The following is a 202370-nucleotide window of genomic DNA, read 5'->3' on the forward strand; positions in this document are numbered from 1 at the left end:
GCAGCCTTCTCCGGATGCTCCCAGCTGGGGAGGGGGTAGTCTGGTCTCACGCTGGGTTTGGTGGGGAGACCTGGTAGCCTGGGTCAACATCCCCGAAGCATCGTTGCCAACTTTTTCTTCCCTCTCCCTTTTGGCTGCTCCTCAGAGATAATCCAATAATTTTTTTCAACTCACCTTTGGCTTTGAAGGCACGTGGGTGAGTTGTGAACGGGGACAGGAACCGCCTTCCCTCTCCAAGACTGAAGGTTGTTTATTCTTTCTTTCTTTCCCTTCCACCCCCCCCTTCTATGGAAAGACAAATATTCAATTTACATAAGATGACATTTATGTGACAATTAAAAAGATCCCCCGATGGAATGTTGTGAACACATTTGCTTATAGGAGAAATAAATCTAATAATAAACAAACTCATAATAACAGCACAAATCCTCTGACAGGGTAGATTGTCTACACAACAAAGAGGGAGATGATGAACGCAGAAATAAGCACTTTTTGCAACAAGAAAGAAATATGAGCTCAAAGGGAGTCACTGCAACATTCTTCTTTCTTGGCCTTCATTCACAAAGTCTGGGGAGGCTTGTCTGGCAAGATTGAGGAACTGGGGTACCACCTCCTGGTTAGACCTGACTCCAGCTCTGAGTGGTCAGTTGTTAGGATTTTCTTAAACCCAAGCTCAGTGCCAGAAAACAGATGACACAGGCTGTTCGCATGTAACAAAATGGTTAAATACCTGGATTCTAACGCTGGCTTTGCAGTTGCGAAGCTAGTTGATGTGGACAAGTGCATTCATCTCTCTGGGTCTCTTTCTTCTTCTGTAGAACAGGATGGCTGGAGGGGTCCTGAAGTGGTGTGTGTGTATACATGCTGTTTGTGTAAACACAAACACTCCTGGCTCAGAGTGCACAGCGCACATTAGCTCTTTCCCTGGTGCTTAAGTTTTGGAAGGGTCAATGTGCTCCCTAAAAGTTCTTATCACTGAAAAACTGGAGGACAATAATTGCTCTCTTACTCTCCATGAGGACATAGACAAGATTTCCCAGTTAGGGCAAAAAGGAAGGCCAGGAGAAAAAACTGTGATAAGTGGTGAGATTCATGGTCAAGGTCCAGATGGCAGTCTCAACCACACATCTGAATTGGGAATGGAAGCACCAACTGACAGTGGCACAGTCTAAAGAAACTGCTCTGATTGGGTCTAGTTGCAGAGGGCTTACATGCACCAAAAGACTGGACAGGCTCCTCCTCTTAGCCGTCAGGATCCTGTGAACCTTGGCAAGTAGTTATAAAATGACCTAGAGAGATGGAAGAGGGAGAAGATGACCATTTATAGAGCACCTGCTCTCTGCTGGGCACCAGGCAAGTCATCCCATTTCACCCTCACAAAAATCCCCTTTTACCTGTTCAGAAAGGTTTAGTGACTTACCAACAGTCACAGAAGCTAGCAAGCGGTGGTATAGAATTGGCACTTAGTCCAGAAGACCCCCAAAGACTACATATTTTCCATTTTACCACACTGCCAGAAATAAAAAGTATTACCATTATTGGTTTGATTGAGGATGGGGCCCTGATTGCTATAATAGCAAGAAAGAATTTTGTGGGTAACACTTGGCCTCTAAGGTGGTTCACTGAATCTGGGTGAGACCCAGGTCCCCTAGAGAGTCCTTGGAAGGCACTTCTTGTCTAGGATTGGAAGCTCCATCATAATTCTTGGATTCCCACCACTCTCTGCTACTATTTAAGGTTAATCTTGAAAATGTTAACAATCATAGCAATGGAGCTAATTATAACCCCTTAGTCTTTAGTAAAAGTCTCACAAATCATTAACTTATTACAGAAAAAAATGAGAAGAAACATAAAGTTCTTGGAGAAGTAATCATTCACTTTTTCAACAAATATTTATTTACTTTTTATTTTTTTTATTTTAATGTTTTTTTCTTATGTTAGTCACCATACAGTACATCCCTGGTTTCTGATGTAAAGTTCGATGATTCATTAGTTGCATCAACAAATATTTATTGAGTGCCTCCCGTATGCCATGCACCATTCTAGGGGCTGAGGACACAGCACAAAAATGATAGACAAAAATGCCTACTCTCATGGAACTCACTTTCTAGTGGAAGGAGATACACATTTTTTTTTAAGTAAAATACTATATTTGAAGGTGAGTAAGTGCTATTCTGAAAAAATTAAGTAGGAAAGGGTGATAGGGAATGTGGCATGCAATTTAAATAGAGTCCTCAGGGAAGAGCTGCCTGAGAAGGAAGCTTCTGGATACAAAGAAGTGAAGGGATGAGCTGTGAGGGCTTATGGAAGAAGAGCAAGCTTTCTAAGCCAGGGGTTCTTCACATGGAGCCCACAGATACCCCCCTTCAGACATCTGTGGATAGAAATTCAGGGGGTCTTGACGTTAGATGGGGAAAAATGATATCTTTATTTTCACTAATTAACATTTAGCATGTTCTTCAATTATGAATGCAGACAGCAAATCACAGTGATATTAGCAGCACCTGTGATGCTGTTGCTAGTAGAAATCACAGATATTTTCATATCACATTATAGTTGTTACAACTATCTTAAAATATCATTACAGTTATCACTACTTCATAATTATGCTGCTAGCTCTTATAATTTAATGAATTAATAAGAAACATATATATTACTGTATTACACATCTTAAAATATTTTGAGAGTTATATTTCAATATAATTGGTTTTCCTTATAATTTACGAAACTTATTTTATTGATTTAAAGATATTATACTCAGAAGGAATCCACAGGCATCACAGACTGCCAAAGGGGTCCATGGTAAGAAGTAAAGGGAACCACTGTCTCCACAGAGAGACCAGCAAATGCAAAGGTCCTGAGGCAGGAATGTGCTTATTATGTAAACGCAAAAGAAAGAGATTATATAGGGCATTATTAGGAACTTCACTTTTGTAGGTGTAATAAAGATGGTTTTGAGCAGAGGAGTGACATGATCTGACACTGGATTTTACAGGTTATTTGGTGCTGCCACATGGAGGGACAGACTGAAAGCAGAAAGGCTGAAGCTGGAAGACAGGTTAGAAGGTCACTGTAATAGACCAGGTAGAGACGAGGTCAATGTGCACTAGAGCGGTAGCAGTAGAAGTGGTCAAATTCCATATATTATGAAGATAGCTCTGACATTTGTTGATGGGGTGTGAGAAAACAAGAAGTCAAGAATGACAACCAAAGTTTTGTCTTGAGCCAGTGGAAAAACAGAATTGCCATTAACTGAGATGTGGAGACTATGGAAGGAGTAGAGTTGGGGAAGGATAAGGAGCTCAGTGTTGTACATGGTAAGCTTAAGACACCTATTAGATGTCCAAATGCAGCCAGCCTGTAAGCAGCTAGAAATGGCAGCCTCATCTCAAGGGCATGTTCTGAGCTGAAGGTATCTTTTGAGAGGTGTCCACAGCTGGCTGGTATTTAAAGCTATATAAGGCAGTTTGAGATCACTAAGGAAGTGAGTGTAGAAAGAAAAGAGGTCCAAGGTTGGTGCTCTTGGGCACTGCAAGGTTAAGAGGTCTGGAAGATGAAGAAGAATCAACAAGATATTGTTTAAAAGGAAGTATTCAGAGATTTCTCCAAAGAAGAGATACAGATGGCTGATAAGCACATGAAAAGATGCTCAACATTGCTAATCATTAGGGAAATGCAGATCAAAGCTGCAATGAGGTACCACCTCATGCCCAATAGGATGGCTACTATTTTATTTTATTATTTTATTTTTTTAAAGATTTTATTTATTTATTTGGGGGGAGAAAGAGCGCACGAGAGCACACAAGCAGCAGGGAGGGGCAGAGGGAGAAGGAGAAGCAGACTCTCCACAGAGCAGGGAGCCTGACGTGGGGCTCGATTCCAGGACCCTGGGATTCATGACCCAAGCCGAAGGCAGACACTTAACTAACTGAGCCACCCAGGTGCCCTAGATGGCTACTATTTTAAATATTTTTATTTTATTTATTTTTTTAAGGTTTTATTTATTTATCTATTTGAGAGAGAGAGAGAGAGCACAAGCTGGGGGGGTGCAGAGGGAGAGAGAGAATCTCAAGCAGACTCCATGCTGAGGGTGGAGGCCTTCCCAGGGCTCAGTCTCATCACCCTGAGATCATGATCTGGGCCAAAATCAAGAGTCCGATGCTTAACCAACTGAGCTACCCAAGTGCCCCTTTTTATTTTATTTTAAGGTGGGCTCCACACCCAATGTGGAGTTCAAACTCACAGTCCCGAGATCAAGAGTCGCATGCTCTACCAACTGAGCCAGTCAGGTGCCCCAAGATGGCTACTATTTTTAGAAAACAGAAAATAACACGTGTTGACAAGAATGTGGAGAAATTAGAACCCTTGTGCTCTGTCAGTGAGAATGTAAAATAGTACTGCTACTGTGGAAAACAGTATGGCCATCCTCAGAAAACTAAAAATAGAATTACCATATGATCCAGCAATTCCATTTCTGGATATATACTCAGAAGAACTGAAAACAGGGTCTTGAAGAGATATTTGTATACTTGTGTTCATAGCAGCATTATTCACAATAGCTAAAATGTGGAAGCAACCCAAGTGTCCATGGATGGATGAATGGGGAAGCAAAATGCAATACAGATGTCTAATGGAATATTATTCAGCCTTAAAAAGGAAGGAAACTCTGACACGTGCCACAACATGGATGAACATTTAGGTCTTTATGCTAAGTGAAATAAATCAGTCATGAAAAGACAAATACTGTAGGTGTCTAGAGTGGTGAGACTCATAGAGACAGAAAGAAGAATGGTGTTTGCCAGGGGCTGGGGTGGGGAAGGGAGATGGGGACTCACCATTTAATGGGTACAGTTTCAGTTTTTTAAGATGAAAGAGCTCCAGAGATGAATGGCAGTGATGGTTGTACAACGATGTGAATGTACTTAATATCACTGAACTATACACTTAAAAATGATTACAATAGTAAAATGTATGTTATGTGTATCACCACAATAAAAAAATTGGGGGAGGGGGCACCTGCCTGGTTCATTAGTAGAACATAAAAGACTCTTGATCTCAGGATTGTGAGTTTGAGCCCCATGTTGGCTGTAGCGATTACTTAAACTCTTCAGGGTGGCTCAGTCAGTTAAGTGTCTGCCTTCAGCTCAGGTCATGAACCCAGGGACCTCGGGTCGAGTCTCACATCAGGGTCCTTGCTCACCAGGAATCCTGCTTCTCCCTCTGCCTGCCGCTCCCCGCCCCCCTGCTTGCGAGTGCTGTCTTTAACAAATAAATAATAAGTATCTTAACCATCTTAAAAAATAAGTAGTAATGATTTTTTAAAAATTGGGGGGGGGGGAGTAAAAAGGAAGCAGGGGTATCCAGAGAGATAGGAGGAATGTCCTAGAAACCAAGGTGAGAGAGTTTCGGGAGGGGCGAAAGCTCTATGTCCAAAGCTACCAAGGAGAATAAGGTGAGATACGGACTGACAACTGATCATTAGTTTCAGCCACGTTGAGGTCACTGGTGATATTGATAAAATCCATGTCAACAGAGTGGCATGAACGAAAGTTTGATCAAGTGGGTTTAAGAGAGAGGGAAAATTTATAGTTGTTACAGCTTGTTCCAAGATGCTACCTGAAAATGAGAAGTTCTCTGCAATACGTATGTTTATAGAGATGGATCATCATGTATCTGCAGAAATTCATTCTGTTGGTCATTCAGTAAATATTTCCTGGCTGCCCACTCTGTGCCAAGTCTTCTGCAAAGCGCATAATTTGGCACTCAGGAGAGGACAAATCCAGCAGCTCTGCCTCCCAGGCTCCAGGCAGGAGCTGCAGGTGGGGTTTGGGACAGATAGGAAAGCTGCCCAGGGCTGCATCTGTGGCTTAAGACACTGCCCTGGCAAGGTCCAGCCTTGCCCCTTTCTGTGGCGCTACAAATGCATGCCTGGGAGAAGCAGCCCTCTGGAGCGTTTGCCAGCTGGTTTAGAGATGGTACTGACCAGCCCTAGGAGATGTCTGGATGATGTGCCAGCCAGGCCACCTGTCTCTTCTTAGACTCTCAGACCCAGCCCACTGGCCACAGATGGCAGAAGGCAAAGAAGATCCCTGGGGCCTCTAAACACTTCCCCAGAAACTGGCAGCAGGCAGTACCTCCGGCCAAGTCAGGGGCTGGCTTGACCAGACACTCATCAAAGTGTGAGACGCCCTGAGTGGAGTTGAGGGGCCTGGCTCAGTCCAAGAACCACCAAGAACCAAAGACACTGGCTCCAAGTCAAGTTGAACAGTGTAAGCAAAACCCTTTGGCTTTTCCCCAGGGTTTCTGATAAATTGAAGGAAATCTCCCCTCATCGTGGCAGTCTTATAAAGACCCTTCCCATGCATTTACTGATGAATTCATAGCCATGCTGGAGGTAACCTGGTTTTATTAGAAATAACATGCATTTAACAAGCACCTGTGTAAACAAGGCTTTATCTTAGGGCAGTGAGTTCCAGGTCCAGATCCTACCTAAAAGGGATTTTGGCCCATTTAGGAAGACAAGTCCTTAAGCATTTGCAGGATGGTCAAGGTAAAACAAGCAGTCTTGGGAGCCTGTGGGGTGGAATGGTCCAGAGAGTCTGAGAAGGGTCTGGAGAGGGACCTGCATGTAGATAGCAATTTAGATGAGATGGAAGGGGGGAGGATCACCCAGAGAGATGAAGAGTAGTCTGTCTGGTTCACAGCAATGCAATGGGGCACAGAACATGATGCTAATAGCTGGCCCTAGGGTTCTTCCTGAGACGAAACTGCCCTTTGTACAGGAAAATACACTTGTAAGCTGCTTCAGGATGAAAGGTGAGAACAGCAGTTGCCCCAGGTTGGAAGGAATAGATGAAAACATGCAGTCTACTTCTAGGAATCCACCCCAGAGAGACCCTCTGATGTGGGCCTGAGAAGATCTGTTTAAGAATATCATTACGGGGCACCTGGCTGGCTCAGTTGGTAGAGCCTGAGACTCTTGATCTCAGGGTCGTGAGTTCAAGCCCCATGTTGGGTGTAGAGGTTACTTAAAAAAATAAAATCTTTAAAAAAGAAAAACTGGAAATAGCTTTAATGTCCATCACCAGAGCACGGGCTAAATAAACCAGAGTGCAAAAAAGCAGGCAGCAGAGGAAGAAGCGATGTATGGTTTTGTGTGTCTCATGTAGAAAGAGCCCTAATAAAAGTGTTAAGTGAAGAGCAGGTTTCGGGATTTGCAAATATCAAAACATTATGTTGTACACCTGAAAACAAAACGCAAGTTTCAGGGTACAATGTGCAATATGATCTCATATTAAAAAATTAGAAGCCTAAAAAATTTTAAAAAATACCTTAAAAAGCCTACATTTTTATTTGAACACAGACATACAGATAAATGTAATTTCATAGAAAAAAAAAAGCATCTGGAAAGATACTCATCAAATCGGTGACTGGTTGCCTGTGTTGTAGCATACGGAGTAAGGCTGGGAAGGGGTGGGATAGGAATTGTAGAGACGAAGAGAAGAAGTCGACCCTGTGGTTGTTGAGGGAGCTCTAAGAAGCCCTTTGCATCTGGGTAGTGTTGCTTGCCCCTCAGGTGCTTAGAATTCTCCAGGGACAGAAGCATCATAGGGTTGGTGGGTCATGTTTTCCTAGCCCAGTGATGGGCTACAGTGTGGTCCTGGAGGGCAGGGACAGGAATTCTGCCCTCTAGTCTCACCCCATTGCTGACTCCTGGGTGGCCTGGGTCCTGTTTGGCCCTCTCTGGTCCCCAGCGTCAGGGTCTGTCTGGGTTTCTCCAGCTGGCCCAGCCTGGGATTCTAAGTCCATTCCAGAGCCTTCCCATGGAGTTTGAACTCCAGCAGGGGCATGGAAAAGCTCCATTTGGCCTTTAGCCTGATGGGACTTGAACATGGGCCAGGCTGGGACTGGGAACCAGGGTGAGAATGGAAGTTTCTGAGCAGCCTGGCCCTCTGAAGGAGATCCCTCCTCTGACAGGTAGAGTATCATTTCTTCCCAGAACATTTGGCTTGAGGATACCTGGCCCAGCCTGGCTCATTAGGAAACAAATGTGGGGATAATTCATTACCTGTTAGGCTCTAAACAGTTAATGAAACCCACTGAATGAGGGCTCTGGGCTGGGAGGCAGATGTGGAGACAGCTTGAGGCCAGGACTTGGGCTCTGGGCATGCAGGATGTTGGTGTGAGCTGTGCACAGGTGCAGATCTGTTCTGCATACAATTCCTGTGGTTGGTCTGGGCTGGCATCAGGTTACACAGATGTTAGATGAGGTCCCTGTCCTGAGGATACCACAGGATGGGGGAGGGACATAAATTGGACTTGGATGGGGTCAAGTATGTGCATGGAATCAAGCCTCACTGTGGAACCGGACGCAGCAAGGGCAGCTGGCCTTGAGATGCCTCACTCCAGTCAAGGCTTCATTAATGGTGTCCTGGCCTTAACCAGCCTCCCAGTGCTGGAAAGTGCTCCAGGGTACAAGGCGGTTGCCTTGGGAGCCTCCTGCAGGCATTAGTGAGCAAGCTGTTCCTCCCTTAGGGCTGTGGACAAAGTGACTTGTGAGCCTGCGTTGGCCTTGGACACTATAACTGGTGGGCATCCAGGACCTGCAGCTCTGGCAGGTGGCAACCTGCTTCCAAATGTGCTGGATCTCCAGCCAGGGCCCTGGGGAGAGTCTTGGACAGGAATTGGCGCTGGATGCCTGTGCAACGGAGATGCTTGGAAACAAGGGAATTCTTGTCAAACTGATCCCCAGCTAGGCCAGCTCCAGGCAGATGATCCACCTAATCCAGTTCCTCTAGGAGAGTTCTACAGAGGAAGGAAAGCCTGCATTACCCTAGCATTCGGCTGGAGCAAGAATCATGGGCAGATTCAGAGAGGGCGGAGGGGACTGTTTTGGGCAGTAGGGGCCTCCCTGGGGTATCTAGCTCCTTACCTCCCTGATCTCCAGCTGCCCTCAGAGTTCAAGGAAAGGCAAATAGCTTTTAAGTGTCTCATCCTCTGGCTGGTCAGTCTGGAAGGGTATGCCCGAGGAAGAGCGGGCACCACCTTGCCCTAGAGTACCTCACAGTTCAGGTGTGGAGGTGAGATTCCTATACTGGAAACAAGATGAGGTAGGGCTGAGTCAGCGTTGAAGTGTCCACTTTGGCTGTGTGCGCACATGCACACAAGAGTGTGAATGAGCCAGGAAGGAGTCACTATGTGGGGGCAGGGGAAAGAGAGATTGCGTGTGTGCATTTGTGTGTGCCCATGTACATGTGTATGTGTGTGTTGTGTGTCTGCATGTGCCCAAACGTTGCCTGATGCAACATCTCTAGAGTTGCCATGCTCTGTGCTATTTGCCCAGACAACCTAAAAATAATTTCCATTTAACTTTAGGATTTGTTGTTTGATGCATAAGATGCTTGCCCAGCAGATAGAGTTTTCTACCTACACCTTATCTAAGATCAAGTTAAAATGAGTCTGCATTATTTATACACAGGATGGCTAGTGAGCAAAAGGCAGACCAGAACAGCCTGGATTTGGCTTGGAAGTCCATATAAAAATGATCCCTATGTGGATAACAAAACTGGAGAGTGTGGATGGATTGACAGTGATGGCACTGACTATGACGATGATGAAGAAGAGCCCAGCGTGGCTACTGGGAGGTGTCATCAACCCACTATCTCACCCACACATGACTTAGAATTGGGCATATGACAAGCAGTTCTGAATATTTACTGAATTTATTTGTAGACATAGAGAAAGGATGTCCACATATGTGACGCATGTGCAAATGTGGAGCTGGATGACTGATAATTCATCATGGACAGAGGAGAATTGAATGATAGATTGAGTTTAAAAATCAGTTTATTAGACCGAGGCTGAGAGACAACGCAGTTATCAGATTGAAAGATGAAAGCCATGGAGAAACGAGAGATCGATAAATAACTTGTTGATACTTGATAAAGGGGTAGGAGAGATAAATTGTGGCCAGGTGACAAGGTGAGTAGATCCATGGTCAGATCCAAATAGATAGATGGATAGGTAAACAGAAATGTAGCGATGGAGTGAGAGAGGCAGGTAAGAGGATGAGAGGGATGCTGCGGTGGGTAGAATAATGTCCCCCCCACTGAAGATATTTATGTTGTGCTCCCAGAACCTGGAATGTTACCTTACCTGGCAAAAGGGACTTTGCAGACATGATTAAATCAAGGACCTCAAGATGGAGACATTATCCTGGATATCCAGGTGAGCTCAGTCTTATCACATGTCCTACCACTGACCTCCCTTTCAGCATGTCCCAGCCTCATCCGCCTTCTTTTCAGTTCCTGATCATGCCAAGCTCATTCCTACTTCAAGGCCTTTGAACTCACTGCATCCTCTGTCTGCTTCTTTTTGTCACTCGGATCTCAATTCAAGTGAGTGTTGCCTCCCTGCTTCCAGATTTTTGTCCTGAAGCCTTGAGCACACTCCTTTCCTGGGGACTGGGCTGGTGCAATGGGATGTCCCAGCTCCTAGCCTGCCCTGGCTGGCACTATCCCCAGCCCTGGGTCCCGCCCAAGGCTGCGGGATGGAGCAGTGTGCATGAGTCATCCAGCCACAGACACAGTCCCCTTGTTGGAGGGACCTGAGCAGTTATGTTGTGGCAAACTCCTAGAGCCAATGGCCAGTTTGAAAGGGAAGGTTAGGAATTTCCCCAAGTTATTCAGGCTCACACGGGGCCAGGCAGGAGCTGGACAGCAGAGGAACTAGGAATGGCCCATGGGACTGATGCTGTAACCTCTCTGTGGACTCCCCAATGTCCATCCAACCTAAAACAGGCTGTGGAAGAATAGATGGCATGTCCCACTTTGAGAGGGTCTCATTACTCCTCAACTGTGTCTTCATTCAGCTCACATTGACTTAGCACCCATGGTATACCAGGAGCCATGCTGCCCTACTACAGGTCAGGCCCTGCCCTGAAGGAGCTTACAGTCTAGTTGGGGAGGGAGGCTGTCCTGCAGACCTTACCGAACTTCTGGTCAAGGGCTCTCCATCAGGGCTCACAGAGAAGCCGCACCTGACTGCCCACATGACTGCAGTGACAGGGCTAGCTAGAAGGCATTCCAGCAACAGAACCGGCCTGCTGTGTTAATCTTCCGGGATTGCCATAACCAAGTGCCACAAGCTGAGCGGCTTGAAACAGCAGAAAACTGTTCTTTCATAGCTCTGGGGGCTAGAAGTGCAAAATGAAGGTGTCGACAGGGCCAGGCTCCTTCTGAAGCCTCAAGGGGAGGATCCTTCTTGGCCTCTGGTAGCTTCTAGTGGCTCCAGGTGCTCTTTGGCTTGTGGCTGCAAGGTTCCAATCTCTGCCTTCATCTTTTCATGCTGTCTTTCCTCTGTGTCTGTGTGTCTTCAAATGGCATTCTCCATGTGTGCCGGTGACTATGTCCAAATTCCCCTCTTCTTCTAAGAACATCAGTCATATTGGATTTTGGATTAGGGCCCATCCTAATGATTCATCTTAATTGGATTACATCTGCAAATACCGTATTTCGAAATAAGGTCGCATTCGCAAGTACTAGGGGGTTTGGGCTTTTTTGGTGAGACACAATTCAACCCCTAACAGTGGGTGAAGTCTTGGAAGGGCCTGGAGCTCAGGGCCAGAGCGCTCTGCCACCCACCATCTCATCACCCACAAGCTCTGTACATATTTCCCCTGAGGCGGCTCACTGGTCCATATACCTGCTGCCATGTTCCTACCTCCAGACTTGCTCCCAGCTCCCCTATCTTGACAGCTTTTCCATTTCACTCAGCAGGCTCATAGTCTGTCCCCTTCAGCCTCCTCCCCGCCCCATGCCAAGCCCAGGGTCAGGGAGCCAGAGGCCTTGAGTCTAGCCCTTCAGCCATCTCTGTAGTCCCTCAACACCATCCCTGCCCAGGCTTCTCACTGAGCTTGGGTATACCCATAAAGGAGGAGGCAGAGCCCTGACTTCTACACCAATGGCCCCAACCGCAAGATCGTCTCCCTTGCTCTGGCCACACTGCATCTGCTAGGAGCTCCCTGAGAGTTCTGAGGTCCCTCCACTTCCATCATTTGGGGCTCCATGGAGTCTACTTGCCCCCCCACCAGTAACCAGGGCTGCAGTGGAGCACTACCCAGCTGAGGCAGTTTGAGGGGCTCACAAAGGGCTCCCAAACCCAAAGATCTCTTACACCTACCTGCCCTGGGTCAGAAATTCCACCGTGAGCAAGTCTGATAGCATCCACCCTGATGAGGGCAAATGCCCCGGAGGGGACACTCTCTGCCAGGAGTAGCTTAGGCAGGCTCTTGCCTTGGGAACCTGACAGCCTGGTGATATTTCACTCAGGTTCTACAGGAGATTTGCCACCCAGGAGCAGGAGGGGCCAAAGAAGTTGGGCCAGTATGCAGAGCTCTGTCCAGAGGCTGCAGGCTGTACACTGGGAGCAGCTGAGGGCAGCCCCAGGCCCAGCCTGGCCCAGGCAGAAACTCACTCAGGCCCCAGGATATGCACTAAGCCCAGACTCTTCCTTCTCTCCTGCTGTCCTCCTTGCCTTTGTCCCGCAACTCCCTGCCTGAAGACCCGGCCCCTCGGACATACTTGCAGCCACTAGGCTGTTAGTGGCCTTTGGACTGGGGAAGGACTGGGGCCTCCCTCTTGGGCCCCACACCCATGCTGGCAATTAGCAGGAGCAGGGAGAGGCCCAGAACTGTCACTCCTGGGCACAGTCCCACAGTGTCCTCAACCGGCCAGTCCTGTTCTGCCCTTTCTCCCATGGGGAGGAGCTGGGGGCAGGGAAGAAGGCAGGGCCCAGACCTGGCTGGGAGGCATTGTGCTGCCAGGGGCCCTCAGCCCCACATGCGCCCATGGAGCCCACATTCTGTATGGAGGCCCTGAGTAAGGCTGGGCTGCCGGGGCTGCTCCTCCTTTCCTGCCAGAGGGACTAGAGGGTAGGATCAGGGGGTGGGGGTGCTGTACTCACCACAAGACCCCAAGGGTTCCAAAAAGGTTCCTTTGGAAGGGTGAGCCAGCCAGGTCTAATGAGCTATTTCAGTTCTGCCATAATCAAGGCTAGCTTCAGGCTGCCTAAAATAGCCAGGTATAGAAGCCAAATGTCTGCAAGGATGGTTTGGCTCCTGAGGCCTGGGGTCCAGGACAGGCCCAGGTGGGGCTTAGGAGGGTACCCTCAACCCCTGCACCCAGATTCCAGGCCCCTACCTCGACTCCAAGGCACCAGTCCAGGCCTAGCCCCTACGAGGTCCTCAGGCTAATGAATCCTCTCAAATCCCCACTCTTACCTATCCAGCTGGTGCCCACACAGCAGGCATTAATAAAGCCCATTCTGGATTAAGAGCTGTGTGGAGAATTTCATGGTGCCCCAGAGAAGGTAAGGAATGGTCAGGGGTTTAGCTAAGCCTCGCTCTGAACCTGCAGCTCACGGGAGAGAAGGCATCTCCAGGACTGGCCTAAGCCTATGTTGGGGGTCCAGTCAGCAGCCTGGGGAGCTGGGGTGGCCTCTTTGCCCCAGATCATCTACCTGCTGGGTTACTGAGGACAGCTAAGTTGGGGGCTGCCTCCCACCCTGGGAAGCAGCCCTTGGCCCTGCTTGGGCTTGGTCCTTTGCTAAGCATGGTTAAACCTGCCAAATTCTCTTGGTCCCCTCTCTCATAGAGGAAGCGGGAGACCAAGCAGTGTGGGGCATGGGCCTTGCAGCCCACGCTCTGAACCCTGAGCACAGCACCCATGCCAGGGCGGGGAACAGCATACAGAGACACCCAGGGGGCACCTTTGGAGCAGAGCGGGCTGCCTTTGCTCAGAAAGTAAATGCTCAGCTCCTTCTCTGTAGCAAAATCCTGCTGTGTGTCCTATTTCCTCACCAGGCCCTCAGAGACCATCTGGGGAATCTGTGGGGGCATGATCTGCCTCCTCCAGGGGTCCCTAAAGTCGGCAACCACCAGACTTCTGCTTATTCTCTGGAGGTCTTTGTGCAGCACCAGGAAGAACACTTTCTCCCTCACCAGACCCTTGACTTCTCTGGGAAGCTCATCCCTCCCCTATTCCTCCTGAGGCTTCCTGAGCCACAGAACCTCAAAGGTACAGTCTAACAAGATGGTTAATGGCTGCTCCACCACTTGGTAGCTGTGAAGTAGAAATAATGACAGTCCTTATCCTAAAGAGTCATTGTGAGGATCAAACAGATTGTCCAACGGCTGGCACATAGTGAGTGCTTAATAAACAGTGGTATGATTATCATCATTATCTGTGGGTATCCCTCTTTAACCTGCTTCTCCTCTTTTGCTCCTCTCCTCTAGACCCCTGAATTCAGAATTGTCACCTTCTAAGGCCTCGGCAGTCTAAACGGGGGTGGCTAGTCAGGTCCTACTCCCAGGTGAGTGGGAGACGGGGATGTGTGTCTGAGCAGTCTGGTTGTAGAGCCTAGAATGAGTCGTCCACAGACCCAGAATGGTCTCACTTAGGTCACCATTCAAGGGGATTTCAAGAATCAGCATTTCTGTGGTAGAAGGCAAAGCCAAGAATCAGAGAGGGTGAGGGTGTCACTGAAGGCCACACAGCAAGCTTAGGCCAGAGCTGGCCCAGGGCCCCAGTGGACCTGCCATCCAGCTCTTCTCATTGCCTGACTCAACAGCTCTCATTTCTCCAGAAGCCTCACTGGAAACCTCACTCCGGAGCTTTCCTGTTCAGAGAAAGCAGCAAACAAAGTGTAGAGCCAGCCCCCTGGGCCTAGAGCCCTGAGCTCCCTGGGCAGACCCACAGGCTGACGGAGACGTTACCGGAGCTGATGATTCAACTTCCTGCCTTTTGAGAGGCCCAGACCACAGAGGTTTTCTTGCTTGGAGGAGGGGGGCATCTCCCTGCCTCGGGCCAGGCAGAGCGGGTCAAGTCGTCACCGCAAACCACAGGGACTAGGCAGTGCGTGGGGCAGGCCGTAGGGCGCCATGCTAGAACCCTGACCAGTGCCTCCTGAAGCCTGTCTCCTCATTGGGTTAATGCTTAGCACCTACAGTGACCAACTATTCTGTTTTCCTTGAATCTGTCTTGGTGTTAGCACCCAAAATCCCACATCCTGGGAAACCCCTCAGCCCTGGGCAAACCAGAGCAGTTGGTCACTCTATTACCACCCATATTTCAGGAGGACATGACTTATCACCTCAGTGACTCTGGGAGTATGGGCCCCAGGACAGCACATTCTAGAACAGAGAATTGGCAAACCATGGCATGAGGGCCTGATCGGCCCCGTACCTACTTTTGTAAAGTCCATGAGCTAAGAACAGTTTTTACATTTTTTAATGGTTGAAAACAAAATTAAACATGTGGAAATTACAGGAAATTCAAATTTCAGCATTCATAAACCAAGGAGCACAGCCTGTTCACTTACTCACATGTCGTCTCTGGCTGCTTTCACCTTACAAGGCGGAGTTGAGGAGCTGTGACGGAGACTGTATAGACCCATACACTGCAAAGTCTCAAGTATTTACTATTTGACCCTTCACGCAAACAGTTTGCTGACCCCTGCTGCCGAGGCAGGGAGGGCCTGAGCTGGACCGGGGATGGGTGTACACTGAGTGGGCAGTGATGCTTCTGTGAAAGTAAGTCAGAGCTGGAGCAGGCTTGATGGCACAGCACTAATCCAGGATTTAGTGGATTAGCTGTGAGGTGGGGACAAGGCCCCAAGTTTCTCCAAGACTCAGTTTGCCTCTCTGTACAGTGGGGTGAAGGCCGACAGGCTCTGCTTCTCTCTGACTACAGTGTCTAGTCCTCCAAGCTGTCACAGTCCTCTCCAATAACTCAGGCACTCCAGAGACTTCGGTGTGGCCTAGGGCAGGTCCTGCTCCCTCCGGGCCCAGCCCACAGAGTGAGTACTTACTTATCTGGCTTTAAGGCAGACCCAGATCCTATTCCTAGGACTGGAAACTCTATTCTAACCAAACTTTCAACAAAGCTCAGGAAACCCCTACTGTGTGCAAGGTACACTTAGGACCTCCTAACATTGGAATGGTCCCTTTCATGCAGACATATGAAGTGGGGAGCTCTCCTCTTCAAGAGAAGGTGCAGGAGGGCTATTGGCTCCATGACCCCCCTTCTTAGATGAACACATTAGAAACCTCTCAAGTGCCAGGTTATGTACTATGTGCTGATGAGCTGAGCCAGCAGGCAGTTGACAGTCTGGGAGAGCTCGAACAATGTGGAAAGACTAGTGAAACTGGACCCAATGCCAAGTCTAAAGTGGGCCCTAACTTGGCCCCTCTGCCCCTTCCCTGCCTTAGACCCACAACAAGATGTGCTCCCTTTCTTCTTTGAGGCCTGGGGAAGGACTTTATCTGAACAGCACAGGCTCTTAGAAAGCTTGCTGGGGCTGACCTCAGTGTGGACCTTCAGGAGCCCCAGCTCGGCACCCACAGTGGTCTGTCTGGTCTTCTCATATAAGTCTAGGGCAAGCCCCCTGGAGGCCTGTGTGCCCCCGAAGCCTCTCCGCTCCCTCTCAGCCACAGTTCTCCCACTAGGCCACCTTTCTCTTTGCCCATGTCCCCACAGCTTTGGGTCCTGACCTCAGTTCTGAGGACATCTAAAGAGACAAATCTCTAAGGACCAGCAGAGGGTACCACAGAAAGACGCTCACTTTCCAGGCTTTCTGGAATTTCTGTTTGGGGTAGATTGGGTCAGAGGGGTTATTTATCTTCTTTAAATAAACATTGTAATTGAAGTCTAAAATACATGGAGAAAAGTGCACAGATCATAAGTGTACAGTTCCCACGAACAAGCCTGTGTAACTATCACCTGTGTGACCAAAACCAGAGCATCGCCAGCCCCCAAAGCCCCCTGGTGCCCTCTGTAAGTCACTGCCCCCAGGGGTAACCACTATGGTAGCCTCTGTCACCACAGATGAGTTTTGCCTGTTTTTGAAAACGATGTAAATGGGATCAGATAGTACATACTATTTTTCTCTCTGGTTTCTCTTGTTCAGTGAGGTTCACCCATGTTACTGGCTATGAAATAGTTTGCCCAGTTTCATTGCTATTCTCTGTTTTATGAATACACCACTACTGATTTATTGATACCATTGCTAATGGAAATTTGGGTTGTTTCCAGCCTTGGCTATTATAAATAGTGCCTGTCTTTTGGGACATGTATGTAAACTTTCTGCTGGGTATGTGTACTTAGGAGTGGAATTGTTGGGCTACCAGACATGCCTATGTTTAGCTTGAAAACATACTTATTGTTAACAGTTTTCAAATGATTTTTTCAAAGCTCAGGCTGAAACTGCAGATGTATGCTTCTAGAACTACTTACATTGCTGGCGAAAGGTAATGTCTCAACCCATCTCTCAGGCTGCAAAGACTTGCCAGCCCAATTCCAAAAATGGTTCAGAAACGATGCACATATACCCACGGGCCCTACCTCCCCTACTAACAACTGTGCCGAGCTTGGGCTTATGGGGGGCACTGGGGTCTGCAGCACCAGATCCTTGGCCTAGAGGCCACAGAGTCCTGTTGAGGCATCAGTGGGGCCTACAGTTTCAGGACCCCAAATCAGAACATGGGGTCTGACAACTGGATGGCATGTTTGAAGCTGGGACCATCTTATAAAACCTACTTTCTGACTGTGGTCAAGAACAGCCCAGCTCCGTGTAAGGCCAGGCTTCCCAACATTGTCACGCGGGGCCATAGGTACCGCAGACGCCCCATATACCTCAGCAGGTCTCTCCACTTGTACCAGGGCCCATCCCCCTGTGTAACTGACTGAGCAGCTGTGGACGGCTGCAGTGCCGGCAGGCTATTCCAGAACTGCTAGGGAAGGGCCTCATCTGATTCCTTTCTGAGCAGCTCCTAGTTCATGGGACCCTGATTCCTTGCCATTGGCAAGACCTGAAATCAGGGTTTCTCAGAGGTGGATTCTGCCCTCATGTTGCTCTCCCCAGCCCACATCTTCAAACCCTAGAACGGAGAAAGCTGACCGCATCTCTGCAAAAAAACAAAAACAAAAACAAAAACAAAAACCCTGTTGGTATCTTCCTTGGGAAAGCAGGTGGCTTCCTTAAGGTTTAAGTGATGCTTTCCATCGTTTTGAAGGGCTGCTCATTGAGAGCAAACACCATGGTTAGCTTACTGCACATTGTGAGAGGCAATGAAGTTTCACCAGTACTCACGGCCTCCTCGGAGAAGGCAGGTTGTGGGAGAGAGTTCTTGAGATATCTTGGAGAAGACCTGGGCCCGTTTGATTGTTACCCTGTTACCAGGAAGAATTCGGTCACAGGCCTAGGCCAGGTTCTTTAGCTCTACATAGACAATGTGTCTGCTTGGCTAAATATTCTACCAACCACTCCATCAGCCACATGATCACGTTGATTTTAGGCCATACATCCCCAGACTGGCTTCCGTGGACTTACTGCTGAGATGTGGAGAGCTTGGGGATGGTACCAGGGTCCCCTCATCTAGAGACCTGGCTTCCAGGTCCATGCTGAGTACCCCAGGCTATTGCTCTGTTCTCCCTCTGTGTTCCCCTCTATAAAATGGGATGATCTTATATATAAATATCATGATAAAATATATGATTTTACATATATATATCATGGGGCTCTGAAGAACTGTCCCAGGGAGAAGGCCCTCCAGTGATTTCACTGTGGACATTCTCAAGGAGTTGGTTCTAGACTGATGCTTTGGCAGGGTGTATGTGAGAGAGTCAGAATTCTTTTAGCTTTTGGGGCGCCTGGGTGGCTCAGCCATTAAGCGTCTGCCTTCGGCTCAGGTCAGGATCCCAGGGTCCTGGGATTGAGCCCCGCATTGGGCTCCCTGCTCAGCGGGAAGCCTGCTTCTCCCTCTCCCATTCCCCCTGCTTGTGTTCCCTCTCTCGCTGTCTCTCTCTGTCAAATAAATTTTTAAAAATCTTAAAAAAAAAAAAAAGAATAATTTTAGCTTTGAGTGATACGAAACTCACCCAAACTGGCTTCAACAAAAGAGAACTGTGTATTGGTTAGTTTGGTTGGTTTACATAATGGAAAAGTTCAAGGGCTTCGGGCACACCTTGATCCAGGGGCTCAACTATGTCATCAGGACCAGGCCATTTTTCATTTCTGCTTTCTTAAGGACTGGGCCTGTTCTTACCCTGTGGTGACAAGACAGCTGCCAGCACTCCAAGCTGACACCCTCACACCTCCAAGTCCAAATGAAAAGACAACACCTTTTTCTAGGACACTCAAATACTCAGTATTGGCTCTGATTGGACCCTGTGGCATTGCTTACGTCGCACGCCCGTCCCTAAACCAACCATTGTGTAAGTCTGCACAATGCATAATGCACTCTGCAACTCTGATTGGCCAGGCCTGGTTCACATGAGACTCTCAAGCCAGGGTGTTACTCCACCTGAAGCCCTCGAGCTGAAAATGATAAGAGGAGCAGTTACTCCGATGAAAATTGGGGTGCTATTCCCAGAAGAGGAGGGATGGGTACTAAGCAGGGAAACCACAACAGTTCTCAACAGGGAACTCCCCTGCCTAAAACAGGAGTCATCTGGCTTGTGCCTTCTTACTCCCTGATTGTACTGTGTTTTGAGGGCAGGCATCACAACTTTTTCCCCTCTGTATCTGCAGAGATATTAATAGAATGAAAAATCATCTTGGCAGGTGTGTTGAGCTTCATACCTTTTCAAACCTCTTTTAACACCTACCATCTTATTTGATTCTTTGTTCTTCTTTTTGGCTACCCAGGATCTGAACCCTCTTCCTGTGATGGGGAATTCCCCTGATGCTGAGGCAGAGCCCACTTCCCACTACAGAGGCTGAAAGTACCATGTGCATCCATTTCCCAGCCTCCCCATGGCTCGGCAGAGGCCCATGACCGAGGCTGACAGTCAGACACACAGGTTCCAGACTGTGACCCAGGAGCTAGTGGCCCGAAGAAGCAGGGATCACAGAGGGTTCTCCTTGGTGGTTACTGTGGGTGCACCAGGTCAGCGTCGCTAGGGGGGCGGAGATGGTGACAGCACGGAGCATGGGCAGGAGGCAGCAGCCCAGTCTGCAGAGCCTAGTGCACAGTGGTAGTGGTGACAGGGAGGGCAGGGAGGTCCTGATGGAGCCAGTTTGCAGGATGATCTGGGGCTCTGTTCACGGCTATGTTGTCAGGGCCACTGCTCAATAGCCTTCTTATTTTTCTGCTTAAATCAATTTCGCTTAAGTCAATTAAGTCAATCTGCTTAAGAGTCAATTTCTTTCTTTTTCTTTTTTTTTAGTGATTCATGCCTTTTATTTATTTTTATTTTTTTTAATGTTTTTTTATTATATTATGTTAGTCACCATACAGTACATCCCTGGTTTCTGATGTAAAGTTCGATGATCCATTAGTTGCGTATAACACCCAGTGCACCATGCAATATGTGCCCTCCTTACTACCCATCACCAGTCTATCCCATTCCCCCACCCCCCTCCCCTCTGAAGCCCTCAGTTTGTTTCTCAGAGTCCATAGTCTCTCATGCTTCGTTCTGCCTTCTGATTACCCCCCCTTTCTTTATCCCTTTCTTCTCCTACCGATCTTCCTAGTTCTTATGTTCCATAGATGAGAGAAATCATATGATAATTGTCTTGACTTATTTCACTTAGCATTTAAGAGTCAATTTCTGTTGCTTGTAGCTAGAAACTCTGACTATCATCATCCTGGAGACAAAACCACCAGGTAATTTTCCCCTTTTTCAGATGGATAAATTAAGGCTTAGAGGCTGGCCCAAGGTCATGCAATTGTGACAGTTGTTGAGTCACGAGCAGAACCCCGGACTGGGTGGAACAATCCTATAGCTGGCAGGTAGGAGCCCAGGCAAGGGAGAACTTTCTCACACATAGAGCTGCCTCACAAGAGAGCAAGCCTCCTGTTACTAGGGGCGTGCAAGTAGATTTCTGGAGATTTAAGGGAGAGGCCGAGCGAGGGAACTCCAGTTCCCTTCTTCCTCGTGGATTGCACATGTTATCATCTACCCAGCTGAGAGCACTCTTTGTGAACACAAAAGTGTTAAGGCGAAAACACAGCTCCTGGTGCTGCAGCTCCAAGTCCCCACCCTCTCCTACAAGCCAGGCTTTCCCTGGCCCAAAACACAACTGCTGCTTGTCCTATGTCCCAGAGCAAAGTCATGGCATTTACTGGCCTCCGTCACTTTAATGAAAAAGCCCCTACACCAAACAAATACAAGCACAGACATTTGCAACTAATTATGGTAGTGCTGATCAGTCAAATTTCATTGCAAATTGCATGTTGAAATTGATAGTGGGCGAGTCAAGAATAAACTGGTTGTCTGGAAAAGTGACACAGGCACACAGGACTGGATTAATAATTCAATTTAGACTCAGCCAGACACTGTGAAGAAGAGGAAAAAGCAGATTAGCATTGCCCCAAGATTGCTTGTTTATCCAGTACTTCTTGCCAATGTGCCTGGCTTCTAAGGGAAGCTGATCCTCCTCTAGGGTCCTCCCACTTTGGGAGACCACAGGGCGTTGAGTATTCCAGCCTTTAATTCCTGGTTTGCAAAATTGCAGCCTTGAGTGGTGTGGGGAGGGGAAAACTGCCCTTCATCCCAGCTGCTGCTGAGAAGCCTACCCAGGAGGCTTCTTGGAAGACAGACACCTCCTGCTTCAGTGAACCACACTCTTGGCCTCCCATCTGTGGGTACTGGGCTCAGGGGATGTAATCTACTTTGAAAGCCCAGGTTGGTTCCCAGGTCAGGTATGGCTCCAGGGTAGTAAGCCCCAAGAAGGTGGGAAAAGAGCCAGAAGGCCAGTTGGCCCCAGTTGGCCTGGTCCCCAGTGAGTCCCAGAGAGCTATGAAGTCCAGAGGAGACATACTCCAGCTTGCGTGGAGGCCAATGATAGATGGGCAATGTCCTCAGGATTGGGTGTTCCTGAAAGGTCACTGTGTCCTTGCACCCGGGGAGGAAGGCAGGAAGGAGACACAGGGCAGGCAAAGGGTACAGGTATGGGGGGGAGGGGCAGGTACCTGTATGCCTATGAGATGCACTCCCAGTGGCCACCTTAAGCTAGCCAGGAGTGCTCCACACTGAGCTGCCCAGCCAGCCCAAAGTGGTCAGTGAGCCAAGCAGCCTGCGATGTGCACAGAGGCACCGGTTCCCACTCCAACTGCCCTGCTCCACAGGCCTGTGCAGACGGAGAGTCTTAATCTTCATCTTCTAGATTTAGGTTCAAAACTCAAAAGTCCACAGGGAAGTGGGCCAGCTATGGATTGGGGAGAGTTGGTGAGCTTGAACCTGATTGGCAGGGGGTGGGAACAGCCATGATTCTGCTTCAGGAGTCTGCCTAGAATCAACAGAAATTAGAACTCAGAAAAAGGCTTAGGCCAGGGATATAAACTTATAAATTGTCAGCAACACAATGTTATTGGAAGCCAGGACACTGGAGGAGATTATCAAGGGAGTGAGTGAAGGTAAGAGATTAAAAGAGGTCCAAGGACGGAGCCTTGGAGATGAGGAGGTAGGTGCCAGCAAAGGAGACAGAGAAGGAGCAACCACAGAGGTAGGAGAGAAACCAGGAGAGGGTGGTGATGATCCGGGTGCCGAGTGGGGAGAGATGAACTCTTACATGCTATCGAGAAGCATGATGGTGAAGCCTGATATCTGAGAACACGGAGAGTCCTTGACAAACGTAGTCTTGCTGTAGTGGTGGGAGAAAGGAAGCAGGGAGAGGACTTGGGGCAGCAAGAAGAGACAATTCCTGCTAAGAGTTGGGCCATAAAGAGAAGCAGAGAAATTGGGTGAGAGTTTGAGGGGCATATAAGGCCAAGAGGAGGTTTTTCTGCAAGATGGAAAAATCACAGTATTTTTTGTGTCCTTATGGGGATAATCCTGGAGAGAGCGGAATTTTGATGACGTAGGTGAGAAAGGGGATAAATGTTGGAGTGAAGTCCTTGAGTAGACAGGTGGGGATGACATCTGGTGTATAAAAAAGGGGCCTGTCCTTAAATAGGAGCATGGACAGTTCACCCATATTAGCAAGATGAAAGCCAGAGTTGATGAGCACAGATGCAAGTGGGTGGGGGAAATAGTGGTGCAGCCTGTGGAACTTCTCTGGTGAGGGCTTCTATTTTCTTAGCAAATCAGGAACAGGTTGTCAGCTGAGAGTGAGGTGGAAGAGGAGGTGTGAGGCAGCTGGCTGGGAGAGAGGGTGTAAGCGCCCTTGGGGGTGTATTATGATTGCTGGGCAGCCTGTAGGTCCCACTGAGGGAGGCTTGGTCTCATTAGCTCAAAGTGAGACTGGGCAGCCCATTGTGGGTTTTTCTTTAGTCTCAGGTGGCCTGTGGATGCAGGTGTAGAAGGCGGGTAGAGGGCTGAGTTGAACCAGGGCTGTGGTTTTGCCAGGTGACTGTTCTGCAGGGAGGGGTGAGGGAGAGATGATAACATTGGACCATGGACTCTGAGCTGGGTAAGGAGGGAAAAGGGCCTGAGGGGGCGAGGGGCCATGAACATTTGCTCAGATCAGTAGGCTCCATGAAAAGCTGTTGGAGTTGGGGCACTAGAGGGAGTGAGCTGGAGAGAGAGGCAGTGTTTACCTAGAGGGGACACAGGACACCAGTCAATGAAGAGACTGAACTGACAGGTAATGACTCGTTGGAAGTCTGGCTGTGGGAGCAAGAGGCTGAGGTTGGGAAGAAGCCAAGGTTGTGAAGAGGAGGCCAAGAGGCCGAGGAGTCTGTTCATCTATGTGAATGCAAAAATTACAAACTAAGGCAGATGTGCCTCCTAGAGAGGGGGGCTGTGGGCCAGGAGATAAAATCTTCAAGGAACAAGGGGGAGAGACCGGGGGGGGGGGGGGGTCTGTCAATATCTGCCAGAAGCGAGGGAACAGGTGGTCTTATCTGATGACATGGCTTCCAGACATGGGTGTTTCCAAGGAGGAGGGCAAACCGTGACACTGAGGAGCAGCATGGGCACTCCTCACCCCAAACTCAGGAACACAAGGACCACAAGAGGGAGAAGAGCTGCCTCTTGAGAGGCTGAAGGCAAGGCAGAGTCCTTACAGGACAGACAGTTTCCCATTAAAGCAAGAAAATAAAGGGGACATTCTGAAATGAGGTTGAGGATAGGGAAGTTTACTGATGCCAGACCACGAGTTGCAGAGACCAGTGAAAGGATTTCTAGACATGGGGTAGGGTAGGCGATGAGGTCAGAAAAGGGTACTGCAGAGCCACATGGGGCTGAGACTCCTGGGGTGAGGGATGCCCTGAAAATTCTGGACCTCTCGTGGGACTGGTATGAACAGGGATAAAGGAACTGGTGAGAGCAGTCCTGAGGGGCCCAAGACGGAGGGTGGTGGCCAGACTGGGTTTGTTGGGAGGTGGGAGGAGAAAGCACCTGTCAGGAGCCCCCTTCACTCCTGCTGATAGTGGTATGGAGGTTTGGGGAGGAGCAGGTGGAGCCCTGGGTTCCCTCTTTACTCCCAGGTAGGAATATTACTCAAAACACTCGTCATAGAACTGATACTAAAACTATAGACACGTCAATGAAAGAGAATTACCCAGGAGCCCCTGGGTGGTTCAGTTGGTCGAGGGACTGGCTATTGATTTTGGCTCAGGTCATGATCTCAGGGTCCTGAGATCAAGCCCGTGTGGGGCTCCACGCTCAGTGGGGAGCCTGCTTGAGATTCTCCCTCTCCCTCTCCCTCTGCCCCTCCCCCAGCAGCTCTTTCTCTGTCAAATAAATAAAATAAACTCTTTAAACAAAAAGAGAAAGAGAGTTACCCAGAAATAGACCCTTATATATTGTATAATAAATCTGTACCTAATAAGTTTGCCCTCAAAACAGTAGAGATAAAAAGCATGGTATTTTCCTCCCAGGGACAATTCATTAAATATTTGAGAAAAAATAAATACAGATCTTTACCTTAAATCTTATACTAAACGAATTCAAGTGACCTAAAAAGCTGGTGTAAAAAATGTGGTATTAGTGTAAAGATAGAAATAGACCCACACATACACGATCGATTGATGTTTAACTAATGGTACCAAGACAATTCAATGGGGAGCAAACAATCTTTCCAACAAATGGTGCTGGAACTACTGGATAGCCATATGTAAAATTTATACCACATGCATACACCATTTATACCGTATACAAAAATTAACTTGACATGTATTATAGGCCTATAGGTATGAGCCATATCCAAAATTACATATACATATGTATACAAAAATGATATACAACCCAGGGGCACTTAGGTGGCTCAGTTGGTTAAGCTTCTGCCTTCGGCTCAGGTCATGAACCCAGAGTCCAGGGATCAAGCCCTGCGTCCAGCTCCTTGCTTAGCGGGGAGTCTGCTTCTCCTTCTCCCTCTGCCCTTCCCCCCCACCCCCGCTCATGCTCTCTCTCTCTCAAATAAATAAAATCTTTAAAAAAATTATATAACCCAATGTAAAAATAGGCAAAAGATTTGAATCGAAGAAGACTTCACCAAAGAAGATATTTGAGATAACAAACACATGAGAAGGTGCTCAGCATCATTTGTCATTAGGGAAATAAAAATAAATTAAAACTACACACCTGCTAGAAGGACCAGAATTTCACAAAACTGACCAAATTAGGTACTGGCAAGGATGGGATCAGTGGTTGCCCTGGGACAGATGGATCACAAAAGAACACGAGGAAACATTGGGGAATTACAGGCATGTTGTATGAACAAGGCAGAGTTTAACCTTCAGTTAAACCTTCCGTTCTTCAGCTGATAGACATTTCAGTTGTTGCCAGTTCGGGCTTGTGGCTGACGCAAAGATGTGTCACCCAGATCCTTCCTCAAGGAAGGATTTGCTGTCCAGTTGCAAGGAGTGCGATAAGCAGAAACCCGCAGCTGATAGTTTATTCAGGGTCTGTGTAAGCTGCAGAGGGCTGCCTTGCCCCTTCCCACAGAAGCTTGCATCCAGTGACTGAACAAAGCAGGGATAGAGAGGCTGGGCCATTTTAATCCAGTCTGGGACAATCCAGATGCACAATATTTGCTCCAGAGTTCCCTGCCAACTTGGCTTAGACGTCCACGAACCTGCATCACAGTTTAACTTCTTCAGTTCAATCCTGCTTCCTCTCCGTTCCTTTCATAGATGTTGATCCCCAGTGTCCCTCATAAATATCTTGTGCTCCAAACTCCATCTCAGCATCTGTTTCCTGGGAACCAGATTTATGACAGGGCTATGACAAACCGAGTTCCTATGACCATGCTTGTCCATGTTTCCTGTCCTATTAACAACTCTTTTCTGTAGGCTGTTTGCCTAGGAACGGAATTACTGGCTCAAAAGAGTATGTTATTTTCAGCTTACTTGGATAATACTCAACTGTTTTCCGAAAGGATTGTACATGTTTATGTAAATTTGTATAGATGAATGTTTTTGCTAATAGTTGGTATCGTGACTTTTAAATTTTAGTCAATTTGCTAAGTGTATAGTGGTATCTTATTGTGATTTTAATTGACGTTTCCCGGATTACCAAAAAAGCTGAACAATGTTTTATGTTACTGGCCTTTGTTTGTTTCTTGGTTTTAGAGAGGGAGAGGCAGAGGGAGAGAGAGAATCTTAAGCAGGCTCCAAGGCCAGTGCAGAACCCAATGTGAAGCTCTATTTCACAACCCTGAGATCATGACCTGGGTTTCTTCTTTTTCAAAGTGCCTGTCTTTTGCCCATTTTTCTTTTTCTTTTTCCCATTTTATTTTTTATTATTTACTTATTTATTTAAAACCACTTTATTAAGGTATGATTGACATACAAAAAGCTGTATATATTTAATCTATACAACCTGATGAGTTTGGATTGCACATTCTTCTACTGGGTTGGCTCTTGTTATTAATTCTTATGTGTCTTGTATATATTCTGGATAAAAGTTTTTGATATTTTTATCTGTTACTATGATCTACTGCTACTCTGTAGATTGCCTTTTGATGAATAGAAATTCTTCGTTTTATCCATCTTTCCTTTGTGGTATTGCTTTTTGTGCTTTGTTTAAGACATTTTTTCTTACCCAAGATTATGAAGATATTCTTCTATATTATTATTTTTTTCTATGTTATTATTTTAGAACTTTACAATTTTGCCTTTTTTATTTGGGTCCGTATACACCTGGAGTTGATTTTGGTATATGGTATGAGGCAGAGGTGCAATTTCATTCTTCTCCCATATAGATGCCCAGTTGTTCGAGCCAAGTTTATTAAGAGTCTGTCTTTTTGTCAATGCTATACCATGCCATCTCTGTCACAAATCAAGCATCTAGATGTGTGCAGGTCTGCTTCTGTAATCTCATCTCTATTCCATTGAACTATCTATTCCTAAATCCATGCCACACTCTCTTAATTACTATAGCTTTATAGTAATCTGGTATAATAATGGCAATTCCTCTAATCTCATTCTTCCCTCTAGAGTGGCTTAGCTATTCTTGGCCTTCTGAATATCCACATAAATTTAACAATCATCTTGTTGAGTTCCACAGAAAATCCTCATGAGTTTTTATAGAAATAAAATTGAATCTATAGATCACTTTGGGAAGAACTGACAATTTTTGTAATATTTAGTCTTCCATTCCATGAACACCATCACTCCATTTTTAAAGATCTTTAATTCCTTTCAATAATGCTTTAAATTTTTCTGCACTGGAGACTTAATCAAGTTTTATTAGCTTTATTCCTAGTGATTTGGTATTTTAAAGTGATATTACAAATGCTATCCTTTTAAAATAGAATTTTCTCTTTGTTGCTGTTATACTGATTTTTATATATTTCCTTTTTTTAAGTCCAAGAAACTTGCTGAACTCTCTCTCTCTTTTTTTTAAAGATTTTATTTATTTATTTTACAGAGATAGAGACAGCCAGCGAGAGAGGGAACACAAGCAGGGCGAGTGGGAGAGGAAGAAGCAGGCTCATAGCAGAGGAGCCTGATGTGGGGCTCGATCCCATAATGCCGGGATCACGCCCTGAGCCGAAGGCAGACGCTTAACCGCTGTGCCACCCAGGCGCCCCTGAACTCTATTAATAATTCTAATTACCTATAGAGCATTTAAAAAATTTCCTCTGTACACTATTATATCATCTATAAATAATGGCAGTGTTGTTTTGTCCTTTTCCAATGCTTATTCCTTTTCTTTCTTCACTGTGCTGGCTAGGATCTCCAATATAATGTTTAATCAAAGTGGTGGTAATGGGGGGTGCATGGGTGGCTTAGTTGGTTAAGTGTCTGACTCTTGATTTCAGCTCAGGTCATGATCTCAAGGTCATGAGATCAAGACCGTGTTGGTCTCCACTCTCAGCAGGGAGTCTGCTTGAGATTTTCTCTCTCCCTCTCTCTCTGCCCCTCTTTCTAAAATAAACAAATAAATCTTTAAAAAAAAGAGTGGCGGTAATGGATATCTTTGTTTTGTTCCAATTTTCAAAGGGAAGATTTCCAATGTTTCACCACTAAGTATGATGCTTGCATTAGTTATTTTTTAAAAGACAGCCTTTATAAAATTAAGGAAGTTTCTTTCCAGTTCCAGTTTGACTCAAGCTTGTCTCCCCCCCACCCCGCCATTACTTATCCATTCGATTCAATGGATGTTGAATCTTATCAAATGCTTTTTCTGCATCCATTGAGATAACTATAAGATTTTTCTTCTTTAATCTGTTAATGTGATAAATTACATTAACTGGCTTTTGAAAGTTAAATAAAGGTTGAATTTCTAGGATTAATTATAACTTGGTCATACACACTATCTTTTTAATGTGATGATAAATTTTGTTTAATAATACTTTGTTTAGAGTTTTTCTACTAATGTTCATAAACAAGATTGGCCTTCAAATTTCCTATGTTGACCCTGTCAGATTTGGGGGACGGTGTCATGTGAGTTCCATGAAATGAACTGAGGAGGATAACTTTAGTTCTTTGTAGAAACTTGTAAACTTGTGGAAGTTTGTATATGAATGGAATTTTCTTTTCCTTGAATCCTGAATATAACTCACAGGTAAAGCTATCTGGATTTGGAGTTTTCTTTGTGGAAAGATTTTAAATTACTGACAGAATCTCTTTAATAGTTATGGACTTTTCAGGTTGTCCCTTTCTTCATGAGTCACCTTCAGTAGGTTATTATCCTAGGGATTTTCCCATTTCATTCAAACTTGTTTGAATTGGCATCAACTGGCAGTAAGTTGTTCATAATATCTTCTCAGTATCTTTTAGATGCATATGGGAACTCTAGTAATGTCTCCTTCTTCATTCTTACTATTATTTGTTCCTTGTCTTTTTTCTCTTTGTTGGCCTCACCAGCGTTTTATCATTTAATTATCCCCTTTAAGATTTTATTTATTTATTTGAGAGAGAGAGAGAGAGAGCATGAATGGGGGAATGAGCAGAGGGAGAGGGACAAGCAGACTCCCCACTGAGTGTGGAGCCCAACACAGCCCGATCCCATGACCCTGAGATCACGACAGGAGCCGAAATGGCTGTTCAACTGACTGAGCCACCCATGCACCCCTTCATTATCGTTTTTGAAGAAAAATTTCCAGGCCAGAAAGGAAAAAGTAAAACTATCTTAGTTACAGATGATATGATCTTGTATATAGAAAATTCTAAGGAATCCACTAAACAGCTATTAGAACTAACAAATAAGTTCAGGCAAGTTTGCAGGATATAAGCTCAATATACAAAAAAATCAGTTGTATTTCTATAAACTAGCAATATATTCTGAAAATTAATTAAGAAAATAATTCACAAAGAGTAATATACTTGGGAATAAATTTAATCAAGGAAGGGCAAGTGCAACATACTGAAAATTATAATGCATTTTTGAAAGAAATTAAATAAGACCTAAATAAATGGAAAAGATATCCTATGTTCATAGATCAGAAGACAATATTGTTGAGATGGTAATCTGCAGATTCAATGCAATGCCCATAAGATTCCAATGGGCTTCTTTGCAGAAACTGACAAGCTGATCCAAAATCATGAAGGAAACACAAGGGACCCAGAACAACCAAAACATTCTGGGTAAAAAACAAAAAGTTGGAGGACTCACATGCCCTGCTTTCAAAATGTACTACAAAGCTACAGGAATCAAGACTACATGGTACTGGCATAAGGCATAAACATATAGATCAATAGAATAAAAGTGAAAATTCAGAAATAAACTCTTACATTTAAGGTCAACTGATTTTTGACAAAGGCATCAAGACAACTCAATGGGAGAAAAGAAAAATCTTTAACAAACAGTGCTGGAACAACTGAGTATTCACATGCAGAAGAATGAAGTTGGATCCCTACCTCACACTATATGTAAAAATTAACTCAAAACAGATCAAAGACCTAAATGTAAGAAGTAAAACTCTAAAACTCTTAAAAGAAAACATAGGTGTAAATATTTGTTGTTTGGATCAGGCAATCGTTTCTTAGCTATGACTCCAAAAGCACAAGCAACCAAAGAAGAAATAGATAAACTGGACTTCATCCAAATTAAAAATTTTGTGCTACAGAGAGCATCATCAAGAAAGTATAAAGACATGGGGTGCCTGGGTGGTGCAGTCGTTAAGCGTCTACCTTCGGCTCACGGCGTGATCCCAGCGTTCTGGGATCGAGCCCCACATTGGGCTCCTCCACTGGAAGCCTGCTTCTTCCTCTCCCACTCCCCCTGCTTGTGTTCCCTCTCTCACTGGCTGTTTCTCTCTGTCAAATTAATAAATAAAATCTTAAAAAAAAAAAAAGTATAAAGACAACCTAGATTATGGTAGAAGATTTTTACAAATCATATATCTGACAAAGGACTTTAATCTAGAATATATAAAGAATTCTTAAACTCAATAGTAGAAAGACAAATGCTCACTTAAAAAATGGGCAAAGGATCTGAATATACCTTTTTCCTAAGAACATATACAAATGGCCAATAAGCACATGAAAAAGTACTCATCATCATCATTAGACATCAGGGAAAAGCAAATGAAACCATAATGCGATACTACATCATACTACTAGAATGGCTATAATTAAAAGAACAGATAATAACAAATGTTGACAAGGATGTGGAAAGATTGGAACCCCCATATGCTGCTGGTAGAAATGTGAAGGGGTGCCTGGTTGGCTCAGTCCCTTCAGCATCTGATGTCAGCTCAAGTCATGATCTTGGGGTCCTGGGGTTGAGCCCCGCATCAGGCTCCCCGCTGAGTGGGGAGTCTGTTTGTCTCTCTCTCTCTCCCTCTGCCCCTCCCCCCACTTCTGCTTGCTCTCTCAAATACATAAATAAAATCTTAAAAAAGAGGGGTGCCTGTGTGGTTCAGTCGGTTAAGCATCTGCCTTCGGCTCAGGTCATGATCCCAGGGTCCTGGGATTGAGCCCCACATTGGGTTCCTTACTCAGTAGGGAGGCTGCTTCTCCCTCTCCCTCTTCCTGTTCCTCCCCCTGCTTGTGCTCTCTCTCTTTCTCTGTCCTATAAGTAAATAAAATCTTAAAAAAAGAAAAAGAAATGTGAAATAGTCCAACTTCTTTGGAAAACAATCTGAGAGTTCCCCTGAAGATTAAATATAGAGTTACCAAATGATCCAGAAACTCTACTCCTAGGGATAGACCCAAGGGAAATGAAAACTTATGTCTATATAAAAACTTGTACATGAATGTCCATAGCAGCATTATTCATAATACCCCAAAAGTAGAAACAACCCAAGTGTCCATGAACTGATAAATGCATAAACCAAATGAGGTATATACGTACAATGGAATATTATCCAGCCACAAAAAGGAAAGTTCTAACATGCTACAACATGGATAAAACTTGAATACAAAATGTAAGTGAAAGAAGCTAGTGACAAACAACCACATACTGTGTGATTCTACTTAAATGAAATATCTAAAATAGGCAAATCAATAAAGACAGACAGTAGCGGTGCCTGGCTGGCTCAGTCAGTGGAACGTAAGACTCTTGATCTCAGGGTCATGAATTCAAGCCCCACGTTGGGTGTAGAGCTTACTTAATTAAAAAAACAAAAACAGAAAGCAGAATAGTGGCTACCTAGGACTGTGAGTGGAGCATGGGGGGAAAGTGAAATGACTCCTAATGAGTACGATTTTTTGAGGAGGAGGGGTGATGAAATGTCCTAAAACTGACTACAGTGACTGTTGCACACCTCTGTTAATATACTAAAAACCACTGAATTATATACCTTAAACAGATGAATTGTACGGTATGTAAATTATATCCCAATCAAGTTAATTATTTCTTTAAAAAATTTCAGGGGTGCCTGGCTGGTTCAGTCGTAGGGATGTGCGACTCTTGATCTCAGGGTCGTGAGTTCGAACCTCACGTTGGGTGTAGAGATTATTTAAATAAAAATAAATAAATAAATAATAAATTTCAATGGATCTGACTGTCAGGAGGACTCTGGTGACCCTCAGCCAACCAAATGTATTTCAGTGCTGTGGTGGAGTGTTGGAAAGTGGCAGGATGGGGAGTGATCTGAGCAAGGAAAATACATGGAAAAGATTTGGGAGGCTCATCTGGCCATGAAGGCAGAAGTGAGACTTGATGGAAGGGAGGGCTTGGGGGCATGTATTCTGTAGGCTCAAGTAAAACAAATCACATTCCTCAGCCTGAGATCCAGCTCCTCAAAGAAACTGGTGAGGCGATTCTCTGGGCCTCTCCAGCATTCTCTCTTGACGCTGGCCAGACCGGCCAGGCCAGTCCTCTCTTCCTATACCACTAAAACTTAGCCACCTGGAAAGTCTTACCACACCCTGCCTCATCCTGGAGTCCTCCCCTGGAGGTGCCAGCTCCCACTGACCTCTCTCTTCCCAGGCTGCTTTCATACTGCATACAAGATAACATCACTCTATTGTATCATATATAGCCAGGTATTCTAGATTCACTGATGCTGTGTTGGGGACCTGATCTGGGGAGTAGGACATTGCCTAGAGCCTAGGACCCAGAACCTTGAGCCTGCCCAACTCATGCATAAAGCCTTCTATGGGCTGGCCTCCCTTTGAGGAGATGGTCATTGAATCTGGGTTTCTAGGAAAGTCAAGCTTTCCTTAGTGCCTACAGATGCCCACCCATTCCATGTTGGCCAGAGACAGCAAGAAAGACATGCTTATTAATCTTTGGACCCCACTGTTTTCAGAAGAGCACCAGTCCCATGAGGCTGGACTAAAGGTGTGATGGGGCCTTCTCCATACCCTCCCCAATCTTGGAAAACAAAGATGCTTATAAAGGTTTTGATAAAGCCCAGTATGTAGTGTTTAGCTTTTTTGAACACAGTGTTACCCAAACATATTTGTCCTTGGGATCTTTCGTCCACCCCACCCACTACTATCCAGGGACATATCACCCCAGCAATAAAGCCCAAAACTTGCAATTGTACTTGTGGCCCAGCCTTCAAATCTCAATGGCCAACCTCTCTTCTCCTCCACCAGGACTCTTCTCCCTACCTTATACATTCTCCTCCAAGGCAGAGCCCACAGCTCTCTTCACCTGCTGGGGTGCCAGTATCTCCGAGCCACCTGTTCCCTTAAATACCCAGAGACCCCTCTCCCCACTTCATACCCACAGCTTCCAACATCGATTATCCTTCAGTATGCCTGTCCCTTCCCCATCCTCCTGTCCAGGTCATTCCTTGCTGCTCTCTGGGTTGCCCTTGTGAGATCATGGGCATGAGATGCCACACCTGGCAACAAGCCAACGGGGCAGTGCTGCACCTTGAAGTGTTCTCAGAACCCGGGCCCCCTCTCTCAGCTTCTCTACCCCATAGAGATTCTGCCTCAGGCAGCAAAAGAGCAAGGTATGGACAGGATCAGAGGTGGAAATGGGCATGCGGCCACAACCCAGGACCAGCTTCTCCCATGGGCAGGGACCAGAGGGCTGTCCCCATGCCTCAGTCTGGCACTTGGTGAATGGAGGATCGATGACGGTTCTTGGAAGCCCCCACTCCCCTAGATCCTAGTCCGGGGCACATTTCCCATGAGGGAACTGGACACTTCCCAAAACTCAAGACACATCCTGGCTGGAGCTGGCTGTGGGCCGGGCACCCCCGGGCCAGTCGGGCAGGGCGGGGTGTCCTGGAGAGCCGCGGATGGGCCTCACACCCAGGCTGGGCCAGGACACCCCGTCCTTGGCCGAGGCCCAAACCGGCTCTGTTTACAGAATCTGTCAGCTCTGTTCCCCCTCCCCCACCCGGCACTTCCCCTAGAGTCCTGGGGGCTGGGAGAGGGGCAGGCGGGGCCTGAGGGAGGCTAGGAGGCAGCCAAATCCTAGGCCGGCCCCTCAGTCCTCCTCCCCTTCTTGGCGCCTACCATCTCTCCGCGCGGTTCTCCAGTCTTCTCCTTTCCCCTTCAAAGGATTGGGTGGGAATGCGCATTTTAAAAGAGAAATCTGCAGAAGATAACGCTTAGTCCTAAGGAAAGTTTAGCTAATGGTGGAAAGATAGGCACTGAGCCGGCAGGCGCAGGGAGAGTTTTCTGGCAAGGGGTTCCTGGATACCTCCAAACAGCCCGGAAGGAGACTCCCTCTTTCCTCGGGAACCCCAAAACTCTTGGGCCCCTGGGAATTTTTCTAGAACTGCCGGAGGGACTTGGCGCAAATTAGATGTAGCAGGGCAGGCTGGGGGCTTTCGGGGGTAGCGACGGGTCGAGATAAGGCCAACGGCCGGATAGGCCGCAGTGACTCAGCTCCCTGGGGCTGCAGGGAAGCTCCGCGGGCCCCCCAGGAACCAGACGAGGGAGGCGGGGCCAGGCTGCGACGCTCCGCCCCCACCCCGCCCCCTGGCTCCGGGAAAGCCGGCCCACCACCCCCAGCTTCCCAGAGGCGCCCGGATTTCCCACGGGTTTCCCCACCTGCTGCAAATAGTAACAAAGGCTGGCACTTTCAGAGGGCTCACACTGTGCAAGGTACTTAGCAGGAATCATGTCTTTTGTTACCTCCAACAAGGCTCTGAAGCGGGCACCACTATTCCTGTTAGAGACAAGGAAACTGAGGCTCAGAGAGGCCAAACTACTTGCTTAAGGTCACCCGGCTACTGAGTGGTGGGGACCAGAGTTTACAAAGCCTCAGATACCTCTTACCCCTTGCCAGTGCCATATCCTGCCCTTCTTGTTGCTAGCGGGACCCCTGGTGGTGCCTTCCCAGGGAACCAGGACATCCCCTGGCTCGGTGGCTAACACAATAAAAATATTTATCATCTTGGGGCAAATCCAGTGGTATTGATTATGTTTCTCCTGAACTCCCACCCTGGTTTCACGTGGTGGCAAAATTCCCCAGCCCTGAGTTTGCCTTTGACCTCCACTTGGGAGGGAAACTCCTAGGCACAGGGCTGGGCCCCCAGGGAACACTGTCACGCCAAGACTCTGCCCTGCCCTCTGGAGAGAGACAGGTCTCTAGAAAGCCCCTGTCTTGCTTACAGATTAGTCCCCCAACCCTGGGGCCTTGCCAAGTGAGAAGCAGCAGGCGCACACCACCCCACTGCCTCTGCCTGGCCCCTGCCCATATGGGGTCAGGGATAGGACAGTGCCACAGAAAGCCAAGTCTGAGCCCAGAAGTGGTCGAGGACCAGAGTGCAACGTGTACACTAGGGCTGTTCTGGGATTTAGTGAGCTCCATGTTATCTGGGGTGGAGGGGCACCTGTGGAAGAAATGATTCAAAAAGAGGGTGGGATGAGATGACCTTTTAAACCCCAGATTCCTCTATCCTATGAGTCAGGCAGTGTCCAAGTGAATGGCTTTTTCTGAGAGCTGCTTAAATAGAAACTTTCCCAGACTCTCCCACTTCCTTCCCCTTTGACCTCTTTCTTCTGGGCCCGTGATCTTTCTCCTGGAGATGCAGAAAATATTGGGAAGAAGATCACTCCCACATGTCCCTGCCTCAGTTTGCGACTCTGTCTTGGTGGCCATTGCATGGGCTCTGGGAGGCTCTGACTCGTGGGAAGTAAGGAAGGAAGCAAAGAAGGAAGGAAACACGGACAAAGAGAGGGAGAAATCTGGAGACCAGAGAAGGCTTCTGTGGTTGAGTTGGTTTGACCTTTGGCCCAGTCCCAGTTCCATCCTCTTCCCCCAGATAAGTGATCTTAAGCAATCTCACTTTACCTCCCAGGACCTCTGCAAATTGAGAGAACTCTAATATCAACCACCTTTCTTGGGAGGGTTGAATACCACTGTGGGTAAGGTCATCCCAAACATGATGGCGCCCAGTGGGCAGCCCAGCTCTACAGGCAGACACCATTCTTTATGGTTCTGTTTGAGGAAGTAGGTCCCAAAAGACAGGTGAGTTTGGGTGGGAGAGGAGGGAGAGAGAAAGGGACCTGACTGGGGGCTGCTGGGGATGGGTTTCCTGCAGTGGGAAGGGCTGTGGTCTGGGGTCAGTGGACCTGTGTCCTAAAGGTACTAAATACTGCCTCTGTGGGCCTGCATGGTGCTAGGTGCTTCACAAACATTGTCACATTTAGTTCTATCTACAAGGCAGGTGTTGTTATCACCCCATTTTACAGTTAGCAAAAGCAAGGCTTAGAGAGGTTTGGTGAGCTGTCAGTGGAGGAGTCAGTAGTCATAGCCAGGCAAGCTGACTCTAGAGCCTTGTTCTACCCAAATCCTGACTCAGGTCCCTTGTCCCTGCCCCCACGGGTACCCAGTGGCCAGGCAGAATGTGCCCAATTCCCCAAGATCCCTGCCTTAGCCTGTCACCCTCTCTGCCAGCTGCCTTGTCCAGCCAGAGCAGCTCTGACCAACCAGAAACAGTGTGGCATCATGGCTGTGTTGGACCTTGAACAGAGAGACAGGGACTAGGATCAAAGCCCCAAATGACAGGAGATAGGCTATGGGGAAGGGGTCTTGCCTGGTGCTCAGCTCTGCACAGCAAAGGAAGAAAGGAAGACTGGGAGGCAGGAAGCCACCCCCACCCACCCTGAATTCAGAACTAAAAAGGACCTTAGGCACACTGTTACCTGAGACCAGCTCTGGTTCCATAACAGCTGGCAAAGGTTTTATTTTAATTAATTAATTAATTAGAAAGAGAGAGAGAGAGCAAGTGAGCAATGGGGGCAGAGGGAGAGTGAGAAAGAGAATCTCAAGCCCACTCCACAATGAGTGCAGAGCCCCACATGGGGCTCATCCCATGGCCCTGAGATCATAACCTGAGCTGAAATCAAGAGTTGGACGCTTAGGGGCGCCTGGGTGGCACAGCGGTTAAGTGTCTGCCTTCGGCTCAGGGCGTGATCCTGGCGATCTGGGATCGAGCCCCACATCAGGCTCTTCTGCTATGAGCCTGCTTCTTCCTCTCCCACTCCCCCTGCTTGTGTTCCCTCTCTCGCTGGCTGTCTCTATCTCTGTCGAATAAATAAATAAAATCTTAAAAAAAAAAAAAATTAAAAAAAAAAAAAAGAGTTGGACGCTTAACCAACTAAGCCACCAGGTGCCCTGGGGAAGGTTTCGGACAGTCATCAGGAAAAGCTGTAAGACTGGGGCTGCCCCAACTACAAGGTGATCCTGGAGGGCCCCAAGCCCCTCACAGCCTATTTTCCTGTCAGAATCATAGCCTAGCCTGGGGCATCCCCTGATCAAAGCCCTGTTTGGCAGACCTCCTGGCTGTCATGGAAAACCTCTGTCCAGTAGCTCTGAGCCCCAGATGGGTCCCCTGCCTTTAGCTAGAAGAGCCCCCTCCTTGTCCTCTCACCTCCACTCCCACTGAACTCTTCATCTTCCCTTGGAAACAAATCGCTCCTAACTTCAAAGCATCATAATCCCCCCCAAAGAGCAATCTTGAGAATGTCAAGGGGAAATTATTGAATTATCCTGGTTGGCAGAAAAATCTAATTTATAGCAAAGCATTTCTCCTGAAGTTTTAATAGATTTTTTTCCTCCAATGGATTTTAATGCACAATTGTTTCCCGGGCTTGGAAATTTAGTTTGAAGCACTGACATTGCTTTTCAGTTCTTGATTTATTGCCAGCTCCCTGCTTTTGAGCCTGATAGCAAACCCCACATTCTATTTTTCCTTAAACTGGGAGACTATGCTCTCTGGTTAGCCTCCTGGACCAGACATCCGATGGCACTGCCATCTCATTAAGCGTGTGAGGGGGCCTGACAACCTGGCTGGATCTTCCATGCCCTCCGTACCTGGTTCCCAGGGACAAGTCCCCTCCTTGAGGATTTTGCAGGATGGAACCTCAGCACTATGTCTATGAGGATACCACTGGTCTGTGGAGACCACTGGGGGCAGTGGCATAGCTAACCTTCTCTGTCCACTCTCCCTGACTCTCAGTCCGTGAAGGTCCCTGGCACAAAATAAGGGCTCAGGCAATAGTTGCTGGTTCAAAGAGGGTGGGGAAAAGAGGTTGGCGTGGCTGAGTGTCAGAGTCCTGCTTGGACCAACAACAGCTTAGGCTCCCATTAGCAAAGGAATGTAGTGTTGACATCTTTGCCCAAGCTCCACTCCATTGGCTCGGAATCATTTGGGGATAGCACAGGGGCAGCAGGCAAGGGTGTTGTCTAGAGATTTTAATTTATGGGGGCATGGCCAGCTTGGGAGAAAGGGGCTGGAGGGCACAATGGCGTCAAAAAAAAAATGCATTCCTCCCACAAAAATGAGAAGCTTAGCATGCCCCACCTTTCAAGAGTATCTGACTAGGGCAATACTTAGCCAAAACTCGCTAAGGAGAGTTGGCTTTTGGAATGAACAATAGGTGGAGAAGTGAGATATTTAGGAATAAAATAGACTTCTTTTGAGCCCTTGGAATGATGATACCCATTTTACAGATGCAGAAAGTGAGGCTTAGAGAGGCACAGAAACTCTCAAAGCTTTGGCAAATGGCCAAATTGACACGTCGACACCCAGCAGAAGCAGACTCCCTGAGGGCTATGTTCACAGCTGTGTGGGAGGCTGTACCAGGCTCTTGCTAGGCTGACCTTGTAGGACTCAGCAAAGGGCAGGCTCCTTTGGAAGGGTAAGGGTCCCTCAAGCCTCCAAGGGAGATTGCCCACCATCTAGTTTTAGAATGCGCTGACAAGCTCATTGGGGATTCCTTCTTAGAGCACCACTGTTTTCTGGGGGTTTCTTCTAGCAATCCTGCCATCCCTGACCCCATGTACCCAAATACCCAGAGCCCCCAGAGATTTCAGTCTCTCTCTTCCCAGAGATCCCTGCTGTGGTGCCAAGTGAGAGGATCATTTGGCCAGAGAGGGGTGTGAACAAGGGGCAAGGGGGAAAGGGTCTGCATCCTTCTACTCACTCCTCTCTATATTGTGTCCTTCCCCATGTCTCCCTGACTGCCTGATCTTCTATGCTTGGGAAATTTGGGTTTCCTATCACAGGGCAGTACCAGGAACAGAGTCAAAAGGCCTGACCCCAGGAAGCCCTGAGGAGCTCCCTGGGGGTAGAGAGCTTTACCCTCGCCAGAGTCCCTATCTGGACATGGAAGTGGGGGGGGGGGCACTACACTCCCAGGGACTGAAGTGAACCTTGCACGCTTTGTGAGGCCACTCCCACCCCATCCAGCCCTATGGAGCAAATCCAGGAGCCCAGCCAGGAGAGGGTAGTTTGGGGGAGTTCACAGAATTGTGAGGAGGGCGTATGGTGGAAGGTGTTTCTGTTTGACTTCAGGGCAGAACCAGACCTGGCTCTGAGAATCCTAGAGACTGCACTCCTATAAGGAAGGTGTCCTCACCACTCAAGCTCCAAAAGCACAGGGCAGGAGGGAGACAGAACACACCGTCACAGTGCTATGCCCCTAGAGTCCTGCCTCTCAAGGTTCCACCAGACAAGCTTCTGCTCAGGAATGAGGGAGAGCTACTACTCTCATTAATCCACCCTGCCCCTCCAGATTTAATGACTTCCAAAATACTACCTTTGCTGGGACAACTCCCTGGCTCTGTCTCAGCCAGCTGGAACCCAGGTCACCTGACTCCCTTCTTGGTGCTCATCTCCTTACTCTCTGGCAGGCCTGTGACTGCATCAGGCATGCGTGTAAGCCAGGCCCAGGAGAGCTGAGTGGCAGGTGGGGAACAGGAGAAAGAACCATGGGCAAGCTGGTTATGCAATCCTGACTCCTGGGGATGGGAAGCTCATGGGAGGCCAAGACTGGGACACTTTCCTGAGGGTGTCGGGAAGCAGGCTTCCAGAAGGACAAAATGGAGATCAGGGATGAGGAAGCTGCTGTTGGGACCCCAAAGAGATGTCAAGTCAGTCTTCAGTAGGGCTTGGGGCTTTTAGAATCCCAACTGGTCAGCTCGAGGGGCAGGACCAAGCTGTGCTCAGCATGTGGTTCCCTACTCCCCGACCTGCAGTTTGGTAAGATGGGGTGTAAGGCAGCCCAACTCTGGAAGGGCCTGTGCCTGGGCAGGATTCTGGCCCTACCCCTGAAAGCTCCCCAGTGCCACAGCCCCTGCTGACCAGCCGTTCTCATTTGACCATGGTGCAGGGCCCCTTGCCTGGGTTTCTGAAACTTTGCCCTCTGGTGAGTAATTTCTTAGAGTTTGTGTCTGGCATCAAGATCAGAGGTTTTGCCCTCCACCTCCTACCTCTGAACGAATCATGAAGAAGGACCTTCTTGAGGGCCCTGGGGGTTGCTGCTGATCTGAGAGGGCTCCAGAGGCAGGATGAGGGGCATGTGTGGACCTGAAACACTTGGGGCAGGAGGCTTCTGTACCAGGTCCTCCGGCCCACGCACTCTGGCACAGGTTTTCTGGGTCTGAGTCTGATGGGCACCAGAGGTTGTCATGCTTGATGGCAGTCATGCAAGAAGCATGTCCGCCACCCAAGCCCTTGGCCCCCAGCCCATGCCTCAGTCCCCCTGCCGCTCAGCACCAAGCTGACTCACCAAGGGTGGTATAGAATGGCCTGAGCTCAGATCGCAGCTGAAAGGTCAGGGCTAGACTCAAAGAACTTTTTGAATATAGGGACTGTGATGGGTGAGAGAAGATGTACTAATCACTCAACTCTCAATAACCATGTGCCAGCCTTGTCCCTTCAACCTGTTTTTCCACTGCTCAGACCTCAGGAAATGGCATTACCATCCACGTATCCAACCAAGGCCCCTGTGCAGAGAGTCCCTCAGCCCCATGGCCAATCCAGCATCTCTTCCTCTGAAACACCTCCAGAAACTGTCCCTAGCCCTCCACCTCCACTGCTATCACCCAGGCCAAGTGACCATCACCTCTCTTGTAGATGCCTACAGCAGCCTCTCCCTGTCTGCCTGCTGCTATCCATGACCCCTGCTGTCCATTCTCCACCCAACAGCCAGAGTAAGCTCAGAATTTAAGCCAAATGGGTCTGTCTCCTGCTGCAAACCCTCCAGGATGTGATTCCCTTGGGTTAAGGTCCTGCTCAGTCTGGCTCCAGCATTCCTCCTGCTACCTAGACTGCAACATTCAGCTACAGTGACCTCATTCTGCATGCCCCTAGCTTCAATATGACTCTCCTATCTTCCTGGCCTCTGGACTCTCACTCATCTTTTAAGACCAGGAAGACTTTCTGATCTGCCAAACCCATCCAAGGCTCTAAGAATCCCTGCCGAACTGGAATCCATCTTCCCAATACCAAACACCTCTTGTCATCTTTCTTTACTCTTCAGTCTACCTACTTGAGAATGGCAGTCACAATCAAGACAACACACAGAACAGATGTGAAATGACCACAGCCCATCACCAACGGCATCATCATCACTTCTAACTGCTCAGTGAGCACATTTTATGCGGCCGGCACTGTTGTAAGCATTTCACATAGATCAAGTAGTTTAGCCTTCATGACAATCCTATGAAGTCATGTTGTCCTTCATTTCCAAGCTGTCCTGTGGGGAGTCAGGGGGGCTTGAGGTGGACAGGAAGACTCTGTGGTGGAAGCAGGAGTGCAGCTAGGTCTCTCAGGATGAGGAGCAAATGGTAGAAAGGCACAGGGAAGTACTCCAGGCCAGTATGAAGAATACACCTCGTAGTAATAATATATTGGACTCTTCGCTGTGCTTAAGAGCTTTATATTTATTATCCTATTGGATGTTTACAACAACCTTGAGAGGTAGATGCCCAGAGTCCCATTTTGCAAAGACGCTGAGCAACTACTGCCGGCCTCCCCCAGCCTGGGAGGGAGAGAAGCTGCCCCAGCCACAAATAGGCTTTCATCCCCTGAGGAAAGAGCCCAGGACAAGGAGAGCAGGATTGTTGGGGCAGGAGGGAGTGGACGCTCTACTGAGCTCTCAGGGGGAGAAGGAAGGGCTGGAGGCCCCATTCCAGAGGAAGTGGGGGAGCACCAGAGCTGGGCTTTGAAGGACAGGCAGGAGTAAGGGAAGCAGAAATAAGGAGAGGTTGGTGATGGGGGTGGGCACAGCCTCCTTCCTCTGTCCCTGCCCTGGCCATCTCCCCCAATATCTCCCAGGGTCCTGAGTAAGCTCCCAGAGGAGAACACTTACAAATTTAAGTGCCCCATCCCCATGTGACTTTTTCTTTTTTTACCATCATAAAATATACCTAACATAAAATGTACCACTTTCACTATTTTTAAGTGTACAGTTCGATGGCATTAAGAACAACCATATTGTTGTACAACTATCACCACCATCCATCTTCAGAACTCTTGTGTCATCCCCAAACTGAAATTCTATACCCATTAACAACAATTCCCCATTCCTCCCTAACCCCCTGGCCCACAACCACCATTCTACTTTCTGTCTCTACGAATCTGACTTCTCTAGGTACCCCATACAAGGGGAATTATGCAGTATATGACTTTTTGTGTCTGGTTTATTTCATTTAGCATAATGTCTTCAAAGTTCATCCTGTTGTAGCATGCAGCAGAATTTCCTTCCTTTTTAAGGCCGAATAATATTCCATTGCATGTATATACCACATTTTGCCTATCCATTCATCCACTGATGAGCCTTTGAATTGTTACCACATTTTGCCTATTGTGAATAATGCTGCTATGAACTGGGAGTATACAAATATCTGTTCAAGTCCCTGCATTCAGTTGGTTTGGCATATGCGCAGAAATGGAATTGCTGGATCATATGGTAATTCTGGGTTTAATGTATTTTGAGGCACAGCAGCTGCACCATTTTACATTCACACTGGCAATGCACAATGGTTCCAATTTCTCCACATCCTTGCCAGCACGTGTTACTCTCTGTGTAGTATGTGTCTTGTTTTTTATTAACAGCCGTCCAGATGGGTGTGAAGTGGTAGCTCCTAGTGATTTAGATTTTGATATTCCTAATAGTCATGTCCAGACCTTTTTTGTGTTCGTTGGCCATCTGTATATGTTCTTTGAAGAAAGGTCTACTCAAGTCCTTTGCCCACTTTTAAATCTGGTTATTTGTTCTTTTTTTTTTTTTCTTGTCATTGAGTTATAGGGGTTCTTTATATAAGAACACATTAGCCCCTGCACACTAACCCCTTATTAGATATATGATTTAAAATGCTGCTTCCATTCCATGGGTTTCCTTTTCACTTTGTTGGTAGTGTCCTTTCATGCACAAAGGTTTTTTTATTTGGATGAAACCAATTTATTTATTTTTTCTTTTGTTGCCTGAGCTTTTGGTGTCACATTAATTTAATCATTGCTTCAATGTCATGAAGATTTTCCTTAATGTTTTCTTCTGTAAGTTTTATAGGTTAGCTCTCACATTTAGGTCTTGATCTACTTTGCCTTAATATTTTTATGCTGTGAAGATCCGACTTCATTCTTCACGTGTGGATGCTCGGTATTCCCAGTACCACTTGCTGAAAAGACTGTCCTTTCCTCAGTGGATAGTCCTGGCACCCTTGTCAAAGATCAGTGGACCATATATGTGAGGATTTACTTCTGGGCAATATGTTCTGTTTCATTTTTCTGTATGTCTGGTTTTTTTTTTAATTTATTTATTCATTTTAGAGAGAGAGATAGCAAGATGGGGAAGAGGCAGAGAGAGAGAGAGAGAGAGGGAGAGAGAGAGAGAATCGTCAAGCAGACTCCCTGCTGAGCATGGAGCCCTATGCAGGGCTTGATCCCAAACCCTCAGATCATGACTTGGGCCCAAATCAAGAGTCGGCCACTTAACCAACTGAGCCACCCGGGCACCCCTATATGTCTGTCTTTATGCCAGTACCACACTGTTTTGATTACTGTAGCTTTGAAGTAAGTTTTGCATTCAGGAGGTATGAGACCTCTAACTTTGTTCTTCTTTTTTTTTTTTTTTTAAAGATTTTATTTATTTATTTGTGAGAGAGAGAGAGTACAAGCAGGGAGAACGGCAGAGGGAGAAGCAGACTCCCTGCTGAGCAAGAAGCCCGATGTGGGACTTGATCCCAGGACCCTGGGATTATGACCTGAGCTGAAGGCAGATGCTTAACCAACAGCCATCCAGGCACCCCTCTAACTTTGTTCTTTTTAAAGATTGTTTTGGCTCTTCAGGATTCTGTGAGATTCCATTTGATTTTTGTTTGTTTGTTTGTTTGTTTGTTTGTTTGTTTGTTTGAAGTAATCTCTACTCTCAATATGGGGCTCTAACTCACAACCCAAAAATGGAGAGTTGCACACTCTACTGACTGAGCCAATCAGGCATCCCTGTGAGATGCCATTTGAACTTTAGGATAGATTTCTTCTATATCTAAAAACAACAACAACAAAACACATTGTTGGGATTTTGATAGTGATTGTATGGACTCTTGTGACTTTAAGGAGGGCCTGGGCCAGTGGGGTATCCCAAAGTGCTCAGGAACCAGCAGTTCGGTGAGGAGGAGTGGAGATCTGAACCGAAGGGGAAGCACAGATTGGCACATCAGAGAGTGGGGTCAAGCGGCTACCCTTCTTTAGAATAGTGACTACTCTGGCTCTTCCCAGGCCTCCATTGGGGACGGATCCCCATGGGAAGGAGTTCACCATCTCTATAATGGGCACTGCATTCCAAAGCCACTGAAGAGGCTCCTCCAGAATCAAGGCTCCTCCTTTCCCTCACCGAGGTTTCTCCGCTTTCCATGTTCTTGTTGATTTGCTAGGAGTTGCTACTCCCTATCCTGGCTCTTAGCAGCATTAGAGCTATTTTTTATGTGGCTGGGACTCTGTCTCACTTCAACCCCTGGACAGGTCATCCTTCCGGTCCAGGCAGCTACCCCTTCCAGGGGGAGCATGTTTCCTCATGACTGGAGGGAAATACAAATGAGCAGTTCCTGGCCCTTTGGGAGAGGATGGCTGGGCAGAATCCCTTGGTGAAGATTATAGGTATGGTCTCCTCTTCCCGGTGCATCTTACAGGCAGACCCAGACCTCAGTAGGTGAGTTCCACCTACAGCAGCAAAAGCAAAGGAAGGCATAGGCAGCCTTCCTGTGTAGCCTAGACTCTTGAGAGATGACTCACTGGACCCTACGCCAGACCTCCGGCTCTGCCTCAGAAAAACTCCTGCACTCAGTCCATCACTGAAGACAGACACATGGACAGACAAGCAGAATTAGCACTCTGGGCCCCTCATGGGGCATAATTCCCAGTTCTGAGCTGTGACACTCACCCACCTCTCCTGCCTGGCCATAAGGACACAAAAGAGCTTTTATTGCCCTAATTCTAGGAGGCATGGCTTGGCTTCTAGAAATTCATCCTGCCCTGGAATATGCCACTTAACTCCAGCTTTGACAGTGGGGCCTGGGATTTCAGGCACAGCCTGAATTTCCATATATATATTTGGGTGTCAGAAAATAAAGTTCTTGAGTCAAATGGGAACCTTTATCTAAGTTGTTTTTAAAGCATCCCAAATTGTATCAGGCTGACTGGGGTCACTTGAGATACAGAAGTAAAGCAGCAAGCAGGGAACAATATTTGTATTTCACAGAAGAAACGACAGAGGCCTAGAAAATTCTTTCGGTGCTGGAGAAGATCTCATCCAATTGAGCTTTTTGTTTTACCAGGTGAAAGCTATCTATCTGTCCATCTGTTGGTCTATTCGTTCTTTCATTACTTCATTCATTCATTCATTCATTCATTCATTCATTCATTCATTGCCTACAAGTCCCTTGCTAGAGGCTAGGGATACAGCAGTGAGTCAGACAGACAGAACCTCTCTCTCACGGAAGGCACAGTCTGCTGGGGAAGGTAGATGGTAGCAAACAAACACCACTAATGAAGGGAAAGAAGTGATGGAACAGGGATCTATGGGAATATTTAACTAAGGAATCTGACCTGAACCAAGAAGTCAGTGAGGTTCCCTGATAAAGCAGAGACCTGAAGGATGAGCCAAACAGACAAAGAAGGGGAAGAGTACTCTGGGCAGAAAAAGCAGCATGTGCAAAGACCTGGGGGTGGAGGAGGGACAGGCCCAGAGAAGAAATGTCACCTGGGGAGTTGGAGACCAGAACTGAGGCTTTGGGATTCCTACCTGTATTCTTTCCCCCAAACCCCAGCCCAACACCTCTCACCCCACAACCTTCATGGCCTCAGACAACACCCCTGGCTCTTCTTGGGCCATTCATTGCACCTCAATGAATGGCCCAGGAGACCTCAAAGACAAACTAAAGAGTGTGGAATGTCAGAACTGTGTAAAGAACATATAGGGTATGTTCAACTTTGTGGGAGCTGGTGGGAGCCCCTGGCTTGAGTTAGGATGAGAGACCAAAGATTGAGTGCTGAGTGGAAAAGTTTTACAGCCAAACAGAGAAACAATTCCAGCAGAGGATCTAGGCTCAGCATTGGGTTAGAGGGAGAAATGGAGTAGGTAATGAATTATCTGTGTCCTGTATTCAAAAAGCAAAGTTTCTGGGGCGCCTGAGTAGCGCAGTCGTTAAGCGTCTGCCTTCGGCTCAGGGCATGATCCCGGTGTTCCGGGATCGAGTCCCACATCGGGCTCCTCTGCTGGGAGCCTGCTTCTCCCTCTCCCACTCCCCTGCTTGTGTTCCCTCTCTCGCTGGCTGTCTCTCTGTCAAAATAAATAAATAAAATCTTAAAAAAAAAAAAAAAAAAGCAAAGTTTCTGAGTGTTGCTGATTGACTGAGGGTATTGGGTTGGCTGGAAATGGTCAGCTATGTACCTGGAATGTCTGCTTCAAGATTATGGTGTCTAGGAGCCTCTGAATGTACCTGATACGCCTGAATCAAGATCTGCATGCCCAGTCAGGTCTACACTGATTGACTAGTCCTTTCTCGTCATCTAGATGGCCAGATTGGGGTTTATCATTGCCTTCAATTCTTTACCTATAAAAGGGTGTAGGGATGCCCAGGTCCTCACAATCTGAGTCCAATCCAGTCAACAACTGTTTGCTAAATGCAACAGTAGATCTGGAACCCATATCCACAGCACCAGAGCTAGAGTCTCCTTCCTGTCACTCTCCCCCATCTGCTGCGTTATAGTCCCCCTCTTCTCATATTCTACTGTGTCTGCTCAAGTCCAGGCCAACATTATTATTCACTCAAAGGCATTCACTTCCTCCAAACTTATCACTGCCTGCTCATGATCTGTGTCTAAAATGTTACTTTTCTTCTGAAAACTTTTCCTTGACTCCCCTTGGCCACTGGGACAAAGCCCTGGGGTTTGCACACCTAGGCAGTTGTATAAAACCACAGCCAGACTTTCACTTCAGCTCAGCCTGGGCTTGTAGTAGGAGTAGTGCTAGGCCAAGAGGATTCTCCAGAGGCTTGAGTGTCTTTGAACTTGAGTTTCTGGTCTTGGGTGAATAGAATGGATATTCCTATATGAACTAGAAATATCTCCCTGGGGCTCTGTTCTTTGAAAGAAATCAAGGGGGACCTTGAAGATTTTCTTTCAGAGTCAAATCACCACCTCTGAAACCTTTGGTCAGTTCTGCTCACCCCGCCCCCCACCCTGCCACCATTGTCAAGTGGTTATGGAAGGCTCCCAAGAGCCCCTCTCCTGCTGGGTAAAATGGGTACCCAACTGCCTGCCTGACTGTTAACTGGGGCCAGTTCTAGGGAAAGGAGTGTCAGGATGACACACACTCATTTTACTCTACACGTCTATAATGTGGGAATGTTTTTACAAGCATGTATCACTCCTGTAATTAAAGATGCAAATCTAGTAAAAAGCTCCATCCCTTAGGCCATAGGTTCAGAGGGCAGAGGGTGACAAGGAAGACTTGATAGATGACACAGCACTGGAGCTGGGCCAGGGGGTCAGCAGCAACAAGGGGGCATCTGGACCAGATAAAGGCAAGATCCAGGGTGAGGGGTGAATTAGTCCTGTAGTGGGTAGGGCTTTGAATGCCAGACCAAAGAGTTTGTAATTAAGGTATTTCTGAGCCAGAGGGATGTGTGTGATCTGAGCTAGGCCTTGGGGTTGGAGCAGGCAAAGGTGAGAGAAAGACCAGGGCTTCCAGGTGACTATTTGCATCCCAGTGAGAAGAGCAATAATCAGGGGAAAGGGGCAAATGAATGAATGAGCTGGGCTGGCCAGGACCTTGACACTTAGGGCAGGGCCCACCCTCTATCTGCACTGCAAATCCTCTCATAGCTTCACTGGGCACTGGTAGCTCTGTGCCTGAGATTCCTGGTCCACCTGGAGCATCCCAGCATGGCTCTGTTTCCATTTCACTTTCCCACCTTGACCCAGGAAGGAGGTGGTACCCACTGGACCTCTTGAGGCCTCTAGTTCTTTCTGTCTTCATAGAAGAATTGCAGAGCAACTATTTCATTTTGGGTCACCTGGTGATTCTCCTGCATATCACATTTTCCTGGGTCCTGGAGGGAGAGCCAGCTTGTTTCTGTTTTTAAAGATTTTATTTATGGGGCACCTGGGTGGCTCGGTCGTTAAGCGTCTGCCTTCGGCCCAGGGCATGATCCCAGGGTCCTGGGATTGAGCCCCACATCAGGCTCCCTGTTCCAACGGGAGCCTGCTTCTTCATCTCCCACTACCCCTGCTTGTGTTCCCTCTCTCACTGGCTGTCTCTCTCTCTGTCAAATAAATAAATAACATCATTTAAAAAAAAGATTTTATTTATTCATTTGAGAGAGAGGCAGAGAGAGTATAAGCAGGGGGTGAGGCATAGGGAGAGGGAGAAGCATACTCCCCACTGAGCTGGGAGCCTGACATGGGGCTTGATCCCAGGACCTGGAGACCATGACCTGAGCCAAAGGCAGGTGCTTAACCATCTAAGCCACCCAGGTGCCCCTATTTTGTAGCTTGTACACCACAAAATAAGAGATGAAAATGTGCCAGCCTGAACCAGATGAAGCTTCTCACACTTCAGGGCCACCTGCAAGAGGCAGGATGGGTGCTTCAGCAATGCTGGGGTCTCCAAAGGATCCCAGAGACCCAGATACTTTGACAGACTGGGTCTGACACCAAGGAAGGGAGACCAGAGTGCCCCAGCCAGCGCACCTCCTAGCCCTGCCTCCTGCCCTGTCAGAGGCTACTGGGGACAGTCATGCCTAAAAGGCCATCGAAGGCCACTTGGAGACTTAACATGGAAAAGGACTGGGTTTGAGGTAGATTCTCCAAGATCAGAAGAGCATTCTCTCCTTCCTCTTTATGGTACCTCCATTGTCATGACCAGGTACTGAGGACTCAAAGATGAAAGAAAAGCCAACAATCCCTAAAGAGAGGGAGCATCTTCTCCTGTCTCTGATTCCTTTCAGTGGCTTAGTGGAAAAGATCAAGCCCACACTGCACCCTGAAAGGGCCCAGAAACTTCAGAGTGCAGTATACACATCAGGAAAGGAAATTCTCTTCATCTACCACAGGCAGTTTCAAATTCAGAGCACCTGGCCCCACTGCCAGCTAAGGAACTCCAGTTCTTTTCTGTAAAGATTTCCTTTACCGCTCTGCTAGCGCACTCCCCTCCACCATTATTTCTGTTTCTTGTACCCATCACTGCACATTGCACCCTCCACTGTTTTGCTTTATTTATGTGTCTGGACTGATGTCATATGAACTTTCCTCTGCTCTGTGTCCCCAGGGAGTAGCCTAGTGTCTGCCCCATTGAGCTCACTAATCACTGGTGCAACAGAGCCATGAGAACAGCCCCAGATTTCCCAAGCCAATTCAAGTCCACTTTAAGATGCTTTAGCCCCCCTCACCAGCTCACCCTTAGCTTCCAGGGACCTGCCCAAGGTTGGAGCCTTATGTTGGCCATTCCTGGAGGTGTCTCTCTTGAAAGGGTCCTCAAACTAGGAGCCAGTAGAGGTCCCCCAAGTTCTTGGTGAACTTGGGACTCAGGCCAAAGCAGAGTGGGAAAGGCTGGGAGCTTTTGTGATCCCCTCACTTCTCTGGAAATTGACCCTTGGACAACAGCAATATGGTGATGATTGACAACCCACATGCAATAAGGAGCATGGGTTGTGGCCTGAGTATGTTGCCTTCCCTGGGTGTCCTGCCAGCCTCATCTGGAGATGGCCAGGTAGGGATGCGGGACTCAGGTATGTTCTCCAGCTTGGGCCATGGGCAGGGATGTGAGATCAGCCAGGTGGGTAGGAAACTATAAAGCAAGGACCTCAGAGTCCTCAGTCTACCTCTTCCACCCTCCGGATAAGGATCTGCTGCCCAGGCATGCTGTGTAGCAAGGAGAAACCAGTCTCTGTCAGAAGGGCCTTAGTAGCAGGACCAGTTTTTCTCTTGGGTGCTTCAGCCCCAGGCTTCTTGCTTCAGACTTTACATTCCTCTAGAACAACGGTGCTTCCTGTCACTGGCCACTTGGCCAAGTCAGAGCCTTGCCCTACTTCTGCCAGGGCAGCTTTTCTGTGGACCTCTCAGGCCTCAGAATTCTCTGGCTGTCTGATGGCTCATCACCCTCCCTACTCCCTCACCCCATCTTGAGTCAGCACTCAGCTGGCTGCTGAAGCCCTGCTCTGGTCTCTAAGAGGTCTCTGGGCAAATCTGCAGCTCAGCTTTAAACACGTCTACATTTGGTCTCTTCGGTTCATTGATCAAGAATCATATGATCTTTTAAAAACACAGCTGGTATAGTTGCCCATCTGTGCTTCTGCATTTGGATCAGTAAATCGGGCTGCCTAGAATTTATTTAAAACTGCAGGTCTGAGTGCAGAATGAGGCTGCCCTCACGATGCCTCCTGTGATAATGTTCTCATTTTCTGGATCATCTTCATTCTTGGGACCACCCTTGACTGGGTTTTAGGACTAGGTCTGTTTTTAATGCTCATTTGTCTCTTGAGCTCTTCTAAGGACTATTTTCTTTTTACATTGAGATTCACTAATTACAGGGTAAAGCACTAATCTGCACTCCTCCCCCATGGCTGAAACACACACACACACACACACACACACACACACACACACAAATTATTTATCAGACAAGATGGGTCATGAGTCCTTAACCAGGTCAATAACCCAAGGTAGTGATGGTCTCTATGCTCCCCTCTCCCCCACCCCATCCTTTGAAATATACACAGGTATTGTATTGATATACAATATCAATCAATCAATCTAGATAGATTGATAGATACTAAATTTCCTAACTTCCTTTCCAGCTGTGTGGCTAAGTTTTGATCAATGAGATATAAGTGCAATGGTGTATCCAACTTCTGAAAAGTATCCTTAAAGGGAAAAGGCACACCTTCCTTTCTCCCTTCTTCATGCAGCTAAAAAGCACCTTTGGTGATGTGATAGCTGGAGTTAGAGCAGCCATCTTGAAACATGAGCGTGAAGCCACACTTTGAGGATGGCAGATGAAGCAGCCCAACTTCCAAGGTGGCCTCCAGTGACTCTCAACTTCTGCTATTCATGTCAGTGCTTAGTTTTGTTTCATATTAAATAGGGCTGACCTGTGTAACCAATAGGATGTTGCAGAAATGGTAGTGTGACTTCTGAAACTCCATCGTAAAAGACATTGCACTTCCATCTTCTTCTTCTTCTTCTTTTTAATGATTTATTTATTTATTTGAGAGAGAGAAAGGATAAGTGGGGTGAGGGTGGAGGAGCAAAGGGAGAGGGAGAAACTTTAGCAGACTCTGCAGTCAGTGCTGAGTCTGACACAGGGCTCAATCCCACAATCCCCAGATCATGACCTGAATCAAAACGAAGAGTTGGACGCTTAACCCACTGTACCACACAGGCACCCCTGTCTTACTCCTTTTTGAATCACTTGCTCTGGGCATGTAGAAGCCAGCCGCCATGTTGTAAGCACACCCAAGCAACCCTGTGGAGGATGACTAGTAGTGAGAAACTACAGACTTATTGTCAACAGCTGGAACCAACTTGCCAGCAGTGTTGCAGTCCCCGCCAAGCCTTCAAATGACCAGGGCTCCATCTGACATCCTGACTGCAATCTCATGAGAGAGCTCAAGCCAGAAGCACCCCGCTAAGTCACTCCTGAATTCCTGACACACAGAAAGTGTGAGATAATATATGTTTATTGTTGTTTTAAGCCACTGAGTTTTGAAGTGATTTGTTATGGAACAACAGAGGAGAGCAACAAAACAGAAGGAGCCTTAAGATTTATTTATTTGTTTGAGAGAGAGAGTGCACAGGCACGTGAGGGGCAGAGGGAGAGGGAGACAAGTAGATTTCCTGCTGTGCAGGAAGCCTGACACAGGGCTCGAACCCAGGACCCTGAGATCATGACCTGAGCCAAAACCAAAAGTCAGATGCTCAACTCACTAAGCCAGCCAGGCACCCCTCAGATTTTTTTTTTAATAGAAATAAACTACTCTTATTTTCACAACTATTATTTTGAGCATTCTGCCGCTCCTATACCTACTCCTGTTTTGGCACCATTCATTTAGAAACTCTTCTAAGAATCACTAGCTGGAAGCGCCTTTGGAGACCATCTCAGTCATACCTGCTGTCAATAGCATGTTGAGGCCTAAATCTTCCTAAAATGATGGGCAGTTAATGTCTACAAATGTCTTTAAAAGGAATTTCATAGAACAACAGGCCAAGGATCAGGAGATCCTAGATCTACCCCACCTTGAGGGATCTCACTGAACATTATGGTGACTCTACCTGGCACACACAGACACTGTCTTCATATGGGTATTTCTGGGATGTCCATGAGGTTCAAAAGGATATGTAAATAAGCACTTTGGAGAGTGCCAAGCTGCTCTACCAACTGAAGATAGCACTCCTGTTGTAGGTCAGGCTGATTCTGGATGGAGTGAGCCTACCTCAGCATTTACAGGTGCTCCTTTCATGGGCCAGCTTTCAGGAGTGTATCTCAGGTGGCCTAGTGAGCAAATCCTAAGCAGTGACGAGATGCTCAGGTCCAGTCAGCCATAGTACAGGACTGAGAGATGGCAGTCCTGCTAGTCTTTTCTTTTCACTAAAGCACTCCTTCCTGGTGTCCTGGTTGCAAGACAACAGCCAATCTACCCCATGTCCAGCTTCATCACAGACCTATGACATCCAAGCGGAGTGACCAGCCAACACAATTCCTGACCCTCAGCATCACAATTCCTGGACCTGCTTACTGTTCCTCACCTTCTCCCTCTGGGCTCTTGACACACAGTGGGATAGATTCTCTCTGAAATCTTAGCCTCCCGAATTCTACCAGAGGCCTTGACCTCCTACTTGTTAGATTTTTCCAGTTCTCTCTCTCTCCACTCCTGCTCTTAGACTTTAACAAAAACCTTCTGTTCCTGGAGGCCTCAATTGTTTCCCCAGCCTGGCCCCATTAGAGCCATCTGAACAACCAAAAATCTTCTTAAGCCGTGTATTAATTAGGGTAATGCCAGGTGCTATAACAAACAAATCCCAAACTGTATACTGGCTCAGACAATATAGTTGATTTCTTGCTCACATTAAACCCAAACAGGTGTTCCTGTTCATTTGGTGTCTCTCCTCTAAATGGTGAGTCAGAGAGAAGGAACGTTCTACCCTGTGGCTCTGACACCTCCAACATGTGGTTTCTAAGAGGATCTCTATCTGGAGGTGAGAGAAAGGAAAGGTGGAGATGATATGTCTGCTGCTTAACTATCTTGGGCTGGAAATGACACGTCTTCCCTGATTGACATTCTGTTGGCAAGAACAAGTCAATGGACCACTCTTAGATGCAACAGATGTGAGGGGAGGAGTGTATGTTGGGAAACGTAGTCTCTGCTGGGAAACCCCTTCCTATCCTCAATTCTATTCCATAGAAGGGCAGAGGATGATGGTTTTTTGGTGAACAGTTAGCTGTCTCTGCTCCACACCTCCTACTTCCTTCTGCTACAACCTCTTCACAAGACCATAGCCCAGGCACATAGTTCAGCCTGCCTTCCTGGCTTCTAAGTCCTGTAGAGGGGGACAGATCTGTGTCAATGCAGATGTATCACCTCCAAAGCCAGTAGGGCCCCTGTGTTGCTAGGCCTGGGTCAGATTCTCTTCTATTTCCCATAAGGAGGCTTCCAAACACCCCCTCTTTGCCCTTATCTCCTCCTCCCACCCTCCCTCTCAGCAGGAGAGCATTTGGGGGCCAAAGGATGCCCCCTCCAATTCTTCTCCTGCTCTCTCCTTCCCGCCACACTCTTATAAACCTGTCTGTGCCCACAGTCACTCCAGCTTCACAGCCCAAACTGCTCCCTAGGTTTCAGACCTATATATCCACCTTTCCCCTGGATGCCTCCACCTGGATGCACATAGGTTTTCATACTCACCATGTCTCAAATGGAGTCATCATCACCCAGCCCTTCCCCCCGCCCCCACCTGCTTCTCCTCTTGTGCTTTCTCCTGTGATGGTGCCATCCTCCCCACACGGTCACCCTTGCTAAAAACCTGAGGGTCATTGTTGTCTTGCTTCTCAGGTTAAATCCTGGCCCAAACATTTCTTGAATCAGTTCCCTGTACTCCTTTCCTCAGGTCATCGCTTCTTGTTTGGATGCCTGTAAACATCTCTTGTTTACAGGGTCCTTATCTGTTTCCCTCCAACCTGTGCTTCGTGGGCAGGCACATTGACTGTTCTACAGTACACATCGGACCATAGTAACCATAGTGACACAAGTGACCACTCACTTTCTTAAGCATGGAATTCCCTCTGAGGGCCCAAGTCCCCACATGACCCATGGGCCCACTGCCCACTTCAGCCAAACCCTCACCTCCTTCAACACTCCAGCAACACCCGACTTTACTCTGCATACTCTCTGAAGATCCTTGAAGCCACTGGGGTCATGGGTGGGTGCTCCGCCTTGGTGCTGCTAGAATATCCTCTGTCTGTGCTTATTACACTCCCTGGTAAAGCTTTTTGTATGTCTGCCTCCCAGTACCATAAGAGCAGGAGCTAACTCTTTATCTCAGTATCTCAGTGCCTGGGATAGTGCTCAGTACGTACATGCTCATGAATGAAGACTGTGAGAAGGTACCTGTTGAAGGTATGGAAAACCTTCATTTAGATACACTTGCCTTACCTTGAATGAACATTTCCTTCTCGGGAGAGCCAAACTGTGCCTCTGTGTTGTGTGTGTGTGTGTGTGTGTGTGTGTGTGTGTGTGTGTGCCTGTGTGTATTTATCTGTGAAATCTGATCCTTTGCCTGAGAGCCTCCCCATCAATTAATCATGACTGGCCATTTGCACAAAACCTCTTCTCCCAAAGCACTTTGCACAGAGGCGGCGGGCTCTCCCATCCTGGCGGAGCTGTGGGCTCAGTTCCCACCACATGACTGGCCTTGGCAGTAGGCCTTGACTCCTACCCATGCCTCTCATTGGAACCCCACAGTAGCCCTGGGAGGCAAGCCAGAAAGGAGAATTGCCCCCCATTTTTAAGATAAGAAAACTTGTTCATGGGGTGCTTGGCTGGCTCAGTCAGAAGAGCATATGACTCTTGATCTCGAGGTCATGAGTTTGAACCCCATGTTGGGTGTAGAGATTACTAAAAAAATAAATAAACTTAAAAAAAAGAGAGAAAAGAAAACTTGTTCGTGGGAGGTGAGGTGATGGTAAAAGGGTACAAAGTGACTCAGGTATTTGTTCTTTTCCACTGTATCATGTACCATTCTGCCCCCTGCCCTTTGGGGCTGCTATAATGCTCCATGGTGCCAACACAGACCACGAACTCTGTGGGAAATTGCCTCAGACAGGGAGGATTGAGATGCTACCTGCCGCCCCTCCATCATAATATATCTTGCATGTCAGCTATTCTCTTAGGTAGGGAATTATTGGAACAGACACTCACCCAAGCTGACTCAAACATAAAGGACGACTCTCACAGAATCCAAATGCACAAAGTCATCCTAGGAACTAGACAGTTGGAACTAGACAAGCACTTTGTCTTTTGTGCCGGACCACAAGTCTTTTCCCTCTGCGTTTCTAATCTGGTCCCTTTTCATAAAACCTTAACCATTTTTAACAAGACCCAATGTGACTACCAGCCCTGAGCTAGCCTGGCTCACAACTCCAGGGCCCACCACCACAAAAGCAGAGTCAGAGCCTTGGGAGCACTTGGCTGGCTCAGCCCAGGCAATGGTTGGTTCTCCCAGTCCTGGCTTCCAGTGCTGGCTCATCACCTGGAACACGGGCAAAGGGGTTGGGGGAGCTGGTAGTGGGTAGCAGAGGTAGTGGGTAGAGGAAATCCTAGGAGGGATGTAAGTAGGGAGTCAATGACAAGTGGCGGGAACAACTGTGAAAGATGTTGAAATTGAGTGGGCATCCTGAGTAACCCACCCACCTAGGTTCTCTCTGCCTTCTGCTGTCTTTGACTAGATGGCTTTCAACTCTAAAGATGGGAGTTAAGTCATAGAAGCTTGATAGGAATGCAAGCAATTCCTGTTCACAGAAACACAGACTGCTTGGTGGAGTACAACTGACTATTGCCTTGTGGGTATCGACCAGTTTCACATTCATTTCTAAAATAACTTCAGCATTCCTTCACTGACCATCTATGGGTAATACTTTGAGTTCTCCTTTGAATTGGTTGTAATATTTTAGTGCTTCTCTCATTAATTTATGAATAAAATCTTTGACAGATGTTAATTTTATCTCTGAGAGGCATGATTGCATCCTCTTTTAAAATGTATCGTGGGGCGCCTGGGTGGCTCAGTTGGTTAATAGTCTGCCTTCAGCTTGGGCCATGATCCCGGGGTCCTGGGATTAAGCTCTGAGTTCGGCTCCCTGCTCAGCAGGGAGACTGCTTCTTCCACTCTCTCCCTCTGCCCCTCGTCCCCACTCATGCATGTGCTCTCTCTCTCTCTTTCTCCCGCAAATAAATACATAAAATCTTCAAAAAAAAAAAAATGTATCATGAAGGGGTGCCTGGTTGGCTCAGTGGGTAGAGCATTCAGCTCTTGATCTTAAGGTTCTGAGTTTCAGCCCCACATTAACAGAATTTCAGTGGAAGTTGTCCAGGCAAAGGTTTAAGGGTCATTTATTTTCTTTTTCTATACTTTTCTTTGTATTTTTTAAAAAGATTTTTTACTGGGGTACCTGTGTGACTCAGTTAAGTGTCTGCATTCGGCTCTGGTCATGATCCCCGGGTTCTGGGATCGAGCCCCGCATCAGGCTCCTTGCTCAGTGGGGAGTCTGCTTCTCCCTCTTCCCCTGCTGTTCCTCTCTCCCCACCCCCGCTTGTGCTTTCTGGCTCTCTGTCTCTCTCTGTCAAATAAGTAATAAAATCTTTAAAAAAAATTTAAAAAATTAAAAATTTTTAAAAAGATTATTCATTTATTTGAGAGAGAGAGATTGAGCACAAGCAGGGTGAGGGGCAGAGGGAGAGGGAGAAGCATGCTCCCGGCTGAGCAGGGAGCCCAACACGGGGCTTGATCCCAGGACCCTGAGATCATGACCTCAGCCGAAGTCAGACACCTAACCGACTGAGCCACCTAGGTGCCCCTCTGTACTTTTCTTTAGAAATAAAAAAAATTAGCATTCACTGTATAATTATTTGTGAAGCTGTACATATGGTTGTTTGGACTTTTCTGACAGTAAAAAATGTTTACAAACCCATTACGTGTTAAATTTTAAAGCAAAAAGCAAACTAAATAGGGTAAAACTACATCTTGGCATATTGCTACAAGCCAGCCATGGGTAGGCAGAGGTGGTTATGACATGCTGTCTGCCCTCAGGGAAGAGGGTGAGGTTCAGGCGCCACACATAGGCCAAAGGGTTCCAGGCACCCACCACAGCCACCTTGTGTCAGGAGCTCCCCAGTTCCACATGTGCCACATCTCCTTCCTGCTGCCCCTTGGCAGCCCAGCCTGGGGAATGCTGATGGAAGCTCATGCCAGAATGGGATTTCTTCCTCCTGCCTTCCCTCCCCTAACAACCAGAGAGGCAGCCTGCCCTCCCTAGCTTGCAGCGGAAAGGGAGAATCACTGCCAAACCTCTGCTTGCACAACAATGTACTTCTGAGAAGGCGACACAAAATTTCTGTCAACTGAATCCTGTTTTCCTCCTGACTTACACGATGGTCCAGATATGCTCTGGCTTCTACTGCCGTGGGTGGCTCACCCACCGTCAATGGTCCCAACGCTTCATATTCTTCTGCCTTCATGAAACCAACCTATAAACTGGGATTGATTTAAGTACAACCGCTTGTAAAAGTAAAACCTTCCTTCTAGGAATCCTTCTATCAACCAACTTGGACATTCGTCTCTGCTGTTTTCTAAGTGTGTATGTACGGTAGGGGAGACAATACCCACAGGCAGTGGGACCATCTCTTAGCCCCAGGAGGCTCCACTTACCTTTGGAATAAGTATCCGTAATCCCTTGCATTTACCACATCTGCACGAAGTGCTTCCTTATTGAACTCTGGCCTAGAAGGACCAAGGACAAACGAAGGCATGAGCCCTGTGCCTCCCCTTGCTTGCTGCACACTCAACTGGCTTGACAAGGGCTGGCCTTTCCCACACTTACCCACTAAGCATGAAGTTGCAGCCACTCCTGAATCCAGGGGCCAATGCTCCAGGTGCTCCAGGAAAACTTCCCAAGGAGCATACCACTGTAGTAGAGAGGGAGAGTCTTACTCTTACTGCCACTGCTTGCGGGTGTTCGAACTCAGACTCCCAATGCCATCTGACTACATCACTTTCTCCCTTAAGTCCTTCAGTGGCTTCCTATTGCTTGCATGTTCAAGTCCAAGCTCCATGGCCTGGCTTCAAGTCCCTTGCTCCCCAGTCTGGCCCCAGCTGTCTCTCAGGTGCCATCTCCCTACACCGTGTACCTCACTGTCTAACCCCTCATTCACCCCATGCATACTAGAGTCCAAATTGCATATAAGTCTAAAGGTGGTTTCCAAGCTCTCCCAGCTGCCCAAAACGCCTCATTTCAATGGCAGTCTCTTACGAATTGATGTCATCAGAATCACATTACTATAGCTGCAGACGAAAGCATGTCAGGGCCAGTTCTAATGCAGGGCCTTACTCTGGTGTTCACACCACCCCCACGGCTGCACCTTGGTGAATATCACACAGACCACTTTCCAGAACGGCTCTCTCCACAGGAGCAGCTGCAGATTCCTCCCACCTCCTAAAAGCTCATTGCTGTGGAGCAGAAGCAGTTGTATTAGGACACATCACAGCATCTTGCTGCCAAAGTGACAGCTACAATTATGTTTTGGCTGACAGCTGGAGATGAGAGAACGTACAAACAGCCAAAGCCATATGAGCCTTCATGAATCAGCAGTTTGTAATGCGTGTCCAGCTGGTAGGTGAGGTGGGTAATCTGCTGGCTACAGACTTCAGGTTAGCGCCTAGAACCCTCAGGTGAGTTCCCCCCCGGACGGTGATAGTTAATGCCCCTGAGGGCCACCCCAGGACCCAGAAGGGCAGGAGTAGGGTGGTCAGGGCCCAGCAGGCCCAACCTCGAGGTAGAGGCACCTCATTCCCAGGCAAGTGTGAGGGAGAGGCAATGCAATGGGCCAAACAACCCAGGGGTGAAGTCCATCTCACTGAGCAGCCTGATGAGGGGTGTATTCATAATGGGTAGAGAGTCTCTCTCGAGACCCCAGGGCACCACCTCTACAAGGAGCCTCAGTGCCATAGGAGTGATGTCAGGATAGAGGCCAAGACACCATAGCAAAAACCAGTATGGCGGCAGTGGCCGAGGCAGCTTCCATTTGCTGAGCCCTTCCACGTGCTGGGCACTGTGCTGACCCCTTTATGTAGGTTTCTTCTTTTCCTCTTCCTCACCATCCAGTGAGGTAGGTTCCGTTATTATCCCCATCTTCCCAGTGAGGAAACTGAGTCTCAGAGGAATTTGATGCAGGCGGATAGCCAGCAATTATGAAGATGGTATTTGACCTCAGACAATCGAGCTCCAGAGCTTGGTTGGTTTATGCCTCATTATCCTGGTTGGGTCCTTTCAAACCAGTCTTGGTTGCAGGAAGCTAAGAGACTCCCAAGTGCATTCCTCGCATAGGATGAGCTGGGTTGGAGCCTCCAGGTAGACTTTGGCCTGAAAGCCAAGATGTTACCAAAGGAAAAGAAACAACAGCTATTTTAGGTGACAGGTGCTGGGCTATGGAATTGGGGGAAAAAGTTAAAAAGCTACCAGGAGGGACGCCTGGGTGGCTCAGTCAGTTAAGCGTCTGCCTTCGGCTCAGGTCATGATCCCGGGGTTCTGGGATCGAGTCACACATCGAACTCCTTGCTCAGCGGGGAGCCTGCTTCTCCCTCTGCCTGCTGCTCCCCCTGCTTGTGTGCACTCTCTCTATCTAACAAATAAATAAATGAAATCTTAAAAAAAAAAAAAGCTACCGGGATTTCCTCATTGTACATTTTTGCATGTCCGGCAGAACAAGCATCATCAGGAAGCTGCCCCATGACCAGCGTTGCCCCTGGAGACAAAGGGCAGGAGCAGGAACTGTCCTTTTTCTCTGACCCGTACGCCCCCTGGGGCCCAGCAGCACAGGTGGCCTCCAGAGACCAGGGCTTGGCTCTTACTCAGCCTGACCTGGGTTCCAGCCAAGGCCTCTGGGAGGGGCGGCTCAGGCTCTTGGTGTCCTCTCAGGAGTGCTGCTGCCCTTCTCAGGCCCCTGGTTGGAGCGGAACCTGCCTATCCTCACTTTCTGTCCAAATGCATGCAGACATGGAGGCCGTAGGCTGGCAACTCTGTTCAACAAGCTTCCAAAGGGGGCGTCTGAAAGGCGGGTGGGGCTGGTGCACAGGAATGTTTGTATTTCAAGTGGCTGCTGCCCATGAATCACCAATTGCATTTTGTGCTCTCAGCTCTGCGAAGGCATCATTTCCAGCAGCCTCACACCGAGCTGGCGGCCAGAGCCTCTTAGTGCGGCTATAAATAGCAGATCATCAACTCACCTCTTCTGAGCTCAGCACAGGCTCCTCAGTTCACCGTGTGTCTTCCTGCTGCCTGCGTGTCAACGTCACTCAGATTTCCCAGGTGAGGCCTGGCTGAGAGACCCAGGGCATGCTCTGGGGGCTGCACGGTTTGGGTTCCCAGAGCTGTTCAGGGGGACAGGGCAATGGCGAACTTGTGAAGAACTTGACATTTCAGGTGTCATAATTATTATCTCCCGTCTCTGAGCTCCTCTCCAATTAAATGCAGCACCAAGGGACTGTCATTTCTTGAGGAGTCCTAGAAATAAAGGCAAAGGACTTACTAAAAACATACCCCGAGAACGCCACCTGGGGTGGGTAGCAACAAACAAAAGGTTTCATGCCTTCCTGTGGACTTGTCCCCTAACACTGAATGAAATACTTTACAGCTCTCCAGATGCAGGAGTGAGAGACACTGAATGAAAGACTTTATGACTCCCTGGCTTGAGAAGTGAGCTAACATGTTTTAGCACTACTCCCAGCTTCTGTTTACAGAGTGATCTCTGCGTGCCAGCCTCTGTGCCCAGCCTTCGCCGGCAGCGTATCAAGTCAGCCTGATAGCCATACTGCTGGGTCACTGGTTTTCTGCAGGTGAGGAGGCTGTGGCTCCCGCAGTCACACCAACAGGGCTGCTGGCTTCCAGAGCCCAAGCTCTGAACGGCCACACTTTCTGACTCCTGCCAAAGAGGACCGTTGGGCTGTCCACATGTACCCGTGCGTGTGTCCACACACTCGGGTGACCAGTGGGATGTGAACTGTCTCCTTTCTCCAACCCCACCCACTCCATGACTGTAAGTAGGAGCCAGATGCTTAAATCCCAGGCTCCTTTGGCACTTGAATGTCCGCTGGCACCGTCTTCTTCCAAACCACAGGCCCTGAAACAGGCAGGGGTCAGGTGGGACTCTCTCCTCCTCCCCCTCCCCCACTCCTCCTCAGGGGGCAGCCTCGCGCCAATCTGTTTCCTCCTCTGCCTCCCCACTTTAAGGCCTAGTCCCCTTTATTGGTTTGTTGCAATAGCTCAGTGCTACACCCAGGGAATGTTTTAAGCACACAGATTCTTCGTTCCCTCCCTCCCTTGGTTCAGACCCCCTGCAACCAAATCTCTCAGGGTCCAGGCCAGGATCTGGATTTTTTATTTTATTTTATTTTATTTTATTTTTTTAAAGATTTTATTTATTTATTTGACAGAGACAGCCAGCGAGAGAGGGAACACAAGCAGGGGGAGTGGGAGAGGAAGAAGCAGGCTCCCAGCAGAGGAGCCTGATGTGGGACTCTATCCCGGAACGCTGGGATCACGCCCTGAGCCGAAGGCAGACGCTTTAACGACTGCGCTACCCAGGCGCCCCAGGATCTGGATTTTTTAAAAAGCTCTTCCAGTGATCTCTGCAGCCAGGGTCAAGAACCACTTTGTCTAACTGGCTGCCTAGACTCCAGCCTCTCCCTGCTCTAAATCCTCCCAACCACAGCTCTCAGTTTAAATTTTCTTAAAGCATAGTTTATCTCATGTCACTCTCCTGCTAAAGATCCTTGAGTAGGTCGTCCTGCTTGCAGGAAAGCACAAAGCCCTTAGTGCGGCATTCAAAGCCCTCTCCATCCTGGTCCATTCATTCTCCTGTTAACCCCAGGCTCCAGCTACAGAGCTACCTCTCCCTGCGACGGCCTCCTGGCCCTGCTCTCTCTCCTTTGCTTATCTGGACTTTAAGTGTCAGCTGGCCACAGCAGAACACACTGAAACAACAGTGATCCCTCCTTAAGACTTTGAGCCCTCCAATAAAAGGAATGAGGAATTATTGCTAAAATGCCCCTCTTAATTCAAGAGCCACGTGTGCAGCTTTAACTGAAGAGAGTTTTGAATGGGCTGCAGATGAAAGGAGATCCGCCAGCAGAGACAACAGAATAGCAGTAATGTGTAAACACAGGAGAGCTGGAGTGGTGGGGCTCGTGATTAATTCCAAGGAGATGGTATTTCAGCATTCTCCTTGCTTTTACTCAAGCTGGGGAGACAGAGAAGGTCTGGTAAGCGCTGGGACCAGCACCATGTTTCAAAATGCCTTTCATGATTTTTTGTCCCCCAGTCCTAGACAAAAACAAAGGGCCACATTTGGATCTTGTTCAAAAGGTCAAGAGTGTTTTACTAATATGATTAAACAGTGTGTGTGTTTGGACTTTGAAATCCTTTTCCCACAAAGAGACACCTACCCCCAAATAAAATACAAAGTGGCTGTGTTGACTGACAGCAGGCATTATTTCAGAAAGGGGTCTCGAAATTGTTCCTTTCGAGGGCTTCAGAGTGAGAATGAACCCGAAGGAACTTCTGGGTAAATGTGACAGAAGAGCCTCTCATGAATCTCCATCTGCTCCCTCCCAAAACTCTACTAAAAACAACTATAAAGGAGTAAAAAGAGTTACAAATCCACAAGGTCTATGAGAACAGGCGAGGAGATGGAAGCAGACAAAGGATGGAGCACATTTTTGGAAGGTGGGAAGCAGCGGAAGGAGTGGTGAGTCACACGGCAGCATGGGGGAGGCTGAAGGCCTAATTCCTGCACGGGGGCTCTGGGGGACAGCCAGAGCAGAGCTGCAGGTGCGAGGGCTGGTGGAGGCCACGTGAGAACACAGTCCCGGGGGCAGCAGGGTCCCACACCTTGCCCATTCCTGTAGGTCACTTGAGGTGCTCACTGGGGAGGGTGGGCATCAAGTGCAGAAAATATGGAGAACAGACAGAAATCTAGATACTGAAAGGTAAAAATTCCAGCCCCTTTTCCTCACCCAGCTTTCAGAAAACTGTGGGTTCAGGCACAATCCTTACCCCTAGGATGGAGACTACAGTACATTTTTCTTTAGAAGTTGAGCAAACTCGAGGGAAAGACCTACAGATACAGGCATGGTATCGATACAGACCCTCAATGGAAGAGCCAGCTCATGGCCAACTACCCTCTCCAGGGAAGTCCACTGTTGGACAAGTTCCACCCAAGCATGCTGATGAGCGAATCATTTCTCCAAAGCATAATTCTTAGATATTATCAGACAGCCAAGATCCCCAGACATTGAAGGAAAGTATCAGACATGAGAAACAGGTATGTGGGGAGGGGAAGGAGAGGAAGAATGTCTAGGTTCAGGGAGAAGAAAGCTTTAAGAATGTTATAAAATCTTCAGGGAGATTTCTATCTCAAGATTCATTATCCATAAAATGTCAGAACACCAGGGATAAAGAAAAGACCCTAAAAGGACCCAGAGAGGAAAGACAGGTCAATGGAGAGGATCAGGGATCAGAATGGCACCAGACTTCTCAACAGCAACCCTGGAAGCTGGGAGATAATGGAGTGAGGCCTTTAGAACTTTAAGTGAGAATTATTTATAGCTTAGAAATCTAAACCCAAACCATTAATTAAGAGAAATGGTAGAATAAGAGATGTTTTCAGACACAAAAGATCACAAATAATGGGCCTCTCATGCTCCCTTTCTCAGGAAGCTCTCCACCCAAACACAAGAATAATTCAAGGATGAGGGGTGCGGGGGGCTCAGTCAGTTGAGCTTCAGACTCTTGATTTGGGCTCAGGTCATGATCTCAGGGTCATAGGGTCAAGCCCTACTTTGGGCTCTGTGCTCAGTGGGGAGTCTGCTTGTCCTTCTCCCTCTGCTCCTCATTCTATTCTCTTAAAAAAAATAAAAAAAGAATCCAAGGATGAGGATGACATGCCCAGGAGAGAGCAAAGGGGCTCCCAGGGTGATGCTGAAGGAGAGCCTTGATGACAGTGGAGTGGAAGGCCCAGGGGCAAGAGCTCCCCTCTGAGCCAGAAGATAGAAAGTTTCAGGTGGGGTTGGTCAGATTACCTGACAGGTATGACCAGGCAGAAAATTCTGTTGAGGGGCTATGCGACAGTTGTAAGAACTAGTAATAAGTTCATTTAAAAATTGAGTAAATAAAAAAACATGAAGCAATTACTACCTACAACCCCCCCCCATTACACATAAACTGTAAAAGAAAATAAATGCAACACCACAAAAATTTACATAGCCATGGTAATGTAAACACGGATTATTGATTTAGGCAAAGATTGTAACAAACTGTGTTGGGAAGCTGGAGGAAAGAGAAGGAGGATGCAGGTGCCAATGAATAAAAGCAAATCCTCATTTCCCATAATTGCAAGAATGCAGATAATGTCTAAAATTGACAAATCAACAAAATAGCACTATAAGCATATTATCTAGAGAAATGGAAGAGGAGGTTAAAACTGGGAGAAACAGCTGAAAGAGCTTATTTAACTGGGTACCTTTGGGTTATCAGGCTGGGGTTGGGGTTGGATGGGACAGGGGACTGCTATTTTTCACCCTATGCTTTTGAGTACTATTTGAATTGTTGCGTGTATACATTATTGTCATAAAAATTTTTAAAAATTTAAAAGAACAATCAAAAGAAAATATTATAAATTGACAAAAACGTGTTAGATATTCATTAATTACATCTCTGATTTCTTTCTGTCTTGTTGATCATTCTCTTCATCCATGCACTCATTCATTTTTTTCTTTCAAAGCCTTAAATATGGATTGGAAAATGTGGTGGGGTTGCCAAAGAAAACACATTTGGGATATACTTACACTAAAAATGATCTGTTGTGTATCTGAAATGCAAATTTAACTGGGTGTCTAGTACTTTCATTTTGCTAAATCTGGAGGTCTAAGATGTGGGCTCTCCTTTTGCTTACTCCGCAGGCTGAGCCTCTGGCCAAATAGATAGTGGAACCAGAAAGTTCACCTGCAATTTATATTGACAGTGCAAGGGACATGTATAGAAACTGAAAAAGCTACCTGGTCAGATGCTGAGCAGTGATTTGGGATGCAGACAAGATGAGAATAGCATGGTGCCAATCAGTCCCTGGCCAGTCTTTGCGAGGGTATTAAAGAGGTGCGGTGCTTGCCCTGTGACTGGCAGCTAGGTCCCCCAAGGGCCCAAGACCTGGAATGCCTCCCTCCATTTGTCCCACAGGGCTCAGGAGCCGGGTCCAAGGCTCCTGCAGATCACCACCATTGCTCCTGCCACATTTTCTCCCCTAAGAGGGGCAAGGGCAGGATGACAAGCAACCTTAATTTAGCTAAATTCAGGAGTGGGACCCCACACGTCATCCCTTATTCCTTTTTCAAAAAACACTGTCTCTTGGGGTGCCTGCCTGGCTCAGTCCGTAGAGCATTCGACTCTTGATCTCAGGATTGTCAATGCAAGCCCCAGGTTGGGTGCAGCGGTTTTTAAAAGATAAAACAAAAACAAAAACAAAAAACTATCTCTTCAACAAATTCTTAGACAGATGCCTAATCTTGTCTACAGTGTGCTTACTGAAGAGTTTCACTCTCAAAGGATTTTTTTTTCTTGAACTGTGGGGAGATTGTCTACCACCACTGACTAATGGTAGGAATGTAATCATTTTCTTCCTTTTGTGCAGGGGAAAGTGGTCTTTGGAGTTAGTAGAAGTAACACTAAGGATACGTGAGTCCTCCTGAAGCTAAAATCATCTCTGGAATATGCAAATATATAATTTGGAAATATATAAATGTATATAGTGAATCTGCTACAATCCAGATATTTGAAAATGAAGAACACAAATATAAAGCATTTTTGTTGTCTTGCTATTAATTATTTCTTATGTGTGTAGATGTCAAGGGTGGCCCGGCAGGCAACAGTTTTCAGAAATCTGACTGGGATTAAGATGATTAGCCACAAGGTCCTATTCTGCAGAACTGGTGGTGAGAATGGCAAAGGAGTTCACTTTGCTTAAGCATTTTCAAGGCTTTCTAAACACAAATAGCTTCGGCCATATTTTTTTTAAAAATTGTAAAATACTTAACTACTTATCTCATTCAATCATAAATTTATTGTAGATGTGAGATGACTGGGAGCTCAGTTCAATCCAAGGAAGTTATTTTGTATTTTTCAAACAACGATAATTGTTTAAAGTTTTTCTATTTAAAGATAGAATCTGACTTCATCTAGCTCTCAATCTTTGGCCCTATGCCTGCCTTGAAAAGCAAAGAAGAATGAGCTATTTTCTACAAAATAGCCCTTCAAAGATCTGAAGACAAGTCCTAGGGCCCGTCCAATTGTGTCCTCCGCTGCCCTGCCACCTGGTCTCCAGCTCCCCTCCTCCAGCTCCTGGCCTGTGAGCACTAGTTCATCAAGGTGTGCTTAAAATAAGGCACTCGGACTGAACTCCTGCTATGGCCCGAGGCATACAAAATAGGAAGACGGGTAACCTTCTGGGATCTGAATGCTGAACATTCATTTGGTTAGGTAAAAGCAGCTACTAGATTGCTGTTTTAAGAACATCAACTTTATGGTTTCTGGCAGAGAGACTTGTCTAATTCAACAGGAAAAAACCTTAAGCTTACATTTACAACGGATTAAAATGTTCATGCATTTGGATACAGAAACACCATCTTATATGAATATAAATAATGGATTAACAGAAAAACTTTTGCACAACAGAAGCTAACCTGATTTTCATGTTACTACCTTGCAGTTACCTTTGCACAGTAACTTCCTGCACTAGGAAGCCTTTGGGGAATGTAATTTCCACCGCCTTGTGATGTTAATTTGAGGCAATTATCATAAGTAGACTAAAAAAAGTTTTGCATATTATTTGTTCTTGTGGGAGCCCAGGGCTGTTGGCGAGTCAGGATACGGGAGAGGCCATAGAAGAGGAATATTGGGAATTCGGAAACTTCTTTAATAGCTGTGGATCATAAGGTTTCAAAGCTTTTAATGTTTCCCAGCCTTTGGCTGGTAAAACCTTCCTCACAGATGCTGGGAAGCCAGCTTGAAGGGCTCCAAGAGCTCTCTGCACTTGGTATTTTTAATGCACTTGGATTTTCAGGTTTTTCGAGGCAGGACAGGCAAGAATAAAACCACTTCTCTAGTCCATTTGGCTATTTAGCAGTTCTGTCAGGTACAGAGGGGAAAATAGGTAATTTTTTCCCCTTGTCATTTCCAGGACCGCTATGAATTTGGGTTACTTGCTGAGCTTCTCTGTGGTGGGAAGAAATAGGAAACCCTGGCATCGGTGGCTCTGTGCTCTCATCTGACCAGCCTCTAGGAGGCCTCCCTGAACCATTTCCAAGGGCAGTTTCACCTGCTGGATTGGCCTCCCATTTTGGGACCAAAAATCAGAACAGAAGAGCTTGAATGCTCTTAATAGTAAGTGACTTGCTGTTTTTCCAGACACATGTCCCTGTGCCAGGGAATCTGGGCGGGGGGCGCCAATGCAGCAGTCACAAAGTAGGGGGCTGCACAAAGAGAAGGAAGGTTTTGCTCAGGAGAGTTTGGGAATTCAGGAATGTGAGAGCAGTGATTGCAGTAACTATTCACTAGCTTTCTTTCTTTCTTTCTTTCTTTCTTTCTTTCTTTCTTTCTTTCTTTCTTTCTTTCCTTATCAATATTTTACCTATCCATTTCTTTGAGAGAGAGAGAAAGAGAGAGAGCAGGGTGGGAGGAAGAGCAGAGAGAGAGAAAAAAACAGACTCCCCGCTGAGCAGGGAGCCCCATGTGGGGCTCGATCCTAACTCCTGTAGATCATGACCTGAGCCAAAGGCAGCCGCTTAACCGACTGAGCCACCCAGGTGCCCTATTCACAAGCTTTAAAGAGGAAGTCCGTGACTGGTACAAACTCTACTGGGTACTTTGGCAAAACATAGCAAAAGCTTTAAAAGTGTGCCTGCTCTTTTAAACCAGGAATGTCACTTCTAGAAGTTTATCAGAAGGAAATACAAACAAATAACCTTCCTTATGTCCGTAGAAGTTCAGTTGAAAGGATAAATCATAGTAGCATTGATAAAAATTTTTTACCATAATTTAAAAATAGGAGAACGTGGGGCACCTGGGTGGCTCAGTCAGTTAAGCATCTGTCTTTGGCTCAGTTGATGGTCCTCAGATTGAGCCCCACATCAAGCCCTGCATCAGGATCCCCACTCAGGGGGGAGTCTGCTTCTCCCTCTCTCTCCATCCCTCCCCCCTGCTTATGCCCTCTCTCTCTCTCAAATAAATAAATAAATAAATAAATAAATAAATAAATAAAATCTTAAAGGAATAAAAAGGAGAACGTTCCGTTTCAGAAGGAACTCAGAAGCGTTTTGGCTCTGAATTGTCACACTCAACAAGGATAACAACAAACTTGCCAACTACGTATTTGGTAAAAACATGATGCAACCTCCAAAGTGTTGTTAAGAGTGCCAAAAATGAAAAAAAGCAGAATAGCTGGTGAAAAACCTCAAGGGAGGAGGGGATATACAGCCTCAGAGAGTTCAGAAATGTCCAGCAGTTATTCCCTTGCGGAAGGGCAGGATCCTACTCCGAGAGGGAACTACAAGAACAAGACCTATATTGAACAAAATGAGATTGCTGGGGACAGTGGAAAGTCTCGGAAAGCACCAAAGAGAGGAAGAAAAAGGGGCGCCTGCGTGGCTCAGTCGTTAAGAGCCTGCCTTTGGCCCAGGGCGTGATCTCAGAGTCCTGGGATCGAGTCCCACATCAGGCTCCCTACTCTGCTGGGAGCCTGCTTCTTCCTCTCCCACTCCCCCTGTTTGTGTTCCCTCTCTCGCTGGCTGTCTATCTCTGTCAAATAAATAAATAAAATCTTAAAAAAAAAAAAAAGGAGAGGAAGAAAAAACGTTTACAAGTACTCTTCGAAACAAAGGCTGTAAAAAATTCTGGGAGACAGATGAACAGAGAAGCTCTCCTCAACCAAACTCTGAAATCCAGAGGGGGTGACTTCCCACAGAAGCCACGTCAGAGGTCCATCACTATGGTAACAGTGAGAGCTCCCCTGGTCCCACCTCTCCACTCCTCCACCACTTTTCTAGGGCAAAAATCACTACCACAAACAGCAGAGCAACACCTGCAAGACACTCAAAGAAAGAAAAGTATAGGCTGAGAACTTTATCCACCAAACTGATCTTCAAGTGTAAAGCTTAAAGACAAATGTTTTAAAACCTGTAAGAAATCAGGAAATATTATTTTCATGAGCCCTTTCCTAAGAACCTCCTAGAACTATAAAACAGCAGTCACAGCACCAGTTGGCAAGCCTCATGAAATCGGTAAAAGGACCTTTCTTGAGCACTGAATGTATTTAACTGTAGAAATAACAGTAAAACAAATATAGAGATCAGGGTGACAGATCAGAATGCAAATGTTACATGCCTTAATAATGCAGAAATTTCTCATTACTAAGAAAACACTGGGAAGAGAGAAGATAGGAATAAAAATGAGCTTACTAAATTGTCTCAAATCAACAGTATTTAAAATTTCCAAATCAAGTAGAAGCTTAAGCATATTTAATATAAACACTAAGATTGATAATACTATTGACTGTAGGATGGAGGAGAGAGGAGGGAGAAAGGATTAGATTACAAGATAATTTTATTGTGCTCCTAGTAGGGAATCAAAAGATACCGTGACAGAAGAGAGTGGATCAAGGATATTTTACATTGGTAACTTCTAGAACAAAATTACAAACCTTCCTAAATAACAAAACTACATTAAGAAGAAGGGGAAATACAAAAATACATTATGAAAACACAACACAAAATAATAACAGAATTGAGAACAAATATATCTGTCATCTCAATAAATATAAATGAATTTAAACAAATTTAAATAATTTAAATAAAATTAAAAAATTTTAAACAGTTTTCAAAATGGTATTCAAAGTCCAATCCAACTCTAGGTTGTACACATCTAAGACAAAATGATTTGGAAAGGTTAATAATGAAAGGATGGGCAAAGAAACGTGTACCAAAATATTGCAAACATTAAAAAGCTTAGTATCTGACAACATAAAATTCAGGACCAAAAGCTTTAACCAAGATAATGAAAAGTATTTTTTAATGGTAAAGACTACAATTCATCATGAAAATTTAAATTATGAATATCAATGCACCAAATAATAGAGCAAGAACTTTCATATAATAGAAGCTATAGAGATACCAGGAGATTTAGACAGAGACACGCTAATTATACAAGACTTTGATTTACCTTTTCCAATCCAAAACAGAGCAAGTGGTCAAAATTAAATGATGATCTGGAAGTCCAAACAACACAATCCAAAAGGTAGGTGTTATCTGCATCAAACATTGTGCCCTGAGAATAGAGAACATATTTTCTTTCCAAGTGCTCTGGAATACTCATACACACACACTTGCATACAGACAAAAGATTATATATTGGGCCACAAAACAAACCTCATTAAATTCCCACAGTAAAAAATAATACAGACAGCATTTTATAATACCAACACAACAAACATGGACATTTATAACATTTTCAGAAAACAAACAAAAATTTCCTTGTCTTTGGGTATATATGGGGGGTCTACATTAAATAACTCCATGATCAAAAGGAAAATATAAATTCAAAACTGCGGAATTTTCTAGAAAACAGCAATAATGACCATGCAATGTAGAAGGATCTATAAGTTCAGCTAAAGTAGTACTCAAAGAAAAATTCATTACCTTGAATAATTATATCAACATAAATGAAAGAAAAATAAATGTATTAAACTGGCTCAAAAAGCTAGAAAAACATTTTTTTTTATTTATTTTTTAAAAAAGATTTAATTTATGTATTTGTCAGAGAGTAGGTGGGCACAAGCAGGGAGAAAAACAGGCTCCCTGCTCAGGAACCTGATACAGGACTTGAAACCAAGACCCTGGGATCATGACCTGAGCCGAAGGCAGATGCTTAACGGAGCCACCAAGCCACCCCATAGAAAAAGATTTTTTAAATAAGCCAAAGGAAAGCAAAAGGAAAAATTAATAAAGATAATACAGAAATAATCAGTTAATGCAACAAAACTATAGTGGAATTTATTAATAAATAAACTTGTTCTAGAAAAATTCAATTATATTAACTAACTGGAATTTAAATAAAAACTTGAAAAAAGGAAAAAAAAAGAAAAAATTCAATGAATTAGGTAAGCCACAAACTAAATTAATCTTAAAAAAGAAGAGAGGGTGTGCCTGGGTAGCTCAGTCCATTGAGTATCCGCCTTTGGCTCAGATCATGATTCCAGGGTCCTGGAATCAAGCCCCGAGTTGGGCTCCCTTCTCAGCAGGGAATCTGCTTCTCCCTCTGACCCTCCCCATGCTTGTGATCTCTCTCTCTCTCACTCTCTCTCAAATAAATAAATAAAATCTTTAACAAAAAAAAAAGAAAGAAAGAAAGAAAGAAGGAAAAGAAAAGAGAGAGAAAATGTACGAACACCCAAAATAAAAAAATTAGAAGTTGGAGGGACTGTAGAGAGGGCGCCTGGGCCTCACAACTGGTTAAGCACCTGACTCTTGCTTTCGCCTCAGGTCATGATCATCATCTCAGGGTCTTCAGATCCTCTGGTCAGGCTCTGAGCTTAGCACAGAATCTGCTTAAGAATGTCTCCCCCTGGGGCCCTTGGGTGGTTCAGTCGGTTAAGTGCCTGCCTTCAGCACAGATCACATTTTGGGGGTCTTGGAATGGGCTCCCTGCTCAGCAGGGAGTCTGCTTCTCCCTCAGTCTCTCCACCCCTGCCCCCCCCACTTGTGCTCTCTCTAATGAATAAACAAAAATCTTTAAAAAAAAATGTCTCAAATGTCTCTCCCTCTCTCTGTCCATCCCCATCCCCACGCTTTCTCTCTCTCTCTGAAATAAATAAACAAATCTTCCCCAAAAACCCCCAAACTGTGAGACTACCATATACAATTTTATGCAAATAAATTTTAAAACCTATAAAAATGTACAATTTTTCAGAAAAATAAGAGTAGAAAACCAACACAGGCTGATTTGCATAAAATAATTTGTTTAAATAATATGAATAAAAATATTATGCATAAATATATGCAGATATAATATTGTATAAATATAATAAATAATAATTTTAATAAATAATGTTGTCAAAATAATTTGACAAAATTTGTCAAATGCTTACCCCTCCTTCCCAGAAAACCCCCAAAACTCCAGGACCATTGTTTTATAGGTGAATTCTACAAATCTACTAACCTTTAAAGAACAGATGATTCTAATGATTTTTAAAATGCTCCATAATCTTGGAAAGAATAAGACTTACAATTTCTTTTCATAAAGCAAATATAAGTACATTGAAACCAAAATATAGTAAGAAGAAAGAAAAAAATAGGACAATGTCATTTATAAATATCAGTGCAAAAATCCTAAATAAAAAATTTTTATTTTGAAAGATTTTATTTATTTATTTGAGAGAGAAAGAGTGAGAGAGAGAGAGAACAAGCAGGAGGGGTAGACGGAGAGGGAGAAGCAGCTCCCAGCTGAGTAGGAAGCTCAATGCGGGGCTTGATCCCAGGACCCTGGGATCATGACCTAGGCTGAAGGCAGACACTTAACTGACTGAGCCACTCAGGCACCCCTAAATAAAATTTTAGCAAGTAGAATCCAAAAACACATTGGAAGAATAATAAACTCTGACCAAACAGAGTTTATTCTAGAAATGGAAATGAAGTTCAATATTAGAAAATCTACTAATATAAATCATCATAAATCATCATATTAATAGTTCTAAATATAAAATTATATGATTGTGTTTATAGGTACTGAAAATGCATTTGATAAAATTAAATACTTATTCTTGATTAAAACCAAGACATTCAGGGGCGCCTGGGTGGCACAGCGGTTAAGCGCCTGCCTTCGGCTCAGGACGTGATACCCGCGTTATGGGATCAAGCCCCACATCAGGCTCCTCTGCTACGAGCCTGCTTCTTCCTCTCCCACTCCCCCTGCTTGTGTTCCCTCTCTCATTGGCTGTCTCTATCTCTGTCGAATAAATAATTAAAAAAAACAAAAAAAAAAACAAGACATTCAGCAAAATGGGAATCAATGGATATTTCCTCAAAATGAAAAAGTATTTTTTTTTCACAGCAGAAAAGCAACAATTTACTTAACAGGGAAATACTAGAGACTCGGATATTCAGGATATGTTAGACGTAGTAACCAAGGCAATATAGACACAAGGAATAAATTCACGGTAAAAGAAACTGAAGAGAGGTCAGTAGAGAGCCTGCTTCTTCCTCTCCCGCTCCCCCTGCTTGTGCACATGCTCCCTCTCTGTGTCAAATAAATTTTAAAAATCTTAAAAAAAAAAAAAAAGGAAGAAACTGAAGAAAAATATTTTAGATCATCTTCTAGAGTATCTTCTAGAATTCTCTTAAGGTTTTCAGGGCCATAATCAATAGAACTGGTGAAGAAGGTTCTAGAAGATAATCTGAGGAGAAGGAGGACAGGAGAGGAGCAGAGGGAGGAGGAAGAAGGAGATGAAAGAAAAGTTAAAAGAAAAGAAAGTGTGGTGACTTAAAATACATTCACAAATTCTTTGACACTCCATTCAAAAGATGGAGCCTAATTCTCTTGCCTCAGTTGTGTACTGGGCTTAGTGACTTGCTTCTAACGAACAGATTAAGTTACAAGTAATGCTATGTGACCTATGAGTCCACGTCATAAAAAATATTGAGGCTTCTGCCCTGCTCTTTCTTGGTTCACTCACTCTGAAGAGAGACCCCTACCTTGTGAGGGAGGACACACAAGCAGCCCTGTGGACAGGTCCATGTAGTCAGAACCAAGATCTGTAGCAAACAGCCATCTTCGAGGTGGCTCCTCTAGCCCTAACAAGGCTTCACATAAATGATGCCTCAGCCAACAAATGTACTGAATGAAACATCAACAGAGACCTTGAGCCAGAACCACACTTAGCTCTGGAACTAAGCCACTCCTGAATTTCTATTGTTGTTTTTTAAAGATTGATTGATTGATTTGAGAGAGAGAGAGTGTGTGTGCGCATGAGAGGGGCAGGGATGAGCAGAGGGAGAGGGAGAGAGAAACTTATGAAGACTTCTTGCTGAGTGCAGAGCCCGATGTGGGGTTTGACCCCAAGACCCTGAGATCACGACCTGAGCCGAAACCAAGAGTCTGACGCTTAACCAAGTGCATCACTGAGATGCCCCCTGAACTCCTGTTTTAATACAGACTGTTAGATAATAAATGTTAATGTTAATTTTTTAAGTCATTAGGTTTCAGAGAAACTTGCTACGCAGCCAAATAAGTAATACAGAGGGCGAAATAATGTCATTTTCAGATTGACAAAAAGTGGAGCTTGTCACCAGCAGATTTGTACTAAGGGAAATACTACTAAAATTTTTCGGGTTGAAGAAAAATGATACCACATGGAAGGTAAGAGATAGAGAAGGAATGAAAAACAAATAAAGTAGTAAATATGTGTATTAATCTAATGTTTCATCGGGTTTTAAAATACACAACAATGAGACCTAAATAAATGGGGAGATATGCCATGTTTATGGATTCCAAGATTCAATATTAAAATGTTAATTTTCCCTAAATCGATCTATAGATTCAGTACAACCCCAATTAAAAATCCAGCAGCTGTTTTTCTAGAAATTGACAAGCTAATGCTAAAATCTGTATTAAAAAGCAATAGACTAAAATAGACAAAAGGGGCTCCTGGCTGGCTGGCTCCGTCAGAAGAGCATGTGACTCTTGATCTCAGGTTGTGAGTTCAAGCCCCATGTTGGGTATAGAGATTACTTAAATAAATAAATAAATAAATAAATAAACAACAACAACAACAAAATATATATAAAATACATATATAAACAAAAAGAAATATATATATATAAAAGAAATAAAATAGCCAAAACAATTTTGGAAAAGAACACAGTTGGAGAACTGAAACAATTTGATCTTAAGACTTACTATAAAGCTACAGCAGGGGTTGGCACATTGTTGCCCACGGGCAAAATCTAGCCTGCAGCCTGTTTTTGTAAGGCCCATAAAATATAAATGTTTTCTACATTTTTAAATATTTGAAAAAAGAAACAAAGAAAAATATGCAACAGGAATTTATGGAGCCCACCCTTTACAGAAAAAGTTTGTTAACTCCTGAGTCACCCTTATCAAGACAGTATAGAATTGGTAAAAAGACAAGACACATAGATCAATGACACAGAACAGGGTCCAGAAATAGACTCACACAAATATGGCCAATTGATTTTTGACAAGGATATCAAGGTAATTGAATGGAAAAAAGATAAGTCTTTTCCACAAATTGTACTGGACCATACGCAAACAACAACAACAACAACAACTCAGCTTTTTTTTTTTTTTTTTTTTAAGATTTTATGTATTTATTGGACAGAGAGAGACACAGCAAGAGAGGGAACACCAGCAGGGAGAGCGGGAAAGGGAAAAGCAGGCTTCCCGCTGAGCAGGGAGCCCCATGCAGGGCTCAATCCCAGGACCCTGGGATCATGACCCAAGCTGAAGGCAGACGCTTAACGACTGAGCCACCCAGGCGCCCCAAGAATCTCAACTTTTGTTGGGAAACAATTCTCATAATTCTCAGTGGGTCTCTCATGCATCTGCACATCTTAAGAGTTAGACACTAACTGCCCTTTTGTGGCAGACTGTCTTTTTAAGGATGTTTGTCCATGAACCGGTTTAGAGACAGCGCCCACCTTCAGAGTAAAGGGCGAGTTTGTTTACTGTCCAGATTAAAAAGGTAGTGTATTGTTCTGGGCCAAAGGTTGGGCAGGTTTGCTTGCAGTCCTTTATGAAAGACTGCTGTTCCCTAAACTTTGGGTTCCTCAGCTGTGATACAAACCCACTGTGTGTACCTATTTGTACTTCATCCACCTGACACTTTGGCATAGCTTCTGTGGAACTTGTAGACAAGGGGAACCAACATAAACCTAAAGTCCATGCTGCTCTCCATGCTGTGAGCCATAAAGTTCTTTGCCTCTACCTAGAAGACTTACGTCTTTTACCAGCAGCCATTGAAACTGTGTTACAGTAACTTGTTAGCTTGCAAGTAGGGTAAAATCTTATATCATTTATCCCTCTTGACAACCCATACCTTGCATCATATACAAAAATTAACTTGAAATGAAATCTAAATGTAAAACCTAAAACTTCCAGAAGAAAACAGAAACTGTTCATGTCATTGGGTTAGGCAAAGTTTTCTTAGACCAAAAAGCATGACCCAGAAGAAATAAATTTGTATTTCATCAAAATTTAAAACTTTTGCTCTTTAAAAGACAGGATTTTTAGGGGAGCAAAACTATTCTGTATGCTACTATAATGGTGGATACATGTCATTACACATTCATCAAAATCCATAGAATATACCACTCTAAGAGTAGACCCTAATGTAAACTATGGGCTTTGGATGATAATGATGGATCAGTGTCACAAATGTACCATTCTGGTGCTAGATGTTGATAGCTGGAGGGAGGGTAGGGAAGGGGGAGATGGAAACTGCACTTTCTGCTCAATTTTGCTGTAAAGCTAAACTACTCTAAAAAATAATGTGTGCGTTTTTTTTTTTTTCCTTAATGGCAAGGTATCTGAATAGACATTTCTCCAAAGAAGATAGACAAATGGCCACTAACCACATGAAAGATGCTCAATATCATTAGTTCTTAGGGAGATACAAAACCACAATGAGATACAACTCTGTACCCACTAAAATGACTATAATCAAAAAGAGGGAAAATAGCAATCGATGGCAAGGATGTGGAGAAATTGGAACTTTCATATGTTGGTGGTGAGTATTTAGAATGGCGCAGACACTGTGGCAAACAATCTGCTAGCTCTTCAAAAGGTTAAACGTAGACCCAGCAATCCACTATATAACCAAGACAATTGAAAATGGAGGTCCACACAAAAACGTGTACATGAATGTTCATAGAAGCACTATTCATAATAGCCAAAATGTGGAAACAACTCAGATGTCCATCAGATGATGAATGGATAACAGAATGAGGCATATCCAGATAACAGAGTGTTTTTCAACCACAAAAAGGAATGAAAAACTGACACACACTACAACATGGATGAACCTCAAAAACATGATAGAAGTGAAAGAGCTAGACACAAAAGACCACATACTATGTGATTCCATTTAGGTTACATGTCCAGAATAGGAAACCCATAGAGACAAAAAGTAGATTAGGGGTTGCCAGGTGCTGGAGGCAATGGGGAGTAATTGCTAAAGCGTATGGGATTTTTTTGAGGGTGATGAAAATGTTCGATATTCAGCTTGTGTTGATAGTTGCACAAATCTGTGAATATACTAAAACGATTGAATTATATACTTTAAATGGATGAATTTTATGGTATGTGTATTATATCCCAATAAAGATTAAAAAAAAAAAAAAAGATGAGGTAGGGGAGCCTGGGTGGCTCAGCTGCTTAAGCCTCTGAGTCTTCATTTTGGCTCAGGTCATGATCTCAGGGCCATGAAATTGAGGCCCGAGTGAGGCTCTGCGCTCAGGGGGGAGTCTGCTTGAGATTTTCTCTCTCCCTCTGCCCCTCCCCCTCCCTCTTGTGCTCTCTCTTTTTCTAAGATAAATAAATAAATCTTAAAAAAAAAAAAGATGTGGTAGGAAAACTGATCTTTGGCTATATAAGTACTCCATTCTGAAAAATCTGAATCATAAAAACAAGTTAGAACTAATAACCTGGGCGATAATTGGACTTCCCACAGGGTCCTGTAAATTGTTAATACTAACATTTTTATTTTTTTTTAATTAAAAAAATTTTTTTTCTTTTTTCGCTACAGCTTCTTATAACAAAGCCTGGGTTCCTATTTCGGGGCCAGCTTCTCAACTGTAGAGCAGGTGACCAAGAATTTGGTTCAGAGAAGCCTCATCAATGCTTTTCAAAGTTTGGTCAGTGGCAGATGGAATCAGTTACCTGGAACCTTGATTCTGAGCATCCAGTGATAGGCCTGGGAATCTGCTATTTCAACAAGTCCCTCAGGGAATGTGATCTGCACTCAATTTTGAGAGCCCCAGCTGTGGGCATCTATTCCTGATTGCTGTGGAGAAGCTGAGACGGTTCACATTCTCCCTGCTTGACAGGGTGAGAGTGTCATGTCTTCCTATTGTTAACCATAATGGGACTTCACTGAGCCTGGTGCTGGGTCTGCAGGTACAGTCTTCTCATTGCACTGCCTGGTATTTCCATTTTGGGTGGGGTTTCTGCCTGCTGGAGTCCTGACATCCCATCAGAAGCTGCAGAAGCAGCAGTCAGCACAGTGGGCTCTCTCTGCCCCTGATCCTACTCACAATGTACTACACTGGAGCCCTGGATCATGGACTCTAGGCCCGGCCCTACACCTCACCCCACAACTGATGAGGGATGAAGGGGCAGCCTCTTAGGTCAATAATCTCTCAAGGGTGATGGGGGCTCAAGTGGTTTCCCAAGTACTGTAATTGAATGCTTCCAGGGATGGAAAATTCACCACATACAAGTAAGCTCTTCTCTCAGTGGCTCTGCTACCTGACCCTTGAACAGACAGCAGAATTATGCAGTCTCACCTGCTCATCTCATGTGGACACATCTATTCTGGCTCCTTCCGACACCTTTTGGAAACAGGGGTGTCACTGCTCTGGTTAAAATCCTTCAGAGGCTCACATTCCTCTTAGGATCTAGACCACAGTCTCTACCATCCTTGCTGATCTTTGCAGCCTCATCTCCTCCGCTGTCCTACACTCTAGGACCCGGGCCCACGGTTCAGGGCGTTCTCTCACCAGGCCAGGCTGTGTCTTACCATGCCTATGTCTCTTCAGGTGGTTAGCTCCTATTCATCCCTTGGCTCTCTAGCATCATTTCCCCGGGATCTCCACGTCTCGATCACGTCCCTTGCTTATTCATGCTCCTAACACTCTGGGCCTCTCCTTTTTAACATCTTTCAACTAACGTTGAACTTTTTCACTCAAGGAATTATTTCACCAATGTTTGCCTCCCCAAGCAGACGGCAAAGTTCATTAGTCCAGGGATCTGAATTTGCCCTCTTGCATCCCCAGCATCTAGCAAAGGGCCTGGCAGGTATTTAATTGGACGGACGGCTCGCTCCAGGAAGGCGGGCCACAACCTGAAAGGGTGTTGAGACTACGGGAGAATTAATCAAAGACAGAACCCGAGCAGCTACACATATAAAGCCCTCAGAACTGAGGGCATTCGTGTGCGGCCGGTGCCCGCGGAGCCCCCAGGGCAAGGACACAGCACAGCTCTGGCTGGCGCCAAGCTGCCGAACGGGAGAGGGGCATTCCGTCTTTGTGCTTCGGGGCCTCAGTTTCCCTACCGGTTCCCCGCGGGGTCGACGGAGAACGGCCCCTGCGGCCCCCAGGTGGACGCACGTCTTGCGCAGCGGGCTGTGGAGGTCTGAGGGGATGGAGCCGACGAGGCCGCCGCTCCCGGCGAGGGCGCTCCAGGCCGGTCCTCCGGAGCAGTCGTGCGCCGCCGGGGCCCCTCTAGCCGCCGGGAGGTGACGCGGTGCGAGTCGGGAAGGCGGCGGGCGGGTGCGGCTCTCGGCGGCGGAGGGCGCCATGGTAGGTGGCGAGGCTGCTGCCGCGGTGGAGGAGCTAGTTTCGGGGGTGCGGCAGGCGGCCGACTTCGCGGAGCAGTTCCGCTCCTATTCGGAGAGCGAGAAGCAATGGAAGGCTCGCATGGAATTCATCCTGCGCCACTTGCCCGACTACCGCGACCCACCCGATGGCGGTGGCCGTTTGGACCAGCTGCTGTCCCTCTCCATGGTGTGGGCCAACCACCTCTTCCTGGGTTGCAGGTGCGGACCCCTGCGGGCTGGCTGACCCTGTCCCCTGCCTTCAGACCCGCAGCCCTCTCCTAGGGCTGACCCCTGCCCAGTGCTGACCCCGCCCCCAACCTCCCGCCCGGACTGGCCCAGCCTGTGGCTGATTCCCACGCTAGCCAGCTCTTTGGAAAGACATTTAACCTCTCAGAGCCTCAGTTTCCTCATTGGGAAAATAAGTTGTGATGACTGCAGTATTAAAGAGTTAAAAAAAAAAAAAAGCACCTAGCACAGACTGCTATTTAGCAAGAGCTCAAAATGGCGCTAAAATGCCGTTGTTAATTGTATTAATACTGTTAGTTTAAACCATCACCTTTGCGTAGTACATTTCAAGTGTCTTGGCTCCTTCCACCCACATGGCAAACGTGCAGACACGGAAACTGAGATCCCCAATTTACTTATGAAGGAGCTGAGAGAGGGCCGTGTGTCTTCTGACAGGATTGTGGATTTTACCATTTATGGCAGGATGTAATCTGTGGCCTTTGGCTTTTCCTCCCCACTCCCCAGTCTGCTGGACTCTTAGCAAGAGCCAGCCTTTGCCTCTCTGCCTTTCCTGTTATGAAAATAACAGATGCCTTCAAGGGACTGTTTTTGAAGTGCTTTAGATAAGACACCCCTTGTACCCCCTCAATGAAGAAGATGTTAAATCTTGAAGCTCCCACATCCTTTTATTTTAGTGTCCTGAAATTGTGTTAGGATAGTAAGATGACTTGTCTTAGTCCTGATTTCTTTTCCCCTTTTGGCTGTCTGACTCTTGTCACATGCTCCCTCCAGCCCTTAGCCACTTGGTTTTGTTTTCAGATGTTGGGCTTATTAGAACAGGATTTGGGGAAGCAGTGCCAAAGGCTTTTCCTCTGTTTTCTGGGTGCCCCTGGGAAATCCTGGTTAATGGGCTCCAAGACTAGGAAAATGTTAGAAAATTGGACAAATGAACAAATGATGTTATTTACTTTAGACCAGTATTCGATGTGTTTTTTTTAATAATAATTTTCTATTATGTTATGTTAGTCACCATACAGTATATCCTTAGTTTTTGATGTATCGATGTGTTTAAAAAATAAAACATTTTGGCCCTCATACTGTATCCACGAATATGTACTGCCAGATGTACAGTGTCTCTATTTTTATAAATCTTTTTTGTTTTGTCTTGAAACACCTGCTCTGTTGGCATTCCTATAGCCACTTCTGAATCCACAAGCCAGAAGAAGGGTTTCCTAACCCGCTGCTGAGCATGTGTCCGTTTTCCATGTAGTATCACATCAGAACGCTAAGAGTTGAGCTACTTGCGGTTTCTCATTAGCCCACAGTAACACGTGATTCCTCCAAGGTTTTTATCTTACTACTTTTTATTGTGCAGTTACAACAAAGACCTTTTAGACAAAGTGATGGAAATGGCTGATGGGATTGAAGTGGAAGACCTGCCACAGTTTACTACCAGAAGTGAATTAATGAAAAAGGTAAACAGGTTTTCTAAGTGCATTTGAAATGGTATCAAGTTAATGGCCCCTGCTTTTATGTTACGTATTAGAGGATACTATTTACTCCCCAAGGATCTAAGCCCTTTCATTAAAAATTTTTTAAAAATTTGGGATGCCTGGATGGCTCAGTTGATTAAGCATCTGCCTTTAGTTCAGGTCATGATCCTGAGGTCCTGGGATTGAGTCCCGCATTGGACTCCTTACTCATCGGGGAGCCTGCTTCTCCCTCGGCCTGCCACTCCCCCTGCTTGTGCGCTCTTTCTCGGTCAAATAAATAAATGAAATCTTAAAAAACTTTTTAAAAAATTTGTTACTGAAATACAGTTGATATACAATATCCTATTTGTTTCAGGTGTATATCATAATGTTTTTATACATTACAAAATAATTTCCACTTATTATCTAGTAACACATCTTTCACCATACAAAGCTGTTACAGTATTACTGTATTCTCTGTGCTGTACATCACATCCTCATGACTTAATTTATTTTATAATTGGAAGTTTGTACGTCTTAATCCCCTTCACCTCTGTGGTCCACCCCCCAGCTGGTAACCAGTAGTTTGTTTCCTGTATCTATGAATCTGTTTTGTTTTGTTTGTTCATTTGTTTTTTTAGATTCCACATATAAGTGAAATCATACTGTATTTATCGTCATCTGTCTTATTTCGCTTAGCATAATGCACTCTAGGCCCAACCATGTAGCAACTGTCAAGATCTCTTTTTATTGCTGAGTAGTATTCCATTATATATATGTATAACAGCACATCTTCTTTATCCATTCATTTATCTGTGGACACTTAAGTGCCTTGTCACTTTCATTTCTCTATACTCGGTATAAGCCTTTTCATAACTAGATAACAACTAAATTATACATTGTTGGTGGAGTAATTAATAAATTCAACCTCTAAACTTTTATGAAGTTTTGAGCTTTTTGCTTAATTTTTAAGAAAATGTTGGCTAGAGTGCTACAGCTTTCCACTTATTAAAAAAATCTTGTTGGTAACATTAACTCATCTTTACCCCAGTGGGTGAAGGTCTAACCAGACTTATTTGGCCCATCTGGCTTGCTGATGGAAATCTAGATGGAATAATGCCCACATATAGCTGTTCCCTGTTCTGTAGGGCTTAGTCTGATCTGAAGTTGCAGACTTTACATGGTGAGCTATTGCCTGTTTAGCCTTGTATCTGGGTCCTGGTGCTCTGGTGCTGGGGCCCTGGAGAATGTGGCAGAAAGAAGTTCAGTTGATGGGCTGGGCATCCCTAGGACATGCTTTTTTTTTTTTTTTTAGATTTATTTATTTTAGAGAGCAAGCACGAGCAGGGCGGTGGTGGGGGGGGGCAGAGGGAGAGGGGGAGAGAATCTTCAGCAGACTCCCCGTTGAGTGCACAGCCTGATGTGGGGCTCCATCCCCCGACCCTGAGATCATGACATGAGCCAAAGTCCAACACTTAGCCGAATGAGCCACCTTGGCGCCCCAAGACATGCTTTTTCTCATTTGCCTGGGCCTTTTCAGGAAGAATTGCTTCCTCTCATCCAAAGTTTGTTTCTTCGGCACTCTGCCCAGGTCTCTTAGAAGATTGTAAGCTTCTTGAGGAAAGAGTTGGTACCTAAAGTCTTAGTCCTTCTGTCTCTGAAACCCAGTATAGGCTTACCTAAAAGCAGCTCAGAAAACCAAAGCAATAGAGTAAAAGGCTGCAGGCCTGTTTTATTTCTATCCTCAGAAACATAGGTAAGCCCTCACCCCTGTTGGGTCTTGTTTGGGGAGGTAGGGCATATAAAGAGGTTCCCTTCTGTGTGGTTATCAAGGAACTAATCGAAACCTCAGCATCCCAGAAAGTACTTCAGTCTCAAATAGCACACCCCACTTGATTTCAAATAGTTTTGCTAAAAAAAAAAATACTCTTTTTAAATCTGAATCTGGGGTCAGGAATTGGAAGTTTGTGACTTTTTGGATCATCTCATGTAATACTTAAAATTTTCTGGGCAGTCCCATCAGTGTCCCATAGTGGTGAGGTTCCTGGGGCTGTCATGGGGCAGCTAGATAGTTGCTGGCTGCCCGAGTGTTCCCCAGGCAAGAGTAGGATCAGCTTTTACGTCCTGTGTGTGGTGATTCTGTCCTTGCTTTTACTCCCAAGAGGTATTTTGCCATCCATAAAACTTGTTTTTTTAAGTCAAATTTGTTATACTTTTTTTTTTTTTTAAGATTTTATTTATTTGTTAGAGAACGAGCAAGAGGGAGGGGCAGAGGGAGAGGGAGAGGCAGATTCCCCACTGAGCAGGGATCCCAATGCGGGGCTCAGTCAGGACCCCAAGATCATGACCTGAGCTGAAGACAGATGCTTAGCCGACTGAGCCGCCCAGGCACCCCTGTACTTCTCTGTCTTGTATGTAGCCATAGTCTTTCCGATTATTCTGGACTTGTAGAGTTGAGAACCCTTCATGGTGTTTGGGTCGTAGACCAGAAGGAAACTAAGGAGGTTTTGTAATTGATATGCATGTCCCTAGACCAGTGTGAAGAAATATATGTATGTGTATTGGGCCGGGGTGTTTCTCGAATCTGTTAATACTGTGAAGGGGTCTTGAACCTCAACAATGTAGGGGTCCTCTGCCCTGGGATGTTCATTTCTGACACTGTCATTGCACAGTGTCAGCCTCCAGAGAAGAGTCCTCAGGCATGAACCTGGTATCCGTGAAAGCAGCTCTGCCATCAGACTAGTCATACTCCCCTAGCTACCTGGAAGAAGCCTGCGGGAGCCTCTACATCGAGAGCACTTTCGGATTATGCGTGTTTGGGCTTCCTTCAGATAAAACTGAAGTTTTCTTAGTAGCCAAGTTTTAGATTATTGATCCCACTGAAAATGAAACTCAGTTAATCCTGAGAAGTGAGATCCTTAAAGGGTATGTAGAGTTTTGCCAGTTTTTAAGCCTCTTCTAGATACTTTGATCCTGAGGACTCTTTTGACATGTGTGCCATGACAGACTTGTGTGGTATTGAAGGTTGTCCCTTCTCCATTGAAGGAGCCCCTGGGAGGCCACTGGAAAGAGTCATGGGGACTTCCCAGCAGTTCTTTTGTCTCTTGCCTGAAGTTTTTGCATGTAATAGAGGCTGTCAAACATAAAGCAACATTGCCAGCCCACATACCAAAAAAAAACCCGAGATATTGAGCCATGCACCTGAAAGTGTTTGTCGTAGTTCTGCCTAGAATAGATCCTCAGCTCTAAAATTAGAGTTTAGGTGGGTTTTAAAGCTAGCTAGCAAGTAGAAATGAATCACCTGGCGTTGTTGGCATCTTGAGACTGGACAGTGAAGGTAATTTAGGATATAATTTCTTTAAAGTAAGATTTAAGGGCCGCCTGGATGGCTCATTTGGTTAAGTGTCCACCTTCAGCTCAGGTCATGATCTCAGGGTCCTGGGATTGAGCCCCGTATAGGGTTCCCTGCTTGGTGGGGAGTCTGCTTCTCTCTCCCCCTCTGCCCCTTCCTGTGCTCATTCTCTCTCTCTCTCCCCTTCTCTTGCTTGCTGTCTCTCAAATAAATAAAATCTTAAAAAAATAAAGATTTTAAAAAATTTATATATATTCTGCAGTTTTGAGGCAAATACATCTCTGTGGTCTATCCAACTCTTATTATTTTTTTGGTCTGAGAAAAGAAATGAGCATTGTTCTCTGACAGGTGGTATTTATCAAACAGTTGCAGTTTATGATTTTTCTTTGGATTCAAATACAAATACATTGAGCAAACAATCTCAGTTATCTAACAGTCATCCCTAGGCACCTACTAGCAGCCTTCGTGGTAGACCAGCTTTATCCAGCGAGCAGTAATTAACAAAGAACAGCAGCTCACTCGGAAGGATGTCATTACTAGGACTGTCAGAGTTAATATTTCCAAGCCATTGTCTTAAGGAGAAAGAGGAGTGATTAACTAGGAAGCTATCATTATTGGCTCATAGAAATAATTTATCAACTTAATTTCTTGGCCCATTTTTCCTAAGAACATTTTTATCCAAGAAGGAAAATGGCAGCATGGAAAGTGACTGGATATGAAATGTGAACGAGAAGGTAGGAAAACAAGGATACTTGCATTTCAAGAAGTGCTTTTCTGTGCATTATGTCCAGTCTTGGCAAGTTCTAAGGTAGTGGGAAAGCCACTCCCATGGTGAAAGGAGATGTGATTTTAAAGCAGCACATATTTGTGAGCATTAAAACAAATTCAGCCTGTCACATTAGTGGAGCTACCTTTCCCCTTTATCAGCTAGCAGGAGAAAGCGCCGGAAAAGCTGAATCTGACTGCACAGGCCAGTCTGTCGCCCAGTGCTCAGGAGGAGTAAATCATATGCCAACACCTTGTGTCAAAGACCATACTTGCAGCAGCCAGAGCTGTGGCAGCTTCTGTGCTGCCGTAGTTTTGGTCTGTCCTATGGGAAATTTGAAAGGTGTCTTAGGGGATTTTCTTTTCCTTTGGAGTAATGATGGTTTCTTTAGGTAATATTGCATTCTCCTAAATGGGGAAAGACTTCTTATATTTTGCTTTTCCTGAACAATTTTGCTTTTTCATTGCTCAAAAAGACTGGAGTGACAGGCTTAGCTAGGAAATAGGTCATACCTTGAAAACTCTGATTACTAAAAAGACTCTCAGATTGATTCACTTGCACTGCTAAATGTTAAGGAAATCCATTCAAGTACAAGGTGACAGCCAACATGATTTCTTCACACCCAGCTTAAAAGTTGTCTAAAGCCAAGTTTAAATTTACCAAAGGTGCTAGAGAGCACCCAGAAAGAATGTATCTGCTTCAGTTCGCCACTATTTGAAGACATGCATTTACAGTTTCTAATAGTGTGAAATCCAGAAATACATAACCTTCACATCTCCTAAATATCCTGAGTCAATGTGAAATCTTGTGAATTACTACCTGGATTCAACTGATTTTAATTTAAAACAGTGTTTGTGCGATTCTTCTTTTAGAATCCTTCACTGAAAAGCATGCCACGAAGAAAGTTATATTTCAGGTATTTCTGTTATCACATTAAACTGTGAACATTTATAGATCCCAGGTGTCAAGACAAAAAAATTAGGCTCTAGCTTCCAAATAGATGGTATGTTCAATGTTTTGTTGAATTTTCTGTATGTAGTAAAATAGTAATTTGAGTCTACTTTCCTTCTAGGTAGTACATAAATATTGTATGACTGCTGTATTTTATTTTTTTAAGATTTTGAGAGAGTGAGCGAGCGAGCAAGTGCACAAGCAGGGGGAGGGGCAGAGGGAGAAGGAGAAGCAGACCCCACTCTTCCCCCCGCCTTGAGTAGGGAGCCCCACGTGGGACTTGATCCTGGGACTCCAGGACCATGATCTTAGTGGAAGGCAGACACATAACTGACTGAGCCACCCAGACGCCCCTCACTGCTGTATTTTAATTTATAAATTTGATTTGCTGGACTACATGGCTAAATAACCTTTTCTTTTTTTTTCCCCCAGCATCAAAGTTAAGGCAGAAGATTCATCACATTTTCAACATCAGCTACAGGCTTAGGAAAGGAGTCTGGGATGAATGTGACATGGACCACAGCAGCTCTCTTAAGATTCCTGGTATTTCCAACATGTAGGAAGGAGGCAGTTGGAATGATAATCTTGTCTAGATTGGAGTTTTAAAAGGTCTCATTCTTCCAGTAGCTGTCATTGTAAAAGTGTGCATGGATATTTATGTATTTATAAATCATGCCCTCTTTTTTAATTTTCACTTTTTGAATGCCAAACTTTTTGTTAAAAATGCCTATTTTTTTTATGTTGTAATAATTGCAGGTAGTGAATTTTATATTTTGGACTTTTCAATAATGTATCTTCAAATCTGATTGTTTTATGGTCTTTTTCCCCTGCACTGAGGCAAACCAGCCCTTCTTTCTTTTTTTTTTTTTTTTAAGATTTTATTTATTGGAGAGAGAGAGATCATAAGAAGGGGGGAGGGGCAGAGGGAGAGGGACAAGCCGACTTCCCCCTGAGCAGCGAGCCTGACACCAAGGACCCTGAGATCATGACCTGCGCCGAAGGCAGATACTTAACCGACTGAACCACCCAGGCACTCCTATTTCCTTATTTCTTTCTGAAGTTTATGCCATGTTTATGGCCACTGCCATACACACTCATCTTTTTTTTTTTTTTTAAGAGACGAGCGAGAATCAAATCATAGGCCTCAGGTACCTACCAGCTCATGTGAAGAGGCAGCTTATGAAAAGGCATCTGGCCTGATTTTAAAACGGACACCAGATGCCACAGCTTGGTCCAGGCAGTCAGGTGATTTATAGGTTTTCTAGAAGGTCTCCCAGCAGCTGAGTAAAGCCCACATTCTCTTTTTCTGGAAGGAGCCTGACTTGAGGAACTGCCTTGCACATAGCCCTTGAAGAAATACTTGTTTGGTGCAATGTTTTGCTCTGAAATTCTTGTGTTAATTTTCCCATTAGTTAATATATCTGTTCTTTATCCCCTCCCTCTTTCTTTCTTTCTTTCTTTCATTCATTCATTCATTCATTCATTTAAGATTTTATTTTTAAGTAATCTCTTCACCCAACTTGGGGCTTAAACTTACAACCTTGGCACCAAGAGTTGCATGTATTACCAACTGACCATCCAGGAGCCCTCTATTTATTTAATACCCACCTTAAGAACTTACCTCCAGGCATAAATACTGAGAGAGGGACTTCATTGGGGTCAGCAATATAACAATCACAGCAGAATTCACTTTTGGGATATTTGGTGAATAATTCATATTTGGTGAATAATTCATATGTGGGAAAATGGTGAATAAGATAGTGGACCCTTTCTTAGCTGAACCTACCAGTAAACCCAGGTAATTAAAAAACCAGGAATGCTGAAGAGGGCTGGCTGTGGGAGCATGATGCTTGGGAGCAGACAAGTGGGATGAGACTCACCCACTGCTCAAGCCTAAGGACAAGCATCACACCTTGGGCCACGTCTCTGTGCAGCTTCTTGCTTTCATCTGTAGGGATCACTAGGGTGGACCAAATGAGGTCAAGATCTCTGATATAATTGGGCAAGCCACTTCTTTCCATAGCTGTACCTGGGAAATGGAGATCATAGAAATACCTAGCACAAAGAGCTATGGCAAAGATGAAGATGCTGCAGGGGTAAGCCAGAGCTCAATGAACCTCAGCCTCTTCCTCACATGTGGCCTAGCCTCTTTCTATTCTGGTGTCCTATACAAATTGGTGATGCTTAAAAACCAAATTTACAAGTTGGGAAATATCAGAGTGGGGCTGTTCACTTTTAAAATGCGTCTTTCACAGGTTTCTCATCATGGATCCTATTTTGTCTGTAAGAGATAATGCCCTATTATAATAATATCCTGTCAGGAGCATATCCATTGCATAAAGCAAGCTTAAATTGTGCACGGATTGCATGCTCCCCTCCCTAATTCTTCTTCAGTGTATTTTTGAAGACTTATCTAGTTAATCAAAAGCAAATTTTCTGATAACCATTTTCTGATGGGTTTTCTTATTTCCTCAGCTTAAGCTGTCTCTGTTTTTCTTCTCATCTTTAAAACCTTCATAGCTATCTCATCTATAAAATTAAGCAGTATTTTAGAATTTCATCCTTTGTTTTTCTGGAATAGAAAGTGGCATAGAAATCATAAAATTTTTGCACTGCAGCAGTCCTTGTAAGGACTCGTTATTTGCCTCGTAATAGGCAAAATGGCCCATTCTTAATGCGAACCAGGAGCTCACTGCAAGATACTGGCCTTGGTATATGTAGTGCTGTCCAACATGGGATAAGGATCAAATGAGATCATAGGAGGGGACATGGTAAACTGTTCCCTTCAAATAACAACTAGAGAGCATTTTTTCTGTTAAAGACTTAAGTCTCAAGACTTTGTGAGAAGCAAGTACTAACAGTACAGTTTAGGGTGCTCACTTAATCGTGATACCCTTTTATATTACCCAGAAAATTGCTTTTTTACAATATTCACTAGAGTCTATAGCCCACCTGATGAATTGTCTACCATTGAGGAGGCAAGGATTTTCCAGGATCCATGTGGACCTGAGGCTTACCTATTCCATGGGCATTGGGAGGATTCATTATCACTGCCCATCCTCTGAGGCTTTGCTATTTGTAGTAAATGGCACTGAAAATACACACTGTCGCATCTGAAATGAGATTTATATTATTCTAAATGTCAGGTAACTCTGTTTCTCTGCTGCGCTGTAGTCTTTGCTGGGTACCCTTTTGTTTGGAAAGAGACTGTCAACTTCTAGAGTGTGAGGACTGTAGTCGAGGTTCATGTTATCTAGTCATGGCTCCCGTCCTTGACTAGTTAAGGGACACCTTTTGATTCTGTAGGAGTAAGACTAAACACAAATCTTAAGAGGCAAGAGTTTTAGAATTTAAAGATTGTGGTCATTTGGAAATTTCTTCCTTTAACGAATACTGAATGCACACTAAAAAAAAAAGTCTGCCCTCATGGAGATTATATATTTATATGTATAAAAAAAGTTACAAAAATATGTATTACATATATAATATATAAAAAGGTATATGTATATATATATATACATATACACACACACACATATATATATACACACATATATATATAAACTCCTTTGGGAAGAAAAAGAATCTTTCTGGGCTTTTCATTAAAATAAAGAGCAAGCAAAAGAGCCTAATTATTCATTTATTTAAGTGAAAAGCAAGCCAGATGAGGTTTTGTTTCTTCCCCAAAGTTTACTCTGTTCCTTCCAAGTTAGGACTCCCAGGTCTAGGGGTGGCAGTATGTTGGCTGCCTTTCTCATTTAGGTTTAGTTTCTCACAATGCCGGCATTAGGGGCAGAGTCCTTTGCATATGTGGTCTTCTCAGGGAGGAAGGTGGGCCTGAAGCCTTGCCCACAGACAAGGACCAGCTGAGGAAGTGGGGGTAACAAGAATACACCAACCGAACAGATTGCCTTCGGAATCAAAAAAGAAGAGTAAAAATTGAGACTATTAGGTTCCCATTAGAGCTATAATTCTTAACATATCCTAGGCATGGACATGTGAACCAGAGCTTCTTTCCTTGACAGTGCTGTCAGGCAAGGACAGCTCTTCAGAAATAACGCAGGTGGTCCCATCCTTCTTTCCCAGCCCAGGAAAATTAGGCAAACGACTCCAAAATAGCCTTGATTATGGTCTTCCAACCTACGTGCCTGGGAGAAATGCTGCTAGGGCATCTTGAGGCAGGTCTTCATCTTCCCCTGGTTTAGTGAAAGGGCAATTAACAGTAAGGAGGTTAACCTTGAACTGTTTGGGCCTATTGACTAAAGCCCTTGCTTTGCTGTGAATCCTAGCACCAAAATCTCACTGCTGGAGCTGCATTTTCTTTTCTCTTTGGTATTTTCTCATATTAAGAATATTTAATTGAACCTAGATGTGAACTGGCATGTAATTCGTTCCTCCTGATTTACTTCACCTCGGTGTAGGGATCTTCGAAGTGGGGGATGATTCTTACTTTGATCTTTATTGGAGGATTTAGTAGAAAAATTTCTCTTTAAGTACCTGGCATTTAGTGAGCTCTCCCTGCTTCATTCCTACCCTACTCTCCCTTTGAGGCCAAGCTGGGAAAACAAAATGTTTCAACTAACTTAAACTTACACAAAAGAAAAATGACCACCCACAGGGACCCCCACAAGACCAGGCTCCATCCCCAGCGCTGCAGAAGGGCAGACCACATCAGTTGCAGTTGTGGAGTAGGGCGAAACATGTGAGTTGGCACCCATTAAGTACTCAGTAGCTATGCTGACAAAATGAATGGCAGCAGGCACTGAGCAATGCAGCCTTAATCAAATGCCTGGCAGTCCGAGAGGGAGGTAGAAGCAAAACCTCCAGGATGGGGGCGTGGGGGTCAGCAGGTGGCCAGAGCTTATAGGTCCACTGCAGTCCTCCCCTAACACTAGGTGCCTTGGAACCCCTGTACCACCTGTATCTAGGGTCTGGGGCTTGCGAAGGCTGTGGATATGCTCCTCTCTCCATGAACATGGCCTTTGCCCTAGCACTGGCGTGGCGGGTTTGCCTGAGTCACCCTGTAAACCGATGAGACCTTACACTTGGTTTGAACTGTGGGCCCCAGCTGACTGGGAATTGTTGGGCTTGGTCCATTACCTACAGTCCCACTTCCCCTGAAACCACTTGTTTTCAACTTCTCAGGTAGGGAGACAATGACTCATGCTTCCTTCTACCTTTGCGTTTACCAAATTATGTATGACTACGTTCTACTTTTATAATAACAAAAACCAGAAACCTGCTAATCAGTGTCTCCAGAGGATTTGGAGCTTGGACCCTGGAGTCTTCTGCTGTCCTACTGGCCTCCTGCCCAGGCCTGTGCATGTATTGCCAGAGGCTGTCTGGAAAGGAGGTTCCTAGTTACATTCCAGTCTTTTTGAACTGTAGTTGTATTGTTGCTCTTACAGCCTGATCTGTCAGACTTGGTCTTGAGAAGGTGCCATGGGGATTGTGCTGTTTTCAAGCTGTTCAGTGCACAAGAATATGCAGCCCGTCGAACCAATGTGTAAGGGCTAACAAAAGCCAGGGAGGGGAACTTTCTCCCTGAACAGATGGGTTCATCAACCTCACCATCATCAGGCCCCCAGTATTGCCCTCACTCATCTTGTGGGCTTGCAGAAGATCCCTTGTACCCACCCCTGGTATTGACATCGTCTTCATTCAAAAGGCAGCCTTCCAACTGTTGTTCTGGGAAGTCTGGACCTGAAACCACAGCCTTGAATGCTTGTGCAGGTACAGGTCTACAACCACAGCCCACTAAAACACAGCAGGGATTACTAATCCAGCTTTTCTGAGGAGGTGATGTTCCAAGCCTTTGGCCAAAGTTACCATGGGCTGGAATCTGATTTCTTTTCCTATGCTCTGCTCAGGATGTTACCAGGACAAGAAGCTTCCAGTTCCTCGTGGTCTTTGTACTCATACCGCCACAGTAACATAAATCTCCCAGCTCAGTTCTGTAAAACGAAAACCTCTCTGCATTTGACATTCTCTTATTCAGGAGTGCAGCCGGTCCAATTCAGTTGGTGGGCTGTGCTATTCTTGGCAAAAGGCCTTGTTTGTAAAGGGGGAAGGGAAAGGGCAACTTACACCTCGGGCTTCAGACAGGAAGGAGCATTATGAGGTCTGCCTTAAGTGCTCTTTATGTTTGCATTTTGGCAGCCTTCAAGACACCACAGAACCCCTCTGCATTCCAGGAAGAATGACAGGTTGATGGAACCTGAGGAGATCCTTTCATAGGCTCTGATTCCCTCTAGATAAGTAGCCAACCCAGTGGCTTTAAGGATCCCAGTCTTCCAGGTAAGAGTTTAGATAGCTAACCTCCTCCCAAAAGACTGCAGAAGCATCATACTTGTAAACCAAGACCGTCCCCAAATAAAGACCTCTCTAACCAGCTAAAGGTTATTTGCTATCAGCAGAATACACTCTCTAGAGTCTTCTCATAATATTCTACAGTTGACTGATAAACAAAAGCATCATGTGGCCAAGCTTTACCACTCAACTCAATGGCAGTTCCTGAAATTCAGTCCATGTGGGCTTTTCACCCAAGTCTGAATCCTCCGTATGCCAAAGAGGAAGCTAGGAGCCTTTCCTTTCAGGTTTCTTGATTTCGACCAGTAAGGAGCTAACGCTGAGCTTGAGATGAGTCATATACTCAAAAAGGTTTGCAAAAGGCACAGCTCATTTGTCTTTCGGGCCCAACTAAAAAAAAGCCCTAGCCCATGCTATGAATAGGAAATGTATAAACCTCAAGACGTTATTAACAAAATTGTTTTAAACCAATGCAGTTGAGGGTGGAGGGAGGTGGAGAAATTACTGAAAGAGGAATGGCACACACATTTGTATATTCTTTTTCAAAGGACAGAGAAAAAAGTAAACTCAATAAAACCTTGTTTCTAGTCTCTCCTCCATGTCATATACTTGAGTAACTAAAGAAAACTACTTTAATCTTTATTCCTATCTGACAGCAGTTGTTTTTTTCTAACTAGATGGGAACTGAAGTAACAGAGCTACCATCTTGGCACAAGGCCCTCGCCCTATGGACAATTTTATCTACCTTTAATAGCTTTGCAACTACTGACTTTTCTATTTACATAATAATCCCCACATAACTGAGATTCCTCTGGGACTCTGCATTATGAAATGCAGTAGGAAAGGAATTGTAATAAATACCACCAAGACCTAAAAAGTTGATCCCTATCTCTTAAAACCTGGAAGAATTGAGAGCTCCAAATACCTTGGATGTAACTCTGAATTGTATTTATGAGCCCTACGGTTCTTTCTTAAAGAGTACTAAACGATCAATTAAGTAGAGGGGTACTTTGTTTACTGCGCACAAAATACAGTTACTAAATAAGGCACCTTTAATAGATTTCTTTTCCACTACCTTCCACCTACCTACAGGAGTAAGAATTTTTAGATCAGTTTCAGAAGTTATTCACGGAACTTTTATTGGGGGGTGTGGGGGGTACTGACTTAAGTATATTTCCATGAAGGGGAAAGAAATTTGGTCTATAAGTAAGTCATAGGTCATAGTCCTTTCTATCAGAAACCAGAAGGTGTTCCTATATCAAAAAAAAAAAAAAGACGTAGAAAATGGTGGTTAAGAAAACTTCTTCACTGGATACCAGCCTGTACACAAGTCTAAATCAACTCAAGTATTTTTAAAAATGAGAGGGATGTATTTAAACAGATTTTCTAAAACTGAACTCAATACCTTAATATCTCTTGAGGGATAGTCTACTTCTTGGCTAAAAGACCAGATTGCCCAGGTACAAATCCCAGCTCTATCACCTGCCAGCTCACTGAACTTCAACAAATCACTTACTTAATCTCTGTGTACCTGGAGATTCCTCATCTGTAATATAATGGTACCTACCCTCACGGGATTACTGTGAGTCAGAAATGTGTCCTATGTGTCAAAGTGCTTCACATAGTGCCATGCACATGGAGCATTCTATGTCAGAAATACTGTTACAGAGGAAGTGCATCACAAATGTATTTAAACTTTAGCATGAATCCAACTTCATACCAAAATAAATGACTTAGTTCTAGCCTCCTGCTATACCACACATTAATAAAATTTACCTAGTTTAAAAGTAAACATCTTTTGTATGCTAATAACCTTGTAAATTGAAGGTTTACATCTAGTACTCAACCAAAGAAATAGGAATCTGTTCCAAGACTGAAGAAAAAAACAGAGGAGTAATTGGGAGAGGAATATTCCTAAGAATTTTCTCCAATGGGAATATGGATGAGGTATGAGTTTTATGCATGTACTGAATTTAGGACTTAGAGCTCAGAGACTCCCTACAAAGTGAGATGTGACCCCCTTATAATTATCAATACTTGAGATATTTCACTTTTAAATAGGGAAAGGAAAACCGATTAGGATAAAAAAAGATTTTGAAGCAGGAACCAAATAGCATTTAATGAAATAAGAGGGGAGACTCTCATACCTAGTGTATATTTAAGAGTTACTCACTGGAGTAAATGTCATTGGAGTAAATGTCTACAGAAGCTACACTTTGTCTCAAGAGCTGAATATGAAAAGCATCTTATTTACTATGACCAAAAAGTATCCGTAAGCATCTTTTTGGCCATTAATTCCAGTGAGTGGACTCTTATTTGTATGAAAAGCTTCCTAAGATCATACACTTACCGAAAATTTTGCCAAGTAATAACTTTTAAAGGGAAACATCAGCACTTATTGTTCCAATATTAAACTTGGCTTAAAAAATAGAAGCTGTAGACACTGCGATCCTAGTCTTCCAATAGAGAAACTGTTAGCTTACTAAGCTAGTAAGAATAGAACAAGAAACTACTGGGGTTACTCAAATAGCTGTTTTAACTACTAGAAAGACTACACAGGTGGTTCAACAGAATTTACTTGTATATTTTCCATTTTCTGTACTATTTGAAGGCATAGGATAGCTTTGTATTAGCTTTCTACAATACTGTGTTTTAAATTTATCCAGTAAACTAAGATGCAGTACAACTTTTATACAACTTAGGAGATTAAAAAAAAAAAATCTCCACAAGAGAAAGCAACTCAGCAGGCCCTGGTATTAAAACATTTTTCCAGAATAAACAGATATGCAATTGCATTAAAAGGCAGTTTTCAATATTTTAAGTTACACCAAGATTCCTTCCAAATACCTGCCTTGTTAAACCAATGCAACAAATTCTTACTCAGTGTTAATAGTGGGGCATGGATTTTGGTAAATGTTTACGGTTTTACTTTCTTCATTATCAAAAATCTTTCAAAGTGCTATCAAGCAGCAAATAAGTTGCATTAGCTCTCTGCTCCCAGTAGAGGTGCCAATTCCTCATGGTAGAGGTACAAACTGTGAAATTGCAAAAGGTACAGTTTAACAGAAAGTAGTGCATGAAGAAACAGTAACAAGTGGCCTAAATACAGAGTTGGACAGAATCAAACCAGTTATGTCTATAATTGCTCGAGTGAAACGGATATAGTTTTAAACACTTAAAATAAATTCTGAAATTATAATTGGTGGTTAGAATCAAATTTGAAGAATTTCTTGATAAAATATAAATCTGTTCTTTTGAAATTGGAAATGAAGCTATCAATTGATGGAGAGCTAGAGACTTATTAACCCCTCCTACACAGATAAGGAAATAAGTGACAAAGTCTCTTGCACTGAAGTTATGTATTTTAACAGCTTTACATGTAATATTCATATATAAAAAACTTTAAGTGCTTTTCTCCAATTTAAAAATCTAAAGAATTCAAAAATAAGGCATTCAATATTTGAAAAAAGTACAGATTTACAAAATGTGTATTATTCTGTCATGAAAACTCCACACCAACATTATACACTTGGAAAAAAATACAAACAGGATATATTACAAATTTATGTAAGCAATAACTTAGTTCACACCATGCAATAAAAAGTACATTAATCAAGATACACAAGCTTTTGTAGGTTCTAAACTGAAGGACTTTTTTTTTTTCTGCAGAATCCTTAAAACCTGTGGCACTTAAAATTTGTTAGCCTTTCTACTGAGAGGTAAATTATACACAATGATGAAAAAAATTAACAGACCAGTTGTCTATTATGAATCATTCCAGCTTTGTTCAACAATGGCCGAAACTCTTTTCTCATATTCTCGTTTGTTTTCCTGATAAAGCTGTGCTGCCTGGCTATTGGCTGGACTGTTTGGATTCGGTTCATCCAGCAGAGACTGGAAGGAAAGAGAAAAGAAAAAGGATTTGTAGAGAATTACTCTTTGCATTAACATGGGTCAGATATGGAGCACTGAGTTTGTACAAAAGAGCAAATTACTCAGTAAAGAAATGGCAGACCTCTACGCCATTCATGTCTTAACACCTCTAATTTCAAAGAAACTGGGAAAGATATTCTTCAACATACTGAAACATTAGCCAGGAAATAAACAGCTTGATTTGGTTAATATACAATACCTAGAAATAGCTTAGCAGCTAACATTTTCCAAAGTTAAACTCTGCTTTTGTGGTTACTTTGCAAATGTCTGACAGTAAGTTGGATAGTGAATCTTGTTTCCTTTTATCAAGAAAACATATACAACTAGCAGCAAGGGAATGAAATAGGGAAGTTGAAAACAATGTCTATAAAATGACCTGAATTAAAGCAGAAATGTGATAGGAGAAGCTTTAAAAAAAGGTCACAAAGCAAAATTTTACTTCTGCTCCTCTCACATCCACATGAACTAAAACATCCCTCACTCCACCTCTCTCCAAAACTGTCATTCAAGGTCAACTCTGAAATAATCTGCCAGAGTGTTTTGGCAAATGGTTACATGATCTTTTTTTTAAATAGGATTTCTTGGATAGGGTCACATACTTAATGGTTCTCTGCACTTGGCAGTTTCCTGAGGTACCTACGGTTTTTCTAACAATCATCTTTCTCTATTTCCAAGAAGCATTTTCCTTTTCCACATCCTCTGGCTATGCTTCATGGGCATAAATAATACTTGACCTGTGAGAACACTTTATTTACACAAGATCAGGACTGTGGGTTTGATCCAATGTGGTCACTAACAAAAAAGCAGACCAGTTGTCTGAAAATCATGGCATGTTATCATCCAGGCTATGCCATTGGTTACCTGTTACTGCTCCTAAAAGAGCTGACTATATCCCACAGAACCTTAAAAAATCATGATGCAACCTAACTTAACACACTTACCTGAATTGATGTTAAGATAGAAGATACATCATATGTTGGACTCCATCGATTCTGAAGGATATCTAAACATATGCTACCATCAGCATACACTGCAAAGACAACACTAAAATTGGTTACCTATTAATTTTATCATATTTTAACGGTTAAAAGAGAAATCTTTACCACAAACAGAATGCTTGGCCTAGTCAGAAGTTCTGAACATCAATTACCAAAAGCCCTCTTGTCTCACAGGAAAACCAGTGTCAAAACTAAGGTCTCTTATTTTGCACCTCTTCATCAGGAAGCTTTGTCAGAGTTAAATTTTTTCAACACCCACCTTATAGCCCATCTGTTTAAATCCTCTATTTCTAAACTCCTTAAATAAAGCTCTTAAAAAAATACTTTTTTTTTTTTTTTAAGATTTTATTTATTTGACAGACACAGTGAGAAAGGGAACACAAGCAGGGGGAGTGGGAGAGGGAGAAGCAGGCTTCCTCCTGAGCAGGGAGCCGGATGCAGGGCTCAATCCCAGGACCCTGGGATGGTGACCTGAGCCGAAGGCAGACGCCTAACAACTGAGCCATCCAGGCGCCCTCAAAAATACTTATTTTTTGACATCATAATTACTCCCCCAGAAATTATTCCTAAAGAAATAAATGTGGACACCTGAAGTTTTATTTATAGGAAGTTCACTATAATACTGTTTATAAGCATGTAAAATTAGAAACTACCTTGTGGCCCATAAAGAGGTGACTGGCTAAATAACAGTACATTCATATAACCAATACCAGTGCGGCCAAGAGAAATGATACACATCTATCCTCTGTTAATTGATATAGGAAGATACCCACAATGTAGAACACCTTAATAAGTTTTTGATTTTTAGAGGATAATGTCATTTTTTACAAAATATTTAAATATATTCATTTGAAGTGTAACTATTTTCATTTGAAGTATGTGTAGTTAAAAAAACATTTGTAAGACTAAATGCCAAAATATAAGTAATGGCTCTCTGTAAATAACAGGATTCTTGTATTTTATGATTTGTTTTTGCAATGAACATGCATTCCTTTCATAAATAAAACATAAAATAAATATCTAGTGATTAATATCTTTTAAGTCTTTAACATTTGGGAGGTTTTTTTCTTCCTCTTGAACTGATTACTTGAAAATACAATGAACATAGATTTTTACCCACTTGTGAGAATCTATGTCTACATGACAATTTTCCAGAAGTAGAACAGCTGTGTTGACAAAGGATAAATGCACTTAAATGTTATAGATACTGTCAAACTTTGGAAAGCTTCATGGAGCAAGCCCCATCACCCTACATAAAGACAGGAATAAGCAAGGCTTTTTGGGGGAGAGGAGGCAAATTATACTTAAATACTGTCATTTCTCAGGGCTCTCTCTATCCTCCATCCTCTTCCTTCTGGCAACTCTGGGTGATGTTATTCACTCTCATGGCCTCAATGACCATCCATGGGCTTGCTACTTACACTTACTAGCTTTAGACTAGATTTAACTCTCTGCTTTAAAGCAGCCTGGTGAACGGCTTACTATCTATCCCACAGGAACATCAAACTTGGCAAGTCTAAAGAACAATCATCACCTCTGCAAAACCCATTAAAGTACAAAATGATTTTTTAAGTTCTGAACCAGTAACTATTCCCAAGAAGTAATCCAAAAGTAAACTAGAAATCAAGCACCCGGGGCACCTGGGTGGCTCACTAGTTAAGCGTCTGCCCTTGGCTCAGGGCGTGATCCCAGAGCTGGGATCGAGCCCCATATCGGGCTCCTCCGCTGGGAGCCTGGTTCTTCCTCTCCCACTCCCCCTGCTTGTGTTCCCTCTCTCGCTGGCTGTCTCTCTCTCTGTCAAATAAATAAATAAAATCTTAAAAAAAAAAAAAAAAAAAGAAAAAAGAAATCAAGCACCCATCAACTGACAAATGGATGAACAAAATACAGTATATATATCCATACAATGAAATCTCACTCAGCAATAAAAGGAAAAGGAATACAGTTATAACATGGATGAACCCTATGCTAGCTGAAAGAAGTCAGTCACAAAAGACCACATGTATTATAGGATTTCATTTATAGCCTACTAGGTTGCTGGGAGAAGGGGAGTGATGCCAACTGTCATGGTATTTTTTGGGGAGAGATAAAAATGTTCTAAAATTGATATGGTGATGGTTGCACAACTCAGTGTACTAAAAACCCCTGAACTGTATAATTTAAACGAATGAACAGCATAATATGTGAATTATATTTCAAGTAAAGATGTTTAAAAACTAGACCAGAAATAAAAATGTACTGATAAAAGAAAAAAGGGAAACCACTGTTATTAATATGAAAAAATGAGAAACGGTCTAAAACACTGTTTCCCCAAGGATGAAAATACTACACCTACATACACAGAACCCCCGCACACTGTACAGTCTTTCCCACCTTCATTTACAGAGCCTTCTTACTACACTGGGGGTCAATTCAATAACAAGTTTAAATCAGATTAAACTAAAGTAGAATAAATATTAAGTGACTCCTTCTGAAAGTAAGTTAACTGATTGGGAAGACCATGTTTAAATAAGCAAAGGTTACGAAAAGGAAAGCTTAAATATTTTGGAAAATAAGTCTTTCATAATTTATAATCCAGGAATATATACATATTAAGAGTAAACAGGAAGTCCTAGAAGAGCAAATTTAATTACAAAGAGTCACTCAGAAATCATTTATGGAAAATAGGAATAAAATAAATTTCTCCAGGGGCACCTGGGTGGCTCAGTTGATTAAGCATCTGCCTTCGACTCAGGTCATGAAAGGGTCCTGGGACTGAGACCCACATCGGGCTCCCTGCTCCTTGGAGAGCCTGCTTCTCCCTCTGCCTGCCACTGCCCCTGCTTGTGCTCTGTGTGTCACATAAATAAATAAAATGTTTAAATAAATAAATAAATAAATAAATAAATAAATAAATAATTTTCTCCAAATGAAAATAGGAACGAGAGAAAAAATGGAAAACTATACTTAAAAAAGCCTTGAAAACATACAAACCTTTGACCCAGTAATCTCACTTCTAAAAACTTATTCTATAATAATATTCATGGGTATTTGGGAAGATTTTCAAGAATGTTCAAAGTGCTGTTTAAAATTACAAACAACTTGGGGCGCCTGGGTGGCTCAGTTGGTTAAGCAATCGAATTTTGATTTTGGCTCAGTTCTTGATCTCAGGGTCATGAGATGGAACTCTGTGGCAGGCTCCGCCTAGAACGTGGAGCCTGCTTAAGATTCTCTTTCTCTCTCCCATTGCACCCCCCACCCCACCCCCGCACTTGCACTCTCTCTTAAAATCTTAAAAAAACCCTGAAAATCACCAACAACTGGACACAGATTAATTATGGTAACTTCATAGGACATTATGCAGCAATTAAGAATGATGCAAAAAATATTTAATAAGATGTTCATAGTATATATAAAAAAATTACTTAACTACATACAATATGATCTCAATTTTGTACAAGCATTTATTTGTATTTTTATTTATTTATTCTTATTACTTTTAAAGATTTTACTTATTTATTAGAGAGAGAGATCACGAGCAGGGGGGGAAGGGTAAAGGGAGAAGTACACTCCCCACTGAGTGGGGAGCCCGATGCAGGACTGGATCCCAGGACTGCGGGATCATGACCTGAGCCAAAGGCAGACACTCAACCGACTGAGCCACCCAGGAACCCTATTTGTATTTTTTAAAAATTAACTTTTAAGCAACAAATTCTTTTTGGTATCCTTCATGTTTCTACATATAAATAGGTATTATTTTAAAATCAAATGTATTAAGACAAAACAACTTTACCTGACATTTGGAACCTTCTTAAGATTCCAGGCTACAAAAAAACGTAGCTAATACTGACACGGAAGCAACATCCAGAAGTGGCCTGTAGCAGTGAGAATTATGGGGCAAGGCCCAAAAGGAACGAAAGAACTCTTTTCCCCCCACCATTTATGAAGTTTAATAAAATGTTACTTACCATTTGGATGAAACATTTTGGATAAAAACCTAACAGTTGGTGGCTTATTTGGATACTCTTCAGAAAATTCTATTACTAGTTTAAAAGTACCTAGATAGAAAACAAACCAAAATATTTATGGTAAAGACAAGCATTACTTTTTAACCTCTTCATCAATGAATTCCCAACACATACTGGTTTTTGCACAACCACACAAAAAAGTAACGTCAATTTTGGCTTAGCACATAAAACACATTAAATATACTTTGTTTCGCGTTAGACTGGTAACACGCAGCACTGGCAAGCACTTGGGAACACACACTTTCATGTGCTACTGGTAGGAATGTTAAACTGCCATACTTTTGGAAGGCAATTTGGCCCCAGCTACTGAAATTTAAAATGCACATTTGGGGAACTACAGCTAGTTTATTATAGCTTAGGAGGGGTTATGCCAAAGGATTTTGAGAGGGGCTAACTACCACATGACAAAGGACTTAGATTGGAGGTATCGACATTAATCTGAAAGGTCTCTTCTGTCCCCATACAAATCCTTTCACTTAAATACGCCAAGAACCAGTAAGCGTTAGTGTAACTGCCTACTGCTGGTTATAGACCAAAGTGGTACACTCTTGTAGAGCAGTATTTTATGGTCAGTACAGACACAGGCTTTTAAAAAAATTATGCATTTCTAGCAAAGTCAATCTGTTCACAGTGTACAAAGTAAAACTCTCAACTCTAATTCTAAATCTATTTTGCAGAAATAACCATTATTACTGGTTTTGTACGTCTTTCTAGACTTCTATTCTGTTTATTAACTATCCACAGTTCTTTTATTTTGAGGAAATCCACCTGAAGGTTGGAGAGGTATTCTAACTACAACCACTTAGACATACTCAGTAAATGGAGACTTACTCCTAATGAAGTCAATAAAAGTTTAAACCATTCCAGATGTCTCTAGAAGGTTCTTCCCTGATTTCATCAATGCAATCCTTTCTTCTATTTATTGATATTTTATCTTATGTTTGGTATACAACCTCTGCCTTTTTACATTTTTTTGCTGGTTGGAAATTTGGGATTAGGGAAGCCAAAGATACAAGCAAAATCAAACATGGTATCTATTTCATATTCTAAATACACAGAGGTGTTATGAAATGTACAGTTAAATAGTGAAGATAGTCTTATATTTAATTATGTATTTTGAAAGTGTGCATTTTAATTTGCTTTAATTTAAAAAAATGTACACTGTAAAAATTTCAGCCTACACAAATATGAACAGTAATTTTAAAGTTTTTTTCTGCCCACTTTATGGGCCCCTTTATACTCTTATTCCCAATCACGGCCAAGTTTCCAAACGGAAGTCAACTGAATGTGAAGCTGGGAAAGAGGTGACAACATACCGTTTTATAGATTTCCACCAAAAATGAAAAATAATTTCATTTTTAAATATTGGCTCTTTAATAACTAGCTTGCAAAAATTCCCCCCAATTTTTAACAATCTGTTCTCATGAATCAGTACAAACTGCCTCCGCCACACCACTGAATTTAACTGTCGGTATTTCTTAGAGAGTATTTAACTCATGAATTTTTTTTTTTAAAGTAACTTCTATGCTCAATGTGAGGCTCTAACTCATGACCCTGAGATCAAGAGTCACACGCTCTACCGAGTGAGCCAGCCAGGTGCCCCAACCCAGAAAATTTTAAAAAATTCATTAATTACTGTAAACTCACTACATGTTAACTTAAGTAACATCTGATGAAAAGTAATATATTTCCCTAAAAGTTAGTGAGAAGCTTAGCACTGTTTTACGTTTTTGCAAATCTCTTTAATGACTGGCTTAACAGAAGACAGCTAGATTCTCTCAGCTGCTTCTGCATTTGATCCGCTGCAATATGCTGTTCTGGGATGAGGTACAGGAAGAAAACAAAGTCCCACAAAAATATGTAAGTGAAAAAAGAATATTTTCACAGTTTTTTCAGATAACTGTAGATATTCTTTTTTGATTACTACACTAAGGAAGTGGTAGGTTTTTAAGGGTTAGTTGCAATGGAGAATCTGAAATCATACATACTATTTGCATCGGTTACACTAAAATCAGTTATACGCTTCATAAATGTTTTATCCATCCCTAATTTTCCATATTATACACTGGTCGTTCAGAAAACATTGGTTCAACGAATGATAATTCTTGTAAATGTTGTCACATTTCATTATATACTAACCAAAAACAAATCACAATTAGGTAATACCACCTACTGATGTTATCAGAGAAGTCTTAAAGTACTGGGAAACCATTATTTTATCAGTAGCAACAATACTGTCAGTTACTTTCCTTGATCTAACAGCTCACTTATGTCACTTTTGAGTATGTCTGTCAAACAGTCAAAGCTAAACTATCACAGTTTATCTCTCATTCATTCAAGTAAAAATGTTTCATGAAAAAAAGTTTAAGTTGCAACTCAAACAACTGCAGAAGTGCTTTTCCTCCAGAAAATCATCACGAGAAGTGTTTTATGCATACTTTCCACTTAATCACATAGAGTATTTTAAAAATGTATACTTAAGGGTCAGAATTCAGTAATTATAATAATAATATCTACTTTTTCATCAAGACCTTTTTTTTTTTTGCCATCAAGACAAAAAATTTTTAAGTGAAATTGGCAGCTTTTAAAATGCTAAGAAAAGGGGCCCTGGCTGGCTCAGTTGGTGGAGTGTTAGGCTCTTGACCCCAGGGTTGTGGGTTTGAGCCCCACACATTGGACGTAGAGATTGCTTTAAAAAAAAAATCTTAAAAAAATTTAATTTCTAAATGTATACATAAATAAATAAAATGTAAAGAGTACAATGACTATAGTACAGTTTAGAGCCACTGTGTTGATTTGTGCCAGGATACTAAACTGCCTAGGTCCAGTTTCAGCCACTAATGTTTTTGTACCACCAGTGCAAATGCTGATAGAGTAAAAAGGGCAAATGTCTTAGTATTGGTATAAAGACAGTTTTATTTTTTATTTTTTTAAAGATCTTATTTATTTGTCAGAGAGAGAGAGCGCGTGCGCATGCATTCAAGCAGGGAGAGCAGAAGGCAGAGGGAGAAGCAGGCTCCCCACTGAGCAAGAAGCCCCTTGTGGGACTTGATCCCAGGACCCTGGGATCATAACCTAAGCCGAAAGCAGATGCTTAACCAACTGAACCACCCAGGCATCCCAAGACAGTTTTTATTACAAAGAATCCATGGAACAGTCTTAGGGATTTGAAGAGGGGGCTCATGGACCACCCAAGAACCCCTGGTATAGTGCAAAAAGCTGAAGTCCTTAAGTACTTCTCTTCCATTCCTTTCCCCCACCTTAGCGGTAACCACTCTGAACAGTGGGAAACATAACCCTTTAATACACACACCTGCATACATGTATTTGGTAAAAATGTAATACAACATGTATCATTCTGAAACTTTGTCTCTTGAGACTTATGTCCAGATCTACTTAACAAGTACATGATATTCCACAATCTAGATAAATCATAAATTTACTTAAAAAAAAAAGGGGGGCGCCTGGGTGGCTCAGTTGTTAAGCGTCTGCCTTCAGCTCAGGGCGTGATCCCGGTGTTCTGGGATCGAGCCCCACATCGGGCTCCTCCGCTGGGAGCCTGCTTCTTCCTCTCCCACTCCCCCTGCTTGTGTTCCCTCTTTTGCTGGCTGTCTCTCTCTGTCAAATAAATAAATAAAATCTTAAAAAAAAAAAAAATTTACTTAACCATTTTTTCCCCTATTAGGCATTCAAATTATTTCCTTAAAAACAGTACAATCAGTATCTTTGTGTAAATATCTACCATGGGTTAATTCTGGAGCCATTTTGATAATTAAAAACCTGTTCAATAATTCTTAAAAATCTATGCTATAATTAGAGAAAATCTAAGAACCTTCCTAAAATCAATAAGAAAAGCTCAATTATAAACATGTATCAGAACCAGTTTTCCATTTTCCTGGCTCTTGGTGAAAAAACTAAATTTAAGAGGCAAAAGATTACACAGATGCCAACTACTTATAGGTACCAGGAGTTAGCTGTTTGTGCAGCTACAGGCAGCTACATTATGTGGCTTTTTGGGTTTTTTTTGAGATTTTTAAATTTTTTTACTTTTAAGTAATCTCTGCACCCAATGTGGGCCTTGGCCTTACAACCCTGAGATCGAGAGTCACATGCTCTACAGACTGAGCCAACCAGATGCCCCACCTATGTATGTTTAAGAACAATTTCAGCTCAACAACTTACCAACGTAGATAACAATGTTAAAAAAGCATGATTACCCTCCTTTATCCTACCATCTAGGCCTACAGTTCTACAACCAAATACCAAAGTAACACAAAGAACTGGCAATGGAGGTGGTCTAGCTGATGTGGAAAGAAAGTCCTTTGTGAACTATAAATTCTCAGTAGCATTATTTAGTTTTAATTTGACCTAATAACAATAGAAAATAGTTTTAAGTTAGATATGTTGGTGTGTTACAATTTCCTATTTAAAAGCAATGGCCTAATACTACAGAAAACATAATTGAGAATGACTTACCATCTTCAAAGGGTGTCCCTTCTGGTCTGAAAACAAGAAGATTTCTGATTAAAAAATGTTTCATTCTGCCTTTTCCTCATTTTTTTTTTTTTTTTTAAGTAGGCTCCAGGCGCAGTGCAGAGCCCAACATGGGGCCCAACACTAAGACCGTGAGATCCAAGAGCTGAACTGAGATCAAGAATCGGCTGCCCAACCAACTGAGCCATCCAGGTGCCCATTTTCCTGATTTTTAAGAGTGGAAAGGATAAACTCAAACAGAGAATGAGGGGCTTATTTTAATGATTTGTGGAGTTTTAAAGATATTGTTTAGTATCATCTTAGCCCTAGATTTTTATAGATGTAGGCATAAAGTAACTATTTTCTAGATGTAGGCATAAAGTAACTATTTTCTAAGTTTTCATTTTAGGGGGGTTTTAGAAAAAAACCAACCCCCCGCAAAAGCTCATAATTTTAGTACACCAACAATTCAGTTCATAAATACCAACCAGTCATTTTGTAAATGTATATTAAGAGAAAAAAAAAACATATTTTCAATTTACATCAATAAGATGGAAATAGCCTTCAAAGATAATTGTAACACCAAACCAAAGTGTCCTGCTTCCCAACAGAGCAACAGCTCTTGTTCAAAACATCTGGACAGAATTGATGTAACCAAGAAAACCACTTTCTTTTGCTCAAATCTTTTCCCTGTCTCCATATCCCAATTTCATCTTTCCTAAGCAGCACCATCAAGTTTAATTATTTCTTGCAAGGCACATTCAAGATCTCAAAGCATGTTAGCCTGAATTTAATATAATCTCTTTAGAATAAACTACACTAATTTTTTCACTAGTATTTAACACAGACTCATAACTAATTCAATGGCAACTCAGAATTCTGTTTATGAAGGTGCTCCTTAAAAGTTTTACTGCAAAATCCTAGTTTTAAAAAGTGTGGGGAAAAAAAGATCAAGTCCAGAAAAACAGAAGAAAAGGCTTAAGGAAATTTTAAATCAAGCAGCATATATGTGGGGCACCTAGGTGGCTCAGTTTGTTAAGGAGCCAACTCTTGATTTGGGCTCAGGTCATGATCTTTGGGTTGTGAGACTGTACTCCATGTTGGGCTTGACACTGACTGTGGAGCCTGCTTGAGATTCTCTCTCTCTCTGCCCCTCTGCTTCCACCCCCAACCCATCTCTCTTAAAAAAAAAAAAAAAAACATATACATATATATATACACACACACGATATATACGCAATATATATAATGTGTTTAACATTTTTCGTTAATTCTTGCCACACTGGAAGCTGACTATTTTTTATTCTTAGTTTTTTTACAGTTCCAAAAGAATGCAAGCATAAACATTTGCTTAGTACATTTTATTTTGTACAAAATAATTTACCTTTTCTTGTTTAGTTTCAAATGAAATTTTTAATCAGGTAAAACCCAAAGTGATTACAAAATCATAGGCAGTAACACCAACACAAATCAATTTTAGTTAACAACAAAAACACTTCGCAGAATTTTTTCAAAATTTATTTTGCAGTTTCTGTACGAGCCCCCAATTCCACTTCAGCCTCTTTGCCCAGTGAATACATTCACTTTTCTTAAAGTATCACTATACCTATCATTTGTTATACTCACCCAAATATAACTGCATTCCACTGCATAATGTTGTTTTCAGACGGTGCGCCACTGACACCCACAGGTGGGTCCTCTTGCAATCTAGAAATCCAGAGCAGTAATTTTCAAAGTTGAACATTAAGGTCACTACAAAGGCCAAAGAGAACCCTTATGGGCTATTCTACCTACTTTCACACAAACTAAATCGTTTCCTTGTTCTTGTGCTGAGGTGGAATAAACCATACAACTTAAGAAAAAAAATCAACCACGTATATACTTATTAAATACCTCTCCAAATTGTCTAAAATTCCAAAGAGCTTTGGAGTCATCACTCTGAATATGAAGGTTAAGATGTATCTTCAAGAAGTGATGCGTACAGACTGCCATCAACGACAAAAATTAAAAGCCTGAAATGCAAAAAATATTTTCACAGACCATCTTTTTTGCTGCTGCAAACATGCAAAGACGGTCTGTGTGAGTCCAAAGGACAGCCACCTGTGCAACATGGCCACCCCCCCAAAGGACCCTCAAGGCAAACACTAAATGACTAAAAACACTTATATTGGATTTAATTAGCAAACTAGTTTTAGGCAGGAGAGTTTTATCCTATTTGCTTCAATTAGCAGTAGCTTTTAAAATAATCAAGCCTCAGTTATGTTTTTTTCATCAGTCCCTTTAAAGATCTGCGCTACAGCTCAATCTACCTCTCCTATCAGGAGACTCGATACAAAGCTACCTTCCAACATTGTCATAATCAAATTCTCATAACCTGAAGACCTTTGGAAAACCACCAAAGGTGCCATGTGTTCAACTCAGAATTTAACAGAGATGGGCAGTAAGAAACCAGAGTAACAATGGACGCAAACTGGAAGTTTTATTATTTGGCTTTCACTCATCGGAGCTAACGTGAAATTTGATTTTAACCTTTAGCAGACAACTTTTGCACCAAACAGAGCATCTCCTTGTGAAGACTACCATTTCAAAAGAAAAATAAACGACACATTTTATACAAAGATATCTATATGTAGTGACTATCATAGGATATTTTGAAATTAGGCTACATAAAAATAGTTCTTTTCATTCAACCTCAAACACATTAAGCCACGATGACCAGAAGCCTTTAAAGAATTATGCTTCGTCTCGCCCACCAAAGGTAAACGGCTACATTACGAATATATTCAATAATAAACCGCCCAAAGCCCAAAACAATGGCTTCCAAATGCCTCACCTATGGCTTTATAATGGCGAAGTTGAAAGGTTACTTCCCGAGCAGGTAACCTAAGTTTTTATACTAGATATTTTGTCTCTATCAGCGCAGATGTCCCCAGGGGGGAAAAAAAAACACTTAAAAATGTGCAGTGGATCGTAATGCTAAGTTTTCTCATCTCCCCCCCACCCCCGGTACCTCCAAGTATTCAATCATAGGTAAACAACTGAAAAAGTCACTTCCTCCTCACTAACCCGAACACCTCCTAACAAAACCCTATTTTACAAAAAGGGGCCGAGGGAGTATCAGGTTAGCGCCAGTCTCAAGGAAGGAATTTTTCCAGACTTCGGAGGCTATAGATAGGGCTTTAGACACCAGGCCACAGAGCTGAGTTCCAAAAGGCACTGGCAGCCCGGGCTGCCAGCCCGAATCCCAGGTCTCTAAGCCAGTTCTCAAGGTCCTTTCGGGCGGGCGAGGGAGAGTCAGGTTTCGGAAGATGGGTTAACCACCTCCGGACCTCGCGCTGCAGACCCCACCCTCGCTGCAGAAAGAATGAGAAAGGGGGGGGGGGCGCTTTTCGCCTCAACCCTGCCCCTCAGCGAAGACCGCAGGACCATCCAGCAAAACTGGTGCAGCAAGCAGAGAAAAAGATTCTGCAAGGGTTTGCTTTTGGGGGACAGGGACCGGGCACGACAGGGCGCAGGGTTGGAGGGATGAGGCTTGAGCTCTAGGGCCAAACGTCGGGCAGCTGACCCAAATGGGCAGCGGAAAATCCTAGGACAGACCATGGCCATCTTTTTACTTTTGGGGGAGGGGGTATCGAAATTTCTTACGTCGGAAGAGTGAGCAATCAAGGATGAGGGAGTGCGAACGGGGGCTAAGACTGGGCTTCCGTCGGTACCGCTGGGCCCATAGTCGGCCCTCTTAGCGTTCTGAGAGGAAGGTGTCCCGGATCCCCGCCCTGCAGCCCCACAGCTATGGGGAGGAGCCGTCATCAAGGCGAAGGTGAGGGCCCTTACCGCTTGAAATCCCGCATGAGCCTCCTCCGGGCCGGAGTCGACATGCTCCCCAGCTGCCCCGCGGTCAGTCTGAAAGAAAAGAGTCCCGCGCAGCCCCCCCACCCCCCGGCGCGGCGGCCGAATCACTGTGGGTCACCGCCGCCGCCGAGGCTGCACAAACAACCCTGCAATGACGTCTCCCTCCGCCGCCTCCAGATCCCTCCGCCCTCCGCCAGTACCACAGAGTGAGGGGTGCGGGAGAAGGGCACGGGGCGTTTGAGAGCTCGTTGTGGGAGCTTCTGAGCAGGGTTCTATCCATTTTGGCTTCCTGATCTAATCGATAAGGTAATGTTCTCTGTTCTCAGTCTGGAGATTGTGGATTAAGAGACCCCGAAAGCGAAACGCCATCCTGTGTCTCCCCCTTTCAGTAGTTTAAACTCGACCGGGTGGGGACAGAGAGACGCATCCGGGGCCAGAGATTTCAGGGAAAGGAGGTGGGATGACGTAAGATCACGTGACTGCCGGCGGCGTTGTCAACAATCCACCCCTGAGGGGGAGGGGACGAAGTATCTAGAACCACGTGTCCCTATGACGAGTTAGAACAGATCACGTGGGAGCGTCGCTTAAATCTCAGTCAGGTCTATGGAGCGAGTGATTAAATTTATGGGGCTGAGGGGAGGAGAGGCCTTTACTAGTTTTCCCTCCAGTTTGTTTCATGAACTGGGTCGGCGGTCCTGGCGGAAGCAAAAGCGTGTTTTGCTTCTTAGTCTTTAAAACAGAGCCAAAAATAATATAGATTTAAAATCCTTTTTGGTTGGTTCAAGGGCTTATCAAATCTGGTACGTGGGGCAGAGTGAGGGAACCTCCATTTTTTATAATAAGTGCAGCATTGAAATACTATGGCCCACACCAAGTAAAATTCCCTGAACCTCTTCCATAAGGCCATCAAATAGCCTGTATGTGCATTACGCTGGGGTTTCCAGGGTTGGAAATTACGGGGACAAAAAGGAATGGTATAGAGATTGTCTTAAGGTTTGTTGACTATTTGTATGTTATTACAGAATCTTATATTAACGTGGGTCTGCTCTCATTTGAGGATTGGTGTCAAAATGTCAAAAGTCAATGGATTTGGCTAAGATGGGGTACATGGAGATGAAATCGCAAAGCATTTAGAAGGGTGGTTGGTTGTCAAGAAAGCCTACAAATATGACTCGGACGTCGGGAAGAGATTTTGCAGACGAGGGGTGGGGTTATATATCTAACCTGGATAACTCATTTCAGGTTTTCTACACCAGCAAGTAAGGTGCAATGGGCCTGAGATGTCGCCCACCAGGGAGCTCAGAGGTGTTGATGTAGTCCGAGGGGATTCTGACATTTCCTTGAGTTCCCTCCTTCCATTGCCTTTGATTCCTGGCCTCAGGGCTTTAATGGTTTGGAGGACTCTGAGGGCTTTATAGCCTTCTGGGTGATTCTTCAGCCCAAGGTGAAATGGGACCATTGCACAAAGTTGCCCATAGTTTCATGGAAACTGGAAGAGTTAATTTCCCCCACTTTCTTGCTACCTCCTTTTCTTGAAACCCTGATTCTGTCTTTTGCTTTTATAACTGGCTTTGGGATCAAGTTAGCCAAGCCTAACTCTTGATAGGTTCTGCGATGCATTCACAAATGAGATTCTGTAAGTTAAAAGCTGAATATTCTCATTGTTTTGTCTTCCTGCTGTACGGATCCTAAATCTCTCCAGTATGTAGCTAAGGATGAAGACATACAGGTTGGTTCATATGCAGTGAAATGCTAAAGAAACTCATAGTTTATGGAGGCTGTCAGGTCAGCAGAACCCCATTGTAGTTCTTGAGCAATTAGTTAATGGCTCCCCCCCCCTTGCTGTGCCCTTGTATGTCAGGACATGTTGGTATGTCTACCGAACGCTTTTGTTTCCCAAAGAGGGTGTTTTTAAAAAGGAGTATTACGAGTTCGGAAAAAAGAATTAAAAGTATATAGCAGGTGTTCAAGAAACATTCTTGATTTAAGAACCGTTTCAACCCCATTTAAGGATGAATGTCGACAGCTGAGGTCCAACTCAGGTCTATGGAATATTAATATAACTAGGTAACTTAGACGACTATAATTACACAAGACTTCCTTGGAAGACTTGTTTTACAAGATGTCTCTATTTAATGACTCCAGCCATCCTTTTAGGACCCAGCACCAGCGGCAGAAGTTCTTTGGCCTGGAGGCATCTAAGAAGCAGGTCGGGCAAGCTTCCGCCTCTGTTGCCCCTCCCTAGAAGACATGCAGACTCTCGGTGCAGTAAAATGTGGATCCTACCCCACCTCTACTCAAAACCAACCTTGTGAGTTGGTCTCAATCCAAATATTCCCCACCCCAACCCCAAGAAAGCTTTCACTTAGCACCCACCGGGAACTTGTTTTCACCATTTCTCATTTTCTCTTCCGGGTCGGGCCGAGTGCGCCCGATGTTCCGGTCTTGCGCAGTAGGCCCCGAGCGCGAGGTCAGCGGCACCGTTGCCATGGTAGTGGGCTGCCTGGCGCTACAGGGGCTGGCAAGCTAAGTATGGTCGGTGTCCAGTTGTTCCGCCAGGACTGCGCGGAGCCAGGCCGGCGGGACAGCAAAATGGGCTGAGACATCGTCGGCTGACCGGAGGAGGTCGATTGCGGGGCAGGGGGCGCAACACTGGTCCGGGACCCTAAGACGTCTGGTTTGAGGAACCAGTGGGGCTGAGGTTTTCTTGGGTCGGGGGCCTGATCTGTAGGCGACTGCGGTATTTCGGGAACCCCATAGTTGAGGGGCGTATGACAGGAAGTGTGCGGACACCATTCCTGATGGATAGGTGACGTGTAGTGAGGGAATCTTAAATCTGAGTGTGCACGGGAATGACCGAGACAGCAGGAAGCTCCCTAACTTCTGGTGAGCGCTGGAGCCCCACGAGGACACCGTACTGCCTAGATGGCAGAGTTCCGGAGGACAAACAAGTGTCTGGAAAAGATTAATATTTTCCATGTTTACGTATTTTAAAATATGGGTTTATTGTGGAAGTGCATTGTTCAGCTTGTATAAATAAATGTACAAATGTTTAACTGTTTTTTTTTTTTTAATTTTTATGAAGAAGAATCCGGGCTTGAAAATGGAGATGTATGAAACCCTCGGAAAAGTGGGAGAAGGAAGTTATGGAACAGTGATGAAGTGTAAACATAAGGATACTGGGCAGATAGTGGCCATTAAGATATTTTATGAGAAACCAGAAAAGTCTATCAACAAAATTGCAACGAGAGAAATAAAGTTTTTAAAGGTTTGCTTCTTTTACCTTAATTGCTGTAAGTCAAAAGAGGAACTGTTATGGAATAAAAAATTATATAAGGGATCTTTTAGTTAACAGATGTATTAAGACGTAGTGTAGAATAAGAAAGTGTGGTACCCTATCTTATTGTCTACATTTTGAAATTTTATAGTGATACAAGATATATATGCTTATATATAATGTAGCAAAAGTTATGCCAAATATTATGAAATATTTATTCAGGAACAGTAAAAGCCAGTATCTGCTCTAAAGAACTTTTATTGTTTAATCAGAAGGATGGGAGGGCCCCTGAAAACAATGCTGAATAAAAGTGACTCATAATAAATGCCAAGTGAGTAACACAAAGTCCAATTGGGTAGAGAAATTTTCTCGGAGGAAATGGGACATGCGTTTGGTCTTAAAGGATGTGCAGAATTAAGGCAGGAGGGAGAAACTATTGCATTCTAGGTTAGGGTTACAACATAAACTCAGAGATGTTCAAGCAGGACAAAGTACAGAGAGCAGAGACATTGATCTGTAGAGTTTTTTGTACAGAAGTTGAAAGAAGTGAGATTAGAGAAGTAAACTGGAGTTAGGTTTTAAAGTCTTAGAAGGACAAAATTTGATTTTGAAAGAGGTGGAAGGTTTCATATTAAAAATAAAGCAACTATATATAATAATCTAGCACTATTTTTTAGAATACGTTGGAAGAGTAAAAATAGGGAGGTCTCATATAAGTTTAATTCAAGAATCCTGGTAAATAACATGAGACCCTTGCTGGGTTGCAGCAATTTGAATTTAAAGTTAGAAAAGCAAAATTAAAATAGAATATATTGCAAAAGAAGACATGAAGTAATGTAGAAGGAAACAGAGGGAGACAAAGGAATTGCTGAAATTTAGTGACTGTTCTCACTGATGGAAATACGAAAGACCCAAACGAGAAATGGTCTGGGAACTAGTTCAGTTTTAGAAATGTTGAATTTGATGTGACAAGAATACATTTAAGTAAAGCTGACTAGTATGCTTTTATAGATGCAGTGAAAAATAGAAATTTGTGTTGGTATGACAGGTCATCCCAGGGGAAAGAACTCAGGAGTGTGAAGAAAGGAGCATTAGCATTCCTTGGGGACTGGGTACAAAACTAGTGATTAAAAAAATATTTAAATCTACATATTTTACTTATTAGAATATAGATGCTTTAAGGTTTATGACTTGACAACATAGTCTAGATGTTTTATGTGATGAAGAAAATACTTTTTCATTTTTATTTGATAAAAAAGCAATATTCCCCTCTTTTATAATTGAAGTATAATTAACATATAATGTTATATTAATTTCAGGTATACAATGTAGTGATTTGACATTTCTGTACATTACTGAGTGCTCACCATGATAAGTGTAGTCATCATCTGTCACCATGAAATGTTATTGACCATATTCCCTGTGCTGTACTTTTCATTTCTGTGATTTTTAGCTTTATCCCTGGAAGTTTGTACCTCTTAATCCCCTTTTACCTATCTCACCCACCCACTCCCCTTATGCCCTCTAGCAACCACCAGTTTGTTTTCTGTATTTAAGAGTCTGTTTGATTTTTTTGTTTATTCATTTGTTTTGTGTTTTTTGGATTCCACGTATAAGTGAAGTCATATGGTATTTGTCTTTCTTTGACTAATTTCACTCATTGTAATACCTTCTAGGTCCATCCATGTTGTCTCAAATGTTAAGATCTCATTTTTGGGGTGGCACCTGACTGGCTCAGTCAGTAGAGCATGTGACTCTTGATCTCAGGCTTGTGACTTTGAGCCCCACGCTGGGTGTAGAGCTTACTTTAAAAAAAATCAAAAAAAAAAAAAAAAAGAATCTCATTCCTTTTTATGGTTGAGTAATATTCCATTATATATATACACCATATCTTTTTTATCCATTCGTCTGTGAATGGATAATTAGGTTGCTTCCGTATCTTAGCTATTGTAAATAACACTGCAGTAAACATAGTAGTGCGTACATCTTTTTTTTTTTTTTAATGATTTTTTATTATATTATGTTAGTCACCATACAGTACATCCCCGGTTTCCAATGTAAGGCTCGATGATTCATTAGTTGTGTATAACACCCAGTGCACCATGCAATACGTGCCCTCCTTACTACCCATCACCGGTCTATCCCATTCCCCCACCCCCCTCCCCTCTGAAGTCCTCAGTTTGTTTCTCATAGTCCATAGTCTCTCATGTTTCATTCCCCCTTCTGATTACCCCCCCTTTCTTTATCCCTTTCTTCCCCTACCAATCATCCTAGTTCTTATGTTCCATAGATGAGAGAAATCATATGATAGTTGTCTTTCTCTGCTTGACTTATTTCACTTAGCATTATCTCCTCCAGTGCCGTCCATGTTGTAGCAAATGTTGAGAACTCGTTCTTTCTGATAGCTGAGTAATATTCCATTGTATATATGGACCACAACTTCTTAATCCAGTCATCTGTTGAAGGGCATCTCGGCTCCTTCCACGATTTAGCTATTGTGGACATTGCTGCTATGAACATTGGGGTGCATATGGCCCTTCTCTTCACTACGTCTGTATCTTTGGGGTAAATACCCAGTAGTGCAATGGCTGGATCATAGGGTAGCTCAATTTTTAACTTTTTAAGGGACCTCCACACTGTTTTCCAGAGTGGCTGTACCAACTTGCATTCCCACCAACAATGTAGGAGGGATCCCCTTTCTCCACATCCTCTCCAACAATTGTTGTTTCTTGCCTTGTCTATTTTTGCCATTCTAACTGGCGTAAGGTGGTATCTCAGTGTGGTTTTGATTTGAATTTCCTTCTCCCATTCTGTGGGCTGCCTCTTAGTTTTTCTGACTGTTTCCTTGGCTGTGCAGAAACTTTTAATCTTGATGAAGTCCCATAAATTCATTTTATCTTTTGTTTCTCTTGCCTTTGGGGATGTGTCATGAAAAAGGTTGCTTTGGCCGATGTCGTAGAGGTTGTTGCCTATGTTCTCCTCTAGAATTTTGATGGATTCCTGTCTCACATCGAGGTCTTTCATCCATTTGGAGTTTATTTTTGTGTATGGTGTGAGATAGTGGTCAAGTTTCATTCTTTTGCATGTACCTGTCCAATTTTCCCAGCACCATTTATTGAAGAGACTGTCTTTTTCCCACCGGATGTTTTTTCCTGCTTTATCAAATAGCGTACATCTTTTTGAATTAGTGTTTTCACTTTCTCTGGGCAAATACCCAGTAATGGAATTACTGGATCATGTGGTATTTCTGTTTCTAATTTTTTGGGCAACCGCCATGCTATTTTCCACAGTGACTTCTTCAATTTATAGCCCCCCCCCAACAGTGCACAAGAGTTTCCTTTCCTCCATATTCTTGCCAACTCTTGTTGTTTTCTTGTCTTTTTAATATTAGCCATTCTGATTGGTGTGAGGTGATATCTCATTGTGGTTTTGATTTGCATTTCCCTGCTGATGAGTGATGTTGAGCATCTTTTATGCGTCTGTTTGCCATCTGTATATCTCCTTTGGAAAAATGTCTATCCAGGTCCTTTGCCTATTTTTAAATAGTATTGTTTGTCTTTTTTAGTGTTGGGTTGTGTAAGTTCTTTATATATGTTGGATATTAAACCCTTATCCGATACATCATTTTTAAGTGTCTTCTCCCATTCAGTAGGTTGCCTTTTTGTTTTGTTGATGGTTTCCTTTGCTGTGCAAAAGCTTTTTATTTTGGTATAGTCCCAATAATTTATTTTTGCTTTTGTTTCCCTTGCCTGAGAACACAGATCCATAAACATATTGCTAAGGGAGATCTCTAAGAGATTACAGCCTAATGTTTTCTTTTAGGAGTTTTATGGTTTCAGGTCTCACATTTAGGTCTTTAAGCCATTTTGAGTTTATTTTTGTGTATGGTGTTAGAGAGTGGTGCAGTTTCATTTTTTTGCACGTAGCTGTCCAGTTTCCCCAATACTATTTATTGAAAAGACTGTCTCTTCGTGATTGTCTTGCCTCCTTTGTTGTCAATTAATTGACCATATAGGTGTGTTCTGTTCTTTTGATTTGTGGTCATGTTTTTATGCCACTTCTGTTTATCTGTGTGTTCCATTGATCTCTGTGTCCTGTTCTGTTTGCCTATGTGTCTATTTTTGTGTGCGTACCATACTATTTTGTTACTATAGCTTTGTAGTATATCTTGAAATCTCGGATTGTGATACTTCTAGCTTTGTTCTACTTTCTCAAGATTGCGTTGACTATTGGAGGTCTTTTGTGATTCTATACAAATTTTAGGGTTATTTGTTTTAGTTCTGTGAAATTCTCTTCCTTCTTTGTTAGTTTATATTAGATATGATGGATTGATTTGTTTTTTAAATAAAATAAATACATTAGGCATTTATATATGTGGATTGTTGAAGTACTCTACTTTTAGACAGTGGAAAGAAAAGGTAAAGTCAGTAAAGATGTTATAATTTTGTGAGATGCCAGTCCTATCCCTCATCACCTAAAACACTGTAATACCGTAAGGCAATTGTTGTACAATTGTGAAATTGTGTTGTACAATAAGTGAAAATCTGATTAGATGGAGATCTTTTCCCAGGCAATATCTTTTGCTCTTTCTTCAACTCTGTTACATTTAAGCTGATTATTTTTTTCTACTTTATCATTTTGTAAAAACAACCAATATGTGGCAAGAACACAGAGATGAATTTAAAAATGTGCTTAACTATTACAACTGTTATGCAAACTGTTTTGAAACACCTTAACTATTTATTCTCATTGGCTTATTTATTTAGTTGGGTGTTTTTGTTTGTTTGTTTTATTTTTAAGTAGGCTCCACACTGGGCCTGAGATCAAGACCTGAGGTGAAATCAAGAGTCAGAAGCTTAACAAACCAAACCACCCAGTGGCCCTCGTTGGCTTATTTCTTATAGAATTTTTAGCTTGGTCTAATCTAATTCAACGAGAGAGAGTTCTTGGATTAATTCACATTTTTAGTCTAAAAATTTGCCATTATGGGGTGCCTGGGTGGCACAGCCGTTGGGTGTCTGCCTTCGGCTCAGGGCGTGATCCCGGCGTTCTGGGATCGAGCCCCACATCAGGCTCCTCCGCTGGGAGCCTGCTTCTTCCTCTCCCACTCCCCCTGCCTGTGTTCCCTCTCTCGCTGGCTGTCTCTATCTCTGTCAAATAAATAAATAAAAAATCTTAAAAAAAAATAAAAATAAATAAAAATTTGCCATTATGACTTCATTTGAATTAAATTTTTATCTACTAGAATTTTATTAAATACATTAAAGTTAGAGTAATTAGTGACAATATCTGTAGCAAAGTTGTCCGGTAATGAAGGAAAACAAAAGTAAACAACTTGAAGAGTGGCAGTGGAGCATTTCTAGGAGTTTCATGGTTAATTTGAGAAAGCACCTAATTCTTTACCCTGGTGGATCTTCCATAATGCTTATTAACTCACGTTAACTCTTCATTGCTTTAGCCTTTAAAATAAAGGCAGGAGAGGGAACCAGTAATTTTCCTTAGTTGAAGGATTAGTAGTGTAATGTCCAAAAGCAGTCAGTTGTTTTTGCTGCTGCTAGCATGGTGTCACTGCAGCACTCTGGCATCTTGCCAACCAGGGAAATTGGGAGCAAAAATAGGAAGGGAATCTGGCGTTATATTCTGGCATATTTTTCTTTCAGTCATATTTTAAGGACTTTGGTCTATGTGTTAGTATAGATAAGTAGAAAAATTGATAATTGTGCTGTTAGAATAAAGACCAATATTTTTCATAAAAGTTTAATTTTCTAATGACTCTAACATTGAAAATATACCTCTCAATTTTTAGCCAAATGAATAAATGCTTTAAGTAATTTGAAAATGTTAAATATTTGAGAATTGGTAATAATTAAGTTAGTGTGTTAAAAAATAAAGTAAGCAGTATAAAATATTGAACCTCGTTTGTTTTCTAAGCTGATGAATGCCGTTTTTGACCTTTTGAAGTTATTTTAACACTGGTTGTTACTAGTTTAAAAAGATTTCTTATTACTTAGTAGAATATTATAGACAGTGAACAAAAAGGTATCCACAAATAATTGTATATTTTTGTGAAGTTCTATGACTATAAATTGTTATTTCACATATCTGTAAAGTTTCTGCATATTTTGATACTCTTTTGTTCCAGTATAATTAATTAATTTATAATATCCACCTAGAACTTATGTTTCACTCTTGAGAGTTGAGGATCAAACTAAGAAAATTCTTTGAATTCAGATTGCAGACTGAGTGGCATTGAAATCCATGTTTATTTGAAAACATACCATTTTAAATTTCAGATGTTAGATTTAACTATAAACCAAGTTAAAGGATAGAAAGATATGTCTTAGGGGCACCTGGGTGATGCAGTATTTAAGTGTCTGACGCTTGGTTTCAGCTCAAGTCGTGATCTCAGGGTTGTGAGATCAAACTCCATATCTGCTGAGCTCGGAACCTGCTTGGGATTCTCTCTCTTTGTGTCCCTTTGCTCCTTCCCTTTGTACACACTCTCTCTCACTCTCTCTCTCTCTCAAATAAAGAAATAAATCTTAAAAAAAAGATATGTCTTAGCAGCATACCAGGTTGCATTATAGTACATTAACTCTAAATTATTTTAATAAACAATCAAATGCCAACTTGAAGTAAGGTAGTACATCTCCCCTTGTTCTGTATGTATTAATTATGAAATAGTTCAGCATTTTATTAAGTTTATTTTTTTTTTGGTAATCTCTATACCCAACATGGGGCTCAAACTCACGACCGCAAGATCAAGAGTTGCATGTTCTTCTGACTGAGCCAGCCAGGAGCCCCTAGTTTAGCATTTTTAAAAAATAGGAATATAAACAAATAAGTTGAAATAGTTCTACTGACATGCATGAGTCAAATAGGCTGAGAATAGGGCACCTGGGTGGCTCATTTGGTTAAGCGTCTTCCTTGGGCTCAGGTCCTGATCCCAGGGTCCTGGGATCAAGCCCCACATCAGGCCCCCTGCTCAGTGGGGAGTCTATTTCTTCCTCCCCTCCCTCTCTTGATCTCTCTCTCTTTCAAATAAGTAAATAAAATCTTTTAAAAAATAGGCTGAGGATATTTCTGCTTTTAAAAATTATATGGGTGTTATATGTATAAATTATTGTGCATAAAATAATTTATTATAAATCTGTTTCTTTTGTCAATAGCAATTTCGTCATGAAAACCTGGTCAATCTGATTGAAGTTTTTAGGCAGAAAAAGAAAATTCACTTGGTATTTGAATTTGTTGACCACACAGTATTAGATGAGTTACAACATTATTGTCATGGACTAGAGAGTAAACGACTTAGAAGATACCTCTTCCAGATCCTTCGAGCAATTGAATATCTTCACAATAATAACGTAAGTGCTTCGTAGTAAGCCAAACTATAGGATGTACATGAATCGTAAGTGCCCCTTAATGAAGGTTTTAAAAGTATTTTCCTGTACAATAGTAATTGACATCCTGAAACTGGGGTCACTACCTTACACTTTAGTTGCAGAATTGCAAAACATGTTAAGTACACATTAATAAAGCTGTAATTATAACAATAGGGCAGAGCAAGTATGAGATGCTAAAGGAAGTATCAGTAATTTGGTAAGGAGGAACCAGCAGTCAGTTGGGACCTTTTGTTGGGGAAATTACATCAAAATGTTGCCAGGCAGGCTCAAATGAAGGAACGTTTGGAGGTAGGAACTGGAAACTAGGACAGGGGAACGGCAAATGAATGTGGATGCCTTTAGGGAAAGAAAGCAGAAATAAAGTTGCTAAGAGGTACATAGTCTTGCTTAACATGAAAAAATCAAGACAGGAAAGATTAACTGTTCTAATTCTTAGTGTTGCCTTTAACATTGCCTAGTTAAGTGTTTAGCTCAGCAGGTTTTTATGGAGGTATTCGTTCCCAATTTCAGCTCTACTTTCTGGAAAGTTAGATATATATTCAGGATATAACAGGAAGAGCCTCAAAATATTTATTAGTAAGTGATATAGGCATAATATCTATATATCCTAAGATTTTTTTGATATCTTAATTTCTAATTTTATGTCTTGCTAATAGTGCATTTTATTTTGTGGTTTTGAAAAATGTGGTTGTGATAGCAACTGGAATTCAGATTGTCATTTCCTTGCCAGCTGGATCCATGGGGAGGCAGTATAATGTAATAGTTAAGAGCACAGTCTGTGGAATCAGACTATCCTAGATTTTCACCCACCAGCTTTTCTATGGGCAACCACACACCTGTGCAGTTCACAGCTCACTGTAGTAGTGCATAGTGACAGGTGGCAGCCGCATTACACTCTGGTCCCAGGAAAGATACTTAACCTCTCTGAGCCTGACTGTCCTCATCAGTAAAATGATATAGTACCGCACAGATTTTTTTGTAAAGCTCAAATTAGGCAGTAGGTATAAAGTGTTTAGCACTGTGTCAAGCATATTTTAAGTACTTAATAAGTAGTGCTGGTAGGGAGTTAGGAATAGTTGTATTATCTGTATCCCTATTGTGCCTTATCCATTTGGAAGTGTTTCTTGAATCAAGGGAAACACCAGTATGGGCTATACTCAGAGGAGAGGACTTCAAAGAGGAAGTAAAACTAAAGTAAGTAGAATTTGGAATTGTAGCTACAATTTCACTGGAATAGAAGAGGAAATAGATTCAGATGGGGTACCACTGTGAGAACAGTGGCAGGCCTGAGCAGGGGACTTCAGAGAGTGGTGGTGAGTGAGCTTTACAGAGACTAGGTAAAGGGTGGTAAGATTGCACAGGTTCCCTGAGGAGAGGTTTCCAGAATCTTGAAATTCATCCTGAACAGTTTGGACTTTTTCCTGAGGATACTGGGAAACTGCAGAAGGGTTTTGACCTGTCTGTAACAGGATTAAAACAAAACCTGAGCTTATTTTGGCAGGTGTAGAGGAGAAGTGTGGGTAGAAGCAGATCAGGTGAGAGGCTATTGTGACAGTCCAGATATGAAGCGGTAAGGACTTGAAATAGGAGGAGGAAGGATGGCAAAGGCAGAGGATGGAAAGACTCAAAGCGGAAATGATGATAGGATGTGGGGTCTGAGTAGATATGAGAGGGATGTGAACAAAGTAAGAAATCAAAGATAATTACAAAAATTTTAATTGAGTGCAGGAGCATTATGGTGCCAGTGGCAGTAACCGGTTTTACAGGAGGGGAATTGCTTTTTAGAAACATTGATATATTTTAAGGGACAGTGAGAATTTCTAAGACAGAATAGTGGTTGACCTATTATTTAACATGGTCTTTCTAGGAAGTTGTCAGAACTGTATATACAGATTCGGGAACTTTATCTTAGAGACTATGGTTGAAGAGGTAAGGATGGATTATTTTCCAAGGGACAGAAAGAAAAGTAAGTGGTAGTCCTCAGCACCAAATATGTAAGAATGTCCATGGAATTGTGGGGACAGCAGAGAAAAGGCCTAGAGAGAAGCATCTAAATCCTTTTATTCTCTTGGTCTTACCCAGGACCTAAAGTAAAATTATCCCTGTCGCTCATCTCACAGAATATTGTAAAGTTAGTTATTCCTGAGAATTAAGGCAGCTGTGAGTGAAGTGGCTCATTGGAATATTGTTATGCCTATTATCTGTATATCTAGGTTCTGGCCTTGATGATTTAAGGTATCTTCATGTTGACAAAAATCAAGAAAGAAAAACTTTATTTTCCTAATATCTCCAATTTCAGATGAATGTTTTTATGTAACTGAAATTTCTAAAATAGTGTCTACCATGATACCAATGTTACTTTCATAATTTATGAAGTCAGATACAGTTCAGTACCTGAAAAGCTTTTTATCTCCAGAAATATTTGTTTACCTTCTTTCATTTAATAATGAAAATAGGTTTTCTTTCCTATATTGGCTTCTATGCAGCTCAAATAAAAATTTACTGTTCAGTTACAGTAACTAGTTAATTATAGGAATTTGGTTTATCTTTTTCACTCTGGTTGTTTTTTAAAATTTAAAATTTTGATCTGGTTAGTAGTATAAGCCTCATAGACCTGAATGAAATATAACATTGTATGTCAACTCTACTTAAAGAAATTTAAAAATATATTATAAAATATCCAAACTATGTAGCATAAGATTATGTGCTATTTGTGCTGATGTGCACTGCTGGTCTTCCACTATCAAACACAGAAGTAAGAGTTGACTATGTCTGGCTTTTGCAAGTGGGATGTTATAATTTCAGCTCATTATTTTAGAGCAAATGGGTATGACAGATTAAAACTGTGTAAACAGGGCACTTGGGTGGCTCAGTCGGTTAAGCATCTGCCTTCAGCTCAGGTCATGATCCCAGGGTCCTGGGATCGAGCCCCACATCGGGCTCTCTGCTCAGCAGGAAGCCTGCTTCTCCCTCCTCTCTGCAACTCCCCGTGCTTGTGCTCTCTTGCTGTCTGTCTCTGTCAAATAAATAAAGTCTTAAAAAAAATAAAACTATGTAAACAATAAATCTTAGCATGCTTTTATTTCATAAAATTATTTTTAAAAACTCAAAGTTTTGGAATTCATGTGATAATTCAGATTGCTTATTGTGTACTTAGAAAATAGCATACTATACACAAAATTGTAAACGTCATACAAATAGCAATAATTCTTCAAAAATAGTCCAAGTCCGGTAAGCTTGTGAAACAGTCTAGGTGCTATGTAAGAGCTTGTTTATTCTAAATGAATAAAGTTTTGTGAATCCTGAAAAAAAATATTATAAGTCACTTTGAAACCATTTTGGAAGCGAAGTGTAAATGCAAATATTTGGCCACTTATGGGGAAGAAATGGTTATTCGTTCCCTCATTCCTTTATCCAATAAATATTCATTGAGCATCTTCTGGTAGCAATCATTGATTGTAGTAGGAGCTGAGGATGCAGCCTTGAGTGAAAAAGACTTGATTCCTGTCCTTATGGAGCTTCTTAAATTTTATTAAATTTTCAGTAACCTTTATGAATTACGAAATATTCTGAATAATACCAAAGCACTGTTGATATTTCTTAGCCCCATCCCACCTCCTACTCCACAAAGCCCTTCTTCCCTAAGTTTAGGCCACTTTTGCATAGTGTTTTATTTATTTTTATTTTTTAAAAGATTTATTTGAGAGAGAGAGAGAGTGAATGATGGGGTGGGGCAAAGGGAGAGAGAGAGAGAGAAGCAGACTCCCTGCTGCCCAAGAAGCCTGACATGGGGCTCAGTCTCAGGACCTGGAGAGCATGACCTGAGCCAAAGGTAGACACTTAACCAACTGAGCCACCCCGCTGCCCCTTGCATAGTTTTTTTTTTTTTTTAACTCTGCTTTGAATTTTAAACTCATAGTCTTCTAAACAGGGAATTGTTACTATTTGGATAATGCTATTGTTAACATTTTATTATTATTTAATATGTTTTGGGGTTCCTGGATGGCTCAGTCAGTTAAGCGTCCCACTCTTCGTTTCTGCTCAGGTCATGATCTCAGGGTCATGAGATTGAGCCCCACATCGGGCTCTGTAATCAGCACAGAATCAGCTTGAGATTCTCTCTCTCCTTCTTCCTCTGCCCCTCTTCTCCCCCCCAGCTCACTCATGTGCACATGTGCACTCTCTCAAAAAAAAATCTTAAAAAAATAATATGTTTTAATATATTAATATTTTGCTTCATCTACTCTGAGGTATCTTAAATTATAGGTACCCTGACGTTTTACTCCTAAATAGGTCACTATGTATCTCTTTATAAAAGCATATTTTCCATTGGACAGCCACATGCTGAAGATTGAAACTGGACCATTTTCTTACACCACACACAAAAATAAACTCAAAATGGATGAAAGACCTAAATGTGAGACAGGAATCCATCAAAATCCTAGAGGAGAACATGGACAGCAATCTCTTTGATCTCAGCCACAGCACCTTCTTTCTAGACACTTCTCCAAAGGCAAGGGAAACAAAGGCAAAAATCAACTATTGGGACTTCATCATGTTAAAAAGCTTTTGCACAGCAAAGGGAACTGTTGACAAAACCAAAAGACAACCTCCAGAATGGGAGAAAATATTTGCAAATGCCGTATTAGATAAAGGGCTAGTATCCAAAATCTTTAAAGAACTTATCAAACTCAGCAACCAAAGAACAAATAATCCGATCATGCAATGGGCAGATGACATGAACAGACATTTCTCCAAAGAAGACATGCAAATGGCCAACAGACACATGAAAATATGCTCAACATCACTCGGCATCAGGGATTACAAATCAAAACCACAATGCGATACCACCTCACACCAGTTAGAAAGGCTAAAATTAACAAGTCAAGAAACAAGCTTTGGCGAGGGTACAAAGAAAGGGGAATCCTCTTACGCTGCTGGTGGAAATCCAAGCTGGTACAGCCACTCTGGAAGACAGTATGGAGGTTCCTCAAGAAGTTAAAAATAGAGCTACCCTATGATCCAGCACTTGCACTACTAGGTATTTACCCCAAAGATACAAAGGTAGTAATCCAAAGGGGCACCTGCACCCCAGTGTTTATAGCTGCATTGTCCACAGTAGCCAAACTATGGAAAGAGCCCAGATATCCATTGACAGATGAATGGATAAAGAAGATGTGGTATATGTATGCAGTAGAATATTACTCATCCTTCAGAAATTGAAATCTTGCCATTTGCAACAATGTGGATGGAACTAGAGGGTATTAAGTGAAATAAGTCAATCAGAGAAAGATAATTATCATATGATTCCACTCATATGTGGAATTTAAGAAACAAATCAGAGTAGCATAGGGGAAAGGGGGGGGAATAAAATAAGATGAAATCAGAGAGAAGAGGGAGACAAACCATAAGAGCCTCTTAACCATAGGAAACAAACTGAGGGTTGCTGGAGGGGAAGTGAGTGGGAGGATGGGGTAACTAGGTGATGGGCCTTAAGGAGGGCACGTGATGTAATGAGCACTGGGTGTTATATACAACTGTTGAATCACTGAACTCTACCTCTGAAACTAATAATACATTATATGTTAATTGAATTTAAATTAAAAAAAAACCAAAAACATTCTCCTATATAACTTCAGAATCATGATTACATCTGCACAATAATTCTTTAATGTCATGTAATACCAAACTTATATTAAATTGTACCCAGTTGTTCCTAAAATATCTTTTACAAATGATTTATTAAGATTAAGATCCAATCAAGGACTGCAATTTCCATTTGGTTTTTAGGGCATAAAGGGAATTCCCAGTTTTTTGGTCTACTTCAAACATCCTTATTCAGCCTCTTTCTAGAAGCTACTGGCTTATTTTTTCATATACACATTAGTGTTTAATTGTATAATTTTCCAACTGGAAAGTTTATCAAATCAAAGTTCTAGGTGATTTAGAACCAGGTTCTCTGAGGCTGTTAGATGATATGGAAATTTGAGTTCTTGCCTCAGATGAGTGTTTACCTTCAAGCATATAGGGCTACAAAAGCAGAGGTATTATAAATCAGATTAAAAAAACTTTTGAAGATTTTATTTATTAGAGACAATGAGAGAGCACAAGCAGGTGGAGCAGCAGAGGGAGAGGCAGAAGCAGACTCCCCGCTGAGCAGGGAGCCTGATGTGGGGCTTGATCCCAGGACTCCCAGATCATGATCTGAGCCTATCACACCAACAAAAACTACTCTCATTTCTTTGTATTCCCCTCCAGCTTTTACCCACATACAGACCTTGTGCTTAAAATTGGTAAACGTCTCAATTTCTGTCCTAAAGTTCATATTCATGGGGGCACCTGTGTGGCACAGTCGGTTAAGCATCTGCCTTCAGCTTGAGTTGTGATCCCAGGATCCCAGGATGAAGCCCCATGTCAGGCTCCCTGTTAAGTAATCTCTACACCCAACGTGGGGCTTGAACCTACGTTGAGACGAAGAGCTGCATGCTCCTCTGACTGAGCCAGCCAGGCATCCCTAGGTAATAGTTCTTTAGATATAACATCAAAAGCAAAAGTAATCAAAGAAAAAAGTAGACAAATTTGACTTCATCAAAATTAAAAACTTTTGTACATCAAAGGACACTATCAAGAAAGTAAAAAGTTCACAGAATGAAAGAAAATATTTGCAAATCATATATCTGATAAGTATCCAAGATATGTAAAATACAACTCAAGAGTAAAAAGACAACCCAATTTAAATATGGGCAAAGGATTTGAGTAGACATTTCTCCAAACAAAATATATAAATGGCTGATAGCACATGAAACGATGCTCGATATCATTAGTCATTATGAAAATACAAATCAAAATTACAATGAGAAATCACTTCACGCCCACCAGGCTGGCTGTAATTTAAAAAGCAGACGATGACGAATATTGGCGAGGAAGTAGAGAAATTGGAACGGTCATACACTGCTGGTGGTAATGTAAAATGGTGCAGATGGTATGGAAAACAGTTTGGCAGTTACTCAAAAAGTTAAATATAGAACTACCATATGACCTAGCAATTCTAGTTCTAGGTATCTACATGAGAGAATTGAAAACATGTGTTCACATGAAAATTTGCACAAGAATATTCATAGCAGCATTATTCATAATAGCCAAAAAATGGAAACAACTCAATTATATATCAGTCTGATGAATGGATAAACAAATGAGGTATATACATACAATGAAATGTATTCAGCCATAAAAAGGAATGAAGTACTGATATATGCCTCACCATGAATGAACCTTGAAAACATCGTGTTAAATGAAGAAATTCAGATGTAAAAATCACACAGTATAAATTCCATTAAAATGAAAACTTCAGGGCTGGCAAATTCATATTTGTATATCTTCTTTGAAGAAATGTCTATTCAAGTCCTTTGCTCATTTTTAAACTGGGTTACTTGTCTTTTTATTGTTGAGTTGTACTTTATGTATTTGAATATTAGATGCTTAACAGATACAGAATTTGCAAGTATTTTCTCCTGTGGGTTGCCTTTTTGTGTTCTTGATCATGTTCTTTTGTATGTAGTTCTTTTTATTTTTGTTTATTTATTTATTTATTAATATTTTATTTATTTATTTGTCAGAGAGAGAGAGAGAGTACACAAGCAGGGGGAGCAGCAGGCAGAGCAGGCAGAGGGAGAAACAGGTTCCCCACTGAGCAAGGAGTCTGATGCGGGACTTGATCCTAGAACCCTGGGATCATGACCTGAGCCAAAGGCAGATGCTTAACTGACTGAGCCACCCAGCCATCCCTATTTAGTTCTTTTTAATAATTTCTTTCTTTTTATGGGTATTTTTTATTTTTAATTTTTAAAAATCATATTATATATTTATATATATTATATATTATACATATATATTATAAAAGAGAGAGAGTGAGAGCATGAGTGGGAGAAGGGGTAGAGGGAAAAGGACAGAGAGACTCTCCAGCAGACTCCCTACTGAGTGCAGAGCTCCCCACAACCTTAAGATCATGACCTGAGCTGAAACAAAGAGTCGGATGCTTAACCAACTGAGCCACCCAGGCACTCAGGATATTCCTTATTTGATGAGACATTGTGTTCATACTTTTCTTTAGTTCTTTAGACATTGTTTCCTTTAGCTTGGAACATTTTTTTAAAGTTTTATTTATTTATTTTTTTAGTAATCTCTACACCCAATGTGGGGCTTAAACCCACAACCCAGAGATCAAGAGTCATGCACACTACTGACTGACCCAGCCAGGCACCCCTAGCTTAGAACATATTTAAAATAGTTGATTATTGTCTACAGCAAATTCAATATCTGAGCTTCTTCAGGGAAGATTCACTCTTTCTTCCTTCCTTCCTTCCTTCCTTCCTTTCTTTCTTTCTTTCTTTCTTTCTTTCTTTCTTTCTTTCTTTCTTTCTTTCTTTCTAGATTCATTTATGTTAGGGGTGCCTGGGTGGCTCAGTTGGTTAAGCATCTGCCTTCGGCTAAGGTCATGATCTCAGGGTCCTGGGATCGAACCCCACATCGGGCTCCTTGCTCAGCAAGGAGACTGCTGCTCCCTCTCCCTCTGCTTGCCTCTCCCCATGCTTGTACTCTCTCTCTCTCTCTCTCTCTGTGTCAAATACATAAACAAAATCTTAAAAAAAATGCTAAAAAAAGATTTATTTATTTTAGAGAGACAGAGTGAGAGAGAGAGAGAGAGTGAGGGGAGGGAGAGAATCTTCAAGCAGACTCCCCACTGAGTATGGAGCCCTATGCAGGGCTTAATCCCAAGACCCATGAGATCATGACCTGAGAAACCAAGAGTCTGATGCTCAACTGACTGACCCATCCAGGCACCCCAGGGAAGATTTCTTATGGACTGCTTTTCTCTCCATATATGGGCCATACTTGTTTCTTTGCATATCTTTTTAAGAGATTTTAGAGATACCTTTAGAGATCCTTTTTAGAGATTTAGAGATACCTTTTTTGGAAATTTATAATTTTTTGTTGAAAACTGGAATTTAAAATAACATAATGTGAAAACTCTGGAAATCAGAATTTGCCATTTCTCAGAGTTTGTTGTTGTGGCTGTTTAGTTACTTTACTGAACTAATTCTGCAAAATGTGTATTCTTCCTCATGTGTGACCACTGAAATCTCTGCTCATTTGGCTTAGAGGTTAGCTAATGATTAGGCAGAGATTTCCTTAAATGCTTGAAACCAAGAAATCTCTCAGCCTTTTTTACTGAGGGGCTCTTTCAGTGTGTTGGGACATGCCTCAGTGTTCAGGCAGGCAGTTTGCGACTCTCACTTGATCTTACCTTCTTGCTTGCTCAGAGCCTCAAACTAATCCACAGGTAAGAGCTTTCATACCATCTCCAGTCTTTCCTGGGCATGTGCATAGCTCTGCATGTGGCTGTTTGGATTCTCAGGAATTTGTTGAAGCCTTTCTCTTTCGTTCCCTTTTTTTTTTTTTAATATTTTATATATTTATTTGACACAGAGAGTGGGGGGAGGGAGAAAGCAAGCACAAGCAGGGGGAGCCGCTGAGGGAGAGGAAGAAGGCTTCCCGCTGAGCAGGGAGCCTAATGCAGGGCTTGCTCCAGGACCCTGGAATCATGACCTGAGCCGAAGGTAGACACTTAATTGACTGAGCCACCCAGGCACCCCTATGTTGAAGCTTTTCAAACCCGTTATGGACATCTTACTCCCAATCTATCTTTTTAAGTATTTTGGCCAACTTGTTGTTTGTCCTAATTGTTACAGCTACCTCAGGTGGCTATAATGTTATAAAGTGGCTGTTAGTTATTTCTGACCAAGACCCCAGGAGAAAAGCTCTATGCACTAGGCAAGCTCTGCCTTTGGTCAAAAAAAGACAAGGCTTCTAGTGGGATTTTCCAGTGACTTGTCAGACAGGTCAAATAATGATAGTTACCTGGGAATGGGGCTTTGGAGGAGATATAACCTGTTCCACTTTCTCCGGTGGCTGCTAGGCTACTGGTTTTCCTATGATTTTGGGGACTGTTGGTTTACAAAGTCCCAGAAGCTAGGGAGAGGGAAGTAAAATAAGGCGAATTAAGAATACTGGGGGTTGGGGGGTTGGGGGCAGTGCGTGAGTGGCTCAGTCAGTTCAACATCCAGGTCTTGGTTTTGGCTTAGGTCATATCTCATGGGTCTGGAGATCAAGAAGGCACCCCACCCCCACCCCCATGGGGCTTGGAGCTCAGTGGGGAGTCTGCTTGAAGATTCTCTCCCTCTGCTTCTCCCCCCACTTGTGAGCTCTTGCAGGCGTACTCTGTCTCAAATATATAATAAATCTTTTTTAAAAAATACTGTATGGGTAGGAGTGACCGGCTGGCTCCATCGGTAGAACACGTGACTGTTGATCTTAGGGTTCATGAGTTCAAGCTGCATGTTGGGTGTGGAGCTTTCGTTAAAAAAAAAAAACAAAAAAAACCGTATGGATCATATGGTTTATGTTTTAACTTTTTAAAGAACTGCCAAACTGTTTTCCAAAGTTGCTGTATCATTTTACATCCCCACTAACAATGCATTCCAGTTTTCCACTTCCTCCCCAGTATTTGTTTATTGTCATTTTGGTTGTGGCAATTCCAGTGGGTGTGAAATGGTACTTTTTCTTTTTGGGAAGTAAAAATGTCTTTATTTACAGATGATATGATCATCTATGTAGAAAATTCTATGGAGGGGCGCCTGGGTGGCTCAGTCATTAAGTGTCTGCTTTCGGCTCAGGGAGTGATCCCAGGGTCCTGGGATCCAGCCCCGCATCGGGCTCCCTGCTGGGAGCCTGCTTCTTCCTCTCCCACTCCCCCTGCTTCTGTTCCCTCTCTTGCTGGCTGTCTCTCTCTGTCAAATAAATAAATAAAATCTTTAAAAAATCCTATGGAATCTGCAACAAAACAGAACTAATTTGTAAGTTTGTCAAGGTTGTGGGATGTAAGATCTGTGTATCAAAATTAATTGTATTTTTATATACTGGCAATCAACAATCAGAAATTGAAATTAGGGGCACCTGGGTAGCTCAGTTGGTTAATCATCTGCCTTCAGCTCAGGTCGTGATCCTGGGGTCCTGGGATCAAGCTCCATGTCAGGGTCCCTGCTCAGTGGGGATCTTGTTTCTCCCTCTTTGCGGCCCTCCCCCTGCTCGTGCTCTCTTTCTGTCAAATAAATAAATAAAATCTTTAAAAAAAAAGAAATAAAAAATACCATTAAACAGGGCACTTGGGTGGCTCAGTCAATAGAGCATGTGATTCTTTTTTTTTTTTTTTTAAGATTTTATTTATTTATTCGACAGGATAGAGACAGCCAGCGAGAGAGGGAACACAAGCAGGGGGAGTGGGAGAGGAAGAAGCAGGCTCATAGCGGAGGAGCCTGATGTGGGGCTCGATCCCATAACGCCGGGATCACGCCCTGAGCCGAAGGCAGACGCTTAACCGCTGTGCCACCCAGGCGCCCCTAGAGCATGTGATTCTTGATCTTAGGGTTCTGAGTTCAAGCTCCAGGTTGAATGAAAAGACTACTTAAAAATAAAATCTTTCTCTTTTTTTTTTAAAGATTTATTTGAGGGAGAGAGAGAGAATGTGTGTGCATATGGGAGGGGAGGAGTAGAGGGGGAGGGAGGGAGAGAGCTTGATCCCATGACCTTGAGATCATGACCTGAGCCAAAACTAAGAGTGGGACACTTAACTGACTGAGCCACCCAGGTGCCCCCCCCCAAAAAAAACAAAACCAAAAAAACCACCATTAAACAGCTTTAAATATAAGAAATACTTAGGGAGAATCTGACAAAAGATGTATGAGACCTATAAACTGAAAACTACTAAACATTAAGAGAAATTAAAGACCTAAACAAAGGGAAAGAAATATTGTCTCTATGGAGGTCATAGTGTGATAGTGGAAGACCAAGGAGGATGTAGTCAAGCATAGAGTTTTAAAAGTTGGGCTTTGGAAAGTGCTTGGTTCTCAAGGATAACAAAATTCCATATATAGTCATGGTGTTAGTTGTGGAAAAGAATGAAAATATTAGGGTATCAACTGGATGGATCTTTCTGCCTGTGTTTAAAGGACTGAGGAGGAGGACAATGGATATGTGGTGGGCAGAATTTGTGAATGGTATCTTGATTTGCTTTTCTATGTCAGTGTTTGCTCATGTTATATCTTTAGATATTGGTATAGTGCCTGGCATATAGTAGCCATTCAATAAAAGTTGTAGAAATAAAGAAAGATTAATATAGTTTTATGGATGGCACCCTTAAGGTGGCACATTACCCCAAGTTAATTTTTTGGCCATTTATGGAGGGAGACTGAGGCAGAACAAGAGCCAATCCAAAAGACTTATATAAGTAAGTTGTATAAACAAGGAAAGGTCCTAGATTTCTGTCACTGAGATATTTTCACTTGTGCTGACACATTTCATAAAATTTTTAAACGCTTTCTTTGTTTTAGGCACTGTATTGGTCACTAGGGATATAGCTTGAACAAGACAGACATACATCTTGCCCTTGTGGAGCTTTCAGTCTAGTGGGAGTTACAAACAAGTAAACAGACAATTAATAATGTGGCATGACAAATAATGTGATGGGGGAAGTGCAGAACGATGTGAGACCATATACGAGGAACATCTAATATAAATACCTAAGCTAAGATCTAAAGAAATAGTTGGTCAGGCAAAGTGTTCTAGGCAGTTGGAAAAACATCAGCAAATGCACAGAGGTGAGACAAACCTTGGAAAATTGGGAAATATCCTATAGGCTAGGAAAGGGAAGTTGAGAAAGTGAGCAAGGGCCAAATTCTACAAGGCCTTATAAACCATTTTCGGGAGTTTCAAATTTGTCCTATGGGATGGGGAATCCTTGAAGGATGTTAAGCCGGGAAGTGACATGATCACACATGTGATTTTTTTTAGTTTTAATTTTTTTTTTTTTTTTTAGTAACCACTACAAACAGTGTAGGGCTCAAACCCATGATCCCGAGATCAAGAGTCACATGCTCTTCCAACTGAGCCAGGCTGGTGCCACACACATGTGATTGTAAAATAGTATTGTGACTTCCTTTTGTGGACAGTGGGTTGGAGGGGATCAGAATGAATTCAGGGAGACCAGTTGGCAATGCAGTAATTTTGGTGAGAGAGTTGAGGGAACTTGAACTAGGGACAAAAGTATGTATGGGAGCTGAAGGAGAAGGTTACCTCGGTTTCTGGCTTAAGCCATGGGGTCAATGTTTGATCCATCCTCTAAAGGAGCTAAAGGACTGTTGAGAACAAATAGGTTTAGGGGAGAATATGCATTCAGTTTCGGAATTGCTAAGTTTAAGGGGTGTCTGGGTCAGCTTTGTTGGACTTCTTGTGGACTTCCACTCCTTGTGGAAATCAGGAGTATTATCTTGATTAGAGATAGAAATTTGGAAATCATCAGTATATTGTTAGTTACTAAAGGTAGAAGAGTAGATGAGATTGAGATGGAGCAGCCAATAGGTGAAAAGAAAGCCAAGAGAGTATGGTTTCCCCATAACAAATGAAGAAAGTGGTAAAAAAAAAAAAAAAAAAAAACCAAATGAGTAAATGTGATTACCCAGGGAACATGATGTATGAGAAAAGAAATCCTGAGACCAGAAACCTACTTTTAAGAGACAAAGAGAAAAAGAGGAAATGCCACAGAAATAGAAGGGACTGGGAGAATTTTAGGTCCCTGAAATCGGGAAGGGAGGAGTAGTTGGCAAAATTTTTACACTAAGTTAACAAGTCAGATGTGTATATTGAGGGATGTAATTGGATACAGCAACAATGAAGTTCATGATGACTGTGGTTGTGGCCGTCTAATGGAATATAGAAGCAAAAGAAAGATTATATTACTTTAAGGAGTGAATGAGTGGTGAGAAAGAGAAGATTTAGTAAAGATAATATCTTCAAGAGGTTTAGCTGTGAAGGAATGAAAGAAAGGGCAATTAGTTGTATCTAGAATGACATGAGGTTAAAGGAAATAACCTGTTTTTCATTAAGTTCTTTTGGTTACTTTTCTTTTTGGGAATGTGATTTACCTTTTCAGTATTATGTCTGTTTTCTTGGCTTCATTTCATTTAAAAAAAAAAAGATTTTGTTTATTTGAGAGAGAGAGAAAGCAAGAGAGCACGGGGGGGGGGGGGTGTGAGCAGAGAAGAGGGAGAGGGACAGACTCTGGGCTGAGCATGGAGCCTGATGCAGGGCTTGATTCCAAGACCCTGAGATCGTGACCTGAGCCAAAATCAAGAGTTGAAGGCTCAAACGACTAAGCCACCCAGGCACCCCGGCTTCATTTTATTTTGAGATGATGGATGGGGCAAGAATTGAAAACATGTAACTATTTAGCTTTTGCCTTGTGTAGTTAATCCTTTGCATGTGATAAGAAAATAGCATGTGATAAGAAAATAGCTTTACTGTTTTAATTAGCTAGGTTTTCTCAGTATAATTTTTGAATGATCCTCTAGATAATGAAATCTCATTTTAATGTATTTAATCTTCTGTTTGTTTTTAGATCATTCATCGAGATATAAAACCTGAGAATATTTTAGTATCCCAGTCAGGAATTACTAAGCTCTGTGATTTTGGTTTTGCACGAACTCTAGCAGCTCCTGGGGGCATTTATACGGACTATGTGGCCACACGCTGGTATAGAGCTCCAGAATTAGTATTAAAAGATACCTCTTATGGAAAGTATGTATATTTTGGGATCCTGTCTGGCTTTTCCTGGTCATCTCTTTTTTCCCTTTGTGTATCTGTCACCCCAACTTGTGATACCCTCTGCCTTCTGCTTGTGGGTTAGGAATAAGAAAGGGGGGGCACCTGGGTGGCTCAGTCGTTAAACATCTGCCTTAGGCTCAGGGCGTGATCCTGGGGTCCTGGAATCGAGCCCCACATCAGGCTCCTCCGCTGGGAGCCTGCTTCTTCCTCTCCCACTCCCCCTGTCTGTGTTCCCTCTCTCGCTGGCTGTGTCTCTCTCTCTGTCAAATAAATAAAATCTTAAAAAAAAAAAAAAAAAGGAATAAGAAAGAGATGCCTCTAAAAAAAAGAGAGACCCTCTAGGCACCTGCCCTGCTACATAATGATGTTACCATGTTTGTTCTGTACTGCAGAGGGGCTCCAACTCCAGGTGATCTTTGCAGACATCTTTCAGGCTGTATCCATGCTTGCTTTAAGCTGTACCCCACCCTTGGCAGAATTGTCTCCTCTGCTTATCTTTAGTTTCTACATTCTGCAAAGATTTAAAAATCATTTACCTCACTCTGCCAGTGTTACCATAGGAACTGCCAAGTTTCCTATTTTCTGGAATATGGCACCCTCTTTACAAAGTCTGGCAAATAATTTTTAAGTTGTGCTGTTCTAGATGCCTTAAAAAGTAGCATAGTCTCAGTCTATTGTGAAACTGTAGAAACAGCATATGAAACTGCAATCTTCTATACAAATAGCAAATCCTGAGTACATAAAGGGACCAAGTGGTCCAACTTAACACAAGAAATGGGGCGATGGTGGATAATTCTCACGCACTTTTCCTAGAAGCCATTATTCTGTTTTTACAATATCTAACTTCAGTGAGTATTTGCTTCATGCCAGAAACTGTTCTAAATACTTTACATGCATTAAATCATTTAATTTTCACAACCCTATAAGGTGCTGCTATTATTATCACCCCCATTTTATTTCATTTTATTATGATAATTCAGTTATTTTATTAAATTTTTTTAATTTGAGGGGTGCCTGGGCGGCTCAGTCGGTTAAGCATCTGCCTTTGGCTCAGGTCATGATCTCAGGGTCCTGGGATCAAGCCCCACACTGGGTTCCCTGCTCAGAGGAGAGCCTGCTTCTCCCTCTCCTTCTGCCTCTCCCCCTACTTGTGCTCTCTCTCTCTCTCTGTCAAATAAATAAGTAAAATCTTTTTTAGAAAAATAAAGAAGTAATGCTAAATATTTAAACAAAAATTTTTAATTTGAAAATAGTTGACACACAGTATTACATTAGTTTCAGGTGTACAACATAACGATTCGACATCTTTTTTTACATTATGCTATGATCATTACAAATGTAGTTACCATTTGTCGCCCTACAATGCTATTATAGTATCATTGATATATCCCCTATGTTGTACCTTTTTTTCCCATGACACATTCTTTCTGTGACTGGAAGTCTGTATTTCTCACTCCCCTTCACCCATTTTGCCCATCTCCCCATCATCCCCATTTAAAATAAGAGGATACTAAGGTACAGAAAGGAAAACTCATTTGCCCCAAGTCACCCCAGAGTACCTTCTCAACTGTACTTACCACTGATGCCTCACACAGACCATCTCTGTGCCTCCGTTACTTTATCTGTATAATGAAAATAATAATAGAACCAGTTTCATCGGTTTGTTGTGAGAATCAAATGATTTAATGAATGAAGAAGATTAGAGTATAGTAAATGCTCAATGTAGCCTCCATAAGATCTATGTCCCACTTTTACCCTCTCTTCATGATAGAGCTTAAGTTCCTTTTCTGATGTTCCCCCTGTTTTCCAATCCTTGCCCCCAAATCATATCTCCTTCTAAACCGTCTTGTTCATTATTTATAAATTTTGTGTCAGTTAATATTTAATATGGCCTAGTTCTAGTTCTTTTAAAAAAACACTTCCTACTGAAAGATAAGTTGTTTGGGAACAGATATAATCTCTTATCCACAGAGACAAAATTGATAACTTGTACATGGTAAATTTGGATTCTATGAGACTTCACATTATGTTTGAAATAAATTTGCTAGTGCATGTTTTTTTAAAAAAATCCTGTTATTGTAAAGCAACACACAGATACAAAAAAGCTCACGCAATGACTGTATAGCTTCACTGCTAGATCAAAAAATAGAATTTTGTGGGGCAGGGATGGGTTAAATAGGTGAGGGGGATTAAGAAACATTTATCACGATAAGCAATGAGTAGTGCATAGAATCGGTGAATCATATATGCTTGAAAGTAATATAACACTTCATATTAATTATACTTGAATTAAAAAATAGAACTTTGCTGCCCCTCCAAAGACTCTCTATGTGCCCTATTCCAATTATATCGCTCTCCCTTATCCCATAAGTGACCATGATGTTGACTTTTATTATATTCAGTTCCTTTCATTTCTTTATAGTTTTATCTACTTCTCTAAGTACATGCACTTAGTTTAACCAAGCCTTTTTAAAATGATAGCTTTTTTGAGATATGATTCACATACCATAAAAATCACCCATTTAAATTGTACAATTCAGTGGTTTTTAGTATATTCACAAAGTTGTACAATCATCACTACATTCAATTTTATTTTTTTAATGATTTTTTATTATATTATGTTAGTCACCATACAGTACATCCCCGGTTTCCGATGTAAGGCTCGATGATTCATTAGTTGTGTATAACACCCAGTGCACCATGCAATACATGCCCTCCTTACTACCCATCACCGGTCTATCCCATTCCCCCACCCCCCTCCCCTCTGTGGCCCTCAGTTTGTTTCTCATAGTCCATAGTCTCTCATGTTTCATTCCCCCTTCTGATTACCCCCCCTTTCTTTATCCCTTTCTTCCCCTACCGATCATCCTAGTTCTTATGTTCTTACAGATGAGAGAAATCATATGAGTAGTTGGTTCTCTTCTGCTTGACTTATTTCACTTAGCATTATCTCCTCCAGTGCCGTCCATGTTGTAGCAAACGTTGAGAACTCGTTCTTTCTGATAGCGGAGTAATATTCCATTGTATATATGGACCACAACTTCTTAATCCAGTCATCTGTTGCAGGGCATCTCGGCTCCTTCCACGATTTAGCTATTGTGGACATTGCTGCTATGAACATTGGGGTGCATATGGCCCTTCTCTCTCTTTTTTTTTTTATTTAATAATGATTTTTTATTATATTATGTTAGTCACCATACAGTACATCCCCGGTTTTCGATGTAAAGTTTGATGATTCATTTGTTGTGTATAACACCCAGTGCACCATGCAATATGTGCCCTCCTTACTACCCATCACCGGTCTATCCCATTCCCCCGACCTCCCCCTCTGTAGCCCTCAGTTTGTCTCATAGTCCATAGTCTCTCATGTTTCATTCCCCTTCTGATTACCCCTTTCTTTATCCCTTTCTTCCCCTACTGACATTCTAGTTCTTATGTTCCATAGATGAGAGAAATCATATGATAAAGTTGTCTTTTCTGCTTGACTTATTTCACTAGCATTATCTCCTCCAGTGCCGTCCATGTTGTAGCAAATGTTGAGAACTCATTCTTTCTGTTTGCTGAGTAAGATTCCATTGTTTATATGGACCACAACTTCTTAATCCAGTCAGCTGTTGCAGGGCATCTCTCGGCTCCTTCCACGATTAGCTATTGTGGACATTGCTGCTATGAACATTGGGGTGCATATGGCCCTTCTCTTCACTACGCCTGTATCTTTGGGGTAAACACCCAGTAGTAGAATGGCTGGATCATAGGGTAGCTCAATTTTTAACTTTTAAGGGACCTCCACACGGTTTTCCAGAGAGTGGTCTGTCACCACTTACTTCCCAATTCCAACAATGTAGGAGGGATCCCCTTTCTCCACATCCTCTCCAACAATTGTTGTTTCTTGCTCTTGTCTATTTTTGCCATTCTAACTGGCTAAGGTGGATCTCAGTGTGGTTTTGATTTGAATTTCCTTGATGGCTAATGATTTTGAACATTTTTTCATGTGTCTGTTAGCCATTTGTATGTCTTCTCATTGAAAAGTATCTGTTCATATCTTCTGCCCATTTTTTTGATTCTGTTTTTATTTGTTTCTCGTGATTGAGTTTGAGAAGTTCTTTGTAGATCTTGATACCAGTCCTTTATCTGTAGTGTCATTTGCAAATATATTCTCCCATTCTTGGCTGCCTCTTTAGTTTTTCTTGACTGTTTCCCTTGGCTGTTTAGAAACTTTTAATCTTGATGAAGTCCCATAAATTCATTTTATCTTTTGTTTCTCTTGCCTTTTGGGGGATGTGTCATGAAAAAGTGCTGCTTTGGCCGATGTCGTAGAGGTTGCTGTGCCTATGTTCTCCTTTAGAATTTTGATGGATTCCTCCTGTCTCACATCGAGGTCTTTCATCCATTTGGAGTTTATTTTTGTGTATGGTGTGAGATAGTGGTCAAGTTTCATTCTTTTTTTTGCATGTACCTGTCCAATTTTCCCAGCACCATTTATTGAAGAGACTGTCTTTTTCCCAATCGGATGCTTTTTTCCTGCTTTTATCAAAGATTTAGCTACTCAAAGAGCCGAGGGTCCATTTCTGGGCTCTCTATTCTGTTCCTGCTTGGTCTATGTGTCTGTTTTTGTGCCAGTACCATGCTGCCTGTGATCACAGCTTGTAGTACAGTTTCAAACCGTGCATCAGGATGCCCCCCAGCTTTGTTTTTTTTTTTTCTCTCTCTTTCTCTCTTTTTTCCTTTTTAAACAGTTCCTTTGGAGATTTGGGTCCTCTTTCTGTTTGCCACAAATTAAAGGACTATTTGTTCAGTTCTTTGAAAAATGTCCTCGGTATTTTGATCGGGATAGCATTGAAAGTGTAGATTTCTGGGTAGCATGGACATTTTAATCATGTTAATTCTTCCGATCCATGAGCATGGAATATCTTTCCATCTTTTTATGTCTTCCTAATGTCTTTAAAGAGTGATTTATAGTTTCTAGAATATAGGTCCTTACGTCTCTGGTTACAAATTCCAAGGTAATGTATGGTTTTTAAAAGGTTTGTAAATGGGATGGATTCCCTAATTTCTCTTTCTTCGGCTCCGTTATTGCAATAGAAAATGCAACTGATTTCGAGCATTGATTTTGTATCCCTGCCTAATGCTTGAATTGCTCTATAACTTCTAATAGTTTGGGAGTGGCTTTTGGGTTTTCCATATAGAGTATCATGTCATCTGCGAAGAGAGACATTTTGACTTCTTCGTCGATTTTGAATACCTTTGATCCCTTTTTGTCGCCTGATTGCTGTTGCAAGGAATTTCTTAGTACTATGTTGAATAGTAGTGGCAAGAGTGGGCATCCTTGTCGACTTCCTGATCTTATGGAAAGGCTTCCCAGCTTTTCTCCCATTGAGAATAATAATATATTTGCATAGGGCTTCTTTATGAGATTGAGAAATGTACCTTCTATTCCTACACTCTAAAGGGTTTTAATCAGGAAAGGATGCTGTATTTTGTCAAATGCTTTTGGCATCGATTGAGAGGATCATATGGTTCTCGAGTCTTTTCTTGTTGATATGATGTATCATCACTGACTTGGATTTGCGAATATTGAACCACGCTGTATCCCAGGTATGAATCCCACTTGATCGTGATGGGATAATCCTTTTGTACGTACTGTTGATCTTATTAGCAAGTATCTTATTGAGGATTTTGCGCCCATATTCATTAGGAAATCGGTCTGTAATTCTCCTTTTGAGGGGTCTTTTTGCCTGGTTTGGGGATCAAGGTAATATTGGCCTCATAGAATGAGTTTGGTAGCTTTCCTTCTGTTTCTATTTTTTTGAAATAGCTTTAGGAGAACAGGTATTATTTCTTCTTTTGAATGTTTGGTAGAATTCTCCCCAGGAAAACCATCCGGCCTGGAGTTTTGTTATTTGGAAGGGTTGTTTATCACTGACTCAATTCTTCATAATTAATTGGCCTGTTTAAGAAATCAATTTCTTCCGGTTTCACCTTGGTAGTTTATAGGTTTCCAGGAAGGATTCCATCTCTTCCAGATTGCCAGCTATTGGCATATAGCTGTTGATAAAAATTTCTAATAATCCTTCCAATTTCAATGGTGTTTGTCGTGGACCTCTCCTCTTTTCATTCATAATTTTAATAATTCGTCCTTTCTTTCTTTTTGGATAAGTGTTGCCAGTGGTCTGTCAATTTTATTGATTCTCTCAAAGAACCAGCTTCTAGTCTGTTGATCTGCTCTACTGTACTTCTGGTTTCTTGCTTTTCTGATTGATTTCAGCTCTAATTTTGGTCAACTGCTTCCTCGTAAGGATTAGGCCTGTCTCTGTTGCTGTTCCAGCTTTCTGAGGTGAGAATATAAAAACTGCATTTTAGATTTTTCATTCTTTTGAGTGAGGCTTGATGGCTATGTATTTCCCCCTTTAGGACTGGCTCTTTGCAGTATCCCAGGTTTTGGACTGTTGTATTTTCATTCTCTTTTTTTTATTAGTCTCCGTAAATTGTTTAATTTGATTTTTGATTTCCTAGTTTATCTGAGTCATTCCTGAGCAGGATGGTTCTTAGTTTGAGTTTCTTCCAAATTTTTCCTTGTGGTTGAGTTCCAATTTCAGAGCGTTGTGGTCTGGAGAATATGCAGGGATAATTTCAATCTTTTGGCATCGGTTGAGACCTGTTTTGTGTCCCAGAACATGGTCTATTCTTGAGAATGTTCCATAAGTATTAGAATAGAATGAGTATTCTTTTGGTTCTGGGGTGTAGTGTTCTATATATATCTATGAGGTCCAACTTGTCGAGTATGGCATTCAAAGCCTTTGATTCTTTGCTTAGTTTTTGCCAGGGTGTTCTCTGTCTATTTCTGGATAGTGGAGTGTTGAGGTCCCCTACTATTAATGTATTTTTATTATATGTCTCTTTATTCTGGTTAAGAGTTGGCTTGTGTATCTTAAGCTGCTCCTGTTGGGGGCATATATACTATAATTGTCATATCCACTTGTTGAATACTTCCCCTTAAGAATAATATAGCCCTTTCTGCATCTCTAACTATAGTCTGTAGTTTTTTTTTTTTTTTTTTTTTTTTTTTTTTTTTTTTTTTTTTTTTTTAAAATCCAATTTATCTGATATGAGAATTGCTACCCCAGCTTTTTTGAGGTCCATTTGCTTGAAAGATGTGTACCATCCCCACTCTCAGTCTGAATGCATCTTTGGGTTCGAATGAGTCTCTTGGACAGCAAATGGATGGGTCATTTCCTTTTTATCCAATCTGCAACCCTGTGGCGTTATGGGAGAATTTAAGCCATTCACATTAAGACTGAGTACGAGATATATGATTTTAATGATGTGCCATGTTGCCAGTAAAGTCTTTGTTTGTATTGGCTGTGACTTTCTGTTCTTGTATCACTCTTGGGGCCTTTTTACTTTTATAGAACTCTTAATATCTCCTGTAGGGCTGGTTTCATGGTTACAAAATTGGTTAGTGACTGGTGATTTTGAAATGTCTTTATTTCTCCATCAATTCTGAATGACAGCCTTGCTGATAAAGGATCCTTGGCTGCATGTTTTTCTCTCTGAAAGAGCTTTAAATATGCTCCCCCAACCCTTTCTCTCCTCATTCCAGGTCTGTGTAGACAGGTCTTGACGAATTCTGATGCCTTTGCCTTGGTACACATGAGAAATTTCTTTGCCCTGGCCGCTACTGTATCCTTGGATCTAATATTTGCGGTAATTCGTACCATGACGTGACGTGGCGTAGGTTTGTCGCGGATTGAGCTTGGGAGGGGTCCTCTCTGCCTCTTGTACACGAATGTTTGTTTCACTAGATTAGGGAAGTTTTCAGCTACAATTTGTTCAAATATCTCTTCTAGACTCCTGTTTTTCCACTCCCCTCGGGATGCCGATGATTCTAAACATTGATTGTTTCATTGAGTCAGTAATCTCCCGTAACCTACATTCGTAGAAGTGATTTTTTTAAGACCATCTTCTCTATTTTCATTTTTTCCTCTATTAACCCATCCTCCAATTCACTAACCCGTTCCTCTGCTTCTGTGACCCTGGCCGTCAGAGCCTCTAGTTTTGCCTTACCTGCATTTGGCTCACATAGAATTTTTAATTTCTGTCAGATTCGCTCTCATTTCTGTCCTTAGATTCTCTATTCCTTGCAAACCTTTTCGTTAATAGTTTTTTCAATTCTACTCATCATTTTGACCATCGCTACTCTGAATTCCATTTCTGATACTTTTGGTTACATCCATATCCATTATTTCTGTGGCAGAGGCCACAGACTCACTGTCTTTTCTTTGCTGGGCAGGGGGCTCCTTCTTCTTGTCATTCTGATGAGGAGAGGTTGCGGGGTTGTCCAGATTCTCCAATTATTGACTGGGTCCTGTATTTCGGCCCCCTGTTTTATAGGGATCTTAAAGGATGTGGGCTTCATCTTTTAAAGATTTACGATTTATTTATGTGGCAGCCATAACCAGCGAGAGAGGGAACAGAAGCAGGGGAGTGGGAGAGGAAGAAGCAGGTTTCCCAGCGGAGGAGCCCGATGAGGGACTCCCTTCCTCGGGAACGCCGGGATCACGCCTCCCTAAGCCGAAGACAGGCGCCAATGACTGCGCCACCCAGGCGCTCGGTTGTGGGCTTCTTGATTTTTCAGCCTGCCTTCTGTGTTTCTGGGGAGGGGCCTGCCGCGCCGATACTCAGGCAACCCTGTTTGGTTAGAGTCTCCATGTCCCCTGCGTAGGATGGGGATGGCACTCTCTGAGCCGCATTTCCAGGCTTTTGTTCTCTGGTGGCTTTCCTGGCGGTTTGCTGTGCCTCTTCTGAGAGTCAGAGCAGCAGCGGCCGACCCTCAGCTCTTCTGTCACAGAACAGAGGACCGGCGGCCCGTTCTCTACTAATGTTCGGGCTAATTTTTAACTCTGTTACTGTTGGTGCTGCTTTCAACCTGCAGCTGCCCCGGGATAACGCTTACACCGGGCGCTCCCAGCTCCTCACTTCCAGGGCCGCACGTTTCGGGTCCTTTTGCTTTTAATGCCGCTTAGCCGCCCTGCGCTCCTGAAGCTCCGGCCTCAGTCTGGATCCAGTGAGCGCACCAGGATTCCGGAGTTCCGCGAGATGCCTAGTGACGCGCGCACCCGGCTCACGGTCTCAGTCTGCTGTTTTGCGGGTGCCCACCGAGAGCCCGCCCGCTGCCCCGTGCAAGTGGCTACCGCTTCCTGGCGCCCGAACGCGGCGGCTCCCTCCCCCTTCCGTTTATCTTCCGATATCTGTGCACGGTTGCATGGCTCCCCGCTTCGTACCTCAATACTCAGCGCTGGAGATGTTCATTTGTAGAGATCTAGATGCATCTTCCTGCGTCTCAGGCTGGTTCCGTGGTTGTTTAGGCTGGTCTGGTACCTATCCAGCTCGACTCGGGGACCGGCTGAAAAAGGTGTCTCCTACTCCTCTGCCATCTTAACTCCTCTACTTCACTACATTCAATTTTAGAACATTTTCATCATCCCAAAAAGAAACACTCTATCCATTGGCAGTCACTCTCCCTTTCCTGTCAAGCCTTCCGGGCCTAGCAACCATGAGGCTACTTTCATTCTGTATGTATCTGCCTATTCTGGACTTTTCATATAAATGAGATTAAGCAAGATCTGTTTTTTGGGGACTGACTTCTCTCACTCTGAATATTGTTTTCAAGGGTTATCCATGTTGTAGCATGTATCAGTATCTCATTTCTTTTTATGGCTGAATAATATCCATCCTATAGATAGATCACATTTTATTTATCAAGTCTTTAGTTGATAGACATCTTGATTGTTTCCACTTTTTGGCTAGGGTGAATAATGTGAACATTCGTGTACATGTTTCAGTGTGGACATGTGTCTTCATTTCTTTGGGGTCTATACCTGGGAGCTGGAACTGTGTGTCTTGTGGCAACTCTGTGTTTGATCCTTTGAGGAACTGCCAGATTGGTTTCCACAGTGTCTGTACTGTTTTACATTCCCGCCAGCAGAATGTAGGGACTACGATTTCTTCATATCCTTGCCAACACTTAATTATTATCATTTTTATGTCCACCTTAGACTTTCTCCTCCACCCTCCCCAGGCATTCTTTTTTAAGTAGGTTTTTTAAGGGCACCTGGGTGGCTCAGTCAGTTAAGCATCTGCCTTCGGCTCAGGTCATGATCCCAGGGTCCTGGGATTGAGCCCTGAATCAGGCTCCCTGCTCAGCAGGGAGTCTGCTTCTCCCTCTCTCTCTCTCTCTCTGCCCCTCCCCTCCACTTGTGCTCTCTTTCTCTCTCTCTCTCTCTCTCTCACTCACTCTCTCTCAAATAAATAAATAAAATCTTAAAAAAATAAATATGCTTTTTATTTTGGAATAATTTTACATTTATAGAAAAGTTGTAGAGATAGTACAGAGAGTTCCCATACAACCCTCACCCAATTTCTGCTTCTCCTAACGTCATAATCTTACATTACTGTGGTATATTTGTTAAATCTAGTCTTGCCTTTTTATTTAAATAAGATCTGATATGTATTTATTTATTTATAAATTTTATTTATTTTTGCAAGAGAGAGAGAGAGAACACTAGCAGGGGTAGGGATAGAGGGAGAAGCAAGCTCACCTCTGAGCAAGGAGCCCAATGCAGGACTCCATCCCAGGACCCTGGGATCATGACCTGAGCTGAAAGCAGACACTTAACGGACAGAGCCACCCAGGCACTCCAAGATCTGATGTTTTTAAAATCTCTTTTAAACTACAGCAATTTCCTCTATCCCTTTATTTTTCTTACAATTTATCTGTTGAAGAACCCAGACCATTGAGTTTCTAAGTCTGAGTTTTTGATTGCATACTTGCAGTGGAGTTCAACATGTTTCTTTGTCCTTTATATTTTGTGCAAATTAGCACCTGGGTCCAGAGGGTGGATTAGTCTGAGGTTCAATCTATTTGGCAAGATTATAGGCAGTGTTGTCTTTTTGGGTCAGGAGAGGCATAAGTCTGAATGTCTCTTTCTGTGATGTTGGTAGCCACTGATGCTTAATGGCTAGATCTGTCAACTCATTGGGGTTTGCAAATGGTGGTATTTTAATTTTATCTTCTCTTCTTATTACTTCTAATACTTTTGGGTGGAGGTATTAAGGAGGGCACTTTTTGTGATGAGCACTGGCTCTTGTATGTAATTGATGAATCACTGAATTCTGCTCCAGAAACAAATATTGCATTGTATGTTAACTAAGTAAAATTTAAATTTAAAAAATTATGGTTGGGACAAAGCAAAAAAATTAAATAAAAATATTAAAAATTAAAAATGCAAAAAATAAAAATAAAAAAATAAATCCTCACTACTTGTTCTTTTTAAAAAAAGCTTTGTTGAGATACAATTCATACACAATATAATTCATGCATCTAAAGTATGCAATTAAATGGTTTTTAGTATATTCACAGATAGGTGCAACACCACCATAATTTTTGAACATTTTCTCATCACCTTAAAAGAAACCCTGTATCCTTTAGCTGTCACTCTCCTATACCCCCACCCTTCTTGCTTCAGTCCTAATCAACCGCTAATCTACTTTCTGACTTTGTAGATTTCCCTATTCTGATTTTCGTATGAATGGAATTATATAATATGTGGTCTTCTGTGACTAACTTTTTTACTTAGCATAATGATTTCAAGATTCATCCAAGTTGTGGCACATATTAGTACTTCCTTTCCTTTTTTTTTTTTTTTAAGATTTTATTTTTAAGTAATCTCTACACTCAATGTGGGCCTTGAACTCAAAACCCCGAGATCAAGAGTCAGATGCTCATCTGACTGAGCCAGCCAGGCATCCCCTTCCTTTCCTTTTTTATAGCCCCATTATTTTCCCATTATATGGATAGATCACTTTTGTTTATCCATTTGTCCACTGATAGACATTTGAGTTGTACTCACTTTTTGAATATTATGAATAATGCTGCTCTAAATATTTATGTACCAGTTTTTGTGTGGACATATGTTTTCATTTCCCTTGGAGTAGAATTAATGAGTCTTATGGTAACCCTATGTTTAATTATTTGAGACACTGCCAAACTGTTTTCCAAAGTGTCTGCATCATTTTAAAATCCCACCAGCAGAGTGTGCGGATTATAGTTTCTCTAATATCCTCATCAACACTTGTTATTATTTGACTTGGATTCTAGTCATCTTAATGGGTGTGAAGTGGTATCTCATTGTGGATTTGATTTGCATTTCCTTGATGACTAAAGATGTGAAGCATCTTTTCATGTGCTTATTAGCCATTTATACATCTTCCTTTGAGAAATATCTGTTCAGATCCTTTGTCCATTTTTTAAATTGTATTGGCTTTTTATTATTGAGTGTAAGAATTTTTTGTACACGAGTGGATTCAATTCCTTATCAGACAATACATTTTTAAATTTTTTCTCTCATTCTGTGGATTGTTTCTTCATTTCCTTGATGGTGTCCTATGACACACAAAAGTTTTTAATTTTTTTTAAGATTTATTTATTTGAGAGAGAGTGAGCCAGAGGGGAGGGGCAGACAGAGAGGGAGAGAGAATCTCCAGCAGACTCCCCACTGAGTGTGGAGCCCCATATGGGGCTTGATCTCACAACCTTGAGATCGTGACCTGAACTGAAACCGGAAGTCTGAGGCTTAACCAAAATGCACCACCCAGGTGCCCCTATTTTGAGTTAATTTTTATATGTGGTGTAAGGTAAGGGGTTTCCTTCTTTTGCATGTGTCTATCCACTTGTCTGAGCACCATTTGTTGAAAAGAATGTTTTTCCCTCATTGAATGGTCTTGGCACCCTTGTTGAAAACCAGTTGACCAGAAATATAAGGTTTATTTCTGGACTTTCAGTTCTATTCTGTTGATCTGTATGTTTGTCCTTGTTCCAAAATCACATTATCTTGATTACTATTGCTTTGTATTGAGTTTGAAACAGAAAAGTGTGAGTCTTCCGACTTTGTTTTTCCTTTTCAAGATTGTTTTGGCTATTCTGGGTTCCTTACAGTTTCATATGAATTTACGATCAGCTTGTCAATTTTTTTTTTCAATAGAGACAGTTAGGATTCTGATAGGGATTACACTGAATCTGTAAATCATTTTGGAGAGTATTGTCATCTAAACAATGTTAAATCTGCTAAACTATGAACATAGGACATTTTTCTATTTTATTTAGATCTTCAATTTCTTTCAACGTTTTATAGTTTTCAGAGCATACATTTTGTACTTCTGTTAAATTTATTCCTAAGTATTTTATTCTTTCTGATGCTATTGTGAATGGAACTGTTAATTTCATTTTCAGATTTTTCATTGCAAGTGTGAAAAAAACCCTGATTTTTGTATATTAATTTTTGTATCCTGCAACCTTGCTGAACATATTGTTCTAATAATTGTTTTGTGGATTCCTTAGGATTTTCTATATACAAGATCATGTCGTCTGTGAGCAGAGATAATTTTACTTCTTTTCTGGTCTGGATGATTTCTGTTTCCTTTTCCCCCTAATTTCTCTGACCAGAACATCCAGCACAGTGCTGAAAAGATGTGGTGAGAGCAGACATCCATGTCAGAATGTCATCCGTGTCAGAATGTCCCCAGACATTCCTAATGTCAGGGGAAAAGCATCCAATCTTTTACCATTAAGTACCATGTTAGCTGTGGGTTTTCGTAGATGCCCTTTCTCAGGTTGACAAAATTTCCTTTTATTCCTCGTTTGTTGAGAGTTTTTGTTATGAAAGGGTATTGGTCAAATGCTTTTTCTGTACCTATTGAGATGACCAAGTACATTTTATCTTTTTAATCTATTGATATGATGAAAAATATATTCCATTAATTGGTTTTGCATATTGAAACAACCTGTGTTCCTGGAATAAGTCCCACTTGATCATGGTGTATAATTCTTTTTTTTTCTTTTGATTTTGGTGCCTGAACCTGCTTGACCATGCTAAAATATAATGAAAGATGACATTTACAATGCAACATTAAGTACTGAAAGTTATTTCCATTGGAGGTATTGCCTGTTTCGTTGAGTCTACAAAACAACATGAACACTCTTAAATTTTAGGACTACTGTATTACTCTCCATAGCAGGGATGGGCAAATCTGGCCTATTGTCTGTTTTGTAAATAAAGTTTTATTGTAACAGCCACACCCATTCACTTACATATCGTCTGTGGCAGCTTTCACCCTGTTGCAGAGTTGCTTGAGAAGTCGCACCAGAGACTGTATGGTCTGCAAAGCTTAATATTCATTGTCCTCCTTTACAGAGAAAGTTTATTGGCCTCTGTGGAATACTGTGGTGAAAGTATAACAACACAAGAACAAAAGCAAACCATCTTTTTTTTGCATATATATAATTATTTTTAATTGAAGCATTGTTGATATATAATATTAATATTATTAATATTAATTAACATTAATTAATTAATATTAATATTAAATCATTTTCAGGTATACAACATAGTGATTCAAAAATTATATACATTATGAAATGTTCACCACAATAAGTATATTACAGTATTATTGACTGTTCCTTATGCTGTGCTTTTCATTTCTGTGAATTATTTATTTTATAACTGGAAGTTTGTACCTCTTTTTTTTTTTTTCAAGTTTGTATCTCTTAATCCCCTTCACCCATTTCACCCATCTCCCTTACCCCTTTGACAACTGCCAGCTTGTTCTTTATGGTTCTCAGTTTTTTATTTTATTTTATTTTATTTTATTTTATTTTATTTATTTAACTAATCTCTTCACCCACCATGGGCTTGAACTCTCAACCCTGAGATCAAGAGTTGAATGCTCTTCCAACTGAGCCAGCCAGAAGTTCCTGCTAGTTCTTTATATTTCGGAGTCTGTTTCTCTCTTTGTTGTTTGTTTGTTTGGTTTGGTTTTTAGATCCCACAGTGTATGTAATTCTTTTTATTTGTTGCTGGACTCAGTTTGCTAGTATTTTCTTGAGAATTTTTGTGTCCATATTCATAAGAGATATTGGGCTGTAATTTTCTATTGATTTTTTACAGTGCTTATTTAAATTCCGGTTAGTTAACATATAGTGTAATATTAATTTCAGGTGTACAATATAGTGATTCAACACTTTCATACAATACCCAGTGCTTATCACAAATGTGCTCCTTAATCTCCATCACTTCTTTAACCCATCCCTGCTCCCATCTCCTTTCTGGTAAACATCAGTTTGTTCTCTATAATGTTTCTTCCTCTTCTATTTTGAGAACGCATTTGTAAAGAATTGGTATTAATTTTTCCTTAAATATTTGATGGAATTCAGCAGTGAAGCCATCAGGGCCTGGGCGTTCCTTTGTGTGTAGTGTTTTGATTAAGAATTCAAGTTTTTCATTTCTCACAGGTTTATTTATATTCTCTATTTTTCTTGAGACAGTTTTAATAGTTTGTGTTTTTCTAGGAAACCGTCCATTTAACCTTAGTTATTTCATTTGTTGGTGTACAGTTGTTCATTGTATTCCTTTATAATCCTTTTGATTTCTGTAAGATTGGTAGTAATGTTACTTTTTTCATTTCTGATTCTAATAATTTAAGTCTTCTCTCTTTTTTTCTGTCATTCTAGTTAAATATCAATTTTATTGATCTTTACAACCAGCTTTTGGTTTCAATGATTTTTCTCTTTTTTAAAAAAAAAATTCTCTATTTCATTAATTTTCACTCTATCTTTATTATTTCCTTCCTTCTTCTTGCTGTAGTTTTAGTTTGCTCTTTGTCCACTGTCTTAAGGTGGAATGCTAGGTTATAGATTTGATATCTTTCTTCTTTCTAAGTCTTATTTTTTTAAAAGATTTTATTTCTTTATTTGAGAGAGAGCAAGCCCACACACATGGTGTGGAGGGGGCAAAGGGAGATTGAGAAGAAGACTTCCCACTGAACATGGAGCCCAATGTAGGGCTCAATCCCAGGACTCTGAGAGCATGACCTGAGCCAAAGTCAGACGCTTTACCAACTGAGCCACCCAGGTTCCTTGAAGTCTTCTTTCTTTTCTTTTTTTAAATTTTATTTATTTATTTGACAGAGATAGAGACAGCCAGCGAGAGAGGGAACACAAGCAGGGGGAGTGGGAGAGGAAGAAGCAGGCTCATAGCAGAGGAGCCTGATGTGGGGCTCGATCCCATAACGCCGGGATCACGCCCTGACCCGAAGGCAGACGCCTAACTGCTGTGCCACCCAGGCACCCCTGAAGTCTTCTTTCTTAACACAGGCCATCTGTATGTCTTCTTTGGAAAAGTATCTAGTCAGGTCTTCCACCCATTTTTAATTGGATTATTTGTGTTTTTGGTGTTGAGTTGTATAAGTTCTTTATTTATTTTGGATATTAATCCCACAGCACCTCCTTTTTAAACAGAAATAGAAGCATGCTATATATAGTACAGACTCTTCCTTTTCTTTTTCCTCTCTCTCTCTTTTTTTTAATTAGTAGACTTTACTTTCTGAGAGCATTTTTAGGTTTACAGAAAAATCGAGCAGAAAGTAAAGTTCCCAGATATCTACCCCCTCCCTCCTACCCACTCCATGACAGTTTCCCTGTTGTTAACACCTTTTATTAGCTTGGCACTTTTTTTAAGATTGACAAACCAGGGGACGCCTGTATGGCTCAGTCAGTGGAGCATGTGACTCTTGATTTTGGGATTGTGAGTTTGAGCCCCATGTTGGGTATAGAGATTACTTAAAAAAATAAATCTTTAAAAAAGATTGATAAAACTGTATTCATATATATCATTAATTATAATCCATAGTTTACATTAAGGTTCATTCTTTGTGTTGAATTCCTGTGGATTTTGACAAAAGTGTACTGTCATGTATCCACTATTACAGTATTATACAAAACAGTTTCACAACCCTAAAAATCCTCCGTGTTCTATCTTTTCATCCTTTCTTCCTTCTCCCTGAATTTCTGGCAACCACTGATCTTTTTACTGTCTCTATACTCTTGCCTTTTCCAGAATGTCATGTGTTTGGGGCCATATGTTATATAGCCTTTTCAGACTGGCTTCTTCCACCTAGCAATGTGTATTTAAGGTTCCTACATTTTTGTTTTGCTTTGCTTTATGTCTCGATAGGTCATTTTTTAATCACTAAATAGTATTCCATTGTATGTATATTTGACAATTTGTTTCTCCATTTATCTAATGAAGGGCATCTTGCTTGCTCTCCAGTTTTGGCAGTTATGAATAAAGCTGCTGTAAACATTCATGTGCAGGTTTTTTTGTGGATATAAGTTTTTCAACTCATTTGGCTAAATACCGATTAGTGTAAATTTTAAAAAATATTTTTTATCGGGGGCCGCTGGGTGGCACAGCAGTTGGGCGTCTCCCTTCGGCTCAGAGCGTGATCCCGGCATTATGGGATCGAGCACCACATCAGGCTCTTCTGCTATGAGCCTGCTTCTTTCTCTCCCACTCCCCCTGCTTATGTTCCCTCTCTCGCTGGCTATCTCTATCTCTGTCGAATAAATAAATAAAATCTTTAAAATATATATATATTTTTTTTATCTATTTATTTGAGAGAGACAGACTGTGGGGGGCGGGGGGCAAAGGGGCAGAGGGAGAGGGACAAGCAGACAAGCAGACTCTACACTGAGTGCAGAGCCTGACTTGGGGTTCGATCTCAGGACCCTGAGATCATGACCTGAGCCAAAACCAAGAGTTGGATGCTCAGATTTTCAACCGAATGAACCACCCAGGTGCCCCCAAGGAGTGCAATTATTGCTGGATTTATGGTAACACCATGTTTAGCTTTGTTAGAAGCTGTCAAACTGTCCTCCAAAGTGGCTGTATCATTTTGCATTCCCACAGAATGAGAGTTCCTGTTGCTCCACATCCTCACCAGCATTTGCTGTTGTCAGCATTTTGGATTTTAGTCTTTCTAATAATAGGGGTATATTTATGGTATTTATCTTATTGCTTCAATTTACAATACCTTGATGACATATGATGTTGAGCATTTTTTCATATGTGTGTTTGCCATTTGTATATCTTTTTTGGTGAGGTGTCTGTTCACGTATTTAGCCCATGTTTTTAATTTGATTGTTTATTTTCTTATTGTTGAGTTTTAGGTGTGATTTTTATATTTTAGATACAAATTGTCTATTGAAAATGTGTTTTTTGTTTTGTTTTTGTTTTAAAGATTTTATTTATTTGACAGAGAGAGATACAGTGAGAGAGGGAACACAAGCAGGGAGAGTGGGAAAGGGAGAAGCAGGCTTCCCACTGAGCAGGGAGCCCGACTTGGGGTTCCATCCTAGGACCCTGGGATCATGACCTGAGCCGAAGGCAGACGCCTAATGACTGAGCCACCCAGGCATCTCCGAAAATGTGTTTTGCATATACCTTCCCCAACTTTTCTTTTCACTCTTATCAGTGTCTTTCACAGAACAGAATTTTTAAATTTTAATGATGTACCACTTATCAATTTTTCCCCTTTTTTCTTTTTTTTTTTTTAAGATTTTATTTATTTAACAGAGACAGCCAGCGAGAGAGGGAACACAAGCAGGGGGAGCGGGAGAGGAAGAAGCAGCAGGCTCCTAGCGGAGGAGCCTGATGTGGGGCTCGATCCCAGAATGCTGGGTTCATGCCCTGAGCCGAAGGCAGACGCTTAACGACTGCACCACTCAGGCACCCCTATCAATTTTTTTCTTTTGTGGATTATGCTTCTGGGAGTTGTATCTAAAAACTCATCACCTAACCCAAGATCATCTAGATTTTTTCCTATATTATTGTCTAGAAGTTTTATACTTTTATGTATTATATTTATACCTGTTATCCATTCTGAGTTAATTTTTGTGAAAATTGTAAGATCTATATCTAGGTTCTTTTTCTTTTACATAAGGATGTCCAGTTTTCCAGTATCACCTGTTGAAAAGACTTTCTTTTCTCTACTGAATTGTCTTTTCTCCTTTGCCAAAGTTTAGTTGAATATATTCTTGTGAATCTATTTATGGACTCTGTATTCTGTTCTCTTGATCTGTTTATCTATTCTTTCACCAATACCACACTGTCTTGATTATTGTAGCTTTATAATACATCTTGAAGTCTGGTGGTATCTTTCCTCTAACTTTGTTCTTCAACATCATGTTGGCTATTCTGGGTCTATTGCTTTTCCATATTGTTAAAAGCCAAATTTAGCTGCGTAAAATTTAAAAATCTTAATACCTTTATTCGATGATTTGTGAATCAGGCAGCATTCCATCTAGCAGACAGAAAGACACACCGAAGGGCTGTACAAAATGGGAAGACTTATATAGGCAGAATGGGGCAGAACAAGGAAGTTATTAGTAAAGAGTAGATTGTTTGTGGCAAGGTCACCTTCCTTTAGAGGATGGCAGGGTTCTGTCAGGCAGGTTACCTCACTAGTGCTGACCATGTAATTCCGGGTTGACTGGTTTAAGAGTCCACTTCTGGGAGAAGTTGAAACTAATAAAGTATTTTTTAAAAGATTTTGTTTATTTATTTATTTTAGAGAAAGAGAGAGAAAGAGCATGAGCTGGGGGAGGAGCAGAGAGAAAGGGAGAGAGAGAATTTCATTTCTTTTATTTTAAAGATTTATTTATTTATTTGAGAGAGAGAGCACATGAGCAGGGGGTGAAGGAGAGAGTCTCAAGCAGACTCCCTGCTAAGCCAGGAGCCCCCGAAGCAGGGCTCCATCCCAGAACCCTGAGATCATGACCTGAGCCAAAATCAAGAGTCAGATGTTTAACAAACTGAGCCACCCAGGCGCCCCAAGAGAGAGAATTTCAAACAGACTCAGCAGTGAGCACAGAGCCTGACCTGGGTCTTGATTTCACCACCCACAGATCATGACCCAAGCTGAAATCAAGAGTTGGAGGCTTGGGGCGCCTGGGTGGCACAGCGGTTAAGCGTCTGCCTTCGGCTCAGGGCGTGATCCTGGCCTTATGGGATCGAGCCCCACATCAGTCTCCTCCGCTATGAGCCTGCTTCTTCCTCTCCCACTCCCCCTGCTTGTGTTCCCTCTCTCGCTGGCTGTCTCTATCTCTGTTGAATAAATAAATAAAATCTTAAAAAAAAAAAAAAAAGAGTTGGAGGCTTAATGGATTGACCCTCCCAGGTGCACCTAAGTTAAGTATTAAGTCTTAGTGTGGTGATGTGGGCTTAGCACTCCACTTTGGGCCTGTTGTCTCTTTTTTAACAATACAAACTTTAGCATCGATTTGTTGATATCCAAATTGGATTTTGACTGGGATTGAGTTGAATCTATAGATCAAGTTGGAAGAGTTGACATTTTGACAATATTGAGTCTTCCTATTCATGAACATATAATATCTCTCCATTTCTATACATCTTCTTGGATTTCTTTGGTGAATTTTGCTTTTTTCACTTGAGAGTTCATTTGGAGATCAATTTATATTAGCATATACCTCCTTTTTGATAGCTGAAAAATATTTCATTGTGTGGTTGTACAAAATATTATATAGCCATTCTTTTTTTTTTTTTAAATGATTTTTTATTATATTATGTTAGTCACCATACAGTACATCCCCGGTTTCCGATGTAAGGCTCGATGATTCATTAGTTGTGTATAACACCCAGTGCACCATGCAATACGTGCCCTCCTTACTACCCATCACCGGTCTATCCCATTCCCCCACCCCCCTCCCCTCTGAAGTCCTCAGTTTGTTTCTCATAGTCCATAGTCTCTCATGTTTCATTCCCCCTTCTGATTACCCCCCCTTTCTTTATCCCTTTCTTCCCCTACCGATCATCCTAGTTCTTATGTTCCATAGATGAGAGAAATCATATGATAGTTGTCTTTCTCTGCTTGACTTATTTCACTTAGCATTATCTCCTCCAGTGCTGTCCATGTTGTAGCAAATGTTGAGAACTCGTTCTTTCTGATAGCTGAGTAATATTCCATTGTATATATGGACCACAACTTCTTAATCCAGTCATCTGTTGAAGGGCATCTCGGCTCCTTCCACAATTTAGCTATTGTGGACATTGCTGCTATGAACATTGGGGTGCATATGGCCCTTCTCTTCACTACGTCTGTATCTTTGGGGTAAATACCCTATATAGCCATTCTTATATTGAAGAACGTTTAGGTTGTTTCCAATTGTTTTCTACCACAAACAATGCTTCAGTGAAATTCTCATATCATTTATCTTTGTGCACGTGGGTGAATAGATCTTTGGATAAATTCCTAGGAATAAAGTTGTTTGGTCAAAAGTAGGTACATTTTTAATTTTGGTAGCTTTTGCCAATTTTCCCTTCAAAGAAGTTGTGAGCTTTACACTCCCAGCGTGGTACACAGGAGTGTTCATTTTCCATGGCTTCACCAATACAGCAGTTATTAAATCTTACAATTTCTGTCAGTTGGATTAGTGAAAGATATAGCTCATTGTGGTGGTAATATTTCTTCTGAATGTGAGATTGGGCTACTTTTTATCTATTTAAAAGTCCTAGTGGGTGTGGGGGGCCTGAGTGGCTTAGTCAGTTGAGCATCTGACTCTTGGTTTTGGCTGAGGTTGTGATCGCAGGGTCCTGGGATTGAGGCCCCTGTTGGGTTCCCCGCTCAGTGCAGAGTCTGCTTGAGATTCTCTCTTTCTTCCTCTATACACCTCTCCTTCCCCTAAAATAAATACTTAAATCTCTCTAAAAAAAAAAAAAAAAAAGTCCTAGTGGGTGCCTGGCTGGCTCTGTCAGTGGAGCGTGTGACTCTTGATCTTGGTTTTTTTTTTTTGTTTTGTTTTGTTTTATTTTGTTTTAAAGATTTTATTTACTTACTTGACAGAGAAAGAGACAGCCAGCTAGAGAGGGAACACAAGCAGGGGGAGTGGGAGAGGAAGAGGCAGGCTCCCAGCGGAGCAAGGAGCCCAATGCGGGGCTCAATCCCAGGACGCTGGGATCATGACCTGAGCCAAAGGCAGACGCTTAATGACTGAGCCACCCAGGCATCCCAGATCCTGGGGTTGTTAAGTTCAAGCTTTATGTTGGGTCTAGAGATTACTTAAAAATAAAATCTTTAGAAGTCTTAGTGATATAAACTATCTTTTAAAAAACTGATTATGTGGCAAAAAAGTTAGAATTATGGATGACTCACAATACAATATTAATAAATGAGAGTGCCTGGCTGGCTCAGTTGGTAGAGCATGTGACTCTTGATCTCAGGGTTATGAGTTTAAGCCCCACATTAGGCATGGAGTCTCCTTTATTTATTTATTTATTTATTTATTTATTTATTTATTTATTTAAAGATTTTATTTATTTATGTGACAGAGAGACAGCCAGTGAGAGAGGGAACACAGCAGGGGAGTGGGAGAGGAAGAAGCAGGCTCCCAGCGGAGGAGCCTGATGTGGGACTCGATCCCGGAACGCCGGGATCATGCCCTGAGCCGAAGGCAGACACTTAACGACTGCGCTACCCAGGCGCCCCATGGAGTTTCCTTTAAATAAATATATTAATTTTTTAAAAGGATAAATAAATGTAGGTGGTAAAATACTTAAGATTTTTAATTTTTACTCTTTAAAAACCAGATGGTTTTGGTATTCAATTGCTCTAATTCATAAACCGTTTATCATAATGTCCTTATATAAGTGGAACAATTTTAGAATTACAGTTATTTTTTATCTGGACTACTATGTGGCTTCTCATGTGATTTAAATATAAGCTATTTAATATTACTAATAAAATGTGATAATGTTTAATATATATTCTAAAGTTGACATATGATATTAAGGCGAAAATTTATAAATGATACCATCTAACTTATTTTTTCTTTGGCTGGAACATTATTTAAAAAAAATTTTAGAAGAGATATTTTATATATTTCTCCATGAAAAAATGATTTATTCTTGTTTGTTTCAGGCCTGTAGATATCTGGGCTTTGGGTTGTATGATCATTGAGATGGCTACTGGAAATCCCTATCTTCCTAGCAGTTCTGATTTGGATTTACTTCATAAAATTGTTTTAAAAGTAGGTGGGTACTACTGAAATACACTGTTAAATGCCTAAAGTAAATATTGGTATATCAGTTCTGCTTGATTTTCAAATTCAGTTTTTTTCTTTATAAGAACAGGGAAGCAGGGGTGCCTGGGTGGCTCAGTTTGTTAAGCGTCTACCTTTGGCTCAGGTCATGATCTCAGGGTCCTGGGAATGAGCCCCACATGGGGCTCCCTGCTTAGTGGGGAGCCTGCTTCTCCCTCTCCCTCTGTGCTCCTCCTGCTTGTACTCTCTCACTCTCTCTGTCAAATAAATAAAATCTTAATTTTTGGCTTGTACAAATTTGCATCTCTCAAAGAGGACTTTTAAATAATAGAGTTGATTTAGCTGTCTTTTTGAAGTACTTAGAGGTAGAAAGTTATTTATTGAGAAAACTTTTTTATTTTTTTTAAAAAGATTTATTTATTTATTTGACAGAGAGAGACAGCCAGCGAGAAAGGGAACACAAGCAGGGGGAGTGGGAGAGGAAGAAGCAGGCTCATAGTGGAGGAGCCTGATGTGGGGCTTGATCGGGGACTGCCAGGACCACGCCCTGAGCCGAAGGCAGATGCTTAACGACTGCGCCACCCAAGCGCCCCTAGAAAACTTTTTTTTTTTTTTAACCACAGTAGATATCCAGGTAGCTTAATAACTTTTTCAAGAATACATTTGATGAGGACTTTAACTTTTTTAATGATCTGCTTTGACCACCCAAACATTGTGGTGGTTAGCCTTGCTCATGGAGTTTCAGTGATTTGTTTTTTTAATATATTTCTGAATGATGAGCTTGAGGAGCCCCTTTTGTGGTAGAGAAGCTATACATAAACATGTAGTTACAGGATCATGAGGAAGGTACTGTGAGCAACTATAAAAAACTATGAAGTCTGGCTAAGTATTAATTAAAGGTATGGCTTGGAGTCTTAAAGCATCTCACTTTTTGGTCCTCTTTAAAGTCCTAGTTTGAGAGAACATTAATGTTAGAAAAAAAAGCTAGAGATGATAGGATTAATTCTGTCATTTTACAGATAAGGAAACTGAAGCATAGAAAGGGAAGAGATTTGCCCAAGGTCACAGAACCTGTTATAACAAAACTGGTCCTAGAACTTAGCTCTCTCCACTCCTATTTACAGTTCTTTCCATTCTACTACTACTCTATAGCCTTGTTTCTTTGCAATATTTCTGTTTCTAAATAATTTAGATATTTTAGCTGTTTTGAGTAAGGCTTTGCTGATAAACACTTGTTAGACCATTTAGATACCCATATGGAAATATGTAAAAGTTTGCTTTTCCTGATAGCATTATAATTATGTCTTATATTTTGGGAAAGGAAAATGAACCTGGTGGCTTTAAATTTTCTACTGTCTACATGCTATCAACTCTGGGGGAACTTCCAATTTTTATGCTATATTCAGATAGTTCCTTGTTCAACCTTAAAAAATTAAAAGAACATAATTGTTATTCTCCCTTTTTAGTAATTTAATACAGACCACAAAGCAATTTGTTTGACTGTAGTTTAACGTTTTTTGTTTTCTTATATTCATCTTTTTTTCTCTTTCCAGGCAATTTGACACCTCACTTACAGAATATCTTTTCCAAGAGTCCCATTTTTGCTGGGGTGGTCCTTCCTCAAGTTCAACACCCCAAAAATGCAAGAAAAAAATACCCAAAGCTAAATGGATTGTTGGCAGATATAGTTGATGTATGTTAAATATTAGGGGCTTATTTCTGGGAAATTGCATAAATTATAATACAGTTTTATATGAAATTCTTTAATGAAATTCTGAAAGGATTCATAATGTTATCTGTTAAAAGTTACTATATTCCTGGGGCGCCTGGGTGGCGCAGTCGTTAAGCATCTGCCTTCAGCTCAGGGCGTGATCCCACCTTCAGCTCAGGGCGTTATCCCACCGTTATGGGATCGAGCCCCACATCAGGCTCCTCCACTATGAGCCTGCTTCTTCCTCTCCCACTCCCCCTGCTTGTGTTCCCTCTCTTGCTGGCTGTCTCTATCTTTTCAAATAAATTTAAAAAAAAAAGTTACTATATTCCTGTCTTTATGTCTTTAGTTCAGAAAAATTAAAATCCATAGACTGTTAGAACTGAAAACTTCCGAGGATAATCCTGGTCATTATTTTTAGTTTATCCCAATTTTAATGATAATTAGGGATAAAATGGAATAATTCAAAGGACTTACCATGTTTATCATCACCTTTTAATAGCCAGTCTACCCAAGTTAGGGCTCTGTTCCTTGTACACTGGTATCCTAAGATATTTACCAGGCATTGACAGCTGCAGTTTTAATGTTGTTTGAAGGTATACCAATGCCTTGAAAACAAAAACATTATACTGTATAACACTTTCTAATTATTTTAAAATGTAAATTTCTTTTTAAACTAGGTAATAAATATACCAATATACTTAGTGCAAATTCAAAAAATAAGAGAATTTACTGTGGAAAGTAAATCAGCTTCTATTTATTTTCTCTATCTAGCTAATTTCCTTTCCCAGGGTCAACTGAGGTATCTTATTTCTGATGTATAGCCATTTAAAAGAAATAGTTACCTAAATTTCAAAGCAAGTATGGTGTAGTGTTTATAAGAAGGGACTGTGGAATCACATAGACTAAAACTCAGCTCTGTCACTAATTAGCTCTATAACTTTGGAAAAGTCACTTAATCTCTGTGCCCCAGTTTACTGGGGCTATAAAACAACATTAACGGTCTTTATTTTCTGGGGCTGGAGAATTAAATGAGGTAATGGTGAAAATGTTCTGAGTACAGGGCCTTGAATAAGCTGTCAACAAATATTGTTAATTTTAATTGTTGCTGTTATTATTTAGGTAAACTGACTAAACATGTGATATGTATCATCTCAAGAGTATTCTTATGGGAAAAAATTATTTCATTGGTATCCAGAGAAAACTAGAGTTTATTAAAAATCAGGTTCGTTGGGGTGCCTGTGTGGCTCAGTCAGTTGAGTGTCCAACTCTTGATTTCAGCTGAGGTCATGATCTCAGGGTTAGTGGGCCACGGGCTTTACGTTTTTTCAAAATTTTTGATATATTTTGCTATTTTTTCCTCCAGAAAGATTTCACTGATTCGTACTCAAGTACTCTCAAGTAACACTGGATATAAATTCCCACTCTCAATCTAACAATGGATATTATAGTTTTTAAAATACTTGCCAATTTTTTTTAGTAATCTTTACACCCAACATGGAGCTCAAACTCACGACCCCAAGATCAAGAGTCACCATATTCTACCAACTGAACCAGCCAGGTGCCCCAAAATATTTGCCAATTTAATAAGCTTAAAATACCATATTTTTTTTAGTTGCACTTTTATCATCACAGGAAAGGTTGAACATTTTACTAATATTAGTTGACCATTTGTATTTCTTATTTTAAGAATCATTAAACTATTTGTTTAATTAAATTATTTGTCAATTAAACTGTCTTTTTTCATATACATTTATAAAATAATAGGCATATTAGTCTTTTGTCATCTATGTTGTAAATATTTTTCTTCAACTTGAATAATCCAGTGACTTGGAGGGCCACATTTATCATAGAAAAAATGCTTATATGCACTTGGGTTTGTTTCTATTTCATTGATTTCTTTTTTTATTCTAGTATAAATACCAGTTTGATTGATTATTATAACTTTAAAATCCATCTTAATATATGGGGCAAAGCTTGTATCATTTCCTAGATTTAAATTTTCTAAACTATTGTGATGTAATTATGTACAGTAAACTATACATACTTAAAATGTATAATCTGATGAGTTTTGATAGATTTTTACACCTATGAAACCAACACCACAACCAAGATATCTAACATTTCCATCAACCTCTAAAATGTCCTCTTATCCTTTTTCAATCCTCTTATCCCTCCATTTCTGTTCTCAGACAACCTCGGAGTTGCTTTCTATCACTATAGATTATCTATATCTATTTATTGAGCACTATATATATATATAGTGATCTATCTATCTATCTATATACTATCTATATATCTAGCAACTATCACTATAGTTGCTCTATCACTATAGATTAGTTTACATTTTCTAGGATATATATGTCTGGAATTATATAGTATATACTCTTTGATTCAGCGTTATGGTTTATAGATACATTCATGTTTTTGTGTGTATCAGTAGTTGATTCCTTTTTTATTACTGTGTAGTACTCCATTATAAGGATATATAACCATTTTTACTCTATTCCCCTGTTTTGGGTTGTTTCTTATTTTTGGCTGTTACAAACAAAATTGCTATGAACAATCATGTACAAGTCTTTGTAGATGTAATTTTTATTCTGAGTAAATATCTAAGAGTGGAATGGTGGGTTTAAGGTAATGTGTATGTTTAATTTTTAAAGAAACTGCCAGTCTGTTTCTCAAGTATCATATCTTACATTTTCCAAACTAGGGCATGTATTTTAATTTTCTAATTATATTATTCAAAGAAGGACTAATTTGTCTGCCTCTAATAGACTATGACTTGGGCAGACTTTTTTAACATTTTTAAAGATTTTATTTATTTATTTTTCCGAGAGAGAGAGAGACAGAGAGAGAGAGAGAGAGAGAAGACACCACTAGTGGGGGGGAGTGTGCTAAGCTCCCCCGATAAGCAGGGAGCCTGATGTGGGACTCGATCCCAGGACCCTGGGATCATGACCTGAGCCAAAGGCAGAGACTTAACCAACTGAGCCACCCAGGCACCCCAACATTTTTCTTATTAAGCTTTATTGATGAATTACTATCATATTCTTAAATAAGCACATATTTTTAGCTAGTTGCAGTATTCTCCCATCATAAAGTAGACGGGTATTCTCCCATCATAAAGTAGATAATGAACTCAATTTTGCTTTGTAAGTCAATGTATTTTATTGTGGTAAAAAACACATAACATGAAATTTTTGTGTTTCAAAACTGTTAGTTAGTTAGTACTGTTAGCTATATTCATATTGTTGTATCGCAGATCTTTATAACTTTTTTCGTAAGTCAATTTAAACATATACATTTTGAAATAAAAAGGTAATATTATATTCAATTACCTTGGATTTTCTGGATTTTAATTCTACTCTTCTGTTTGTTAGATCTAGACAAATTACTTGATTTCTCTGGATCTGAGTCTTCTTATCTGTACAATGGGGATAATAATAATAATACCTACCTGTAGGGTCGTTGTTGACTTCAAGATATAGGAAAAAGCTAGGTAGAGTATTGTGTGGCACATAGCAAACATCAATAAAAATTACCAATTATTATCATGTTTTGCCTTCTTTTTATGTTTTGCCTTCTTCTGAAGGAAGAAATGAAAACTATAATGCAAATGGCTTTTATTCAAATTCTATCTTTAATATTTTGGTTAAAAATATCTTCTATTTACAACGAGTTATTCGATTATATATAAATTTATGATGTTCAACTTATTTTCAAAACTCTTCCTTCCATCATCTGTTTTTGTTTTGTGGGGCTTTGTTTGTTTGTTTGTTTCTCTATTCAGTTGAAGTATTCCCAAGATAGGGAAACAAAAAAAGAGCTGTTCTCATAATGGAATATTGAAAGATTTGGGGGCTTGAATGTGAAGTTGTATTATGCCATAGAAAAAGCAATGGATTAGGATTCAGACAATACGAGTTAAAATTCTCATATAGTAAATCACTAATTATGCTTCTAGTTCTGTAAAATGAAAATAATAATCCACCAGCTTTCCACCTTACAGTGCTAATGAGAGGATCAAAATGAACTAATTAATTTCTGCTAATTCCAGCAGAAGCAGACTGACTTCTGTTTCGGCTAGAATCACAGGACATTTAACCTATAATAATGCTTTACAAGTACAAATTTCTTAGGGAAGTAAATGTCAGAACTCATTGTCAGAAATTCCTAAGGTCTAAACCATCTTTTCAAGAATGGTTTTAGCTCTGGGTAGTTACTTACTTCTACATATGTCAAATAAATTTAATTTCTACCTTATAGAGCCCTGTTAAGAACTTCCTTAATGTTAGAATCTTTTTTTTTTTTTTCATTTTCTAGGCTTGTTTACAAATTGATCCTGCTCAGAGGACATCATCTACTGATCTTTTGCATCATGAGTATTTTACTAGAGATGGGTTTATTGAAAAGTAAGCATGTTGAGTGAGTGTGGACTTTGTAGTGTTTTATGTCAGGGAATTTTCCTAGCATGAGAATTGCTACATAGGTTAATGTTACACACAAAAAAAATTCAATTTAACAAAAATTTTACTTACTTAGTTCCTCTATTAACTAGGTCTATGGTAGACTTACAGGCATCATGATGAAAATTCTACTAATGAAAATAATTGTAGTTAACATGCATTACAGTTACAATGTCCTAGGCAGTGTGCTAAGCTCTTTATACACATTTTCAATGGTAATCATAGGCCTGAAGATAGTAAATAAACAATCAATACTTTTTAGTTTTATTCCCATTTGGACCTCTGACTCAGAATAGTCTGGTTTTTCCTCTTCTGGTAGCATCTCTGATCTGTATGTTATAATGTCAAATGTTTTTTTCCCTCTGCTTTATGTACTTTCTGTTATAGTGGGTTTTTTTTGTCATATTCTCCCTACCAAAGTGGAAGTTCCCTGAAGATAGGGACCAGGCCTCTAGCCCTTCTGTGTCCTACATTGTGTATGTAATATAGAATGACAATGTAGATTTATAAATCAGCTGTATTCTTTTTTTTTTAAATTTTTTACTTAAATTCAACTTAGTTAACATATAGTATATTATTAGTTTCAGGAGTAGAATTTAGTGATTCATCAGTTGCATATAACACCCAGTGCTCATTCCATCAAGTGCCAACCTTAATGCCCATCACCCAGTTACCCTGTCCCCCACCCCCCGCCCTTCCAGCAACCCTCAGCTTGTTTCCTATAGTTGATAGACTCTCATGGTTTGCCTACTTATGTTATTATCTTATTTTTTTCCTTCCCTTCTCCTATGTTCAACTGTTTTGTTTCTTAAATTCCATGTATGAGTGAAATCATATGGTATTTGTCTTTCTCTGACTTATTCTGCTTAGCATAATACCCTCTAGTTCCATTCATGTCATTACAAATGGTAAGATTTCATTCCTTTTGATGGCTGAGTAATATTCCATTGTGTATATACCACATCTTCTTTATCCATTTATCTGCCGATGGACATCTGGGCTCTTTCCATATTTTGGCTTAAATCAGCTGTATTTCTAAAAACAAAACAAAACAAAAACCCACCATTTTCTATTTGGGCTTTGAAAGAAACAGAAATTTTTTTACTTTAATTACAGAGCAATTCAGGTGGGCTTTGGATGTGAGGTCAGAAAAGATGGACATCATTTTAAAATGTGATGGACTTAAGATTAGGCATGGAATAGTCCAGGAACAGCCATTGAAGATAGACTAAACTAGAAAAAGGCAAAGAAGAGAGAATCCTTTGGAGTACTTAGAACTTTAGGCATTCAGAGAATTTTAATATAAAACAAACCAAGAATTTTGATGTAAAACAAAAAAATGAGAAGATATATTGAAAGTGCCATTGATGAAAAAAGTGCCTGTTATTGAATTAAAAAGTTGCTCATATCAGTTGTTCGTAGACCATGTTGATTGGGTACTCTCTTGGGTACTAAGATCCTAGGATTTTAGTATGATGGATGGAGTGAAGGTTCTTGAATTCCAATGATACAGTCTTCAGAAAATGTTTGGGGAAGACCCTTTCCTTTGAAAAGAGGCCTCTCCCTTTCACAGAACCTTCTGCAATACAAGGGCGTTTTGACAGAAGTATGACGTGTTCTTATTCAGCCAAATGAATCACACTGGTTGTTTTCTTCATCTCTTCACACTACACTTTACTAGACATGTGTCTTGCGCAGCTCTGGCAAGATTGGGCTAAACTGGGGAAGAATTCACTCACAGAATGATATTTTAAAATTTCCACAAACTAGGGGACACCTGACTGTCTCGGTCAGTATAGCACGTGACTCTTGATCTCAGGGTGGTGAGTTTGAGCCCCACACTGGGTGTAGAGTTTACTTAAAATAAAATAAAATAAAATAAAATAAAATAAAATAAAATAAAATAAAATAAAATAAAACATAATTGTAGCTGCTTCAAGGAGGGTAACTATGCAACTCAGGGGCAGGGTAGGAAGGAGATTTTTCCATGTAGCATTTTGGATTTTGAGCTATGTGAATGGATTTTTCTATTAAAAAATAAGTAACTTAAAAAAATTCAAACCAAAACCAAAATAATCTCCCTTTGATATTGATGTATTCTGTTACATTTTGTACTAAAATTATTTCTCTAGAATAATATTTCAAAAGCTAATTAGCTGATCTTTTAAGTACTGTTACCTTAAAGGAACCACAAAAAGGACAAAATGACCTGAGTTTTCCTTGAAAGTATTTATCAAAATGAAACTTTTATTGAGTAAAGTTTGTATCACAACAGGAATCTAATCCATATAAACCTATTCTGTAAGAGTTTTATGTAGCAAATTCCCATGCAAAAATTTTTGGAAGATGTATCTTTACCAGGAAGCAATTTGTATTAAATATTGTACCATCTCTTGGCATGCATTATTGATTATTTATGCTATAGATGACATATAAATTAAGTGGTCTATTAAAGATAAAATACTTTATCTACATAAATAAGAAGATTATTTGTTGATATTGCTTGTTTTATCAGATTCATACCAGAACTGAGAGCTAAATTACTACAAGAAGCAAAAGTCAACTCATTCATAAAGCCAAAAGAGAATTCTAAAGAAAATGAACTTATGAAAGATGAAAGAAAAACATCTTATACCAATACACTGCTAAAACCAAAAGAGAATTCTAAAGAAAATGAACTTATGAAAGATGAAAGGAAAACAACTCATACCAATACACTGCTAAATACTCCAGTTTTGGGAAAGGTAAAAGTTGTTCTCTTTTTAGTCGGTAGAACTGTATTATAGTTAGCACTCTAATGGTAAAAATAACTATTCTTCTGACTCAGATTTTGGATGTATCTATTCCAGGAAATGGAAAAAGAGAAAAAGCCCAAGGAAATAAAAGTCAGAGTTATTAAAGTCAAAGGAGGAACAGGAGATATCTCAGAACCAAACAAGATAGAGTGTGAAGGTGGACATTGTCAACAGGATGACATTGAAAATGCTCATACTATGTCTCAAGATACAAAAGCTGTAATCAATGAACCACCAAACCCTGTCAATCCCAGCACTAATTCTAATGGCATGAAAGATGATCCACATGCTGGAGGAAGTATGATGATGCCACCCATCAATCTAACTAGCAGTAATTTGATGGCTTCAAATCCCAATTCAAATCTTTCCCATCCCAATTCAAGGTGAGTTTAACAGAAAAGAGACAGAAGGAAATGGACCTAAGTAACACAATGCTCCTATATAATGGTATTTCAAAGAATCAAGTTCATAGTGTCTATATATAAACTGAATTTGAAGATGTATTAAAATTATAATCATATAATGGGCCATTACTGTTTGTTAAGAATATTATAGAAAAAATTAACTTCTTTTACTTATATAGATGTTTAATTTATCACTAATGCCTTTTGGAAAAACCTCATTTAAAAAAAAAGACACTCAGAATAATTTCTTCCCACCTGAAGAAGAAAAAGTTGATGAGACCTCGGTTCTGGTATTGATCTGTCTTAGTATAACAAAGTAAGCATTTTGTCTGTATCATAGCAAACTTTCTAAATGGAGAATGAAGAGTTGAAAATAATCTTTTACAGGCAATTAACTTTTGAAGGTAAAATATTTTGGAAGTAAAACAACATATTGGGCCAGTTGTAGAATTAGCTACTGATACAGATTGGAAGATTGGTACCATGAGTTTGCTTAATCAAGGGCAGTGTGTTGTATAGCAAGGGTCTATCTAGCAAGGCATCGCGGCCAGTCCTAAATTTAAGGAAACTACTGTGACTCTAGATGAGAGAGGAGACTACGTTCAGTATCCCAAACCAATGCTAGCAGACTGGTTTGGACTATAAGTTGTGAAGCTGAGGGGTCTGCAGAGGTGGGCAAGTGGACATTTCTGTGTCAGTCCAAAGGTACAGCAGGCTACAGACAGCAAGAGCCCATTCATTTTTGAGATAATCCCAATACCATGGTTGCAATAACCATGGTTGTGAACCAGCCTTGGACAGCAAGCTCAGAAATTCAGAAACCCAGTAGTTAGGAGAGCCAGATTTAGGGGCACCCAGGTGTCTCCGTCTGTAGAGCATATGACTCTTGATCTCAGGGTTGTGAGTTCAAGCCCCATGTTGGGTGTGGAGCTTACTTAAAAAAAAGAAAGAGGAAGGTTCAGATTTAAAACAGATACAAGGGACTAAGTAAGCCAGCTAGAGTAATCCCACAATATGGTTGTTACCACTGATGTTAGTCATGAGCAAGTTGTTCTCTGCTCTTTTCACCTACTTAGAGCAGTTGGCACTTACACACTCACAATCGCAATTTGGCACTCACTATTCAAACTTTAGACTACCACAATATAACTTTTTCATTATTGAAGCTAAAACAGAAGTACTTCTGGGGAGTTCTAATAACTTTGCATTCATTTTTAAATAATAGGTTGACTGAACGAGCAAGAAAGAGACATACTTCTTCACAATCTATTGGACAGGTATTGTCTAATAGCAGGCAAGAGGATGCAGGTCCCACTCAAGTAAGGCAAGAAGCTAGTCATTAAAACATGGCTTCTTTCAACATTATCCTTGACTCCCTCCCCACCAAATCCTTTTTTCTATTTTGGGGGCTCCAACATTTTTAAAAATGTGCTTTTAGGGGTGCCTGGGTGGCTCAGTTGGTTAAGCATCTGACTCTTGATTTCAGCTCAGGTCATAATCTTGGGGTCATGAGATCAAGCCCCACAGTGGGCTCTGCACTGAATGTGGAGTCTGCTTGAGATTCTCTCTCTCCTTCTGCCCCTTCCCACCCGCTCTCACACACACACACTCTCTCAAAAATAAAATTTAAAAAATAATTTTGAAAAATGTGCTTTTAGCTTTTTTTTTTTCCTGAGATGAAAATAGGTCGTCGTTTCCTTTGTGCTTTCACAATTTGAGTTAATCTCTTATAATTTGATTTGTGTATTTTATGTGTGACTTGCACAAAAAAAAGTTAAGATTTTCACCCTTAAAAGTCACAAGACTTGGGGCACCTGGCCGGCTCAGTCAGAAGAGCATACAACTCTGATCTCAGAGTCATGAGTTTGAGCCCCACATTAGGTGTAGAGATTACTTAAAAAACAACAACAACAACAACAACAACAACAACAACAAAACCCTTCAGAATCTTTAAAAAAAAAAAGTTCACAAGACTTTTTGGTCTTTCACTCCCCCAAAAATGTTTTAAATATTTTATAGATTAAAGGCAATTGCCAAATAGATGCATTAAACTTTTTACTAGAAAAAAATGTAATCAGTGTCATTCATTCCCTCATTTTTTACATAGGGAAGTAGCTTATTCAAAATTGAAGCATAATGTTACTTATAATACTAAAAAATTGAGAACAACACAAGTCTATCTAAAAGCAAGTGACTCATTAGGCATGTTAATATATATCCACACAGTAAGATACTACACATTGCATTGTGGTAGAGCGTTCATTAACTTTGGAGAGTTTTTATCATCTGTAACCAAATGAGCAAAAATAGGTAAAAAATAGGTAACACAAAGGGTTTTCTAGAATGCTGGGTTCTCCCCGTGTCCACAGTACATCATTTTGTAAATAGAAAAATAAATTAACAAAATGAGCTGAAGCAATTTGTCCAAAGTCAGAGTACAATGAATAGGATTATAAATTAAAAGTTAAGATGGTGGTTCTCCTGATCAACACTTTTATTCTCAGAATATCCAACGTATTTTTAAAAGTTTGCTTCATGAAACTTTTATTGGAATTTGATGTTTATGTGTTTAAATGGTATTCTAATTCTTTTCTTAAAAATTATTTGAGAGAGAGAGAGAGAGGGAGCGAGCACACGAGTGGGTGGAGGGGCAGAAACAGACTCTGCTGAGCAAAGAGCCCAATGTGGGGTTCGATCCCAGGACCCTGGGATCATGACCTGAGCTGAAGGCAGACACTTAACCAACTGAGCCACCCAGGCACCCCTGGTAGTCTACTTATTAATTATTAAAATAACTTTGCATAAAATAACATACAATGTCTATCTTATTACCTTCAAAATGGCTAGCAATTTTAGGCTTATCATTCAAAAAACAGTTACACATCTTTTTTTCAAATTAACTCTTGTTTATTTGCTTGTTTAGAGCCAAATGGAGAAGAGTGTATTTAATGAGCGAACAGGTCAAAGTGACCAAATGGCAAACGGAAACAAAAGAAAGCTGAATTTTTCCAGATCTGACAGGAAGGAATTCCATTTCCCAGAATTGCCTTTCACAGTACAGCCCAAGGAGGTGAAAGGAATGGAAGGTACATATTTGTTGCCCAGCTTTACAAATACCCAGATGGTAGCTTTTACAAGAAGACCTTTTTTGGTAAGATAACTTACATTTATGATGTGATTTAGACACGAGGTAGTAAATTGCTGTGAAAAATATTATCAGCTGAGGAGAAATTTTTCCCTCATCGTCAAATAAGAAGTAAGACTTGAAGGAGAGAGTTTTTAAAGAGGAATTAAGGAAACTTTAAAAGGCAGATTTTTTCTTAGCTCAATATTGTTGATACGTTAGAACAGTATTTGAAGAAAGTGATTTTGATTCAGTCTACTACCTGGAGTAAATCAATTTCCTTTGTTTCCCCATGATTTTTGCCCAGATAATAGCAGGAATGTATGTGCCTCAGGCATCCAAGGATTTAGTAGATTAAGATTTATAACATGTACTGAGCTCTTAAATGAAACTCCTTTTTTTTTTTTTGCACAGTATATGTTTTGTTTCTTTGAAGAACAGTGACACCTTGTGAAAAGTTAATATAATAGCAAGAAAATAGTACTAGTACAGTTCAAGAGGAATTACCTGATCCACTTAACAGTTATCTGCAGAATTTAAAAAATTAAATGTCTTCTTTTAATACCTGGTAGGCTATTTGTAACGTTATAAAACAGATCATTTATGATTGACATATTTTACCATTACAACTGATGATTTATTCAGTTCCTTTATAATAAACTGAGAAACTGACTTTAGTAGATATCAGAATTTCTATTTGAAACGCTTGGAAAGGAAAGTAAAATTTCAAGGTAGGAATAACAAATTGTCATTGTATATATTTTTGCAAAAGTTAAACAGATAAAAGTGCCGAAGAGGGAATCAAAGAAAACAGATTCATCTAAAATACCAACTTTACTTAATGTGGATCAAAATCAAGAAAAACAAGAGGTAAAACTTTTCTATTTATAGTTTTAGTATGGAGTGCTATTTGGAACCCTTGGTGTGTAAATTTAGTTACTACTATTGGAAAGTTATATAAAAATTCAAAATTATGTAGTCTTTGAACATGAGAAACAGGTCTATATTCTCTTAAAATGATATACTAGTTAAATTTTTAAAAAGTTATTTGGGAGGGGTAATTAATACCAGCCCTCATTTGAATGTTGAGTGATTAGCATAAATGGTACCCAGGGAAAATACTGCGTGTGTTATGTGTATTACATAATATTGGGCAGGTAAACCATGCCAGAGGAAACAAATAATGGTGTGAACATATAGTTATACTGGCCACAGGAACATATGTATTTATCTTTAGCCCCTCCCTTCCTGTTTTCAGTTTATCTTTGCTGTCCACCTATTGTTCTATTTTCACAAAGATTTGTTCTCAGCCGGCTATCAGATAACTGTGTTGAAATGTCCCAATTCCTGCCTACCAGAGTCTTGAATTTTATTTGGAAATCTTGAAGATCCTCTCTCCAAAGACACTCTTTTAAGGGAGGGGCATTGTGCTCACCACCCACTTAATTAAATCATATAGAACGGCCTTCTAGTCTACACGTTTGTAAGATCATCAATTTCATTGATCAGTTTCTTATTTTATAAATAAAATTGATTACATTTTAATTCATGATAAAATTAGCACATACTTACTATGGAAATTTGGAGAAATTAGAAAAATAGAGAAACTTCAAAACCAGGTAAGAAGGCATTTTCACTATGTCTACTCAATTTCTAAGTCTTTCGGATTAAAGAGTTACCAGATAACTGTTAGATATATCTTCATAGTGATGCTTATGCCTTATTTTTGGCTTAGAACATGTTAAGAACTCCACAATCCACCTTGCTGGAAAGAGGAGATATTTTCTAGACAGAACAAGGAAGTCATTAATGGTCATCTTTTAGTTCATTAAAGAAAGTGAAAGGTGGCTTAAATTTTTAAACTTGGGTAACTTACTGATGTCCCAGCATGTTGAACAGCACACACTTTGCACACTTTGTGAATGATTGACTAAATGAGGTTCCTGAGTTTGTGTATTAGGCTCCTCATAGTGTGCTGCATGTGTTTATCCTACTGTCCTATGAGAGCCTCTGGAACTAAATGTATATTCCGATGCAGGAAGAAAGGAATGCTCCAGACAGTTCTTTCATTTAAAAAAAAAATACATAAATAAATTGGAAGGGGGAAATTCTTGCTCATGTGGTGTAGAACTGCTTAAAAGATGACCTTTCTAAGAGTGACCTTGAAACAGATAAGGTTATTAGAGTAATCATCAACAATGGTCATAGTTTGTTTGTGTTACCTCTTCATATGCAGTTCTGACAAGCCCATGAAATTACATATAGGGCTAGTCCAAACACTTCTAATATATTAATGTCAGAATTAAGAAAATGTCCTAAATTTTGAGTTGGTAGTTTGTTATTTTAGAGCACAAGAGAGAATGACATGTTTTTAGAAGTGCAAGGTAGGAAATAGCAACTTTTCTGTTCCATTCTTGGCTGTGCCATTGACTTGTTTTTGAATTACCTACTCAGATCCAAGTGTTTCTGAGTTGTACCTTGAACTCTTTCAGGAATCTTAAATGTATACTGAATTAATGTATACGTATATTGAATAGACAATACGATCTAAGAGAAACCCTAAATTATTGCTGATGAGTTAGGCAAGAGAGGAAAGAGTCCATACAAAAGCCACCTTTCGTTCTGTCTCATGATGATCATGAGGAATACTTCGGTGAATAGTCTCCCTTATAAAACAAACCCCAGGTGCAAAGTACAAGTGCTTATCTGTGGCTGTATTTCCTTAGCCAAGACCCACCATTTCCTCAATTAAGGTCCTGTTTCTATTTACTTTTTAGAATACAGGAAATGCACAAACTGAAAGGAAGAAGAACCTGCCAGATGTAGAGTAGAAAATGCAGCAGCTGAAAATTCAGGGAATCCCAGAATCTTTGTATGGTTAAAAAAAAAAATCCTTTTTTATTAATATGACACACACAAAAAAATACTGACTAGAGAATTCTACAGATATATCATAAATCCTGTTAGTTGCGTGTACATTCACCTAAATTTGTTTTTAAATTTAATGACCTTTGAATTATTCACGTTTTCTTAATTTGAACACTAATTTTTAAAAATTGCCTGATTGGTGCATCCTAATAAAACTGCAACTTACATTAAATCATATAATTTTATTTGATGATCTATTATCTTAGTCATGTATGATTAATGGTCATTCTTAGCTTTGGTTCAAAATTGTATAATTAAAGAAGGAAAAGTTTCTAATTGTGTAATAAAATGAGATCTCAGTGTCTGGGAGCACCAAACATTTCTGAACAAACAGTTATACTTGATAAGCATGAAATATGGATTTGGTTCCACACTGAACATTCTAGAACAGCATTTAAACATATCATAAAATTGGTTTAAAAGGATAGAAATGGAGGAAAGCATTGAAGCAAATCTTTCGGCTTGACCAGCATGTCTATCAATTAGTAGTTTACATAGAATATATTAGTAAGATATAATTTAACATTAATACAGCCAAGATTTTGGCAGCATATATTTTAGTTCTTATTGCTGGTTCTTACTGGCTTGGTTTCTGATTTTAGGGTGGAGATGGCCATTTTAAGGGGAAGAATTTGAAGAGGAACAGATTTTTTTTCTGGTAGTGTCTTTTCTTTTAAATCTGAAAAAATACAAACTGGCAAGTCTTCTCTTATTTTATATACAAGAAACGTAACATGGGCTATTAAGACAGCCACACGTCTTGCATTAGCATCATCCAACTTTGTTTTGTTAGCAAACCATTCACTCTTCTCTTCTTTCTTTCTTCTAAGAATTCCATTGATTTAAAATTATGACGTCATCTCCTCTCTCTGCCTGCTTCTTTACTTGCCGCGATTACTGAGTAGGTAACACATACTGTCATATGACACACCCCGTATTTATACTGATCTCTGCCCTCTGGTAGTCATACAACCTTTAGTGTGTTTTATTTCCTACAATGCTCAGGCTCCCTGAAGTGAGTTCTTAATGAAATATCTGACCCATTGTTTTAAAGGCTGTTTTTTCCTTTACATGATTAAAAATATGTTTTTAGCTGAAAGAGCTTTTATAGTATTTATAAAATAACCATATAAAATTATATGGTGTTCTAATGTTAGTTCAATTCTTTTATTCTTTTTGTTTTGTTTTTATTTAAATTCCATTTAGTTGAGAATTCTTTTATTCTTTTAAGCAATTCCCAGCACTCTTCCAGTTTCCTAGTTCCATTCTGATAGTGCCTTTTATGTGGCAAGGACTTTTTCTGTTCCATAAAATAAATTATATACAACCCAGAGGATGCACATTACCAAAATTCTCGATTGTTCTATTCTTCAAAAAAAAAAAAAATCCAACGACAATAAAATGGGATTATCTGGTGTTTTACCCGGGATGTACCTCATTTGTATTTACTAAATAGACATGAAAAACAAAGGAAAAAATAATTTCTGTATTACACTAATGTAGTCTCTTTTCATCTCATTTTAAGGTTGATTGGAATTCATCCCTGAGATTGTTATACATAATATACCTTTCTAACAGAATTCTTGTTACTTTTAGCAACTAATCTGAAGGGAAATTAGAAGTTTTTCCCTGTGGTAGGTTCAAGATACAAGTCTGCCTCTTACCTGTTACATTTGTATATTTGCTGATACTACATCAATATCACTGGATTCAATTTCTACAAAAATGCCTACTTGGATTTTAATTGGGATTGTGTTAAATCTACATCAATTTGAGGAAAATGGATACCTTGATAATATTAAGTCTCCCACTACATGAGCATGGTATAAACTCTCCATTTATTTACATCTTCAATTTCTGTCTGTAATATTTTGTAGAAGTCTTATACATTACTCACTAAATTTATTTCCATATATTTTGTTTTTTGATGCATTATAAATGGTATTATTTTTTAATGTCATCTTCCAGTTAGTTTTGCTAATATACAGAAGTACAATTTGTTTTTCCATGTTGATCCTGTATTCTGAGACTTTGCAAAATTCACGTACTGGTTCTAGTAGGTTTCCTTCCCTCGTTCCTTTATTTGTTCCTTCCTTTCTTCCTTCTTTTTTTGTCTATTCCTTAGGATTTTCCACATAGGTAATCATAACATCTGCAGATAAAAATAGTTTTACTTCTTCCTTCCAATATTTATGCCTTTTATTACTTTTTCTTGCCTTGTTGTACTGACTAGGACAGAAGTAGTGAACATCCATGCCTTTTTTTCTTATACCAGAGAAAAAACAGTTCAGCTTTTTCCCATTAAGTATGACGTTAGTTGTAGGTTTTATGTAGATGATCTTTATTACATTGAGGAAGGTTCCTTCTGTTTCTCTTTGTTCAGTGTCCTTACAATGAACAGGTGTTCAACTTTGTTAAATTCTTTTCCCACACCAACTGAGATGTTCATATGATTTTCCTCCTTTATTCTGTTAATGTGAATTATATTAACTGATATTTGAATGTTAAATCAACCTTACATTCCTAGGATTAAATTCCACTTGATCCTTTTTATGTTTTGTATTGGATTTGATTGGTTAATATTTTATTAAGGATTTTGGCACTTATGTTAATGAAGGATTTTAGTCTCTTTTTTTTCTTATATTGTCCTTGTTTAGTTTTGGTATCAGTGTTATGTTGCTTTATAACTGAGTTGGGAAGTGTTCCCTCTTCCTCTGTCTTCTGAAAGAATTTGTGTAGGATTGATTTTATATTCTCCTTAAATGTTTGTTCGAAATCACCCCAGAGGCCAATGAGGACTGGAATTTTCTTTGTGGAAGTATTTTAATATACAAATATAACTTCCTTCAATTTATTTAATAAATATAGAGATATCCATCCACATCTGTTATTTCTCTTTGTATCAGTTTTGGTAATTTGCCTCTTTCAAAGAATTTGTTCATTTCATCAATGTTGCTGATTTTATTGGCATAACACTTATTCTCTTGTTATCATTTTAAAGTTGGTAAGATCTGTGGTGATGTCCCCTTTATCATTTCTTGTATTGGCAATTTGTGTTTTCTTTTTTTCTTGGCAACTCTAGCTACAGGTTTGTCAATTTTAGTAATTTTTTCAAAGAACCAGCTTTTGGTTTCATTGATTTCAATTTTTTTGCATATTTTATTGATTTATGATTTATTGATTTGTTTTTGTTGTTTTTTTTTCTTCTGTTTATTTTGGGTTTAATTTGCTCTTTGTGATATTGTGATATAAGAAATATGTATATTTGGTCTTCATCACCTGTTCCTGGAACACAGTTCCTAAAAACACTTATAATTTCCTAACTAATGGGGATGAGAAGAGCATCTTCTGTTATCCATAATAAGCTCCTTACAACCATACCTGAGTTTCATTTATTTACTTATTTATTTTTAAGTAATCTCTACACCCAACATGGGGTTCAAACTTACAACCCTGAGATCAAGAGTTACATGTTCTACCCACTGAGCCAGCCAGGGGCCACCATACCTAAGTTTATGATAATGAAATCTCTTTCAACCATACCTGAGTTTATGCTAAAGAGGTGTGACTCTGAGTAAGGGGGCTGGTTCCCCCAAGGAACTATCCATGCCACAAGAGGATTAGAATTTTCAGGTCTGACCTCTAGGAAAAGGAGACGGGCTTGAGATTGAGTTTATCACCAATGGCCAATGATTTAATCGATCATGTATATATAATGGAACCTCCATGAAAACCCTAAACAAAGGGGTTAGGAGAGCTTTCCAGTTGGTGAATGCATTGAGGTCTTGGGGAGAATGATGCACCCAGAGAAAGCATGGGAAATCTGCACTCCTTCCCACATACTTTGCCTTATGCATCTCTTTCATTTGGCTGTTTCTGAATTCTATCCTATATAAAAACTGATAATAGCAAGTAAAACACTTTGCTCAGTTCTGTGAGCCATTCTAGCAAATTATTAGACCCAAGAAGGAGGATGTGGGAACTCCTGATTTATAACCAGTTGGTGAGAAGTAGAAGAGGCCCAAACTTGTGACTGGAGTCTGGAATGGGGGATGGTCTTGGACGGAACCCTTAACCTGTGGGCTAACTCCAGCTAGTGCCAGAAGTGTTATGAGTAGAGGGAGCAGATTTTCCATTTGCTTTTATTTTTCTAGCTCCTGAAGGTGGAGCTGAGGTCAATGACTTGAGACTTTTCATCCTTTCTAATATGATCATTCAAAGCTTTAAATTTTCCTTTTAACTGCATGCCACAAATTTAAATGGTTTTATTTCAATCAGTTAAAAATATTTCCCAGTTCCCCTTATGATTTCTTTAGAAAGGTGTTGTTCAAGGGGCACCTGGGAGGATCAGTTGGTTAAACGTCTGACTTCGGCTCAGGTCATGATCTCAGGGTCTAGGATGGAGCCCCACATGTGGCTCCATGCTCAGCAGGGTATCTGCTCGTCCTTCTGCCCTTCCCCCTGCTCGTGCTCTCTCTCTCTCAAATGAATAAATAAAATCTTTTAAAAAAAGAAATGTGTTGTTCAATTATCAACTATTTAGGTCTGTTCCAAATATCTTACTGTTATCATTTTTTAGTTTAATTACATTGTGGTCAGAGAATATATTATTTCAGCCCTTTTAAATCCATTGAGACTTGTTTTATGTCCCAGAATATGGTCTTAGTGAATGTTGAACAATCTTGAAAAGAATGTGTACACTTGAAAATAATTTTTCTTTTTTTTTTTAAGTTTTATTTATTTAAGAGAGAGAGTGGAGGAGAGGGGCAGATGGAGACAGAGAAAGAATCTTGAACTGACTCCGTGTGGAACCCCATATGGGAATTTATTCCACAACCATGAAATCACTACCCATGCCAAACCCAAGAGTTGGATGTTCAACCGACTCAATTACCCAGGCACCCCTTAAAAAGAATTATTCATGAAAAAATATGTATTTTGCTGAAGTTGGGTGTAGTGTTCTATAAGTGACAATTAGGTCAAGTTGGTTGATAGTGTATTTAAGTCTCATATCTTTACTGATTTTTAGTCTACTTGTTTTATCAGCTGCCGATGGGGGAATATTGAAATCTTTATATTTTTAGATTTGTCTGTTTCTCCTTTCCATTCTATTAGTAGTTGCTTTATGCATTTTGAAGCTCTATTATTAGGTGCATATATATTTAGGGCCTTTATATTTCTGATGAAATTGACCTTATCTGCTGTCCAGTATCTGTAAACAGTTGTTTTATATGTTTTGTCTGGTTTTATTTTTGTTTAAGACCAATACCTGCTACTTCATCATGGCTAGAACTAGAGGTTCAGTTTAAGAGTTCTGGTAGTGGATGGGCGCCTGGGTGGCTCAGTTGGTTAAGCATCTGCCTTCGGCTCAGATCATGATCTCAGGGTTCTGGGATCGAGGCCCGCATCAGGCTCCCTGCTCAGTGGGGAGCCTGCTTCTCCCTCTCCCTCTGATGCTCCCCCTGCTTGTGCTCTCTCTCTTTCTCTCTGATGAATAAATAAAATCTTAAAAAAAAAAAGATTTTCTCTCTCCCTCTCCCTCTGTCCCCACTGCCACACCATGCGCACACATGCTCTCTCTCTCTCTCTCAAAAAAAAAAAAAAAAAAGTTCTGGTAGTGTAGATTGAGTCAATATTGTGAATAAGGAAGATCTATTGAATGATATACATTATTTATCTTAAGAATTTTGAAGAAACTTCAGTCACTACCAAAAGTTACAGCTCTAGCTTATATAAATGTCCCTGATTGATTGTCCCTGTTTTAGTTTAAGACCATCACTAAGGATATGGATATGTGGAGAGGAATTTGTCCAGTTAAGTATAGATAGGGGCCTGTACCTTTTGTTGTTGTTGTTGTTATTCTGGTTATTGTAATGATAATTTATTCCGTGAACTGTTTGCTAATAGCATGAAAGCTTGCAGCATGCAAGTATGAAATGAAACCAGCAATGGACCTAGTTGGTAGAATGGATAGTTTATTGGCTGATAATACTTGTCAAAAGGTATTAGTCAGGCAAGTGTGTTTCAGTTGTATTTCTGGTCTGTTTTCATTTCCACATATGACTCCATCTTTTTATTTTTATTTTTTTAAAGATTGTATTTATTTGAGAGAGATAGGGAGAGAGGGAGCACAAGTCTGAGGCAGAAGAAGAGGGAGAAGCAGACTCCCTGCTGAGCAGGGAGCCTGGAATGCAAATGTGGGGCCAGGGCTCTGAGATCATGACCTGAGCTGAAGGTAGACTCTTAACCGACTGAATGACCCAGGCATCCCACATACGACTCTGTCTTATAAATATTTGTTACAAAGCATTTTTTTAAGCAATTTGTTGAAGTAACGAGTTGCTTACATCAAAACTGAAAATATTCCATGGTGGCTAGAACATGATGACATTAGGATGGAGCTTGGAGAATCTTTTATTTATTTATTTATTTATTTATTTATTTATTTATTAGTTTTTTTTTTTTAAGATTTTATTTATTTATTTGACAGAGAGACAGAGAGAGAGAGAAGAAGCACAAGTAGGCAAAGCGGCAGGCAGAGGACGAGGGAGAAGCAAACTCCCCACTGAGCAGGGAGCCCAATGCAGGGCTTGATCCTAGGACTCTGGGATCATGACCTGAGCCAAAAGCAGATGCTTAACCGGCTGAGCCACCCAGGTGCCCCAGAGCTTGGAGAACCTTTGAAAGAAGATATAGTCCTGATTTCTGTGTTTAAATTATTTCTATTCCATTCCTGCAGCCCTTTTATCAACTCCCCCAGAGGAGTTGGATTTCCAGGGCCTGAGTAACAGTAGTTTATAAAGTAGTTTCAGTGCCAACTAAGGCCCCAAATGTGGTAGACTCTGATGCAGAGTTGACATTTTCATCAAATCCAAGGTTAAGAAAATCATACTTTTTAAACTCATAGTTCTATAAACAGGAAAAACTAAAACAAATACACAGGAATGCCAGGAAGAGGACAAGTTAGCTTAATACGGAATTGTACAGCTGTCCAAAGTGTAAATTAAAGGGCCCTAAATGGAAATTGGCCTACGTTAGTGAAACTACCAGCAGAATTGCATAGGGAAGTGATCAAGAAATTTTAGGTAATGTACGAACCATAAGTTACAAGATGATACAAGATAATAAGAAAGTATTCTTTTCATTTTAATGTAAAGCAAAAATATAGAAACAAATAAAATATCCTGCTATCCTGCTAGCCTCCTAACTGCCTACATTCTCTCCCTACAATGTTAGGAAAAGATGATAACTGATGGCTCTGTGAAGGCAGAGAAGCGTAATGGTTTCTCTTATTTTCTGAAAAAAGTAATCCTGAAGTCAGATAACCAGAAGTATGTGCTTACAATGGGTGGGATGAAAGCCAAACTAAAAGAGAAGAGAACAAAACTAGTTAAAGCTGTGGTGTATTCAGTCTTGTCTAATTCATTGTCATTCATCCTAGGATTGCTGAGAAATAGTTGTTATAGATTAGCTATGAGTGATTATTAGGGAGACCTCCCAGAAGGCATACAAATGTAGCACCCTTCTTTAACATGTCATTGGCAAGGGCAGCTTGGTGGCTCATTTGATTGAGTGTCTGACTCTTGGTTTTGGTTCAGGTCATGACCTCTTGGGTCATGAGATCAAGCCCCATATTGGTCTCCACGCTTAGCTGGGCGTCTGCTTGAAGATTCTCCCCCTCTCTTTCTGCCTCCCCCCACCACACTCTCTCTCAAATAAATAAATAAATCTTGAAAAAAATGAAATGTCATTGGGGAAAAAAAAGAGAGAGAGAGAGAACAGATTTATTTACTTTAATTTTGAAAGCTGAAGAACTAGGAAAAATCACCAGTTGATTTATAGCTATCTGGAGGAATGGTGGACAAAAATCATCGTGAATTTATTTTATCTGGTTAGTTTCTCTTAATAATAGCTTAGTGAGCCCTGTAAACAAAGGGAAAGCAGGAGATATAATGGCTTTGTAGTTTAAATAATCAAAACGCATTTGGGCTCAGTTCTTAGACCTTCTCTTTTCTGTCTATACTCCCTTGGTGAACTCATCCAGATTCATGGCCTTAAATACTGTTTACATACTGACAACTCTCAGTTCTCTCTCTCTAGCCTGGATTTAACCCCTAAACTCCAGACTCACATTTCCAGTTGCCCATTCATCAGTTCCACTAAAACATATAATAGGTATCTCCAACTTCACATGTCCAGAATTAAGGTCCTGTTCTCTTCCTCACTCCCTCCTCCTCCTCCGTATTTCCCTCATCTTAAGGGCAACTCCATTCTTCCATTTGCTCAGGGGAAATATCTTGGAGTAATCCTTGACTTCTCCTCTTTTCTCCTACCCAACATTCTTTCAGCTATACCTTGAAAGAATTTACAGAATTTAAGTACTTTTTACTTTTCTACTCCTATGCACATTTCTTGCCCATTGTTCAGGACAACCTCCTTACTGGTTTTTACTCATATATGAAGACTTTTCTATCACTTAACTTAAAATCACAACTTTTACCATTCCTATTCCCTTTCTAACTTTTTCATATAGCATTTCTCTACCTGACAAGCTACATAACTTATTTTGTTTATTAATGGTCTCCCTTCACTAAAATATTCCAGGCACCTTTCTAGACATGGGGAATACAGCAATGAACAAAACACTAAATCTCTGCTGCATGACTTCCTGATTTCTTTTCCTAAGTGTATGGATACATATGACATTGAAAGAATAAATGATCCTGTGAAATGTATACCTCAAAGCAGTAAATAAAATGAATTTTGCCTTAGATTGACTTTTGCTCTGACTTTGGGTTAAGGTTCTTTCTCTTCACAAATAGCTTTCATTTAATGGGTAGCAATATATAGATTGCAGGTGTCCAGTGGTTATTACGTAGTCTATATGCCCCTCCAATCCAAGAGTAGAAGCAATTCTCAAGTTCTCTTTGAAATCAGGTAGTCCTAACTTCCTCCAGAGGGAGCTCGGAGTCCAGCATTTTCAGGATCTAGAGCTAGTCTCTGTCCTGGTTTAACAGAGGACAAGGCATTCTGTCCTCCTTTGGACTGAACTTCAGTGTGTGAAGATGGGGTACTAATACAGCAATGCTCTTTGCTCTAAGTGAATGTTTTTTGCCCCCCTAGAAGGAGGATGCAATAGAAATGCATGCTAGGAATTTGGTTGTTTCACATGTTTCTAAAGTCTAAGAACATTTCAAATCAAGCCGAAGATTATTTATATACATTTCAGGCAACATCTCTTGGGCTTCTCTGACTAATTTCTTTGTGGCTACTAATTATTACATTGAACAGTATTATTAAAATCTTTAAAGCATATTGGGGCACCTGGGTGGCTCAGTTGATTAAGCATCATCTGCCTTTGGCTCAGGTCATGATCTCAGGGTCCTGGGATGGAGCCCTGTGTCAGGCTCCATGATGGGTGTGGAGCCTTGCTTGAGATTCTCTCTCCCTCTCCCTCTGCCCCTCTGCCTTCCCCCACCCCCGCATGTGTGCACTCTCTCTCTCTCAAAAAAATAAAAATAAAATAAATTAGTTGTTCACAGGGCTTTTGAAATCTCCTTTAAAGGTACAGAGTTATGGTCTTTAATTTTAGTTCTGTCGTCCAAGTTGTCTGAATTTATCCTGACTTCATTCCCTTTGACAATACATTTGGTGTAGAGATTCTCTCTACTCTTGTTGCATACTGCCTGTGGAAATTCTGAGGGTATCTGTGCCTTGGTCTCCATTTGTTTAGATAAGTTGGCCACAGTGACAAATACATCAAATATCTGTTCTTTGTGTATAAAATGTTCCATTAAATATAAGAATAAGCATGGCATGTAAAACTTCAAAAGAGAACTGTATAACATAGCTCCTTTTGTAGTTAGGAAAAAAAAATCTCTGCAGATTCATTATTACTTTCTAGAGTTGTGCTATGTTAAATGGGAGATACTTGTACTGTAGTTCTGTTCCATCCTGGGAAAACCCAGTATAGATCAGCAGTTCCCAATTTTCATCTTTCGAGGTTACATTGGACTTTCTCAATGTCTTTGTACATTAGTGGAGCAGGTAAGGTGATGTTACAAACATGGCTGTGTTAGGGTGCTGAGAGGATGAGTTACTGGCTAATCTAGGAAGATCCAGGTATGATGGAGCCTGAAGATTTCATATTTAAGAGCCCTTTTTGGAGAAAAAGAATACAAAATTGCAATTTAAAAATTGCTAGGACTATTCTTTTTTTTAAAAGATTTTATTTATTTATTTGAGAGAGAGAAAAAAAGAGACCATGAGCAGGGGGCAGGGAGGGGCAGAGGGAGAGAAAGAAGCAGACTCCCTGCTGAGCAGGGAGCCTGACTCGGGCCTCAATGCCAGGACCCCTGGGATCATGACCTGAGCTGAAGGCAGAGACTTAACTGACTGAGCCCCCCGGGCACCCTGAGATTAGATATTTGAATGTTTTATTTCCTTTTTTTTTTTTTTGAAGATTTTATTTATTTATTCAACAGAGATAGAGACAGCCAGCGAGAGAGGGAACACAAGCAGGGGGAGTGGGAGAGGAAGAAGCAGGCTCATAGTGGAAAAGCCTGATGTGGGGCTCGATCCTATAACGCCGGGATCACGCCCTGAGCCGAAGGCAGACGCTCAACTACTGTGCCACCCAGGCGCCCCTGAATGTTTTATTTCCTTAAAATGATCCATTACATATTGAGTCTGGCTTCTGTTTTACCACAGTAACAAAAGCTTGCTTTTCATGGGCACAAATTATTTCCTAATTGCCAAATTCAGCGGCTTTCTTTAAGTCCTTATTTTCCCTGATTTTCTGTCACATTTGATACCATGAATCATCTTTCCTTCTTGAAACGCTCTCATCTTTTTTAGCACATCATTGTTTTCTTCTCACCTGCGAACACTTTTCTTTTCTTTTCTTTTTTAAAGATTTTATCCATCCATTTGGCAGAGAGAGAGAAAGAGAGAGCACAAGCGGGGGGAATGGGAGAGGCAGAAGCAGGCTCCCTGTGGTGCAGGGCGTCTGATGCGGGGCTCAATTCCAGGACCCTGGGATCATGACCTGAGCTGAAGGCAGACTCAACTGACTGAGCCACCAGGCACCCCTGCAAACACTTTTCTGCTCTACTAATAACTTACCTTGCTCCCTGTCAGCATTCTGTGAAGTTCATTTCTTAGGCCTTCCACTCTTCCCTGTTTCCTTGAGGAGAGTGTGCTGTTCTTTGGTCTTGACTGCCACCACAGATGATATTTGATATTCTTCCAAGATACTTCGTTCTAAACTGACATTTATCTGAAGCCCTAGTTTCCACATTTTGCTAATATCTCCACTTTATTATTTTGCTGTTTCTTCAAACTTTCCGTATCTAAATTTGGATTAATTTTCCCCAAACTAGCTTTCCTTTCCCTTCTGGATTTACATGTTTCTAAAAGTGGTAGCATGGTTTACCCAGCTTGAAAGCTGGCATCGACTTGATTTTTTTGTTCATTTTCCATGTATCTGATAGCCATTAAGGGCATCAGGTCTACTTGATTCATTCTTTCTAACTCATTTGATCTTCCTACATTGTATTAACTTTTCATGCTTAACATAATGAGCCTCTTTTGTAGGATTGGGATTCTATTTTTCCTCTCGACTCCCATTTTTTTATTGCTTGTACTATATATAATATGTCTAAACAAATATTACGTTTCACATCCTGCTTTGTGATGCTAGTTACCTCTTAAATTATATCTTTGTAACTTTGTCACTCCACCCCAAGTACCTTTATATAAATACCTTAATAGGTTTGGAATAAATAACTTAAATCCAAAACAACCTTGGTAGTTTGGAGATTTGCTTAAGAATCAATGAATGATGTTAAAAAGCATCAGTAAGAATCTGAGGCGTGGTTGTGTCTGAGCAAGCTTGTTAGAAGAAATATTGGGAGGGGAGTTAGTGGTGTCATGCTGCAGTTCCTCCTTAAAACTTCGGAGCACTCGCAGTTCTATTTGCCTTCAGGAAGGTGTAGTTGAAGATTTTCTGAAGTTTCAGGCTTCTTAGATCAAAAGCAAATCTACTTTTTCATTTCCGGCAGTATGCTTACCAGCTATCTGACAACATATGTGCTGGATATCCTAAAAAATTCTAATTATAATACCTCTCATCAAAGGCCAAAAGGTACTGGTGGTTTAGAGAATGGTTTTAGCAGGTCACTCAGGTGAAATGAGATAGTCTGGGCCTACGCAAGGTGGGAAGTTGTATTGGAAACTGCACATAAAGCTGAGTCCTTAAAAAGTGATACACTTTGTAAAGGGTGAATTAGACAAAATCTATTTCTTAAAGAGAGGTTGTAGAGAAGTTTGTCTGTCTCATCCTTGGTTCTGGATGGTAAACAAACAAACAAACAAACAGACAAACAAAACAGCCTTTCCCTTGAGAATTCATAACCATCCTTCATACACGTTTGGTGTCAGAATTCACACTGCGCACGTTATCCCAGAAACTCAGGTGTAGAATGTAACTTAAAGTACTAATGGATAAGTCATCAAACCAGATGGCTGGCAGGAGCAAACACAAATCCTATCTGGAGGAATGCATTTTAAACTTGGATCTTAAAGAATTTTCACAGATAAATTTTCTGTGAATGTGAGCTTACTATTAAAAATAAAAAACACAAAGAAATAAGCCAACATGAATGGGAGTTAGCCGAAACAGTAAACAGAATCAAATCTGCAAAGACTTTATAAATTAAACTTGTCAGATACATAACAGGCAAAGTTTCATTTAATATATATAAAGAGATAAAGAGAATATTGGCTGTAGGATTGAAAATCAAGAGACTATCAAAAATAACTAGGCAGGTTTAGAAAAAGAACAAGGTAGAACATCTAGAAATAAAAATGTAATCATTAAAATTAGAATGCTAGTGGATTGGTCAAATAGTAAATTAGAACTAAAGAGAGAATTAGTGAACTGAGAATTAGATCTAAAGAAATTACTCAGATTACAGACTGGGGAAATAAGAAGTGGGAAAGATAAAGTGGAAGTTAAGAGACATGGATGAAATGTGTGAAAGTCCAACATACAACTAATTAGAATCCTGAAAAGAAGACATAGAAAGAATAAGAGAGGGCAATATTCAAAGAAATGGTAGCTGATGATTTTCCAGAATTGATAAAAAAGAATTCTCAGATTCAGGAATCCCAGTGAATCCTAAGAATAATGAAAATGAAACCTACTATCAGACACATCATCCTGAAAGTACACAACACCAAAGAAGTGAAAAAAAATTGAAAGCAGTCAGAGAAAAAGACCGAGCACTGTAAATGAACGACAGGTAGATTGACAACTGATTTCTCAACAGCACAATGGAAATCAGAAGATGGTTGGAATAATATCTTACAAGGACCAAGAGAAAATAGCTGTCACCCTGGAATACTGAGGCAGTTTAATCATCATCTCCCAATATCTGTCCTTTGCTTCTTCTTTTGTAATAAAACTAATGATTTTTAGCTGAACCATGAATGTCTGGAATAAAAACTACTTTTCCTAGCCTTCCTTACAGTTAGAATTATCAGAGAAGTAGTGAACATAGTAATTTATATTAAAGTTTAACAAGTCAAAAGATTTGCTTTATTGTAGGCAATTGCCAAGATAATAGAAAAAAATATGAAACAACTATCTTTGATGTTGGGCAAAAGGCAGCTCAGAATTATGATCCCTGATAGAGGGAAAATGAATGAAGTGGTTGCTGTGATCACACAGGCTTTCTACAATTTCTGGATCGCAGCAGAGGGAGGTGGTAATCCAAGGAGAGCCTGCCAGTTTTTCTGAGTTGATGAGGTAGGGATGGATATAAGCTCAGGAAGGCCAACATGGCTACAATTTGCAAGGCAGCATACTAGAGAAGAGAAAGCTATTTAGACAAGGAGCTTAGAAATCTGCATTGGTTCCCTTCCAATCTTTGTCTGAATACTAATCTGTGAATGTGTGGAAGCCATGAAAATGCACCTCTCAGAGCTCCAGCTGCAGAGAGTATAATTGACATTATACGAAAAGAAGTGTAAAAATTAGCTAGCTATCACCAGGAGCCAGGGAAATACCCCTGGGATTAGATTTTTAGGGTATTTGATCAAGGGGACTAGAATATAAGTCTAGACAAGGAAGAATTCATTAATTTAGGAGTAGCATCTCAGTACAAGAGGTTTAACACCTTAGCAAGAATGTTAGCGAATGTAGCAAAATCACTGCTGGGGTGGCTCTTAGAAGCCTGGAAAAAGTTATGGCCAATAATCAGGAAAATAGAAATACCTGATTTGCCTTATAGATGGAATAAAGTGGCTAAGTAGAGTGGGCATACTAGAATAAATTATGTAAGATCAGAAGACCAAGCAGAGAATGATGCTCCATGGGAGGACCCAGGGGACACATTATTCAGTAGGCCCTGGTGAAGGAGGTACAAGACTTGTACACTGAAAACTGAAGCAACAGAGACTAATGTTAAGCCCCAGACATTGTTATTTTTTGAGGAGACCAACTGGCTACTTCCCACCAAGTCAAGTATGTCAGAATTTTTCCATTCTTGCAGGGGTAGGGTTTCATTTTCACAGAGAGGGATACCTATTCTGAATAAGGCTATACTTCCCTACCTGAAGATTCTCAGTAGCCTGGGGCTTCAGAATACTTAACCCACAAGTATGTAAATGCATACGGTGTGGCAATGGTCCCATAACCATGGGAATCACTAGTACTATCACATACAGTACCATCTCAAAGCAGCCAGTCTCATAGAACACTGGACCAATCTTTATAAGGTGCAATTGAAGTGGCAGTTCAGAGGCAAACTTATGAAACGATGATGGGCCATTCTTCAGGGGGTAGAATATATATTAAGTCAGAGACATTAAGAGAGTGCTATATCCCAATAGAAATAATAGGGTGCTGTATTTCCATGGATCTGGGAACCAAGGCATTGAAGGAGGAGAGGCTCCCATCACTTCCAATGACCTACTTTGGGAGTTTTTACTTCTCATCCTTGCACCCCTGGGCTTTGGTAGAATTGGAGTTCCTGGTCTTCAAAAGGGGCACATTATTACTAGAGACATAGCAAGAGTGCTATTGAACTAAAAGTTATAGCTGCTGCTGTGGAATTTTGGATTCTTTGTGCCCAGAGACTAGTGGTCAAAAAGAAGAATCACCATATTGGTCATTGGTCTTGATCAGCAGGAGGAGGTAGGACTGCTGTTACATGAAGAGGGCAGGGATATGTGTTAAACCCAGCTATCCATTTGAGCACATCCTGGTACTTCCTTACACTTTGTAACCATGAATGGACACATGTAGCCACTTCTGACTGAGAAGGGTATGATTACCAAGATTTCAGACTTCCCAGGAATGTAGGTTTGGGTCACACTACCAGGTAAGCCACGAAGACCTGCCAAAATGATAGGTACAGGTGAGGAGAATTCAGAAAGAATCACGGAAGAGAAAGAGAACAGTTGCAACCCTGAGATCAATTGCAGTTATGAGGGCTGTAATTTGTCTCATTATTCTGCAACTTCTGAGTTTCCTCTCAGGAATAAAGGATAATAGGAATCATGGAGGAGTCTTTCTCTAAATTGTGAGGAGAAGTATCTATGTGGTGCAATGAGTGAATCTCTGGTGGCCACAAAAACGTACCTTTTGGATCTCTGACTATGAAGAGCATAATTGACTAGTGGCTCCAGTTGCCACAGTCTGAAATTTGGCACCACATTTACAATAAAGCCACACTTCCCACGTGTTAATCCAGCTAATGACTGAGTTCATCAAGGATAGTGGCAGGCCTGTTCCTGAGATATGCAGGACTTCTTTGATGGGGAACTTTGGTGTGAAGATTCCCCATCAGCTTCCCAAACTTCCTTAGAACTGTGGTGCAATCTAAATGTCTTCCACTCATCTTACTTTCATTCCTCTCTCCTTCTGAAGGTCACATTTGCATTGCAATCTTATGACTCTCCTAGCTATGCCTGGCTCACTTCCCATTTTTCCCTACAGGCGCTTACTTCAATACATCTCTTACATGTCAAATCCCTTCTTGGCATCTGCTTCTTGGAATATTCCTACTGACAAGGCATGCATAGAGTGAAATTTACATGACCAATCAAAGACTATCTGCCAGGAAGCAATAAGCTGAATAATTCTTAGAGATCACATAGTGCTAGGAAAAGACTCAGGTTTCTGACAGCCATTGTGGGAAAATCTTCTGGATAGCTGGGGCATTCAGTAGAGATCTCAGAAGGATTATACCTTAGTAGTAGGGTTTAGCTAGCCGTAGAATAAAGGCCAATTTAGATCTGTTCTTACAGGTTTAGAAATAAGCTCTCTTGGACCAAGCTGATCTTCAAGTAACTCAATTGCCTGTCAAAACAAACTTAAAACTCTTTAAAGAAAAATTAACAAAAAATCCTAATAATCTTGTGATGGTCATAATGCCTGCCATTCAAACTAAAATTACTAAATTTGAAAACAACCCAGAAAAGAATTACCCATAATGAAAATTAAAGATTAGTCAATAGAGAGATAAAGAAATGATGATTATTAGCAGACAAGGACTTTAGGACAGCTCTTATAAAACACTCAGATATTTAAAGGAAAACATAAAAATAATGAAGAAAGAAATGGAATACAAAAAAAGATCCAAATGGAATTTCTAGAGCTAAAATTTACAATATCTGAAGTAAAGTGAAAATTCACTAAATTGAATCCAAAACAGATTAGATACTATAGAAGAAAATATCAGTGTTCTTAAGACATAACAATAGAAACCATCCAAACTGAAGTATTGAGAAAGTTTGAAATAAAATGAAACAAAATTGAAATAAAACCAGAATGACTGTGGGACAATATTAATCATTCTAATACATGTATTCTCAGAAATAGAGAAGAAAGGGCTGAAAAAATGCTTGAAAAAAGAGTGGCTGAAATGTTTTCCTCAAATGTGATAAAAACTATAAATTCTCAGATCCAGGTAGGTCAATGAACCCCAAACAGGATAAACACAAAGAAAATTCCAGCAAGGCACATGATATATTGCTAAAACCCAGGATGTATTTAAAAAAAGGCTTATTACTATTCAGGTAGGGTGACGTCAACAGATCAAGAGATCACCAGTGAAAAGATTGTTATATTCATAGATCTCAAGAGAAAGGGATCACTTCATGCCACAGGGGACCACCTGGAGAAGCACCAGTGTTGGTCAGGAGGCAGAGGGAATGAGGCGAAAACCTAGGGAAGAGCCTTTATTTTGGTTTCTATGGGAAGGAATACACAAGTCACAGTAAGCAGTTTTAGGATAGGCTAGTTTGAATAATTTCAGGAGACTCTGGGATGTGGGGGCTGTCCTTAATTGACTCATACCTGGCCCTGGGGTGATCAGGGCAAGGGAATAGCGACCTGCAGTGTAACAGTCTGATAAAGGAGGTAGTTGGGATATTGCATATGAAAGGTGTGCTTCCAGGTGAGTTCTTTACAGTCTCTAATAACTGGCTAGCTTTAGGAGGGGCAGTTTCTCCAGGATCAGCAAGATGTCAAAATGTCAAAGCATCAAAAATACAATTTAAAATATAAATATAAATTAATATGCAGGTATATGGAGAAAATTTAAAAGCAAAGGAAAACAACCCACAAAATGGCAGAATATATTTGCAAATTACATATATGATAAGGTAGTAGTATCCATGATATATAAAGAACTCTTAAAACTCAGTAATACAAAGTCAACCCAATTCTTAAAAAGATTTTATTTATTTATTTATTTATTTATTTATTTATTTATTTATTTGAGAGAGAGTGTGAGGGGTGAGCAGGGAGAGGTGCAGAGGGAGAGAGAGAAAAAGAATATCAAGCAGACTCCACGCTCAGCGCGGAGTCCAACTCTGGGCTGGATCCCACCACCCTGAGATCATGACCTGAGCAAAATCAAGAGTCAGATGCTTAACCGACTGGGCCACCCAGGCGCCCCAAGTCAACCCCATTTTTTAGATGGGCAACGGACCTGCTATAGACTGAATTGTATTCCCCCACAGAATTCATGTGTTGAAGTCCTAACACCCACTGTGACTGTATTGGAGATAGGGCCTTTAAAGAAATAGTTAAGGTTAATAAGATCATAAAGGTAGAGCCATGATCTAATAAACTAGTGTCCTTTTAAGAAGAGACACCAGAGATCTTTCTCTCTCTTTCTCTTTCTTTCTATTTCCTCCAACCCCCATGTGCATGCCCCGAAGAAAGGCCATGTAAGGGCACAGTGAGAAGGTGGTGTCTATAAGCCTCAAGGAGAGACTTCACTACAGCCCAGCCATACTGGTGCCCTGATCTTGGACTTCCAGCCTCCAGAACTGTGAGAAAATAAATTTCTGTTGTTTAACCCACCCTGTCTGTGGTGTTTTGTTATGGTAGTCTGAGCTGACTAAGACAGGATCTGGACAGATATTGTTCCAAGGAAAATAGAAAATGGCCAATAAGCACTTGAAAATATGCTCAACATCATTAATATGCAAATGAAACCCCCAGGGACATACCACTCCATACCTATTAAGATGACTAGAATTCAAAAGTCAGATAATAGCAAATATTGGTGAGGATACAGAGAAATTGTAACCCTCATACTCTGCTACTGGAAATATAAAATGGTCCAGATACTTTGGAAGAATAGTCTGGCAGTTCCTCAAATAACTAAACATAGAGTTACCTTATGACCCAACAATTCTATTCCTAGGTATATACCCAAGAGAAATGAAAACATATCTATACAAACTGAAATGTGTACACAAATGTTTATAATAGCATTATCAACAATAGGTCAAAAAGTGGAAACAACCCAAATGTCCATCAGCTTATGAATGGATAAACAAAATGTGGCATTTCCATATGGAATGGAATAGAATATTTTCTGGCCATAAAAGAAATAAAGTACCAATGCATGGTTCAACCTGGACGAACCTTGAAAATATTTTGCTAAGTGAAAGTAGCCAGTCACAAAAGGCCACATATTATATGATTCCATTCATATGAAATGTCTGGAACAGAGAAATCTATAGAGACAGAAAATAGGTTATTAAAAACTTTCTCATACTTTTGCATATTGCCAAAATCAATATGCTAGTATTTTGTTTAGGACTTCCACATCTACGTCATGAGTGAGGCTGAACTATAATTTTCCTTTCTTACAATGTCCTTGTCAGATTTTGGATCAAGTCATGCTGATCTAGTAAAATTATTTGGGAAGTGTGCTATGTACTGCTATTCAAATATTCACTCCCTTTTCTCTAAAAAGATTATTCGCCCTTGCCTATTACCATGTGATTTGTAGTGGTGCCTATGAAAGAAGTACATTTCATTGACCCACTCAGTAGAGACTGAACAGGTGACTTGCTTTGGCAAATGACATGAAAATTGATAGGCCATACACCATGTCGGAAAGGAGCCATTCTGTCTTTGTGCCAGCTCTCTTGCTCTTTATCTTCTGACATTAGATGATGAGAACAGTAAGCCCCAAATACAGGTTGTTCCTTCAGCTTGGATCCTGAACAAAAAAGACACAGGGATGAGAGCCACAGCATACCCACAGCTTGCAGAAGAGCTGCAGCAAATTCACATCTGACATGTAACATGAGAAAGAAATCTCCGTCATTCTGAGTCACTAAGACTAGGGATTATTTGTTTCCACAGCGTAAGATAGCAAAATTTGACTCTTCTCTGAAAGATTTTGTGTGAGATTAGATTTATTTCTTGTTAACATGATAAAATTTATCAGTGAAGCCATCTGGGCCTGGAGTTCTCTTTGTGAGAGTATCTTCCTAATCTTCCCTCCTCCCTCTCCTCCCTCTCTTTTCTTCCTTTAATTTTCATGGTTTTGTTTTATAATGAAGCATTCATACATCTGAACAAATTAATATCTGGGCTGTGTATTAGCTACTTTTTTTGGTTATTAAAGAAACTTGTCAGTAGATTTTTTTTTAAGATTTATTTTTATTTATTTGAGAGCGAGAGAGAGAGCATGAGTGGGAGCGGCAGAAGCAGAGGGAGAGAGAATCCCAAGCAGACTCCGAACTGAGCGCAGAGCCCAGCACAGTGCTCACAGTCAAATGACCCCAAGATCACAACCCGAGCCAATACCAAGAATCAGACACTTAAGTGACTGTGACAGCCAGCTGCCCTGATTTTTTTTTAGTAAGCTCTATGTCCAATGTGGGGCTTGAACTCACAACCTGGAGATCAAAAGTCGCATGCTGTACTGCCTGAGCCAGCCAGGTGCGCCACTTGTCTTTAGATATTTTCAGAGTCCGTTACGTACTCTTTCTACAGGTTGTGCTGGTATCACATAAACTTATGTCAGATAAAAAACTATAATCCAAATATACTGTATGACTCTTCAATGGCCGTAGCACAACAGCATCACTGTTACTACAGCCCTACTTATTCGTGCACGATTTTTGGAGTATCTAGGGGACTGTGATTTATATCAGGAAGAGGAAGGAGGAGGAAATAGTGTGGCCACATGGCTGAGAGCTGAAATTGTAGAGGACAAACCTGAATGTGTGACTGGTGCAAAGCTAAGCATCAGTACTGTACTTCACTAAAAAGATGGGCTTTATGGGGCACCTGGGTGGCTCAGCTGGTTAACTGTCTGTCTTCAGCTCAGGTCATGATCTCAGGGTCCTGGGATTGAGTTCCACCCTGTTTCTCCCTCTCCCTCTACTTGTGCTCTCACTTTTAAATAAATAAATAAAATCTTAAAAAAGGGGGGGGGATTTACATTGGCCTTGAGCTGAGGCTGTAGCTATTTGGTATAGGCTAGAGGTCTTGTGCTATGGTACCATGGTAGATTTTCCGAAATGAAAATCCCGAACGCTTCTCCATGAATTCATCATTCCCCAGGCACTGCTGTCCTTCTCACACTGGCAAAATGCATCAAGATATTCTGCATCTGAATGGATTTGTTCTTATCAAATACCTAATAGTAATTATAGATGAGACTGGATCCAAACTTCCCTTAAGTTGGCTTGTCTCTCATTCTGGAGCATCACCTGACTTCATTAGAATCCAAGGGGCTGGTATGATGTTGACAGAAGCATCAGTGTGTGGGAAGGTTTTAAATGATGAACTCATTTTATTTCAAAGTTAGGGCCTATTAAGATTTTTTTCAATTTTTATTTATTTATGTATTTGTGACTGCTGCTTGTTTGTTATGTTTTACTAGGAATTTGTTTTTCTAGGAATTTGTTCATTTCACCTAAATTTTTTAATATGTTGGGATGAAGTTGTTCATAATATTCTCTTGTTATCTTATGAAAGTCTGTAGGATATGTAATGAAGTCCCCTTTTCCATTATTGATAGTGGTAATTTCTGTTTCTGCTCATTTTTTTTCTTGGTAAGTTTTGACAGAGACTTATCAGTTTCAAAGTCTTCAATGAAGCTGATCCTCTTGCAGTTTGCTTTCTATGTCATTAATGTCCACTTTTATCCTTGTTATTTTTTTTCCTTCTACTTTTTTTTTTTTTAAGATTTTATTTATTTATTTGACAGAGACAGCCAGCGAGAGAGGGAACACAGCATGGGGAGTGGGAGAGGAAGAAGCAGGCTCCCAGCGGAGGAGCCCAATGTGGGGCTCGATCCCAGAACACTGGGATCACGCCGTGAGCCAAAGGCAGACGCCTAACAACTGCGCTACCCAGGCGCCCCTCCTTCTGCTTTCTGTAGCATAAATTTTGTGTTCATTTTCTAACTTAAATCATTATCAGCCACTGTTCTTTTTTATAATAAGCATTTCAGGGGCGCCTGGGTGGCTCAGTTGTTAAGCGTCTGCCTTCAGCTCAGGGCGTGATCCCCGCGTTCTGGGATCGAGCCCCACATCGGACTCCTCCACTGGGAGCCTGCTTCTTCCTCTCCCACTCCTCCTGCTTGTGTTCCCTCTCTTGCTGGCTGTCTCTCTCTCTGTCAAATAAATAAATAAAATCTTTTTAAAAATAATAATAAAGCTATATATTTACCTCTAAACACAGCCTTAACTGTGTCACACAAGTTTCTATATGTAGTGTTTTCATTATTTTTCAGTAAAAGATATTTTCTAATTTCTCTTGTGATATCTGCTTTGACCCATGAGCCATTGAGAAATGTAATTCTCAGTTGTCAAACACATGAGTATCTTTGAAATTGGTATTTGGCTTAATTAGAGTGTGATCAGAGAATACAGTCTGTGTTATTTCAGTCCTTTGAAATTTATTGACTTGTTTTATGTACCAGTATATAGTAAATTTTTGAACTTTAAAATATAGTATATTCTCTAGGTGTTAGGTACAGTGTTCTACAGGCGTCAGGTCAAGAATGTTAATAGTGTTATTCAGGTTTTTAGATCATTTCTGATTCTTTTCCTGTACCTATTCTAACAGGTATTGATGGGTGTGTGTTAAAATTTTGACTATGATTATGGAGTTTTCTATTTCTCTTTTAATTCTATCCATTTTTTCTTTATGTACATTTAAGGCTATGTATTTAGGTGCATAAAATATAGATTTATTACATTTTCCTGCTGAATTGTACCTTTGTTCATTATGAAATATCTCTCATCTTTGTTCATTATGAAATATTTCTTGCCATAAAATTTACTTCATCTGGGGGTACCTGGGTGGCACAGCGGTTAAGCGTCTGCCTTCGGCTCAGGGCGTGATCCCGGCGTTGTGGGATCGAGCCCCACATCAGGCTCCTCCACTATGAGCCTGCTTCTTCCTCTCCCATTCCCCCTGCTTGTGTTCCCTCACTCGCTGGCTATCTCTATCTCTGTAGAGTAAATAAAATAAAATAAAAAATCTTTTTAAAAAATTTACTTCATCTGTTATCAATACAACTACACTAGCTTTTTCTGTTTAGAGTTTATATGGTACATTTTTAATTTTCTTTGAATATTCCTATAGATTTATATTTCTTCTAAATGGTTCTTTTATAAGTAGCATATGGTTGGGTTTAATTGTTTTTAATCCAGTCTGACAATTTATGTCTTTTATTTGAAGCATTTTATTTGGAGCCATCTATGTTTAATGTAGTTATTGATATGTTTGGCTTTAAATTTATCAGCTTACTATTTACTTTCCATTTGTTCTTTTTATTGTTTTTCTTTTTCTCCCCTTTATTGCTTTCTTTGGATTTATTGAATATTTTATTATTTAATAATTCCTTTTTATTCATTTGTTAATTATATATTTTTTCGCAATTCTCTGTAGATTACTGCATGCATCTTTGACTTACCAGAGTTTAATAAAATTAAAACTTTTACTTGTTTTTTGGATAATGAAAGGACCTGAAAATATTTTAACTCCTTTTACTTCTCTCCTGACTTAAGTCCCATTTTTGTCATGTATTTTAGTTATGTATATGTTAGTTCTCCAATACAATGTTATTGTATTGTTATTTTTTATTTTTATTTTTAAAAGACTGTATTTATTTATTTTAGAGAGAGAGGGTGCGTGCGACTAGAGGGGGGGCCAGAGGGAGAGGGAGAGAGAAAATCTCAAGCAAACTCTGTGTTGAGCATGGAGCCCCAAGGGAGGCTCAATTCTGCAACCCTGAGATCATGACCTGAGCCAAAATTAAGAGTTGGCCCCTCAACCGACTGAGCCAGCCAGGTGCCCCTACACTATTATTGTTTTAGGCAGTTAATACTTAACATTTTTGTTGCTATTTTTCTCCATGAATCTCCAAGCTTATATCTGGGATCATTTTTCTCTGCTTGAAAACTACCCTTTTGTATTTCCTTTAGTGCAGACCTATTGGTGACAATCCCCCACATTTATGTTTTTCTAAAAATATCTTTATTTCATCTTCATTTCAGGACTTTTTCAATTGATTTTAAGTCTTCCGTTAAATGAGTTTTGACAATTGTATTCACCCATGCAACACTACCTGAAACAAGATCTAGAACATTTCCGTTACCCTAGTCCCATTTCCAGTGAGTTTTCTGCTCAACCTTAATCCAAACACTTTCTGAGTTCTAACACCGTAGATTAGTTTTGCCCATTTTTAGACTTCATGAAATTTGAATCATATAAATACAATACAGTATATATACTTTGGTGCGACGCTTTTGAGATTCATCCATGGTTTGCAGGTGTCCATTGTTACTTTTCATGGCTATGTAGTGCTCCATTGTATGGATATAAAACAATTTCTTTATCCATTCTCCTGTTGATGCATGTTTGGGTTGTTTTAATTATTATGATTAAGGATGCTATGAACTTTCTTGTACAAACCTTTTTGTGGATATAAACCTCCATATTTCTTGGGAAAATGCTTAGAAGTAGAATCCTGGGTCATAGGACAGGTATATATCTAAATTTTTAAGAAACTAACAAACAATTCTCTAAAATGAGAGAACTGTTTATACACCCGCAAGCAATGAATGAGAGTTCCAGTTGTATAACATCTTTATAAACATTTGATATGTGATTTTCATTTTATCCATTTTAGTGAATGTATAGTAGTATCTCCTTGAGGTTTTAATTTGCATTTCCCTAGTAAATAATGATGTTAAGCATCTTTTTACATGCTTATTGGACATCCTCATATCTTTTTTGTTAATCAAATACTTTGCACATTTCTTCGCACATCTTTTTTTTTTTCTTCGCACATCTTAAATTGGAACGTTTGTTTTTTTATTGCTAGTTTTTAGAGGTCCTTTATATATTCTGGATATAAGTCTTTTGTCACACATATGCATCATAAATTTTATCTCCCAATGTGTGGTATGTCTATTCATTTTCTTAATGACATCTTCTTTTTAAGGTATAGTTTATGTAAAATAAAATGCACAGATTCTGTTTGGCTTCATATGTTGTGACAAATATACTTACGTAACAACAGCCCAAAACAGAGTCTGGAATAATTATATCCCACCTTATCCTCTTTTCAGTCAATATCTCCTACCAGAGGCAACCACTATCTGACTTCTCTTCCCACAGATTAGTATTATTTGTGTTTGAACATTATATAAATGGAATCATATAGTATATGTGTAAATGTAACATATAGTATATATTCTTTTGTACCTGGCCTTTTTTTTGGACAATGTTTTTGAGAGTCATCAATGTTGTACGTGTGTATTCAATTCATTCCTTTTTTTTACAGTTTTATTTAGATATCTCTAACATGTCATAAAATCTATCCGTTTAAAGTAGTTCAGTCCTTTTTAATTGCTGAGTAGTTGTCCCTTGTGTGAATATGCCACAGTTACTTTTTTTTAAGTAATCTCTATGCCCAACATGGGGCTCAAACTCATGATCCCAAGATTAAGAGTCACATGCTCTACTGACTAAGCCAGCCAGGTGCCCTCAAAGTATTATGTACTTAAGTAAGCTCTTCACCCAACATGAGGCTTGAACTCAGGACCCTGAGATGAAGAGTCACATGCTTTACCAACTGATCCAGTCAGACGTTCCAATATATTTCTTTATCCATTCTCCACATGGATAGTTTCTTGATCCATTCTCTAGTTGATACAATTTGGATTGCTCACAGATTTTTTAAACATATTTTTTATTTGAGTATAATCGACATACAATGTTACATTAGTTTCAGGTGTGCATCATAGTGATTTGACAAGTTTATACATTATGTTTTGTTCACCACAAGTGTAGCTACAATCTGTCACCATCACTATTACAGTAACACTGACTACATTCCTTATGCTGTGCCTTTTATTCCTGTGATTTATTCATTCCATAACTGGAAGCCTGTACCTTCCACTCCCCTTCACCCATTTTTCCCATCCCCTGACTCCTCCCTTCTGGCAATCATCGGTTTATTCTCTGTATTTACAAGTCTGATTCTGCTTTTTGTTTGTTTATTCTTTTTTTTTTTTAGATTCTACATGTGAGTGAAATCATATGGTATTTGTCTTTTTCAGTCTGACTTATTTTACTTAGCATAATACCCTCTAGATTCATCCATGTTGTCATTCAGTTTTCTCTCCCTTCCCCTATGATCCTCAGTGCTGTTTCTTATATTCCACATATGAGTGAAACCAGATGACAATTGTCTTTCTCTGATTGACTTATTTCGCTTAGCCTAATACCCTCCAGTTCCATCAGTATCAACGTAAATAATAAGTATTCATCCTTTCTAATGGCTGCGTAATATTCTATTGTATATATATACCACATCTTTTTATCCATTCAGTGGACTCTGAGGTTGCTTCCATAGCTTGACTATTGTAAATAATGCTACAGTAAACATAGGGGTGCAGATATCTTTTTGAATTAGTGTTTTAGTTTTCTTTGGCTAAATACCCAGTAGCAGAATGATTGAATCACATGATATTTTTATTTTTAATTTTTTGAGGAAACTCCATGCTGTTTTCCACAGTGGCTGTACCAGTTTACATTCCCACCAACAGTGCATGAGGTTTCCTTTTTCTTCACATCTTTGCTAACACTTGTTATTTCTTGTTATTTTTATTTTAGCCATTCTGACAGGTGTAAGGTGATAACTCATTGTGGTTTTGATTTGCATTTCCCTGATGATGAGTGATGTTGAAACATCTTCTCATGTGTCTGTTGGCCATCTGTATGTCTTCTTTGGAAAAATGTCCTTTCAGGTCCTCTGCCCATTTTTTAATTGGATTGTTTGTTGTTTTGATGTTGAGTTGTGTAACATTTCGGATACTAACCCCTTATCAGATATATCATTTGCAAATATCTTCTCCCTTTTGGTAGGTTGCCGTTTTGCTTTGTCAATGATTTCCTCCACCATGCAAAAGGTTTTTATTTTGATGTAGTCCCAATAGTTTATTTTTGCTTTTGTTTCCCTTGCCTCAGTAGACATAACTAGAAAAATGTTGTTACAACTGATGTCAGAAAAATTATTTCCTGCTTTCTCTTCTAGGATTTTTATGGTTTCAGGCCCCACTGTTAGGTCTTTAATCCATTTTGAGTTTTTTGTATGCTAGGTCACAGAGTAGATATATGTTAAACTTTCTAGAAAAATTGCTAAAGAGTTTTCCAAAGCAATGATTGAGGATTTAAGTTGTTACATATTCTCACCAATGTTGGGTTTGTCATCTCTTTTATTTTAACCATTTTAGGGGGTATGTAGTTGCATTTCATTAGGGTTTTAATTTGCATTTCTCTGATGAGTAATGAGTGAACACCTTTTCGTATGCTTTTTTTGGTTGCCCATTCAAGACTTCTATTCATTTTTAATGTGTTTTTTTTGTCTTTTTTACTGTTGACTTTTAGGGTTTTAAAATCTATTCTGAATACAGATAGATATTTGTTGATAGATAAACGGAGAATATTTTTTCCAGTACATAAGTCTGTAGCTTGCCTACTTATTTCTCTTAAAAAAAAAATAAGATTTTATTTATTTATTTGAGAGAGAGAGAGCTCAAGAGAACATGAGCAGGGGTAAAGGGATAGGGAGGGGCAGGATACTGGGATCATGACCTGAGCCAAAGGCAGACCCTTAACCAACTGAGCCATGCAGGCGGCCCGCCTATTCATTTTCCTAACGGTATCTTTTGATGTGTAGGTATGTTTAATTTTGATGAAGCCCGACTTATCAATGTTTTCTTTTATGGCTAGTGTTATAGTTCTATGAGCTAAGAAATATTTGCCTGGGGCACCTGGGTGGCTCAGTCGGTTAAAGCAGCTGACTTCGGCTGGGGTCTTGATCCCAGGGTCCTGGGATTGAGCCCCGCATCTGGCTCCCCACTCTGAGGGGAGCCTGCTTTTGTCTCCCGCTCCCCGTGCTTATACACTCTTTCTCTCTCTGTCGAATAAGTAAATAAAATGTTAAAAAAAAAAAAAAAA

At 41.3% G+C, this 202370-nt stretch overlaps 3 protein-coding genes and 2 long non-coding RNA genes across 8 annotated transcripts; 3 read left to right on the forward strand and 2 right to left on the reverse strand.

Moving 5' to 3' along the window:
- Positions 1 to 57955: 57955 nt before the first annotated feature.
- On the reverse strand, positions 57956 to 80342 carry LOC121100751. Its single transcript, XR_005832527.1, has 5 exons — positions 80190 to 80342; positions 71066 to 71170; positions 61030 to 61306; positions 58628 to 58712; positions 57956 to 58527 (listed from the first exon to the last, which is right to left on the reverse strand). It is a non-coding gene; the product is annotated as an uncharacterized LOC121100751 (long non-coding RNA).
- A 21-nt stretch (positions 80343 to 80363) lies between these two features.
- CDKN2AIPNL (CDKN2A interacting protein N-terminal like) lies at positions 80364 to 88025 on the forward strand. 2 transcript variants are annotated; one of them, XM_040622441.1, is made up of 3 exons: positions 80364 to 80672; positions 82054 to 82153; positions 86170 to 86228. In XM_040622441.1, the coding sequence occupies exons 1-3, from the start codon at positions 80434 to 80436 to the stop codon at positions 86209 to 86211; spliced, it is 381 nt and encodes a 126-aa protein (XP_040478375.1). In that variant the 5' UTR covers positions 80364 to 80433; the 3' UTR covers positions 86212 to 86228. The 2 variants fall into 2 exon arrangements, with proteins under 2 accessions (XP_040478375.1, XP_008689961.2); XM_008691739.2 differs by lacking the exon at positions 86170 to 86228 and adding an exon at positions 87652 to 88025 and having other exon boundaries at positions 80373 to 80672.
- A 2745-nt stretch (positions 88026 to 90770) lies between these two features.
- Positions 90771 to 108120, forward strand: LOC121100752. Of its 2 annotated transcripts, none has more exons than XR_005832529.1 (2): positions 90771 to 93516; positions 107045 to 108120. It is a non-coding gene; the product is annotated as an uncharacterized LOC121100752 (long non-coding RNA). The 2 variants fall into 2 exon arrangements; XR_005832528.1 differs by lacking the exon at positions 107045 to 108120 and adding an exon at positions 94206 to 97115.
- UBE2B (ubiquitin conjugating enzyme E2 B) lies at positions 96999 to 110958 on the reverse strand. Its single transcript, XM_008691602.2, has 6 exons — positions 110771 to 110958; positions 108566 to 108646; positions 106943 to 106968; positions 102407 to 102496; positions 98403 to 98491; positions 96999 to 97422 (listed from the first exon to the last, which is right to left on the reverse strand). Exons 1-6 carry the CDS (start codon positions 110812 to 110814, stop codon positions 97294 to 97296), a joined length of 459 nt encoding a protein of 152 aa, XP_008689824.1. The 5' UTR covers positions 110815 to 110958; the 3' UTR covers positions 96999 to 97293.
- A 2366-nt stretch (positions 110959 to 113324) lies between these two features.
- Positions 113325 to 175243, forward strand: CDKL3 (cyclin dependent kinase like 3). 2 transcript variants are annotated; one of them, XM_008691607.2, is made up of 13 exons: positions 113325 to 113413; positions 113874 to 114056; positions 121235 to 121429; positions 135978 to 136156; positions 159011 to 159123; positions 160685 to 160824; positions 165169 to 165257; positions 167827 to 168055; positions 168161 to 168489; positions 169736 to 169829; positions 171434 to 171596; positions 172407 to 172504; positions 174412 to 174465. In XM_008691607.2, exons 2-13 carry the CDS (start codon positions 113892 to 113894, stop codon positions 174463 to 174465), a joined length of 1848 nt encoding a protein of 615 aa, XP_008689829.1. In that variant the 5' UTR covers positions 113325 to 113413; positions 113874 to 113891. The 2 variants fall into 2 exon arrangements, with proteins under 2 accessions (XP_008689829.1, XP_040478376.1); XM_040622442.1 differs by lacking the exons at positions 113325 to 113413; positions 113874 to 114056; positions 135978 to 136156; positions 174412 to 174465 and adding an exon at positions 175165 to 175243 and having other exon boundaries at positions 121353 to 121429.
- Positions 175244 to 202370: the final 27127 nt, after the last annotated feature.

This window comes from Ursus maritimus, unplaced genomic scaffold (assembly GCF_017311325.1).
Source record: "Ursus maritimus isolate PB19 unplaced genomic scaffold, ASM1731132v1 scaffold_5, whole genome shotgun sequence".
Taxonomy (NCBI): Eukaryota; Metazoa; Chordata; class Mammalia; order Carnivora; family Ursidae; genus Ursus; species Ursus maritimus.

Bases quoted from the DNA above. Each gene is read 5' to 3' on its own strand.
- CDKN2AIPNL (XM_040622441.1), top strand. From the start codon at position 80,434: ATGGTAGGTGGCGAGGCTGCTGCCGCGGTGGAGGAGCTAGTTTCGGGG. The intron at 80,673-82,053 runs GTGCGGACCCCT...TTTATTGTGCAG, and splicing joins CACCTCTTCCTGGGTTGCAG to TTACAACAAAGACCTTTTAG. The intron at 82,154-86,169 runs GTAAACAGGTTT...ATTTTTCCTAAG, and splicing joins GAAGTGAATTAATGAAAAAG to AACATTTTTATCCAAGAAGG.
- UBE2B (XM_008691602.2), bottom strand. From the start codon at position 110,814: ATGTCGACTCCGGCCCGGAGGAGGCTCATGCGGGATTTCAAGCG. The intron at 108,647-110,770 runs GTAAGGGCCCTC...CTGGATTTCTAG, and splicing joins CTCATGCGGGATTTCAAGCG to ATTGCAAGAGGACCCACCTG. The intron at 106,969-108,565 runs GTGAGTATAACA...TCTTGTTTTCAG, and splicing joins TGGAATGCAGTTATATTTGG to ACCAGAAGGGACACCCTTTG.
- CDKL3 (XM_008691607.2), top strand. From the start codon at position 113,892: ATGGAGATGTATGAAACCCTCGGAAAAGTGGGAGAAGGAAGTTATGGA. The intron at 168,490-169,735 runs GTGAGTTTAACA...TTTAAATAATAG, and splicing joins CTTTCCCATCCCAATTCAAG to GTTGACTGAACGAGCAAGAA. The intron at 169,830-171,433 runs GTAAGGCAAGAA...TTGCTTGTTTAG, and splicing joins AGGATGCAGGTCCCACTCAA to AGCCAAATGGAGAAGAGTGT.